This window comes from Pinus tabuliformis, chromosome 4_2 (genome assembly GCF_031772625.1).
Source record: "Pinus tabuliformis cultivar Carrire ecotype Pingquan chromosome 4_2, CPIR1, whole genome shotgun sequence".
Classification (NCBI taxonomy): Eukaryota; Viridiplantae; Streptophyta; class Pinopsida; order Pinales; family Pinaceae; genus Pinus; species Pinus tabuliformis.
Window position 1 is genome coordinate 523,051,154 of NC_142304.1, and position 288,358 is coordinate 523,339,511.

General features: G+C 37.5%; 3 protein-coding genes across 18 annotated transcripts; 2 read left to right on the forward strand and 1 right to left on the reverse strand.

The window, feature by feature from the left end:
* Positions 1 to 3,583: 3,583 nt before the first annotated feature.
* Positions 3,584 to 139,346, reverse strand: LOC149170286 (uncharacterized). 16 transcript variants are annotated; one of them, XR_016259867.1, is made up of 9 exons: positions 139,133 to 139,346; positions 103,934 to 103,985; positions 102,530 to 103,811; positions 99,264 to 99,469; positions 72,404 to 72,452; positions 60,191 to 72,298; positions 59,921 to 60,046; positions 4,767 to 4,874; positions 3,584 to 4,261 (listed from the first exon to the last, which is right to left on the reverse strand). XR_016259867.1 is itself a non-coding variant. In XM_089428981.1 (4 exons), exons 1-3 carry the CDS (start codon positions 139,297 to 139,299, stop codon positions 102,558 to 102,560), a joined length of 1,473 nt encoding a protein of 490 aa, XP_089285107.1. In that variant the 5' UTR covers positions 139,300 to 139,346; the 3' UTR covers positions 3,584 to 4,261; positions 102,530 to 102,557. The 16 variants fall into 16 exon arrangements, 2 of the variants coding, with proteins under 2 accessions (XP_089285107.1, XP_089285105.1); XR_016259871.1 differs by having other exon boundaries at positions 59,921 to 72,298; positions 99,264 to 99,385; XR_016259870.1 differs by having other exon boundaries at positions 59,921 to 72,298; positions 99,264 to 99,454.
* A 38,209-nt stretch (positions 139,347 to 177,555) lies between these two features.
* On the forward strand, positions 177,556 to 178,671 carry LOC149170287 (uncharacterized). Its single transcript, XM_089425501.1, has one exon. It carries the CDS (start codon positions 177,556 to 177,558, stop codon positions 178,669 to 178,671), a length of 1,116 nt encoding a protein of 371 aa, XP_089281627.1.
* Positions 178,672 to 246,685: 68,014 nt separating this feature from the next.
* On the forward strand, positions 246,686 to 249,802 carry LOC149170288 (uncharacterized). Its single transcript, XM_089425503.1, has one exon. It carries the CDS (start codon positions 246,686 to 246,688, stop codon positions 249,800 to 249,802), a length of 3,117 nt encoding a protein of 1,038 aa, XP_089281629.1.
* The last annotated feature ends 38,556 nt before the right edge of the window (positions 249,803 to 288,358 follow it).

Genomic DNA, 288,358 nt, shown 5'->3' on the forward strand with positions numbered 1-288,358 from the left:
CCCTGACACTGAAGCAGATCCTCCTGTGGTAATCTTGGTCGCTAACTTTGTCACAGAAGAAAATCCTTTTGCCATTGTTGCTCCCTCACTAAAGCATACTTTGATGCCTGACATGGTCCCCTCATAGAAGGCATACAGCTCCTAGAGACCTCTTGTCTCTAAGCATCTTGTTTGACAATCTCAACCCATGACATCCTCTTGGAAGGTTGCTCCTTCCACTCTGCCAGACTATCTACTCCCTTAGAACTGGAACCTCTTCCAACATCAATACATCCTAACAATCTATACAATTATCCCTCTCGAACACCAATCATGATGTTGAGTCTATGCTCGAGCCCTTAGGCCATACAAGAACTTGCCCATCTGATGACCGAAGCAAAAGTCTCCTTGTACTCCACTCCCTCTCCCTCTTTCTAGGAGAACCCTCTTGCCAAAAAGCTTACTTTGTACTTCTTGATGCTACCATCTGCTGAATGAATCATTACCATGGAAGCCTCCACCATGTACCTATGCTTCCTTTCCGCAAACCTCATTCAGGGGGTCATGGAAGAAAAATCATAACCAAGCAAAATACAAGGACAAGAGGCTGACCAAAAAATAATAATAATAATGAAGGAAGAAAAAATATGACGTACTTATCTCTTGATTAAGAAAGAAAATGTTGATGGTTGTAGAGAATTATCAATGATTGTCAAAGGAAGTATTCTTTTGTCTTCTTTAGTGGTTGATGTTCATCATCATTAACATTGGTTGTTTGTTTTTCCATTCCTTTTCTTCTGAGGACATTGGGAGGCATAGTGTCCAAAATAATGACAAATGAAACGCTTGATCATTAGCATATCCTTCTACTTTTGATCATGATTAGGATTGGGTCTTCTAATTGTATTCTTCTTATCAAACTTTCCAAAGTTCCTTCTTCCATTTCCTTTCCTATTATGAGCTGCAAGGGCTTGGGTTTCTTCATCCTACGACTTCTTCAAGCTATTCCTAGAGAACAATTTGGGCTTCTCTTGAACACAATCAGTCCATAGCTTATCAAATGTGGACTTAGGTCATGATATGACATCTTATGAATTTTGATAGAGCTCGACTAAAACAGTTTCATGGTTTGACCGCAGTGGACTGCGGAATATAAGCTTTATCCCTTAGGGTGAAACAATACATCATATAAACAAGACGAACATCTCATAAACTACATAAAAATTAAAGCATACTATCACATGCATTCTCCCACTTGAACGTGTTACTTTCTATAACAGACACTCAAACTTAATTCATATACCTATGTACCGTTAACATACATATTTACGAGTGATTGGCCGAATAATTATTGTATATAAGTTCTAATCATCATTATCACCCAGCCATACAGTAATTGTATATACATAATCATGCCATCTCAGGGCGAAAAACAGTTTTCTAAATAATACTGGGAATCCAGGGCTTACTAATACATCTGCCTGCCACCATAACCAAAAAACTTGCTTCAACAACTACTTTAATGGTTGTAATATTATATGTTCAATGTAAACGCTATGAGCAAAATAGGCAGTTCTTAGAAGATCACCAAATGTGTGTGCATGTTGTATCCCACGCAATTCTGCTCTTGAGATGCTCCTGCCAAGCTCAGATAAAGCACTGATTTGCCTCCTAGGCAACCCTTAGGTACTCTCCTCCCCCCAAGACCCAAGACCCACCACGCTGTGTAAAGATGGCTATAAGGGTTTGAGGAGCTTCATTACAAAATGATCCAAACACACACCTTGCCCAACTGCACTGCCTCTTTTACTGTTGATGGCCCAATCGTACCCAATAAGATGTTAAATTTAAAGGACAAGTTTGTATGATAATCCAGAAAGAATAATGGTCACTTTCACTAATGAATTGACCTCGGATTAACGTAATTCTACTGTGTGTGTGTGTGTGTGTATATATATATATGAATTGATAGGTTGATGGTAATGGAAGGCTCAATTTTCATAATCAAAATTAGACCCTAATGTGGAGAGACTTGAAGGAACTAGCAGAATATAAACAAAAAAAATATGAAATCAATTTTATAGCGTTCACACATTAATCGATCCTTTCAAGGAATGAATTCATGCCACTTCTTATTTGAGTATACATTCACATTTCAAACTTCTTTAAAGCCCTGGATGGTTAATCATGTGACAATCTTAATGGATGTCAAAGTGCGATTGTGTACCAATCAAATCTACGTGCTTGGGGAATTATTACAATAAAAATCCCCAACAGTCCCGTGGTCGGATGGCATCTATGTTCTAATTTCTCTCATATATTGTGAAGTAGGAAATATCAGGCGAAACCTGCAGTAAGGATTTGGATGAAGTCTTGTTCTTTTAATAAACTGCTTGGCAAAGACCCTTCAAATATCACAAAGATGAACATGTTTGATAATGTACTAGATTACATAAAGAACATGTTCATCTTGGACAAGGATATCATTTGGGAAATTACGATAGAATTCCACCAAATACACAGCACAACTCTTCACAGTTTACACTATTAAGTCAACTCAAAAGAAAACATGAATGAGATAGAAAACGGAAGACAAATAAAGGACCAAGTTTGACAAGTAAAGACCGTGAATTATATATCCAAATTGAATGGGTCAATTACAGACTCAGTGACCAAGCAACAAAAAGTGGGCAAGGAAAGATAAAAAGCTAAGGGCCACGTTTGACTAGTAAAGGACATGCATGACATAGCCAAATTGCAGAGGTGTATTAGAGACTCAGTGACCAAGCAACAAAAATGAGACAAGGAAAGATAAAAAGGCTACTAAAGTGAAATCAAAAGACCTTATGCAAACCATATCCACCATGGATGAGGAAAGATTTTATGTCATTGGCAGAAAGGACCTCTTACCCTCTAGATAATGGCAGAAAATAAGGGATTATTGATGTTGTTGTGTAAGTGGCCAAAAATGTTGCCTTAACCAAGGCACATGTCATAACTTCTTTTATTAATAAGGTCGAGGAGGCCGGTGAAGAAACATATGGGTGCAGTTTCAATAGAGGAATTCAAATCTGCGAGTTTGAAACCTCCCGTTTGACAGGTGATTTTTCAAAGGCTTCAGTCCAAATATATTTGCATTCCATATATATTGAAGCCGGGAGGCTAATGATGGGGCAGTTATTAAAAGTTTTACAATGGGCTAATGAGAAACAAAGAAAATTTGTGTATCCAACCACTTTCATATTTACAACAGCCAAAATTATTATGCTGTAACTGTAACTGCAATTCTCTTTAACATGGGATATTATTCAGCACCATTTATGATGAGCAGCTTCTAACTCTGACCTTGTTCTCTCCTGGTGGATAAATGCTTCTTTTTAAATTTAAAACATAGAAATTTCAACTCGGTATGTCTTGAGTTTAGATTCTCCCAAAGAAGTTATGTGATAAAAAAAATAGGAGTACGAACAACTTGGCTCCTCCTATCAATGTTCTCTGTGCAAATAGAAAAAATTCATATGTTTTTCACTTGACTACAACATTATTTGTTTATACATAAGAAAGCATGAATATACACTGCCACCTTTCTATGTATGTGTGAGGGAAAGGAGTTCATATGAATTTGGCTAGGACTTGGAAACAACAAACACATACCCTCTTATTTGTTTGTCAAAAGATGAATGTATGTGTCAGGGAAAGGAGTTCATATGAATTTGGCTAGGACTTGGAAACAACAAACACACACCCTCTTATTTGTTTGTCAAAAGATGAATTTTCAAGGATATTATTTTAATCAATTTTACTTTGTCGCCATTGTTGAAATTACTATTACAAAGGCATCACAGAAAAGTTTATTCCTGCACTGACCAGATTGCAAATTGAAAAATCCCAGAGGTTGAATTACATCATCTTGCACTGAGACTACCAACCAGCAAACATCAACGTTTGTCCAACATTGTCTGACGATGTAAATACTGGATGCATTGAATTTTGTAGAAAATAGATTGTGACCAAAATGATTGGCGATAAGAAGGCAACAAACACATTTAATGGTACATGATATATCCCCTACCCTCTTGTATTGTGTAACACAAAAAATGAAAAAAACAATATCAAAACATCTGTGCTTTTCTTATATGCAAAATAAATAACATTTTTCTAATTTTATGTGCTGTTTACCAAAACAAAATAAAAATGGATCAACTGTTCAAATGTTGTATAAAAGCATGTCCCTCGCTGCCATCCTCGTGCAGAGGCCCATCGTGAACAGCATTATCAAGGGCTGCAAAAGCATTTTGAAGACAAACAGTAGCGTCACTAAACATTCTTAATAATTATGTACAATTCAATACTAAGTTAGATCTCCCACCTAGTTTCACAACATTTCTGCAGTTCTAACTTCTCTTAAGTGGGGTTATCGTAACAAACATTGGAAATCAATGTGTAGACAACATTTAAATATGCAACTAATGGATCTAATCCAACTTAAATTGGTGTGACATTGCTAGTAGGTGCAGAAGCAGCTTCCAACCTTTAACTAGAAGCAGCATTGAAAATGCACCTTAAAGGGCTGCTGTACATACATGACTTGATAAATTGTGACGAAGGCTTTGAAGACAGAACCCAGTGCTGCTTTAGGACAAAGTGCTTTTGTCTCATTTCTGTCTCCCTCTGAAGGGGCAGAAGGATATCGCAATTGATTCTAATGCTACTATAGACATCCATGGAAAAGCTTTAATCACTCAAAATTGTTGCTCGTTCAAGGAACAAAGAGATTTTTATTTTACCATTTGAGAAGAACATGAAATAGATGATGACATAGGAAAAGGAGAGCCTGTTTTCCAAGATCTACTGCATCCGACATATCTCCACAATTTTTATTTGATTCCTTTGACCTGTTGATGGATGTGCATGAAAAAAATAGGAGGTACTGAGAAAGTATGTACAATGTTCATAACCAATAGGAAGTATTTTAGTCATAACTTAGAATTATCTTAAATCACTTTTGATGAAGTTCTAATTAAGTGGAATGTTAAGAGTCACATTGTGAGATGAAGAGTCGCTTTTGCTTGTACTAACATTCATGTGTTGTTTTCAAAGAGGTAATGCAAATTTATTCCAATGCTCTCTCTTCTATTGCTGACATACATTATTTTCCGCTATTGTTACATGCATTTGCAAAATGTTATCATTAGCTCAAGCTATTTTTACTCAACAAGAAATATCAACTTATCAACAAGGTTGTGTGATGAAGAGACTCGTTGGCAATGTACAACAGCAAAGAGGAACACAACACCGAGATGAAAACACCACAACATGCATAAGACAGCTTGTGGTTAATTTTTGAATATGCTAAAACATCGGATTACACTGCCAATTATTTTTCACAGGCTGGCATCAAAATCTAATCTTGCGAGGAAGAAATTATTATAAACCATAGCTGTCAGAACTAGGACCATACCGGAACCAGTGGACCCAAAAATCATGGACTAGACCATAGAATATCGACCAAAAAATATATAACAAATTCGAAGTTCGACCCAAAATAATGCATATATTCATGTACATTAATGCAAGTCCAAGCCATTATATATCAAATATGCAAACTTTTAAGAATGAAATAGAAAAATAGGTAAACAAAAAAGCTTTGAGCTTCATATTATTAATGTTTGAGAGAAAACACATAAACGTTGAGCCTCTAAATGGCTTCTAAAGTCCAAAATATCTTGATTAGAACAACATTTCTATATATCAATTTAAAATCCAAAAGTTACCTCCTCAAATGAAATCTATGTTCATAAATGACCTAATTCAAATAGCATTTCTATAAGTCAGTAGTGTTGAAGAATGTAAATAGTGTCGGTCTTCATAATGACCTTGTAAACATGACATTGTATATTTTTTATATCGAAAGGAAAAAGAAATTTTCATTTGTAAAAGCATGGGTTTCATAGAGAATAAGTGCCCTAGGACTCGTATCATTACACAAGAATTCTTTGGCAAAATATGTTGTTTTTCATAGAGATTATGGTCAGGAAGATTGCAACTCCCTTAGTTTTGTTGACCGAGAGGCCAGTGAATGTGGTTGAGAAGGTTGGTTCTGAGGCATGAAGTGATCCCTTAGCAAAATTCACTAAGAGACCAATCAGTTTGGTCGAGGACACTGATTTTGTCATCTCTCCCTTAGACAGTTACTGGGAGACTTATGGATTGGTGGAGGAGATTGATCTTGAGTTCCCTTCCTTGGGTCGTTGACAGAGAGGCCAATGAGTTTAGTCAAGAAAGATGAGTTCTCTCCCTTGGATCGTGGACCAAGAGACTATAGAGTCGGGGAGACTAGTATTGAGATAGGGATTCATCCCTTGGGTCGTGGATCGAGAGACCTTTTTTATGGTCAGGGAGATGGACCCTATGTAACCATTGCATATGGTTGGAGAGTGTGGCCTCATGAACGCTATTGAAATATGGGATGTATTTGAAGTTATGTATCTTTCCTTATGATGAGACTTGTACATATGATCTCCCCCTTGGGCAGTTGTTGAGAGACCTATAGATTGGTCGAGGAGATTGATCTTGAAAGAGAGAGAGATTTATACATTTAATCTCTCCTTGGGTTGTTGTTGAGAGACCTATGGATTGGTCAGGGAGATTAATCTTGAAAAAGAATGAAAAGTACTTCCCTGGATAAGAGGAAGTGTTCGATTATTAATAGCCATGGTCACTATTTTCATCAAGAAAAGAAAAAATGAATTTAATGACTCAACAAATGCAAGTCGGCCCCAACTCGGCTAGGCCCCTTTTAGGCATCTTTTCGACCCCCTTTGGAGACTATTAATAAGAGACCTCTCCTCCTCACTTTGGCATCTCTATCGATCTGTTGTTTATCTCTTTGCTAGTGAAGAAGAAGGATGAGGTCGAATTTCAGAAGGAACAAAGAGGAGAGGCTTGGCACTTATGGGAAGCATTTATTTCTGATTATATGTTATTTTGATGTTTTGTTTCTACATGAATTGGTGAGCATTAAATCTCTCTCTCTCATAAGGAAAGATTTATGGGTTTTCCCCTTGTGGGTTTTGCCCTGGCCACAGGCCTAATTTTCTGCGTCTCTTGTCTCATTGTCTCATTGTTATTTCTACTGCTCTATTGTGATTAATGGTTGAAATTTTCTTAGGTATAACTGCTTTGAAGATATTGACTGATAATATGAAATTGATGCTAATGAATCACTAGATGTAGTTATCATGAAAGAAAATTGTTCTAGTTTGTTTCTACTAGAAAAAGCAACAGCCATTACCAAGGCAATTGCCTGCAAAAGAAGAGGGCACTTAGAGCCTCACTGATTATGTATTTTGCCATTGATATGTATTGCACTCTATGTCATTTTGATATATTCACCCTTACAAAGTATATAGATTAGCAAACTTTTCATATTTTGTCTCTAATGGTTTGGAACTATGGTTTGAAATCTTAAAAATATTTTTTTCATTAAAAATTAATTATTATAATTATTTTTTTCAAATCTGGTTCATAGCATCGGGTTCCAGTTCAACTCCCGATTAGATAGGTGTGTTGAGAAATCTAGGGCATTCAAAGTTACAATATTTCTTTGCTTGTAAATTTCTTGTGATATACTTTTACTTCTTAACTTATAGTCTTCTCTTTGTTAGCTTATTAATGTGTTCTTCTCATTAAGGCAATTACGAATATGCACAATAAAAGACAAGTGACACAGTATGTAGGCTTCTCAGCCAGGGCCAAAACCTCTCACCTCTTGAGAGGAAAACCCGATCAAAATTCTTCTTCTAGATCTTCAATTGATAAGTACCACGACCATGACACAGACTCTTGACTCTAGTATACTCCCAAGAGCCTTGTCACTAACCATGATGCTCTGCCTCTTCCTTTCTTCGCCTTTCTTCTTGATCTTGAACTACTCTCCTCGACTCCTTCTAGAGAACCTCAGTCTCTATCTTTTCACTTCTCCTTCTCGACTTCCCTTAGAGAATCTCAGTCTTTAGGTCTTTACTGGTTTCCTCTAGAGAAACTCGGTCTCTAGATCTCTACTTCGACCTTTCTAGAAGAATCCCTCCTTGCTTCCCCAGAAGAAACCTCTCCTTCGCTTGCCCAAAAGAAAACCCTTCTTCGTTGCCCCATAAGAAACCTTCCTTTGCTTGCCCAGAAGAATCTTTTTCGCATACCCAGAAGAAACTCCTTTCTTATCCTTCCTTCGCACTTCTCTTTGCAGCTCCTTCGTCACACTTCTTCTTCACCCTTTTCTTCGCACTTCTCTTTGACCGAAGGCTTGTCGAGTTGCTTGATCGAATTATGTTCCTTTAAGTGAGGCCGAGTAGGCTATATATACACTTCTTCATATGACATTTAGGCTGACATGATAGCTGGAGTTAGGCCGACTTCATCTAGAGAGTTCTTCCATCTTTGTAGGCCGACTTGAAGAGGATAGATGACAAGTTCTTGGAGGATACTTTACATAGACAAGATTGACCTTTTAGAAAGTGTAACATGACTTCATTACATAACAATGACTATATGACAAATAAATCCTAAAGACTCTCAATGGGAGTCTTGACTCAAAACAAAAATCCTTTGCTCGTGAAACCCATGAAGCAAGTCAATATAATAATTTTATTTTTCTTATTTACATCTCATTACATAAAATCATATTTACATGTCATTATGAAGGCCGAACCTAATTACACGTTTCAACAAGTTGGTCAGTTCAAAACCTAGTTCCGATATTTAAAACTATGGCTTCACTTAAGGACACTTGCATTCAGGAATGTTCATGGAGGTGTGGTGGCCGCAAAGGTATGCATGGCTTAGGAGGGGCATTTTTTGTGGAGCACTCACCTCAAGACCACCTCTTGATTGGTGTGTTTACCTTCAAGATTGACACAAGTCACATAGTGTTGGAGTGCTTCACATATCGACCTAGCTAGTGATTATAGCTAGGTTGCGTGCTTGCAGACCTTTTTCACTTTATTCTTGTGGTCCTCCCTTACCTTTCATATATTTAAATGGAGAGAGAGACTTTTATTCATCTTATCGATCACATACTTGTCTTAGACATGTGAGAGCTAGAGTTAACTTGTCTCTTCATTTGTACTTCTTTCATTGTACTTTGCACTCTTATCTAGTGCACTAGGGTTCTTGTGTTAATGCAAGTTGTTAGGATTAGAACTTTTCCTAAGAAGACATGGGAAGTTCGAGTTTGGGACAAGACCTACCCTACCAAAGGGAACACTTATTCATGAAGAAGACTAGAGTTTCCTGGCATTGAAACCCTGGCACTACTTGGAGCTTGATGTGGAAAAGATAGTGGAAAATACTATCTCGTCTTCTCTTGTACATTTATGTGAGGCAAGTGTAGGTGCCAAAGAGGCCTTGCTGATGTGGATGTTGGCTAGTTGGGGATCTTTGATGGAGTGACCAGCTTTGGTAGGGACTGATTCCTAGCTAGGGAGAATTGAGGGTTGGGGTTTGACAATTGATGTCATACTAGCTTGTTGAGGTTGTCCTAGAAAGAATTTGTCAAGCATCAAAGAGTCCTAGCTTGTGAGAAGCTTGCAGAACTATCTTGCACTAGCTTTGGCAAAGTTGTTGGGATGTACTTGTTACTTCATATGTATTAGATATGAAGGGGTCTTTTCTGTCCAAATTGTGTGCTTGCAGATCTGATTTTCAGCTTAAGTTATCATGATAATTAAGTAGTTTCTAGAGTTCATCATGCATGCAAATTTTACACAACAGTGAGTAGATTTTGTTCAGTGCTTTGACAAACATATAAAAGCTACACGGGCATATAAATGGCCATAATAATTTTCAGATTTGCTATAATGCTTCCCTTGAAGTGCATTTGTTTAAGATTTATTTGCTTGCACTTCCTTGTGTACTTGGTTAGAAAAAGGTCAAATATATATTGTTGTAATTTATAGTTCAGACTCATTCCTAAGTCTGAAAGTTCATAGAAGTAGATCCGGGGAACATCATGATTGAGGTGAAAATTTTGAATTTGTATTAAAATCCATTTTTGTACAATTTCAACATGGTATCTGAGCTAATTTGACTGACATCACTCTCTTGGTGAAGGTGGAGTTGGGTATTTCAACTGTTTCATAACTAGGATAGGTGCTTGACCTATTATATGTTGTTGGATGTGAAAACCTGATGTGCTTTGGAGGAAGTGATTGAATGATATGAGGGATAATAGTGAAAGGCATATTCTACTTTATTTGTTTCTGATTTTTCTTTGAGGTTGATAAAGATTTGTAGGAATAACTACAATTGATCTTAAAAAGTGTCACAACATGGAAAGAGCTTTCGATTTCACACTTTAGAAGTGTAGGTGGCAAACATTATTGAAAGGGGCTTAGCTTTAAGCGTGTTACACCTTATATTGCATGAAGTTCTGCGTTGTGATTTTCATCACAATGATGGAGATTTGTTGTTGGTTCCTGAGCTTTTTTACCAACTCTAGGGGATTCATCTTCGTGAAACCATTTCTCTTCATGGCATCAAACTTCATTGGTTGGATGATTTTGCTTGTTGGTTTGGTGGTCTTTGCATAATTGCTTGTCTTGTTGACCACCCATTGGCTGCATATTTCATGGTATCTTTAAGAGGCATCAAATCATTTGATGGCAATCTTTGGCTAAGGGAGTCTCACTTTTCCTTCGTTGGATGATTGTGCTCATTGGTTTGATGGGCTCCTCATGATTGTTTTCCTTGTTGATCATCCCTTGGTTGCATATTTGATGGTATCTTGAAGCATAAATCTTATTTTGATGTAGTTTCCGTGTACTTATTTATCTTGAAGGTAGTACATCTTGTTCATGGATGATGGATCTATCTCCCCCCCAAAAGGGGTTAAATCTTGAGGGTTAGATGATGATGGTGTTAGTGACTAGAAGTTTCATGATGTTTCCTAGTAACTTGGTGTATTGATGTACAACGTTGTTGTCACTAGGACGGGGTGTTCTACATGGACCTCATGTATTAAATGTGTGATGGGGGGCATACCCGATGATTGGGGGTTAGCATTTTGCTATGCCCCTTATCATATATGATGTTGCTATGGTGATATGACGCATGTTGTCATTGTAGGATTTCTCTAGCTAATATAACTTAATAATATAGCATTTGCCAGACATCTACTAGGAGGCAATGTGTTTGGTGATGTTAGTACCTTCATTGATGTGTTATTCCCCGAGTTAGAAAGGGGGATACCAAATATTGTTTGATGGTGATCTAACTTTTTCCTAAGTTTCGATGATGATTTTTCACATATAATACCTTGGTGGTTGTGCGCCTTAGGTTGGGATTTATGTTTTGTTGTTATCATGATGGGCTTTGCTAGATAATTAAACTTATTTCCTTGGCCAATCTTCCGCTCCTTTCATTTGATCTAACTTTAAACCTAGATGGATTCTAGTTGTGTACAATTTTTAGAGATTGGTCTTCAGAGAAAAAGCTTTGATACCATGTTGAATTTCCTTAACCCCAACAACCTCGTTAATTGCTTCCTAGCAGATGAAATCTACTAAATAAAAAACATGGTTGAGATTTTAACACTTAAATAAAATATAACAAGGGAAGCAAATTAAAACATCAATCTCATACACATGCACATAAGATTTATACCCTTCAAAATTTATTGTTTCCTTACTTAAAGTCTACATCATACAAGGGCTCCCTTTATGGGATAATGGCCCTCTGAGGAAAAATATCAACACAACAAGAACTTGCAATAGATCCAATTGGTCAAACCCCTAATATCTCCTTCGATCTGCTAGTTGATTTGGATCCTTACCTTGCACTATTCCTCAAACCCTGCACACTTGAATTAAAGTCATTCACCCAATCACTAAGATCTCACTCTCATTGTGTCTTGAGCTCATGATGTGTCTTCTCCCTTAGCCTAGCCTTCCTTTTAAATATTTGAGTTATTGACCTAGCCAAAGGTACCATTCCATAGAAAATTTTGAATGCACTAACAGCTGGAGAGGTCAAAAATGGATTGTACACATGCATAATACAAGTGACTAGGAAGTTATACACATGTAACTCAAGAATTTCAGTGAAAGAATTTCAGTAAATAAGTTCTCTAAATTATTGTTCTAAACATTGAAAAATTATAGTTAATTTTTCAAACTCCATCCTTGAATTTTCTAATTCGTCCTTAACTCTTATCATAGTTAATTGGTGGAAGGCATTTGGAAACCTATAACCTTAATTAAAAGAATGTATAATCTAGATCTTCAATCAAATTTGTAACACTTCCTAGTGTGAGTGCATGCATATGAAGAAGAGAAGTCATTTAGAAAAACAACCCTTGGATGATTCAATCTTCATGTAGTATAAACTTTTATTAAGCAACCAATTGTTAAACCCATGATACAGATTCCATTGTTTTGGAGGATAATGGTCTCTCCTTGAAATGAATCATAGAGACTCAATTGATAACATCTTCAATTAATGACACGAAGACAAGATAGACTTGGAGCACCTTGCAACATAAAAGGTTCCAAGCACTACTGATACATGTGGAGGATCTTGGTGAATGGATGAGATATGGGCGATGAAGATCCCAATCTAGGGCAGCCTTCGGATGAATGTTGTGGTGATTTTTTGTATTATGAGATCTTTTGAACTTTAAAAGCCATTTCGAGTTTTAATGTTTATATATTTTGGTACAAATATGTATCACACTTGGTGCCATTTCACTATATTCACCCTTACATGGTACAGACATGAGAAAACCTTTGCATATTTGGTTATTAAAATGATTGGATTTACATGGATGTACATGAAAATAATTTTTTTATTGAACTTAGAATATTTGAAGCTATTTATACTCCATGGATTTTCTTTCACAATATTGGTTTTTCTAGTTGTAGTTTAGTTCCAGTTCTAACAATTTTGTGTACTAAGGTACAAGCAAACATGAAAATATGCATTGATAAGGTGTTTATGTGATCCATAATCAATTAGCATTACATCAGTTCAATTCTTAACTATGGATTCTTTGCTTGGACTATTCATTCTTTTCGGTAATTATCTACTATGTGGATATCCATGATTGTGTGTTTCATTCAATTATTCAATCCAAGAAATATAACGATCATAAACACAATGAGGTTTTCCTAGTGAGGAAACTCCAACTTGAAATGGCCATGCTTAGCAATCAATTACTCTCAAGGGAGAAATTATAGTTGAAAAAGCATCAAACAAAGTTTTGGTTCATTCACTGATCTAGTAATATATGCTTGGGGGATGATGTGTAGATGTCTCAGGTTGTGGACTTAGCAGAGAAATTGTTGGTAGGTCATGCTAGGGGTCATAAATTTTGTTGGGAGACTATCGATGAATCACAGGACCAAAAGTTAAGTACAAGGGTTTCAGAGGCACTTGATATCCTTCTATTAGCAAAGGACTGGTTCCAATTAATCTTCAAATCGCACAAAGTAGTGGAATTGGTGGTGAAAGAAGTTTGGTCCATTCACTCTACTCCAATTATTTTTAAGTTTTGGTCCCCTGTGTTTGATGCTAGCAAGGAGGGGCTCGATGTGGTTCTCATGTGGGTTCATTTCCCAGGTCTGCCGACCCACATGTGGAACCTTCAAATTTCGCTAACTTGGGGAATAGCCTAGACTCTAATGTGCTTCCTGGAGGTGAACTACTCATTGGAAGAGACGAAGGACTTATCAGTTGCTAAGACTTTAGTTAGTTTGGACCTTCGAAAGAAACTCCATGAAACTATGAACATAAGAAAGGGATGCATCAGACTTCAAGTTCTAGATTATGAAGGGCTACCATTTCGATGCCGAAGGTGCCATAAGTATGGTCACCTTGTACAAAATTGCAAACTTCCTTTCAAAATTCCATCATGTTTGGAACAACACATAAAAAAAACAAAAGATTGATGGTGTGGGCCTGGGAGAAGAAGGGATTTTTCTCTCAGAAGAGGGTACAACATCCAATTTTCAAGCATCGTTGGGCTCTACAGTGCCTAGCACTATGCTAACAACTTTTGTGGTCTCCCCGCCAATGGACTCAGGCTCGATTCTAATGACAACAACTTTCAGTCAGTGGCTCACAACTCGATTCCTGGGACTTTTGTCCCCTTTCCTCCTATCTCTATGCTTGTTAGTTATTTTTCCAAACTTGGGAAAGATTGGGATTTTTCCTAGGTGAGTATGGATTTTGTGGTCTCTCAAAAGTTGTTCACTCCTTTATTGTTCGTAAAAGCCTCTTGTTCCATTCCCCCTGGGTGTTTGGCTTACTTATCTCTAAGGGCGTCGGTTTCCCCGAGGTTTCCGAGTTTTTTGGATGGGAGTGACATTTTACATAATCCTCGATCGAGGTTTGTACTCTCTGCCTCTGAAGGTTTTTAGGGTGGGCTGGGACAAGTCCCTGGCTTTGAGCTCACTCTGAAGGGTCGGGGGAGGAGGTCCCATATCTCTTAAGGCTAAAGAAATGACTCATGAGGAAATGGTTGCAGGTAGACAAGCTTCTATTGACAGGGCTCTTAAAGCATTGATAGCCCTTCATGGGGTGACGAAATGAAAGTTCTCTCTTTTAATTGCAGAGGTTTGGCAAGTAATCCCAAAAACTTGCCATACGGAGGTTGTTTCAAGTGGAACATCCTAATGTAATTTTTCTACAAGAAACTCTTGAGGCTAGGGAGACCATTCCAAATTACTTAGAATCCATCCTCCTTGCTTAGAAAATTTCCGCATGGATGTTCGAGGTAAGTCAAGGTAACTGGCCTTGGGGAGGGATTCGCGAAAAATCAAAGTAAAAAACTCATGAAGTATCTCCTCTGGACTTTGTATGATTGGCTTCTCTGTGGAGTTGGATAGCATCTTCACTTTCATTAATCTTTATGGTCCAAATGGGATCAAGTTTCTTTCTGAAATGGGTTTTTTAGCAAATTTGTACTCGATGTGGAAAACTTGATTATTGGTGGTGATCTAAACTTCTTTATGGGAGCATCAAGCCCACATGGAAGAATCTGCGTGTGGGGGAAGATCATATTGCAAAAAGGTTGGACCAGTTTCTTGTGGTTGAGCTCATGGTACTCATCTTCCCTCTTCTCTATCAATGGGTGGATTCTAGAGGTGACTCTGATCATGCCCCTATTATGTTAGAAATCAAGGGTAATTCCCACAATCTAGCTAGCCCATTTTAAATGAACTCAAAATGGATTAAAGAGGATAGTTTTTTCTGAGCTAATTCGGAACAATTAGAGTCAATTTGAGGTGGGTGCAGGATTGTCTGCAACTTCACAATTTGAGTATAATTTAAAACAAACTAAACTTTTGTCGAAGGAATGGGTTGCAACTATTCACAAGGAGGAGGAATACCTGGTGACAATCGAACAACAAATTGAGGCTTTCTCATATTTTGGTATTGTTGGCTTTTGTACACAGGAATCTAGAAGGAAAGAGATTTTAGCCAATAAGGAATGTATGGCACCTTAAAAGTAGGCCTCTCTCGTTGAATTGTCTGAAAAATCAATAAAAATATCAATTATTGCAATCAACCGGTAATTATCCAATGTATTTAATTATGAGCAAAATTATTTTATTGGAAATACTAAATAAAAACACAATTGCAATATACACAAAAATAAACTACAGAAACTCTAAGAGAAAACCAATTACAAAACGAACACAATATTTTCAAACAAAACGTTGCAGGAAAAACCTCGAAGGGAAAAACAATTCTTAATATCTGAGGGTATTATTATTATTCGACAATTTCCGTAATTGATAAATATCACAACACTGCTTGCCAACCCCTGGCAAAGCCCTGAAAAAATATTTCTACACCTCCACAAGTCGACATAACCACTGGAAGGCCTACGACCTCCCTTTGCAACCTAACACGGCCTTTCCTGCAATTTGCACTGCGAGTTTTTGCGATCTGCCTTTCTTGCAATCACATTGATTTCCTACAATTCACTCTGCAACTAGGATTCTCGATATGCTAAACTAGCAACTCATATAGCCTCTCTGTCTACATAATAACTCTAGGAGAATTCCTCCACTAGATCTCAGAAACTGGAAGAACACTGATGAAGGAAAAACACCAGAAATATTTATTGCTTCAACTACTTTCAAAACCCTCGCTGGTGTCAAACCCAAGTTATCACTGCACCATCTTCATTGCAATGAATGATTTCCAAGGCTGCCCATCGATTTCCTTAATAATCTCTCGTTGAAAAATCAATGGCTAAGATCTAGATCTAAATTGATGTAATCAATACGTAAGATCATTTAGAAACTTTACTAGAAGCCGTTAGAGGAAAATCTACCATGTCTCAATTATTACTAATTAATTCATCTATTTCCCTAAGTTAAAACTTAGGAACATAATTAAAACTGCCTTATTAATTTAATTAAGACATTTACATTCAAAAGAATAACATGGGCTTGGAGATATTTTCCGCTCGTGATCCTAACTGCACTGACACCACCTGAGGCTAGAACACGTGTTCGAGCTACATCTACCAACAGATTGTGGTGATGAAAATACCAGCCTATGCAAGGGCTGGATATTATCAAATACTCTGTAGCATATGCAGGGACTTGATGGCCGAGAGGTCTCATTTTTTGAGGGCCTCACTTCTCTGGGCATGGTTCATTTTAAATCTACCATTAAGGAACCAAATGGGACTACCATGGCTAAAGCAATTCACGTGGCTCAGTTTTTTCCAAGTTTTGTGGAGGTTAATGATAATAGGGATCTGAATGGAGGAAGTGTCGGAAGATTAACTTAACGATGTGCTTTCTAGCTTTCAAAATTATTAGAGCCCTAGTCCAGATGGTTGGGATGTTGAATTTTTTACAGCTTTCTATGGCACTATGGGATCACACTTTCTACTGGTTGTAAACGAATCCAAGCGAAAATGTAGGGTTTTGCCAACCTTCAATTCTACTTTAATAGCCCTAATCCCTAAGATTGACAACCCTACACCTTTTGAGGAGTTTAGGCCTATATCCTTATGGGATGTGATTGATACTCAGTCGATAGGGATGCTCCATTGACCAATTCATGCAACAATACTTTTCCTCAACCCCGCAATTTCCTACAAATGCAACTTTGATTCTGATTGCGAGGCGATGGAAGGGCTAGTTACCTGTATACATAGGATGGTACCTGATCCCAAGCTTCACAACAAAATCAATCGCAAAATAAAAATGTATCGGTATGATGTTGGACTGTTTGGCTTTGATGATGTTATTCATGAAAGGACCATTCTTCATGACCCATAAGTGACAAATCATGACTCATTAGAATTTAATAACTTAGAATTCTAAATTTTTTAAATTCAATTATGTTTAATTTGAAAGTTTAATTATGTTTTAAGTTTTTAACTTTTTTTTTATTTTGTTGATCTCTGGTGGCGAAGCTATGGTGCAAGGGCACCACATTTGCAGAAATTGGCCATCAGAATCCTCAGCCAGACCCGTAGCGCTTCAAGGTGTAAGAGCAATTGGAGTGTATTTGAGAAAATACACTCAAAGAAGCACAATAGGTTATAACTTTGAGCTTCAGCCTTCAACTGAGCAATTACATTTATTGTAATTTATGACCCTCAAGTGTCAAGACTCATTAATTTTTTTTATGACACTCTTACAGGTTGGAGTTCTCACGCCTTAATGACTTGGTGTATGTCCATTACAATCTCCGACTATGGGTGAAGCAAATAGAGAAACCACTGGATGTGGATGTCATTTCCTTAGACAATATTGATGTATTGCTATGTTGCACGAAAGGCTGAAACGTTTTGGAGTTTCCGAAACGAGTACGGTTAGAAACATCACCTCCAAAAAAATGGAAACGTCAGTCGAAACTTCTGTCAAAATGTCATATATGTTTACATATATAAAAAGAAATTTTTAAATAAGTCAATAACACATTACCTTGCAATAAAAAAGGGAATAAGACCCTTAGATGACAATTTAGAAGGAAAACCAAGTCTATATTAACTCTCATAGATGATTACATGATGGTCGATTTTCAATTGAATTTCGGCCAACTTTCAGGTATGGGTACGTCTCGAAACGTCAGGTTCCTAGAAGTTTCGTGCAACATAGATATATTGTCTAAGTGGAGCGTGGAGTTTGAGGTTCCCATGATGGAGGAGGAACCATTAGTAAAAGGATAGCAAGAGGAGGAGGATTTGGGGGAGGAGGAGGAGGAGGAGCAAGAGAATATGGGAGCATCAACACCATCTGCTACATATATAGGAGAGCACAGTTCCATACCCAGCAGTGATCGTTTGACAATAGGTGCAGGGCCAAGGCTTTCTACTACTAAGAGCAAGTCTTGCAAACAATCATCATCTTTTCCCGTAAAAAGGGGATCGAGCATTGATTTCAGATAGCTAGCTGGTAGTTTTGTTTGTTTTGCTACATATAACTCATCATTAAGAGATACATTTATATATGTGATGTTATTTTGTATTAGCTCTCTACATTTGAGTCCTTGATTGAACAATTATCAAGGATCAAAAGGATTTGGTATCGCCTTTGATGTATCATTTTATTTATCATCCACTATAACATATATATCAATGCTTTCTTCATATTTAGGTGCTAATGTGTTTATTTCATGTTGTTGTTGCTTTATATTTTTAGAGATCTAGAAAAAAAAATGCATATATTTTGCATTTTTTTATGTTGCCGATGTTTGCTGATTTTTTCGCCAATATCACTAAAAGATGTTTTCAGAACCCTCGCTGATATTTTGCCAATATCAATGTTTTCAACACTGGTTTTCAGAATGAGGGGAGGCTCTATTTATATGATCCTTCTATCACTCATTCTTACAATAAAATAACTAGAAAAAAACCTATTGAAAGGTTTAATTTAAGTGTTTTACAAGAAAGAGGTTACAAGCTAACCTCACAAATAAAAAATCATACAAAAATGCCATAAAAGCCAACACGTGTTGGAGTAAATGCTCCAAAAGCATGACATAACCCTCCAAATGAGCACAATAAGCCACCAAAAGGGGAGATAAGGGCTAAGGGATAATGTATGCTCCAGACTCCAAGATGTGTCTCAAGGATCATGTGAAAGCTATCAAAGTCACTCCATGACAACACATCATGTCCATGGTGCCCTACTCAACCTCAAAGGAGGAGAAGGGGTGACGTGGCACTAAATAACTCAAACATTGGGGCTCCAAAGTAATGTACAAGTCCTCTCTTGTCATCTCAAGGATCATCATGGTCATCTAGACTCTGGAACAAGTGATGCCCATCATACAATGTCAAGGCCAGCCTAGGGGCATCCTAGGTCCATTGACCACATCATCAATATGTCCAACACCAAGCTTCATGGGCTCAACATTTTAGCAACTGGGGGTCCCTCGGGGTGTTAAGCATCACGCAAATTCATCATATAGCCCAACGCTCTGCTCTAGATACGAAATGTTGCATAATCCAAGTCAATATCTCTTTGTGCACTGGATAGTACAACCTCTACTACTTTGTTGAGGTGGGGCAATCAACTCAAGAAGCCTCTACTTTTGTGATGAGAACCACCTAGAAAAACCTCCTTAGGATCAAGTGTAAATCAGCAATCATTAGGTAACAAAAATTATAGATGCATCATAGTGGACAATACTTAATGTTAGGGGCACAACAAATACTTCACACAAAGATCACCTTCAAATATCCAAGAAGACTAAGTCTTGTATCGGTGTTCCTTCTCTTATGTTAGGGATGGATGGATGGATAATCCTATTAGGTATTTTCAACCCCAAAGGGGAAGTGATGGGTCTCAAGTTAACCCTTCAATCCACAAGTGTAAATGAAGATGGTGGTAATGGAGTTGGCATGACTTCAGAGCAAGGTGCCATAACCAAGTGACCAGCTAATGGTGTTCCATCATCCTAAGTGTATAGATGTAAGGAGGGAGAAATCATGGAGGCATGAGTTACCCCTTTCCTCGGCTTGCATTTTCCACCCCTCTAGTCTGGCTTTTACTTCTTACTCATAATGCTTTGACATGGGTACATAGCTCACGAACCTAAGTTTGCATTTCAGAAATTGAAATTTAGCATTTATTACCCTTAATTATGAGCTACTTTGTCGCTCATTAGGGTTGGGACAATACAAGGGTTCCTTTTTATGGATGGAGAATCGACTGCTCTAGGAATAGAGTGATGGCTAATGGAGGGGGTAGAGTTCATGCTAGGCTTTTTCCCACATATCCTAATTTTTGTCCCAAAAATCTTTTGCATTTTAACTTTTCCTTTCAATTGTTAATTTCGCAGCTCATTGACAAATTCCAACCATGGGAAGAGATTCTTCTTTTCGAGAGGACCAATTTTGATTATTAAAGCACTCAACTTGGACAAGGGAAAGTGTATTTTTTAATTAAAGCCCACATGTACATATTTGATCAAGTCGGCCCTAAAGCAAATTGAACACCCTTGGAGGGCTATAAATACAAGTGACCTCAACCTCATTTGGACATCATCTTGGATCTTTATTCAATTCTCCTTCTTGGTTTTGGCTCGCAAAGATCTAAGGCATGTTCACGGAGATTGGTTCGTACAGGTCTAAAATTGTAGGGTCTGAAGCTCACATGTGCGTACCAAGGTTTTGATTCTCAGCCGCAAGCATGCAACAAGGAAATCTCGGCTGCAACCGCATGCAGGTCGGCTCATCCGTGTGATTGAAGCCTCTCAGTCGCATGCACATCACATCATCCATGCGGTTGGGACCTAGAGTTTAGTTTTTCAGTTGCCCAAAGTTTTCACTTGTTAACTGTAGGCTTCTGAAGCAGGGTTTTGAGTATTAGCTTTATTGGGTTCATCTCATCGATATTGATCAGTTGATTTTGGTGGATAGGTTTATGGTTGTTGATATGGATCATTGTACTCTCTTTTGCTGAATCATTCGATGACAATCTAATAAGAAGAAGAATTTGAAAGGGTTTTCCCCATAGTAGTGAGCTTTGCCCTGTTCTCCGACCAATCCTAGTGTCTCTATGTGTGAATGTTTTTCTTGTATTGTTCATTAATGTTCCGTCTCATTGATGATGATATTCTTCTTTCTATATAGTTGCATATGTTGTTGAATAATGATGTGAATCTGACTAATGTTATGATGTTGTGGGGTGAATTTAATATGGAAATATTAAAATGCAATTATCAAAGAAAAGAACAATATAGCCCTAAAGAAAAATTAACATGCTATCAGAGTTGGGCTACATAAAAGTCATTGAAGATCATCCTTATAAAGACACCTTTGATGGATGTATGAGAAGATGGAGGAGACCTAAGAGAATTCTAGGGTTTAAAGGAAACTCTAGGCAATTTGGTTATTTGGGTTTGTTGGATATTATGAGGTTAGGATTTCGAAGAAACCCTGGTTTATGGCAAAGATTTGAGATACGCAATCTAGAAACCCTAGCATGATCAATCTGAAAATGTTCAAGCACTTGTAACATATTTGATGAAGCCCTAGATGGGATAGTCTCTAATAGGCCTAGTTGCTGATGAAGTTGGTGAATATATTGAAGGCAACAATGTTTTATGGTCAATGGGCAACCATGACACTTGAAGGTTGGTTCAAGTGGGAGTTGATCTCCTCTCGTTAAAAGATAAGTACCTTTTAGATTTATGTTACCTCCTTATGATTCTATTCCTATTTAGGTTTTATTGTTTTGATTATTACTTATACTTCCTGCATGTATATTTGAATATTTGGATACGTCTAACCTCCTAATGAGTTGTGATAAGTGGATCCTTCTTGAGGATCATCGCTAGTGCAGGAAGAGAAGAACCAACGCTGGAAAAGGAAAAGGAGGCATTGACAAAATGCTACATCTACCTATGTCAAATAAGAAGGTGCACAAGTATTTAAATACTACAACAAGGTATGTATGATGCTTCATTTCAATGTTATGTTTCAGCTGCAATATTGGATGGCAAGGTAAGCCCTAAGGTATGATGGGAATGTCACCTTCACAAATGGCTCATGCATATGAAAGTTTGATTCATGGTACTTATGATGAGATGGTGCACTTAGTATTGGACAAGTATCTTACATTCTATTAAGTCATGGTAAAGCTACATAGAAAAAATGATTTTTGATATATTGGTATACTTGATATTTGGCAAAGCATCTTACATTTTAAACCTGATGGATTTCTAGATTTTATGAAGCAAGCTAGATACATTGCTTTTGATATGGTGACTTGATACCGTTGATAATGTTTGTAACAAGCATGGTAACCATGATGATAGAAATTAGATTGATATTTAGGATCTTCTTGTTGACCTTGTTTAGCTTATAAATTATGAAATATGATAGAATTGGAAGTGATTTAGTGATTATAATCTCTGAAGTATGACGATGCACCTGTCAGTTGCCCTATTCATATGACTCTAACCCTTGATGAAAGTTTGATACCATGTTCATATGTTATGATAAAGTAGTTGATGATAATGATGTATATATATGTCTAAGGATCTGATATAGCTTGATGATCTAACAATTTTGTTGATGCATGACAGTATTATGATAGACAGGTTGATGACTTGAATGATGATGACTAAAGTGGCTGCTCATTAAGAGGGAGAAACTCTTGATAAGATCCCTACATCTGCTATCATGTGCATTAAATGTATAGAATATCCTTATTGTTGAAGTTTTATGACATAAATAGACAAACATCTAATATTGTTGGTCTACGGCAAGTTCTGGTTTGAGAAGAGAGGGTTTCCTTGAGTCTAATCCCCAACCGCATGAAAGCAAGCTTAAGGGTGCAGTTGTAACCTCTCACCCACACAGAAGAAGGCTTATGGGTGTGGTTATGCCTGTAGGTCACAAAACTGAAACTTTATGCATAAAATTAGGAATGCACCAGGAGTATGATAGTCCTACAGATAAGGAGCAAACATCAAAATGTCCTATGAGCATGGAAGTTTGAATGTTTGACTTACCATAGAGAATGTGAATGTGTTGGATAAACTTATGTTTGCAGGGGACCAGAATATACGTATCAGCATGTTATTTTGATTTGATCATTGAAGTTAGTATATGACAGTGTTTGATAATAATTGCAAGGCTTTGACAAGATTTGGCTTGTTGGCTTGACTTAGTGATTGATGATTCATGATTCATGATGCTTTAGAACTTTGGCATTATGCTTGATGGTTCATAGATATGTTTTGGCTCATGGATTGTTTGAATTCAAAATGATAACAAGTTTGAGTTTTTGACCCGATTTAATACTTGATCACTGACTTGATGACAGTGCTATGTGGGCATAATGACTTTCAATAATTAATGTTGGCATTGATTCTGTATTGACTTCATTGGATTAGGCAAATTAGTTGTAGTAATAAAGGTTGTGATTCAATATCCAGTGCTCTGACAATGAATGGACGAACTTATATTTATCATTGGTATATGCATTGCATCTAGGGACAGAAATTATTTATATTAGGATCATGAGGATGGCTTGATAAAGTTTGGTAAATAACTGTTGTTGACATAATAATAGTATTTGGATGTGAGCTCTACCTGACCCCTAGCCCAAAGAGTGTGTGACAGTGATATTGGCTGGAACTTTTATGACTATTAGCTTTGATTTGCCATCTATAAGCTGACTTGGTTGATTTGATTGCTTAGTATTCATTCGTGTAAGGTTGGGCACATTGGTTTGATATAGTGTTATGTTTACAGAAAGCATTGTATAAAGCAAGCTCCCCGAGCCTAGTGTGTCTGCATTGACAGTTACCTTGTGAAGACAAGACGATGTGCAAATCCAAACCTCTACTTCAAAAAAGGTCCAAGATATGACTTTTATTTTGGTTTTATATACTGATGGCCTATTCATGATAGGTAATGAGCCTTTGGTGATCAAAGTAGGAGGGAGTTTACCTCTAAAGTTTGAAATGACTAGTCATGGCATGATGCATTACTTTCTGAAGTTTGAGAAAGAAAATCTATATCATGAAGCTACTGAAGACTTGTTGGAAATTGGAAATGCAAATCCTTGGACACTCCAATAGAATTATGCACAGATATCGTTGGACCTACCTTGGCAATCGACAGTCAATTGAAGCATTGTAGTTCCGTGTGAACACCCATCCATATATATATATGTTGCATATAACAACCTGAGTGAATTCATGATTGAGCCTCTTAATACACGTCGAGCACCCTTCAAGATATTTGCATGGGACGATCAATTTTTGGTCTAAGATATTCTTCCTATGATATATGACTGCATGGATGTACTAATGTTGTTTGTTATTGATGAGCACATCTGGGTGTTGCCTTAGTATAAGATATGCCATGATAATTTTGATGAGAACTTCGTAGCTTGAAGCACAGTGGAGGTTGACTACGATGTTGCTAGCATGACTAGCTGTGAGGCAGGTTAAAGAGCTCTTTGAAGAGTTGTTTTGAGCAGCTTTTGGATATGACAGGGATACATTGCGATAATATTGAATGGGATCCGATTAGCAGAGAATCACATATATAACTAGGACTGAGATCTCTTCAATGTTCATACATTGAGATAATGTTGTCGTATGAGACAAGATTAGGCTTGTGGTTGTCGCATCCATAAGGAGGATGAATAAGGTATCCTTTTTATGATAGATATATTTTTCTCTAATATAATATTTGATTTAATGTCCTGCATGAACAGGAGACTACTGCTATTGCAACATGATGACTAAGCCGATCACAGATATAAGCACGATGATAAAGTTTCTGATCTACAAAGAGCACGACTAATCAAGAATACTGAGCCAGCGCTTCCCCCCTGTCTAAGCTCCCAGGGTGAGGAATTGAGATGGAGGGCTCCTGGGGCTGAGGGATCTCTGGACAATAGGTGTGTGTGCTCCCTACTCTTGCAGTAGCTCGGGTATCTCCCCTATTGTCACCCATAGGGTGTGCATGATCCTTGTCCATTATGACAAGTCAGGTATCTCCCCCCATCTTGGTCTATGCAAAGTATACCCCAGTTGGCATCATACCCACAAGTTGGGCTTGTTGGGATTGTCCCTCCCTGTCTGGCCAACAGGTTGAGGAGGCTTGGGGGTGTGTGATCCTTACCTTTGGTAAGTCGGGTATCTCACCCAAGCTCAAATTATGATGCAGGTGTTCTACCACATGACTCTTGAGGGTCATTGTTGGGAAGATCAGTGGGCAATAAGATGGGTTGAGATGTGCTCCCCTATATCACCTATTGCTCGATATGGGGTTGGAGATGTTTAGCTCCCCCATGAGATTCTCGGTTGAGACTAAGCTCCCCGATGTGGTTTCAGGTTGAGATGTGCTCCCTAATGTTGTTCTAGATTGAGTTAGGTTCTCTGATGTTGATGTGGGTCATAGATCTAGCTCCCCACTGATGTTTCCTGGGTGGTAGCATTAGGCTCCCCACTGGCAACGATTCGGAGTGGTAGTAGTGGCTCCATAATGGATAAAGGGTGGTAGCTTAGGCTGCCCTCCGATGTCAAATTCTTCTTCTTTTGGATTCGAGAATGTTCAGCATATGAGCAGGGACAATCAAGAGATACGCAGGAATAAGCAGAGATAAGCAGTGATGACATTTGATGGCAAGATTATTGAGATTGGATATGATTTGATGATAGGATACTTACAATGATTATATGATGCAGTTGGAATTTTACCCTAGCTGAGAGGGAGTGTTAATTTGGTAGCTCAGTCACAAATTCCAACCATGGGACGAGATTCCTCTTTTCAAGCGGACCAATTTTGACTATTGAAGCGCTCAAGTTGGACAAGAGAAATTGTATTTTTGAATTAAATCCCACATGTGCATATTTGATCAGGTTGGCCCTAAAACAAAATGGACACCCTTGAAGGGCTATAAATACAGGTGACCTCAACCTCATTAGGACATGGATCATTCTTTGATTCTCCTTCTTGGTTTTGGCTCGCAAAGGTCTGAGCCATGTTCGCGTAGATTGTCTCACACAGGTTTGAAATTGTAGGGTCCGAAGCTCACACGTGCACTCTAGGGTTTTGGTTCTCAACTGCAGGCATGCCACAGGGAAATCTTCGCTTCAACCACACGCAGGTCGTTTCATCCGTGCAGTTGAAGCCTCTTTGTCGCACGCACATCACATCATCCGTGTGGTTGGGACATAGGGTTTAGTTTTTGAGTAGCCCGAAGTTTTAGCTCATTGACCACAAGATTCAGTAGTTGACCGCAGATAGTGACAATTGATTATAGGCTTCTGAAGCAGGGTTTTGAATATTAGCATTGTTGGGTAAATCTCATGGATATTGTTCAGTCGATTTTCTTGGATAGATTTATTGTTGCTTAAATGGATCATTGTACTCTCTTTTGTTCAATCATTCGATGACAATCTAATAAGAAGAATTTGAAAGGGTTTTCCCCATAGTGGGTTATTCCCTAGTCTCTGACCAATCCTGGTGTCTCTATGTGTGAATGTTTTTCTTCTATTGTTCCTTTATGTTCTACAGCATTGACGATGATATTGTTCTTTCTATATAGTTGCATATGTTGGTGAATAATGATGTGAATCTAAATAATGTTATGATGTTGTGGGGTGAATTTAATATGGAAATGTTAAAATGCAATTATCAAAGCAAAGAACAATATAGACCTAAAGAAAAATTAACATCATTATCGGTTTCTTTTGCCTTTACCTTTCTTTTAGCTACATCAACCTCCAGGGACAAGTTTTCCAGTCCAAACTCAAGGATGAGGATGAGAAGGTGCCAATCCCCATGACCAATGACCACAAAGCCGAAGAATGGATATGGAACAGGGGGAATGATGGAAAGTAAGTATGGAATATCATAGGCATGCTTCTTCAATCAAAGCCTCTCCAATAGTGGCCTTCCTGTAACTCTAGGGCCTCAGAGGAGGTCCCACTAGACTAGGGCCAAAGACAAACCTCCCAGGTGAAGTGAGTGAACAAGAATACAGTCAAGATTGGTCAATCATCAAGATCACTCCTTGATTCAAATTAGCATGCCCCAAAACATTAAGTAAAAGCACACGATTACAAAATGGTTAAAGTACCTGCCAATGGATGACTCACCTTCCTTCAAGAAGGAATGTTGGCTAGGAGAAAGAGATCTTGTTGATTTTTATATTGCAATTAAGGCAAGCTCAGATTTTTTGCCAGATAATTACTTCCAATGATATTATTACTTCTTTAACACATTCAGATAATTAAGCAATTACACTTCTAAAAATTTCAACCATAAATGCAGTAGGGTAGAAGAGATCACAATAAAAATAAAATGTACAAAAGACACAAAATTTACCCTGGGAAAACCCCAAACCAAGGGAAAAACCCAACAACCTTTTCTTATGAGAAATTGTCCAATTCAAATTAATTTGTACATTTGAGATCAATTCATCATCCCATTGACCATAACAAATTCCAAGTCAAACCAAGTCAAAGTGTTGCTCAGAAGACAAATGTTGGTCAAAGGGGTCGAATTTCAGCCCTGTTGCTGCTAGTCAACTAAGGTCAAAGTGGCCGAAATTCGGTCAACCTATTGATTTTGACCTGCGATCAAAGTTCGGCCAATGGTTCAACTTCTGCTCCAAAAAATCAAGTCAACTATTATTCAAACATTCCTAGAACATTTGACCTCCAAAATCAATCAAAGATTCAGTCAAGCAGCAACTCAAAAGTCCTGGTCAACGATATTCAAAACAAAGAATAAAGAGATCAAAACTTCATTGGTTAAACTTGTCTTCTTCTTCCTTCACATGTGAGAACAGAGACTCCTTAGAACATATCCGAATTGGTTGTGATGATGATGCCAAATGAGGAGGTCGAGTTGCCAATATATACATGTCCAATCAAATGGGTTTTTGACCAAGGGTCAAACCCCTTCATGAGGTGGGGCCAACCTATCATCTTAAGACCAACTTGAATAGCAATAAAATAATAATAAAATTTTACTTCGTTGACTTGAACACCGACCACAGCGACATATTTTCAACAGATATGACCAGAGCAATATTTGGAGGGTCTATGGCATCGTGTCATGTGCTAATTAATAAGGTTGTTGGTTTGTTGGATGTCCAAGGAGGACAAAAATTTCTCATATGTGTTACCCACTTTTTGGTGGATAACATGGCCTTATTGAGCTCATTTTAGGAGTTGATCCCGATTTTGTGATTTGGGCTCTGACACTATGGGAGGTTAATTCATGCATTAAATTGACATTTTTCGTCCAAAACCTAGCAAATAAAGTTCCTAGCCACTTTTTCAGCTTGTTTAGAGCTTGCTAAGCATCCAAAGAGCACCCCAATCTAAGTTTGCATGGAGAAGATACACCTATCGTAAATTACCTATGCTTTGATCACAACAGTACCAAGTAGAGAAGCAGTGAAAGCTACTACTACTCACAAATGAAGCTTTGCAAAAGTTCATATGGAGTTATGTCTCTAGTAAGTTGCCTTATGCTTTGACAACAACAATATCAACTAGAAGCCACGTCAACAACTATTACTCACAAATATGGAGCTAGCCACATATGGACTTTCAAGAAAATTCTAGAGAATTCGTAACCCTAGCCCTAACTACCATTAGGATACGTTAAAACTTAAAACCTGAGTTCGTAGAAGAGAGAGGGGTTTCATTCCTACTATAATACATTGTTGCTCCATTGTTGAGCAATGCCAAGGAATGGAATATCAACGCATGACATTGAAAGTATGCAACCTTATAGAAATGTCTCACACGCCACAATGTTTATTTACTCCATAGTTAGTCAATCTTTCTTTGTATCTTGTATTATCGACTTGAGAATAATAATAGCAAAGTATAATTCTTATTTCTCACTCAAGTTTCTTCCTCATGGCTTTCCCCCAGGTATATATTATGTTAGTAGTGTGCTCTTTCACTACTATAGTTTTGTTCTTATATTCTCAAATATTTTTCATAAAAAAAACATTATCCTTTTAATAAGATGAATTGAGCATCAATGTTAACACCTAATAATGCAAGGTTTATTTTAGCATTTTCTGGGCATTTTTCTTAGCCATATTATGATGAGGATGTGAACTTTGGGAACTGGGTACAAACCATGGCCGCCAACATTATCTTGTTCATTTTGCATGCGATAGATGGAGAACAATATATTTTTCTTTTCGCTCACATGTTGCATATTCATGTATTTGAGGCATGTTTTGTTGTTAACTTAAATTATTTGGAGGCACAATTCCACGTAAGGCTGCATCTCACATTTGGGGAGTTTGGCTAGATATTTTGATGCATAATTGAGAGTACTTCTGAGGCATTTCCACACTGCCCAAGGCCCCATTTTCATATTTGGAGGCATTTTTGGACCATTGGCACACTCAAGTAACAAGAACTCAAGAATAATGTGGAAATCCCTTCACAAAGTGATGACACGTGGCATATAGACTATCTCCAAGTGAATGCACACATTCCTAGAAAGAGATCCCTTTATTCAAGGTCGTTTTGAGCCCATCTTGCATATTTACCAACAAGTCAAAGCATAGTTTGAAGAAGTACTCCATGTAAATTGGATAAGTTGGCTTCTTGGCACATATATCAAGGGGTGTGCTAGATATAAGTTTGGTTGTAGCCACCATTGCTCACCTTTTGCACATATACGAAGGAAGCTTCATAATATTGGAGGTAGACAATTCAATGCACCTTCAAAGACTGTTCTAAACCTCCTAATGTATTTTACTATTATTATTTATTGACGAATAAATGGATCTTGATCCTTCTATATTATATTCTATTGAAAGGATTTTGAAGTAGAGATCTCTATCGAAAGAGTCTTCATCTCATTTACAAATAGAACAAGTGGACAGAGATAATCCCAGAAGGCCAAAGGCATTGTTATTTTCAGGAAGAAAGAAGGAAGAGCCGTTGGTGAAGGAATGTTCATTTTTCTGGGTTGTTGATCACATTTATGCTAGGGCCACCATATCATTTTCTGCTGATATATTTCTGTTATTTCAGCACTCTTGCACTTTTTATGAGTGATGTTTTGGAGTATTAGAGAAGGGTTTTATGACAGGGGTCCAGCCCTCTAAACCCTTGATGTAACCATAATTGTTAATGAAGATAAATGCTGATATTCACTCATTTTTGTTTATAACTGTTTGCTGCTCTCTTTAATTTGATGGTTATATCATATGCTGGTTGATGGCAGCCGCAAGCAAGAAATTGCAGTGCTTTTCAATGAAATACTGAAATTTTTTAGTTGGAGATGAAATGGTATCATCATTAAAAGCTTTTCAGTAGTTCTATGCATCAATATGGCTGATTGAATGGTAATTTTCATGTATCACATAATTTGCTGATTTTTTCCCTTCCATTCTGAGTTTCTTCATCAAGTTAGGTTTTGACTCCATCAGCCTAAAGGGCAAGGCACTTGGTCTTGCTGGTCTTCTCATCCTTTTTACCTAAAACACACCAAATCACTAATCTGATTTTCATATCTGTGTTAATAGGACAGATTACTGATTTGATCTAGGAAATTCCCCCTTGTGCCAGAGGAGATCTGGCCTAAAGTGCAGAGGATGACCATTGAGGTGACAGTGGGTGGTGTCCTTGAGTTATTCTAGGGTTTCGACTTTGACAATTGAACTTATCATTTGTGCAGATCTTGGAGGTAACAATTAGTAATCACTCCGCAATAGAGTATAACTTCACTATATTTGTAGTAGCACATAAGCTCTATTGTGATGCCCATGGTACTTTACAAATCACAACTAGTGTCATCCACTATTCAATCCTTGTTACTCTCATTGATTAGTCGACCATAGAGGCAGTATTTGTTGCACAATGTTCATGATGCTAGTGATTCCTTGTTGTTCTTGTTTTGCATATGAAAACACAAAAGACACTTTTTCAAGTAGAACAACCATATTCGCACAAGTATTCAGCTTCATTTTTATCCTCTTGCTAAGGAAGGGTGTCATCAGAGATCATTTCCTCAGTGTAGCTTAATTGGAGCACTCTTATTGGTGTCCACTACTTCCCTACAACTTCATTTGATCCCCTTCCTATTTTTGCATGCACTTTGTCATATTCTATATCAATCTTAGAGATTGTTCTTTAAAACCCCCAAGGGACTGATTCATTGTGCTTGATGACTAGTGCATAAGCCCATTTATAAAAACCCTTGTTTACTTCTATAGTATTGAAAAAGTTCATCAGAAGAAGTTTTTGGTTTATTGATGGCGACAAATTCTGAAAAAGGCCCCTCCACAACAAGCTTGTTTGCACATTAGCATGGTCAAGTTATTGTTGTCGTCATTTGTCAATTTTATATCCCTACCCTATTGAACATTAACGAGGACGTTTATATAATGTTTATTTGGCCAAATTCTTTGTATGTATTTCCCAAGTGAAAATTAAGGGGGGCTGTTGGGATGTAATTTTTCCAATTAAATTTCCTTTCTGCCACCTTTTCTTATTTGTTTCTCCATGTTCATCTTGACAAGGGATTTTGCAAATATGTTGGTTAATATTAATTTAGTGAACATTAATTGTCTTAATCCTTTGTTATTAGTGTGGCCTTAGGAGTCACTTCAATACGATGTTTAGAAGGTAGGCTAATGGCCCATAATTAATACAAGAGAAATCTTAAAGCTAATCACTATATATCAGATCTTATGCCTCGACATGTACACTGCAATCTTGTAATTAGAGAAATATTCTTTATAATGGTGTTTTCTACCCCAAAGTGTTTTTCCACTATAAATACATCGTTATATACTAAGTCTTATGACACCATGACACAAGGCATACCAGACATGCAAATACTCGTGTATGCGGGACATGTCATATGTGTGTGTGTTCCACCAAGTTTTTAGGATGTAGGAACGTGATAGCAAGAAAATACACTTTGGGGACTTGTGGAGACACTCACCAAATTTTAGGGAATGTGATGGGGTATAGGGGGATGTAGGGTCCCTAGCATGGGCAGCCAATCTATCAGTTTAAAGGCTGGAAATCTACTAGCGATTTGACCCTACCTCCACAATGTAGGTAGAAAAAATCACTCCTAATTGGATGCAGCTTTTGTTGCTTTTATGTTTTTTCATAAAAACATTGGCTTGAGGCCATCCAAAGATCCTACATTGGGGCCACCCACAAGCCCAATATTTTGCAAGACATGCCCCCCACATTAATGAAATATTTCGTCATGCTTTTTGTAGTTTCACAAAATGGGGGGTGTGGATAAGTTAGCTAATCCAATTTTTTATCTAAGTACCAATAACTAGTGTTAATGCTAAACCTCCTCAAGTATTATAATACTAGATTTGCATGACAATATTTTGGATAATCAATTATCTACTTGAGTTAGATATCTCGAATTAGTCGACTCTATTTAAAGCAAATGCCTTGAACTTTTGAAGGGAAGGAACATGAAATGGCTGTAAATAAGTATCGACTTAATTGAAGTGTTTTCAAATGCTCAATCCCTATTGAACTCTCTGTCCTAACTTTGTCTTATGATTTGGAATTTCCCTCTTATAGTTTTTTCTCATAGTGGTTTATATGTGTGCAAGTTCATAGCACTATACCAATGGGGCTTGTTACTACCCAAACTAGGGGGATGTAGGGTCCCTAGCATGGGCGGCCAATCTATCAATTTAAAGGCTGGAAATCTACTAGCGATTTGACCCTACCTCCACAATGTAGGTAGAAGAAATCTCTCCTAATTGGATGCAGCTTTTGTTGCTTTTATGGTTTTTCATAAAAACATTGGCTTGAGGCCATCCAAAGATCCTACATTGGGGCCACCCACAAGCCCAATCTTTTGCAAGACATGCCCCCCACATTAATGAAACATTCCGTCATGCTTTTTGTAGTTTCACAAAATGGGGGGTGTGGATAAGTTATCTAATCCAACTTTTTATCTAAGTACAATAACTAGTGTTAATGCTAAACCTCCTCAAGTATTATAATACTAGATTTGCATGACAATATTTTAGATAAACAAATATCTACTCGAGTTAGATATCTCGAATTAGTCGACTCTATTTAAAGCAAATGTCTTGAACTTTTGAAGGGAACGAACATGAAATGGTTGTAAAGAAGTATCGACTTAATTGAAGTGTTTTCAAATGCTCAATCCCTGTTGAACTCTCTGTCCTAACTTTGTCTTATGACTTGAAATTTCCCTCTTATAGTTTTTTCTCATAGTGGTTTATATGTGTGCAAGTTCATAGCACTAGACCAAAGGGACTTGTTACTACCCAAACTAGCAGCGTTGACAAGATCTTGGCAACGTACTAAAATGGCACACATGGGACAAAATCCCACTATCACCTCGACATAAGTCCACAATATTTAAGTCCAACTCCTACTTGAATGGCTACGAGAGAATTCCCTATATAAGATGCTTCACCCAAAAATTAGTAGACTAGCAAAGAGTGGGTAACCAATAGCAGAAATGTTTTCTGCTCTTTGGATAGCCAGCCAGCTAGTAGCCCTATATGATCAACACATAACATGATGTCGAGATCCTCAACTTCTTGCTCCAGTCAAATTTCTCTCCCATCCAACATACCTTTCTTGAAGGAAGGTAGGTCATCCATCAACAAGTAAATTAACAACTTTTGCAATTGTGTGCTTTCATTTAATGTTATGGGCATACTAATATGGATCAAGGGGCAAACTGGATAATTGATCAATTCCAACTGTATTCTTATTCCCTTACTTAACCTGGCAGGTTCGTCATTCACACTAGTCCAATGGGACCTCCTCTAAGGCCTAAGGATATTGGGAAGAGCACTTCTAGGGAAGCGCTAATAAAAGTAGTGTGTCCAAGGTAATCCATACTTACCACTTTCCATCTTTCCTTCTTATTCATCTCCATTCTTTGGGCCAGTGATGACTGATCATTGGGATTGGCACCCTTCATCCTCGTCCTTGAGTTTGTGCTCAAAAACTTAGCCTTGTAGGTTGATGCAGCGAAAAGAAAGGTAAAAGCATAAGAAATCCACAATGAAAGAAATATGTAAAATGCAAAAGATGGATGGGACATTTATTTAACGTGTGACCAAAACCCTAGCATGAGCTCTACCCCCCTCATTAGCCATCACCCAGTTCCTCGAGCATTTAATGTTTCATCTAAAGAGAGGAACTCTTGAATGACCCAACCTTGATGAGCGCTAAATTGCTTCGTCTTAAAGGGGTAATGTAAAAATCTCAAAAAGAAAGCTTGGGCTCCTAAGCTATGCACCCAATGAAAGATAAATCATAAAGAAGCAAAAGGTGCACAAGAGGAGCAGAAAAAGCACGTTGATGAAAGGGGTAACTCATGCCACCATTATTGCTCCCTCCTTACATCTATACACTAAGGAACCATACATGGTTGTGGCACTTGCCCTAAATTCCTTCCCACTCCGCAACCATCATTATCACATACATATGGATTGATGGGCTATCACACACATATGGATTGATGGGATAACTTGGGACATGGCACTTACCTCGGGGGCGAGAAACACCTAATAGAGTTGATGACCTAACTATCCCAAAAATAAGTGAGGTAACTTCTTTACATGTCCTGATCTAGTTAGACATTTGAAGGTGAACTTTCTATGAAGTATTCTTGTGCCCCTAACATTAGGTATGTCCACTAAGAGTGAAGACCACTAGTAACAAAATCATTTGGCGAGTAAAAAGCTGTGGTCAAGATGGCCAACCAATTATAAATCTCTATCCCATAAATTTTCTGGCATGAGAGAAGAACGGACTAATTATAGGAGCAACCTTACTCAATTCTAGGCACGGCAATTGGAAATAAAATATACTCCTTTTCCACTTCCACCCTTACTTGTCTAGTGTTTGCAGTTTTCAGTTACTGTGACAATGGTTATACCATCTTTATAAGGTCAAGGGAGCGTGGCTTCAACACACAATACAGAATTGTCATTGTTGGTCCCGGTATGGATAAAAATCCTAGTTTTTCTCTTCAATATTGGAAAAAAATATTTCTCATGGCTACTGGCAACAGTCTCTGACAGTTCATTACCCTAGCCACAGAGACCAGAAAATTGCCAACCGCTACCGTTGCCTGAATCCGCAATAGTACTGATTTGCATGAAGTTCTTCCCGATAAACTTGTGCTGGACTGTGAGAACCACAGCTGGGCACGAGTGTTGGACTAAAAGAATATAGCTGTCCATTGCAGGTCCTGTTTTGAGCAGAGACACTTGGTCACTTTTGTCCATATGCAAACGCCTATCGGCCAAAAAGGCGATGGAATCATAGGTGAAAGGATTTTGTTACCGATCATAATTGGGAGGGGTGCATGGGCTTTGTGACTGATCATCATTGGGAGGGGTGCAAAGGTTCCGTAACTAAGCCTCATTGGGTGGAACAACAGTAGCGATATCCGCATATGAATTCAAATTCAAATATTAATGAAAAAATCCAGTACAGCTCTAATATGTAAGTACAAATCTCATCGATACAAAAATATGCATTTTGTTCCAAATTTTGGAAGAGTATCAGCGTCTAGAACTTCCAATAAAGCAAAAAATAATCCATTTTCTGAAAATCTTGGGATTAATTATATTTATAGATCTATTCAAATATTCTTTTTTAATATTTTTCAGGGTTTTGGTTTGTTAGTTTTCTAGTTCATTTGTCAACAGGGATCAAATGCTTAGTATCAAATGCAATCAAATGTAAAATGACCATAATGTATTCGTAGTACTTACTATACTGAATATTCGCTGAATTTTGCATTAACGCAGAATTTTTGTTCGGCAAAAGACCAAATCTTGCTACTATGGTTGGAACCAATCAAGGAGCAAGATGACTCTGAACGAGTTGTCACGGGAAATGACCCCGCTTCATGCCTGGATGAGATTGATGATGCGACTGACCCAGCTGTTTTAATGGATACATGCCCTTCACAGCCATCAGTCTCCTCAGCTGGTAACCCCTCTGTGGTGGACAGGGTAAGAAAGCAGATGGATCATTCAAAAAAGTGAAGGAAACCAATCCCTTTGAACAAACCTATTGAGGAAAGGCGAACAAGGTTGCCAGAGATTCCACTAGTTTCAAAGCAGCTTGCTTGGTGACTTGCGGAGAAAAGTTAAACCAGGAAAAAATGAATAGGAAAAGTGGGGTAGTAAGTCTGACGGTATGACGCTTCAAACCGGGAATCCACAGAAGGTTGCCGCTCCTTGAGACTTGTAATTCGACCAAGTGAGAACCAACAGTTGCATCTTTTGGGCTGTTGGCCAGGTTTTATAGAATGGAGAGTAATCATGCCGTATAGATGATATACGGGTATGCCGTATACCCGACTGAATACCTCAGTTGTGTGTGCATATTTTCAGAGTTTAATTTGTTTTAATCATTATGCTTTGTTTTATTGTATTGATCAGCTAGCTTTAAGCCAGTATATAGTTTAGTAACTAATTAAAGGATTAGCTATCATATCTTGGTCATTGTTAAGGCATTTATTTAAACCCCGAAAGACATTTCTTATGGCATGACAATAAATTACATCTTAAGTTACCAGGAAATGGAAATGAAAGGATAGGATCTAGGATCCATCACATTTAATTAAAATTATTAAATAATTTATAAATTTGCAGGTTGAAATTAGCATGTATTATACTTTATAAAAAAGACAATAATAAATACATATTAAAAAGAAAGAATGGATTGAGCTCTAAAGGCCCTTGGGGCGGCCAGGGCTCTCTAGTCGGGCAATCCCTCTTCAGATTGTGTGCATCTCTCCATAGATTTCTATAGAGTGGTTCTTGAATTTTGTACAATGATAATTTTTTTGTGATTCAGCAAAGAAGACAATATTTTGGCAGGAATTGCACCTGGTTTGGCAAGTTCTTTTCAAGGAGTGCAAGCCACGGTTTCGTACCGTGCCATGCTGAAATTCAGATTTCTTTTTTGGTAGTTCAAGAAGCCTCTTCCTTTAATGATCTTTTGAATGAGGAAGCCTTAAGGGATGAAAATATTTTTTCAAATCAAGGTTTGGTCTGCAGATTTAATGGATTCTGGCCACTGTTAACAGATTTCCACAAGTGGATTTCTAATTCGTGGAAACCTCCTCATTGATGAACTGAATATTTAACCTCTAGGTCGGGGTTCTTTTGTTGTTTTTTCTCGTATCGAGGATAAGAAGACTATTTGTGAATTCAAACCCTGAATTTTGGGGTAGTGTTGGTCTCTTCATGCAACTGTGGTCTCCCACCTTTGATCCAGTTACGGTACCAATCTCCACCGCTCCAGTATGGGTAAGGCTTTTGAACCTTCCCCTGCATTTTTGGAATCTCCCATCGTTATCTTCCATTGGAAATGTATTAGCGAAAATTTATTGCCGCAACCAAGAAACTAAAAAATTTTATAAGACCACTTATGCTCTAGTATGTGTGGAGATGGATTTCAATAAGGGTTCTCTGTCGAGGTAAATATGATGGTTCTAGGCTATGTATGGGTTCAGAAGCTTGATTATGAAAAAGTTTCATTTTGAGGTAGAGCTTGTTATGAAACAAGTCATGTAATCAAAAATTGCCCCAAGCGTTTGCGGAATCACAAAGTCTGGAAAAATAACCGGAGGCCCAAATGGTGGAAAGGATGTACAAAGAAGAACAGACTCAGTGAAAGAAAGAAGCAAATGACAAATAGGAAGTTCTTGTCAAAGAAAAACCACCAAAGAAAACAAAAATTAGTCACAAAGAAGTGCATGTCAATGAGGATTCTCCAGATTAAGTGTCAGTGGAAACACAAGAAGTCTGGTGAATGTCAGATCCTCTTTCGAATCCTCAAGGAACAAAGATGGAAAAGCAATTTCTTGGGTAGATCACGCAGATGAGGAAGAACCTAAAGATAACAACGCTCACTCACCAAAGGATGACCCATCAAATGTAGCAGAAAACAAGGGTTGGATTCATGTGGGGAAGAAAGGGCTTCTCCTATTGAAGCAATTACTATGGTGCGAGTCATAAGGTATTTTAACAAAATTGAGCAAATGGAAGAGGGAAGATGGACTAAGGTTGTGTTTAATGACATATTGTGTAAAAGAAAAAAGACTTGGATGCGGCAAAATAACAAATGGTTTAGTAAATGGCGTATTTGTTTGAACATGTGTCCCATAAATAGTAAAGAGAAAAAAGATTTTGTTATGGATAAGTTCCAAAAACGTACTTGGAAGAAGGCGCTAGGGAGAAAGAAAAAGTACTATATTGAAGAGTTTAATCCCACTCATAATCATCAACGAAAAGCGTACATAGGGGTCAATATTTCTTGGAGAGCCAAAATTCTTATTGCTCAACTAAGGACTAATTCTCATCAACTCCGTTGTGAAACAGGGTGCAGGAAAAGGCCAAAATAAGTGTGGGAGGAAAGAGTATGTATTTTTTGCTCTTCTGGAAAACTGGAAACAAAAAAACATTTCATTTTAGAATGTGAGGCCTTCAAAAATAGTAGGGAAAGTTATGCAGATACTCTGGCAACTAGCTCTTGAGATAATCTATTCAAAAAGGGGTTTGTCGAAAAGATGAGAGCATTTATTGTGAGACTTCACAGGAAAAAGACCGAATACAAGAGCCAAATAGAAAAGCAATTTGTCTCATAAGCCATCTTTAACCTCATAAACATTAAAATAATTTCTTTTTTTCTTTCTTTCTTACTAAGAAAGTCTTTGGCTAGAAACATAATGAGGGGCACCTCGCGGTAAAGGAAAACTTAATGAAATTCGTTCATGGGTGTTTGCCGTAAAAGAAAACTTAATGAAAGTCATTCATGGGTGTTTGTTGTAGATTCAAGTTGTTGCAATGTGATTCGATTTATATTAAATATCACATGGTGGTTCAAAATCCATAAGAGGGTGTGGATGAGAAAAGAAGCAAGTTTTGATAGATTTCGACTATATAGAAATACTTCGTATTGTGTAATCATTATGTAAAGTATGTTTATTAATATTTTTCCAAAAAACACTTTATTAATTATGAATCGCATTTTTAATTAAAATAAATAATTATTAATTATGAATCGTATTTTTAATTAAAATAAATAAATTAAAAGTGGTTAATGGTAGAGTGAAAGTGGAGCGTTGTTCATCTTATTTTTAAATGTTTTCCAAAGACGTGTTTTTTACACTTGTGTTTGTGAAATATATGCCAGGTTAATTGAATTTTTTTAAGAGTCACGGAATAGATATTTTTATTTGTAGTTTTTTTAAGTAATAAAAAATGAATTCTATAATTTGGATCAAAAGTTTATGTTTACGATGCTCACGAGGTATAGAGCAAACGGTGATAGACTATTTTATTAAGGCACTTTGTAGTCTAAAGGTCATTGGTTCAAAAGTCTGTGGGAAAAAATCCATCTATGTTAAGGGTTGGTGTGGCTTAGGTCAAGTGCGATCTCGAGTGGTTTGGTAGCTTAGATGCCCCTAGGTCGGGACTACTCAAGCCACAGGGGTGATAGACTATTTTATTAAGGCACTTTGTAGTCTAAAGGTCATTGGTTCAAAAGTCTGTGGGAAAAAATCCATCTATGTTAAGCGTTGGTGTGGCTTAGGTCAAGTGCGATCTCGAGTGATTGGGTAACTTAGATGCCCCTAGGATGGGACTACTCAAGCCACAGGTTAATCGTGCAATCATCTCAAGACTCACATTAACTAGCAACCAAAAAAAAATTATGCCCATTATATTTTTTAAAATAAATTACTTCTCACTTATATATATATATATATATGAAAAACCTCTAATAATAGTTACAAGACAATAGTATCAATGGTAGCTAGTGGTTTTAATTCCCCCTCCACCTGGGTTTTATTCTTCGTACACATCTTAGCATGTTGAAAATCTTGACAAGTAATTATTCTAAGCCCGAAAGAGTAGGAAATTTTGAATATCTTGATATTGCGGTGAATAGGGGAAATTTTTGTGATTCGATCTTGGGCCTTGCCAAAAACAATCCTTCGAAGTTAACGATTCACATGTTACCATTGAAAAAAAATCTACTAATAATTAGAAAAAAATTTGTGGATGGTAACACAATTAGCAAAAAAACATTGGCAAACCCTTTGTATCCAAGTGATCAGATATTCAATCCCCATATATGTTTCACCAACGAACCAAGAAAATAATAATAATAACAACAAAAAATCTAATAATAATAACAAAAATAAAAAATATGTAGAAATAATTATATAGTAAAACTATATATATATATATATATATATATATAACGTTTTGAATCATAAGAGGTTACATATTATATAATTTTATGGAATATATAATATTTGTCATGCTCCCAATTATGGGTTGAAATAGGGGTGTGATATAAAAATTAGTTCTTAAATATTTTTATTTCGTCAAAAATGTTAAATTAAATGGAAGGTCTAATTAATAATATGTAAATGTTTGGTGTTTTGGATTAGGAGTTTGAGTGATTGAGAGTATGGTTTGTTTTCTCATCCACCCAAGTTCAATTCCAAGTGATATGTTTACCTATTGTGACGAGGCTGAAAGAGTAGGAACTCCTTGGGATAGAGCCCACTCCTTGGGATAGAGCCCACTCTGGTGAAACGAAGGTGTCTTGGCTCATCTTAAATTATAAGTTATTGGTATATCTAGTGTGTGGTTGTTGGATATACTCATAGTGTTATAGTTACAACCAAAAGATGTGATTATGGACCTGCCCAAATTAACATAACAAATTACCAATTTACCATAATTCAAAAAAAATTACAAAAACACATCTTCAAAACTAAAACTAAATAATAACTCTAATGAATTTCACTTATAGATAACAACTTTAACAAACAAAAAATTTAACAAAAACACCCATATATATTAAAATCTATTATAAACAAAAATGAAAAATAACAAAATAACATAACATAGACAAAACAAATATAAAACTTTGAAAAAAAAAATATAAGTAAGAAATAAATAACTTGTTTACATCTATTTTCACATATTAAAATAATCAATAGATTATCTATAAACCCAAGAGACAATATCAATAATCAAATTTTAAAATACCATTAAAAATTAAATATTTTTTTAACATTTAAACTTAAAAACATGTTAAAATTATCAATTATTTTAAACCCATTTTTGTTAAATAAAGCCTATCCAATTATCAACATAACTACAAAATAATAACAGCACTCGCATTTTTATTAAATAAAACCTATCAAATTATCAACCTAACTACCCAATAATAACAAAAAAAAGAGATGCGATAACAATTGTGTAAAGAAAGGTTATATGGCAAAGTTACATTTGTATTAAATAAAACCTATCAAATTATCAACATAACTACCAAATAATTACATTAAAAGAGATACGAGAATAATTGTGTAGATAAAGGTTATAAAGGTTATAGGGCAAAGTTGTAAGATGTCTAAAAGGTGAACACCATAATATTTTCATAATATTTTGTAGTGTATAAAGGGAAACAAAGTAAACGCAAAAAATTATTTTAAAAATTAACCAGGTTAACATGAGCTACATAAACTAACCAGGAACTAAATTAAAATTTCAACTATTTTCTCCAATAATTGGTTTTATTATACCACCTTTAAATTTTAAAAAGGTTATAATACAACTTTTAAATTTAAAAACGTTTGTGCTGAGTATCTATCTTTTATCTATTTTTTTTATGTAAAAAGCAATACGAAAAAAATATATATATAAAATTAAGCATGATTAATGATATTTACTAATGATTAATGATATATAAGAAAAGTAAAGAGACACAATTAAATGTGAAGGTAATGACATAGGAATACCATAGAAATCAATGGAGCTAGAAAAATCTAAACATGAAATAAAAAGATATAATAAATTCATCAATTATTAATTTAAAGGTAGAGACATTTAATAATATATTGTCAAAATTGACTAAATTTATATATTCATGATTAAAGTTTTTGGGATGTCTTTCTTTTTATAAGGTTTTTCTAACAATATAGGTCAAATAATGGCGAGCTGTAAATAATGTGTTCTTTAAGAAGGGTTTCGACAGAATGATTGTTTTGGCCAATGTAAGATTTGCCATAAGAGTAGAGAAATGCCTTAATGCAACGGGTTTTGTTGATCTTTGAGAGTTTGGAAAAATTGTTTTAAGTGTCTCGTGAGCCTTAAAAATAATATTAATATTTTTCTTAAATATAAATCATTGAATATAAATTTTAATTTTTTAAAAATGTATTTTAAAACCAAACAAAATAATTAAACTATACCTTTAAAAAAATTAATTAAGTCATTACAAATCAATATGTAAATTAAAAAAACATTAATATATCTTTTCAATTATTAAAAACTAAGTATAAATATTAACCGTCACATAAAATATTTGGGCTAAAAAGACGTAATTCGTAATAATACAAATCAACTAACTATTAAACGTATCACACGCACCATTAATAAAGCTTGACTTTTGAAAGAACCAGAATCCAATAGAGATATGTCTAGACGAAGAGGGCCATGAAATAATCAAGCTTGACTTTTGTAATGACCGGAATCCAATAGAGATATGTCCAGACGAAGAGGGCCATGAAATAATTGGCTACTGATATGAGAACCAAATACTTTTAAATTACATGTACACGTACACATAAAGCAAGGTGAGTAATATTTTAATAGTTTTTTAATAATAATAAGGTAACCATGTCTACCGTAGTAGAGGTACACTTTCCTTTTACTTACTAGATTTGGTGTGGTGTGAAGGGTGTGTGAGAGTTATTGTGCGAATATTAAGATTGGACTAATTACCATATAACCTGGTATAATAAAATGACTAAAATACTTTCAAAATTTAATTAAAACATATTAAAAAATTACTAAACCTTAACAATCAACCAAATACAACACGTACATATCTCAAAAACCACATTAGAAAAGACGATTACTAAACCACATTAGAAAAGACGATTACTTAAAATAATAACCATGAAATGTTTAAACCACTAAGAAAAAAGCAAATTTTCCATGAACACATTTTGCCATCACTCAAAATGTAAATATGAAAATGCAAAGCTCCAATACTATAGAAAGAATCAATAATGACAATGACCTTTTGATACCTCCATAGTCCAAACCAAAAGTATTCTAAGTTAATTATTACTTTGTATTCTCAATAATATTAAAATCTTAAAACTACCCCCAAAATTGTATAGGTGTTATATTATAGATAATTAGCATAAATGAAAATTTATTATTATTATACCTGTTCCATAACTAAAACAATCGATCCCCCGGATGCGGGTGCAATTACTGCATGTTAAATACAATGCATGCAAACCCGACAACTGTCCACACACTTGGACGGATCCGGCAGTTTACACAATTCGTTATCAGCTGATATGAAAGGAGCAAATTGTGGAATTAAGGCTCTGGTCACAGCATTTATTGTTCATTCGGTTCGAGATCTTCAGACAAGTGATTTAAACATGGCGTGCTCTCTGGTGTTTGCAGCTGACATTTGCAATCCGATTTTCCTCTGCTCGTTATGCTTTCCGCACCTCTGCGCTGCTCAGGGGGTATGGAAGCCCCTCTGGTTTCTTAACCTGGTTTATTCTGCCTGTGTCTGGTCTATTGATTTGGTTTATTCCGCCTGTGTCTGGTCTATTAACTGGGTTTATTCTGCCTGTGTCTGGTTTCTTAACCTGGTTTATTCCACCTGTGTCTGGTCTAGTAACTTGGTTTATTACGCATGTGTCTGGTCTATTAACTGGGTTTATTCCACCTGTGTCTGGTCGCCTTTCCCCCAGTTTCGGTCATCCTATTTACCCAAGCTGCCTGCGCACCCTGCAGTGGCTCGTCGACGCGGCGTCCCCCGGCGTGGAAGCAATTCTGGTACTCGTGGAGTTTCTCGGCGTCGTTGTGGCTCTGCCCCTCAAAGCATCACTCCTTTAGCCTCTGCCTCTCCATCCTCTCCGCCCTCTGATCATTCTCGGCCCTCTATGAATAGTTCCTTTCAAACTACCCGGTTCATGTTCAGAAGTAGGCTCAATAAGCCTTTAATCTCAGCCACTATCACTGTTATCTTCTCGGAGGAGGAAGATGAGCTTATGAGCTCGGATGACACCTCCAGGGCTCAGTCTCAGTCTCAGGATACGAGCGACTTTCAGGGTGACATGGCTAGAGTAGTCCTCAATGACAGTTCCAAGCAGCACGAGGATGGCCTTCAGGAAGACCCTCAACCCCAGCCAGCTTCACCACAAGAGCAAATTCTTGCTTGTGAACCAGCGCGCTTTTCTGGAAGCGTTCTGAATCTTGTTATTCCCCCAGAAGGCAGTATGATGGGAGCTGAAGCCAATGAAATGGTGACCTGGATTGGCTTCCCCAACCAGGGAAACGTGGACGCGACAGGCTCTCCTCCGCAGGATTAAAGACTTCTGGCTCAAATGCCATGACAGCAGTCCCTCTTCTGATTTTTGGTACTCAAGTTATGTTTCCATGGTCCCTTCTGTGCATGTCTCCGGCTTATTTTGATATCAGCATGAAATGTTACAGTCTTCAGGTCAAAAGTCTGGTTTTGGATCTTTTTGTAATAGCAGCTTTAAAGGATAGTATTTTTGTAAGTGATCAGCTACCTTTGAAGCATAGATCAACTATAGGACAGTCTAGTTTTTTGTCTCTCAAGCTCACTTCAATTCTCGCTTCTAAAACTCTCAATTATGTAAAAGGAATGAAGTTTGCTATCTGCATAAGTTTCTTTGGTGATGGGCAGGCTACGGCCCCCTCAGAGGTTTAATCCTCTCTGTAAATATTTTTTATCTTTTTAATAGAATAGTCTTTATCCAGAAAAAAAAAAATAAATAAATAAATAAATAAAAACTAAAACAATCGATCCATTGCCTTACCTATGTTAATCTACATTAATTAACTATAGTGTAAAATTTTTATTACTTTTTATCATTTTTAAGATTGAAATATTATATATAATTTTAAAATTATTTTATATATAGTATTAACATCAAAGAATTGATTAAAAAACAATATAATTATTATATTATATTTAATAAATGTATTTTTAATATATCTTCAATTTTTATTAATATGGGTCTTCTCAAAAGTATGTATAATGAGTACTCGTTGGATGTGGAATTTAGTTTTGCATCCAAAGAGTATCTACACTTGAAATTTGAGTAAACCAAATAGAAGACAAGTGAAGTTAATTAAGATTTAAAACAAATATAAAAACATTAAGTACCAATATTCAAAACAATGTTACCTCAACCATGGAAGGAGGGCACCAACCACATTGAACCCCCAAAAGTCTTTCTTTATTTGCATAAAAGAATGTTGGGATTGTTGCCCACAGGGCTTTGGATTGACGGTGAATGGGTGTGCTGTTAAGGCACTCCTTGTGATAGGTCACCGGTTCAAATCCCTGTGGGTACTTAGGTTAGTCTTAACTAAAATATAAAAAAGAATGTTGGGATTGTTGAATTGAGATGGATTTATTGTCAAAATTCAAAACAAAACGACCTCTCCCTATGAATTTACTCAAATTTCGAGCAGCATCACTCATTGGATGCGGAATTTAATTTTGCATCCAAAGAGTACCCATGTTTCATACTTTCGATAGACCCCACTACACGAAAAATTTGAAATACATGAAAAAATGTGATTGCATACAAATCAAAATGAGTGTTATTATATATATTCCATGACTAAAACAACACACTCATCACCTTATTCATGCTTATAAGTGAGCCATAATATCAAAAATTTATGCATAAGAACAACACAACCATGTCGTTAAAAATAACCAAACTATAAATCAAAATCAAAATACTATTGTCCCAACAACAACATCATGAAATTATCCTGAGAGCCTTGATTTCACAAGAATGCTCATGGTGGATGCTAAGAGAGAAAGAACAGCATTCATGATGAATTAGTTAAAAGAAGGAATATGAATACAAGGAAAACCTTCACCATTTTGATAAGAAAAGTAAGATGTGTGAATGTTAAAGTGTGGAAAAGACTTTCTTGTATGCCCATAACAATGTCAAGGTCAAGGTTTGAGATACATGAAGAAGAAAGGCATAAGGGAGGCATTGGCCAAAACACTAATAACAAAGTGTATATCAAAACAACAATAATCACCTCCTTCAAATGAGAATTACCATGGTGATTCACATATTTGAAAGTGAATCAAGGAAGATGATGATATTGCCCATTTTTAGATATTGTACTCTAGTTGGGAATGCCAATGGAAAAATGAGAATAGTGTAGATACCAGAAATGTAAATGAAGAATCTCATAGCTTATCGATTATTCTCCTTCTTCAAATCATCAAAATCCCCACCACTAACACTGCACTCTCCTCCTCCTCCTCCTCTATACCCAATCCAAGATCTACATATGTTGGAATGGGGGATGACCCCTCAAGAGGATCACCACCATCAAAAGTGGTCAATGCTAGCACTGATTAAGACCCAACTTGGTCAATGCCAACTCAAGGCTATTGTCCAAGCCAATATAATTAAGAAATGCATCTCACATATTTGTCTATCCCTTCAACCCCTCATCCCACGTCTTGTAAATAACACAAAAGTTGAACTATATACACACCACTATCAAACAGTAGGGTGATGTAGGCCTCTCTATCGATGATGTCATGGTTGAGGAGGCACTTTTGGGAGATGTACCCATGCCTTTTGAGATTTCTTGGAATGAGGAGCACTCATGGAGCTATTCATCACTTGCATAATGGATCTTAATCATTTCTAGGATGACAACATGCTGGAGACATTTATTTCCCACATGTGGGGCCTATTTTTAGGAATTTTGTTATGTTTTTTAGCTATTTTAAGATAAGCTTGTGACCTTTTGAGCTTGTTGCACACTCGAGTGAACTGTTTAAGGGTTTAGATTGTAAAATTATGAAAATGAGACTTATTTGTCATCATATCAATAGAGGGAGGTCTCATTTCATTTTGATCATCATTCACTAATCACACTCTCCTCTCTTTAGGAGTGTGCATTAGTCCTTGTCTCTTCTACTTGGTCAATATGTGATCTTAATTGTGCGAACTGGTCTTTGAGGTGGATTTTTCCTTGAAAATGGTTTCTTGGGATTGATTGAAGCGATTTTTGTGAGAATTTTGTAAGTTTGTTATATATTTTCTATATTTTGCATGTCACATTTGTGAAGTAAGGTTTCTACAGGTGTCATGGTTAAAATTGCTAAAATTATCTAGAAATCCTACTCCTTTATGATATGTAAAATTGTTCTCCTTGAATTCTTTAAGAGAACTCAAAGTGTGCGTATCTTAAATTTAAAACCTCCCATTAAAAGGAATCCATTAGGGTTTATGAGTAGATGCCCTAATCATCTCGCCCTCTTCAACAAGGCCATCCTCATTGAACTTGCCCTAGAAGACTCCATTTTACCATTTCGAACAAGGCACTAGTCTAGGTGGTGTTTATCAAACCCTCTACTTTAATAAATTGTCTCTCTTCTTTGTTTAATTCTAGAAATTTGGGGTTAGGGTTAGGATTTATATGAAATACCGCTAAAAAGGTAATTTTCTTTGATGTGTCATTGTTCTTTAAATAGCAATTGCACCAAATAATTATCTAAGGCAAAATCTAGCATTGTGTTTCATGTTAAACCCTATTTCTAGGGTCGATGCCATCATTCTATTATTGTTTTATGCATGTTTCAACCATCAAAACTCCATTGTAAACCCTAGATCCTTCATATCTAATTGAAAGCCTTGACCCTTTGTTGATTTCTCACTATAAGGTTTTTTCTTTTGCCTGTTATATGACATTGCATAGCCCATCGTTTCAAATCTACAAAACTCTAACTTATAATAGTCCATTAATTTACTTTGGTGGTCTAAGGATAGAGTGCTTGAACTTTAGTGAAAATTATCCAAGACATACAAGCCTTGTCAGTACCCTATCCCCATTATTAGATCTCATTCACCACCTTGAGCTATCCATATTCAATATCCTTTACGTGATCCTTATAGGGAAGCCCCCCTTGAGGTATAAACACCATTAAATAATTGGAGAAAGGTTGGTGAGGTGACAATGGTAGCCAAACTCTTGTTGCCCTGAGGTTTGGATCACCTGGTGAGGCTTTGCACTAAGTCTGCAAGACTTTGTGGTAATAGGGCCTAGGGACATGCATTATTTCTTTTGTGTGAGTATTCCACTCTAGTGGGTCCTTGGGGTCCCATCAACCTCTTAAGACAATACAAACCTAAAAACCACAAATCAATAAAGAGGATCATTTTGAACATCAATCACTTGGGGCTAAAAATGCCTAACAATATAAGATTTGGTTGTCTTTTTACCATATATAACTTTGATTGCACCAAATTGTCCTTTTAATTTTCTCAATGGCAAAAAAAATGAGACAACAACAAATTTTCACTCACCTATTAATAGAATAGTGCCTTCAACCCTACAATAACAATGAGTATTTATTACCCTGTCAAGGGTAGTCTGAGTCATGGGGACTTATGGTGATAATGTCACTCACCTTAGTTCAAATCTTGGCTAGCATGGTTTGTGGGGTCATATTGGGGCATGGGGGGTTTTCTCAACGACAATGTTATATAATCCTTGATGGTAACGATGATTTTGTGTTCTAGTTATTTATCCCACCCCTTCGAATACCCAAAGAAAAAAAAAACAATGGGTCTTATTGATTTCCCATTATAATTTACCCACAAATCATTGTAAGGTCCATCTCTTAGACATTCGTCTTAGCTTATTGATTTCCCATTATAGTTTACCCACAAATCATTGTAAGGACCATCTCTCAACCATTCGTCTTAGCTTATTGATTCCCCATTAGAATTTACCCACAAATCATTGTAAGGGCCATCTCTCAAACATTTGTCTTAGCTTTGAAACTTGTTGAGTGATCGATTTCACATTAAAATTTCCCACCAAAATATTGAAGGGGAAATTGCATTGTTTTAAGTTTAACTTATTCTATGATTATTTATTTATTAATAATCGTTAACCATTGATCAGAAAAATTCTTAGAATTTTTTATATTTTTAAATTTCTATATAAAATACATTTCTATAGATGTGATGAGGCACTAGGTATAGCTCAAGAGAGCCTTCATTCAATCAAAGTCAAGAACAAAGGATTGATGGTGATTAAAATGAGCCTATCCAAAGTATAGGGCAGGTTACATTAGATTTACCTTAAGACTTATTCTTATACACTTGGTTCTCTATCATCAATATTCTTATTAATTAAGACTTTTGTTATCTTAATATATGGGGCAGCACCCCACTTATTCAAGTTAGGAAGAAGTCATAGACAACGGTGTCCCTTATCCCCTCTCCTTTTCCTTTTAATCACTAAGGGGTCGAGTAGGTTAATAAAAGAGGCATTAGAAATTGGTAGTTTCAAAGGGGTGAACATTGGAACAACCTCTACTATCACACATCTATTATTTGCAGATGATATTTTTCTTTTTTGTGAGTGTATAAGATGAGTAATTGAGAAATCTAAGTTATATGGAGTTATTCTATAAAGATACAAGTATGCTTATAAACTTTGAAAAATATACAATATCCTTATGGGATATAACTGAACAGGAAAAACAATTATCTAACTCAATTATTTCCCTACTAGATGACAAATCTAGATCACCAATTGAAGTACCCGGGTTTCTATTAGAAGCCAAACCTATACAAAAAAATGTCATTAGTAATGTTTGATTGCCAAACTAGGAAAAAAATCAAATACAAAGTGTAATTGATGCCTCTCCATAAGCAGTCATCTGGTACTAGTATAAATAGTAATGGAAGCAATCCCAATATACTAGAGATCACTTGCTTAGGTTCAGAAAGGTGAATTGGAAGTCGTCAGAAGATTATGCTACAATTTTATCTAATCAGGAAATTCTAGCTTCATGGAAAAAGCTACTTTACCAAAAACAAATGGAGTTTTGGGTTCGAAAATCCCCTTTCTCTTCTCCAAGGGACTTGCAATAAAAAATGTCTAGAGATTAATTCAAGGACAATGGTTGTGGATAATGGTAATAAGAGCCAAGTATATTACTCATGCTTCTATAGAGGATTGGGTAAGGAATCCTATAAAACAAGTTCATAATGCCTTATTAATCTAGAAAGTCATCAACTCAACATTCTATTTGGTTGGCAACCAATTGATTTGGCAAGTTTGTTAAGGAGATAAAGTACAAATTGTCCTTGGTTCATAGGTAGAAAGAAAAGGAATACATGGTTTACCTCGCATTATTCAATAGATGGGTAGTAAAGGCTATTATACAATTGTGTACTACGTGAGATGAACAAAATGGCAACAACATTGGCCAACTTGAGAGGAGATCTAGCTAGGGAAAGAATATGTTGAGGCATGACTAAGATACATACATAGATTAAAATATAGTAATGTTAAAATAAGAAAACATGATGATCTGTCAGTATGGTCACTTAATCCAATTGGAACCTATGTACCCAAACTAGTTTATAACACTCTTAGTGAGGGAGGGAGGGGCAACAAGTATGGTGAACCATCTAGAACAATAGGGTTCCCACCTAACAAGTGTTATAAAAGAAATTTTTCATTTGACCTAGTTGGTGTAACTTGTGTCAACAACCAAATTAAACTATTGTACATTTAATTTGGCCTATCTTCATACAAGAGAGGTATGGAAAGTGGTGAAAAGAATGATTGGATTAAGAGATGCCTAGAAAGGTGACGACATAGAAGAAGAATTTAGACCTCAATATGAAAAAATGAATACAAAGATGATTATAACCCTTCCTCTTAACATAGCTTTGGATGTTTGGTTAGTCAACAACTTGAAGTCATTTGGGCGAAAAGAGACATTCCCTCTTAAATGTGCTTTCCACTCTCTAAACGTATTGAATGCTTACTCGCGTATTCAAGATAAACAAATCTTTCATAAGATGAAAGAAGAAGTAATCAACAGGGACATCCAATTAGCATACTTTGATGATGCCTCATAGGGGATTGCTCCTAACGAAGGATGAGGTGGGATCTTCAAATCATAGCATTTCTTTCAAACCTAGGGCAAGATAGAAAGCTAATAATTACTATGAATCAGTAGATCTCTAATTAGTAATAAGGCTAGCCCATGCGTTTGGCGTATCAAAAATGCAGATGTTTGGTGATTATATTCAGTGATTCACTCTTGGTTATTCAACGGGTGTACAAGGAAATAACATTGAGGAATTTCACATGCAGCCATTGTATGATGATGTTAATCCTCTATTTACAGTGTTCTCAAATATACTTGTCTCATATATACAAGGATAAGAACATTATAGCAAAACGATTATCAAAAGATGGATTAGGACTTCGTGGAACATGGATTATATCAATACACCAAGATAGGCACACAAGTGAATATACTCATGAACTCCATATTTAATTTTATAATACTATAGAATTTTGTATACGACAAAGGACACTTTCAGTGTTGGAAACATAACCCTTATGTGTCATGTAAAATTGTATTATTCACTTGAGAAGAAGGTGAAAAGACACAAGTGAACGTGAAGCATCATGAGGATTCCAAAAGACCACTTGGAAGATGAAACCAACTGTCATTAAATATTGTTTTTGTGTATCATATGAATGGATAGTGTATGTCATGATTATCTAAAAATCTCTCTTCTATTCTCTTGAGTCTAATAATGGCAATGAAGATTAAATGCATTTTCAACTTTTGTTTCTACCATCTACATCTAGGAATCTCAAATTTTTCCCTATTTACTCCCTCTGTCTATTAACACAAGTTTGCATCTTGTCAAATCTGTTACTCCCCTAGTGCCTGAATTTGTGCCTCCCCTACTATGCCATTCTCACGTCTCTTTCTTTTGAGAAAGTGTCAATTCTACTATTCATGAAAATCTTTATTTCTAGGCATCCTTGGAGGTCATCTATATTGATGTATTGCTATTGGGGTGCCATTGAAGATATGATATGATTTCTCATGACAATGCACTATGTGATAGCCACCCAATCATAGGCGTTATTACCTACATTATAGAAAGCTCTATGACTATAAAGGAATCATATCCAACACCACCTTTAAGTTTAGCAGAGGTTAAGGTCTGATTCATCCACATAAATAAGCATTGTGTTTTGGCACTCTTGTTATCATTGTTGCCACGAGCTCATTATAAAGACCATTCTGACAATGCTAAATTTCCTCATAACAATCCAAAGAAATTATAAATATAAAGAGGTGGGACTATGATCTAAGCATTAGTCATGACAATGTGGATCAACATCAAAATAGTCATTACTTCTTGAACCAAATAATAATCTTGATGAACCTCCTTATTTCCTATTGCTGACAAAGCACTAGTTCCAAGCACACTTGCAATTTTGCTTCGTATACCACAAAACTCCAATGCAAGTAAAAATATACTTCTGTGGTGGAGGTTCGCTCAGAAAAATGCATCGATATGTTATCAATATTACATCCACAAATCAAATCCCAGCATGGTACTTTTGCTCTTTTGGGTTGCAGCCACAAGAAATGGGAATACATATGTAGAAGGGTCACACGACGAGAATTGAACATGAGGAGAGCCAAGTCTCGCTGTGAGGAGAGTGAGCCCTTGAGCTTCTACCGAATGATGTTCCAAAATCCATCACTTCATAAATGCTCCAACTGAAGTTCGCAACTTCAAAGCAAAATTTTAGATGAATAATGTAAATGATATAATGATACCAAGGGGAAATGGTAGCTTTGGAAAGCATTACAGAAAGAGGTTTTCATTTCCTTTGAGAAGCGGTATTGGATTAGTGTCATTGGTTCAATAAAGTTTTGCATGGACTTAAAGGCCACTCAAACGATTTATTTTACATTCTTTGAAGAGACAACGTTGTTAGTGGACATAGACTTTCTCTAGTGTACAAGTTCTCCAAGAAGCCCTAGCTACACAAAAAACAATTTAGTTTGTACGTGTGTAATATAAAATTATTGCACAATTATGTTAGATTTAAGAAGAGTTTCTTGTATACTCTAGGGTACCTTCACTGTGGAATTTGCAATAATTGTTATCTAGCTGTTAGGCCCTAGAATTGGGCGCGCCTAGAAACCAAGGTGCACACCTTAAGCGACATCCCCATCACACAATTTGCGACAAAGATATTGCAGGAAATGACGAAAGGGATGTTGGGTGAGGGTGCGCCAACACGAGGTGTTGAAAAAATGACACTTGGGGTTTCCAGTGGGCACATGTGGACGACTTGGTGGCATAGTGGATGTGGACAATCGAACGCCCAACTTACCCAAACGATGGAGAGCTAGACCATGAGAGGGTGCCACTGGCACCACAACCCGCGGCACAAAACACCCCCGAGAGGAGTAGTCAAGTGGAGAGTAGTATGTCAGCTTCAGGTATAATGGGTTGAGAAATGGGAAAAGTGTGCAAAGTGGCAAACCAAGATGGCCAGTCGAACAAGTGCATTTAACCAAAGCTGGCATCAGTCGAGAAGAGACGAGGTGACATGGGCGACCAATGGGTGGAACGACTGGGAGGAACAAGTGATACGAGTGTGGCGTGTGAGCATTGGGTGGAATGACGGGGATCAACCAAACCCAAGGCGCACAACCGATGAGACGAACTAACCCAAGTGTGAGTGAGGTGTTGCCGCACGAAGGGAGGATCATCCCTTATATATATATGAACACCCAACGGAACAACACAACAAATGAACTGAACTCACACAATCGAGAGTTCAGATGAGGTGCAAAGGAGCAACAACGAAGTACAAGAGAGTCGAGACAAGGGAGGAGCTCGAGAGTCTATTGTCATGCAAACCTAAGCAAATTTTGGGACTAAACTGAAGTCCAGCCGGGTTGGGTGGTCAATTGACCCGAGTAGGGTGCAAAAAGACTTGAGCAGGTCCGAGGGGTGCAAGACAACTTGAGAGGGGTTCGAGGATGGTCGAGATGACCCGGGTGGGGTATGAATGGGTTAAAAGGTTATGTATTGTATTTTTGTGTATTTAAATGGTCAAATCAAATTTCAATGCGAGAAAAGAAAAATTAAAAAAAAAATTACATAAACAAGCTTTAAATCAAGGATTTATTCTACATACAAAAAAAGTAACAAAGTAAACAACTTCTAATAAAGCTCTTAACTTACATAAAATAAAACTATGTAAACAAGGTGTGCCCCGCTTATATGCAAAAATATCAAAATAATTTTTCCTCTTACTCGCAAAGTCCCTTCCTTAGTTTAACTTGTTTACATCGCATATTTTTTTATGTTAAGCTATCTATCTTAAAATGTTGAGCAGCTAACCCAAACAATGTGCATGACGGAGTCAAACCTATATAGTAACAAGGTGGTGAAGCTCATTACCAACAAATGCTTCCCTAGGCATTTCCTAATTCTTCCTTTACTAGAATTCACCTTTTGCATATCAATCCCACAATCCTTTATACCAATTTGAGGGATGTAAGACGGAAAGATTTCCAAGGGTTCGTTTACTCAATGTTGAAATTGTTGAAATGATAAAAATATGTTACACCCCAGATTCCACTTTCTCTATCTTTTGCTCTAAATCCATTACCAAACATCATATAATGGTAGTGCCACTTCAACTTTTGACCTTAAATTTCAGTTAATGAAAATAAAAAGTAAGTTAAAATAACTATCAAAAGTTCAGTCCAAAAGAAAAGCTTATTTGACTTCATACTAGTGGACTTGCATGTTATTTTCCTACCATCAATTTTCCGAATATTCAATTTGCTACCGTTAATTTTCAATAGTTGACTTGTTTGTTGATTTTCATAATTGACTCTGAGTCTCTCCACAAGAATTTGTTCAAGTCTAATTCCTTATCACTTTTGTCGATTTTCCCAAGTTGTCTAATCTTTGGATTTTCCTAGGTTGATTTTGTTGTATTTTCCTTACACCGTAAGTCTGGTATATGACTAGACTTAGCACATAAACACATTAGTAGTGCTTGACCAAAACAAATTTACACGGCAGAAATAATAACATCAGTGAATCAATAAAATACACAACATATAGATGACCCAAAATTTGTTTTAATAGTCCTTCAATAGACAATCATAGGGCTCTCGTACTAGGGATCATGGCCCTTTATGAAACTTGATACAAGAGTTGTATACAAGAGTATACAACTAGGCCTTGAAGTCAACTCCTTTTGACCTTCAATATGCCCAAAAAATCTAAGACAAATCAATCAACTTACTTGTTGGTTGAAGTCCTTTTCAAAAAGAGTCAGCTCTATTTGACCTTTGTCCTAACAGTCCATTGCCTCCAAAAATCTCATAGGGATGACTCCTTTCAATGCCCTGCACTTGTAGCTGCTCACAATCAATTTAGTCCTTCAATTCACTACATACATAACAACCTACTTACATGAACATACTTCATTAATAGCTCAGAAAACATCCTTATTGCATAACAACGGCCTCCTTCCTAGCCTAATTCACTTTGACCTTCCTTCTGTCTTTAGTCTGAGGCTTTTGACCTCTTTATCTCCTACCTAAGGCCTCTCGACCTTATTGCAGGACAAGGTTGAGGCCCTTTCGAACCTCTCTATCCACTCTCTGAGGCCTGTTGGCCATGTTGTAGTGAACCTGAGGCCCTTTCGGACCTCTTGTTGCAGACTTGTGGCTTTGGCCCTCCTTCAGGGTACCAAACATTCTTTCAGCCACCAAACAAAAACCTTTCTACTCAATGTAGAACCACACAAATTTCTCCCTTAATGACTCGGCTTTCCTTGGACAATTATTTGCTCTTCAAACAGACATATCCTCTCAAGCTCAATTTCTCCTTGAAGTTATGTGGCTCACTTTATGAGATCTTGTTCTATCAAGGATGGATTGCTACAATAAAATGATCTCGAAGGTCTCTCAAATATATGGGCTCTCTAACATTGTCTTAGAAGCTCCTTTTGTCCATCAAAGATGTCCTCCACAACAAATAGAATAAACAAATATTAAACTTGGGTTCTAAGCCCATGCCTTTAGGTTCAAAATCCACTGGATTGGGTACTTTTCCCATAAAATGGGTTTTCTCCTTACAAGTCAACCACCTAGGACATGTGGGTGTACCCCCCAACCTACACAATTTTCAACACTTCCTCTTAGAGAGGGAGGTACTTACATTCCTTGGAAATAACTTGTCAGGAACATAATCCCAATCTCTGGCATCCATCTTACCTTGTAGAATGAACAACACTTTCCTTGGAAGTGTCCTTCCCACCCTAAGCCTCTCGCTTCTTCTTCTCTCGATAGGTCTTCATATCATTACAAGGTTCCTTCTTGTCAGTTGTAGAAGTCTCCTTACCTCACACTAACCATACGCACTTCTTGGGTTTTGGAATCTCCCTATGACTCTACAAACTCTCACTCGAACCCGACTCCTTCACAGACTTAGGAACCTGATTCTTCCCTTGGTCTATAACCTTTCCCTTCAGCTTGTATAGACCACGCTCCCTAACTCAAATAATTGCTCCGATGGAGTCAGATCCTTTAGTCTTGAGCATCACCTTTCTATCCAGGAACAATACTTCAAACCCCTTAGCCTCAATCATTGAGATAGACAACATGTTTCACTTGAGCTCTAGTACCCACCGTACATCCTAGCCTCATAACAGCCCTCCTGACTCTAATCCTGAATGGCTCCATAATTGACCCTCTAAAAGTCTTTTGACTCTTATAACCAATTTCCACGTGCAATTTACAGTCCCATTTGGTTAGAGTCTCAAATACTTCCCACAATCTTATCATATGCTTTGACACTCCACTATCAATGAACCATGCACCCCCTCATCACTGGTGCCGTTTGAGAAAAGAGAGACTAGAGCAAAATCCTCTACGAACCTTCTTGAGAATTCATCTTGCTCAACAGTAGATGTAGCAGTCATTGCTATCTCTTTCTTCTTCTCATTATCTCCCTTCTTTTAACGCGGACACTTACTCGCATAATGACCATGCTCGCCACATGTGAAACACTTCACCTTGCTCAAGTCCTTCTTTGCTTTTCCCTTCATCTTACTAGTGAGAGCCACGTTCTCTCCATCAGAATTCTTCTTATGAAGATGCTCGTCCCACAGTTCCTCTTGGATGAAGTCATCCCATAACCTGTTCTAATCTGGCAACTTGTCTCGAGCAATTATTCCTTTGATAAATGGCTTCCATTCCTCGGTGAAGCCCTTCAAGGCAATCCTCACTAATTCAGATTCTGGAAGGTTATCACCAATGGCAACAAGCTCATCACAAACTTGAGAAACCCTCGTGAGATATGAAGCCACATTCTCACCATCCATCATCTTGGTGTTCTTGAGCTTCTCTCTTAATACCATCAACCAGTTCTCGTTCTTATTCTGGAACAAATCCTAAAAATCCTTCCACGTATCATGTGCGATGTTCTTCTCAGTAAGATGAGGTATCATGTGCAATGTTCTTCTCAGTAAGATGAGGTATCAAGTGATCTTTTACTCCATCTAGGACGATCAGCTTGACCTTCACATCCAATTCTTCAAACTCAACCAACTCTTTAGGAGTTGTTAGCTAGCAATCTCCTTGCCAACAAACTCCCATATCTTGTTCACCAACAAGACAATCCTAGTCTTTTCTTTCCAATGACTATAGTTGGATAGCCCATACAACTTAGCACACAAACACACTAGTAGTGCTCAACCAAAACAACTTTGCACAATGAAAATATAACAACAGTGAATCAATAAAATACAAAAGATATAGATGACCCAAAACATATTTGATTAGTTCTTCAATAATTAATCATAGGGTTCTTGCACGAGAGATCATGGCCCTTTATGAAACCTAGTACAAGACTAATATATAACTATATACAACTAGGGCTTGAAGTCAGCTCCTTTTGACCTTCAATCTGCCCAACAAATGAAAGAGAAATCAATCAACTTACTTGTTGGTTGAAGTCCTTTTCTTCGAGCGCTTTCAATTTTGTTCTCCACAGAGAGTAAGTTCCATTTGAGCTTTTTCCTAGCAGGCCATGGCCTTCAAAAATCTCACAGGGATGGCTCCTTTCAGTGCTTTGCACTCCCAACTACTCAAAGTCAATTTAGTCCTTCAATTCACTGCACACATCAACCTTTAACCTTGTTGTTCGAGCCTCCTTTAATGAACATACTTCATTAATAGCTCAACAAACCTCTTTATTACAAAACAATAGCCTCCTATCCACACTAGCTAGCCTCTTTCCTAGCCTGATTCACATTGGCCTTTCGGCCTCTTTATCTCTTACAATAGGCATCTTGGCCCTACTGCAGCGCAGGGCTGAGCCACTTTCGGACCTCTCTTTGCACTACCTGAGGCACTTTGGCCTTGTTGTAGAAAACCTGAGGCCCTTTCAGACCTCCTGTTACAGACTTAGGGCTTTTTCCCTCCTTCAAGGTACCAAACAGACTTTCGACCAGCAGACAGAAACCTTTCTACTCAACAGATAATCATACACACCGCTTCCTTGATGACTCGGCTTTAAAACAAACATGTCCTCTCAACCTCAGCTTATTCTTGGAGTTTTTTGGCTAACTTTATGACATCTTGTTCTCTCAAGGATGGATTGCTATGATAAAATGACCTCCAAGGTCTCTCAAATATATAGGCTCTCTAATGCAACATTAGGAGCCCCTTTTTTTCATCAAATGTGTCCTCCACAACAAATAGAATATACAAATAATAAACTTGGGTTCTAAGCCCACTACTTTAGGTTCGAAAACCCACTAGCCTCGGTACTTTACCCACAAAGTGGGTTTTCTCCTAACAAGTCGAGCATCCAAGACTTGTAGTAGTACCTCCCAAGCTACACAATTTTCAATAGATTTTCCAAGACCTATTTTCCCAAGTCAATTTCCATGGAATGTTTTGACTGTTGTTTATATATGGGGTTTAATTTACTTTATTTTTCAGATCATAATTAAGGTGAAGGTTTGATTAGGAATTCCCTGGGTTATAGTAAGCTATTTAGGTCCCCATACATCACTTTCCAAGCTAAAAGACATGACTTAAACAACTTTAACATTTGATTACTCATCAAGTCTATTTTTAATGCATATCAATTGGTCTCTATTTTTCATGTTCACCCAAATATCCAAATGTATTTTGTTCCATTACTTAAATTCTCATAATGACTAAGGGCACATTAATCCAAAATTCTATAGTTTACTTGTTCTCTTCAAGAGTAAATGCCACAAGGATTTGTTCATGGAAAGATTTAGCTAATATCACCTTTGTGTTATAGTTCTTTGAGGCTTCTTACAACTACCATTGCATAATTCCCATTTAAGTGTGGTTCTCTATTCAAACATGCAATATGTTCCCAACTTGATTCTTTTGTTTGCCCATCTATTCTTTATCCAGTCTTTAATGTTAGTTGTCATCATAGTCCATGGTATGGCATTGATTTGATTTTGGCAAAACTCTAATGCATATAGAACTAATTTATGTTTCTACCAAATTTGACAATTGAATATGAGTTTTGTCCCTTTAAGGTGAAAGAATAAATCAACATTGACAATATAAATGTTCATGAACTACATAAAAGTTGAAGCATATCATTACATGCATTCCCTTGTTTAAACACCTACTTGACAGTTCTCAAAAACTTCATTGATGTATCTATGACTTAACATATCAATATAAAGGTAACTAGACAAAGCCTTAATGCATGTCACATCTATTCATCAATATAATTATAACCCAACAATACACTGGTCATACATACATCAGCATTGCCATCTTAGGCACACAAACAATCTTTAATTACAATGAGGATCTAAGACTTGGTATTGCATTTTGTCTGCCAACAAATCCATGAATTTTGCTTCAACAATTACTTTAAAGACTTGCAACTACAAATAAAAGTATATGTTCTAAGAAAAATAGAAAGGTCATAGAAAATCACCAATTTTTTGCATATGTTGTTTCCTTTGATGATCCACGCCTGAGATGCTCTTGCCATTTATCCAAGGTAAGAGGAAAATTACATCGTGGGCAAAAATGTTAAAGCATTTACAAGAAAAGAATTTACCTGTAAAGAATTGTCAAACATTAACTAAGCAAGTTCAAAATTTAAGACAAAATGATTTGTTTATAGAGTATATTGAACAATATACAAGGTTGCATATTGGAACAAATCTATAGAAAAATGATGGAAAATTCACAAGGTAAATACCTTAATGGACTATGTTTTCACCTAGAAGGTGAAATCGTGTTTAGTGGATGAAGCATTCCAATGTCTGTGTTGAAGCAAAAGAGAAGTGTAATAAAAGTAGATGTGAAGCATCAACTCAAAGGGGGTCAAAGGTGCAAGTCAAATCTAGAGGAAATACATCTAGATTTGTTGAATATCAAAAGGAGATGAGAGATGAGAAGAGAACATGCTCAAAGATAGGATTGACATGATGAGTTTCGTCGGTGTGGAAGAAGGCCAAGAAACTTTTGAAGGTCTATTAGTTGTTATAATTGAAACACTTAAAGACAAAGCATATGAATGCTTACAATACTCAAAAAATGTTGCCCAGAACTTGAGTGCACATGAAGAATTTAAAGGTACTAGAATCAACGATTAAATGGGAACAAATTTGATTTTGAAGAAGACATTGATAGTTGTGAACAACAACATTCTAGAAATATATTAGAGAAGGGAGAATGTATTTAAACATTAATGTAAATATCTAGGTAAAGTATGTGAGGATAGTATCATTAATGGATCTTCAAACAACTTGGTGACCATGGAGATGGCCCAAAAGTTGATCTTGGCTCATTTTCCTAGTCCATCAGCATACACAATTTCTTGCAACAAATGGGTCATAACTTGTTCATGGATAAATCGAGTCATATATCTTCTAATACTTTGATTTTAAGTAGACACAATTTTGTCTGATGCAGTTGCTTGCCAAATAATGATACTATAATAGAAAGCAATACATGGCAAAGAAGCCAACACATGAATTATGACTCCATGGTAAAAGGTATCTTTTGAAGCATGTAAGGGAAGATAATTAACCATGTGCATTTACCTCATCAATAGTGCATCTTTTAATAAAAAAGGATTGATGACTCTAATCAAGCAACATACACGTTTAGTCCATTTGAGAACAAGGAAAGAAATCCTTAATAAAGTGGTCAACACACTTCTGCAAGGGGCCATTGAATGGGGCGAGTTTTAACAATGATTTTAAACATAATAAGAATGTAATAACTAAAAAGGATGCATTATCCAAAACAATAGTTCAAGTGTCAATAAAACAAACGCAACACGAGATGAAAAAAACATTAAAATAATATTGTCATATTTATTATTTAATGATCATTTAGGAATCTTTAGTTAGTTTAGATAGTTTCCTTTTCTGCTTTCAGTTAACGATTGTTTCTTTTTAGAAACATCATCTCGTAATCTCTATTTCCTTCTCTGCTTTCAATTGATGATTGTTTCTTTTAGAAACATCGTTTTGTAATCTCTATTTATGGAGCCTTTTCTCTCCTTTGTAATTCATTCAATTATAATTTCATGGTATTAGGGCATAAGTTCTTTTTTAAGAATTTATTTCCTTAACAAAAAATTGGTTTCTATCTTTTAATGTGGGCTTGGTTTTTACTGATTCTTTTAAACACAAAAATCTTTTTTTTTTGGCTAAAAAATCAAAGGTCTTTCTTTTTTCTTGATTTTTGATATTTGTGCCAGCAATTTGTTGATCTCATTTTCCATGATGGTGTCATTGACAAACAAGATGTTGGAAAATAGTCAAAAGTTCAATGTAAAAAATTACAACACGTGTAAACAGTGTATACTCACAATCTTTGAATACTGATGTCCGAACCATGTTGTTTTGGGTACTACTTCTCGACACATAGTGGCGAGAAAAGATCAAGACAAGCACGATGAACACAATCAAGAAGTGGTGATGCTCATTAAGTTATTAGTCATCGCTGACATGCTTCCACAAGTGCCATATGGCAAGCCATCTGCGAAGATCTAGAAACATCTAAAAGAACTCCATGAAACGTCACACAAGGGCAGAGCATTCTTTCACAAGGGCAAAGCATTCTTTCTAAAGAACATGTTCTTTTCCATTATGATGGACGAAAAGATGTCTCTACGGGACCACCTTTGAAGATAAAGGATATTCACAATCAAGTGGAGGCCATTGGTTGTAAGATGAAAGAAGAAGCTATGGTGGTCATCACATTGAAAAGTTTACCACGATCCTGCGAACACTTATTGAGATGCTTAACATTACGTCTACAAATGCTAATCTCAAGTTTCCTTACATATGCAACAAGCTTCTACAACAGGACAAATGGAAACAATAGTTTGGGAGCAACAGTGACACATCCACTACAGAGAATAATTTACTACCAAAGACATGGATAAAAGGAAAGGCAAAGGCAATGGAAAGTCCTCTCAACAAAAAGGGCAAAGCAAACCAGTAGAGGGTTCCAATAAGGCTATCACATGTCATTATTGTGGTAAGCTTGGCCACATGAAAAATACTGCAGGAAGCGGTTGGTTGATGAGAAGTCCAACCCCAGAGGGCCTCGATTGAATGCCCATGTTGCAAAGCATGTTAAGTAGAAGGAGCCTTCCTTTTAGGCGTTTATGGCCAAATGACTAGCAGACCATGTCAAACCATCTACGTAATACGTTGAGTTTTGAGCCTCTCAGCATTTTACCCACAAGACAAATTGGTTCACAGAGTATCAAACTTGTCTGATTTAGTGACCTCCGGTGGAGAAGAGTATGCCATTGTCGCCAAGGGCAACATTCAAATTACATCTGGTGGGAGAAATCTCATATTTCTCAACATATACTATGTTCCAGGCATGGATCTTAATTTGTTCTATGTTAATCAGATTATGCGACATTGTCCAAAGTTGGACGTCATCTTCAGTGCACTTAAGTGCAACATTGTTGAAAAGGAGACTCAAACAACAGTTGTTGTTGGCCTCGAACATCATGGTTTATATTGACTTGTTGAAACTAGAGATTCTCAGGGCATGTTATGTCTGCAAAGGGTTCTTCCATCAACGCTCGTTAGCATCAACGGTATCAGTATATCAATCTACACTACCTCTCTCAATTGCCTTGGGAGAGTCTGGTAGTTAGTTTGCATGAGATTTAGTGACAAAATCATGGTGTATGTGGAGCTTATGAGGCAGGGAAGCAACACCAGACTCCTTTCTCAGACAAAGACACTTGGAGAGTATCCAAGGTCTTGCAGCTAGTTCATGCAAATGTTTGTGGACCAATCAATACGACATCAGTCACTGGTGCCAGGTATTTTATTTTGTTTGTTGATGATTTCAATAGGAAAATGTGGGTGGTTTTCCTAAAATCGTTAGAAGTGTTTAATGAATTTCAAAAGTTTAAAACATTAGTTGAAAAAGAGTCAAGATGTCAAACCATAACTCTTAGATAAGATAATTGGGGGGGAGGGTGGGTGAATATGTGTTAAACACGATATTAAGCGTCATCTTACCACACCCTACACCCCTCAACAAAAAAATGTTGTTGAGTGAACAAACCAAAGAATCACAGAGATGGCCCAGTCTATGCTAGAGCATAAAAATGTTTCTAAGAAATTTTGGGTTGAAGCAATCTATAATGCAGTTTACCTTCTGAATCGATCTCCCACAGAGGTCGTTAAGATGACCCCTGAGGAAGATTGGTCTGGGAGCAAACAAAAAATCAGCAATTTGAGGTTTTTTGGTTCTACAACATATGTTTCAATTTCAGCTACCAAATGGACCAAACAAGATTCCAAGAGCTAGAATTTAATGTTCACAAGATACAATGACAAGCATAAGGCCTATCGACTGATTATGGGGGACATTGGTCATCTCACATTCATTCAAGATGGTGTGTTTGATGGAGGACCCCTTCAGCTCTTATCTCTTGTTTTGAGTCTTAAAGATCACCCTTTAAAAGCTACATATTTGGGTGTTAGACTTCTTTTAGCTCCACCTAAAGGGAGAATCCAAGGGAGGGATTCTGTTGGTTCTAAAATTGAAGTTATTGAATCTCCTTGGCACGTCCTTGTACCACCAGAATTTCCTCAAGAGAATATGGATCAGCGTCCAGATGATTTTAGCCCTAGTAATCCAAGTCATGTTGCTACACCTAATTTGGAAGTAGATGGTTCTACTCTTCGTCATAAGTGGTGGGAAAAGCTTATTGGTGATGTTCGAGATGATGAGTTGGTCAAGGGTACATCTTCCAAAGGAAAGAGCAAAACGAAGAACAAATTCATTTTTTCTTTCATAAACATTCAGAGTGTTTATGAGCCCCAAACTTACTCAGACGCAACAGGAAAACCTGAATCGAAGAAGGTTATGGAATCTTAACATCATAGTATTCTTAAGAATAACACATGGGTCCTGTCAAATCTTCCACTGAGGAAGAAACCCATTGGTTGCTAATGGGTCTATAAAGTGAAGTGCAACGCTGATGATACCCTAGATAAATACAAATCTCGGTTGGTGGCTAAAGAGTTCTCGTAGAGAGAGGGCATCGACTATGAGGAAATCTTTACTCCTACAATAAATATGAGCACCATCCGGCTTGTCCTAGCCATTGCAGCACAATTGGATGGAAGGTACATCAAATGGACGTCAAAATTGCCTTTGTCAATGGTGATTTGGAAGAAGAGGTCTACATGAAACGACCTCAAGGTTTCAAGGTTGCAGAATAAGAACACCAGATTTGCAGACTGGTGAACAATCTTTGTGGCCTAAAACAAGCCCCTTGGGCCTGGTACATCAAGATAGATAAATATTGGTTGCACGTGGCTTTCAAAGAAGTCCTTTGAATCCCAACTTGCATGTCAAGAATGTTGGTAATGATATCATTTTTCTTGTCATCTATGTGGATGATATCATCATTACTCGTAGTGGATCACAATTGCTTGAGTAAGTCAAACAAAATGTGTCAGGCATTTGATATGACAGATTTGGGACTTCTACATTATTGTCTCGGTGTAGAGGTTTGGAAAACCAGTGGTAGCATTTTCATCTCTCAATTTAACTATGCCAAGAGTTTGATGTTTACATTAAGGATGTAAGATTACAAACCTTCATCTACACCTATCGAAAAAGGGTTGAAACTATCAACCAAATCATACGCATCAATGTGCAACGAGTCAATTTTCAAGCAATTAGGTGGCAGCCTCATATATCTTACTCACAGCCGCTGGATCTTATCTAAGTTATGTCATGACCTACATTTCTTGCTTCATGACTACCCCTGAGGGAGAACATTGGGTTGTAGTGAAGCGTATACTGATATATGTGAAAGGGTCACCTGACTTTGCCATTCTATACAACATAAGCAAAGATCCACGATTGATTGGTTTTACAGACTCTAATTCGGCATGTTTTGTTGGTGACAGAAAGTCTACTTCTGGGTGTGTCTTTAGTCTTGACATGGGTGCAGTCACATGGACCAGTAAGAAGTAGAGGGTCGTAAATATTTCCTTGACAAAAGTTCAGTATCAAAGAAATGTCAAAGCAACATGTGAGGCAGTATGGCTTTCAAAGATATTTTTTGACATGAAAATGTCTCAAGCAAGGTCTTCGCCCTTGTTCTGTGACAATCAAGGGGTGTTGAAACTTGCCAGGAATCCAGTCTTCCACAAGCAAACAAAATATATTGAGCTTCATTGTCATTTCTTTAGACAACTTGTTGAAGATGGAACTGTAACTTTGCAATATGTTCCAATTGAGGACTTAACTGCGGATAACATAACCGTCGTTGAGCCCAGACAAATTTGTAAAATTTATGGGGCAACTTGGTGTTGTTAGTAAATTAACCAGTAAGGGAGGGCACTAAATTAATATTGTCATATTTATTATTTAATGGTCATTTAGGAACCTTTGGTTAGTTTAGATAGTTTCCTTTTTTACTTTCAGTTAACAATTGTTTCTTTAGAAACATCGTCTCGTAATCTCTATTTCCTTTTCTACTTTCAATTAAAAATTGTTTCTTTTTAGAAACATCAGCTTAAAATCTCTATTTATAGAGCCTTTGGTCTCCATTGTAATTCATTCGATAATGATTTCAAAAAAGTAAAGGGCACAAACCAACCCCTATAGAGGAGAAACATCGAAATAATTAAAATCGATGCAACATCTTTGCAAATCTCTTTATCTCAATAATAATTCTAACAAAGTCTCAAATCTAAAAGAGTTTTTCAAGTTGAAGAGAAAGTAACAATGTACTTAAAAAAGGATCAATTTTCAAAAGTTGACAACAACAAATTAATGTTAGGTAGACTTGAATCTGTGAAAGAGTTAAAGTCACTTTATCAACAATGGTGGTTTCGGGAATATGGTTTTGGTTGCCCACAATTTTGTGCCTAAGGATTGCATGTAATGCAGCGCTTATAAGACTTGGGCAGTCTTTATTGTTATGTGCCAGGGATGTGAGCGATGAAAGATCACTTGACCCACTTGGCCAAGTTTTGGCCAAGGGACTAATAGAATATTATGTTAGCTAGCTTTTCTCCCAGAATTGGTGTTTTTCTAGGATAAACATTGTGTTTATGTGCATGTTTTTTTTGTTGATGGTAAATTTATCTTTCTCATTTAATTTCTCCGATAATTTTTAACATGGTATCAAAGCCATCGGGTAAGGTAAAAGCTAAGAGAGAAGTTTGATGGGTTTTAATCACCCGGTGTGAGAATGTTAAAATTGGCAACTAGGGCCAAATTTGACCTTGGGCCAACTCAATTGACAAAGATGATGATTGCATTAAATTCCTCTTTTTGAGAGGACCAAAATTGATATAAAGTCATCTCATTTGGATAAGCGGAAGTGTGATTTTGAATTTATGCCCACACATGTGCAAATTGTTCAGGTCGGCCACATCATCATGTAGGCTCATGAAGCCCAATGGACATGACTCTTCACCCACAACGACTTGTATAAATACAAGTGACCTCTCACCTCATTTGGCATCATCATCACTCACACATTCTCTCTCCTTCTCTCATTGGTTCGTACAACATTGGGCATTCTCTCTCACACGTGTGGCACAAGAAGGACGAATTTTTGGGCTGAGTTGCAGGGCCGAAAATTTCAAGAAGCAGACCAAGTTTGACCAGTGTTGACCAGGGGTTCTTTGACCAGCTTTGACTGCGATTTTTGGAGGATTGTTTCTATCCCTTTAGGCCGCATTTCTGGGCGCATAAATCAAGAAGTTCTGAGCAGTTTGACCAACATTGTCTTCAGGGTTGACTGCAATTTTGACCGCAGAAAATTACAACAGTTTTTCTCTCTCCTTTGTCTAGACTATATTGGGTTAATTTTGACCAACAAGGCCAACCAAGTTTGAATTTGGTTGACCAAGCTCAAGGAGGCAAGTTTGACAGTTGTGTTGACCATCTTTGACTTTCTGGTTAGGGTTGATTTGACTACAGTTGACTGCAGATTTTGACAAGGTTGTTTTGACTTTGAATTTGGCAAGTCAATTTGACTTTTGTACTCTCTCTCTTTGCTGAACATTTTGATATAATAATAAGAAGAATTGATCAAAGGGTTTTCCCCACATTGGGGTTTTTCTTTGGCATCCACCAAATCTGGTGTCATCGTCTTAGCTTGTCTTCTGCATTTTATTTCATGTTCTATCTACTTTTATTGTCAATGTGATTAATGGTTAATGTGATTGCTATTGGAAATCTGAATTGGAAATTGTCATTGGGCTGCTAAAAGAACATTTAAGTAATTGTGCTAAGCATAGAACATACCATTGTTATCTAAATTTAACATGGTATCAAAGCACAGGTGAAGACAAAGCCCAAGCAAGAGAGAGAAAAGCAATCACTAAGAGAGATTTGTTGGTCAAGACTATTGATCTAATTTCAATGGCTTCTACATCTTACTTCGAATCCGAGGTTAAGTTTAAGGACAAATTTGACAACCATGCATGGAATATGACTTTGGACTGGACTTTGGAAGCGTGATGACATGGACTATGTGAAGGGAAGAGTGTTGGAGCCTCAAATGCACCTGTTGTTGCAAAGACAAAATACAAGAAAGGTGAGGTCAAAGCTAAAATAATTATTATAGACTTTATTCAAAAGCATTTAGTTGCTTATATTTCTAATTTAGGAACATCTAAGGAGATGTATGATAAGCTGACTGGGATGCTCAAAGTGAACAATGCAAATCAAATCCTCTTCCTCAAGAACAAGTTGAAGGCCATCAAGATAAATAAAGGGGAATCTTTCCAATCCTACCTCATGAGGATTACAGAAATCAAGAATGACCTTGTATATTGGAGAAGTTGCTCCTGACAGGGAGCTCACTCTCATCGCTCTTGGAGGTCTTACAAGAGCATGGGATGTGTTTAACACCACCATTTTCAACAATGACAAGATTCCTAGTTTCGATGAATTATTGGTTAGATGCACTCAAGAAGACACGAGGATGATAGAGAGAGACAAGACTTCAAATGGAAATAATCCCACTGCCTTCTTCGCTCATGCTCAGAGGAAGAATAATGTTCATCCAAGAAAATAGGGTCAATGATTCAAGCAAGGATTCAAAGAATGAAGAAAAGGAAGGTGCTACAATTGCAACAGGTTTGGCCACTATGCTAGAGAGTGTCCTCACAAGAAGGATACTCCAAGGGATGATGACAACAACAACCACAACAACTACAAAGGCAATGGCAATCAAAGGAACAACAAGTTCAACAATAAAGGAAAGAGGAATGCTCCCGCTGCTCGAGATGTAAATGGTTGACCTCCCAAAAGGACGTGAAATTCCAAGTATCAAGAAAGTAATGCCGTAGGAAACCAAAAAGAAATTTATCTTATTTCCGCTTTATCCACTCCCTCTCCACAAGATACTTTGGATCCTTGGTTGATTGATAGTGGAGCCTCAAGGCACTTCACTGGGTACAAGGAGGCCCTCTCAAATTTGGTTGAAAAGAAGACTAATTTGGAAATCATACTTGGAGATAATACCACCTATCTCGCAAAAGGAATAGATACTCTTCACTTAAATCAAGGTCAAACCTTTCATCTACAAGAAGTGTTGTATGTGCCCGATTTTAAGAAGAACCCAGTGTCTATTTCTGTGATGGAAGATAAGGGCTTCAAGGTAGCATTCATTGATGGAAAGCTACATATTTGGCAAAGAAACCCTAAAGACGTTTTTACACTTGGATTTAGGGTTGAAGGTCTCTATCCAGTTGGAGGAAGTCCTTTGGGAGCCTTTACTTGCGATACCTCTCCTCAATCTGAATTATGGCACCAACGATTTGTTCACCTTCATTACAAATCCTTACTTGGGGTAAGGAATATGGTCACAGGTATGTCTTAGTTCAACATGAACCCTGAAGGAGTTTTTCAGGGTTGTGCAACTAGTAAACTTACAAGGGGACCACTCCCTTCAAGTGAAAGTCAAACTTCTGATATTCTTCAATTGGTCCATTCTAACCTATTTGGTATGTTGTCTGTAACATCATTGGGAGCATACTTATACTATGCAATTTTTGTAGATGACTTCTCTCGTAAAACATAGATCTACTTCTTGAAGAAGGACGAAGTGTTCAAACAGTTATGTTCTTTCAAAGCCTGGGTGGAAAATCAAAAAGGGAAGAAGATCAAGATATTGAGCACTGATAATGGAACCAAATATGAATCAAATGAATTCAATGACTTTTGCATAGAGGCTAGACTTAAGAGAGAGACAACCATTCCATACACTCCTAAGCAAAATGTTGTTGTTGAAAGGAAGAATCAAACAATCATGAAAGCCACCCGTGCTATGCTTCGTGATCAAGGTTTATCGAACTTCTTATGGGGAGAAGCTGCCAATATTGTCGTGTATGTTGATAATAGGAGCCCGCATCAAGCATTGGATTTCAACACACCCAAAGAAGTTTTCACTGGTAAGAAACCTGATATTTCTCGTTTTAGAATATTTGGTTGTCCTCTATATTTTCATGTGCCTAAAGAGAAAAGAAACAAGTTAGAAGCATCTAGGAAGAAAGATATATTTGTGGGATACAGTGAAAGTTCAAAGGCATATAGAATCTATGTCTCTGGACAAAGAGATCTAGAAATTAGGAAAGCCTGACCTTTGATGAAGATACTTCCCTTAGGAAAGCCTGAGATCTCCCCATTCCAACAAAGGATAATAATGATGATGCTACAGAAAAACAGGATGAACCTCCTACAGATGAACCTATGCTTAATTTTGAAGGCTTGATGGATCCCATTGATCCACCACCTAGTGATGCCTCTACCTCAAGGAAAAGAACTTTGTGGCTAAAAGATACTCTCGAAGATGCTAAGAGACATATTGCTCCAAGAGGGACATTCCGTGAAATCAAGAAGCCGAACAAGTATCAAGGGTACTTGCTATGAGCACTATTGTTCAATCTGAGCCATGTACGTTCGAAGAAGCCATAAAACACCAAGTCTAGAAGTTTATCCAAGATAAATGTTGTGTTTATGTGTGTTTTCTTGTTGCTAGTAAATTTATCATTCTTAGTTAATTCCCCTCGATAAGTTTTAACAATTAAACATAAGAAAATTGAACCTTGTAGAATGGGACAGCACACTTCTACAAACTGGGGCACTGAATGGGTTGAGTCGTAACAATGATTTTCAACATTATATGAATGTAGTTACTGATACAAAACCATTACCTAAACAAAATGTTTAGGCACAGTTACAAAAAGGTACATGGCACAAGCAAACTTCCATACAAGAGAAGGAATTGAGTTTCTCAAGTTGGAGAGCAAGTGATGGTATACTGAAGATAGGATCGATTTCCGAAAGGTGACGACAACAATTAAAATTAAAAAGTTGATCTTGTAAAATTTTGAAGAGGATAATGACAACGAATATGCCATTAACTTCCTAAAAACATTACATCAGTCCACTTTTCAATGTTTTAGATATTTATGTGTATCATGCAAGGTATGGTGAACTTAATTATGGGAAGGAGGTGACTTGGAAGCAGCAATTAGCAAAAGAAGAAAACAGAAGAAATTAAAGAAGTTGTGGACACTAAATTGACAACTATACAAGCAAGAAATGACAAATTCTTAGTCAAGTGCAAGAACTCACCAAACCTAATCAATACTTGAATAAATGAGAACTCATGAAATATAGTGGCAGTCACGTGATTGACATTAAGAGTCTGAACTAGGAGGTTCATAATTTTTTGGGCGAGAAGTTGATGCATGCGCATGCATGCATTGGTATAATGCAGAGATATGTGAGCGACAAGAGAGGCCTCAATGAACGTATAAAATGCAGACACAGGCAGATAACTCCGAATGAAGTTAAGGAAAATCTCTTTGAAAGATCTACTCGTGCATGCCAAGACAAGTTATGCGTGAAGAGAATAATGAAGTAGAAAAGATTAATAAGAGCTGCAAGAAGATAATTTTGGATAATCTCGTAGTTAATGAAAAGTTAAGGATCTCGAATTAGTGGATAATAATGAGTAGGAACTCTATTTATGTCTTGATCTTTTGAAGGCAGGGAAAAGGAGATTATATTAAAGATTAATTGAATTAATCGAAGAATAATTGAATTAATCGAAGTGTTTTCGTAAGTTGAATCCAACTTTTAATTCTGACTTTTTCTGAGTTGAATTTTGCCTCCTCGTGTTAAGGCGATAACCTTTTGTCATATTGGTTTATGACACGTTATATCTGCACAAGTTCATAGAGCTGCACCAATTCCGACCTTCATAATTATGAGCATCAGCTGAAAGTGTCCAGCTCATAAAATTAAATCTTTCATCCCATTTTGACAGTGTCATCCTGCTCTCCTTCGGATAAAATATCAGACAGATGGTGGACAGTGTTTCTATAATTTGAAGGCAGGCGATGGTGCTTTGACTGGACAACAGGTGCATTATCTTGTCAAACTGAAATCTTACATTGAAAACCTTGGGCATGGTGTATTTGGATAGACGTGTCAACCAAAAGTTGTGTGACCTATTTCGTTTGCTTCAAATTCAAATCCAAAGGACCCTCCACATATTGTTTACCTCGATGCATTCCCACGCTTAGTCCTCCTTCGACAGAAGAACAGGATTCTCTATTGTTTGTCTGAAAGATTCAGATGGAATGGCTCTTGTGGTAGAATTGTAATAAAATCCATCTGGGAAAGGATGTTATTATTTTGAGAAATGCACTTCAATTATTCCCTGATACTGTTCACACAACGTTCCTCTGATGTGCAAACAGGCATACTCTGATATGCAATTATCCTCAATCAGCAAGTTCAATGACATAGTTATCAGTTTCTGGACCTGTCCAGTGATTTTTAACGTTAGAAGCCTGCCAGCAACACAGGATATGCATTTCTATATAACATATCTGTCAACACAAAATAAGCTTGAAAATCATGTCCACACCTTCAGAAATCGGTGAAGTTCAAAAACTTGAGCTGAAAAGATCTGCTGCCTGAAGAAAGCAGAAAGATATAGAAATAATAAAAGTCAGAGATATACAATTGGAAGAATTGTTCTCTATTAAAATTTAATACCCCTGTTTTTATTCCTAGACCATTAATGTAAATGTGTACTTATGAGAAATGTAACACCCCAGTTTTTATTCCTAGACCATTAATGTAAATGTGTACACATTGAATGGCTATAAGTCGTACAAATGTAATTTGTAACCAAACATCAAATTTTAATAAAATAAATCACAGGCTGCAGAAGAGGAAGAACGAAGTATTAGGGGCTATGACTCCACAAGCAGGGAAAATCACGGGGGGAGTAGGGGCTCAAGAGGGCTAAAAGAAAATAATATTATTTCAATATTATCATAAATCCTTAAGCTTGTTTAACTAGTGCTCTTTAATCCATGTATTGCTTTGTGATCGATGTATTAATTGCATGGAGGTACATGTCCTCTCCATAGAGATACATAGCCCCTTCATGCCATGCGATTCTACCCTGTGCCCTTTTTGGATATGAAGGAAGAGAGTTCAAATTATGAGGGAGTTCAAACTACTAGAGAGCCGGAATTATCAGGGAGTTCAAATTAACAGGCGGGTTGAGTGACTATTCTATTCAAACGAACATTCTGACTCAAATCACCGGTTTGTTCGAATTACCATTTCGTGGGGAAAGTTTGAATTGCCTTTCAGTTGGGAAATTTGGGAGCGCTCAAATTACCAAACGATTGGTGAATGTTAGGCGAGTTATCTCTTATAGCATAAGCAGCCATAGAGTCGCTATAAAAATTATGTCGAGTTATAGATGAGAAATATGAAAGAACTGAACACTATGCGTAATGGCAATTGTTGTCACTAAAGAATTAAACTACATCTGAGAATCCCAGGAATCTTGACAATGAGATTTCCTAGCCAACCTGTCTTGGAGCCATGAAGGAAAGTGGCGTAGCCTAAGGGACTATATAACAGAGAAGGAGATCTCATTCCTTAGGTTGTGAAGGTTAATAGGGAAAGAAAGCTATGGATTAGGATTCTTATAAATGGAAAATTGACTATGAATATGGGAATTGCACTGTGTGAAGAGAGTTAAAGTCATCCATACGTAAATTAGGTCTCGTGAATTCATATCCTTAGCTCAAGGCCCAAGGGGTGGCCTTTGTTCCAAATAGAACTGGTACCACGGGGAGCATATTGTTGGCTGGAACATCCTTCTTCTTGTTGAGATTGTAGCTTGGAAGGTGATTATTCATGGATCAGGTGCCATGACATACAGCGAGTCACCAAGTTGGAGCCCAAATGTTGTAAATTTTGTGGCTTATGGCCAGACTTAATATGGATAGCAACCATCCAGCATAATCTAATATAAAGGTCATTACTGAATACTAGATCCTGTATCTCAATTGCTTTGTCTAAGGGCCAATTGCCAGATATCAAACCCTATTTCTGAATGCCTTGTATGTGGGGCATATTTTGCAGTCCTGATCATCTAGCTTGGCTAATTTTAACCCAATCTATAGTTTAAACTTTGGTAGCCTAATAAACGATTGGTTCTGCTTTCTCGCATAATGTGAGCCCTCGGGCTTCCTTATGGAAATTACTCTTGAAGAGGCCACTCCTTTTTGTAATCTATTTCCAAGGGAACCGTATGTAATACCTAGGGTTTATTTAACAAAACAAAACTAATGGTCATAACATGAAAAAGGACCAGCGTCCGTTCGACAACATCGAGGACTGGCCATATAATGTGGACCAAGTAACCATCACATCGCTGTCTATCAAATATAAGGAAAATGCAGATATCAAGAGAAAAACAAGTAGCTTAAGACATTGGGCCTTGTAGAAAAGAACATGAAGCCAACAATTAACAGGGCAAATCGATTACCCTCACTTGCCTTAGGGCTCTTACTCCTTCGCAAGAAAGACTGCCTGCGTCACTTGAAAGTGATTCTGCTAGAAAGTAAGGCTAGTGCAGGAAAGATAGCGGAAGGATAGTTCCCTCACTTCAATTCAATGAGCTCAACCAAACAGAAACCAAATTCATGTGAAAATCTTGACGCTTTGGAATAAAAAACCGACATTAATATTCTTTTAAAATTAAGAAATCTATTAATTGAAATATATGCAACGTTGTCAGACCAGACATCACTTTGGAAATTCCAAATAACTATGTGCATCAAGTTTTTGGGACCGGTTGAGGGAGATATGGACGAGAGTGAAGTAGATAAAAAATTCCTAGGAGATATATAAATAAATAAAATATTTATATTTTTTAAGAGGAGATATTTTTTATATTAGAAAATATAATGAGCAAATTTAAATATGAATTTTTTAAATTATGAAATATGCCTTTTTTCAATACATTGTTTTACAGATGAATTAAAAAAAAAAAAAAAATATTATAAGATAAAAGGTGGAAGAAAAAATATTATAACATAAAACATGCATAGAAATTGAGATAAAAATTATTAATTTCCTTAACCACGGAGAATGCTTAAGCATTTTGAAGGATTAACCATCCATAAGAGTTTGACATTCTTTTATACAAAGTGAGATGGATGGATATGATCAGATTTATTTTTTCATTATAAAAATTTGTGAATTTTTTTAGCAAATAGGATGGAAAGGATTTGATATAAAGTTAAGGTACAATCTAATTAATTGATATTTTGGTTGTTTTATTAAAAATTCGGAAATCAATTTTGGGTGACACTGATGTTTTGTTGAGTAAAATATGTTTTTGAATGATGTTTTGTTGAGTAAAATATGTTTTTGAATGTATAATTAGATTTAGTGACCTGAAAAACAACTAGGGCACATGGATTGTGTAGATTATAGAACTCAAACTTAAGATTCCAACAAATCCCTACTGGATTTTGGGCAAAATCGACAAGAAAACATACATGAAACCCCAAAACATCAAAGAGTTAGACTAAACTTAAAGATAGTGCTTCAACCTTGTTATTGCATGATACACCTATTCCCTAGACAAAAGTTTTTTTTTTCTTTGAGGTCAAAGATAACTTCCTAATTGTCACCACTCACTAAGAATGTAAAAAAATTAAATATTTAAAAATAGAGATTTTTGGTTGGTCTAAGTGAGATTGAATAGTTCGGACTCGTAGTGTCAATGCCTCCCACTTTTGTTTGAATCCTTAGATAGGCCCTAAAACATGATCACAAGCTTCGAATAAAAAAATTGAAGATTATAACGGTAGCTTAGTAGCTTCAACCCTCTATCTCTAGCTAGTTATCGAATCCCCCAACAAATTAATATAAAAAAAATAGAAATCTATAAACCTAAAGATTATAATAACACAATAAAAATAGTGATTTTTAAATAATACATTTAAAGGACATTTACATATTAAAATTTATACTTCGCAAAGAAAAGAAAAAAATCCATGTTACAAAAACAACATAGAAGTCCTTAACATGTTGCATAAATAATAGTTGTCATAATTCTCGATTATCCCTTGACCCTTCCAGCATAGAAGATCACATTGATCCACAAGCTCTACAATAAAGCATCTAGCCTAAGCCTCTTTGTAGACGACTCTAATTATTTATGAAGCAATCTTATATTAAAATTTATAGTAAATTTACCATATTGGATGATAATGTCCTCTAAAATATGTCTTAATAATGAAAAAGATGATTTCAAATGATCTTTCATAATGAATGTAAAATAATAATAAATTCACCTATCACTCATCAAGCTATCTAAACTCTATGTTAAATAATAAAAAATGCATTAATATTTTACCCAAGATGCAATGGAAGCCATGATGTCTCAATCAAGAGTGACCTACCTTTCATGAAGAATGTCTTCCTCCACGAGATGGACTTCCTCTTGGATGCCTGAGGCCATGCTGACATGGAAGCTTCGAGCTGAAGACTTTGCTCGTAAGCATGCCTGGGATCCCCCAGAAGTGCATGAATATTATTGTCAGACCGACAATGAGCTCTCTGACACATCATAACTACCGAAGGAAGCAAGACATCACATGGAGCAGGACTAAGATGGGAGGGGAGTTGCATGAGTCGACCATACTTGGGACGAGACCTTCTCCATTGGAAAAAGTTAATATCAGAGGGGGGGAAACTCAGTGATGTGGACGAGAGGCAACCTACCTCAGTTACCAGGAGATAGTCCAACACATGGTTGGCGAGTACAAGAGCATGAGGGGGTGACGAAGGAGGAAGCAAAGCTCAAGCCAACAACCAAGGACAAGGAACATATTGGAGCGCAAATTGTTTCAATGGACACGTATACAACAAGCTTGCAAAGCGGCCTCGACCTCCCTCCTTGGGAGGCAAGATCCCATAAATGCGCCTCCAATGAATGGCATATGCAGGGGATGGTAGTGTGAGGGCGTGTTACATCCCGAACCTATTGAAGGCACCTCAAAACACCCCATTGGGGTCAAATATCATAACCTTAACATACCTTATCATTGCCAATGTTATATTGAGCACTTGGGTATGAGAAGTCCTTTTCTTCAAAATATAGACAAATAGGTGTTAACTCATTACGAGGCACTTTAAAAAGTTTTTTTTGAAATTTGATCAACTTATTCATTATCTTCTTATATCTTCTTATATGGGGAGGAAGAAAACATCGATAAGACGAATAATATAACAAGAGAGTAAAGGAAAGTAATACCTTTAGATAAAATAGGTTGTATAAGTTGACTTAATTACATCTTCATCTCCAAAGGCTTCAAAAAAAATTCTTTATATTAAACCACCTTAAATAAATGATCCGCACCAATAAATAATAACCTCTAAAATATCTTTAATAGATAAACTTCAACACTAAAATACTATTTCACATAATTTCATTTAATAAATTTCAAAAAGTTTATAAATGACCTCTATATTAAAAATTTGTGTTAAAAAAATTATTAAGGAATTTAGACTTCTGTGATCCATAACATTGTTTAGATAATCTTCGGCAAAATCACATAACCAATCTTTTGTCGACGCGTTTCGAACCAACCAGTGTGGTTCATCGTCAGGACAAGTTGAAGAATCAATTCGGCTTAGCTAGGATCATTAGGTCAAAAAAATTATATTTATATTTGTTAGTGTTGGCATTATGATGCATGTGTTGTACTTGATGGCAACCCACTCATAGAAGAACATCTCACTTATTTATAACTAGATGAATCTTCAGAAGAGATATCAGATGTGACTGAATGCATGGGATGCAGGACAGCTCAAAGGAATCAGGTGATAGTTCTAAGTGTGACAAGTTAGCTTTGCCATCAAGTCCAAAGGGGGAGGTTGTTGGCATTATGAGACAAGTGTTGTCCTTGATGGCAAATCACACAGATGACAGATCATAGTGCAGCAGGTCAGTAGCAAAGAATTGATGATCAGATTACAAAGAATGAAGAAGAAGAGTATATATGCAGGCTCAGAGTATATACGCAAGTTCACTATATACCAAGTAGGGTATACACACTGGTTAATCACACAGATGACAGATCATAGTGCAGCAGGTCAGTAGCAAAGAATTGATGATCAGACTACAAAGAATGAAGAAGAAGAGTATATATGCAGGCTCAGAGTAGATACGCAAGTTCACTATATACCAAGTAGGGTATACACACTAGTTATACCTATGTACCAAGTCGCGTATATACGCAGGTTCACTATGTACCAAGTCGCGTGTCTACGCAGGTTCACTATATACCAAGTAGGGTATACACGCAGGTTCACATATACAAAAGGGCGTATACACGCGGGATTTCTGATCAAAAGTCGCGTATGCCTATGCACGCACTGTCCTGCACGGAAAAGCGTGTACATGTGGGAAAGCTTATTTTTGGGTCGTGGTATTTAGACCTATGGTTTTGGTCCTTGGTATTGAGCTCGAAGTGTTGAACCCAGGTATTGGGTCTCTAGTATTGGTTCTCAATGGTTTTGGTCCATGGTATTGAGTAAGGCCTAAGACTATAAAAGGAGAGGAAGATCATTAGGCAAAGGCATTCCGAGAGTCTTGAATATCTGATGAAACATGAGATCCAATATGCAGGTTATGGGTTGATGATGCATTGCTTGATCTGAGCTAAGGAGGAATCTCATCGGTTGATGGAGAACAAGATCTAAGGATAGATCAGGATCAAATGGTTTGAAATGAACTATCTCTATATGGTTGATTATGTTATTCTAAATCTGCATACTGACGCATGTAATGTTCTGTACTGAGTATAATTTAAGTTTGAAATAGCTGCAAGTCATGATTGAATATTTATAGATCTGTATGCGGGTTGGCTTTGGTGAAAGCGCGTATGTACGCGGGTTTGATTCATCATAGTAGCGTATACATTATGAGGTAGGATGTTTGAAGTTGCAGTTGGGTTTGATTGTTATTGCAGAGTTTTATTGTCTGCTCTGTGTTCTGGTAACTGTGTTGTTGATAGGGTTTCAGTGTTTCAGAAATTGATGATGCTAGTATTGATTGTTTTGTGCTTCAATGATATTGATGGGTCCAGTATGAAAATTGGATGAAACATGGCCTTCAGATTATAGTGTTGTGCTTCAGGAGTATCCAGTCTGAAAATGTATGAAATGTGGTCCCTGGAGGATGAAAGGAGATTGTAGGTCGGCGCCTACGTAGTAGTACATCAGCTAGTACAAGAGCAAAGGGGGTGGCAGCTCCCTTTCAGTAGCAGCTAGAGAACGAGTGAAGATGGGAGCATTTAGTAGGCAGGCACCTACGTACTAATAAATGGATCAGCTAGTACAAGAGCTAAGGGGGTTGTAGCTCCCATCCAAGAGAGTCTGGAAAACGAGAGAGGGTTGTAGCCTTCTGCAGGTAGAAGCCTGCGTACTGATATAAGACTGCACCAGTACAAAACTATTGTAAAATGAAGTTTCTTATTAAAAGAAGACAGAGACGACTTGCAGCAGGTGGTTTTCACCCACATTAGGTTTCCACCTTATATCATGGTGTTCATGTGTGCTTCTTGTGTGTGATGACATGTTCTATTTTACTGCACCTGCTTACTATACATATGGTTAATAAAGTTCTGATGCACTAACTAAAGATCAACATTTAATGGATTAACTGAATCATAAGTATTCTGGATATATGCTAGTTGCATTAGACATAGTTGCATATACACGCAGGTTCCCTTAATTGAAATAGTGTATATGTATCTAAGTATGGAAATGAAAAAGTTTTATTGATTTGATAAAACTGATTCACCCCCCTCTCAGTATTATTTCCAACAGTTAATAATTATTATATTTGTGTTAAAAAAAAATTAAATTATATTTATTAGTAATTATTATAGTTAACCTCTATATTAAAAATTTGTGTTAAAAAAATTAATTTATATTTATTAGTAATTATTAAATATATTTATATGGGAATTTTCAAAACCCATAACCCTAACAAACTCTTACCACCAAACATTATTATACTATTCTAAATACAATGTAAAAGCATCCCTTACATCCCAAAAAATGTTGTATCTTATAAATGAGGACATATCCTTGTTAATCACTATATTTTCAAACATCTCCATTATTATTTTGCCTGATAACATATATCAATTATATGTGATATAGGTATCTCTTTCAAACATCTCCTTTGTATATAGATGCCACAATTTTATATGTATATTGTAATGAATGACAACTAATTTTTGGGGTTATGATGTGATTTTCTTATATCATACATACATTTGTTGGTTTGAAACACGTTAACCAAAAATTTCTCTTATGTGATTTCTACCGAAAGACTTTACTTAATTCATTATGAATCACAGAAGCTTAAATACAAAAATCATACATACATATATATTTTTTCCATATTGGGTAAACCATCAACCCATTAAGACACTACATATATAAATCAATAAAAAAACGAAAGTATGCAGAGTGTAGTTGACCTTTGTTATTAATGAATGTTTTAAACATTTCCAAAATGTGTATTAATGGCTCATTTTTCCAATAAACTTGTAAATGAAAATTCTTAATAACATAGCCACGTCATTTTTATACTTGTAATTGAAAATTTATAATCACATAGTCATTTTTGCGTTGTAACTTGATACAATTTAAGTATTTTGAATAGTATTTAAATATTTTATCATTTTTTTATATTTTAATGAGTTTAATTTGAATGAAAAAAAAATATTGAAATTGTAAATAGTTATTTGATTTGCATAATATAAATATAATAAGAATTTAGTAGGTTGAATCCATTTATATATTGAAAAAGTACAATTTAAACCATATAAAATTACAATTTGACCATTAACTATATAATTACATCTCAATAATAATAATAATAATAATCTAAAAAATAAAACAAAATTTAAATTTATCGATTTTAAATCAAATTATATTTTAAAAGTTAAAAGTTCAAACATTATTATTTGTATTTGATGATGGATAGACTATCCACTCTTATTTCCAAAACACTTTTAACAATTAAATAATTTATTATGATCCCTATGTAAAATATTTGTTTGTTACTAAATTTTTTATTTTTTTTGTAATTTAAGTTTATATTGCTTTGTCAAAGAAAACATACAATTGAGCTAGTTTCGTCATGGTCTGTCTGACGGGAAGCCAGACCAACGATAGTGCCAGAGAATTCTTGTCCAAGAAATACAAGGTTTTCAAATATTGTCTTTGGGTGTTCCGTAGCTATGAGAGCTAAAAACTAATAAAGCTAACCATAATTAAACCTACCAAAGAGGCAAGGAAATAGCAAAAATATAACAAACATAGAGAAAAACTTGGCCAACACCAACACCTGGGCTCTTAAAAAAGACTAAACCAGCAACCACATTAACCTGACAAGCAAATCGACGAGAGAGTGAAACACTATACCAAATTTCTGAGTGATTAAAACCTACTCCATCGAGAAGCGGACGCCATGAATGAGGTCTGGCTCCCGCGCTATATGGCCCATCATGCAATCCTATTCTCATTGTGTAACGACAATGGTGGATGGACTGCGCCCCTTGCACGTTTGACATGGATATCACCCTGATCAACGATTTTATTATTGAATTATGGGTATTATGATCATGTATTTGCATCTCGTCTCATTACTACGTCTTATTATTGCGTCTCATAAGGTACCTAAAAAGAATTGAGCAAATGGGAAAAGGTAGATGGCCCAAAAATTTATCTTCAATGAAGCCATGAGTGAAAGAAGGAAATCATGGATGAGATAAAACAACAAACAGATACAAAAATGGAATATTTACCTCAATGCCTATCCCACAAATAGCAACGAGTTAAAGAATTTTGTTATGGAGAAGTTCCATAAGCTTATATGGGGAAAATAGTTGGGTAGAAAGAAGAAGTACTATGTTCAGAAATTCGCATTGGTGCTAGCCTTCCATGGAGAACAAAGATTCTTATTGCTCAATTAAGAACTAACTCGCATCAACTTCAGTGCAAACGGGTCGGTGCAAGAAACCTAAAGAAGCTTGGGAAGAACGGTTGTGTACTTTTTGCACTTATGGGGCAGTTGAATCGGAAAAACATTTCATCTTGGAATGTGATGCTTTCATAAACATCAAAGATAGTTACAATAGTATGTTAACATCGGTTCCTTGGCATTATCTTTTCAGTGAGAGGATTGTTAGAAGGTTGGGTCAAATCATCATCAATTTGAGTAATAAAAAGATTGAATTGCAAAAGGAGAAAAGCAAGGAGGCTGACGGTATTTTTAATCTCATGGATGTTAAAAAATTTCATTCATTCATATTAAATTAAAAATACAATTTATGTGTGTATATAAAAAATAAAAAAATATATACACACAAATGCATATCAAAAATATATTATACCATTTATTTCCATATTGTTTTTAATTTGTAATTTCCCCCCTTTTATTTTAAAATTACTCATTTATATCAAAAATATCTTATAACATTAATTTCGATATTGTTTTTAATTTGTCTTTTGTGTTAAAATTATATTATTTTTTCCCCACTTTTATTTAAAAATCACTCCTTAAAAAATTAAAACATAGAAAGTACTCTTAAAATTAAAAATTGTGTTAACATTTTCTTTATTAACAAGAACTAGTAACAGATTGTATTAAAGCAATCTAAGTATAAGACTCAGTAATGTTACATGGCATCATTGTTTGCAGATATAGATCTCCAGTTATTTATTTCTAGCCTTTTCAAGTAGCTATATTCCAGGTACATCAATTGTAGACTTACATCACTTTATCTCTTTACATCTTTTATAAAGGCGCCAAAAGCAGTCTATTAGAAAACAAAATTTGCTTTTCATTAAAAACAGGGGCGGTTAGATATGGAACTAGGACCAATTGTCTTCGGAACTTTCCTGAGAGGTCTCTTTCTGATGGTGTAATGACCCACTTACAATTACAAATTGAATGTGAATATTAGCAAACATGCCACCCATATGATAGCTACATATGCATGACCTGCATGTAGTGCAATAGTATGCATACCGGCTAATGTTGGACTCTATCTATGCTTAAGTTAATAAATCGATATCGAAGTAAATTTCTACTCACCAATATATATATATATATATATATATATATAGCGAATAATATATATATATATATATATATATATATATAGCGAATGGGGCCTTCTGATATATATACACCACCTGTATATTTATATATATAGTGAATGGGGCCTTTTGATATATATATACCACCCATGTGTGTATATATATATAATTAAGTCTTTAGTCAAAGATATATATATATATATATATATAAACAAAAATGATCAATTATCAATTAAATTTAATTGATGTATAGTTTAATTTAATTACATGTTAAGAATAAAGTGAATTATTAAAAATTATAACTAATATAAGTAACATATTCCATAAAACATTAATTTAATTGATGTATAATTTAATTTAATTACATGTTAAGAATTAAGTGAATTATTAAAAATTATAACTAATATAAGTAACATATTCCATTAAACATTATATTAAACTAGATAAAAGAAAACTATAAAATAAAATCAATTCACTTAAAAGAGAGGTAGCAAAGTCGGCAACCTCAATGAGTCACGTAATATATATACACTCATTTAACATAAGGGAGATGGAGAGACATTGCAGGGGGCATGTAATGAAGAAGAGTCGAGGAGATGACAGGTATACACTCATTTAACATAAGGGAGATGGATAGACATTGTAGGTGGCATGTAATGAAGAAGAGTCGAGGAGATGACAAGTACGGCGATGGAGAGTTGGAGGCAGTGGAAGGGAGCTTATAAGGGACTCGAAAGGGGGTTTTGAGGTTGGAATTTCTCTTTTGGAGAATGGAGAAAACAGAGAAGGATTTTACAACAGAGAGCCACACTGACCGAAGATCATTCAGACTTGATTGTCCTAGATGTTTTTGGGCACGGGGGTCAGAGTGTTGAAATTCTGAAGTATTCCGAAGCTGGGTACCGAGGTTGTTCCTAGTTTGGCAAGGAGGTTTGGTCTTTTGATAGCGGGAGCGAGAGCAAATCAGAAGCATCTTCAACCACAGAAACTCCGGGTAGGTACTCAACATCAAATTGATAAATTTTAATATTCTAAATGGTTATACCAAGTTAAAAAAATTAAATTTAAGGCTTTACAACTAGTTTCTAAATCATCTGGTTGGGGGTCTCAAACCTTCACTTAATGCTTCAAATTGATAATGTAAGTGTGCATTCCATCCAAGCTTAAAAACATTTTCTGCTGAGCACAATTGATAATGCTATCTTTGATGGCGTCATTTGAGTCTAGAGTATGCTTACAAATAGATGTCATATGCAAGCAATAAATTAAGAGTAGGCAAAGGCTTGTTTTCCATTTTATCTCCAACGAATGATTATTGTTGTTTCCATTGAGCATATAAGGCAAGGCACACCTCTCTCCATCAAAGAGGAAACACAGAAGCAAGGGACACAAGCAGTATGAAGGCCATACTAGCACTACGGCCAAGAAGACAAACAAGGAAGGAGGGAGGGGAAGACTATAGTGAGAGATGTAAGGGGGGTCAACCAGAGGAGTCAAGAACCCGAAGTTGCTCTAAGCAAAACGCCATGAGCAAAATCGAGCCAAGAATAAATAGGAGCAACGTGGAGAGACCACACATCACTAGAAGCATAAAGAAAACATAAAGCCCTGAAGGCTAAGAGAGGAAAACACATAAGGTAATGGAAAGAAGCAATAACTTTTTGACCGACGAGCTGGAACAGATGATTCATACCAACAATGGGAGAAATCGCAATAGCAGGGTGTGAGGGAGGCCCATCTCTAATGGAGAATTTAAAGACCAAACATCGCCATTCGTATCTAATGCTACAGTTCCACCACTCACCGACATCATGACAAGGAGTGACATGGCCTTCACCCAAAATCATGAGAGGATCAATGTCCCTTCCAACATTATCATCCCAATTGGCCTAAGTTTAACAATGATTCCCCCTTGATGTTGTCTGTCTTGAGAAGTGAGAATTTCCATAATAACTGGAGACTGTCGTGATAGCAGGATGATTGACCAAACATGGACCTTTGTCTTTGTTTGGGCCCTTTTGAAGAGCAAGTAGAGCATTTAAACTTCTGGAAAAAGGAAGGCGTGTGTGCATTACTTGCCATGAGCTAGTTAGGCAAAGGGCATAGCCCTCCCACACAATGATTATTAATTTTTTATAATAGAGAGGTATTTCTTATCATAGTAAATCTTTTAAACGAGTGGGGTTCTTTGAATCAGAACTTGGCATGCTAGCTCTCCTTTAGGGAGAGTAGTGCCAAGATTTCCCATTTCATCTACTTGCATGTTGTTCCCCCTCAGAACAAGATAGCATTGAGAATAAGGGATGAGATGGAGGTTCAAAATTCTTTTGAAAATCTGTGATAGCTTAAGGTCATTGGGGAGAGATTGTATAACAATTTTGGATATAAGGAAGAGAGAATCTTTGATCACAATAACATATTGAATTTTCTTAAGTATAACTTGTTTTATGCCCTAATATAGAGCATAGGTCTTTGTTATGTTGTTGGTCGCCTCTCCCAATGCCCAGGCAAATTTCTATTCCTGATTATTCTCGGGTTGAATGATCCCCCGCTACTGCCACCCCCTTTTATGTTAACATTAAATTAACGTTTTCCCCGCTTTTATTTAAAAGACACTTATTCATTAAAAAATCAAATGATAAAAAATAATTCAATAAAGAATATCCATGAAAAATACATGGATTAAATTTATATATATATATATATATAATCTATTAATTAAAATTATTTAATACTTTCGTAAAGGAAGGCAAAAAAAAAACTGAATGGTTCTAAATCAAAATTTTCTTTCACATAACAAATGTAGTAAAAATAAAACCCAAAATTCTGAAGAAGAGCCGAAATTTGGGGTTGTGAAACAATTTTAACTAGCGTTGTCTTGAAGGAAGAAAAGAAGGAAAAAGCATTGTCATCATCATCAAGGAATCAATGTCATCTCCCTTTGAGCCAAGGATCACTTTTGAAGAAAGACATGTTCACCGAGAAGACATCTTCTATTATCTACATCATCATCAAAATCAAGAACGCATAAAGTTGAAGATTTCATCATCTAGGAGTATCTTCACTTGACAAGTATTTTTATATCTATATTTGAATATGTCAAAATGACTTCATATTGCAAGGAGAGTAACAAATTGGTTGGGTTGTCAAACTTTCTTGCATGGAAGAAGAGGATAGATTTGATCCTCATAGAAAATGAAGTCATTGGTCATGTTAAAGGTTTAATTGTCAAACCGCCAAAAGAAGAAGCTCAAGCTCTACAAGATGAAGATATCAAAAGAAGAAGGAATAGCCTCATACTTTATGAGGGTGTCAGAAATAAGAGACCAACTCCCAGAATTTGGAGAAATAATGTCTGACAAGGACTACCATAGTGCTCAATGCACTACAAGAGGAATTGGGAAACTTCACATCAAGCATCTATGGGAAGAAGAAAGCTACTCCATTCAATGAACTATGATCATTGTGCAAAATCGAAGAAACAAGGTTGAAGGCAAAAATCGATGTAGAATCAAGTGAGCAAGCTCTAGCATTTGCTTCCATGGCTAGAAGAAAAGGGTAGTTTGGGAAGCTTGGTCCTCAAAAAAGAAGATCATGTCGAAGGTTCAATGCTAAATATGGACACTACAAGAGAGATTGTCCAAAGCTCAAGAAGGACAACAACAAAACAGGAAGGGAAGAAGCCCATATCACTGAAGAAGTGGAAGAAGCTGAAAAGAAGAAATCCAAGAACGAGGAAGTAAAAGATCTCTACTATGATTGAGATAGTCTTCCTCACCTAGTTCTTTTCAAGTTTCTATTTCAAATTTTTTGTTGTAAAGTATAACTATCATGGTAGGAATCATTAGAAGCATGATAAGATGAATCATGTTAAGAGATGGCATCATAGACGCATACAATTGGGAGCAAGAGATCGTGACATCATCATAGAGAAGCATGAAAGATCGCTGAAATAGAAGTCTATGGATGCCACCTATATAAGGATGTAGCTCTGGGTAGCCTCATTAGAAGCATAAGTAGTACTTATGGGAAAAAGAAATCAACCTAGTATAGAGCTCATCATACATCATTCAAAAAGGAACATTTGCAGGATGAGGATGATCAAGATCCTTTGTTGGAGTTTTAATCGAAAGGTTCACCTACTGGAAGAAGCATCTCGCCGAGAATTCCACCTTATATGGGATTCACGAAATGATGGTATGATGTCAAAAGAAGTGAAGCAAGTCAAGGTGATTGAAATTCTTTCAATCAAGGAAGTTGTTGAAGGAAGTCTAGATGACCAAAAGGAAGAGATGAGGTATGTATGCTTGTATTTGATAAAATTAAGTCATGTCATATAGTTGCAGATAGCATGGATAAATGCTCTACCTCATGAGCATGATCAAGAGAAAGCGATTTCCTCCTTTGGAAGGATGCATAAAGGCATGGTTCACATATTCACTAGATGAAATCAACATAATAAGTCCTCATATAGAATATGAGTGAAGGAACTATGAATGGAAGTTCCTGAGAAGCAATATGTGAAGAAAGTAAGGAGAGATCGTAAAAGATGCAACCACTGTCACATAGAAAAGGAAATCAACATCCGATAACTAGAAGAATTGACTGTAACATCTCCATGGAAAAGGTATGAAGACTCTGAAGAAGTTTGGGAAGGAAAATGACTCTTGACATTCAATATATTTTTGGAGATGTGTCAATATGAATGCAGATGTTGATACAACAAGCATATGTCATGATGTAAGACCATCACAAAGGTAATTTGATGTTCATTTTTTATTTTTTAACAATATTTGAATGGGCTAATGCAGGGCTACCAAAGGAAGAGTTGTAGGTGTCATCTACAATTGATACTCATGTGGTGGTATGATAAGATCCTGAAGAAAACATGATGTGGAGAAAACATGATTAGTGAATCACCTTCCGATGAAAGAAAGGATGACATGATTGACATGATTCATGAATGAAAGTGATGGATGGTCGATGCCCTACAAAGAAGTCCCAAAAGATGTAGGCTCCATAAAAAAGAAGAAATTCATGACATCGAAAGAGGGAGTCCTACAAGCAGTTGGTTGTCCCATGATCTCAACCTAGAGAGCTGCTAGAAGCAAGTCCCTGGTTAACAGGAGGCTTGGTCAAGTCGCTCGTTAAGAGGGAGCTTGGGTACCTTCCTTTTATAAGTATCGGTGCATTCCTTCATTGCAATGGGTATATCCTCCCTAGTTGAGAGGGAGAGGTAGACACAACACTCTTGTCTTCACTTGTGAAGAAAGAATGGAGGATTGGTTAAGCATTTGGCATCTGATACTCTTTGAGGATTTGGTAGGGCATCCAAGATAAGAGTAGTCGTAGAGGACCGATATTCTTTGAAAACTGGGAATCCAAGATGAGAATAGTCCTGGTGGAACATACTCTGAGAGAACCCAGGTGGAGTATGTTCTGAGAGAGAAAAAGATGAGGGTGTCTATAAATCATTGGTCTCGCCAAAATTGTACTCTAATCTTATGGAGAGATAGCATTGTTAGTCAAGGCCTTGCCATGTGAAAATGTTGGATGATATGATGCTATACAGATGGGTTACCAATTTGACTCTTCTTATGAGAACTCTTCAGATTGAGAATGTCCAAGTACCTTGTATGGATTATGAATACCTACCTAGTTAAGAGGGAGTGTTGAAATATGTAACTAGGTTCGGTCTTCATAATGACATACGTAATCATGATTTTATGTAATTAATGAAAAGAGAAAAATAAATTTATTATGTGTTATTGAGGCATGAGTTTCATGCTCAAGGGAAATTTATCATTAGGTCAAGTATCCATTGGGTGCTTCTAGGTTCGTCATAAAACGAATTGAGTCATCTTCATGTATTGAAGACCCATTTGGGCATGCTACATATTGTAAAGAAAAAATTATCGAGTCTAAATAGAGTCAAAAGACCCTCCAAGACCTTGTCATGGCACAAAGATCAAGGTGATCTACATGAATGGACAACTCGGCCTCAAAATAGCGATTTGTACCCCTCACAAGCCTATAAATAAGAAGGAATTCGACCTCATTTGCACACTCACTCAAGCAAGTTCGATCTCTTCAAGATAGAAGTCGGAAAAGGACGAACAAGAAGAAGAAGATCAAGATCGAAGTTTTTGGGCGCCTCTCTCTCTCTCTTTCAATAAGGCTTCTACAGTTTTTGGGCTAGGCGAAATTCTGAAGTTGTGAAGCTACAAGGTCAAAGTTGTGAAGCTGCAAGGTCGAAGTTGTGACTCTGAAAGGTCGAAGCTGTGAAGTTGCCTCTGGATCGAAGTTGTGAAGCTGCTAGGTCAAAGTTTGTCGCTGGAAGTTGTGTAAGGAAAGCCCATCAAGAAGGAAGAATGAATTGGTCTTCGAGGGTTTTGTTCAAGGGTCATAGGTCTTGGAATTCGTCAATTGAAGTTCTATAAGAAGAGAAGGATTATGGTGGGTTTTCCTCTCAGTTGGAGACGTTTTGGCCCTGGTTGATCACCTATATCTTGTGTCTTATTGTCTCATTGTCCTTTATGATTTGGTAGTAGTTTGATAATAGAGAACACTAATAATAATAAAGGAAAGAAGAAGTTAATCAAGTAAAGTAATAATTCATCACAAGCAGTTATCAAAGTAAGAGAAATCACCTACACTTGTCGCCCCCTACACTACTTGAACGATATTTGTGGGTAAAGATTAAGACAAGTTTGATGACCAAGACGGAGAGGCCATGATGCTCATCAAATTGTTCGTTATTGATGAAATGCTTCTTGAAGTACATGTGGGAAAAACTTCAACAAAATTTTGGAAGCATTTAAAACATATTCATGAAACCTCTGACACAAGGCAGGCTTTCTTTCTAAAGAACATGTTGTTCTCGATCACGATGAGTGAGGGTGCCTTGTTGCAAGAGCACTTTCTCAAGATCAAGGACAATCGAGATCAGTTGGAGGCCATTAGTTGGAATATGGAAGAAGATGACATGGTGATTGTTACACTAAAAAGCTTACCACGACCATACGAGCACTTCATAGAAACCCTCAATATCACTACTACGAATTTTGACTTGAAGTTCGAAGAACTTTGCTACAAGCTCTTACAGCAGGATAGATGGAAGAAACAATTTGGCAGCAACACTTAGATAGAGGGTTCTCGAGCAAGCGTTGTAGCAAATTTCATAGGCAAAGGCAAATGGGCTAAGAAGAAAGGCCGGCATAGTGGGGAGGATGGTTCCCAAGGACAAAAGACCATCACTTTCCATTAACGTGGAAACACTAGCCATATGAAGAAGTAACGCGGAAAACAGTTGGCTAACCAGAAATCCAACCAGGGAGGGCCTCAACAAAAAGATCATGTCGCAAAACACATAGAGGAGAAGGAATCAACCTTCTTTGCCTTCAGAGCCATAACACAACCAGATCAGTCCAACATTTTCTTGGTATATTGATTCAAAAGCTTCACAACATTTTACCAACAAGAGAGATTCGTACAAAGAGTTTGAGTCGTATTCGTCTAAAGATTTTGTAACCTTTGGTGGTTGGGCGAAATATAAAGTTGTTGGTAAAGGAAATGTTCAGATTTCCTTTGGAGAGAATATTTTACTATTTCTCAATGCCTATTATGTGCCAGGTATGGAACTTCATCTGCTACCAGTTAGTCAGATTATGAGGCACTTCCCCCGTCTAGATATCAACTTTATCAATCGTGGATGCTATATAGTTGACAGGGACAACAAGAACACTGTTGCTCTTGGTGTGGAGGATCATGGTTTTTTCAGGTTAGTGTACATTGGCAAAGCCAAAGAACATGCATTGGAAGCCAAATCTGCATCATATATCAGTACATTATGGCATCTGAGGTATGGTCGCCTCAATACAACTTTTCTCTCTCTCAGTTGGCTCAAGAGAAATTGGTTGATGGACTTCTAGACATACCACTGAAGATCCAGGCAGTTTGTGAAGCTTGCCAACTTGGGAAGCAGCGTCAATCACCTTTTGATGAAGCAAAGGCTTCGGGAGCACAAAGAGTCCTTCAACTCGTTCATGTGGACGTTTATGGACCAATGAACACAGCATCAGTCACTGGTGCTAGGTATTTTCTTATGTGTGTTAATGATTTCAGTAGGAAGATGTGGGTGTGTTTTCTGAAATTAAAATCAGAAGTGTTTAATGAATTTGAAAAGTTCAAACCATTAGTAGAAGAAGAGTCAGGTTGTCACATAACTACTCTTAGGTCTGATAATGTTGGTAAATTTTGTTCCAAAGAATTCAATAACTTTTGTTCTAAACATGGCATCAAGAGACAATACACTACGCCTTACACTCCACAGCAGAAAGCAGTGCTTGAAAGAAGAAACTGCGCCATCACAGATGGCCAAATGTATATTGCAGAACAGGTGTATTCCACACAAGTTTTGGGTTGAAGCAATATTCACAACAGTTTATCTGTTGAACAAATCTCCAACAATGGCAATACAACAAAAGACACCAAAGGAAACATGGCATGGTAGAAAGCCCAAAGTAAGTCACCTTAAAGTCTTCAGATCTATTGCCTACACTTGGATTCCAATTCAGAAAAGAACCAAGTTAGATCCAAAGACTAAGAAATTGATGCTTACAAGGTACAATGACTGTTGAAGTTTGAAATTGTTCTCTTTTTTACAATCCTTTTCCCTTTCCTTTACCTTTTCTATGACCATTTTGCCACAGTTTCAGTCTAAACAAGGTCATCATAGACATACTCAAGCATCCAAAAGGTATTAATCATCCATGTTTTAGAATCTATTGTTTCTTTGTGAAATATAACTAAAACATTTCTACAACTGTAGAATCTTGCTCATTCCGCAACTAATGAAGAATTTTGCAGTTATCTCCATAGTTAGATAGGTTTCAATGCACCAAAGGACAAATGAAAAGGTACCAACAGATGACAATTGTTCCACACATGAATGTCCACCTACTCTCATGATCTGACAAAACACAAAGATCGAAAGATCTAGAAGTCAAACCAAAAGTCAACTATGGCTATGATATTCCAACGATCAGGTAGATTTTGGCAGAAGATCATGGTGAGATCAAGCGAGCATGGAAATGATTCAGGGGTTGATGTGTTCGATAAAAATCCCTCATGATTTGCTCTTTCAGTAGTATATCATGAGGAGATAGACTTTCAATTTAATTTTACCTCTTAGTTGTCAGATTAGTTAAATTGCCTCTTGGCATAGGACTCTTAGATTAGTTTTGATAAGAAGTATATAAAAATCCTTGAGGCGAGACCAAAAGACAATAGTTGTTATTGTGAATTATTTGCAATCTTTGTTGAAGACTCTTGCGATTAATATAATACTTTGTTTTAAATCAATGTGTTGTTAAGAAAGTTAATTGAATTGGTGACGAACTTATGCTTAAAAGGAGGGCTCCCCGAAGAGTTGTAAGAGTAGATTAGTTTGATTGCTACTGCAATTCATTATAGTTTTCTTTCTGTTAGTACATTTGTTTGTTTACCAGACTAATTTATTGTTGTTTGTATCAATGAAGCGTTCATAAAAACACGAAAAATATTTACTTTTCACAATGCATTTCGTTCGGAAATTTCATTTTCATAACTCAGTTAAATTTTGTGGATAATGAATAGATGGTTTTCGAAAATTAGTTGCGCACATTAGTAACCATTTGAAGCTGCAATATTTCATTGAAGAAATTTAATTTGATTTATTTCCTTTCTGCCATTAGCATTAGGACTTCTTTTATGAAATTTCAAAATAGACCTTCAATTCTGCAATTAGAATAAGTTTTGATTTCAATTCATAGATTAATTTTCAATTCAATTCAACATTTCGATTTCAATTCATTTTGAAGTAGCTTTAATGAGAAGAACATGTGCGTAATAACACTTTGATTAAATTTAAACATTCATCCATATTTAGATAAGTTTCATCCAAAAATAGAATCCCTAGCATATTTTGTGCACATGCACTTTATAAGTACACGAAACTTGGTTGACAATCAATGAAGTAATTTAAGATCAATTAAATTACCCAACAGTAACACTCATAAGGTTTACAGGTTGGTTGATATAGCCACTAATCAAGTGATTTTTACTAGAGATGATGTTAGCAAGAATGTTGGACCCTTCCAACCTTCTTATGAGTCTAAAACTACCAAACACCCAGAGGTACCAACGGATTCAAGTATAGGCTTTAGGAAGCTCCACCTGAATGGGGGGAAGATGAGCATGAGACTCGATCGTTTGGTAATTTCTTCTTCTAACAGTCTAATTTGACGGTGAGATGACATTCATACTAGCCCAAGTCATGGTGGCAATATTCATTTGGGTGGGCTGGATCCCATGAAAAGACCCAAATGGTGGCATAACACCATTGGTGATGTTTGTATAGGAGAAACGGTCGAGGGGCAATCATCGAGAGGAAAGAGCATATAAAAACCATCTATGATTAACATTGCTCTTATGGCTAACTTACAGGAAATATATGAGCCACATCACTTCGAGGAGGCGAAAGGAAGCCCTGAATGGGAGAAAGCAATGGCATCCGAACATGAAAGTTTTATGAAAAATCAGACTTGGATCTCATATCTCTTCCACCAAGGAAGAAACCCATTAGGTGCAAATGGGTCTACAAGGTCAAGTATAAAGAAGATTGTACACTTGACAATCATAAAACATGAATGCTTGCAAAAGGATTCTCTCAGCGAGAAGGCCTAGATTATGAAGAGATCTTTGCTCCTACAGCATAGATGAGCACCATTCATCTTGTTCTAGCCATGGCAACATAGTTTGCTAGAAGCTCCATCAAATGGACGTAAAGAGTGCCTTCCTCAATGGAGATTTGCGGGAGGAAGTTTACATGCAGCAACCACAGGGGTTCCAGGTTTCAGGAAAAGAGAATTTGGTATGTCGACTGAAGAAGGCTCTATATGGCTTGAAGCAAGCACCTCAAGCGTCATACATAAAGATTGAAAGATATTTGGATAAACAGGGGTTCCAGTGGGGTCCTTCAGATTGCAATATGTATGTCAAAAGGGTTGGTAATGATATCATCCTTCTGGTTATATATGTAGATGATATCATTCTGGTTTTCACGTCCTCCTTATTGTAGATAACCAGTTCTACAACACTAGAAAGCAAGGTGAGCTTGCTACTAGCAAACTCCCTTAAACCATTCTCCAGACGGTCAAATGTAACCCTCGCCTTCCAAGGGATGAAGTTAGATGTGCCCTCCAACCTCTCTTGCTAGAAATTTAAAATATGTTGTAACTGTGCTAGCAACTAAACCAAGCTCCTACGGCTCCACTCGCATCCTCTTCCTTTTCTTCAACAACTAATACCTTCGTGTTGTGATTGTCTCCTTTGTCAATTGTGATGTTCATTAAGAATTGTTGAAGGTTTTGGTCGCTTTCTCTGCCCGTGATTTTATCCTTCACGGTCTGGCTATTGCGGCCTACTATGTGTCTTGCACACAACCTCAATTGTTTCCTACCCTACTAGTTACCCCACATGCAGCCTGTGACTAGTTGGGTTATTCTCCTCTGCCCCATGATTGCCCCTACACTGTGTCCATGCACGTTGGGCCTACCAGTTGTGACAGTTGAACTCAGGCCCCAACCCTGTCTCCCGCAAGCAATATCTTCTATTGGTTGTTGTTGCTCAACCAACACAGCTCATGCTCTTTCCAAGGACTCTTTATGGTATTGTCCCTGGCTCCTTTACGATGTTGTGTCCCTATAGATGATGGCTCCTTTACAGTGTTCCATCCTAATAGCTAATGGCTCCTTCACAGGCCATTGTGTCCCGACTCCCGCCAGCTACCTTCCTCTTCCTTGCCCATGCTCCTGTCGACTTGTAGATTTCACATCAAGCACACACACCCCATGACGTCCCTCTACCTTGCAACCACATGCATCAATCACCTACGTGACAACATTTGTCAACCTAACTTGGCTAATAGTTGGCTCTCATAGTGCTCCCAACATCCACACAACTAACCCCTATCTTGCAGCTTGGCTCTCTCCAGTCATGCAAGTCCATGACACCTTACTCTACATGAGGCACTTGCAAGAGACAATTAGACTGTCAGTTGATGGCTAGATGGGTAGCAACAGGGCTTGACACCCTGTTAGCCCTGTTTGTTGCCCCTTTTTAATTTTTTTGTCAAACTTTGTCTACCTCAACCACATAAGATCGAATTTCATCGCAAAAGAATTTTTATGTCTCAACCTTGATTTCTTTAGCCCCTATGAAAGAAAACAGTGCATCATACAATCATTGATTGAACATGGCTCCTACAATGCTTGTACGAACCTAGCACCAGGTGATTCTGAGATTGGTTCCTTGGGGTTTAAGCTCTAATAACGTCTTAAATTCCCTTCAACACAACAACCTAGCTATGTAATTCCTCGCAAATTCCATATGTATTAAATAAAAGCATAATTGGAATCTTAACATAAACATTCAGCGAAGACCCCTTCCCATGAGATTTGAACCTGAAAACTAAGGAGGACTAAAACCCACACAAACCAAACAACTACACCTCATAGGGAACATACATACTTATCAACCACACATGGATTGAACCAACTTATGTTTGCTTATATCCATTGTTTGATGTGTTATGAGATTCAATTAGATTGATATTTTTTCCCTTTGGAGAAGAAAATGGATCTAAAGCTACTTTATGCTAAATTTTTCTCATAGGGTTAGTTAAATATTAGCTTCATTACGAATGATTTCCTATGATATTTTATTGTAACCTCTGAGAGGAGGTTGTAGATCTCAATAGACAAATTGTTTCTACTTTTAGGAAAAGGTTTGATTGATTATTCTGAGAACTAATGGATCTAGAAAAAGAAATTATTTTTTATTGTATGAGGGAGGTAGTGCTTAAACCTATACAAGCTTACTCTCTCCATTAACTTGAACTCGGTGATTAATGGAAGAACTTGTGAACAAGCTAGCTCAAAGCTTTAAAGGATCTAGTATCTTATTTATGTAAGTTTTCATTTTGTTTGTCAATTTATTTATGTGTGAATGTTTTTTCTAAGGCATGCCATTGGAGACTAAATTTTTTGGCAGGATGAATGACAAAGGCAATAGTAAGACTATAAAGAGGTAGTGTTGCCCATTAGAAAGGATTGATTAAGGTTTAGGTTCCCTCCCTCTCCTTCATCTTTGTTTTGAGCCATTTCCTTTGTAAATAAACACATTATGCATCCTTGATTAAGGTTTAGGTTCCTTCCCTCTCCTCCATCTTCCTTTTGGGCCATTTCCTTTAAAAATAAACACATTATGCACTCTACATTTTTTAATTATGTGTTTGTAGGTTATCATTGGGTAAGGGTCACCTTCATTATTGTTCGAAGTTTTGAACCTAGATAGACCCTGTCCATCACATATTTGTAAGATTTAACCACCAAACTTAAGTGTTAAGTAGTTCACATCACTTGATTGTCTACTTTCCTCTAAATCATTTGTTAAACCAAATCAAGTACAAGGCATTGGCCAAAATTTTATTCATCACACCAATCCCATTTCATTTACTTTGTTATTTTTCATTGTTGCTATTTCTCTTTACGCTCACTCATTATTACATCAAGGGAACTTAGTAACCAAAAGGGAAACCCCCCCTTGGCTAGGAACCCTTTCCTTAATCTAAATTGTAGAGGAGAATTAGTGAGGTGACAATGGCCAACCTAATAAGTTCCACGAGGCTTGTACCCTCTTTGAGACTTTAATCTAAAGGTGTTGGTTTGTGTGGTATCATTGCCCATTCATGTTTGTTGTATATTAGTTGGATGTTATTATTCCTCGCTTTGCTTGTGTTGGCTATGTCTTAAGTATTGTTGGGATGTTTTAAAGGACACAATTGGATGTGTGCCCACTATTGAATGAACTAGGTTGAGTAGGATTTGGTTGCATTGATAGTTTGTAGCTTAAGGCAAAGTTATGGGCAAATCTTGAGTGAAGAGGCATATTCTAGTTCCAGTAGAAGGCTATCCAAACCTCGGTGGCCAAGGCAAGGCAATGCCACACAACTTCGAGTGCCAAAATAGACTTTGGGAGGAACTCCAGTTTGCAAAGAAAAATCAAGCAAACTATAGGTTTGTGACACCAATGCTCTTAAGCATGTGTGTCGATCCAATTATTTACTCCAATACCTTCCTCAACATGTGTTCATCTCCACAACCAACCTCCATAAGTATCCTTCTAAACCTAAGCAACCTCAAGTCATGCATCCAACCTCTCCTAATCAAGAAACCAACTACTCCATTATGAACATTCAATGGGTTAGCCATCATGTCTATTATAGGATAAAAATTGTGCTATGCTAACACTATAAACTAGGTCAAACATCCACTTAAACTAAGTCGTCATCAAGTATTACCAAGCACCTCCCCTAAGTACCTAGAGCTCATCCTCTTACATAAGCACCTCTCCTAATCAAGCAACCACCTACTCCATTATGGGCACACAATGGTTTAGCCATCATACCTATTAGGATAACACGTGTGATATGCTAACAATCTATCCCAGGTCAAGAGTCGACTTAAACTAAGCCACCATATGTCTATCAAGTATCAACAATGGACTAGGAAGCCAAAAGTTAATAGTTCTCTCATTGCCTTTAGACCTCCCAAGTCTAGTGAGCATACAGTACAACTATTCCACAAAGGAAGTCCACAAAAATCATTTCTATGTCAATATAATTTGTCAATTGGCTTGAAATTCTAATGGAAAAAATTTCACAACAAAACTAAATATGTTATTACAAACATAATACTCTATTCTACAATGATTACTTACAACCAAGCAATAACATTAGAAATACATCGCTTTTGTATGGCACAATAGTATGAAAATATGAACACCACTAAAATAGTAATATTAAAATCACACCATACAACACCATGGGCATAAAATACACCTAGGGAAAACTTGTACAGGGAAAAAATTAATAAAAAATAAGCTCTATGCCTTTCTCTTTCATTATCAAAATTGTGATGCAAAATAAAGAGAACTTATAACTGATTAACGAGTAGATAGCCATTATGCCTTGAAACATGCTATCCCAAGTTCACCTTCTTCCTCTTCTCTACTCTGATATCCACTCCTTTGCATTGCTATAATATGGAATTAAAAAGCTCTATAGCAAGAACAAAACCTTTATTCTATTGGTGATTTTGAGTTTTTAACACCTACTGGTTTTTAATGTAAGGGTTAGGTTTTTGCATTCTTCAACTTTCAATTAAAATTAAAGGTTTGGACCTAAGAGAGTCTTCTAGGAAGTATGTACTAAGAGAGTATTCTAGCCTCTAGGAAGTATGTACATTGCTAACTCCACATATGTGAGTATTGGGTGTTGATGTTGACTTTTGCTAACCTCGTTTCTACGACAATATATCCCAACTCACTTCTTTTATCTAGCAACTTATTCTTTAACAACCCTTTTAAGGTTTATCCAAGATGTAATTTACAATCTAGTATCCTATCAAAGATATAATACATATAAAATGGTGTTGTTGTTTTCTCAGAAAAGTTCATCCATTTTGAGTGAAACATACATCATAACAACAAAATAATAATCTTAAAAGTTTATACGTTGCTAAATCCACGTATGTGAGCATTGGATGTTGGCGTTGACTTTTTCCAACCCTTAATTCCTAGTCATTGTTCGTACAATGATATATCCCAACTCGCTTCTTTTATCTACCAACCTATTTTTTACTAATTATACAAGGTTTATCCTAAGATGTAGTTCACAATCTAGTATCTTATCGATTTCCACAAAGATCATATGCATATAAAAGGGTGTTATGGTTTTCCTAAATAAGTTTCTCGTCACTTTTGAGTGGATCAATTTATCATAACTACAATATCTCATAACTACGTAAACATCAAAGCATATTATCAACATGCATTCTCCCACTCGAAGTACCTACTTTCCATAATAGTGTTAAAAAATTTTGTAAATATACACACATAATTCATTCATATATCTAGACACTCTCAACATATAGATATATAGTTATTGCTCAAAAACATGTTGTATGTAAGTCTTATTCGTCATTGCAATTGTAACCCAACCATACACTCGTACTCATATCAACCTTGCCATCTCAAGCACACAAAATTGTAATAAGGACGCAAGATTTGCTAATAATTTGTATTACTACATAAACAAAAACTTTGCTTCTGCTTTGATTGTAACCTAATCTGTTCAAAAACAGAACTATAAGCAAAATAGGGAGTTCATAGAAGATCACCAGGATGTATATGGATGTTGTTTCCTGACCTGATCAGCTTTTGAGTTGCTCTTGCCAAGCTCAAACAAAGCACAGATTTACCTCTCAACCAACTCCTAAGGTGTTTCCCCAAACCCGCAATGCTGCATAAAAATGGCCTATAAGAGTGCAAGGACTCCATTGCAACTGATACGAAAACATTCTTTGAACACCTGCATCACCTCCCTCTTTGTTGGTGACCCAAGTCGTACCCAAAAAGAGAAATTTAAAAGATAAGTTTGTGTGATGATTTGACTCACCAACGCATGCATCAATGAAATTGAACCTCGGTTAGACTAACTTCTACCAACCTATCTATATAATTGGGAGACTGAATATTTACGATCATAGTTACAGCCATTAAGTCCTCCAAGTGTAATGGCACTTTAATCTAAATACACTTATTTTTTCTTCAACTAATTTCGTAGCATGCTCACATTTATCAAAGCCTATAGCGAAATGAATTAATGAACCCTCTTATTTGAGTGTACACGTGCATCAATGAAATTGAAACTGAACCTTAGATGGACCGACTTCTACCAATCTATCTATATAATTGACAAGTTGATGATAATGGGAGACTCAAACTTTATGATCAAACTTGAACCCATTAAGTCTCCAAGTGTAGACCCAAACTTCTATAAAGCCCCCGAATGGTAAGTCATGTGGCAATCTTAGTGGATGTCAAACTGTGGCTGCTCATAGATGAACTCTATAAGCCTGCTATTATTATTCCACCCGACTCTGTTAGTTGGACGGTACCTATTTTAAGATGTCATCAGTCTTAAAAGGGAAGGCATAATGATGGCATAGATTCCATATATATATAACAAAAAAGAAAGAAGATACGGTTTGATGATGTACTAGATTACATAAAAGCATGATCATCTTGTACAAATGAGCAACAGATACAGTTTCTAGTATTAAGATAGACTGCCACTAAATATACAGCACAATTTTTATGGTTTACACCATTCAGCGAAACACAAAGGAGACATGCATGAAATAACCAAATTTCAGAGGCAGATTTCAGATAGGTGTCAATTGGGTCTAGCTCGGGTGGTTTCATAGAAAAATAGTTATTTTCTCTGCCCAGGTTCAAATCTCACTTGTGACAAGTTCACTCTTCATGACGTAATTGTTTAGGAGGCTCTTCATGAGCTATGAGGAATATCTCACCGTTGCTTATGGGTTGAAGGGAGGAGTTTTCTGCTGCATGTAAGGAAAACATATTTCAGATGAGGTGAATGGAAGGCTGCTTAGTTACATGTAAAAAATAAAAAAAAAGATTTCAAATGAGGTGGGTGGGTGGAGGGGTTGCGTGCTTAGTTACATGTTAAAAATAAATAAATAAAAAATCACACGAGGTGACCAAGCAACAAAAGGGAACCACCAAAAGTAAGGCCTAATGGGTGTAGTTGAGGCCTAGTTCGTCTCATTAAGTGAAATCAAACGAATTTCTGCAGGTAACCAAAGCCACCAAAGATGAGGAGAGATTTTTAATCTTTGGCAGGAAAAATTTTACACCCTGCAAATAAAGATGCAAAGAGAGCAATGGAAGTGATGACACGATAAGAGATCGGAAGTGCCGATGTAGAAGTGGCCAAAAAAGTTACCTTGTGAGCCATCGCAGAGGTTAAAATAGCAATGAAAGTGATAATACAAGATAGGGGATTGGAAGTGATCACGTTGTAGAAGTGGTCAAAAAGGTTACCTTCTGAGCCATGGCAGAGATTAAAAGAAATTATATTGATAATGTCGAGGCTAGCAAAGAAATATACACATATGGGTTTCAATAGGAAAACTCCAATTGACTACTTCTAAACCTTCCATTTGGTGGCCGGTTTTTAAGAACCGGGCAAATAATTGTGCATTTCACATATATGCAAAGGGAGAGGCCAACTGAATTACTTTCATTATCAGGTCAATTGAATCTGCCAACCCATAATGGTAACTACAGCTCCATTTGACTCAGGACGTTATTCACAACCATTGATTTCAGGTAGCTTCTAACTCTCACCTTGTTATTTCCTTCTAATGGAAACTGATTATTTTTAATTTCAAAGCATAAAAACATTAACCTTGTATGTCTAACTTAGAGTTTAGATTCCTTCAGTAAATTCGGTCATGCAACAAATATTATCAGTACAAGCAGGATAGCTTCTCCTATCAATATTCTCTTTGAAAAGAAAAACAAATCATACATTTTCCCAGGACCAAAACAATAATTGCTAATACATAATAAAAACATGATAACCAAAAAGCGGCCTTTCTAATTTGTCTGAGAGAAAGAATTTCATATGAATTTGGCTAGAACTCCCTTGAAAACAACAAAAGCATCCCCTTTTCTTTTAAATAAACTGTAAAGGTTATTATTCTAATCAACCTTACGTGGCTACCATTGTTGAGATGAGTTAGTATTACAAAGGTCATACAGAGAACTTTAGTCCTCCAATGACCAGATAGCAAATGGAAAAATGCAACAGATTGAATTCCATCAACTTGCACCAAGACTACGAATGGGCTCATTATTGTCTGTCCAACATTGGACAGACAATGTAAAATACTGAAGGAAGTCAATTTTGTAGGAAATAGACTCTAACCATAATGATTGACACCAAAAAGACAAGAAACAGATTTTGTCATTCACAAAATGGCAAGAACAATATCAAAACATCCATGCTTTTTCTTATATGCTAAGCAAATGTTGTCATTCTAACTTTACACGCCGCTTACTAAAAATCCATGAAAAGGGGTCAATTGTGGAAACACAGTATAAAAACATGGCCTCCACAGCCGTCCTAATGAAGAGGCCTGTTGATTAACAAAAAAACAAGCGTGCCAGAAAAAGCATAGTCCATCATGAACTGCATACTGAATGTCTTCAAAAGACATTTTGAAGACATTGTATAGTGGCTGCAAACTTTCTGTATCAATAAAGTATGCTTCGGTACTAAATTAGATCCACCGCGTGGTTTCACAACGTAGCTGCAGTCCCCTTCAGTGGGATTGCGGTAACAAGCATTGGAAATTAATGTGTAGACAACATTTTACTTATACACCTAGCTAATCTATTAAAATTTACATTGGTGTGACATTGTTAGTAGGGGACAGAACCAGCTTCCAACCTTAAAATAGAAGCAGCATCAAAAATGCACCTCTCACTATAATTAATGTCCAATAAAAGGACTCTACGACACAGAGTGGCATTAAAAAACAAAAAAACAAAGGAGGCTTTGAAAGCAAACCCAGAGCTGCTTGTAGACAAAAGTGATCTCATTGCTGTCTCTCACGCTGAAGGGACAGAAGGATATCTGCTGTTGATTCTGATGCTGCCATGGCTGCTCGGGGAACAGACTTAATCACTCGCACACGTTGTTCATTTGAAGAAAAATGAGATTCATCTCTTACCATTTCAGACGAGTATGAAACAGATGATGACATAGGAAAAAGAGATAAAGCCTGGTTTTCAAGATCCCTTGCAGCCGGTATATCTGCACAATTTTTATCTGATTCCCTTCGCATGTGACCTTCATAATTTTGACCATCCTGCAAATGTCTCCTGTCCATAGAATTAAATCTTTCATCCCGTTTGGAAGTGTCATCCCACTCTTTTTCAGATAAAGACTCAGAGCAATGGTGCACAGAGTTCCGGTAAGTTGATGATGGGCCATGGTGCTGTGACTGGACAACAGGTACATTATCTTGTCTAACTGGGAATTTTGTTACAGAACCTTGGGAATGGTGTATATTGCTCGACCTGTCAGCTGAAAGGTGTGTCACCTGTTTTTTTTGCTTCAAGGCAGATTCAAATCCAAAGGACCCTGCTGCCATTTCTTCCTTTGACCCATTACCTACGCTAAGTCCTCCTTCAGAAAAGGAATGGGATGCTCTACTTGTTTGTTTGAAAAATTCGGATGCAACAGGTCCTGTAGAATTGTAGCAAAACCCATCTGGGAATGGGTATTTTGGGAAATGCCCTGGGACATTTGCATGGTACTCAGCTGTACAATGAGACTGATGTTGACATCCATGGACATTTGGAGCACTTATGGAATTTCCCTCCAAAAAAGGTATGCCCATCACTGTACCCGGAGATCCCAAATGGTTGAATGGGTATGGATGATAGCATACATAGCCCCGTGGATGGGAAGCCATTCCAAATGAATTTTGTGAATAAGCAGGATACCCCCATGCACTAGCTGATCCAGGAACAATGGAGGCAACTGGGAACGGAGCAGCATTCAATTGGTCCTCTGTATCTTTGAGTGGTTGAACAATTTCCTTAGCTGATAGATGAGATGGTATGCTAGAATGTGGTGATGCTTCTTTATCATTTGTTTTACCTTTATTTACTGCAATTTCAGAATTGTGATTGACATAGATAGACAACGACTCTGGGAATTTTTCAGGGAATTTTTCAGGATCAATAGCGGGTACACACTGTTCCTCTGATGTACAAATAGGTATGTTCTCATATGCATTATCCTCAATCAGCAAGTTCGATGAGATAGCTATCAGTTTTTGAACCTGTCCAGAAATATTTTACTTTTAGAAGCCTGCCAGCAATACTTTAAAATGACCGCACAGCATATGCATTTCTACAAAAAATATCCATCAACACCAAATAATCTCGCAAAACATGTCCACACCTTCAGCAGTCGGTGAAGTTCAAAAACTTGAGTTGAAAAGATCTTCTGCTGCCTGAAGGAAGCAAAGATATTCAAAATTAGAAAAGGTCAACGATATGCAATTTCAAGAATTGTTTGCTATTCACAGTTGGAAATGATTTTCCTTGATACTCAGTAGGTGGCATTTGTTCACACAATTGCTAAAGGGGAGAAATTATTGAGGACCGATTTGAAAATTGTTGGTGGTATATGGAACTAAGACTGAAGACCACCACTGAGTAACTGACAGAACTGTTCAGGGAGAAAAGAGTGCGGACCAGCGAGCCTACCAATTATACATCTTTCCCATAAACTTCAGAAAAGAGAGAGGAACTGGAAAATTGTATTGGAAACCTTTCTCAAAACTCCAAGCACATGCATTGGAATACAAAATACTCCAATTCCAGTTCCACATGTGATTCTCTACCTCACAAACAAAATTTTGCAGTTATCAATTACTGTGGTGATTATTATAATTTCTATATGTAGCCGTGGAAGCATGATTTAATATGCATAAGCAAGCATTAGTTTGTCCGAAACTGGGTAAGAAAGCCCAGTCTCCCTCTTGAATAATAGTACAAAAAACCTCTCAGGGCCTTTGGTAATGGTCTTTGTAAGTTTATTACCCTGAGCCTAAAGACCAGGGCTTTGCTACCCTCTACAACTGACCTGTGCAAAGGTCTTCCTGAAAAGCCTGTGCTGAAGAACAAGGAATGTATATGGACACAAGTGTTAGAATGTGAGAATAATGTTTTCCGCTTAAAGATCTCTATTGAGCACAGACACCTGGCATCTTGTCCAAAGGTAAATGCTTCTCAGCCGAATAAAGCAGAGTGTGAAAGGACTCTGTCATCATTGTGTGTAAACAATCAAGGAACAAGATGAGTCTGAGCCAGCTGTCACGGCAGACTGCCCTGCTCCACCCCCCAATGGGATCATGATGCCACTGACTCAGTTGTGGTAATGAAGATGTTCCATTTACAGCCATTGAACTCCTTGCTTCACAGCCCTTCTGGAATAGAACAAATGTGGAAATTTTGGAAAATGAAGGGAACGAGTACCTTCTGACAAGTCCATTGAGGAAATGCAAACAGGGTTGCCAAAGGTTCCAACAGTTTTAAAAAAACTTGCTTTGGATCCTGTGGAGAATGGCAGATTCAAAATTAGAAAGAAAATTTAAAAGGGTTGTCCATCAGACTATATGATCCTTTGATCAGGGAATCCAAAGAAAGCTGCCCCTCCTTGAGAGTTGAGACTTCTAATTTGACCAAGCCAGAACCCAAACGTATCTTTCCTGGCTTTTGGCCAGCTTTATGTTATAGATAGCAATCATCCAGTAAATCTAAACTACAGAACAATTGTTGGATATCAAAGCCTGAATCTGAAGAGCTTTGCCTAGGGATAAATTGTTGAATAGACAAATAATATCTTTTGTGGCTTTTGGCCAGCTTTATAGTATAGATAGCAATCATCCAGTAAATATAATCTAGGGGCCAATCCTTGGATATCAGATCCTGAATCTCAAGAGCTTTGTCTAGGGTTCAATTGTTCATATCAAAGCCTTGTTCAGAAGAGCATTGTCTAGGCCCTAGGGATCAATTGTCAAATATCAGACCCTGAGCTGAATACATCAATTGTATGTTTGGCATGCATTCCAGGTTGGGTTTGTTTTGATCCTTATCTTCTTGTCTTTTGTCTTGATCAGTTAGCTATTAGCAAGTCCATAGCATAATAGCTAATTAAAGGATTGACTATGTTATCTTGTATAATATTAGGCCTCAGACTTCCTGTTATAGCAGTTACAGATGAATATGCCGCTAATTTTTGTAAGCTATTTCCAGGGATAACCCTGTCTGGACTCTGTATTATCAAGGATCTTATTTAGTAAAACAAAAACAATGGTCATAACATGAATTTATCTAATAAAGGATTGGCCCCATTATCTTGGATAGTCTTGAGCCTTAGGCTTCCTGTTATAGCAGTTACTGATGAAAGGGCTACCCTTTCTTGTAGACTATCTCAAGGGATAACCCTGTCTGTAATATTAAGCCTCTTGTTTAACAAAATAAAAGAACAGTCTTAACATTAAAATGGCTGGCATCCTTTACACAAAACTTCAAGCATTGGACATATAATCTTGACGAGGTAAGCCTGAGATTGTCAACTGTCACATAGACAGAAAATGCAAACATCAAGAGTTTAACAGCTAGCTTGTAGGGATGCTTCAGAGGCATTGAAGCATGACAGAAAAGGAACATAAAGACAAAAATTACAGGTTGAACTGAATAACTTCACTTGCATGGGGTCTCCTATTACTCCTGAGCAAGAAAGACTACCAACAGTACAGAAGGTTAACAGGAAGCCAAGGCTAATGCAGCAAAATTGTTTCCTCACTTTATTTCATTGGGCTAAACCAAGGAACGAAATTCAGGGAAGAATTTTGAGACTTCCTTAAAGATATTGAGATGAAAAGATCTGAAAGATATTATAGAAACTGATGTCTGTAGTACGAGCAATATGTACAGTATATCCATAAAACCCAACGAGACTTGGGCCTGTAGGCAGGATGGTTCTCCCAGACGCTTCTGGTCTTCTGGGGCTCTGGGAGGTCACAAGTTCAATAACAAAGCATGGTAGGTCATTTGTAGATGTCCAGTGGTGTTGAGGTTTCTTGGTCTCAAAGAAGGGTACAGCCCCGGGACTTCCTTACAGATTCAGATGAAAAGATCAGAAAAATAATATAGGCATTGAAGATTATAGTAGGAATGATATGTACTGTAACATCCATAAAAGCCAATCACCCTTAGGCCCTTAGGCAAGATAGTTTGCCCAGCATCCTCCAGTCCTTTGGGGCTTCAGAAGATCACGAATTCAAGACCAAAACATAATAAGCCAGCTATTAATAAACAGCAATGTAAAATTTTCTTGGTCTTAAAGAAGGGAACAGGCCCGGTAGTGAAGGTGCCACTCCATTATTCCAAGGTAGTTTGGAAAGGATTAATAGTAAATACCACTACCCAGCCCCCAGTGACCTGACAGACACCTCGCTGTCAATGCAAAAGCAAGAAAAATAGAAGTGAACAACGCTTTAATAATTTGCAACAAGTGGATATACAGGGAAGCTTCACTATGGACCAAGACAAGGCATCAGAATCCTACAAGAAGAAACGTTTTGTATGCATTATTGCTTCAAGTAATTTGATTAAATAGGTATCAATCAAGTTCACAAAAGAGAACTACAATATACTGCATTGTCTATAGAAACCAATAAGAATGAGTCCTATAAGCAAGAGGGATTTCCCAGCCTCCTCTGGTCCCTTGGGCTCCAGCAGATCACGAATTCAAGACAAAAGTGCAACAAGCCAGATATAAATATCATCAATGTGGAGTTTTCTTCATCTCAAAGAAGGAAACAGCCCCAGTGGTGAGCATGCCACTCCATTATTCCCAGGTAGGTCAGAAAGGATTAATCCCACTGCCCAGCCCCCAATAGCCTGGCATATACCTTACCATCAATGTAAATATAACAAAAAAAACTGGGAACAAGATTCATAATTTGCATCAAGCAGATAAATAGGGAAGCTTCATGCAGCAGAATTTTAAGAGCACATATCTATGAACCGATACAAGCAATTGGAATCCTACAAGGATATACCCTCTGCATGCATAATTCTTTAAGTAATTTCATTAAATAGGTATCAACCGAACTCACAAAAGAGAAGAATATTAAAACCTCCATTACTATTTTATCTCTTGAGAAATGAAGCAGAATAGAGGAGTGGTTACAGGCCAAGAAAAATCTTGAATATGAAGGAAAGTATAAAAAAAGGTGGCACCATAAGAATAAACTGTTCCTAAAAATGACCGTAGGAAGACATAAATCATAATAACGGCATAAGGAAGAAGATTAGAAGACCTCCACATATATAAGGATACTGCCCAGCAAAGCTTAGATTAAGATATGACCTGAGTGCATTATAACTCAACCACCATGAAGAGGAAAAAGCTGAAGCACCTAATAAAAGGGGTCCAGCACATCAAAAGAAATTCATTTTAGAACGAACCCAATAAATGACTTACCAAGTATAAGAAAGAGCGAAAGAATTTCCAAAGGGCAGTGGTGCAGAAAAATGCTGTTTTCCTTGACCTGGTACTCTGACTCCAGACGATGAAAACAAATCCAGCCAAAAAGTGAAAATGATAGCAGCAAGACAAACAAGGCAAGCTATAATTGGTGGATGCAAAAGCCAGTTTGCATCTAGAATTCAATTTGGCATTTGGCAGTGGGCTCACGTGATCAAGGGTGCAAAAATATATGCTTGAAAAAAGGTAAAAATTGATGTAACACCAAGGAGGAATAGAAGATTTGATAAGCTCTTATATAAAGTAAGCGCGTTAAATTAAGCAGCAAGTTACAAAAATGAGGAAATATAACCTTTTAGAGAAATAACCAAAACTTATTTCTCCATAAGTGATCTAGTTTATAAAATAACTATGACATTTGACTCATGTGACTCAAGTAACTTTGTCTTGAGTACTGATGTTATAAGGGACCTCTAGTTTCTATAAATTGGGTTTATCTAGGGTGCCTAGGAGAAATGATTGTTCTCCTCCCCACCCAGATTCAGTTCCCACTAGTGACATGTTGAGCTTGTAATGAGTATATTGATGTAATGGCTTTGATCCTTTTTGTTGACTGGCCTTGTGCCCTGAGGAATCAATAATCTAGAGTTTACCCCAGGTACTATCCAAAGTTATTAAAACCGAACCAGTGATCGAACCGAAAAACCTTGTGGACTGAGAACCAATGTTATCAGAACCGAACCGGTGATCAAACTGAAAAGTCTTGTGGACTGGGAACCAGTCAGAACCGGTAAAATACCGGAAAAGAAAAACAGTTCACCAAAAACACAAAATATTCATATTTTAAAGAAAACCATATATATTCATGTGCATCCATATGAATCCAAACCATTTATACACAAATATGTAAAAATTCTCATTTAAATAGCATGTAAGGGTGCACATAACCAAAATAGCATCGAGTGCAATCCATCTCTGAACCAAAAATACATCAACAAATACGCTCTAGATGGACTCTAGCATCCAAAAAAAATCATGCTACAACAAATGCCTACATATCATCATAATCATTGGCTATATTGGGGTCTTCGTCAACAATATAACCATTTAGGCATTAAAATAAGATAGAAAAAACATAGAATGTCATGTCAAGATTATGTTCGAGTGATGGGTACATTTTTAGTAGAGTCATGATAGAGAAGTTCGACAACCAATGCCACTAACATCAAAGTACATAGAGGGGTTGGTGCTCTTTATTAAATACTAGTTCAATACCCTCGTACATGACAAAATCCAATGGAAACGTTGCAATCCCCCCAATCCTGAAAAAAAATCATGCTACAACAAATGCCTGTATATCATCCAAATCATTGCCTATATTGGGGTCTTCGTCAACAATATAACCATTTAGGCATTCAAATAAGATAGAAAAAACATAGCATGTCATGTCAAGATTATGTTTGGGTGATGGGTACATTTTTAGTAGAGTTATGATAGAGAAGTTCGACAACCAATGCCACTAACATCAAAGTACATAGAGGGGTTGGTGCTATTTATTAAATACTAGTTCAATACCCTCTTACATGAGAAAATCCAATGGAAACGTTGCAATCATCCCAATCCTGAAATCCTGAAAAATTGTTAAATCTGCTGGATTTTGAGTGAAACCTAAAATTCTACTTTCTCCATATGAAATCCAATGACGCTGGAACCACTCTCAAACATCCTGAGTCGTTTCATGGTAATGTTAAAAATTTAAGTAAATCACTTTTACCTTAAGAAGTTAACATTACCATAAATTGCATAGCAATACTAGGGCCATAGGCTTAATTATTAGGTAGAAGGCCATAGGCTTGAATATTAGGCTAGGTTAGGGGAGAATTAGAAGTGGGCCAACCAAATAAAAAATAAAAATCGATTTTTTTACGCTGCCCTGCATATAGGTACAAATTGCACGGAACCGGTCCTGAACCGGCCGGTTCGGTACCGAACCGGCCTATTCCGGTTCAGACTGGTGTTCAGCCAAAATCGGTCAGACCGGCTGGTTCCGGTCCAGTGCTGATAACACTGGTACTATCCTCAAAATGACAGAAGTACTCGGGGGTTTTACCCAAGCATAGCCAAAACTCACTTCTCTATAAGTGATCTAGTTTATAAATAGCTTTGACATGTGAATCATGTGAATCATGTGATTCAAGTAACTTTGGGCTGAGTACAGATGTCATACGGGACCTCTAGTTTTATAAATTGGGTTATCTGGGGTGCCTGGCTGGAATGTTGTTATCCTCCCCACCCAGATTCAGTTCCCACTAGTCACTAGTGACATGTTGAGCTCATAACGAGTATATTATTTTAATGGCTTCGAGCCTTGTTGTTGACTGGCCTTGTGCCCTGAAGAATCAAGAATCTAGAATTTACCATGGGTAATATCCTCCAAAATGACAGCAAGTACTCAGTGATTTTCCCTGAGCATGTAACCTGGGGAAAAGAAGGGGCCTCTAGTTTCTGTCATAAAGTAACTAATGAAAAGTTTGTTACTGAAGAATAAAAAGTAAAAGTTACGGAATATACCAAAAATATGCAATCACTCAAAGTCACAAGCATGGATGCAACTCTGGAAACAGGTGCACTGCAGAACTGTCCCTTTGGCCAAATTTTGCATATTGGAAGTTGACATTATACATATCTTTAAAATTACATTACCAAAAACATAACTTAAAAATACATACACAGCTGTTCATTGATCAGGAATCAAAGGTCCACCGCATCAGTTACATCCTACTGAATAACTATATTGCATTGAGTTTCCAGTATAAGGGGACAGAGGAGCAAAAGGTCAGATCAGATAATTCCATCTCTTCAAGTCGTTCAGAAATAACATGGGAGAATTCTAATATGAGTGGCATATTGAGATGCATGATATCCTAACAAATTCAATCTGGATTTGCATTTATTTAAAGTAGAACAAAACAACGGAAGTTCACATGTTGGTATAATCTTTTCTATGGAAGCTTGCACTAATAAGAATTTAGCTGCTCAAGTGGCCATCACAGAAAAAATAATATCTTTGTCATGCAAATGGTCCTCGTTAAAAATTACTGCCCAGATTTGATGAAGCAGCCTAAACTTGATGACCCTGGTTTATGTAAAAATAATGATTGGACATTGCCATCATATGATAACTCAGATTGTAAAGGGATATCAAGGACCGTAGAGATAGAACAGGAAATTATATCAGAAAAAGAGAGTCAGTTTTTGGTTGGGGATACATCCTCCATCACATGAACACGAATATCAATCTAACTCATCCTACTCATTATATTACTTGAGGGACATTTTAAAAGGGTCAAAGAAGATTCGAGCTAGAACTCGCTGCATCTATGCTGAATATGGCATCGAAAAACTATGAGAAGACAAAACAATGTCACAAAGAGAGAATTTAGTATTTCTCATTCAATGAAAAAATATTCGATGTCAAGTACTATATCTTTAATTATATAAAGTTATATATCTTACATTATAAACACATGAGTTAATCCATAGAAGATTAAAGGAATTTCTATTGGCAAGGAGAGACCACAGTGTCTCACATTTTATTCCATTATTTGTTGATGAAGTTTTCCTTTATAGGAATGGCACAACAAAGGTAGCAGAGGATATTAAGGCATTCCTTGACCTGAATGGTGCTGCATCTGTAATGGAAATCAATTTTCTTAAGTCTTCTATTGTTCTCCGCAAGCTATCTTCCTTCATACTTAGAAAGGGATCATTGGACCTCCTCCCATTTCAAGTAATAAACTGCAGTTCAGGTATTAAGTACCTTGGCTTTGTTCTCAAACCAAATGCTTATGGATTTCAATATTGGATTTCGTTGTATAAAAAAATTGAAAGATCTCAATCTGATGTTCTCAGAGGCTTTCCTTAGTTGGCTCATCAACCTTATTAAATCTGTACTTGAGGCAACCCTGGCATATTGGTATTCTTTGTCATAAGTTCCTGTAGGAATTTTGGAAAAAAAAAAAACAGAGATAAACATTTCAGTTTTTTATGGAAAGGGAATAAGGGAAAGAACTCAACACCTGTAGTACAATGGGATACACTGACTAAGCCAAAGCTGTTTGGAGGATGGAGACTGCAGAATATACATCAATTTGGCAGGGCCCTCGCAACAAAGAAAAATTGTAGAATTATTAAAATGATGGTCTCTGGCAACAAGTTATGCTCTCCAACTATATTGCCCCCCTGTTCATAGAAAATTGTATGAGGCTGCCAATCAAACCTGCCACTAATGCATCTATTACTTGGAAAGTCCTCGTATTGCCCTTCCAGAAATTTGGCAATGGAAGAAGTATCAGATTACGGTTCGGTCGATAGGTAGGTTGTAACTTCTGAGGGTCAGCACAGATTATCCGCAGATTTGTCAACTTCTCCAAGGCAGCAGGACATCCTCAACCTGGCAAGATGTAGCAGCTCCTAGACATACTTTCTTGTGGCAATAGGATTGGAAGGATGGGAGATTTCTCAGTTTGGATGGTCCAATGGTAGAAGAGTGGTACCTTTTCATCAAAAACTTGCAAAGCAACTTCATTACACTGAACATGTATGAAAACTCTTAGTCAAAACATCCTGTAGGTGGATAATAAGCCACCAAGTTAGGAATCAGGATACTCAACTGGTTTTTTGGATGATCCACAAATGACTACCTGATGGTGGAAGCCTAATTGGATGCTCACAAGCTGATCGACAATTGGCTACCTGGCGGTGGAAGCTTATTTGGAAGCTCAAAGCTGCTTCAAAATCTAGGGTTTTCTTCTGGCTTGCTTTAGCAAATAAGACTATCTTTAAGGATGTTCACCAGAGGAGATCATGGCAAGGTCCCAGCTTCTGCATTCTTTGTAGGAATAATGGAAAATATGCACAGCATATTGGTACAAACAACCCATTTACTAAAGAGGTACAGAAAGAGCATATAACTCTAACAGGAGACAATGGAAAGTGAGAAAGAGAATACCTGAATAGTGGGCTTAAACTCAGGGTGTAAAACACTTCATCTGCAGATAATAAGGCCCTTCCTTGTATTACAGCATGAAGAATCTGGTTACCAAGGAATGCCACTATTGTTGAAGAGCACTCTTTCAACCCTCTTTCCTCCCTTTTGAGCCTTGTCCCAAACTGGGACCTTTCTTCACTTTCCCTTTAGATGCAAAGGCTACATTCTCCTCATCTTTCACAATCTTCAGTCCTTTGATACTGTTGCTGCTGGTATAACCTTCAACAAGAACAGGCCTCATCTCTTCCTGAGTGAAGTCACTCCATTACCAATCCCATCCAAGTAGTTGATCTCGTCCAGTGACACCCTGAACAAATGTTGCCCACTCCTTGGTGAAACCGTTGAGAGTTGTACGCACTAGTTCACTGTGGGGAGGTGTCTCTCAATCTGCTGCAAGCTCATCTGAGACATACTGAATTCTAGCGAGATAAGGAATCACTACCTCACCCTTTTGCGTCTTGGTAGTCCTCAGCTTCTTCAAAAACATCTTCTGCTTCTCAGAAGGATCCTGGAAAAGCTTTGCACCGACATCCCACATCTCTTTGGCAGTAGTCTTGCCAGATATATGCAGAACTATATGATCTCAAACTCCATCGAGGATCATCCTATTCCCCTTGGCCATCTCCTTATTGTAGTTCTCTAGTTGTTATTGACATGTAGGTACGGCTCTAATATTCTCTGCATACATCTTCAGACCATGCTCATCTGAAAGGAAAGTCATTTTAGCTTTCCATATACAATAGTTAGAGGCTCTATCAAGCCTATCCTGATCTCTGACATCTACTGCATCCATTTTGAGAAAACTCAAAACTAGGAAAATAAACAAGGAATCTCCTCCCTTTCGTGCTTGGCCTCTCTCTACTAGCACTTCCTCTGGAAATATGCAGACTGCTACCGATTGCCTCCAGATGTCCCTTCTCTGGTATTCACTCTGCCTGCTACCTCAACTGGGAAACTCACTAAACCTTCCAAAAGTCCTTCTGCAGAGTCTGGCACATGATCTGCTACTACTGAAGCTCCCACTAGTTGATTGGAAAAACTACTACAACCTATTGCAACTGGAAATCATGGATCTCCTCCTTAAAACTGGATCTAGAGACCCTCTAATAAATTATGGAAATTCCTCTATGGTGTGCTTTTCTCTTCCACCCAGCGCTAATCTGCCACAAAATCACCTCGCCTAGATCCGCTCAACGAACTTACTAATCTGCTCACTGAAACTGCTTCCCCAAAAATCCACTGCCTACAAATCTCTACTTTTGAGGCTATTCGAACTTTTATGCTGGTTGCAACTAAAAATCGAACCCCTGCCTCTGTAATTCGCACCACTAGCTGGCCTCCGCGCAGATTAGAGAAACTATGCTCACACTCCCTCAAAAGCTGCAAAATTTCTCCTTCGCTTCTGAGCTGCTGATCTATCTTCAAACTTGCTCCAATACCATGTGAAAATTCCTTGAAATGCAACAACTAGAATGTATTCTTCTAACTGATTAATTATGCAGTTTATTTGTTACCGCAAATAATGAATAAATCACACTGCAATTCTTCACAATAAAATTACACTGCGGAAAATAAACTGAAATTGAGAAAATAGATGCACACACAATAAAAATGACACCAATATTTTCGAACAAAAGTCCCAGGGAAAACCCAACTGAGGAAACCAGTGCAGTAGATGAGGATTTATCTTATTATCGCTATTTAAATGCCAATCTGGTTATCCTCCAACAAATAATCTGGCCAAATAATTTGGAGAAAATTTCTCCCTTTTGCAAATTATCTCGGCCTCCCTTTTCCAAATTATCTCAGCCTCCCTTTGACCTGCTCGAACCCGACTGAGAAACTCGGCGTCCTGGAATTCGCACGGCCTAGCCTAGTAAAACCATACGCCCTGGTCTGGTAAAATCGTCCGACCTACTACTTGGCTCCAAATGAGACACTCTACCTCCCTCAGCTACTGGAAGAAATTTGCTTGGCCTTCTGGAGCTTGATCTGACCTCCGACAACTCTGCAAACCCTCTTCCGGCAACTCGCACTAGGTTTTTGGCGACTCGCACTGGCTATTCAACCTTCCTACAAAATATTTCGGCCTACCTGCTATACTTCTCTGTTGTTGGGGATCTCTGTTGTAATACTCTATCGCTGCTCCCTCTCACTCGATGTGTCCATCTCCATCCCCATCGACCTCCTCTTATAATCTCTCGTTGGTGAACGTACGACCATGATTAGATCTCCATCAACGGCTAAGATCATCTCAAACTCAATTTGTGTGAGTTTCTAAAGCTTTCTCACCTTTCCTTAATTCATTAACTAGTTTTCCTAAGTTAAACTTAGAAAAAATTTAAATGATGGTTAATTAATTTAATTAAGGTGTTTCGCACTCTTATCTCACGAAACCTTTTCTGAGTTTTGAAGGTCTCGTGTTCTTAGCCTCTCTGACACAAATAGAGACTAGAACACATGTCTGATGCTACAAAACTAACACTTTACTTGGAAGAGACAATTCATTATAATCCATCAGCCTTTATTATGCCTCAAGTTTGTTTCTCAAACAACCCAAAATAGTTCTCAAAATTAGCAAATATAACCTTCAATCTTGCCTTAAATGTGCTTTCAACTAGGGCTTGTTTGTTCAACCTGGGACTAGGTATTTTCTTGGTTGTGGTCCAGACTAGGGCACAGTTCACACTTATTCTAGGGCTCAATCTTCTACTAACCAGCCTATACATGCTCTTTCGGCCCTCTCTACTGTACAGAACAGACCTTCCATGAAAGCCTTAACCAGCCTTTATGAACAGAAATTGGTCAGCATATAGTACTAACTTGGTCTCTTTTTGTGGCAGATTGGAGGCGTCTTGCCTCCTAGGGCTTCAGTCCTCCCTTCATTTAAACAGAGCAGAATTCAGCCCCATCTTCCAACTTGATTGGAGAGGTAACATAAAACTGTCCAAGGATAATGATTAGAGAGAATTTCCAGATCTGAAAGGCATGCTCCAACAGACAAGGTCTGCAATTTAAACTAGGGCACAGACCAGCCCTAAACAGATTCAACCAGAACCCTTGCCTTTTCTCTCAACCTTGCTCTGATACCATGTTGAATTTTCATGATCTTCTAGTTTGATAATTTCTTTCCAATGATTTCTTAATTAATCCTTCTTGTGTCACATTCATCATTAAGCAATTATACATAGAAAATCTCAACAGTGAAATAATAATGACAGTAGAATCATGAAGAGAACCAAGCACAAGAGACACAAACTTTTACCCTGGGAAAATCCTAACTAGGTAAAAACCCAACAATCTTTTCTTAGGAGAAATTACTCAATTCATCAAAAGTACAATCTATTTTTTCCTAGTCAAAATATGTCGACCACAAACTTCAACAGAGCAAACCTAGTAAAACATATCGCTTTTTCAGCCTCCTGTAACTCCTCTGAAATTCAATCAACTCTGGTCAATGGTGTCAAATTTTGGGCTCTTGCAACTGCCTCAAAAACCGTAGTCAAGTGCGATCAAACTTCCCATAAATAAATTTGATCAACTGCCCATAATCTTGATCAAACAAGACAGTAGTCTTGGTCAACACACATCAAACTTCTGACTTCCCCTCTCTCTCCTTCACATGTGTGAACAAAGAACAAATGAATTTTGGTGAGATCTGAATTGCTCGAAGTGAAGGAGGTCCAATGCCAATATATAGTGGTTTAGGGAGCCCGAATAGGTGTGTTTTTATGGCTGGTCCGAACTGGCCTTATACTGGGCCGACTTAAACAATTGGGGCCAACCTTACTTTGGGAGGCAAAATTTAAATTTAAAATTTCTTCTTTTTCATTTTTCTTTAGGGTCGACTTGTATTGTAAGAAATACCGACCACAGCTACCAAAATTCAACATATATCCCTGTGCAATTTGATCTATAAATTGATTGCCAAAACCATTGTTTGTTGATTGAAGGCGATGTTATCAGAATGCTTTTGGAGGAGTAATTTGGTTTCCTGTTTAATAGACAAATTTTGCATGCAATTGGCTCTACTCAGGAGCGATTACACTCCATAAAAGTTTAAAAAGCACCCACAGTCATCATAAAGATTGATCTAGCAAAGCCGTATGATAGAGTAAATTATACATTTGTGCATTTGGTTTTGTTACAGATTGGACTTGACCTACATCTAGTTAACAGGATTATGAGTTGGGTTTCTTCAGTAAATTATGTGATTCTAGTATATGGATCTCCATAAGATTCTTTAAGGCATCACATGATCTGCATCAAGGGTGTCCAGTTTCTTCCCTTTTGTTCCTGTTGGTAGCAGAAGCTTTGAGCAGGCTGATCATCTCAGCGCAACTTGAACGAGCCAATAACGGGATAAAAATGGCATATGATGCAAGTTTAATGCATCTTCTTTACATTGACAATGTGTTGTTTGGAAAAGGTTTGAAACAAGAATCGAGAACTTTCAAGAAAATTCTTAAAAGTGTTTTGCTCGGCTACAAGTATGGTTATCAATACTGAGAAATCTCCATCGTTATGTAACAAACTTTCGAATGAGATTGAACCTAAACTGTCTAGAATGTTTCCTTGTAAAACTGTGGCCATCAAGAATGGTCTAAATATCTGAGCTATTTATTCAAAACAAACAACCAGAGGGTGATGGGCATTTTATGGTTACTTAGGAAGGTGGAAGGAAGAATCAAAATTTGGTGTCATAAAAGGCTCGTGATAGAAGGTCATCTTGTGTTAGTTAAATCTGTTCTGGAAAGCATTCGAGTTTACTGGCTGTCTTTGGCTCATTCTGAAAAGCATCTTGCACAAGATTATTAGGAGGTGCCTGAGCTTTCTTTTCTCTGGAAAAAAGCAAAACATGGCAGCATTCCTCGTGAATGGAACATGTTTGCTAAACCAAAGAAATGAGGAGGATCGGTGTAGAAGAAAAACATATAACTGTAGAATAAATTTTTATTTTTATTATTGATGAATTGAATTGGTGGTGATTACATGCCTTCGAGACGGTGTGACTAAATAGGCAGTCACTCGTCACTACGGTTGAATGGTCATGTCTAATGACTTATCCCTTCATAACTAATACTTTTTCATTAATGTTTATTAATTAATTATTTTTTAATATTTTTTATTTATTGTTCAATAATTTTTATTAATTAATTATTTATTCAGAACATTGCCACCCCCTTAAGATGCTTTGTCCTCAAAGCAAGGGTAAGGTTGGGTATTGTCGAAACTTCTCTGTTTTCCATGAAAAATCTTCTTCCGGAAGCTTTTTCCATTTAATGAGGCATTCATTAATAGTTTTAGAAAGTAATACCTTTTTCTCTAGTAGCGAGAATGCCTTCTAGTTCTAAAACGATTCTTCGTTTGTCATCAACTTGGGGTATTTCTGTTTGATCTGATTGATTTCATCCAAGCATTTCTTTAAGACACGATACGTGAAATCAAAATTGGCAACTAGGGCCAAACTCCACATGGGTCATCTTATTTATGACAGCTGATATTTTTCTTGGATTCCTCTCTCTGAGAAGTGTAGGATTGACCTAAAGATCATCCGGTTTTGACATGTACAAATGAAGTTATGAATTTATTTTGATTATGGTCAAATTGTCAAAGTCGGCCAGCAAACTTATGTAGGCTCAGAAGCCCAACAGTCACGTCTATTCACCCTCAACGTTGCATATAAATAGAAGGTGACTTAGCCTCATTTGGACACACTCATCTTCACACTTCTCTCTCTCTCTCCTCATTGATTGGGTATGGCTTTCTGAGCCTCTCTCTCTGCACACGTCCAAAATTTCAGGAGACTGAATTTCTGGACAGTTTGACCAAGTGTTGACCAGAATGCGTTGACCTCCTTTCACCGCGTTCTTGTGATGGCTCTCTGTTTGGGCAGGCCACATTTTTGGGCACAGAAATCAAGGCTAAACATTGACTGCTGACCAGCATTGACTGCAGCTAGTGCTAACAGCAAGTGGGTTGTTTGACCAGACTTTGACTAGGATGAATTTGACTGTTTTGAGGGCTGTTTTATCCTGCTGTTTGGAGGCCGAAGTTGATTTAAGTTGAGCGATTTGCTAAGGGCCAAATCTGGCCTGTTGACCAGCGTTGACTTTTCTGGTTAGGGCTCTTTTGGTGCTGCTATAAACTATCAGATTTGTAAATTGTACTATCTATCTCTGCTGAACTATTGAAGACTAAAAGAAGATTTGATCAAAGGTTTCCCCACATTGGGGTTTGTCCCTGGCTGGTGCCACATCTTGTGTCCTCTTGTCTTCGCTTGTCTTCTACTCTTTATGTTTATGTTCTATCTGCATTTTACTATCATGTTGATGTGATTGCTAATCTGAATACTGATACTAGGCTAATAAAGAAATTTAAGTAAAATTACTCTAAAACATAGAACATACCATTGATGCCTAAAATTAATAGAAACACATTTGGGATCCGACATTTTATCTGGTAATTTCAATCCATAAGCCACTTCACTGATCTTTTTTATTATGTGGAAAGGTTCATATTGGAGCCAACTTGTTCTTTCCTTGTTGCTTCAAAGATAATTGCTTCTAGGGTTGAAGTCTTACGAAGACCCAATCGCCTTCTTTGAATTCTCTCTCTGAACAATGTTGATCTCCTTGTTGTTTCATCTGATCACTAGCTATTGTTAAATTTTCTTTTAAAATTTTAATGATTTGTTGATTTTCTTCCAATTGATTCTTCAGTGCTTGAACCTTAGAGTCACTTAATGCGAAGTCCCTCCATTTTGGAGGTTCATAACCTTATAAGGATTAAAAAGGGGTCATTTTAGCTGATGTATGGTAGGTGGAATTGTACCACCATTCGGCTAGATGTAGCCATTGAGACCATTTATTTTTCTTCTCTCTTATGAAAACAACGAAAATACGTTTCTGTTAAGTTATGGTATGTTCTATGCTTATAACAGTTTACTTCTTTTTCTTATTATATTCCAGAGATTAGCAATCACATGTACATAAAGTAAAGTGCAGATAGAACATTAAACGATCGACAGAAAACAAGCCAAGACAAGAAACACAAGATGTGGCGGCTAGCCAGGGACAAACCCCATGATCAAATCTTCTTTTATCTTCAAGAATTCAGCAGAGAGAAATAGTACAATAATTCTGATTTATATCAGCAGTAGCAAACTCTAGATCAGCAGCATCAGCATTAGCGACTTCATCATCAAAACTAGGGCAGCCAATATCTCACAAACCAATCGTCGGATCGGCTTGATTCCACCACCAAAAGTTGTAGCCTTCAGAGGAGGTTCAGATGAACCTACAGCGCAGTTCAGAAGAGGAGGTTTGATGGTCCACACTGGTCAAACTTTGGATCTGCAGTTGCAACTTCAGTTTCAGCAACTTCCTTCAAACTAGGGCAGTCGATATCTTGCAAACCGACCGTCGGATCGACTTGATTCCACCACCAAAAGTTGCAACCTTCAGAGGAGGTTCAGATGAACCTACAGTGCAGTTCAGAAGAGGAGGTTTGATGGTCCACGCTGGTCAAACTTTGGATCTGCAGTTGCAGCTTCAATTTTAGCAGCTTCCTTCAAACTAGGGCAGTGGATATCTCGCAAACCAACTGTCGGATCGATTTGATTCCACCACCAAAAGTTGCAGCCTTCAGAGGAGGTTCAGATGAACCTATAGCGCAGTTCAGAAGAGGAGGTTTGATGGTCCACGCTGGTCAAACTTTGGATCTGCAGTTGCAGCTTCAGTTTCAGCAGCTTCCTTCCACATGTGTGAGAGAGAGACTCTTTTTTGCGCAGTAGAGAAGACCCTCTTTTCTGCGCAGGAGAGAGAGAGAGATGTGATGAGATGAGTGAGTGCAAATGAGGAAAAGTCCTCTTGTATTTATACACAATTGATGATGTTTGAATAGATGCGACTGTTGGGGTTCTGAGCCTACATGAGTTGTAGGTCGACTTGATAATAATTCCATAATCAAAATAAATTCATATCTCCATAAATACTTATCGAAATCGGATGATCTTTAGATCAATCCTACACCTCTTGCCGAGAGGAATCTAATAAAAATATTATTAGCCATAAATAAGATGACCCACATGAAGTTTGGCCCTAGTTGCCAATTTCACACTCCCTCTCAACTAGGGAGAACTTCATCTGCAATCTGTCTGTCAGTCACTACTATTCATCCATCAAATGCACTGCCCTGTACAGCCTGACCCTTGCCCTGCTCTGCTCTATTCTGCTTTGTCTTGTTCTGCCCTATACTGATCTATATTGTTCTGCTCTGTTCTGCTCTGCTCTTGCATTGTTCTGTTCTGCTCTGCTTTCGTCCGAATTATGAAGAAGAAGAAATGATTGAGGATGTATCATACTGATTCAAAGTCAGTCTCAGAGTATGTACCACTAGTCCCAGACCAGTCTCAACCAACCCGAAGTCAGCGTCATAGTGAGTACAACTGCACTGGTCCTAGACCAGTATCATCCTCCACTAACTCAAAGTCAGTCTCAAAGTGCGTACCACTAGTCCCAGACCAGTCTCAACCAACCCAAAATCAGCTTCATAGTAAGTACCACTCCTACCACTGGTCCCAAACCAGTATCGCAGTCTCAGAGAGTGTACCATTGGTCCCAGACCATTCTCAACAGACCCGAAGTCAGCGTCATAGTATGTACCACTCTCACTGGTCCCAGACCAGTACTGCACTGACACGAAGTCAGTCTCAGAGTATGTACCATTGGTCCCAGACCAGTCTCAACTGACCCGAAGTCAGCGTCATAGTATGGTACAACTCCTACCACTGGTCCCAGACTAGTATCATTGATCCCAGATCAATGGAGGTCAACCTAGAGTAGGGAGTACGGTAGATACAGCGATGCGTCCATCAGTACTACTATGGTCCCTAACTTCATTTCCCTACTCATTGATCAGATGAGAGGTACTTCCCATGAGTTCCAGACTGCATGGCTAAGATGACTCGACAGGAGAACTTAATCAATCCCGTCCTCACAGGAGAACACATCAATCCTGCTACAATCGCCATGGAGAACACATCAATCCATGCCTCACAGGAGAACACATCAATCCTGCTACAATCGCCATGGAGAACACATCAATCCAAGCCTCACAGGAGAACACATCAATCCTGCTACAATCGCCATGGAGAACACATCAATCCAGGCCTCACAGGAGAACACATCAATCATGCTACAATCGCCATGGAGAACACATCAATCCAAGCCTCACAGGAGAACTAATCATCCTGCTACACAGGAGAGCGAATCATCCTGTTCCACAGGAGAGCGAATCATCTTGTCCCACAAGAGAGCGAATCATCTTGTTCCAGTGCTCACCACCAGGGGAGGGTGAGTCACCCTGTGGTCGTATGTTGCTCCAGTAAGAACCGCAAGCCCTCAGAGCTCCCAGAGCTCAATGTATGCAACATGCAGGACCCTTGTACAAGGGTATCTTGACGACTCCAAGTCGTTTGGGAAAATCAAAGATTAGATCTTTCATCGGGGCTTCGACAAGGTGTATCGACCTGTACATCATCTTAATGCGATGGAGCCTCCTTGCTCATCGACTTACCATATCTCAGATGATGTCTATCTATTGGAGCAATCAACGAAAAAGGGATTCCTCAATAATCAAATCCCACCTCTAGTTGTTACAGAGAATCACAGTGGTATGTGTTCAAACAGCTCACTGAAGAGCTTCCCCAACCAGGCAGCTTCATACGAGATCATACTCATAGATATGTATCCGATCTCGACGGTGCTTATGGCAACCGACTTCTGCTTCTTGCTCATCCATTATATCGAAGCAGAATCCAAAGAGAAACAGCACTAAAAAGTGCTCCAGTGATCCTCCACACTACCTGCCTAATCAGCATTCGAATAATCATGCAGTTTCATATTTCTGGCAGTGTATCTCAATCCATGAGAGATTGTGTCCTGAAGACATCTCAGAAGATTCTTGGCACCAATCTAGTGAGGCTCAACCAAATATGAGCTCACAATGCTAACTGCAAAACATATGTTCGGACGGAGGTTCACCAAGAACATCAACGCGAATGAGTTTTTGAAACTCAGAGGCATTTCCCAAATCTGGTCCGACATCACTACCATATAACTTCTGAAAGTTAAGATCCTCGAGGTAGTCACAGGCTTGCAGTCCACCATACCAAATCTTTTCAGAATCTTCACCACATATTTTCCTTGAGATAGGAAAATTTCCCGTAGCTTCTGCCACACTCCAAGTCCTTGGTTCTTCATTTCAAATTCAGAAGCCAACTCCCTCTTACATTTGTGAATGAGAGGGTATGCACCTGTTAGAAAGAGGTCATCCACATACAACACCAGTATGAGAGGCTTGTCATCTTCAACCTTAAAGTAAAGGTTAGGATCGGCTTCACTCCTAGTGAACCCCAACTTCATCAAGTAGCTATCGATCCTCTCATACCATGCTCGAGTTGCTTGCTTCAGCCCATAGAGAGCCTTCTTAAACCTGCATACATGAGATTTTCCATCATAAATCTCAAATCCTTCGGGTTGCTCCACATAGACCTCTTCTTTGATCGAACCATGCAAAAACGTAGTCTTGACATCCATCTGATGTAGGTTCCATCCTTGTGAAGCCACAAGGGCTATGATCAAGTAGATGGTCGTATATCTAGCAACAGGTGCAAATATCACATCATAGTTTATACCTTTCTTCTGGGAGAAACCACGAGCAACAAAACGAGCCTTATACTATTTCGTAGTTCCATTTGCTGCAGCTTCATCTTAAACCAATTTGAAGTAACAATTGTCTTGTCCTGGGGTTTGGGAACTACTTCCCAGACATCATTCTCCATAATGGTCATAGCATCCTTCCATACTTGATGCTTGACGGCATCTAAGAATGATGAAGTCTCATTTTGTATGATTGTGCTCATACTGGTTAGGTATCCTTGATACCTGTTGGGTTTCTTACTTTCACAGAAGGTTCCTCAAGGTGCAACATGTCTTTCAACATCATCAAGTATCCCCCTAAGCCATGAAGGCCTCTCCCTGGAAGAGGAAGTCTCAGGTGGATAAATAGGATCCATCGGTTCTTCCACATCAGGCATTGTTACATCATCTACCCATAGAGACAGCTTCCACAATCGTACGGTGCCACACCATTCTGCTCTGGAGTATGTGGTGTAGTAGTCTCCCTCTTAATGCCAACCTCAGGTATCCCTGAGTGAACCAACTGTAATATATCGGAGGTCTTGCTTAGGCTTGAGGGGAATGGTCCCCTTTTGAGCTTTCCTTTGGCACATCCCGAACATACACCACCTTTTTCTACTAGGGATTCGGGCATCCCTGTTACCATATGTCTTACATCGGGTAGATCTTTGTAATGAAGGTGGGCAAACCTCCAATGCCAAAGTTCGGACTAAAGAGATGTGTCATAAGACATGACACCTACCTGACTTTCATCGACCTGATATAATGAATCAACACGAAATCCAAGAGTAAAGGCATCTTTAACATTATTTTTCGATACATGTACCTTGCCATCATTGAAGGTTACCTTCTAGCCTTTGTCTTCCATTCCGAGATGGACACCATGTTCTTTCGGAGCTCAAGTGCATTTAATACATCCCGGAATTTCTAGCCTTCTTGAATGGTTGTCCTCTTCCTTGATTTCCAGCGTTCCTTTTACCTTTGCTATTGAATTTTTCATCCCTTCGATTACCATGAGAGGGATTTTGATCATCGTCACGGTGAGAGTCCTTTCTATCAGGGCATTCCCTTGCATAGTGACCTGCTTTATTGCAAATGTAACATTGTCCTTTTCTTCCACCCTTAGGTCCAGCCTTTCTTTTCAATTTCGACTCGGAATTATTTCTTTTCTTAGCATGAGAAGAAAAGGCAGCAGGAGGACCTTTAGGCAATGGAATTTCTTGCTCTTCTACCCTTGTTTCTTCTAGAATGCATCTACCCATTAATTCCTTGAAACCAAGTATTAGATGATTGTTCAGAAGAGTAGTCCTAAACACGTACCATTCGGATGGTAATCCTCCAAGAGTCATGAGTGCCATTTCCCTATCAGTGATAGTCTCCCCAATAAATAAGAGATCGTTCTTGATCTCAGTGATTCTTAAGAAGTATGCTTGCATACTCTCATCTTTAACCTTCTTGATTTCCCTCAGCTTGTTTCTAAGAAACAAAACTTGATTTGCATCATTAACTTTAAATAAACTCACCAGTCTATCGTATATTTCCTTGGAGGTGTTCAGGTCGGAGATGTAGGCCACCAAGTGCTTGTCGATAGAGTCCCGGATGATCTTCTTTGTTTTGACTTCTCCAGTTTTCCATTTGTACCTGGCAGCAGCGGATGCATTTGATGGAGGCTCGACAATATTGTCTCTCACATGGTCCAACACTAATTGTTCTTCTAGGATAGCCTTGCCTATCTTCTCTTCGGTGATTGCTCTTGCTCGGGCTTTGTCTTCACCTCAGCTTTGATACCATGTTAAGTTATGATATGTTCTATGCTTATAACAGTTTACTTCTTTTTCTTATTATATTCCATAGATTAGCAATCACATGTACATAAAGTAAAGTGCAGATAGAACATTAAACAATCGACAGAAAACAAGCCAAGACAAGAGACAAGATGTGGCGGCTAGCCAGGGACAAACCCCACAATGTGTGGGGAAACCCTTTGATCAAATCTTCTTTTATCTTCAATAATTCAGCAGAGAGAAATAGTACAATAAATCTTATTTATATCAGCAGTAGCAAACCCTAGATCAGCATCATCAGCATTAGCAGCTTCATCATCAAAACTAGAGCAATCAATATCTCACAAACCGACCATCGGATCGGCTTGATTCCACCACCAAAAGTTGTAGCCTTCAGAGGAGGTTTAGATGAACCTATAGCGTAGTTCAGAAGAAGAGGTTTGATGGTCCACGCTGGTCAAACTTTGGATCTGCAGTTGCAGCTTCAATTTCAGCAGCTTCCTTCAAACTAGGGCAGTGGATATCTCGCAAACCGACCATCAGATCGACTTGATTCCACCACCAAAAGTTGCAACCTTCAAAGGAGGTTCAGATGAACCTACAGCGCAATTCAGAAGAGGAGGTTTGACGGTCCACGCTGGTCAAACTTTGGATCTGCAGTTGCAGCGTCAGTTTCAGCAGCTTCCTTCAAACTAGGGCAATCGATATCTCGCAAACCGACTGTCGGATCAACTTGATTCCACCACCAAAAGTTGCAGCCTTCAGAGGAGGTTCAGATGAACCTATAGCGCAGTTCAGAAGAGGAGGTTTGATGTTCCACGCTGGTCAAACTCTGTAGGTTCCTTCCACATGTGTGAGAGAGAGAATATTTTTTGCTCAGTAGAGAAGACTCTCTTTTCTGCACAGGGGAGAGAGAGAGATGTGATGAGATGAGTGAGTGCAATGGGCTTCTGACAATACATGAGTTGTAGGTCGGCTTGATAATAATTCCATAATCAAAATACATTCATATCTCCATAAATACTTATCGGAATCAGATGATCTTTAGATCAATCCTACACCTCTCGACGAGAGTAATCTAATAAAAATATTGTTGGCCATGAATAAGATGACCCACATGAAATTTGGCCCTAGTTGCCAATTTAACAGTTTCCAAACATTTATTCACTATTTTTTTCTTTCCATCTGCTTGAGGATGATAAGTTGAACTCAAGTTAAGGGATATTCCAACCTAGTTACAAAAGTCCTAGAAATTCCCTTTAAATTTTACGTCTCTATCGCTAACAATGACTTTCGAGAGACCATGTAATTTATCGCATAAGACTTCTGTAATTTGTTTTGTTGAATTTGTCTTCTTAACTAACATGAAATGTGTGTATTTGGTTAGTCTATCCACCACAACAAATATTGCGTACTTTCTATCAAACATAGACAACCCTTCGATGAAGCCCATCAAGATTTCCTCCCATTCCTTATTTGGGATATGTAAGAGGTGAAGTAATCCTGGGGTTAGGACACTCTCATTTTTATTCCTTTGATAAGCATTACATTCAGCGACGAATTTCTGGATTTCTTTACTCATTCTCTTCCAATAGAACGATTGACAAGTGTTATAATATGTTTTGAAGAAACCACCATGCCCTGTTGCAGCGGAACTATGTGTTTCCCTTAGAGCCTTCATTTTAAATTTGGAGGGTGGAATTAGACAAATTGTACCTTATACCATAATATGTTTTTTTTCCATTCAAAATTTGGATGTTGATCGATATTTTCGATCATAGAACAAGGGTTTGGATCCTTGGCATATTCAGTTCAAATCTCTACCAATATTTTGCATGTTGTTATGTCTACATTTTTTCGTGAAAGTGTGTCAACAACTACATTATCATTCCCTTTTTTATGCGATATTTCCATGTCAAATGTGGAGAGTTTCTCCATTCGTTTTTATTGTTCTGTAGATAATGTCTTTTGTTGTGACAAAAATTGAAGACTATTGTGATTTGTACGAATCAAGAACTTGCTTCCCAAGAAGTACTCATGCCATTTATTCAATGCATGTACAACAGTGAGCATTTCTTTATGGTAAGTAGACTTCAAGATTTCCCTTTTGTTGAGCTTTGACTTTCAGTGTAGCAGAAAAACACACAACTATAGAATAAATCTTTATTTTTATTATTGATGAATTGAATTGGTTATTACATGCCTTCATGACAATGTGCCTAAATAGGCATTGACTAGTCACGAACTCACAAAGGTTCAATGGTCATGTCTAATGACTTATCCCTTCATAACTAATAATTTTTCATTAATGTTTATTAACTATTATTAATTTATTTATTGTTTGATAAATTTTTTTATTATTTATTTATTCATATTAGTGGGGAGTGAAAAACGCTTTTCTATCCCGGCAAGCACTGGCTGTTAAGAGTCTATGGAGGCTACTCTTTACTGAATGTTTATGGGCCAGAATTATTAGATGCAAATAATGTTTTATTTTTAACGTGAAGCAATTGATAAGGGCAGAGCACAAGTCCCATCAATGTTGACTTTTTGTAGCAGCAACAGGTGTTCAAGTCGGCCCAAAAAAAAGACAAGTTGGCCAGCCAATAAAGGGACGTGTCCCTTGGGTTGTCAAACCCCTTTGACAAGTATAAATAGATGACATGACGACTCATTTCATCACAAAGCAAGAGCAAGTCTAAGCAAAAAGGAGAAGTTCGAATTTGGAGTTTATTCTTTCTTGGACAATTGCACGTGTGAAGAAGGAAGACAAATTTGAGTAGGCCACATTGACTAAAGTTGACCTAGCTGCAAACCAAGTTGACCGAGCTAATTTTGGAGGCAACATGTGGATTTGACCGTAGTTTGACCATTCGCAGGCCGCACATGCAGATTGTTGACCACAACACTGTTGATCATAGGGCATTTGATCGCAGGAATGTTGACCACAGGTCATTGACCGCAGGGCCAAAGTTGACCAAGTCGAGTGGACCATAATAATTGATTGTTTGACCAACATTGACTTGTTGCTATCTTGACCAAGTTTGATTGGTATTTTGACTTCGATATTGACACAAATTTCTAGCCACATTGTTGATTTGTGAACCTTGTTGAAGAATAATTTCTCCTAAGAAAGGTTGTTGGGTATTCTCCCAAGGTTGGGTTTCCTAGGGTAAAAATATTGTCTCTTTTGTGCATGGTTGTCTTTCTGTGATCTTTATTGTTTTCGCTGCATTTACTGTTGAGATATTCTGAAGTGTAATTATTAAATGATAGCACTCGCATAAAACACCGATAGAAAATCATTTGGAAGTAATTACCTAATAGAAAATTATATTATACTGCACTTGTCATAGAATTTCAACATGTATCAAAGCTTTGTTGAAAGAGCAACCATTGAAGTAACCCTAAGAGAAAGTAATCAGCAGCTTAATTGGATTTTAGATCTCTCGTCAAAATGATGCCAAGTCTCAAAGTAGAAGACAGGATGGATGGTGCTACTAATTTCAGATCTTGGAAGACTAGGATACTTCTTATCTTGGAAGAAAATGACCTTCAGGTTCATGTGAAGGAAGTCATTCCAGAGCTAGAGAGAGTTGAGGGGAAAGCCAAGTATAGGAAAAATGAAGCCAAAGTAAAGAGAATCTTGTAGGATACCATAAAAGACCACTTGATTCCGCATGGTGCTAAGTTGAAGACTGCCAAAGAAGTGTGTGATGCTTTGGTGGGATTGTTCCAGAGTGACAACACAAGCAGGAAACTAACCTTGAGGAATCAACTTCGTAGTGTCATGATGTTTAGATCAGATTATGTTGTCTCTTATCTTATGAGAGTCTCCCGATTGAGAGATGAATTTAGAGCCATTGGAGATAATATTGATGATATAGAACTTGTTAGAGTGGCTCTCAATGGATTTCCTTCCTTATGTGAGCCATTTGTTTAGGGAAATGGTGAACAAGAAATCTGCCCAAGATTGATAAGCTATGAACTGATTATGTCCAAGAAGAGGCCAGATTGTTGTCCAAGGACAAGTTGCAGCGACCTCGGGATGATGAAACTCAAGCCATTGCAGCTCATACAAAGGAAACGGGAGAAAAAAATTTGGAAAGTTTGATAAGAAGAATACAGGTAGAAGACCAACTCCAGTTCCAGATCAAAAGAAGAAGGATATGTCAAAGATCAGGTGCTCCAATTGTCATGACTTCGGCTATTATGCCTCTTAGTGTCCTCAGAAGAAAAGGAAGGAATAACAGAATGCATCAACAGTTGATGTTGATGATGACGATCAACATCAACCTCAAAAGAAGACAAAGGAATCTAAGCTTGATAAGCTTGCAGATGGACTTCGGAAAGAATACTTATTTTGACATTCATTAATGATTCTTTTCTCATGAAGGCCAAGGATGAGGCTTTCAACAAGATCCAGGAGTTCAAGGCTCAAGTAGAAAACTTGACAGAGAAGAAGATCAAGGTTTTGAGGTCAAATAATGGAGGAGAGTATACTTCCAAGAACTTCAATGATTTTCTGCAAGGAGGCAAGGATCAAGAGGGAGTTGATAGTTCCATACAACCCTCAACAATTTCTTCCTTGATCAAGAGATAAGTACTTCCAATCATATTTTTCTTGCTTTGATTTTTTGGTCAGCCTCTTGTCCTTTTATTTTTTATGGTTTAAATACCAGAAAATGATTGTTTCATTATGATTTTTCATTTTCCATGGCCTCACGAATGGGGTTTTGCAGAAAGGAAGAACAAGTCCATTATGAGGGTTGCCAAGGCAATGGCAACATCGAGAAGTACAAAGCGAGGTTTGTGGCAAGAGAGTTCTCCTAGAAAGAGGGAGAAGACTACGAGGAGACTTTTGCTCTAGTCACCACATGATCAAGTTCTTGTATGGCCTAGGGGCTCGAGCATAGACTCAGCAGGAGTGATTGTTGTTCGACAGGAAGGATTGTACATATTGTTAAGATGTCCAAGACCGTGCTAGATGACTAGAAGAGCTTTCAGTTCAGAGGGAGAAAACAGTCAAGAAAAGTGAAAGCAGCAACCTTCAAAGAGGATGTCTAGAAAGAGGGAGAAGACTACGAGGAGACTTTTGCTCTAGTTGCCACATGATCAAGTTCTTGTATGGCCTAGGGGCTCGAGCATAGACTCAGGATGAGTGATTGGTGTTCGACAGGAAGGATTGTACATATTGTTAAGATGTCCAAGACCGTGCTAGATGACTAGAAGAGCTTTCAGTTCAGAGGGAGCAAACAGTCAAGAAAAGTGAAAGCAACAACCTTCAAAGAGGATGTCATAGGTTGAGATTGTCAGACTAGATGCTTAGAGACGGGAGGTCTCTAGGAGCAATATGCCTTCTATGAGGGGACCATGCCCGACAACAGGATATGCTTCAGTAACAAAGGGAGCAGCAGCAGCATGAGGATTTGTTTCCGTGACAAAGTAAGCAACCAGGATTGCCATATGAAGATTTGCTTCAGTTTCAGAGGGGGCACCCAATTAGGGTGACTTGAAAGTAGTTGTGATGATGGATCCAGTGAAGGAAGTTGGCCAGTGTAAGGTTGAGCCGAGGCATGCGACAAACATGTGTTGAGGTACCTACGTGGTACAGTTGGATATGGTTTGAGATATGTCTCAGGTGGTGAAGTGAGGCTATAGGGATATACTAATTCGTACTGGGTCGGGAGTGCAGAGAATAGAACGAGCACCTCGGGGTGCTCCTTCGGCTTGGGATTAGCTATGATATCATGATTTAAAAGGAAGTAGAATTTTGTTGCACTCAATACAGCAGAGGCAGAGAATATCCTAGCCAGTGTCGCAAGTCAGGAAGCAGTGTGGTTCAGGAAGCTACTTGCAGGGCTATTTGATCAAGTGCTAGAGACAAACTTGATATATTGTGATAATCAAAGTTGTGTCAAGCTTTCAGAGAATCCAATTTTTCATGACAGGACGAAGCACATTGAGATCAAATATCACTTCTTCCGAGACACAATGCAGAGGGGAGCAATGAAGCTTCAGTACATATCCACAGATGAGCAGATTACAGACATTCTCACTAAACCTCTGTCTACAGTGAAGTTTGTATACTTCAGAGACAATCTTGGCATAATGCAAAATGTCTCCCTCTCAGAGACGGAGAGTTGATGTTTTGCAGGATTTGGCAGCCATTCTCCCACCGGGTCATGCTGATTTGACTAGTGGGGGAATGACACATTCACCCATGGAGCCACGCTGATTTGGCTAGGGGTGAAGTGAGGCTACAGAAATATACTGATTCGGATTGGGTCGGGAGTGCAGAGAGTAGAAAGAGCACCTCGGGGTGCTCCTTCAACTTGGGATCAGCTATGATATCATGATTTAAAAGGAAGTAGACTTTTGTTGCACTCAATACAGCAGAAGCAGAGAATATCCTAGCCAGTGTCGCAAGTCAGGAAGCAATGTGGTTCTGGAAGCTACTTGCAAGGCTAGAGACAAACTTGATATATTGTGATAATCAAAGTTGTGGCAAGCTTTCAGAGAATCCAAATTTTCATGACAAGTCGAAGCACATTGAGATCAAATATCACTTTTTCCGAGACATGGTGTAGAAGGGAGCAGTGACGCTTTAGTACATATCCGCAGATGTGCAGATTGCGGACATTCTCACCAAGCCTTTGTCTAGAGTGAAGTTTGTATACTTCAAAGACATGTTTGGCATGACGCAAAATGTCTCCCTCTCAGAGACGGAGAGTTGATGTTTTTGCAGGATTGGGCAGGCATTCTCCCACCGGGTCATGCTGATTTGACTAGTGGGGGAATGATACATTCACCCATGGAGGCCATGTTGATTTGTCTAGGGGTGAATGGCCTAGGGCAACTACAACATAGGGCATACATTTTTCCATTAGAGGCATTCTAATTTGGCATCCATAGCATCATGTTGATTTGACCAGGGAAGAACGATACATTCACCTAAGAAGCCATACTAATTTGGCCAAGGGTGAATGGCCTAGGGGCAAAGCTTCTCCTAAGAAGCCATGCTGATTTCACTGGGTCATGTTGATTTGACCAGGGGAGATTAATACATTTATCCATGGAGCCATGTTGATTTGGCTAGGGGTAAATGGCCTAGGATACTCACATTGCCTACTCTGGGATGGAGTGATCCATATGTATAGACATGAATATGAGGAGACACTAAATCAATGTGCATGTGAGGAGACACTAAATCAACATAGCAAGCTCATAAATTTTTCTAGTGGATAAGAAATTTCAGCTAAGGAGAAATATGTTTTAACTTTTCAGCAAAGGAGAATACCTTCCTCGCTAAGAGGGAGTGTTGATTTTTTGTAGCAGCGAGAGGTATTCATGTCGGCCCAGAAAGAAGACAAGTCGGCCAACCAATGAAGGGACGTGTCTGTTGGGTTGTCACACCCCTTCGACAAGTCTAAATAGATGATGGCATGCCTCATTTCATCACGAAGCAAGAGCAGGTCTGAGCAAAAAGGAGAAGTTTGATTTTGGAGTTTATTCTTCTTTTCTTCATCATTTTTATCTCTCTTGGACAACCACATGTGTGAAGAAGGAAGACAAATTTGAGCAGGCTGCATTGACTAAAGTTGACTAAGTTGCAAACCAAGTTGACCAAGTGTTTGACTAATTTTGGAAGCCATACGAACACATTTGACTACAGTTTGACCAACCGCAAGCTGCACATGTGAGTTGTTGACTGCAAGGCTGATCACAAGACTATAGACCACAGGGTTGACCACAAGTTGTTGACCAAGAAGAGTTAACCACAAGAACTAACTATTTGACTAGCGTTGACTTCTAGTAATTTTGATTGATTTTACTAGTGTTGACTTGACCAAGAAGAGTTGACCACAAGAACTAATTGTTTGACTAGCGTTGACTTCTATTAATTTTGGTTGGTTTTACCAGCGTTGACTTGTTGCTATTTTGACTAGGTTTGACTAGTATTTTAACTTGGATATTGGCACAAGTTTCCAGTCAAATTGTTGATTTGTAAAGCTTATTGAAGAATAATTTATCCTAAGAAAATTTGTTGGGCTTTCCCCCAAAGTTGTGTTCCCAGGGTAGAAATAGTCTCATTTGTGCATGGTTGTCTTTTACTATTGAGATTTTCTCAAGTGTAATTATTCAATGACAACAATGGCATAAAATCTTGATTAAAAATCATTAGGAAGTAATTACCTGGAAGAAAACTGTATTCTACGAAACTTGTCATATAATTTCAACAATCGATGAGCATTAAATGTTTCCAGATGGTGAACACCTTTCCTCTGCTTGGACAGTGGTTGCTTGGAAAATAGGTTGTGGGCCTATGGCAACTGGGTTCGGCTCAGTGAGGATCCTTGGATTGGAGTTGGTGAGGATTATTATCTCTCTAAGATCGTGGTTGCATGTTTAGCTGATGTTGGGATTTTGAATCCAATGGGAGGTTGTAGGCAAATTTGGCTCACAACTAAGTTAGATATTCATGGTGATTTGGCTACAAAATGGAATATTTTCACTTGTTTGCTAGATCATAATGCGGTGTGTTTGTTGGATGGAAAGAATATATTAGTATGGTGTTGGAACCTGTGTTACCGGATTTGTCAGTCCTAGTGGTTGGATCCACGGATCCCTGAATCAGAGACAGATTCAAATCCACATCCGCAGAGATCCGTCCGTGACATTGCGAAATTCAAAGCAGAAGCCAGCGCAAACTTCTAGAACGGAAAACTCAGCGGACAAGTAACCTAATAATGGATAACACGATAATGTGAGATAAGAAATGGATTACTCAAACAACATCAGCGAAAATTGTTAGATTTTCATAAAACCCCGCAAACTGATTTGCAATTTCTAAGTGTAAAAACCCATAAATATAAACAATTGATAATATGGAAACTTAAATCACAAACACACTAAATTTTCTAACTTAATATGCACAACAAAAAATTAATCAGAAGGCAAACACATCAAACCATAAAACAAAAGATATACCTAAGAAACCCCAACTCCAGGGAAAACCTGCAACATTGTGTGTTCTTATTATTCTTCTGTAGTAAAAGATTTTCCTCTAAGAATTACAAGGGAGAAACTTCCCAGTTTATCAAAATAAAACACTCGATCTCCCTGCAGCTAAATCGATCTCCCTTCCTACGCACTAGATCTGCAAAACTACAGCGCAGATCAGCGATTTGGATCACACATGAGACCACACTTCCTCTCTCCTACGCACACATGCGAATGAAATATTGTGTTGGACTATAAGATCTCGGTCCTCCCTCAATTTCTTCTACTCAGATGCTGAGCTTTGTGATCTATTGAAACTCTCGCTCTTCCTCCGCTGCTCTCTCACACCTGCTTGTTCTCTACTGACTTACCACTAACTCGCTCTATCTCCTCTTGTAATTTCGATCTCAACCCTAATCTCCTTCTAAACAACTGAGATTAAATCATAAGTTAACTTATGAACTTTTACTTTTTCGTAAATCTAACTTTAGGAAATAGTTAAATAAATTAATATTTTCCTAAAGTGGCAATCTTTTGTGTTCTTCTACTAGTCTTCACACTTAGACATGCAGAACACTTCTTCTCTACTCTAATCAACAAAAATGGAAAAAACAACGGAGCAAATAATAAACTAGCGAGTTGGCTGACGAATTATTTTTTACTTGGTTGACCTATTATAAACCTACAGACCATATTATAAACTTTAACGCCCACTAATGATCAAATGTAGTAAATATGAACAGTGTTGGCATCATTCATATGAGGGGGAGGAAGGATAAGAGTCGTTGGAAGCGAACTCATGCACATCCCTAGTGTTTCGATCTACAAATTGAGGTAAGTATTATAAGCCGCCAGTATTTATTTGTTGAATTTTCTACAAAGATACACAATAGAAACCAATTTTCTGATCTGATAATTAGTAACTACTACCTAATTTAACAATTTACTGATATCACTGAGCGATTATACATAGAAAATTTCAACAGTAAATGTAGCTAAAATAGTAAGATCATAAAGAGACAGTCATGCACGACAGAGAACAAATTTTCCCTAACCCAAACTTGGGAGAAAACCCAACAACTTTTCTTCTAGGAGAAATTGTTCTTCAGTAAGGTTTACAATTCTAAATTTTCTAGAAATCTGTGCCAAAATCCAAGCCCAAACTTCAGTGTATTCGTCCTCCATCAGTTGCCATGTGTCGTTGTTATAGAAGAGAGATGATGATGATGATGATTGATCAAATGAAGTTGAATGGGTGCATTTATATATACAAGTTGAATGGGTGCATTTACCCCAAGGGATGTTAAAAAGTGTAACTAGGTTTGGTCTTCACAATGACATGTGTAACCATGATTTTATGTAATTGATGTAAAGAAGAAAACAACATTAATTTTGTAATGCTTGAGTCATGGGTTTCATGCTCAAGGAATTTTATTTTGATTGAAGCTCCCATTGTGAGCTATTAGGTTTGGTCATCAAGTCATAAAGTCTAGTGAGTCAATGTCAAGGATTGAAGACCCATTTGGGCATGTTACATATGTATTTGATTCTAGAAGATCCTCCAAGACCGAGTCAAAGCACCTGCAACAAGTCAGCCTTCATCAAAGCATTAAGTCAGACTAGAAGCAATTGCAAGTCGGCCTCAAGTCATGGTCAAGAAGCCTATATAAAGAGGCACTTGGCCTCTCTCATGGACACACTTCACACTCATCATTTGAGCTCAAGGAAGAAGAAAAAGGTGCAAGATAAAGAAGGACGAAAGAAGAAAAAGAGATCGAAGTTTTTGGATCAGTCTTTGGGTTACTTCTCTCCACACGTGCAAAGAGAGTTAGGGTTTTGATCTGCTGCAAAAAGGACGAGTTACAGTCACAAAAAAGTATCAAAGGTTGGTGTCAAGAAGGTCTACTTTGAAGGTTGAGTTCACTAAGAAAGCAAGGAAGGCATAGCGAAGGCATATAAGGATAAATCTCTCCATGAGCTCCCCTTTCATGTGACCTAGGGTTTCTGAAGGGAAGGTCGAAATGCAATAAGGAAGGACGAAATTGTTGTAAGAGGGTTGCTGAGGTCCAAATTGAAGTCTAGGAAGAAGTTGCCCTAACTTAATAATAAATGGAGTCTTGGCCTTAGTATTCGTCAATAGAAGTCTCTATAAGAAGAAGAATTCGTTTGAGTTTTCCTCTCAAGTTGGAAAGGTTTTGGCCCTCGTTGATCGCCTGCGTTCTGTGTCTCTTGTCCCTTTATTGTTTATGCATTGGTAGTTGTTTGATGAAGAATAAGACTATAATGATCTAAGTAAAGAAAAGATCCTAATCTAAAGAAGTAAAAAGCATTCACAAGCAGTTATCATTAGAATTTAGAAGAGAAATCTCATAATTGCTATGCCCTTGATTTCTCAACAAGGGACACGTCCCTGGATGAGCCGAGCCAACTTGTCCACTTTGAGCCTACATGAAGCCCATTTAAAAAATTCAATTTTTATTTTTATTTTCATAAATCTTCTAGGCTGACTTAGGAGGCGCATGCGGGAATACCTTGAGATTCTACACAAAAATCAACATTGTTTAGAAATTTTAATTAATTTTTAAGTTTATTCTCAAGTGTAAAAAAGTAAGTTTTATAGCCACTTAATATAAATATAGTAACTAATAATTAATATTTGAATATTTATAAATGATGTATTAATTTTAATATTATTAAATTAATAATTATTTTTAAACAGAAGTTATATATTTAAAAATTTACATATGTTTTTTGATATAAATTTAATTAATGTTTAATTTGTATGTAATTGATATTTATAATGATACATTAATTGTGATATTAGTCATCTAATAATTATTTTTATAAGTATTATATTTAAAATTATATATTTAAAAATTAGTATATGTTTTCATTTTTATACAAATTTAATTTTTAAAAATTATGAAATATTTTATATTTCTTTTTACTTGCCATTTCCTTGCCATGCCATATCCAGATCCTGGCTTTTCAAAAAAACGGTGGATCCGTATGTATATCCATATTCGTATCTAGATGTGAATCCTGGTAACTTAGCCTGGAACAAAGATGGATGGCTCACTCACAGTGAAGTTGGGATATGATGTGGTATCTTATGTTAAGTTTACTATATATATATATATATATATATATATATATATATATATAAAAGTACCAAAAAAAAGCAAATATCATTATGATGGCAATTACTAAATTATTACTACACCCTCCTACTAACCACACAACCAACAACATAACCAAAGATGAACAATGACCTGAGAGAATAATCAAAGTCTATAATCCATGACAAAATGAAGGGCCAAGTTTTTGTACTCTTTGCAGAAGTAATGAACAAACAGTCCAACACATCTTGATACATTGTCCCCTCACAAATGAAGTGCGGAAGGAAGCTTTGCCTCTATCTGGAAGCAAAGAGAAAAGGGATGGTGAAATATTGACCGAAGGACTTGAGCATTGGATGGATGACAGGGCTGCATCCAGCCAAAACCTTGGCATTTTGGCCCAATCATGATAAAAGAACATTAGAAAACCCAAAATAACACCTAGAAGACTAGAAGAAAGCATCCTGGCCTGTTGGCATAGAAGATATGCTTATTAATATCAACATCATGATCATGACACACCCTCTTGCCATCTGTCTAGATTGTTTAATTTTCTTTTACAAATTTGTAAAGGTGGTCAATTTAAGTTTGGAGAAAATTGTATGTCTCCTGATCCTAAAAGTTTAAAAATCATTTGTTCACTATCTGATTGCTTTATGCCTCTGAGAAAACATACTTTATCCTGTCTGTGGATGAGGCAAATGCCATTTTTGTTGTCACATAACCCTAATCTTCCTTCAGAGATCATTAATACAAGTTGTGCTGATCCTAATTTCTAATATTGGGCATGCTATCCATACAGAAAAAGGTAGATCTCCTCCTTTTAGTTCCTTTCCATTCCCTAAAATACAAATCCATGTGCTACCTTTGGATCTTTGAGAACAATCCAGATAAGTATCGTCAGAAAACATTAATTAACAAGAAATGATCAGAAAAAAGCAATTCCTTGTAATCTGAACCTTTTATGTCTAATGGTTTTTGTTGTGTGTGTACCTATCTTTACATGTATTTTCCATTTCCCTACCATATCATATCCTGCCTTCACTAGAATGTTCCCATGTCCATCCCCCCATCTCCATATCCATTCCAGTGTATCTTAGACATTAATAGATTTTAGAATGCCAAATTAGCTATTTTGATAAAATGACAGCTCTGCTTTATCATCACTAAGGAAACTTAATTTAAATCCCCCCACTTTATCTCTGCAAATGCGCATCTTTACATTGTAATGACAATATCCCATACATGTTCCCCCATCTCAATATCCATTTCAGTGCATCTTAGACATTAACAAATTTTAGAATGGCAAATTAGCTCTTCTGATAAATTGAAAGCTCTACTTTATCATCACTTATCAAACCTAATTGAAATCCCTCCACTTTAAATCTGCAAATGCACATCTTTAGATTGTAATTTACAATATCGGCTGTGAGAAATACCTTAGAATCGCTTTCCGGACTCTCCAAAACTCTTTCTGCCCAATTGCTGCTATAACATTATTTGGAGTGATATCAAAGATATGGACTGAATCTACCATTGATGAATCAGAGTTACGGTCAGATGGATCACCCTTTCCAACATCATGAGGTCCTGAATCAACTACCATACTCTGATGGTCATTGCATGGCTTAGATTTACACTGATCTCGTAAACTTTCATCATGCCTTTGAATACCATCCATTGCATTTTGTAGGTCTCTAGAGGTATTTTCCCCAGCATATTGCAATTCAACACAAGCCAAACTAGATTTGAAGGCTTCATGTATCCCGTGGCTCTGCCCGACACCCTGGCACTCTCCTCCAGAAGAGAAATGATCAACACCTTTTGAATCTGCAATATTGTCTGATGAGCTGCTGTTTTTACTTTGATAATTTTCATCGTCATCCACTCTAGACTCATCTTCAGCTCCTTCATTTTGACACCTTGGTAAACACAATCTGTCTTCAACAAAATATGCATCACCATGAATAGGCTGACTTCCATCCTTACATAAACCAGATTCTCTCTCTCTATGTCCTATCCTATCACTTGGCAATACAGCACTTCGATTGTGCTGAACAGGAGATTTCAACACATTGTCTACCTGCAGTGGAACAGTTCTCAAGCCCTCAGAAGCACAGGCTATCACAGGATTGCTAGTTCTTTGCCCACTTTTATGCACATGCGAGCCTCCCACTGTAGTTCTGCCCATTAAGTTATTGTTGCTCAACCTATGAGATGATTGCGGTGATGAATCTTCAACTTCAATGCCAGCTGTTGAGAGGGGGTTTGGATTAGGTTGAGATTTTGAAACCCCTGGGTTACTGTAACTTGCTGTTCCAGATAAATGTTCTCTGCTTTTGGCTAGAGCACACTTTGTTGACTTGTCAGACTCTGTTGCAGTGATATTAGTGCGAGATATCAAATTCTGTCCCAAAAACTGGCCTGGATAATTTACAGTGGCATAAGCATTTGGAGAAACATAATATGGACTATACATAAACCTCCCATCACACGAAGCCTGCAAGCCAAATTCTTTTATCAGTCCAAAGTTTTCCCACTTTGATGAATGCACACTAACAATGTAACTGTGTGATAATATAATTCTTATAAAAATAGGGCCTATGCTATGCAAAAATTAGAATTGCAAACACCAGAGGATATACATGCATTCCACAGCAACTACTGCCCATATTCTACTGAATTATTATGTACATCAGTCGTCCTCAATCAAAGTGAAAATATGTAAGACATCTTTGAAGACAAATCAATTAACTTGGCCCTAAGATTTGAGATCAGGAACGTGAGATATCCATCCTTTGTCTTTGTTTCAAGTATACAGTTCTAGTTTTTGTAGAGGAGAATATTGGCCTGGGTAAACTAGAACCCAAGTTGGCAATCACCATCTATTTTTGTGATATTTTATATTTTTACAGATTTTCTTTTCACACAACACACACACAGACATATCCAACATTTCCAGCTTGAAATCTTGCTTGATAGCCTTTAAATTACATTCAAAATTTCATTAACTGTCTAGTATCAAGAGAAAGGGCATGTGCCATTCGTCATTATCATTAATTAGTGTACTGTCCTTTTTGGTAATGTCCAGCCATCAATCTCTCACTCGTTGAGTGGAAAGGCCTATAATGGCTCAAACCCAGAACAGCAGCACCATTAATGCTGAAGGTTCTGTAGAGAATGATGCAAAAGAGACAGAGTTTATCCCAAAATCTACCATGAGGTCGCAATTTTGAAACTGGGGATGAAAACCCCATCATAATCAAATTTCAAATCATCTAAATATGACAATATCTGTGAAAGTTTAAGGCAACATGCATTTCTTGGTTATTTAATTGCTAAGGTTCCATATTTTAACCCAAGGTCTTGCAAAAGTATGTGTCTCACGTCAACCTATGTCTTGCACACCTATGTCTTTTCCACATGGTCATGTGTCATGTGTCATAGAGTTTGAATATACATTTTTTCAGCCATGGTACAGTATATTTTAGTTTCTCAATATGGCAGTCTCACAATTAATGGCATTTCTTGATTTTGTGGGGCAATGCACATAATCCCAATGCTTCCCAAGACCAAAATTCAACAATGGCTCAAAATGATCATAAAGAGGCTTTACTTGACATGCCACATTGAAATTTCAGCAAAAAATAGATTTTTCATGCATAGTTCAGCCTGCAAAGAGGGTGTGGACGAGTTAAAAGGTGGCAAATACATTTTATGTTGCATGTACCATATTGGACATGGAACCCCATGACAAGATGGAGTTCAAATGTAATCTCTCCTTCTCCACATAAAACACTAGGGCCATTCAAGCAACATCTATTCATGCAAGCTAGAACATGGTAAACTAAGTTACCTGACACATCCCTACCACCCCCTCATGTCACATATTCTTTGAGTCGGACACGACACTAATGTGACAAGTGTCTAACATGAGTTTAACTCATGTCCTGTGCACAGGACACAAGTCAAACTCGTGTCAGACACCAGTCAGTGATTTTTGGACACGTGTCCATGAAAATGTGTCCCATGCGCATTATAAAACCTGTTTCTGCCATTGTATTTCACTCATTCGGTCAAATCTTTGGAGCCGTGGGAGGATTTGGAGTGTGAATAAGGGAGAGTAATGAGTGTTAACGGAGATTCGAAGTGCTGGTATGTGGAATTACCCTCTGTATTTTTTTATTTTACTTTTTTGCTACAGCAATCCATTTTACCTACAGAAATTTGTTTTTCTTACAGCTGTCAGTTTGTTTTTCATAGCACAGCAATCATGGCTCAATCAAGGGCAGCTAGAATCCGGTTCTAGTATCTAGCCTCTTTTGTATTTGCCATTGGCATTCCCACCTATAGTAGCAGTGACTCAATGAGTCAGTATCTATGTAATACATTTTGATTTTGATGACTTAATGAGAAAACTGCAGTTTATGGTTTTAATTTCTTGTGTATTTGTCAATTTATTGTCATTGATGTAGTACTAGTTGTATATATGATTGAATTTGTATCATCATCATGTAAATGTTTTAGTTTCTAAACTGAATCTTTGTCTTTATTTCACTTTTTGTGTAATTTACTAATTTGTTATATTTTAAATTGTAAATATATATATATATAGATATAACGTGTCCTTCATGTCCTATTCCAGGGGTTGTGTCATGTGTCCTCTGTGCCCAAAGTCATCATGTCGGGTGATTTAGATGGTAAAGAGTAATGGTCAATATTCAACATGTGAAGGGAAGTTTCAGAGTGAAATAATGATTAGATAAGGAAGAGTGTTGGTTTTGATTAGCCAATCGCTAGCCAAAATAAGAGGAATGTTTCCTTATCTAAACCACGCATGGGTTGTTCAAACATTTTCCAGCCACGCGTGGGAATTTTATGATGGTCGTAGCATCAAAGACAATCGTTCAGGGTGCAAGCTGGATGTTGGACCTCTGTAAGTGGGTCGAGACTTTTCAAGTGCTAGGCCATTGACTTTTCTAGTCAATCCATGAAAATCCAAAGCAAACCGTAAGCCTGTGGGGCAGCCGTCACTCATTCCAGGAATGTTGCACCACACACATGGGATAAAGGGGGTCAAACAAATGAAACGTGGGGCCATTCTACGTCATGACCAACTAGTTGTAGCACACATTAAAGGGATCCAAACCACACGTGAAATTTATGTGATGGTTGTAGAAACCAAAAGGTAGTTGTAGGCTTGTAGCATGATAAATGTGGGCCGTAAGAAGCATGAGGGTCATCCAAGCTGACAGTGGGGATACTTTTAGTATTAAATAATGTTTTATGCACAAATAAAGTTAGCCATAGCACGTCTAACAAGCCATAATTTTTTTTTAACAGTTGTAGCTTAATCGGTCCCAGGTGGGACTCGGGGGTACCTTCAATGCCATATGGGTGACCAAAGCACATTTTTATTGGGCTGAATCTTCGTTGAAGCAAGTCATTGGGTTATCTCCACATACTATTGGTCAAATCAAGTTAATTTAACCAACTTGTGGGTAATATTTTAATGCAGAGAAGTATATTTTAATTGACTTAGTCTCCAGCTTATGGTTTACAAGGTTAACAACTATTACTTTATGGAAAGAGGAAACTAGCCATTATCTAGCTGTTACAAAGAAAATTATAAAGGCTAAAGCCTCCTCCCATTTGGTTGTTGTTGAATTGTTAGATCATTTTATGCTGTTCTCTTTTCTCATATTTGTGCTATAACATTTATTTTTCACAGAATAGACACAGGTGCTCTTGGCTACCACAAAGCTACTAGGAAAATTCATTGAGGGGCCACAAGTCACATGGAAGGGGAGATCTAAGCCCAAGCCTTCTCCTCACCCTTTGTTAGTGCTACAGGTATTCAAACTCAATAGCTAGAAAAACACTCTTAGGGGTACCTTTTGTTAATTTTTGGTAGCAGTGGACAGGTGTTCTAGTCTCTATGGTGTCTAAGAGGCTAAGGAACACGGGAGGATAATTATCTCCATGACCCAGAAATTATTTCTATGGAAAATGCCTCAATTAGATTAATAAGCCAATAATTAATTATTTTCCGAAGCCTAACTTGAGAAAATTGGTTAATTAAATCAAACTACTTGAAGGAAATCGATATTGCTCTAGAGACTTCTAGAAAAGTCACCTGAATTAGTCGAGAAGATCTGAGCCATCGATTGTGATTATATCGTGGCCCTTGGTTGCCCAACTAGAGATTATAAGAGCAAATTGATGGGCTTTGGAGAATGCAAAAAATCACTAAGGAAGTGTGATTTGCAGTGATAGCAAGGGCGCAGAGGGAGACACCAGCAACGAGGTTTCGGCAGAGAGTTTGGGAGAAGATTTCTGGAGAAGATTTTCTCAGTGATTTCCAGTTTCCAGTAATAGGAAGGAGATTGATTTCACTAGCAGAAAAGGAGGCTGAAATTAGAAGTGTGAATTGCCAATTTACCAGTGCAAGTGGCAGAAGAGCTTGTGAGTGAGTGAGTCCGACGAGTCATTGGAGATCAATTTGCTAGCAGATTAATTTTCCCAGAGGAAGTGCGAATTTCTGGAGCAGCTAGCGCGAGTTGCAGGGAGAAGTTTGAGTTGCAAAGGGAGGTCAATTTCATCTGCATAGGGAGACTCGTGTCTCTAGATCGAATTGGTGAATAGAATATTATTTGCCAGAGCTTTGTCAGTGAGATGCAAGCAGTTGTATTTCTCAAATTGCTGAAGAGTAATAATAATAAAACCCTCATCTGCAGAACTGGTTTTCACCACATTGGGGTTTTTTCAGGGACATTTGTCCAAAAATCTTGGTGTCAATAATTTTGTGTATGCATTATTTCTCAGTCCCTGTATTTATTTGTGAAGATTGAAGTAGTGAATTAATCGTTATTTGCCAAATTAATTTCTAAAGACAAACAAACTGCATAAGTTAGACGATTAAATTTTCAGTTACTGCAATTAAGAAAATTTCACACCTTTAGCAAGGGTGAGATCCTCTAGATCCTATCACTCTCCTAACACAATGAATGAAAAAATTACAAATGTCGATAACTCAGAGTCAGATGTAAGACAAAATTATTAGATTGGGAAGAAATCACCAGCCACAACAATAGCAGAATAAATTTCAGCAGAAGGGTTTGTATAGAGGCTCAATCGAAATCAGAAACCCCCCAAATAATCTTGACACAAACAATGTTGTTGATGAACCATATCCATGGTGCATGCCATGTCAGGCCTTTCATGCATAAGAGACTTGTGCAGTTGCAATAAGTGTTAAGCCAGAGAGTTCAAAAGGCACTAAATTTACAAACACTTGTAATATGATTTTGGGAGGTGGCATCAATGTTATGTGAGTGCAGGTGGATACATCATAGGTGGACAAAGCAACATAAATATTTGGAGAGATGCCCTCCCGTAAAGAGATAAAAAGGATGTTTGAGGCTAGATTCAAGGGTTTGACATACAACAGGAAGAACAATAAGGCACCTTATACAAACCAAAAAGAACCATCTTCTCCTCCAAGAAATGACCAAATTGAATCTCCACAAGCTCACAATACTCTAGAGGTGTCAACTCGAGGAAGAATAGAACTCAACCTCACAAGATGGGTTAAGAATGTGAAAGTGTCAATGCCATTGGTTGAGATAGCCAAGCTCCCATCATTCAAAAGGAAAATGGGAAAGGCATAGGAATTTAAGGCTCCAGGTAACCAAAGGTCAACCTGGATCGTGAAGCCCTGAATCATGAAGAGGATCTACCCATCATTCTCTCATCAAATTTTGGCAAGGCAACATACAAACCCTTTGCTTGAGCCATTCTTCATATCACCGGTGTTGACGTATTAGATTCTACACAACTACATGTTAGGTTCTAGAGCCGCCATGAGATTGAGAGAGGGAGATTAAGAGAGGGTGAGAGTGAGGAGCAAGGAGAGAGTGAGGAGCAAGGAGAGAGCAAGGATCAAGGAGCAAGAGAGTGCAAGGAGCAAGGGGAGATTGAAGAACTTGCAAGGGCAGATTGGACGCCAAAGAGGTAGGCTCTACGATATTGAATACAGTGTCTAGCAATTTTTTTTTAAAGTTTATTCCTAAATAAATAAATAAATTTTTCTCTATTTCCCATTCCCATTCCATTTTTTTAAATTTTGCAAATTCAAAACTTCAAATTTCAAACATCATGGTTATATTTCTTGGCATTTTCTTCTTCTTGGTTCCTTTTTCAGTTATTATGGTGCTGGAGAGTAGAAAAAGGAGGGTTCAAATTGAAAATGAAGAAGGGGATGAAGAAGGGGAACATAGTGGATTTGATGAAAACCCCGGTGAGGAGGAGCTGGAGGAGAGTGAACATGAGTAAGCTCAAAAAACTAAACAAGACCAAACCCCATTGTGGAAACATGTTAACAAGCCTGAAGCAGGGAAAGGGGGGTGGAACCACTAAATTTCTTTGCCCCCATTGCAACAATAATTACACAGGTTCATACACCCGTGCCAGAAAACACATCTGCGGGAAAATGCCATGGGATGGAGATAAACAAATAGAAATCAAAACTTGTACAGGTGTGTCAGCAGCAGATAGAGCCAAATACATAAGGGGAGAGGAGGAAGCCCAATACAAATCTAAAAAATCGAAGGGTTTCTTTGAACCAAGCTCACAATCACATGCACAAAGAACTCCTTCAGCACCCTCCCAAGGCAGTGGATATGGAGGCACAGGGTCACCAGGTTTAAGGCGTAGAACCATATCAGAATTCCTTGATGAAGGGTGTAGGAATGATCTGGATTCAAAAGTTTACAGGTTTCTCTATGCATGTGGGATACCATTCAATGTTCTTCGCTCACCTTATTGGTACAAAATGGTTTCTGCCATAAATGATGCCCCTAAAGGATACAAGAGCCCTGGGTATGACAAGGCAAGAACCGTTGGACTTGATCATGAAAAAGCAAAAATATCACATTCATTGAATAGAATGACAAGTTCTTGGACTGACCATGGGGTGTCCAATGTATCTGATGGATGGACAAATGTAAAAGGCAAGCCATTGATAAATGTTCTTGCTGTGTCTGTTAGTGGTGCCATCTTTCTTTCAGCATATGATTACTCAGACAAGTTCAAGACCACCATCAACATTGTAGAACCATTACTTGAAACAATTGACCGTATTGGGCCATACAATGTCATCCAAGTCATCACTGATAATTCTCCTAATTGTAAGGCAGCGGGAGCAATTATTGAGGATAAATACCCCAACATATTTTGGTCTGGGTGTTTGGTTCACACAATGAACCTTTTGATGCATGATATTGTTAAGAACAAAAACAAACAATACAAATGGATTGGTGATTTGTACAAGAAAGGCAAACAAATGATAAAATTTATTACAAATCATAGCAATACGGATACCCATGGCATTTTTTGCAATCACTCAAGAATGGAGTTGTTGAAAATTGCGAGGACTAGATTTGGTAGCTATTACCTCACCTTTAGGCCTTTTGAAGGTAAGAGAGTCATTGGCTAGCATGGTATCAAGTTCACACTAGCAGGTATTAAAGGAAAGGGCTACAAATGCAGCTGACAGACATGGTTTTGAACAGGTGGAGGAGGCCGCTCTTGATGGTATGTTTTAGGCACGTGTGAGGCAAGTATTGGATTTCACCAAGCCCATTTATCACATGATCGATTTGCGGATACAGATAAACCAGTGATTGGTGAGGTGTATGAGCAGATGGATACCATGTTGGGGCAAATAAAAGATATTGTTCATAACAATGATCCCAACTTGTACAAACTGATTCACAATTGTGTGTGTTTTACGGTGGGATAAACTTAATGTTCCACTACATTGCTTGGCATATATCCTTACGCCAAAATACTACTCTACATCTTGGTTAGGCCAACTTGCACCAAGGGGTGGGGTTAGGGCCAAACCCCATATAGATGAAGAGGTATCTACAGGATATTTGCCAGCATTAGAAAAGTTGATACTTGACAGGGAGGAATGTGCTAGTGTGTGCATCTTGAAATAGCCAGATACTTCAGTTGCACTGGTTTGTTTGGTACCTTTCATGCAATGGAAGATAGAGACTGATTTGATGCTCTCACATGGTGGGAATCATATGGCAGTCATGGACTTTTGCCAAAATTGGCAAAAAAAGTTCTCTCACAGGTTGTAAATACTTCTTCTGCAGAGAGGTGTTGGAGCACCTACAGCTTCATACATAATGTGAAAAGAAACAGACTCAATGAAAACCGGGCAGAAAGCTTGGTTTATGTGCACTACAACTTGAGGTTGTTGAGTCATTACTGTGATCGGGCTTATGAGGATCCAACATATAAAATTTGGGACAACCACCCAGAGGATGATAATTTGGAGGATGGCACTATACATCTTGAAGAACTAGAAGCGGAACTTATAAGAGAGGAAGATGAAGCAACAACCATGCCACCACCACCATCCAGTAGCAGTGCTTGAGTTCCGAGTCTTGTTTCTTTGTTGTCGCCGCCTCCATCTACACCCTCACGTGGAGGGCATGTGCCTTTTGGTTCTGGTCGTCAGTCTGTGCGCGAGAATCTTAGAAGACCACCACGACCTGCTCATACATTAGACACTTCTCGTGGCAAGGGCCACATGTAGTAGTAGATAATAGATTTACAGTTTACTTGTCTTTTCTAGTTTCTATTAGTTTTCATAACTGTTGAGTCTTGACTCTTTCATATCATAATGATATTTTTTGTAAACAATATATGACTGTGACAATTTAAGTTTGAAGTTTGAAGTTGGCAATTATAACTCATTGGTAATGATTCTGAATTATGAATATGATGCTTCGTGAAAGTTGTTTCATTTCATTTCATAATTCATTTTATAACATTTCATTTCATGTTAGATATTATTTCTTGTAATGGTTAAACTTTAAACTTTAAACTTAGCTTACAAGTACAACTTTGGTGATCAATTTTGAAAGCTTGAAGTTGAAACTTTAAGATTGATGAATCATGATTCACGAGACTCAAGATGTTGTATGTTACTAACTTGTGTACGTGGTTGATGAAGATTATAACTTCTAGATGATTGATGTTATATGGTTGATGGTTCAATGATCAATCTATGTTTTTTTTATGTTTTTTATATCTAATTTATCATTCTACATGTTTTTGTCGACATATATGTCTCAAAATATAAAAATATATATATTATATAAAAATCGCTCCAAGATTCTCTCCCAAACCGGGAGCTTTTGAAAATGTCGCTCCCGCTCCCAAGTAACACTGGGTTCTGCAATGTTGATGGCGGTCTTGAACTTGTCTGAGTAATCATATGTTGAAAGAAAGATGGCACCACTAACAGGCACAGCAAGAACATTTATCAATGGCTTGCCTTCTACATTTGTCCATCCATCAGATACAATGGACACCCCATGGTCAGTCCAAGAACTTGTCATTCTATTCAAAGAATGTGATATTTTTGCTTTTTCATGATCAAGTCCAACGGTTCTTGCCTTGTCATACCCAGGGCTCTTGTATCCTTTAGGGGCATCATTTATGGAAGAAACCATTTCGTGCCTATAAGGTGAGTGAAGAACATTTAATGGTATCCCACACGCATAGAGAAACCTGTAAACTTTTGAATCCACATCATTCCTACACCCTTCATCAAGGAAATCAGATATGGTTCTATGCCTTAAACCTGGTGACCTTGTGCCTCCATATCCACTGCCTTGGGGGATGCTGAAGGAGTTCTTTGTGCATGTGATTGTGAGCTTGGTTCAAAGAAACCCTTTGGTTTTTTAGATTTGTATTGGGCTTCCTCCTCTTCCCTTATGTATTTGGCTCTATCTGCTACTGACACACCTGTACAAGTGTTGATTCGTATTTGTTTATCTCCATCCCATGGCATTTTCCCGCAGAGGTGTTTTCGGGCACGGGTGTATGAACCTGTGTAATTATTGTTGCAATGGGGGCAATGAAATTTAGTGGTTCCACCCCCTTTCCCTGCTTCAAGCCTGTTAACATATTTCCACAATGGGGTTTGGTCCTGTTTAGTTTTTTGGGTTGACTCATGTTCACTCTCCTCCAGTGCCTCCTCACCGGGATTTTCATCAAATCCACTATGTCCCCCTTCTTCATTTTCAATTTCAACCCTCCTTTTTCTACTCTCCAGCACCATAATAACCAAAAAAGGAACCAAGAAGAAGAAAATGCCAAGAAATATAACCATGATGTTTGAAATTTGAAGTTTTGAATCTATAAAATTTTAAAAAATGGAATGGGAATGGAAATGGGAAATAGAGAAAAATTTATTTATTGATTTAGGAATAAACATTAAAAAAATTGCTACACTCTATTCAATATTGTAGAGCCTACCTCGTTGGCGTCCAATCTCGCCTTTCTCCTTGCTTTCTCTTACTCTCTCACTCTCTTGCTCCTTGCTCTCTCTTGCTCTCTCCTTGCTCCTCACTCTCTCCTTGCTCTTCACTCCCTCTCTCAATCTCAATCTCTCTCTCACTCTCACTCTCACAATGATGAAATGAAATGAGGGAGGGTCTATTTAACCCTGCCTCCCTCACTTTATTTCCACAAAAACTTTTTTTTCCCGCCGAAAATTTTTTTCCACGCGTTCCGCTCCCGTCGGTCACTCTCGTCGCTCTGGGAACGATTTTTATAACCCGTTCCCTAACTGCTCCCGGGTTATAAAAATTGCTCCCAGAGCGACGCTCCCTGCTTCGCTCCGAAAATAGGCAGGGAGCACAATTTTTTTTACTGCAGTGCACTCCCGAGTCACTCTCGCTCGAAGCGCAGATTGGGAGCGGGATCGGGTGGGGGGGGGCGCTCCCCCGCAACACTGGGATATAATCATGAGCCTACTTTGATCATATGTTGTCTTCTCTCTATATTATAATGCTTTGTGTTTGTAAACATGAATGAATATCTTAAAAATTGTGTTTTTTATAATAATAAAAAATATTTAATGTAATCTTTACAAAGACCGAGTCATTGAAATCAACTAGGTCGAGTTAATACAGAGTCGGAGTCGACCCTCGACTGGTTCCTATTCGGAGATAGAGTTTTAAAACTATGGTTTTTGGGTCCTATATTTCTGACTTTGATCTAATTCTATGAGAAGAGAAACTGGTTGGGTTTTCCCCCTTGTGGGGTTTTGCCCTGGCTTGGAGTCTACATCTTTGTGTTCATTGTCTTTTGTGATCTTCATGTTTTATATTTTTGGTAATTTTTCGATGAAGAGAACATAATAAAATAAATAAGAAGCCAACAAAATTCACAAGCAATTATCAAGTTAAGAGAAATCACCCTAATCTACATACATTGATTTCTCAACAAGTGGAAGAATAGAGCTAGTATATAAACCACCCATGCTTGATCATGTTGAAAATTGGCAAGTTTTCGACAATGATGCTCAAATAATTTGATTCATGAACTATGCTCAAGAATTCAAGGAAAATGAAATTGATTGGAGGAACACGGATCCAATTCATCAATTGCGTACTAGACCAATAATATTGGAAGTAACCTTTAACAGGATGAATTTAAGGATAAAATAGAAACTATTCAGCTAGATGAATGTAGGGACAATAGCGTTGGAATTTCTAAGTTTAACCCGTTAGAAATTCTCCCTGTACTATCTGGTTTATTTCTTCCTACTTGTTAAGTTATTTACCATGTAAATACTAAAAATAAACACAAGTACGGTATCAACATCTACAGATCATCAACTAAAAGAAAAGAAGCACACAAGTGACGCCATTATTTTTAGACCAATGTCACTGGGAAAACCCAATGCGGGAAAACCGGTGCAGCTATTCAGAGGGTTATATTATTATGCAATTTATCAGAATACAACTGGGTGCCTAAACCGGCTCACCCGACAGAAAAATATACAGCAACAATACCTCTATATCCGGAAACAGGTATTCAAAAAAACCTATCCCACGAAACCCTCTTCGGCACAACTGAAGCTCAGCGCTGGCTCTTCTGGCCTCTATGTCAGTGTCCTGCTGACCTGCGTCAGCCCCAAGACTCTCTGCGTCAGCGCTCTAAGGCACTGTGCAGCCTCTGGAAGCCTCTGCATCACTCCCTCTGCCCTCTACGTGGATGACGCAGTCTCTCTAGGCTCTGCACTTCTGTGCTGGTCTCCCAGTATTGTCCTTGCCTCTCTGCGTCGTACTCACTGCCCCTCGTTGTTGATCACTGATTCACTTTTGCTTAGCAACCCCGCTCTAGCAAAATGAATGACTAATCACTCTGGTGTATTCTCCAACTGACCCTCAAGCCTCCTCTTATACTTTTCTCGTTGGTCCATCAACGGTCGAGATTAAATCTCTAATCAACGGCTAAGATTAGATTTGGCTTGATCCATGACTTTTGGAACCTTCTAACCCAGTTTTATATTAATACCCATTAATATTTTATTTTTCCTAAGTTTAGACTTAAGAACTCCATTAAAAATATTAATTATTTTAATATCTCCCAAACCAGTTAGAATCTGCCCAAACCATTTCTGGGTCTTGGAGATCTCATGTGCTTTAGCCTCTCCACCAATTTTCATGGCTAGAGCACATTTGATGCTACCCCAAATCAACAAATAGATGGCCCAAAGACTATCAAGATTTGATCAGGGATCATACCTAAAGAAAAACAAAGAATTAAAGACTTGGTTACTGAATAGAGATATGTTTGCATGGTCATATGATGACCATAAAGCATATAGAAAAAATGTGTTTGTGTGGTCATATGATGACCTTAAAGCATATAAAGAGAATGTCATCCAACATATAGTTCCTCTGATTAAGGATGCCAAACCTTTATGACATAAATTGAGACAAATTGACCCAAAGCTAGCACCATTGGTAAATAAGAATTGGATAAGCTACTCAATGCAAGTATTATAGCTCCAACGAGACACAACATGTTTATCTAACCTAGTGGTGGTTAGAAAACAAGGTAAATTAGATTGTGTGTGGATTTCAGAAACTTAAACATTACATCTATAAAGGACAATTGTCCTCTGCCTAATATAAAAATGTTGTTACAAAGGATTATAGGGTCAAAGATGTTGTCTTTCTCGAATGGCAGTTCAGGGTACAACCAAGTATTCTTGAGTGAGGAAGACAAATCAAATATGGCTTTCACCACGCATTAAGGCACATTTACAATAGGATGCCATTTGGGCTACTCAACGTAGGTGCTACTTTATAGAGAGCAATGGCTTATGCCTTCAAAGACATTCTTAGGAGGATAATAGAGATTGGCCAAAATGATCTTATTGTTTTCTCAAAAGACAGAAAGGATCATATTGGTCATCTCAAGCAAGATTTTGAATGATGTAGAACATATGGGGTAGCACTTAATCCCAAGAAAACGGTCCTAAGAATATAGAAGGTACGTTATTGGGTCACATTATATCAAAGAAAGCAACAAAGGTGGACCAAGAAAGGATCAAGGCCATTCAACAGATTGAGCTACCATGAAACAAAAAGGAGCTACAATCCTTCTTTGGAAAAGTAAATTTTAGAAGGAGCTTCATATTAAATGTTGCAAAAGTCACTAAACCCCTTAACAAATTATTGAAGAAGCTTGAAGTATTCAAATGGGATGCAGCAAGTCGCACAACATTTCACAATGTCAAAGAAGCTTTTGTAAATACTTTGGTACTGGTAAGCCCAAAGTTTTTTAAGGAATTTTTTATTTTTTCACTTGCTTCTAATGATACTATTATAAGTGTGTTGCTTCAAAAGTATGAACAGGGACAAGAACAACCCATTGCCTTCATGAGTAAAATGTTAGGGGACTCGGTGTTAAACTATGCCAGCATAGAGAAATAGGCATACACTTTATAGTGAAATCATGAAATCATCTTAGGATTTATGTTGGATACTCAAAGGTATATAAAGATATATCATCAAAACAAGATTTCCTTGGAACAAGGGGCGAATGGGTTTCCAAAATTTAGGAGTATGATATTAAGATCAATCCAACCAAGGTATTCAAAGGACAAGGATTAGCTAAACTCAAACGCAAAAAGAAATGAAGAAGCCTTGGGGCTTAAGGAAGAACCTTGCCCCATGATTAATGAAGTAACACATGAGTTGGAACAACAAGATTAGTATTCAGATGTAATTTTCTATCGCAAGAATATGACTAGTCCTAATCACAAGGAGAGATTTTACGCTAAAGGCTTCAAAATATTGCCTTAATAATCATGGTCTTAAAAGAAGGAATCTTGATGGCTTAGTATTCAATTGTGTTAGTATGTTAGTCCAAAGGAGGAAAAGACATTGATAACAAAATTTCATCAAGGATTATGTGGTGGTCACCATGCAACAAGGACTATTGTTGAAGAAAAAGGTACCAAGGAGGTGTTTCCTAGCGCATTTGCCTTTTTGCCTAGGAAAACACTTTAAAACACCATTTTAGCATGTGATAAAGTCACTTTATAAAGTACTACGTACTTTCTAATATTAAAGTCACTTTATGTTTAAAGTTGACTTTATGAGGAGAAAAAGTACAAGGTACAAATATAAAGTTATAAAGTGACTAGGAGTCATTAATGAGGGGAACCACATAAAAAGGGGGTCAAGTGAAAGAATGATCTCCGCCATTGATCTAGAGGGCTGAGATCTAATATCAGCCCTTGATCAAAAAGGGTTATGGTTTCCTCTCTAATGAGAGCTAAAATGGGAGAAAAGGGAGAAAACTCTCTCATTCTTCATGTGCATTTTGAGAGGAGAATGAGAGCAAAGGAAGAGGAGGAGAATATCTGAAGGAGAAGGGTTTCTACAGCAGAGAAATCGTTTTCCACAGAAGGCACAAATTCCTAGGAGGCCGAGTTCAAGCCAAAGGAAGTAGCACGAATCTCCAGTAGATAAACAGTATACTTCAGCACACAGTTCAAGGTTGAAGGAGGGACTGTTTGTGAAGATAATTTGTGGCAGAGAAGTGTCTAACAGGATGCACACATTCCTAGGCAGCGTGTCTCCTCTCTGCACACAATTCAAGGCATGTTCCTATAGCAGCCAGCACAAATTTTGGGACTGTACTTGACTGACAGGAAGCACAGAAATCAAGGAGATAAATGCAGGCCTGTTGATGCTGATTTCAAGGAGGTCTGAGCATTAATTGGAGGTTTGACTGGCCCAAGTTACAAGGCAGTCAAAGTCAGATTTGTAGCCCAAAATTCCAGGAAAGACAGTCAGTCAGAGGCTTGATTTTCTAGGAAGTAAAGGCTGAACAGAGGTCTGAGATTTTTTAACAGAGAAGCACCGTCTGTGACCCAGAAATCAAGGAGGACTGACAGTGGCACTCTTTCCAAGGGAGAGATAAGTAAAATTTGTTATAATTATCTCTGTTATGATTTTCTTGAGAAACAAATAATAAATCCTCCTTAGTACTGGTTTTCCCCATTGTGGCATTTTTCCAGGGTCAAGTTAGACCAAAAATCTGTGTATGCTTGTGTCTTCATTCTCTTGTCAACTGGAAAAGCAAAGAAGTAGAGTAGTCCTGAATGTTTCAAAATAATTTGTATTTGAAGTTACATATCAGCTAACTTGTGGGGCAGTGGATGCAAAAACCCTGAAACTAGGAGGCAAAACAAGATTTGGAAATTTCTACAACTACCACTATTGGCCACGAATTTACACAGTTGTCAACAGATTTGTCAGGGAATGTCAACTATGCCAATTCTTCACAGGAAAGTAGAAGCTAGTAGCATTGCCTTTATAACAAGTGGTAGTAGAAGTGCCTTTCCAGCAATGGGGCTTGGACTTCATAGAAGAACTTAAGGATAGCTTAAAATATGGCCATAAGTGGATTCTCACAGCTATAGATTACTTTACTAGATGGGTGGAGGCCATAACCGCCAATAAGTCAATTGATATTGTCGTAATGGATTTCCTAGAGGATAAAATCATCACAACATTCAGTGTGCCTATGAAGATTACAACTGACAATGCCAAAGTATTTAGTTCAACAACTTTATCAACCTTTTGCTCAACTATTTCATTGTTTTATCACATTACTCTAATTACTATGCCCAGGGAAATGGATTAGCCGAGTCTAGTAACAAAAATCATATGAACATCATTATGAAGACGGTCAGCAACAACAAAAAGAATTGGGATAGCAAATTGAAGCATGCTTTGAGGGCTGATCAGATGACGAAGAAGGATTCCACAAGTAAGACCCATTTTAACTTGTATATGGGATGAATGTTACCTTGCTTATCCATTTGAAACTCGCAGTATACAAGATATTGCTGCAGTTTTCCACATATTCAAAGGCTATGCTGGATAGGATCAACCAATTGGCTGAACTAGATCAAACAAGTAGGCATGCATATGGTCATCATTTTCAGAGCCAGGTGAAGACGAAGAGGAAGTTTGACAAGGGAACTCGTCAGCGTGAATTCCAAAAGGGGGATTTGGTGCTACTACGGATTAAGGCAGGCAAGAATCCAGGAAATCATAGCAATTTTGAAAGCTTTTGGCTGGGATAGTACCAAATTGAGGAACCTGCAAGCAACGATACTTTCTATTTATGCCACTTCAACAGAGAAAGGCTGCCTTTGCCCATAAATGGGAAAATTCTCAAACTATATTATCAAAGTGATATTTGATGCTACTAGGGGCATTCTTGTACCTTGGTAGTTTCTATTTACAAATTTTGGTTTATGATTTCAGTTTAGTAAATGTTGCCTAGATTAGCATAGAATGTAATAAGCTCTCAACCATAAGTATTAGATTACTTTAGTTGCTTTAAAATTTTATTGCATTTCCTTTCTTAGTGTAGTTATGTAATTTGATTTCATTGAATTTCATGTCAATTTCCTTACAATATATATGTATTTCCATTTTAATTTCTCTCTGTAAGGAAGGGATAACCTTTGTAAGTGGATTGAGCCTTTTCAAGTGCTAGTCGTTGATTTTTCTAATCAAGCCGTGAACATCCAAAGCAAATCATAACCTTGTGGGGCAAGTTTAACTCATTACAAGAAAGCCATATGGCACATGTGGGGTAGAGGGGGTCAAAAAAATAGACTGTGGGGTCATCCACGTCATGTCCGGCCAATTGTAGCACGCATTAAAATGATCGAGACCACACATGAATTTTATTCGATGGTTGTAGCAACCAAAGGGTAGTCGTAGCATGATGAATGTGGGTCATAAGAAGTATACGAGGGTCGGCCCAGTTGACAATGGATATACTTAAGTATTAAATAATGTTTTATGAACAAATAAAGAGTCATAGCATTTCCAACAAGCTGTAATCTTTTCAGAACAGTTGTTGGTTAATTGGTCCCAGGTGGGAGTACTTCCAGTGCCACACGGGTGGTCAAAGCACATTTTATTGGGCCAAATCTTCATCAAAGCAAGTCATTGAGTTATCTTTGGATATTATTGGTCAAATCAAGCTAAGTCAACCAACTTGTTGGTAATATTTTAATGCAGAGAATTATATTTTAATTGACTTAGTCTCCAGCTTGTGGATGACAAGTCAACAATTATTATTTTATGGTAGGGGGGGACTAATCGTTATCTAGGCATTACAAAGAAGATTATAAAGGCTAGATCCTCCTCCCATTTGGTTGTTGCTGAACTGTGAGATCATTTTATGCCATAATAAAAAAAAATCACGTCTATTTTCTCAATTTTGTGCTATAACATTTATTTTCATAGAATAGACACAGGTGCTCCTGGTTACCACAGGGCTACTAGGCCAATCCATTGAGAGGCTACAAGTCACGTGGAAGGGGAGATCTAGGCCCAAGCCTTCAACTCACCCTTTGCTAGTGCTAAAGGTCTTCAAACCCAGTGGCTGGACAAATCCTTTTCAAGGGTATTTTCAGCAAGGGTGAGATCCAATTAGTTCAGTGGTTTGAAAAATCTCAAATGAGTAAAGCTTCATAGTGGAATTGGGTAGTTTCTGTTGACATTCTAGGCTACATTGGGTGAGATAGTCTCTTAACTCCCACCTCAATTCCTAGTCTAAAGGAAAGTTCCTTTAGAGGGGGTTGTGATTGCAATCTGACATGTGGAAGATAAACAAGGTAAAGGTAAGCCTCACTATAGCAACCACATGTATTTAAAAATATCAATCTCTTTACTTCTCTATCATATAAAAATCGAAAATACAAAAATAGAATAAAATCCTAGCTTGTGCATAAATTTAGATCTTGATAACTAGTAGATCTTGAGAATTTAACTATTAAATATATTCAATACCTCAAGATAATTTACCCACTCATTTTCTGTGTTAATATTTTATATTTCACAAGGGTAATTATGCAATGTGAAGTTTTTGCAGATCTGCAATTTATTACAGCAATTTCTCCAGCAGATCCGACAATTTACTATACAAAGGGGGCATAAACCAGTAAGTGATCATCCCTAAAACCCTTTATGTTATTTAAGATTCAATATTATTGCATCGTCTTTGAATTTCTGGGATAAAAACAAGTGATTTCCAGCCATTAGAGGGTTATTCGGCTTGCTGGAAATTTTTCTAGGTTTTAACTTAGTGGAGAATTTAACCCCAAATCACTACAAGTGATTTCCAACTTGTTGGGAATCCGTTCATACTTGCAGATCTAAGGTTTTGGGCTGCCAATACTTGTTGCCCAAACCTATTCACCCATAGATCCACAAATGTAAGGTGCTTCTACCTTTGAGGGTGGCCCGAAAGGGCAATTAGCTTGTTGTTTTTTGCATTTTTTCTGCAGATTTGAAGCTACAGGACAAGGAAATTAACAAAATACAGCCACTTATCCAAGCATAGAAGAAAGAAAACATCATATACTTGGGGTATGGGGATTTATCACTCTTTCTTTCTATTCATTTAGAGGTAAAAACATTTAGTTTGAGTGATTTTATTTGTTGATCGACATTGTTTCAGCACTAACTTTTATTTATAGATCAGTAAGGTTAGACAATTAATTCCTACCTCCACCTTATGATACAAACATTAGACATTGGTCTTATCATTGTTGGTGGAAATACTTGTGAATGTAGGGAACCCTCCCATAGCCTTTCATAGGAGTTGGGCTTGAAGAGCGTGAACTCATGCCGATGTGACAATGGGCACTTGTCATGTGTGATTCCACCTTAGCGTTTCATGAAGGCCTTGACGGGAGCACTAAATTGGTCGGTAACAAGTCCTATAGTTATTTGGGCCAGATACATTCTCAAATTTATGGAAATAGTGGATGACATGATGGGACCATGATATTTGAAAGGTAAACCAACTAACTTCATTAAAGGAAGCGGAAATGGGGTGCACCTAGGGTTCCACACCAGACTTAAGAAAATCAAATTAATGTCCCTCTAAGTTGGTAGATTTGCTAGTGTAGAGATTCTGGATGGCCCCTAGTGATGACCAAATTGAAAGGAGGAGAAAAGAAGAGACTATAGTGGGAGGATAGCCAAGGATGCTATAAACGGAAGATGCATAAGCTAACTTGATGATGGGATTAACATCAAAAAGAGGTTGCTTCCAATGTCGAAGGCTGCACCAAAAGGGTGGAAAGAAGATCTATTATTCCAGCCAAAGAGACTCTATAGTGTAAAAGAAAGTGATGTATAAGAACTTTAGGATCTGCAAGGAATAATTCAAAGGCTCCAACGGAAATTTTTGCAATTTTTGAACTAGTGTAAAAGAAGTGATGTATAAGAACTTTAGTATCTCCAAGGAAAATTCCAAAGTTCTATGGGAGATTTTTGCAATTACGGAGCTAATGGTCATCAATATCACTTCAAAGCTTGCCTTGAATATATGTAAACAATGCGATAAAATAAGCTAATTTATTAACGTCCATCAAATGACCACAATAGTAGGGCAATGGGAGCCCAATAGGTTAGCTCAATAAATTTAAACTTTAAACCACCTAGATACAAGGCCAAGATAATGGAGATGTCATGGGTTTAAATCTAATAATCCCTTTGGGTAGGGCTTCATGTTGTACTCCATCAAAATTTACACCTAAGCACCATTCATAGAATGTGATGAAGTGCCTAGAGGTTTTCTTCAATGACATTTTCCATGGGAAAAAATAGTAGGTCAATGGAACTCAAAAGTACAACCCATGCAAGTACATAGTGTAAGTGCAAAAACTAGTCCTATCACTAATCTACAAGAGTGAAAAATAACTAAATATCGATACAATAGTAATAAAAATTAATATAGATAGAAAAATTGTGTCAAACATAATATGTTGACATCAAAACAAAACAAAATGGGCTACTCATCTCTAGTTGAGACTAGAGTACATGGGAACATCTCAAAGCACATTAAAGATAGAAGCAAAATAAGGGGAGAAAGGAGAAGACGACTCTCCAACATAGTCATCCATCACATAAAAGGGCTCGATACATTGTTTGATAATCTCTTCCACAAAGAAACCAAACAAATGGGATAGGCATGTGTGATACTATATGATAGTCAACCATATGTTGCAACTCTCCTAAAACCCGAGGTGGTCAGAAGAATCTAGCATTAAAGCACCAAGTACTCGAGATGAGGAAGGGACAAGTAGCCAAACTATCAAGTCCCATGAGCATTGACTCCTTGAGACCCTTGTTCGAGTCTTACTACTAGTTGTGGTTCCAAAAGAAGTGTGAGGTCTCACAATTTGGAAGTTGATGTCACATGGGATTCTCCACGCCGCTTGCAATCTTTTGTCATCGAGATCGAGGGAAAGAACATACGTCCTCAAAAGGTTTATCTTGGGTGCCCTCTAGAAAATCTTTCTTCTTAATCCCCAATGCTAACCTCAAGAAACAGCTAAACACTTCTAGTCCATGTTAGTGAAGGATTCTTCTGACTCTCTAAATTGAACCTCCCCTTGATCTCACAATATACAAGCAATAGAAGATAAGGTGATCTTCTAACTCAATGCTTTGCAAATCACAAACCTAGCATAGACTTTATGATCTATGAATGTGATGAGTTGTCTCAATGTAAAACTAACTTGAACATACTATGGAGTTTGAACTGGCCTAAAGGAACCTTGAGATTATGCATGGAGTACTTTCATGTGTACTCAAGCCTAATAATTGTTGGATTTTAGTATTGAAACTTGATGTTCTATGCTGAAAAAATTACTTAAACAATGAAACGTCTTCCAACTGCAATATCAGTTAAGCAATTGTAGATAGAACATAAACCATATAGATCAAAAGAAGACAGCCAAAAACACAATGAGACACAGAGAATTTAGGTACAATGACCAAGGCAAAACCCACAAGGGGAAAACCCAAACATATTCTTCTTATATTAGAAATCAATTGTTTAGCAAAGAAATAAAATACAATGAGATAATAAGAGAATGAGTAAGTTCACCCAAATCTGAAATAGTTGTAGCAAGAAGATCTCCAGTAGCAACAGTTGATGCAAACACTAAATCACTTTGGCTCACCAAGTTCTGCTCTCTCTCTCTCCCTCTCTCCCTCTTCCACAAGTTCGAATTCTCCTTTCACAATGCACAAGTAAGTAGAGAGGATATGAGGCACATATATATAGGAGGAGCAAGGAGTTCGAGTCATAAAGGAGGAGTAACTCACATGCCTTGAGGGGGAGTTACATATGTCAATTTAGGGAGAGGAGGTACAAATGCTTTGTAACCCATGCCATAAAGGAGGGGTATGCATGCTTTGTAACTCATGCCATAAAGAGGGGTATGCATGCCTTGTAACTGATGCCATAAAGAGGAGTACACATGCCTTGAAGGAGAGAGAGTAGCATATGCATTGAAGAGTACATAAGAGGAATCTTTTATGACGAGACTTTAATGCACGTAAGAGGGTATAAGAGTGCAATGAATCCATTAAGAGAGAGAGAGAGAGAAGTACAAGTGCCATCAAGGAGAGAGAGAGGTGAGAAGTGGCATGATTGAGTTCCAAGTAGGAAAGGTCACATGTACTTCCATTTAGATAATAAAATTATAGTATCATATCGATAATAATAATATTAATGATAATATTGATGATTAAATAGAAATTGAGCAATTAAGATTGATTAAGCATAAGTTAAGTGATGTTCCATCATCTATACTTGATTACCAATTGAGGTAAGGTGATTTACTATTTTTGGAAAGTCATGCTTGAAATGATAGACATGACTTTCTATTTTTAGAAAGTCACTCTCGAATAGTCAGAGATGAGATTTTATTCAAGGAATTTCATCCCTTAGCTGCCAATTTTCAACATTTAGTACCTCAAAAAGTGTCCAAGAGAGTGCCATTAATGGTAGCAATAGGCAAAGAAGGTTGAGGCACATAAAATATATAGTACTCCAATAAAGTTGCTATACAAGAGTCTTAATGAAAATAGCACCAATATGCCCTCCTTCAATAGTTCCATACATCAGTAATAACAACACAAGGGCATTTATGGAGGAGAGCGAAAGACAAATAAGGTGAAAATGCATGTCAAAAGCATGAATGTGCCATCCTCAATTCAATTACAGTTTACATACTTTCCCTTATTTACCAATTTAGTGCTAATATTGAGTTTTGCTTAATTTAATAATTGCATGCACAACTAATTAGAGGGCATAGTTTTCTAGTTAAGCAAGCCATTCATACATGGATTTCCAATCTCAATTAAGGGCACAAATCTCTAAAAGGTGATGAATATTTGTGTGCCTCACTTCATGTCTAGTAGAGGTGCACTTTACTTGGCTCATGTATCCATGCAAGGAAGGAATATTAGGGTTAGGGTTTAATACCTTCAATTAAGGCATTGTTGTGCACGTGTCCAATCATTGTACCTATTCTTCTTTCTAGTGTAATAAGCATCATCATCATCATCATTGTAGGAATTTACAGGGTAAGTTACTCAGACAGAACACCAAAGGACACCGCTCACAAACAGATCACAGATCAATACACCAGTATTCTTGACGTGCTTAAAACCCTCAAAGAGGGAAACAGTCCACGGCCTGAGCCAACGCGGCCACTTCAGGAAATTTATTGATAAAAGAATGAAAATTTACATAAGCTTCTCTCAAAAACGGTTACCCTACAAATGACCCTCCATGCTCTTTAAATAGAGATCATGGACCAATCGGGTTTTAATCCACGGATCAAGTGTTGGTAATACCGAGGAGAGAATGAACCGTCAGATCACTACATACCGTGACCGTCGGATTGTAAGTTACAAAAGTACATAGTAAAGAAATACACTTTACCTAACTCTACACTAGACCAAGTTATACTTAACTATTTCCTATGTGTCAGAATATCCTAACATCCCCCCTTAAGAACAATTTGGGATAGGATTGAAGGATGTACAAATATGACACAATAGGAGAAGGAAGGAGGCATTAGAGCCTATTCCCCCCTTAGTGACAACTTCCTGAACTCCAACCATAAATCGAAGTTTAGTAAAGTTCACCTATGTGAGAACCGTTGTAAAGATGTCTGCAACTTGATCATCTGTTGAACAATATTGCACTTCAAGAACCTGGTCGTGAATGAGCTTTCTGATGAAGTGCATGTGCAATGCAATGTGTTTGTTGCGCTGATGTTGCACTGGATCTTTGCATAGTTGAATGGCACTTTGATTATCACACCAAAGTGTAGTCGGATGTTGCTGCTGAAAGCCAAACTCTGACAGGATCTGACGAAGCCACAAGGCTTCCTTACTAGCTTCTACGGCACCACAATACTCTGCTTCTGCTGAAGAAAGAGAAATGGCACTTTGTTTTTTGCAATGCCATGTCATAGGTCCTGAACCAAGAGTGAACACATAACCTGCAGTAAACTTCTGATCATCAGGGTCACCAGCCCAATCAGAATCAGTGAAACCAACTAATAGAGGAGATGCTTCTGCACTGTAATGAATCCCAAACTGAACTGTACCTCGAACATAACGAAGTATTCTTTTAGCTACTTTCCAATGACTTTCATGTAGGTTTTGCATAAATCGAGCAATAAGTCCAACAGCAAAAGAAAGGTCAGGACGAGTATGGGTCATATACAAAAGTTTTCCTACAAGTTGACGGTATAAGGTAGCATCAACTTCAGGGGAAGTACAAGTGACTGAAAGTTTGGCTCCAAACTGAAATTGGCTCCAAACTGAAAGAGAGAAGGGGCTGGCTTACAATCTTCTATGTGAAAATGGCATAGAAGATCACATGCATACTTGGACTGGGAAAGGGAAATACCTTCCTTGGATTGCAAGACTTGAAGACCAAGAAAATAATGCAAGCGTCCTAAGTCTGTCATTTCAAACTTCTTTTTAACGCTGGACTTCACATGGTTTATAAGGTTGGGATCACTACTAGTAAGGATAAGATCATCAACATAAAGAACAAGAATGATAAGAGACTTGCCCACTTTCTTGGTGTAGACTGTATTGTCAGAATGACACCTAGAAAATCCAGTTTCTAAAAGAAAGCTATCCATTTTGGCATACCAAGCCCGAGGGGCTTGCTTGAGACCATAAAGGGATTTCTTAAGCCGACATACAAGCCTGGAGTCTGTTTGTATAAAGCCAGTAGGTTGTTCCATATAGATTTCTTCATGCAAGTCCCCATGCAAGAAGGTAAATTTAACATCCATCTGATAGACTTCCCATTTGAAAGAGGCAACAAGGGAAAGAACAAGGCAGATAGAGTTCATTTTGGCAATAGGGGAGAAGGTTTCAGTATAGTCAATGCCTTCAACTTGTGAAAAACCCTTAGCAACAAGACGAGCTTTATGTTTATCAACTTTTCCATCTGGTCCATACTTGGTTCTGTAAACCCATTTGCATCTAATAAGTTTCCGTCCCTTTGGAAGGGGAACAAGATTCCATGTATCATTTGCCAATAATGAACGATATTCTTCATTCATAGTTGCGTCCCAATCTGGATGGCCTGAAGCTTCTGCAAAGGTGTCAGGATCATAATTAGCTGAAGCTTGAGCCAATAAAGAAGAGGCTCTATCAAACTGAGAACATGTACGTCGTTGATCTGTAGGATCACCGGCAAGAGCACCTGCAGCATCCCGAGTAGCACGGACCCATTTTGGAAGCTGAGGAGTTGAAGTAGGATCCTGAGAAGGTGGGGGAGGACTGTCATCCTCATTGTCATCATCTGAAGAAGAGATATTTTCAGAAGTAGAAGGGATAGAGAGAGGTGGCACATCCATCGAACTAGGCTCGTAGGCCGATATATTTTCAGCAAACTTTACATCTCTTCTAATGATAACAGTTTTGGGCTTAAGTGGAATAAGTTTGTATCCTTTGACATCTTCTGAATATCCAACAAAAATACATTTTTCACTCTTAGGTTCTAAAGCTTTATGTTTCTCATCTGGAATATGGGCCCATGCTTCACTTCCAAAAACACAAAAGTGACTTACATCTAGTTTAATTGAGCTCCATGCTTCTTCTGGAGTGATATTCTTTAAAACCTTAGTAGGAGTGTGATTTATTATGTAATTTGCACAGTTAATTGCTTCTGCCCAAAAATTAAGACTAAGTCCTTTAGATTGAAGCATACAATTAGCCATTTCCTTTAAGGTGCGATTCTTCCTTTCAGCTACACCATTTTGTTGTGGAGTATATGGAACAGAATGTTGCATTGGTATTCCATTCTCAGTGCAAAAGTTGATGAATTTGTTGTTAACATATTCTCTGCCATTATCAGATCTTAGCTTAAGAATTTGATGTCCAAATTGTTTTTCAACAAAGGCCAAGAACATGTTAAATACTTCACTCTTGAGTTTTAAGAAGTATACCCAAGTGCGTCAGGAGAAATCATCAATGAAAGTTAAAAAATACTTGTAGCCAGAGAATGAAACAACTAGAAGTGGACCACATAAATCACTATGCACAAGCTGTAAAGGGGTTGAGACGTGCCAAGAGGCACGTTTTTCAAAACTATCTCGATGATGTTTTTCGAGTACACATCCGGAACAAACACCATCTCTGCAAGATACGATTGGAAGACCTGTCGCCATATTTTCTTTACATAGATTCTGAAGGGAGCGATAGTTTAAGTGACCAAATCGCTCATGCCAAAGTTTGCTCACTTCATCATTATGAGCAACAAATATCGAGGGAAGATTTGATGACCCAAAGTTGTTAAACTTATACAACCTTGTAGAATCATCAGCAATGCCAGTAGCTAAAATTTGTCTAAGATCTCTTAGGTCCTTAATTACAACATCATGAGGTGAAAATTCAACAATTTTACCTTCACCTGAATGAGTTATCTGATATAAGATAGAAGGTTGCAAGACGAGGTTGGAACAGAATACATCATTAAATTGACCATTGTCTATATGAACAGTTCCAATCCCTACAACACTAAGAGATCTATCATCACCAACATATATATTTTTGTTGTTACAATCATTTAAAGAAGAAAACATGGCTTTGTTTTTGGCCATGTGATAAGAAGCTCCAGAATCAATGAGCCACTCATGAGAATTAGAAGAAGAAGATACATTTAGTGCATATCCACACCGAGATGTTTGACAACCACATGCAGAAAGTGCTATTCCTGAAGATGAAGTTGAAGAGTGCTCCAAATGGATGTTATGCTTCTTCATTGTTGCTTCCAAGGCTTCCATCTTCTTAAAGCATTTGGATTCTAAGTGGCCATCTCGATTACAAAAGTGGCAATGTTTATCAGTCTTCTTCCCTTTGTTTTTATTTGCCTTATCATTTTGTTGAAATGATTTTTCATTTTGAGACTAAAATTGCTTAGGACCCTTATTTGGTTTAAGACCATTCTTTTTAGGATACGGCTTCTTAGGATTCTTTGAATTTGGTTGCTGCGAGGTGGCTAAGGCTTTCTTAAAAGAGTTTCCAAGTTTAAGATGACCAAGGTGTAAGAGTTTTTCTTGTTCTCTTATTAAAGAATCACAAAAGGCATCAAAGGAAGGGGACTTGTAGTCTAGTCCTTGAGAAATGAAGGCTTCTCTTGTAGAATGGAAAGTGGAAACAAACACAGAGTAGGTTGGTCCCAACTTAGTAAGAATGGAATAGATAAGGTTATCATCTTCTTTCTTAACCTTAACACCTTCCAAGAGAAGTCTAAGGGTCTTGAAATTGGACAAAAAATCTTCAATGGAAGAAAAATTATTGGGGTCCAATGTAAGCAACTCATTTTCGAGTTGATGGGCTCTAAGTTCATTTTCAATTCCAAAAACTTTAGTGATCTGTTCCATTGCTTCATTAGGAGTATCAAGTTCTGCGATATGGAATCTAAGGTCTAGAAAAAGACATCCCTATCAACCCACATGCTTGATCTTGCCTATTTTCCCATTTGACTGCCTTATCTTCATCTTTCGGTTTGGTTTCTTGGCCTGAGGCTATTATGTAAAGACCTTTTTTTCTAAGTAAATCCACAATGTAGGACCACCATTGGAAGTAGTTGGTGTTGTCAAGAATAACTTGGCATGGACTTTCCATTTTAACAGAAATTGAAGCTATAGATGCTGAAACTAAGTGTTCCAATGGAAAGATCTCGAAAAATTAGGTTGATTCAAAAATACAGCTGTAAAAACAACTTCTGGATGAAGAAGTTATGGCTTTTTGAAGAAAAGTTGTTGAGGATGTTGACAAAGTGCGGGAATGTGCGGAAATGAATGATAATGTTATATTTAAAAAAAAAAAATATCCACCCCCTTTCCAAACTTCATCTAATTAGCTCAACAAAAAGAAAGACTTGAACTCAAGACCTCTATTCTCATAAAGTAACTTTGGATCAAGTGAGCTAGTTTAAAAGGTTAGTAATTTTTAGAAAAGAGGAAGGGGTTTTTTTTTAGTCACCGAAGCTCTGGGGTGTGTGCTTACTTGAGAAAGCTCTTTTTTTGCCTACAAAACAAAAACCACAAAACCCAAAATGGACATACAAAAAAAAAAACAAACCTTATGGTTTGAAGTTAGCTTTACCCAGAAACTAACAATTTTCCTCAATGTTTTTGATTTTCCGAGATCACACTAAGGCGCGGCGAAAAAGAGCATACACATGAGAAAAATCCTTCATTTTTGTTTCTGATTTGCCCAGATCGCACAGAGCCGCGGTGAAAAGAGCATACACAGAAATGAAAGGTATAGATCCGGTAATAAAAAACAAAAAGCTAAATAAACCGAAATAATTAGAGAGAAAATAACTAAAAACTGCAAATAAACATTGTATACCTCCAAATCTTAAAAATGACATAGCTAGGGCTACCAAAAACCTTTCCGCGTCAAACGAAAGGGGTTCCTCACTAGAACAGATGCTCCTAACACAATAGAGCAGTCCATCTAGGAAATGACAGTCGGATGCAGTTCTACTAGCTTCAGATTTGGATCACCAACGGATGTAGCCCTCAAATAGCTCTAATACCATGTAGGACTTTACAAGGTAAGTTCCTCAGACAGAACACCAAAGGACACCGCTCAAACAGATCACAGATCAATACACCAGTATTCTTGATGTGGTTAAAACCTTCAAAGAGGGAAACAGTCCACGGCCTGAGCCAACGCGGCCACTTCAGGCAATTTATTAATAAAAGAATGAAAATTTACATAAGCTTCTCTCATGAACAGTTACCCTACAAATGACCCTTCATGCTCTTTAAATAGAGATCATGGACCAATCTGATGTTAAGCCACGAATCAAGTGTCGGTAATACCGAGGAGAGAATGAACCGTCAGATCACTACATATCGTGATCGTCGGATTGTAAGTTACAAAAGTACATAGTAAAAAAACACACTTTACCTAACTCTACACTAGCCCAAGTTATACTTAACTATTTCCTTATAGGTGAATGGAAGGTCAAAGGCCACACACCCCTTCACCTTGTGACTCAAGATGAGGAAGGGACAAGTAGCCAAACTCAAGTCCCATGAGCATTGCCTCCTTGAGACCCTTGTTCGAGTCTTACTACTAATTGTGGGTCCAAAAGAAGTGTGAGGTCTCACAATTTCGAAGTTTATGTCACATGGGACTCTCCACATTGCTTGCAATCTTCTATCATCAAGATCAAGGGAAAGAACATACATCCTCAAAAGGTTTATCTTGGGTGGACCCTAGAAAATCTTTGTTCTTAATCCCAATGCTAACCTGAGGAAACAGCTATACACTTCTAGTCCATGTTAGTGAAGGATCCTTCTAACTCTTTAAATGGAACCTCCCCTTGATCTCACAATATACAAGCAATGGAAGTTAAGGTGCTCTTTTAACTCGATGCTTTGCAAATCACAAACCTAACATAGACTTTATCATCTAGGAATGTGATGAGTTGTCTTAAACCAAAACTAACTTGAACATACTCTGGAGTCTGAACTGGCCTAAAGGTGTTGGAGAATCTAGTAAGGCAGCTAATTAAACAATTCTCCTTATCCTTAATAATTGCTTGTGAACTTTAGTTAGCTTCTTATTGTTCTTTATTAAATTATTTCATCAAACAATTATTAAGAGCATAAATAATAGAGACAATAGACACAAGAAGTAGGCTCCAAGCTAGGGTAAAACCCAAAAAGAATCTCTTCTCTACTTATAGAATCAATCCAAATGAGAAATCCAAGAACAAAACCTTTAGACCAAGAAATCCTCCAAGCACCAAGTTAGCCCTCCAAAAGATCTCCTTTAATGAGTCAAAGTCAGCTTAAGTCAAACCCTTCAAATCTGCTTCAAACTCAAATTTTTGACCCCTAGACACAAAATGTTGGACCTATAGTGATTTCAGAAATCTCAGCTCTTGCAGCAGATTCCCAAAAACCCTAATTTCACACGTGTGAGAGGGAAATAGGTCGAAAACTTAAATTCTTGCTTCTTCCTTGATTTTGAATATCTTCCTTATCTTTCGCTCTTTTTTTCTCCTCCTTCTTGCTTGAGATCAAACTACAGAAGTGTGTCCAAATGAATCAAACTCATCTCCATTATATAGCGCCTTCTTATGAGGTCGAATAGGCCTTTCCTAGGACGACTTTTCAAAGGCAAGGCCGACTTGGTCTTGGAGGTCAATTTTACTTTCTGGACTCAAAAATAATTCTTTTACATGTTACAACTTGCCCAAATGGGTCTTTATACAAATAATATTGACTCTTTTGACTCATGACAAATATTGTTATGACTTGTCACTTGACAAACCCTAGGAACATGAAATGCATGCTGGACCTAGTTGACCATTTAAATGGAGCATGAAGCCCATACTTGAAAATAATATTTTTCTTTCTTTTGCTTGTTACATAAGATATACACAACGACATAAGTGCAATGACAACTATGAAGACCGAAACTAGTTACATTTTCCAACAAAAGGAACCTTAAGACTATGCATGGAGTACTTCCATGTGTACTCAAGCCTAATAATTGTTGGATTTTAGTACCTCAAAAAGTGTCCAAGGGAGTGCCACTAATGGTAGCAACAAGCAAAGAAGATCTAGGCACATAAAATAGAAAGTACTCCAATAAAGTTGTTATACAAGAGCCTTAATGACAATAGCACCAATACGCCCTCCTTCAATAGTTCCATACATCAATAATAACGACACAAGGGCATTTATGGAGGAGAGTGCAAGAGAGATAAGGTGGACATGCATGTCAAAAGCAAGAATGTGCCATCCTCAATTCCATTACAATTTACATACTTTCCCTTATTCAGCAATTTACTGCTAATTGGGAGTTTTGCTTAAATTAATAGTTGCATGCACAACTAATTAGAGGGCATAGTTTTCTAGTTAAGCAAGCCATTCATACATGGATTCACAATCTCAATTAAGGGCACAAATCTCTAAGGGGGGTAAATATTTGTGTGCGTCACTTCAATTAAGGCATTGTTGTGCACGTGTCCAATCACCATACCTATTCTTTTTCATAGTGTAATAAGCATCATTATCATCATCATCATCATCATAATGATACTAATAATTAGGTGCATGGAAGGTCAAAGGCCACACAACCATTCACCTTGTAACTAGAAAAGGCATATTTATACACCATCATGGGGCTCATTGTAACCACATCAAATCATATCAATCAATCATTATTCAATATTTTATTACATACTTGCAGAAATAATTTGTCAATCTCATAATAAGCTAAAATTGTTTATTCCATCTGGTACCATAGAAATTTCCTTAGCCAAGTTGTTGATTAATCCCCAAGGTCATACCAACATTAAGCTTCGCTCAATCGCTACTCCATACACTAGCACTCTTTTGTACGACAACCTATATTATCATACCATTCCATCATTTCAAATTGCTACCATCATCCTTGCTATTATATACATATCGGTTCTCTTAAATCATATGTGTTGATTTGCAGTAGCATCAGATGTGCTCTAGCCATGAAAATTGGTGGAGAGGCTAAAGCACATGAGATCTCCAAGACCCAGAAATGGTTTGGACAGATTATACCTGGTTTGGGAGATATTAAAATAATTAATATTTTTAATGGAGTTCCTAAGTCTAAACTTAGGAAAAATAAAATATTAATGGATATTAATATAAAACTGGGTTAGAAGGTTCCAAAAGTCATGGATCAAGCCAAATCTAATCTTAGCCGTTGATTAGATATTTAATCTCAGTCGTTGAAGGACCAACGAGAAAAGTATAAAAGGAGGCGGCTTGAGGGTCAGTCAGAAGACACACCAGAGTGATCGGTCATTCATTTTGCTAAAGCGGGGTTGCTAAGCAAAGTTGAATCAATGATCAGCAGCGAGGGGCAGTGAGTACTGGACAGAGAGGCAGACACAGTGCCAAGAGACAAGCGCAGAGGCAGAGAGCGAGAGCAACAGCCAAAGCAAGCCACGCGGAGCCCAGCAAAGACAGCGTCATCCACGCAAAAGGCAGAGGGAGTGACGCAGTGGGTCCCAGAGGCTACGCAGTGCCTCAAAGGGCTAACGCAGAGAGGTTTGTGGCTTACGCAGAGCAGCAGGAGGCTAACGCATAGGCCAGAAGGGCCAACGCAGAGCTTCAGAGCCGCTGGAGAGGGTTTCGTGGGACAGGTTTTCTAAATACCTGATTCTGAATAGAGAGGTATTGTTGCCATGTATTTTTTCTCTGTCGGGTGAGCCAGTTAGGCACCCAATTATACTCAAGGAAACACTGCATAATAATAAACCCTCAGAATAGTTGCACCAGTTTTCCCGCATTGGGTTTTTCCGGGGACATTTGTCCAAAAATAACGGTGTCACTTGTGTGTTTGTTTTCTTTCAGCTGATGATCTGTAGATGTTGAGACTGTATTGTGTTTATTTCGTTATTTATATGTTTTAAATAACTTGTTTGAATTCAAACAAGTAGAAGAAATAAACCAGCAGAAAACAGATTAATTTTCTAATGGATATACTTAGAAAATTCAACATGGTATCAGAGCGCGGTTGCAAATCACAGGAGCACTGAAGGCATCAGTTGCGTAGAGCATTTGCAGTTGAATCAGCTGTCCCAAGTGACGAAAAGTTGATCCTTGCATAAGTGACAGAGGAGGGGTTGACGCAGAGGTACTGCATCATCAGTCCGAGCCAAAGATCAGCCAGCGCAGAGGCTAAGGAGGGCAGAAACAAGCTAATGCAGAGCCACGCAGAGACCAGAAGGGTTGATGCAGTTGGTTGAGGGAGTTGTTTTGCCAGTGTCGGGATTGCACAGAGCCTAGAGGCTCAGTCCTACAGTTGTTGGGGCATAGGAAGTTGTGGGCAGTTTGCGGGAGCAAAGCTGGTGGGGTATTATGGTCAAAACAGTACCTAACAGGGCAACACCAAGGTAGAGGGAGTTGTTGTCGAGGCGGATTTCTAGCCAAGGAATCCGGATCAGTGTTGCGGGTGCACAGACGATCGGAGAGGGGCAACTTGACGATTGGCAGAAGGATTTCCAGGAGGGAAATCGAGACTTGGAGGGAGTCCAGCAAAGAACTTCCAGGCGGGAAGTAGAGAGACTCAGCAGGAGTCGAAAGCAGAACTTCCAGAGGGAAGTAGAGAGACTCGGAGGAGTCGACAGAAGAGCAGAGAGATGGTCATGAATGGGCTGAGAGATCAAGACAGGTTGGACGGGGCATCCAAATTTGTGGTTTGGAAGGCCATGATCTTGTCCATTCTAGATAGACATCGCATCAAGGGCTTCGCCTTGAGAATAATGGTTATCCCGGTTGACCCGATAGCTAATGAGAAGTACGAGGAGGCAATGGCCAAGGCAAAATGCATCATCCTTGACGAGGCCAAAGATCATGTGGTTCAACATATTGCCGAGAAGGAGACGGCAAAGGAGATGTGGGACACCTTGAAGACATTGTACCAGCATACTTCCGTGCAGAGGAAGATGTTACTTGAGAATCAGCTAAGGTCATACCAGATGAAGAAGGGGAAGCAAATAGATCACTTCCTCAGTCGATTGAAGGAGATTCGGGACCAGCGGACTTCCATAGGAGCCATGCCAAATGAAGAGTTGATGGTAAGGACCGCACTTAACGCAGTCTCCGAGCAGTGGGAGACATTTGTTCAGGGGATACTGGGCAGGGCAGATCTTCCAGATTGGGAAGAATTGTGGGCGACCCTTTGTCAAGAGGAGATCAGGTGATTGAGCAAGGTGGGAAGTAGCAGCAAAGGGGTCAGGATCAAGAAGGAAGAGGAAGAGGATGCAGCTCTAGCATCTGCAGGAAAGCAGGAGAAGAGGAAGAAGAAGGACCTCCCCAAGGTCAAATGCTTCCACTGTGTGGAACTAGGTCATTATGTGAACCCGTGTCCGAGGAAGAAGAACAAGGGAGAGGCTTCTGACTATAAGGCAGCGCCAGCGAAGGCGGAGAAAGAAGTCGAGGAGAATGACGATTGTGCCATGAGTGCTCACGTACCTCTAAAGAAGAGGTGGGGAGACATCGAGTTGTAGCCAGGAAGACTACAGGCGATGAGGGGCAGGATCCTTGAGGTACCCAACATCTTGGATTATACCTTGCTACGGGAGCCCCAAAGAGGAGTAGCAGGACTGGCAGATGTAGGTAGAGACGGATGCGGATGAAACAACAGAGAGTACTACAGTGCAGGAGTCCCCGAGCAGTGCGAAGCTAGCAGGCTGCAATAGTACAAGAGGCACAGGAGTGTTGCAACAGAGCAGGACGGCACAAAGAGGTTTGCAGCGATGCGAGATGCAAGGAGTTGTTACAACAACGTAGAGGTCAATAGAGGGAGCACTTCTTAGCAACAGAGGGAGCTTCAGCATCGGGAGTGTCTCTAGCCTGACAGGGATGTCAGAAGTTGAGTGGATCAGTTACTTACTTCTCAGTAACTTAGTTACAATGCAGTAGCACGATGCAACATGATGATAGGGGATGCAGTGCAGATGCAATGTTGGGAGGATGGACCAGCAACAGCAATCAGCAGTAGAACGATGCAACATTATGAGAGGGGATGCAGTGTTGGGAGGATGGACCAGCAACAACACGAATGCAAAGGGAGCTGTCGTACGGATGCAGCAGTGGTAGTGGCAGCAGTACAGGATGCAGCAGTGTAGAGGATGTTGGGCGGGGAGGCTTAGCATCAGCACAGGTACCGGTGTCGTATAATCAAAGTGATGCTCAATGTGGAGTATTACTAGAGCACAATCCTTTGCTAAGAGGGAGTGTTGATTTGGGGTAGCAACGGATGTGCTCTAGCCATGAAAATTGGTGGAGAGGCTAAAGCACATGAGATCTCCAAGACCAAAAATGGTTTGGACAGATTGTACTCAGTTTGGGAGATATTAAAATAATTAATATTTTTAATGGAGTTCCTAAGTCTAAACTTAGAAACTATAAAATATTAATGGGTATTAATATAAAACTGGTTTATAAGGTTCCGAAAGTCATGGATCAAGCCAAATCTAATCTTAGTCGTTGATTAGAGATTTAATCTCAGTCGTTGAAGGACCAACGAAAAAAGTATAAGAGGAGGCTTGAGGATCAGTTAGAAGACACACCAAAGTGATCAATCATTCATTTTGTTAAAGCGGGGTTGCTAAGCAAAGTTGAATCAGTGATCAGCAGCGAGGGGTAGTGAGTACTCGACAGAGACGCAGAGACAATGCCAAGAGACCAGCGCAGAGGCAGAGAGCGAGAGTAGCAGCCAAAGCAAGCCATGCAAATCCCAGCAAACACAACGCAGAGCCCAGAGGGACTGTGTCATCCATGCAGAACGCAGAGGAGTAACGCAGAGGTTGCGCAGTGCCTCGGAGGGCTGACGCAGAGAGGTTTGTGGCTGACACAGAGGCTAAAAGGGCCAGCGCAGAGCTTCAGAGTCGCTGGAGAGGGTTTCGAGGGACAAGTTTTCTAAATACCTGTTTCCGAATAGAGAGGTATTGTTGTCGTGTATTTTTTCTCTGTCGGGTGAGCCGATTAGGCACACAGTTGTACTCAAGGAAATACTACATAATAATAAACCCTCAGAATAGCTGCACCGGTTTTCCAGCATTGGGTTTTTCCGGGGACATTTGTCCAAAAATAACAGTGTCACTTGTGTGTTTGTTTTCTTTCCGCTGATGATCTGTAGATGTTGAGACTGTATTGTGTTTATTTCGTTATTTTTATGTTTTAAATAACTTGTTCGAATTCAAACAAGTAGAAGAAATAAACCAGCAGAATACAGAGCCCCATCAGTTATAGCTCAGTTGGTCAAAATCAGTGCCTCGCCATCGAGAGGTCACAAGGTCCAATCTCCCCAAAGCCCTTGGGGTCAGGCCTTGCTAGTGGGTCGCAGGGCTAGATTCCCTTCGGGGTCGATCAGCCCAAATTTTTCCGTGGACGTAGCGCCACCCGTTGACCAAAGTGTCAGTGAACCACAGCCTAAAAAAAGAAACCAGCAGAATACAGATTAATTTTCTAACAGAAAGACTTAGAATATTCAACAGTGTCCGTGAACCACAACCTATAAAGAGAAAGAAAAAAAACCAATAGAATACAAATTAATTTTCTAACGGATAGACTTAGAATATTCAACAGTATGTTGTAGTAGCCACCACCCTTGCAACTCTATAAGTTCTCACTTAATTCTATATAACTGCAATTCCAAAATAATTATGTACATCGTCATTCAAATTCATATATATCACATACTAGTCAGTGCAATCTACAATTCCATACATTGTCAATTTGTCATATATAGTTATCAGAACAACCACAATACAGTCTATCGTTAATCATATTTAGCAGTTGCTTGCACAGTTAATTAGAGGGCATAGTTTCCTAATTAAGTAGGATACCCATACATGGATCCCTAATCTCAATTAAAGGTGCAAATCTCTAGGAGGATGAATGCTTGCATGCATCAATTCATCTCCAACAATGGCGCACTTTACTTGGCTCATATATCCATGCATGGAAGTTGTATTAGTGTTAGGGGTTAATACCTTGAATGAAGGCATCATTGTGCATTTGTCCGGCTCCATTGTACATACTCTCCTTGGTGTAACAAACATCATAATAATAATAATAAAACTAATAATAATTAGGTTAATGAAAGGTCAACGGCCACACACCCCTTCACCTTATGACTAGTCAATGTGTATTTATGCATTGTCATGAAACTCATCATAACCACATCAATTTATATCAATCAATCATTCTTCAATACTTTATTACATACTTGTAGAAATACTCTAGACCTAGAAAATTCGTCAAAAAGCTAGACGGCCTTCAAGAAGTTCTCTTGCCTCCTGCCCTACCTCGCATGGCTACTCTAGAGCTGGCAGAAAAAGGACTCATTGGTCAATTCACGGGTCTCTGGCCCTCTCCAAAAACCGTCCAGAGATGGGTTGAGAGGAACTGGTCTGATAAGATACAAGGGAAAATATCCATCAGATTTTGCGGGAAAGGGTACTTCACATTTCACTTTGAATCCAAAGAAGACAAGGATTTAATTTTCAGAAACGAGCCCTATTTCATGGATTCCAGGGGCCTATATCTCAACAAATGGACCCCTGGTTTCGATCCTAAGCTCGATGTCCCCAGTGCTGTTCCAGTTTGGGTCCGGCTCCCTCATCTCCCCCTTCACTGCTGGGGGGATGAATCGGTTCAAGCCATTGGGAATGCAGTTGGCAAATATGTTGATCGAAGCGAGCCAAAAGACAACATGCAAGCCTGTGCCCGGATTTGTGTTGAAGTGGACCTCGGCAAAGGCCTCCCTGAAGCCATCAAGCTCAAAGTGGATGATTGGAGCCATATTCAGCAGCTGGATTACGAGCAGATCCCGTTCAAGTGCAAGGTATGTCACGAATACGGCCACTTCGCAAACCGATGTACTAAGCTTATTAATGTAGAGAATGATCCACAAGAGGAACAATGGGAAGTGGTTAAAAAAAAAAAATCGACCTCCCTGGTTAAAGCTCCCCCTGAAGCAGACCCTTCGGCCTCTGCAGCAGGTCATCCTTCCCCCTCTTCTCCTGCACCCTCCAAATCTCCTCCCCGTTCCCCTCCTCCGCCCTCTTCATCTAATCCCTTCTCTATTCTTTCTCTCCCTGAAAGCCACCCCCAAGATCCTCCCTCCCTTGAAAGCCTCCCCCAAAGCTCTTCCAAATCCACCTTGCCCCTGATCATCTCCTCTCAGCCCCCTCTGGATCCTCCCATAAACAGAATCACCAGGAGTTCTTCCAAAGACCATGGAGGATCTAGTGATACTTATAAGAAACCTGGTCCAAGTAGGAAATCCGCCAAGCAGCATCGGGATGAGAATGCACAGAAAGATATAGCTATGGGAACTCAGACACCCATAGAATCTTACATCCTGGGTCAACATGATAAAGAAACAGATAACAAGGAACAAGGGGAGCGAGCACCACCCCAAATACCACAATTTCTATGATGAAAATCTTGTCTTGGAACAATAGGGGATTTGGGCACCCCTCCAAGATAGTAGCCCTTAGAGATCTTATACATCATGAGAAACCTGGAATTATTTTGCTATAAGAAACAAAGCAAGGTCAGCGGGAAATGAATGGTATTATAGAACAGCAGAGACAGTTTAAAGGAAGCATCAGTGAAGCAAGAGGAGCTTCAGGAGGAATAGCCACAATTTGGAATCAAAACATATGGAACTGCAATTCGGAAATCATCAATCAACACTGGATCAAAACAGTCTTGGAAAACAAAGAAGATAGGCAAACTATAATCATCTACAACATTTATGTGCCCAACCATTTCAGAGACAAGGATTGTTGTTGGCGTGATCTAAAAGCCAGCATTGATGAAGAAGGGAACTCCAACATTATTTTGGGAGGCGATTTCAACCTTATCCTCCATGCCAATGAAAAGAGAGGCGGTAGCTTCACTTCTGATCCCTACAGAACGCATCTGGAAAACATCATGCAAGAATACGAACTTATGGACATTGTACCAAAAAATCGACGATACACATGGAGTAATCGCAGGATTGGCGCAGGTAACATTATGGAGAGATTAGATAGAATTCTAATCAATGTTTCGCTGCTTTCCATGTTTTCTGTTGGATACGCCAGCGTTTTGACATGCCCAGCTTCAGATCATTTCCCTATCACGCTCACACTGGAAAATCATAGCAATCTTGGACCCATCCCTTTCAGGTACAGCTCCCTTTGGAACGACATACCAGCAGTAGCAGAAATTGTCCTCAGTACCTGGAGTCAGCACGTTGAAGGGTCCCCTGGCTTCATCTGGGAGTCCAAATTAAAAAAAACCAAACAGGCAATTAAAGAATGGGCCAAAACAAGCTATAAAGAACCAGAAAAGGAAAAAAAGGAGCTTAAAAACAATCTTAACAGCACTCAAAGAGCGATAGAGGAGTATGGCCTCTCCCAAGAAAGCAAACAACAGGAAAGCGACCTCTATTCACAGTTGTGTCGGGTTAAAAGAGCAGAGGAATTAAAATGGAGGCTAAAATCGAGGCAACTGTGGCTGCAGGGGGGAGACAGGAACTCAACCTTTTTTCACAAGCAAACAACAGCCAGAAAGATAAGGAACAGCGTAAGCTCCATTATAGATGCTGAAGGTAACAGGCAAGTAAATCAGGACGTCATCCGAAGGACAGCAACAAAACATTTTCGAGACCTCCTTACAGAAACTAAAGAATAGGAGGACTATATTGAGCTATTATAACATCTTCTTACAGGGATAAGCAAGCAAATAAATGACAGTTTAACTAAAGAGATCGCTGAGGAAAAAGTCAGCAAATCGGTATGGACTCTTCAGCGTGACAAAGCCCCAGGTCCTGATGGCTTTCCCATATGTTTCTATCGAGCATTCTAGGGAATCATAAAAAAAGATCTGATAAAAATGTTAAAATGGATCCAGCGAAAGTGCAAAATAGGGGTACACCAACGCCACTCATCTGGCCCTCATACCCAAAGAAAACCGGCCCTCTTCATTTGCCCGATTCCGTCCTATATCCCTTTGTAATTCTTCCTACAAAATCCTGTCCAAAGTCATTGCCTCTCGCCTCAAACCCTTTCTCCCATCCCTCATCTCTGAAAATCAAGGGGGGTTCTTAGCCAATAGACATATAGTTGACTCCATCCTCCTAGTTCAAGAAGCCATCCACTCGAGCCAGTCCAGGAATGAGAAAGGTTTTATCCTCAAACTTGATTTGGCCAACGCTTTTGATAGAGTGAGACACTCTTTTCTTTTGGCCGTCTTGAAGAAGATTGGATTTGATGCAAGCTTTCTTAACCTCATCAAAGCCTGCATCACCGGGCCATGGATCACCCCTCTCATAAATGGCAGACCAGGTGATGCTTTCCAATCCTCCCGTGGTCTAAGACAAGGTTTCCCTCTCTCACCTTATCTTTTTATTCTGATGGCTGAATCATTTAGCAAAGCGCTGGATTTCCATCGGAGGGTTGGCCTCATAACAGGAATAAAATTTGGGAATGGAGTCAAGAATATAAATCACTCGCAATTTGCAGATGACACCTTACTAATTGGAGGGGCTTCTATCACAATAGCCAGGCGTTTCAAAGTCCTTCTGGATAAATTCATGGATTATTCTGGTGGTCTGGTTAATCAGCAAAAAAGTTGTATTTATGGTTGGAATACAACAGCGCAGGTCCTCCATAATATTGCTGCAACATTTGGGGTCTCATGCAACTATGACTGGACTCATTTTTCATATTTGGGCATTCCTGTAAGCGCAGGGCCCTTGAGGGCAAAAGTCTGGGACACTATAATTGATAAGATGAAAAGGAAAGTTCAGCAGTGGGGCTCCATATGGCTTAACCCAGCTGGTCGTCTCACCCTTCTTAAATCCGGTATATCCTCTTTGCCTTTATACCAATTTACTCTTCTTCAAGCCCCTGCCTCCTTTCACCACAAAATGGAAGGCATCCTTCGCCAATTCTTGTGGCAAGGAGGGAAACATGACAAAAAGAAATTCAATTTGATCAGCTGGAAGCAAGTAATACAGCCCCAAGATCGAGGTGGTCTTGGCATCAGATCCCCCAAATTTCTTAACTTAGCTTTCGGAGGAAAAATTGTTTGGAGACTCATAACCGGCCTTCCTGCATGGTGGAAAAGGGTCTTGGAAATTAAATATTTAAATTTTCCAAGGCATCAGCTCCTTGATCAAGACATCCCAATAGAGACTCTACCAAAATTTGGCGCTTATGCAAAAAAGCAATTCCTATAATTGCCCAAAATACTTCCAAAATTCCCAAGGGAGGAGCAAGCATCAATATTGGAGCTGACAAAATTATGGGACAGCAACCTATTAATACGCAAGCAGGAGTCAATCCTATCCTCTCCTTTTTTGAAAGAGTTGGTATCCATCATTTGGATCAGATCTCTCAGTGGGATCCTTCATCCCTACTATGGTCTGATTGGTCCTTCCCTGTTATACCCAATGAACTCAAAGCTAGTCTGTCAGCCCTCCAACCTCATCTGCATAGTATAGCCCCTGTCAAAAAGAATGCTTTAGATGGGTTCAGATGGGACCCTTCAGGATCTTTATATACCATTCAGGCTGCCCACCAATTCATCTGCAGCAACAATTATCCCATGCCAATCTGGAACCATTGGAAGGTTGTTTGGAAGTCTGAGGCCCTTCCAAAAATCAAAATTTTTATATGGACTCTTCTCAAAGGAAAAACTCTTACTGCCGAAAATTTGCAAAGGCGTGGTCGCTGTCCTAACTGCCTGGCTGCTGAGGAATCCATCCATCACCTCTTTATTGACTGCCCCTTTGCTATCGAATGTTGGGAAAACTTGTCTCAGAACAATCAAATTTCGTGGAGCAACCAAAATACCATAGGAGAAATTCTGCACAAGTGGAAAAAGAATTATCCCTGGCAGCGAAGGAAGAATAGCATAGCGAAGAGGGTCTGGGATATTCTCCCTTACACCATGTTATGGAATATTTGGTTGGCTCGTAATCGAAAAGTTTTTAAGGACAAGGGTTCGACTATTAGAAGTCTCTGCAGCAAAGCAAGGGGCCTCGCCCTTGAAACCATATCAGCCAAGAATCAGAGGAATATAGACATTACCGAGCTCAGTGTGGAAGAACGAAGCTTCATTGGACACTTGTTGGACAAAAACAACAACAGGCAGATAGGCAACATTGCTAGTAACAGACAAAACACTGTCCCTCATAATTGGAAAATTAGACTTAAGGAAAATGAGTTTGCAGCTTGGATCCAAAATTGCAACAGGTACTGTCTTTTTTTTGATGGGGCTTCAAAGTCGAATCCTGGGGCTGCAGGAGCTGGAGGAGTGATCTTTAATGCTAATGGGGACATTGTTTTATCATATGAATGGGGTCTCGACCACATTTCCAACAACAGGGCAGAAGCCCTGGCCCTTTACCAGGGACTTATTCAGCTTGGAAAGCTTGGTATAGATGCAGCCTTCATCTTTGGAGATTCGACAGTGGTTATTAGTTCAATGGCTCAGAAGAGAGACCCCCTCAATGTTTTCCTCCAGCAGATTTTAAGCCGCTGCCACATTCTAGCTCATCTTATGAAAGATCTGCACTTCCATCATATTCTGCGTAGTTTAAACAAAAATGCTGACATACAGGCCAACAAGGCATGTGCCAGACCTCTGGGTTGTCTAGTTTGCAATGGCGTGGAGACTTATCATCATTTGCCATGATAGTGAACATCTTTTTTCTCAATCAGCTTTGCAATAAATCTGTAATTCCTGACATGATGGAAGGATTAAAGAATCATAAAACTCTCATTGTGACTAAGATATACAGGCGCACTCAGAAAATCCACTTGCACGAGATATCAGTCAAGCGATCGTTCTTTCTTCTTCCCTCAGGCCTTCCCTCCCCTGCATCCCCGTTTCACCTTCAAGATCTCCCCTACCCTCTCGCGATTTCTCCCTTATTCCCTGAGATCGCCATCCTGAGCCCCTTCTCTTCCTTAATCCTTCTTTTTTCCCTTTCTGTTCCTTTGATTGCTCGGAATCTGCGGACCTGTCTTTGTCTCTCGTCTCAGAACCCCCCCCTCCTCTGGAATCTTTGGGCACCCCTCCCTCAGAGATCCTCCCTCCTGGAAGCATAATCCATTTGCAGCATTCAAAGAGCAGCGTCTCCAAGAGCAGCGTTCCAAGATCGAGCCTCGGGCCTCTCTTTTCTCAGGACTTGTCCTCATCTACTATTTTGGCGCGGATCAGCCAGGCGCTTCAATCAGGCATATCAGGCTTCTCTTCAACTATAATAGTCAGGCATATCAACCATCTCAATATTGATTGATAATGTTCTGCAAATGTTGTCTTTTAGTGTTTCAATTTGTCAGGATATATTTCAGTTTAGCTTTTATCTCAAAGCCTAAGTGGCGGGAACATGGAGGATTCTGTTGTTGTAAATCCTACTCTCCTAGCACCACTCGGCGAATAATTATGTACTACAGGGGAGCAGTCTTCACCTCCTTTTTTCTTTTCGAAACATAATATAGCAACCGATGATGTTAAAAAAAAAATCAATGATTCTAAAAGAGGATGGCTAGAGTTAATAAAGAAGGGAAACAATTGCCACAAATGTGTTGCGATGGATTTTGAGATATTGAATTGAAGACATGTCACTACACTATTTGAAAATACTAGATGAAGGAAATAAAAATCTCAAACCCAAGGAACACAATCATTATTGGGTACAATTTGAAATCTGACAAGCATGTGTTAAGGATAATTAATGATTGTAGCGAAGGGATTGATTGACTAACTGAAAGACAAGATGATTTAATGTTTGAATCCTCAACTAATGAAAATCCCCCATTAAGGTTGAATCAATCTTCCACAAATCATGAAAGAAACCAAGGTAGAACAACTCATTCAAATCGAAATACCTATAGTTCACAATAAACCAAAGCCAAAAGTATCACTAGCATCAATTTCACACACCCAACAAATACAAAAGGAAAGAGTGTACTAAAAATAAACTATTTATTGAAATAAACTATCAATGATTGAAAGTCGAGCTTCAAGTTTCAAAGTCCTATCAATCAAACAGAAACAAGCAAGTGTGAGCCATAGCCAATACCAAAACCAATAGCCAAAATCACCCAGAGTCAGAGTTGTAGCCTGAGCCATGTTCCATTAGCATGATTTGTGGTCATCTCAAAATCACCATTTGGCTTGTGGTCTTCCTTAAACCACTATTTAGTGGAAGACTTAGCTTCTACTAGACAACAATTTGTGGTCATCTTTAAACCACCATTTGAGAGCACTTCTAGTTTGCAGAAGACATCAACTTCTAGCTAAATTAGAAATTGTTCTAAGCACTGCTTCGAGTATTCCAGAGATGGTGGTCAACCTTAAACCACCATTTAGTAAAAGATTTGGGTTGGTATCTGCTACACATTAGGTTTGTGGTTTTCCTTAAACCACTATTTACCCATTAGGTTTGTGGTTTTCCTTAAACCACTATTTAGTAGAAAACTAAAACTTCTACTAGACAACAATTTATGGTCATCTTTAAACCGTTGTTTCTTCAGTTTGTGGTCAATTTTAAACCACCATCTAGGAACACTTCCATTTTGCAAAGGACATCAAATTCTACCTAAATTAGCAATTGTTTCGAGAATTGCTTCAATCCAAGTTCTAGAGTTGGTGGTTAGCCTTAAAACACCATTTAGTAGAAGATTCATCTTTTGCTACCCATTTAAATTGTGGTCTTCCTTAAACCACACTCGGCCATTGGCTACAATCCACTTCCAAATTTCAACTCCCTTCTTGGACTCACATACACCCCTTTGAATTAGAGGGGGAATGTTGAAAACCTAATCCTTGGGGATTATGGTATTCTCTTAAGGAAGAATATGAAGAGTCACAGATGAAGGTGAACAGTCATTAAGAGTCCAAGAGACCTCTTGGAAGATAAAAACAAGGGTCATAAACTATTGTATTTATATGTGTCTTTTATCTTACTCTCTTTCATTCTCATGTGTCTAACACAAACAAACACAAGAACCAGCTACAAAGTATATTTTGCCTCATTTAAGGAAGGTCGATAAGACCCCAAACCCAAGAAAAGAAAGGAAACCTACAGTTCCACATTCAACCATGATGATGAAATCACAACCTAATACCCTAAAGCTCAAAGGATCATAAAAAGGCAGAAATAACAATACTCATAACTATGTAGACATCAACTTCACTAAGCAACTAAAACTGTGTACCCACCACAAACCTCACAGTTACAACTATTGATGGGTGAAGTAATGTGTCTAACACAAACAAACACAAGAACCAGCTACAAAGTATATTTTGCCTCATTTAAGGAAGGTCGATAAGACCCCAAACCCAAGAAAAGAAAGGAAACCTACAGTTCCACATTCAACCATGATGATGAAATCACAACCTAATACCCTAAAGCTCAAAGGATCATAAAAAGGCAGAAATAACAATACTCATAACTATGTAGACATCAACTTCACTAAGCAACTAAAACTGTCTACCCACCACAAACCTCACAGTTACAACTATTGATGGGCGAAGTATCAAGGGAGTAAGGATGTGTCATGAAATCTCTATTCAAATACAAGAATTGGAACTACAAACAAGATTCTATGTTCTACCACTTGGAACAATCGTCGAGGAGGGCCACACCAAATTGCCTTTCAACTGGATTGCTTTTTGGTCACAGAGGATCTACTGGCCAAAGACATCTTCATTGAAGCCTTCATATTACCCAGTGGAGGATTAGATCACTAGTTAATATGCCTTGATTTGCATATCAAACCAAGTCCAAAAAAGGACCATTCATATTTGAAAGCTTTTGCCTCTCAAACCCAACTTTCTCAAATAAAGCTCAGGAGTGATGGCAAGAAGCCACCCCATCTTTGAAGGAACAACAACGCATAAATTCCAACAAAAACTTCGGTTTCTCAAGTCCAAAATCAGACAATGTGTTAACTTTTAATACCATAACTAATTTGATTTTCCTAGATGTTTATTTTACACCCAGGAAATATTTCACCTAGTAAAATGTTTTTCTCAAAATTGCTAAAAATAAATACACTAGTATTTTAACTTTTAAAATAAACTTGCCACAGAAAAATAAATGGAAAACCAATTACATAACACAACAAAAAAAATGCCCAACAATTTTTCCTTCACTTTTTATTACCCCAGAAAATTAGGGCCTCCTTTAACAAGGAATTTGACCCATAGAGAATACACAAAAATTACAATAATGGAGCATGGCAACTTAGCCCCCATAGTTTCGATCTACAATTTTGTCTGTTGTCTCCACAAGTTTGGCACCCCTGAAGTTGTTCGGCCCCTCCACATATGCAACCTCAATCTTCTTGGCCTCTCCGCATCCATTATCTATCTGTCGAAATTCGGGTTCAACACTCTCGACCTCCTCTTGTGCACTACAAACTCTCGACCTTAACCCCAAGCAAACTCATCCTCTTCACCTATGCACTCAACTTGCAAAACTCTTGCATACCCAAGCCTCTACCTGGACACCTTTCTCTCCTCCTTCAATCTTGAGTGTCGCACTCTCTTTAGAAAATTGCTCTCTTGATCACAATGTGTCTCTCACCTCTTTCTTAAGCTTATTTTATAATTTCATTAAGTCAAATCCCTAACCCTAATCTCCTAAGTTATTAATGGCTAGGAATAGATCCTAGGCCTCGCTTGAGATCAAAAGTAGAGATTAGATCTAAGTCACTTAAATGATTAAAAGATTTATCTCTAGAAATTAATAAATTAATTAATGTACTTTTCCTAAGATAAACTTAAGAAAGAAATCATGATAATCATTTACTCCTCGTGAAAAAGCACCTAAAGAGGCAACCTAACACCTTTTGCATGTCTGACACCTAGCCTATGCAAAAGCACATGTCTAAGCTAATAAACACAACGGAACATTAAACAATTTGGGAACATTTTCAAAGAAAAAAGATCTCTAAAAGAGCCTATGTCCAACATCTAGCAAAGAATCATTATAGAGGGTCACTCAAAAGAAGATCTAAAACTGGAAGCAGCCACTCTTTTGATGAAGTTATAAGATCGCAAAAAGCAGGAGGAAATTTTGTGGAGGTAAAAATCCAAAGTTCAATGGCTTAGGGAGGGAGAACAAAACACTAAATTCTTTCATAAATCTACGATTCAACACAAGCATAAAAACCACGACTTCTATCAAGGATGGAAATGGTAACAAACTCACAAACCACCAAGATATGGAAACCAAGTTGATCTAATACTACTCTCTTCTTACTGAAACCTACCTGAATTGTTAAGAAGTTATCTGAAAGATCACCCAGCACATACCCCAGCTAGTAAGCTAGGAACAACAGGGGAAAGGGATGCATGGTTGTGGCTAACATTTTTATGGAGCACTTTGAAACCTTAGCCCTTAAGACCTTCCACTTAAAGCCTAAATTTTGGAAGTGGTTTCTTGATGACACTTCTGCTATTTGGTCCCATGGTTTACCTAAACTTCAAGATTTCCTTTCCCATCTCAATCACATTTCCCCTCACATCCAATTCACTATGGAACTCAAAGATAACCATTCCCTCCCCTTTCTTGATGTCCTTGTCTCTCACCTCCCTAATGGCTCCCTTACTCACCAAGTCTATCGAAAGAAGACTCATACCAATAGGTACCTTCATGCCAACTCCCACCATCATCCAGCTCAAAAACATGTCGTGCTTAAAACCCTTGTTACCTGAGCCATTTGGATCTCCTCTTCTCAATCCTTTCCCAATGAAAAAGCCCATCTTACCAAAGCTCTCAAAGCCAATGGTTACTCCACATCCCAGATCCACAAGGCCTTTCATTCCATTCTCCACCCCCAACCTAAAAACCATTCCAATAACCCACCCTTAGCCAAAGTAACCCTGCCCTACATTCAAGGGGTTACCAATCATATATCCAAAATTCTTTCTAAAAAGAACATCAAGACCTTTTTCAAACCCCAAAAAACCCTCAACCAACTCTTCAGATCAGCCAAGGACAAGAATGACCCTATGCTAGGCCCCAGAGTCTATGAAATCCCTTGCTCTTATGGAATGTCTTACATAGGGCAAACTAGTAGATCCTTCAAAGCCTGACTCAAAGAACATATGATTGACACCTACCATAACCACATTGCTAAATCTGCCATCGTTGAACACTCCCACAATACCAAGCATCTAATTTGTTTTGATAAAACCAAAATCCTAGCCTCTGCCCCCTTCCACTCCAACTGTATCATTAGGGAAGCCTTAGAAATTGAAAAGCACCCCAACAACTTTAATCGAGAAGATGGATACTAGTTAAGCCATTCCTGGAAGCCAATTATTCATTTCTTATCCTCTAAACCCAGTTCCCCTTACTCTAATATCAGTTCTAACCCCTCTTAAACCAGCCACCCCCCCCTCTTCCTCTCTCCTCCTTTTTCCTACTCTTTTCCATATCCCTTCCTTTCTTTCTTTCTTTCTTGTCCCTCTTATTCATTTATTTGTTCCTTGTTGTCCAATAAATTTACTTTACAAATCCCCCTTTACTTCCTTCTTATTGTATTAATTCTAATGTACTTAATCAAATTTCTTTAGATTCTATCTAATTCATTCTATATTTCTTATTCAATCTCATTTTATTTTGTTTTCTATATTTTAATTTTATTCCAATTTCATTGCACCAAGAGGCGCTCTCCAGCCCAGTATGGTTGTGATGTTGTAATGTAATGTTTAACAATTTGACTAAATCAAATTAAATAAATATAAATTAATTAAATAAATTAAAAGATTAATGTAAACATTAACTCGATCAAAATAAAATAATAAAATAAAAATAACCCTATAAAAATAAAAATAACCCTATAAATATAAAATAATAATAAAAAATAAAGATAACCCATGATATTCATGTGGCATATAACATATTTAAATAGGGAAATTAAACAAGCCTAGATTCATCTTAACTCCGGGTCTACCAAGCACCAAGAGGGATCAAATCTCTTGAGATGTTGTGTTTAATATTTAATTCCCCAAATCATATCTTTTAAATCTCAATTGAATTTAATTCATAACCACCATATTAATTTTATTATACATTAATTCTAATTTGACCCATATCAATCTCATTCTAACTATATAATTATAACATTTTATTCAAACTTCTAATAATTTTAATTTTTCAATTTCCTATCTCCTAAACTTATTTCATAATTTTTATTCCAATAAAATAATATTTTTTATTCAAACAAATTATTCTTAGTCAAATATTTGACATTTTATTATTAATAATAATTTTGAATAAAATAATAGTTTTTATTCAATCAAATTAATTCTTAGTCAAAATTTTGACCAATTATTTTTAAGTGATTTCCAGATCTTAATAATAATTTAATTATTTGACCTATTATCAATTGATTATTTGACCTAGTTTTATTTTTTCCATACTTTGACTAATTTAATTAATTCACCCATTTAAATTAATTTGAATTCAATTTTAACTCTTTTATTTGATATTTTATTTCCCTATTTCCTTAACTATTTAATAATTATTTAATAATATCAACGATTCCATCATTCCCCTACACTAAAGGCTATATGCCAACTCTATCTTCCATTTACATTGGTCTAGCACTCTTCGCATCATCAGTTTGCTTTACTGAAGATGGGTCAAGTGTTCACCCGAAACGTCGGGCATATCAACCAACACAACACAGTTTACCAAAAGATTTCATCAAGTTTTTGTTATGTCAGTGGTCAGGTTTCCCAAGTGACGAGCCACTTACATACAATTGTGTTTGCCTTATGTAACTTCCTATTATTAATAGTAACTTTAACTTACAAAAAAAAACATTTGAAATGCCTCATATAGTAGGATGAAAGGCCAAATCATTGGGCAAATTAACACAGGTGTGTTGGTGTGAAACTTAACCTCTATACATCTTTGCAAGATATTGCTCATCGGAGATTCCCTAATGGAAAACCCCTCATGCAACGCTCCACGACTAAGCCTCCATTACCATCTAACCAACTTGCCACAACTAATAAAAGGCCTAATTTATGACTCTTCAAGCAACGTTCAATAACTAGGGTAGAGAAGTAGTTGAAGAGCATGTAGCTCAATGCATCTATACCATAGTTTTAAAAAACGGCTGTTTCGAAACGGAAACGGCCGAGTTGGTCCGTTCCATTGCCCTCCGGAGTGACTTGGTACAAAAAACGGCTCGGTTGGCCGAGTCAGCCACTCGGTTGGCCGAGTCATGGCTGACTCGGCCAACTCAGCCGTTTCCCGTACTGACTTGACCGAGTCACAAACAGCAGCCTGTAACCCACTAAAACAGCGATTTAACTTATTTTAATGAAATTTTAAGGGGTTTGCTGATTGTTTTGGACTTCAAGGTGTTTTATGAATTAGCTAAATGTTATTTGGGGTCCATTTCCCCCTCCCAAACCTATTTAACACACTCAAATGCTCTCTACTATTGATATGCTATTCAAATTTCATGGTAATGTTAAATTCTTAAAGTAAAAGGATGAAAATGAAGGTCACTTTTACTTAAATTTTTAACATTACCATGAAATCACTCAGGATGTTTGAGAGTGGTTTTGGCCTCATTGGATTTCATATGGAGAAAGTAAAATTTTAGATTTCATTCAAAATCCAGCAGACTTATCAGTTTTCAGGATTTCAAGATTGGAGGATTGCAATGTTTCCATTGAATTTTGTCATGTATTAAGGTATGGAACTCGTATTTAATCAAGAGCACCAATCCCTCTATGTACCTTGATGTTAGTGACATTGGTTGTCGAACTCCTCTAAGATTCGCTCCCAAACCAGGAGCTTCTAAAAATGTCGCTCCCGCTCCCGTTTTCGCTCCTGCTCCCAAGTAACACAAAGAAGAGAAACCGTTTGGAACAAAAACGGTTAAATGATCTAGTTTATGTCCAATACAACCTCCGACTCAGGCTAAACAAAAGACCCAATTCAAATCCCATTGTGTTGGAAGACACTGATCCAACATCAAATTGGGTAGTGGAGAGTCGTCCAGCAGAGTTTGATCTTGATGAGGATCTTGATTTAGATTTAGATATCGAGACATCAGTTGAACTTGAACATGTTGTTAAGTTGAATGCAGATCCCAATCCACCAGCCTCAGTCTCACAGCGAGCAAGGACTCCAGTTGCAGGTGCTTCCTCTGCTCAGCCATGACAGAAGCGCAGCCACATATCTACTCTATCTCAGCTTGCATCTGCTGCAGTTGCACAGCCTGTTAGTGGTACCACTTCTACAGCTGCAGTTGGAGATGATGATGATGATGAGGAGCCATGGGGCCCCCTGTCTGACTCTGATGATGATCCAAAGATTGATCGACATGATCTTGGCTCCTCTAGCAGTAGCTACTAGCCAGTAGCTGTAGTACTAGTACTGGAGTCTGGTCACAGTTTACTTTTGTTGTAGAGGCCATTTCTAGCCTCCTTGGTTATGTGTTTTTTGTTTTGAGTCTTTGATCATGGATGACAGTTGACTATGTATTGCCATTGGGTACCATTTTGATATAATGGATTGGTTCATGAGCCTACTTTGATCATATGTTGTCTTCCATCTATATTATAATGCTGTGCGTTCGGAAACATGAATGAAAATCTTTAAAATTATGTTTTTTTATAAAAAAAAAAAAAAATATTTAATGTATTTTTACAACGACCGAGTCATTGAAATCGGAGTCGGCCGAGTCGGAGTCGGAGTCGGAGTCGGAGTTTTAAAACTATGATCTATACAAATGGGTTAGCATTCAATTTGGTACACTCCCCTTATTGGCAACAAATGATTAAGGCAATTAAAGAAGCACCAATAAGGTACACAAACCCTAATTATTAAAAGGATTCTAAAGTGGGACAAGAATATAAGACAACTTTGAGGAAAACTTATAGGGATGTAGGAACTGCAATTGAAGAATCCAAAGAATTTGGAGTATTTGTACAGTCCACTAGAACCTTTCAGATCCACTAGCCATGGATGATCAGGGGCATATGGATTATATTAGTTGGTGGGGCTTCCATGGCGAGGAAAACATTCATCTCTTAACTCTAGCCACGAGGTTGTTATCACAAGGTGCCAATTCCTCATCACTTGAGAGGAATTGGAGTACATATGACTTCATCCATTTAGTGAAGCAAAACATAATGCGAGCCGTAAAGGCTAAGGATCTTTTGTTTGTTCATTCCAACCTCTACCTTCTATCACATTCTAGTAGAGAGTATATGAAAGGTCTGAGGTAGAGGTAGGATGTGAAGCTTGAGATATCCCATTTAAAGTTTAAAGTTTAAACATGACATTGAATGCCATGACTCACCTCAACGTACTTGAGAATGTTATACTACCAATTCCTACTTGTGTTGCAACTTCCAATATCCATGACCTTCCATAATCTACTCGTGATGTAGAGTTGCAATATGCAAATTATGAGAATGTAGACCCATTTGAAGGTCATATTAGTAGAATGATCTCATTATTGCGTTAAATATTATCATTTTCATTCAAGGCAAGATGGATCATTTAAGTGTTCAAATTTATAAATTATCTAATGTTTTAGTTCTAATGTTGTGATTCATGAATGGTTTTGATTCTAAACTTCAAATATGTTTTTAAAATTTAAAAAAATATTATTACATATTTGTATACTCAACGTATCATGACCGTATCTGGATCTTGGCTTTTAAAAAACTAGTAAATCCATATCCTGATCAATCTGTATCCTAATAACATAGAAATTAAATAACCAAGACAACATTCTTAAGTATATGCCATTGAAAGTTCCACTCTCAAGAAAGGTGAACTTCAACCAATGAAAAAGGGTAAGAAAAATACTAATAGAGGATCGTAGAACAACAAAAGCAAGGAGAGCATGCTACCAAGGAGCATCAAGGTTTCACATTCACCAAGTCAAAAGACTTCACAATGCAATACAGATGCTATAAAAGAATCACACCAGCACTCAAACCGAGGACCAAGTCCAGTCCCTAAAACTAGCTAAAGATGATGAACCAAGAAAAGATGCTCAACTACAGATAATCCTGTTTGCTATGCTCTGAAGACAAAGAATCCTTTAAGGCAGTGGTAATGTAACAAATATCATAAAGATAATAAGGTTAATGAAAGATCAAAGGCTACACACCCGTTCACCTCATAACTAGTTGATGTATATTTATACACCATCACAAGGCTCATTGTAACCACATCAATTGATATAAATCAATCATACTTGTAGAAATACTCTGTCAATCTCATAATAAACAGGAACTGTTTATTTCATAGAAGCTGTAGGTGAATGGTAGAGTTAGACGCTTTCAGGGTTTTCTGTTATTGAGAGTAATAAACAGTGATGTGATTTGAGTTTCAAATCTTTGCTTGCAGCTACATTCTTAAGTGGAATGTGTTCCAACTTCCAGTATATCGTAGATTTCAGATTGCAGTTTTGATAGAAATTTCAGTTTCTGCTTTCCTAAGTAGATAGGTTTATATTAGACTAGGACTGATACCATCGGCTGAAGAATTTCAGCAATAAAAAGTCCATCCCTTAGCTGCATGAAATGCTCAAAATAGAAAGGCATCTTGGGCCAGAGGTCCTTGGAACATAAAGTTGACAAAAATCAACCTAGACAATGATGATAAAGTTAATGATTCCTATGTCCACTATGAATTCTCGATGACACGTGTACTATTTTGAAGTAAATTTCATAGGTTTAAAAAAAAAAATTGCGCTCTTTGTAATTATGAGAGACCAAGGCAGATGGTTGTTTTGTAAATTTTTGTATGTGAAGGCAAGAGAAGGTAGTGACCAACATGCATACTACTCGACTGCAGAGGTTGTGTGAATGCGTAGTTTCTGACAGCTATTGTTTGGTTCAGTCTGAATTAAATGCGGACACCAGATTATAGCTACTAAGGTAGCAAAATTATATATTACTTCGGAATCAGTTGAAAATAACTGATTAGAAGGAATATCCATATGCTCAAGACTATATGAGCGTTTACACGTGGTAGAGATGATATCAAGCCTCGTCACCACCACGCAGTCGAGACCTCCTCTTCTCATGGCCTCCTTTGTCATTCGTTCAGTGTCAACTGCTTACTTGTTTGACTGTGGTATCCATAAGAATGAGAATTTTCCTTAGCATTGACAACAACAACAGCTTCCGGAGCTGCAACAAAAATTAAGACAAAAAACCCTTCGGAGCAAAACAAACCAAATAAATTCAAATACGGTCAACATTATGAGTCCAAACTTACCCCCCTAAATGCTGCCTGTCACAGGAGATGAATTATAATATGTCGTCTTTTGCAGGAAAAACTTACAATATACTCTTCCAAAATTATCAAAAAGTAATTCAAGAAGTGCTGAATTTAATTTTAATAAAAATAAATAAATAAATAAAATTAGAACGCAAGCTTAATAGACAATTCTTAACCGATGGTGACTATAAGCATACCGGTTGATTAAGTAATGCGCTTGGGCCTTGCCGGGCAGCACCGTGGGACGGCTGAACAAAACGGTGAGACGGTATCGTGAACTGCTCATACAAGGCCATTTTATTCCTGGGAGGAGCTCGTGGCCCGGCCGTTTTCGTTTCCTTCACGTTCAGACGTGGGAACAAAACCCCGTTTTCTGCACCTGTTTTGTCCGTTCCATTCTTGCCATCGTCACCCTTGACATTCTTCGCAACTTTCATCGTTGCCGATAAAGTTAACCCCGACCTTGGTAAAAAGGCAAAGGCCTCCGTTTCCCGCTACTAATGCGAAGTCGACAGATAGAATCCACCAAATAAGATGCAAAACGCTCCAAAATTGAAAATAAAACAACGCATTCGGAGGAGTTAGACAAGCTCAACCGATGAAATCCTTCAGAAGATAAAATTCACTTAATTCCACAGATATTCCATGAAAACTACACGAATTTCTTCCCATTGAAATCGAAATCCTTCAACGCGCACAAAATTAGAGGAAATTCCAACGCACGGTTAAAGCGGCTTAATTTCGAATGCTGTTTCTGTAAATAAAAAGCAGTTTTCTTTCACACTGCAACCAAAACTAGACTCCTCACACGAAATTTCGCGACCATGAGCTGTATTGCTGGACGAACGGTCAAATTTCCACGGCAAGGGCCGAACCCGAGCTAGGTCGAATTGCGACGAAGCGCAGAACACGCAATTCACATCCAGCTTCTCTACGGCAGTGAGGTATCAAAGAAAGGAGAAATCTCGACGGCAAAGGCCGACAAGGGACTCAATCGAATCACAGAGAGACGCAGAACATAAAGCCGATGCAGTGAGGGGGGTCTGGCGGCGCAATCAGCGGCAAAATCGAACGAAGCAGGCGCGCAAACCCTAGCGAAAAACTGGAAACCCCTATTGCAGTGAGATTTTTGTCAAAAATTGTTACGAGATGGGTATCATGAGAGCATGGCATTCTTTCGATCGTATGGCACCATCATCCTCATTCCGATTCGTGCCACGTGTCCCACCGAGACGCTAACTTTACATCTAAATGTGACGCGTGTCCTTTAGATTCCCCGTTGGTCGATGCTTCGAGCGCGAGTGATGGATCACATACGCATTGAGATCCGGTTGTTCTACGCCGTCGGATGGAGATCGGACGGGCGAGAAGAGGAAGAGTAGATATTTTTAACAGGCGAGAAGAGGAACAGGAGATATTTTTAACGGGGAGGATCTTGCCGCTTTTCGCTTTTAGGCAATTTAGTATTGCCCTTCCGACAAAAAAGTGCACCCTTGTTTGCCCTCTCGTCTCGCAAAAGTCAGGGCGGTGGAGCGGGCAGGGCGGTGGAACGAGGTCTACTCGGATCTTGCCGATTTGTTTATCTCCTAGTGGAGTTTTTAAAATATATTCTTGTTAATAGTTTCTAATTTATATTTTTTTGGAGCGAAAGAGGGGTTGTTATTATTATTATTGATTGCAATGGTTTTATTCGTGTTCAAAGCTCTAGAGGCTCACTTATACTTTCTTAGTGTAGGAGGATACAAGCAATATGAAAGCAAGTTTCATCACCAATTTTGGCTTCTAGAATTTTGGTGTTCGGAATCGATTTGCAATAGCCTCACCCATGTATGATGTGAATCATAAGATATTTAAAAAAAAATTGAGTAAATGGAAAAGGGCAGATGGTCTAAGGTTGTCTTTAATGACATATTGTGTAAAAGAAAAAAGACTTTGATGCAGCGAAATAACAAATGGTTTAGTAAATGGAGCATTTGCTTGAACACGTGTCCCATAAACAATAAAGTGATAGAAGCTTTTATGGATAAGTTTCACAAGCGTATTTGGGATAAGAAGCTATGGAGAAAGAAAAAATAATATATTGAAGTGTTTAATCCCACTCATAATCATCAACAAAAAGCGTCAATAGAGTCCAATATTTCTTGGAGAGCCAAAATTCTTATTGCTCGGTTAAGGACTAATTCTCATCAACTCCGTTCTAAAACAAGGCATTGGAAAAGGCCAAAAAAAGTGTGGGAGGAAAGAGTGTGTATTTTTTTTTCTTCTAGAAGGGTGGAAACATAAAAACATTTCATTTTAGAATGTGAGGCCTTTAAAGACAAAGGGAAAGTTATGTAGATACTTTGGCAGCTAGCTCTTGGGATAATCTATTTAGCGAGGGGTTTGTCGAGAAGTTGGGAGCGTTTATTGTGACGCTTCACAGGAAAAGGGTCGAATACATCAACCAGATGAAGAAGCAATGTCTCATGCGCTATCTTTAGCCTCATGGACGTTAAATTAAATTTATTGCTTTCTTTCTTACCATCTTCTATCATATGGGCATTTCTTTATTTCCTTTTTTTGTTTCTTTCCTTTCTCTTTTTGTGTTTGTCATCCATTTTAATGGATGTGAGGGGTAGCTCTTGTAATTAGCTTTAGCCAACTCTAGTTTAAAGGCTTCAACTTGTTGAAAGAATGTTAAAGAAATGATTGTGTCATGTTTTCTAAGATTTGTTAATGTTAAGAATGTGATTGGTATCAAGTTGGCTTATTGGTTGAGAGGTTCATTAAAAATGTGGTTATCGTTATGTTGAAGAGTTGTAACAAAGTTAGAAGCAATGTAATGGTAATAATGGATAGTGTATTATTGTAAATAATAATCATGTGAATGAAAGTGACTTCACACTGAAGATGTGGTAGCAATTCAAAAGTGTTGGACCCATCAGCGAGGAATGAAGGGTTTTCACTATTGACTATGGTTTATTCCTATGAATATTGTTTCGAGTGGGAGGTAACAGCGGAACATGGGGCTTGAATTGCACTACGTATGCACACATAAGTGGATCAAAGCCCATCCCATGTGTTCATTGAGCTCAACAACTTTGAAAGTTTAAAGAGGCTACACCCAATGGTGAGATTAGGAAGTTTTTCATTATTGAACAAGGTTCAATTCCTAAGAGCGATGTTTTGACTTAAGGTAGTCGTTGTGAGGTTTATATTACACTTCTTATGTCATACATATTGAAAACCCTTCTTTATGTTCTGCTTAGGGTTAACATCTTTGAAATCGCTTCCTTATGTAACCCTGGGTGCCAATGATTTTGAAAGCTTAGAGGGGTTGGATCCAATCAAGAGGAATATGGAGTTTTTCACCACTAATCAAGGTTTAGCATCTGTGAGCACTACTTTTATCCCTTAAAGTAGCCATGATGACAATTGGATGTAATGGTTGAGCGTGTGCATGTACACACATAAGTGGATCTAAGTCCACCTCTATGTTCTCCTTGTGGTTAGCCATTTGAAAGCTCGAAGGGGTTGGATTCTATGGCGAAGAACTAGGATATTTCAGCTATTGATATAGGTTCAATTCCTATTAACATTGTTGCAACCCTTTCAAGTAGTCATGGAAGCATTCACAAGTTAAGGTTGGACATATGAGCCTTGCATTGCATAATCAACACAAACAAGTACATGAAATCTCACCCTTATGTTATCCTTGAGACAAATTGTTTTAAGTTGGTAGGTTGGTGATTTAAGGAGGATTTTACTTCCACTAGCCCAAGTTCAATTCACAGCATGGAAGGTGTGTTTGCACTATCTAAGAATTCCTTGAAATAGGGAGCTTTTCACCACTAACCAAGGTTCAATGTTCATGAGCACTACTTTTATTTCTTAAGGTAGTCATGATGGCATATGAAGGTAATCATTAAATGTGTACATGTGCACATGTAAGTGGATCCAAGTCCCAAACGGCATCACCATTCAGACACTTCAGATTCAGACAAGGAAACAGCCAATCAGAAAGCAGAAACACAGTTAGTCATAGTTTCGACTGAGCCCACACCAGGAGAGTGGCGCAAGGTCGAAAAGAAAAAGGGGCGAAAAACTTGAAATGTGAGTTTTTACTCACTGCTGGATTTCAGTTCTTTTGACTCCTTCTTCTCTCTCCTCTCTTCTACATTCTTTTCTTCTTTTTGCACGTTAGTCTTCTAACGTTGCGTGGGGTGCGTTTGCACTCGAGCCATTTCAGGCAGCTTATGGAAATGCTTCAATGCATCTGCTAGTGTAACTTTTCATTTTTTAATAAAAAGTTACCGTTTTTTTTCCTTGGAAAAAAAAAGTGGATCCAAGTCCACCACCATGTTCTCCTTGTGGTTAGTCATTTTGAAAAGCCGAAGGGGTTGGATCTAATGGTGAGGAATGAGGGGATTTCAACTATTAACCAAGGTTAAATTTTCATTGACATTGCTCCAACCCTTTTGAAGTAACCATAGAGGCATTTAAAGATTGTGATTGCATATGAGGCATGTACTGCACTACCTCCACACATAAATAGATAAAATCTCATCCCTATGTCATCCTTAAGACCAACTATTTTAAGTTGGAAGGGTGGTGGTTCAAAGGGGGAGTTTAGTTGCACTAACCCAAGTTCAATTCACAACATTTAATGTGTGCTTGCACTAAGAATCTCTTCAACCATATTTCCACAAATGGCATGCCCACTTCCAAAAATGAATTTTTCCCCGATGTGTAGGTGTAATGTAAGAAAGTTTGTTAACATTTTTACATGTTGACTCAATATGTTCAATTTATATTAATATGTTCAATTTATAAAAGATAAATGTAAGAAAGTTTGTTAACATTTTTACATGTTGGCTCAATATGTTCAATTCCATATTTCCACAAATGGCATGTCCACTTCCAAAAATGAATTTTTCCTGTATAAGGTAGATGTGCAGGTGTAATGTAAGAAAGTTTGTTAACATTTTTACATGTTGGCTCAATATGTTCAATTTATAAAAGATAAATGTAAGAAAGTTTGTTAACATTTTTACATGTTGGCTCAAAATGTTCAATTTATAAAAGATAAAATATTTGTAAACATTGCTCGATTAAATATTGATAAAATGTTAAAACCCAGTGTGAGCTAGATGTTGCAGTGTCCCAAAAATATTAAAAGTAATAAAAATAATAAAATTCCAAATTTTTATTGTAATTTAGTTTTTATTCATAAAAGTATGAATAACTTTAGGTAAAAGAATTTCATAATATACATATCACATTAAAATATATAACATATAAATAGTAGCTATAAGCTAAGATCCATTTACCTTGTAAATTAAAATAATGATTATATAATCATATATAAATTTAATTAACAAACACATAAAAACATTAATACTTACAATATAATAATATTTTTAACCATGGATATTCATGCCCACTTTACCATAGATATTATTAACATGTAAATAGACTTTGTTACAATACCATGGACCAATATCATAGCTCACCAATACCACATGCACAAAAATCATATCTCATTTTACAATCAAAATATTTTATAATTACTTTGGAGATATATCTTAACCCTCTATCACATCAAATTATTTAAGCTATAAATTAAAATCAATTTCACCATATAAATTAAAATAATAATTTTGTAACCATATTTAACTTTCATTAATAAGCACATAAAAACTTAATACTTACAATATAATAAGATTTTTAATCATGGATATTCACTTTCATTTTCCCATGGATTTTATTAACTTGTAAATAGGCTTTGTTATAATACCGTGAGCTAATACCATGGCTCATCAATACCATATTCCCAAAAAACATCTCTCATTTATCAATCAAAATATACTATTTTTTTTTAACATTTTTGCATGAAGAGGCACTCTCCAGCGCAATTTGGAAGAGATGTTGTAATGTCCTGTTATGTTATGTTATCAAAACATTTTGACTTGGTTAAATTACATAAAAATAAAAATAAAATTACAAGTAAAAAACTAAAATTATCAATTAAAAATATTAATTAAAACATTATGGCTAAGCGAAATTAAGCAAAAACAAAAATTAAATTAAAAAAATAATAATAAAAGTATTTATTATTTTTAATTATTAATAGTTAAATCAGCTTAGATCCCAAAAATTAAATTAAAAAAATAATAATAAAAGTATTTATTATTTTTAATTATTAATAGTTAAATCAGCTTAGATCCAACTACAGATCTATCAAGCTCTCAGAGACATCAAATCTCTGAGAGGCAAACACTTCCTCAAGTTTTGCACTCAAAAAAGAGGTTTGCAACACCTAGGGAGATTTGATTTGATCCCTCTCGACGCTTGATAGAGTCAGAGTTAAGATGGATCTAGGTTGGTATATAATTTAACAAAGAGGAAACAAATCAAAAAAGATAATCACCTTAAGGAAGTAAAATTTAAAAGAAATCCCCTCTAAAAAGAGTGTGATTGGGGAACAACAACCAAGTGAGAATGCTTCATCTCAAAAGGAGTGACAAAACAACTAACTCCGTGATTGAAAGAGACATGCTAATGAGAAGTTCCCTTTAGATATTTTTCCAATATACTAAGGTGTAAAAGGAACTTGTTATGCTAATAGGCGGGTCTTTTTGGAATAGAGCTTCCAAAATTTTAATTTAGTTATCAATAATTATTAGGTGGATCATAGGGATTTAATCTCCATGGAATATTTTAGAATATTCTTAATAGTATTCACAAATCAAAGATTGAGATTTACCTCCAAAGTAGTTATGTCCCTTTTGCCCTTTTAATTAAATTGATTAATTAAAACAAATATCATATGAACAAGTGCCATATTTATGTTGAAATGCAAGTCTATTTTGGAATAGGGCTTCAAATTTTTTGATTTAGTTATAATAATTACTAGGTGGATGATAGAGATTTATCTTCCATAAAATATTCTTAGTAGTATTCACAAAGCAAAAGTTGAGATTTACCTCCAAAGTAGTTATGATCTTTTTGCCTTTTTAATTAAATTGATTAATTAAAACAAATATCATATGAACAAATCTTCACTCTCAAAGTGTCATATGAAATCAATGATGGTTTGTTGGACATGTGGTATTGATAAGCCATGGTATTGTAACGAAATCTACTTACAAATTAAAAATCTTAAAGTGAGAGTAAATTTCCATGATTAAAAAACATTTTTTTTTACATATATGTATGTTTTAACTTCTATATTAATTATTTTTATAATTATTATTAATAATAATAATGTAAAATAAAATTATATTATATGAAAATAAACATTTTAATGCTTTTTGTAAATTAATACTTATCAACATTTACAAACCATTTAATTTATATAATTATCTTAATTATTTCAAACAAATCATAACTCACTACAAATTTAACATATTTTTTTTTAACTTCCTATCCTCCACGATAACAAAACCAACAAAACCATATTTTTGCATGTGTTAGAAATTTCCTTAGTTAAAAAGTACATCTTATTAAATTTTTATGTAACTTCTATACATTTTTCTCATCTTTAATTCTACATTTAACAAAACCATATTTTTGCCTTGAATCATGTGTTGAAAATTCCTGAGATAAAAAGTACATCTTATTAAATTTTTATCTAACTTCTATACATTTTCTCATCTTTAATTCTACATTTAATACGAAAAAATATGTAAACAATCTTGTGAACATATATTTTGAAATTTTATCTCAAATTTCGATCAAGATCATTTCGAAAGTTATTTGGAAATAAATTCCATCGTGTAATGTTTATATATATTTGTTAAAAAAAGGCGAAATAATGTATAGCTTTTTAAAGAGTAAAATTATCTGGAAATCGTTGTCAAATATACAAAATAGAATTTTACACAAGAGTCAAAATAAATAATAAAAATGAATTTGTTTAACTTGGAATCAGTTTCAAATTTTAGAATAATTATGTAAATGTATTTAAGTATTAAGATTAAAAATAATTTAGTGACTTAATGTAAGTGATTAAGTGTTTTGAGCTTCATGCAAGATATCTTCAAGTTAATTGGCTAAGTTGATTGCCTCTATTGCATGCCTCACTCAATGTCTTTACTAAGTAAAATGTCATAATCAACACCAGTGAATTTATAGTGAGTACCGTTAACAAAATGTATGGAAATGCTCAAGGGTTCATTGCAAGGAATCCTAAAAAACAAAAAACAAAACAAGGTCAAATTTTATAAAGATATTTCTTTTTTAAACAAATTATATGATTAATTAAATTTAGATATTTAAAATTATGTATAAATATTTATAACGTTTTTCCAAGGAAATGATCCCCTCCTCCATAGAATATTTATATGTGTTGGGTATGTATTATATTATTTGCATGATTAGCCCCATGTGTTGTATGTATGTATGAGTGTGATGTTGATGTTTGTATCTTGGGTAGGTACTTATGCATAGGCCTACGTGTATAGGTGCACAAGAAGTCACCCAATGTCTCATTAGGACACTTTCTCAAGTTTAAGTAAGTTGATTTTGTAATTTAGCCTAACTTGCGAAAAACACATAATATTATGTTGGCTAATTGAGCTAAAGAAGCATTAGGAAAAGTAAAGTATTTACTTTAATGATTATGTTTTAATCCCAGTCGTTGATCTCAAGTGAGGTGAGATCTAATCTCGATCATCAATCACTTTGTAGATTAGGGTTAGGGATTTGGTTCAATGTAAAATTATAAAATCAAGGCTAATGTGAGGGGAAAGACACAACATAAAGCAACACAAGACATTGAGAGAGACATATCAATGGTGACTCGAGAAGGACTTCCATTATGGTGTGTTGGGTTCGAGGAAGGGGGCATAAAGGAGATCCATATCAACCAACGAGGGCTTGATCAACTAGATCATATCTAACTGTTGTACATGTAATTTCCTCAATTGACCCATTTTGATAAGATAGGAGCCCAAGTAGGTTTTGCATAATTTTAATGAAGAATTGATTTGATTAGGCAAAATCTATTATGTCATTTTAGTGATATTGGTTATGTTTTTTTGCTTTCGCTAATTAAAGTTAAGAACCTAGTTGTGCCTTCATTCAGTATATGTGCAATATGTTAGGACAATAAATGTTAGGTGCTAGATTTGCAGGAAAATCAACATGGTATCAGAGCGGGAAACTATGAAAATCACTCTTTGAATCATGCAGAAGCTAGGTTTATACAAGATAGTCGAGGCCGAGTTTAGTCGTAATCGTACAACACAAATATTTTGTTTTTTAGGGGAAAAGGAAATCAATCATATGTTATAATGCTACAAAGATTATTAAAAAAAGTGTTGCAGGGAGGTTGAATACAATTCTTTTGTCGTGAGAAAGTGGTTTAGTTTTTGCTATTTTTTAAAGGAAATAATAAAAAATATATTTAGAAAAACAAATGTCAAGACCCACAACCCTTAGTGGATCGTCAAACCCACCCAAAGTTTCCAGTCGAAAAAGAGTCTATAGAACACCGAGGAGGTCAAGATGAAGGAGGCAACTCAATAGGTTGAGCAGAGACAAGGTCATAGGGTTGAAATTTGTTTCAGCGAGAGAAAGCACTGTTGCAGTGCAGGGGTGGACAAGAGATTATGATAATCGGTAGGGTACATAACATGGGGAAGCATGACATCACTTGGCAGGAAGAAGCATAGTGGTTGAGTCAAGGGAGACATAGTGAGGTAGATCACAAGGTACTAAGTTGTTGGTAAAAACAATCATAGACAAATCAATGTAATATGAACAAGATACATAGCCCTCAGGTCATGTAGACTCGATCGACAAGTAGCAAGCCAAGGTTGTGGTTGCAAGCCCACCGCTGACACAAATAAAAAATTTAAAATCATTTTTTCATTAATAAGGACAACCATAGGGTGTGTCGATGAAATGGTGATAGTGCAGAGTGTAGCTAGGCAACAGTAGTTATAGATCTGGGTAGTAGACTAGAGGCATGACCGAGGCTGACAATAGTTTTGCTACTATGATTGGTAGAAGGAAACCCTTAGAGGGAAAGAGGGAGTCTATATCAGTCAAAAACAGGTTTGGGTGCCTAAAGGGCTAGGCAACAAATTCTTCATAAATTCTTCGGTGAGATTTGGTAAAAATGACTATAGTGGGTCTTTGGTATAAAGACAGGTTAGAAAGAGCCTCAAAATTCCTACCTTGGAAGGCTAGGGTCACCTTAGTTCTCAAGGATAATAATCTATGGGAGATTGTTGAGACCAAGATCCTTGAGTCGTTAGATCCTTAGGAGAATGCCATCCTAGCAAAGGAGATAAAGGCATAGAGGGTACTTTTGAATGCCATGGTAGGATTATACCAAGGTGTGATAGTCCCGGTAACCTGTCATCTTTAAAAATGTTGTAATATTTTGAATGATAAAATAGGGCACATGGGTTGAGGTAAAATGGACATTGATTCCAAGGCTAAGGAGGATTTTGCTTGGAGGATATTTTGGTTTTTCTTTTTATTGCAACCATGAAGACAGACACATGGAAAGAAAAGGGGCAAGTGGCATTATGATGGTTGGCTGGGCAGGAAGACACAAAAATCAATTATTGATGACAGGGTCAACTAAAACAAAAATTTGGAGGATGGACAGATGGGTTGCATTGGATTGGCCCGCAAGTTTTCGGTCGGACTAGTAAAAACTACAGGACAAGCTGGAAGAATAGGATTTAACAAAGGAGAGGGAGTAGAGGGCACATAAACCCCAATAAGGCATTGATATGAAATTGTTGGTGTTCGACTGAAGATTTATACCTATATCCATTTAGAGATAGTGCAGGGTTGGATATAGTTGAGGAGAAGAAGCTCACTTAGCCATGAGAAAGATCCTTATCACAAGAATCCTTGGATAATTTGGTAGTTGAGATTTGTCCTTGGAGCAGTCCCCTTACACCCTAAAATATGGCTCGTGGGAGATAACTACATAAGAGATGTGATTCCAGTTAGTTTGTGGTTGGGAGGTGAGTTCTGTCTATAACTCAATTACTCATCTGCATTTGAAACTAAGATAATGTATACAGTAAAGTAATGAACTGCCTATGTTATGAGTTCTCGGTTATAAGTACAAGTGATGTGCCTATTTGTTATGTATGTCGGGATCAGGAGTAATGGCCTGTGTAACATGATGTGTAATTAATCATGTGCAAAAAATTATAATATATTGTATATAGTTCATGTTATGTTTATATAGATTGTGCATGAGTTATGCTTTGCAGTATGGTAAAGAGTATGAGTAGAAGACCACCCCTCCAACCAGTCTTAAAACATGAAGATCTGAAAATTAATAAGATTCACATAGTGATCAAAGCTTTCTAAAAGCAGTGATAATAGTGTGTGATTCCATGGTCCATAGCATAATTCATGCCATTAACCTTGACAGTGATTTGGATGGTTGTACTCTATATCCTGCTTCACCATTAGGAAATTGGCTATGCAAAACTCGCCTAGAAGTTTTAAAGCCTTACTTGGCTCACCAATATGGGGCTTATACTTCTTCGCCATAACGTTTGAAAATAAGGTTTCCTTGGTAGGGCACAAGGCACAAGCTAGCTACAACATGAATGAATTAATTTTGATACCTCTATTTGTAACAATTAGTGCCCCATTACTCGATAAAGGTTGTCGAGTATGGTAAGCACAAAAAATGCTAGATTTTTCACGCCCAAAATATGATTGCCATTTGTGTTCTTGGTATTGTCTTGGGAACCAACAATGTTAAGAAGTCATCTGAAACCTGTGCTTAATGGAAAGGGTTGTCATAACCTTTCCCCTAGGTTGCCCGGGCTAGAAAAAACTTTCCCAAATTCCAAGCAAGATTTGTTGAGCCCTGTACCCCAAAGGTAGGGACCCAACGCAAGACATTGAGTTATTTGGTTGTTTTCATATACTATCTCATAGTGGCAATGAAATGTAGCCATCACATTACTTGTAAGGACGTCCTCTCCTTTCTTTATTCTTGGAATTTGTATCAGTATTGGATTGCGTTGTATTACTTTGGGTGCTTTAAATTGGAAAGGTCATGCCCCCACCTTGGAAGCAAATAAATGAAGTGTAGTGATGCAATCAATTAATGTTATATTCCCAAAACGCAATCCAATACCCAATATCAAAATGTTGATGTTTCACATGGCAAGCAACACCTTCATTCTAGATATTGTTTATGCTAATATGAAGGTCATGTCTTGGTATCCTAAGTATCAATGTCTTATCTCTTTTAATTAACCTTCTAAAAGAGTTAAGGGCACAACATGATTTTCTACATGAAGCGATCAACAAAAAGTGCTCTTAGGTTTCAACTTGTAATCAACTTTATATTATGTTATGACATGAAATTCATTAAAACTTAAAATAACATCTGACATAAAAATAAAGCTTCTAAGCGGTATCGTTGAGGACACCAGAGAAGGCTAATGTCATAGCATGGTATAGAGTTGGTTAACTTGAAGTGTGTGTTAACATTCTTTGCCAGCTTCCAGAGAAATAATCATAAATCAGTACCAACAATATGTAAAACAAGGTGTTATTTACAAGGCCATCTATGGTAATCATCTATCTTCATTTCTTTGCCATTTTTTGAGTGTGAATGTGTGCTTTATGGAGTATTCTTCCTTAAACTTGGCAGTCACTTGTATAGGAATATGATTGTTCATTGCCCTATCTGGGGAATGCTTATGAGACAGTTATCCATATGTTAAAATTTAAAAATAAGCTACTACTATGAGCAGTTTTAGGGAAAATGTCAACCCTAGTTCCAAGCTCCACTACCTTAGCAATTCTTTTGGATTCATTATAAGCACTAATTCCATTTCATTTTTCATATATTCCTGCTTGTTTCTAGTTCTTAACATGTTTCAAACAAGTTGTTGTACCCATTTAGAGCCAGAGTTGATGATGTTTCATTTCTTCATGTTCTAAAAAAAATAAATCTTCTTGCTTTTAAGGGCCTTGCTAGTTAAAGCATGTAAACTGGATTTTACTGTGTGATGAAACATTCCTTTTCTAGTTGAAAATTCAATTAGAAATCGGATCAATGTAAGTTGGAATGCATAAACAACAATAGTTGATGAAGGACATTTCATTGAGCTTGAAAGGAAAAATTACAATGAAATGTTTTCACAAATCCTCATAGTGAGCACAAGAGCCTCTATTGGCTTGACTTCCATTAGTTTTGCATATAAATCATTAACGTGGAAGATTACATAAGAGTTGATTATTCGACTTGATCGTCGTGATTGATTCCATCCATCAATAACTTTCGATTAGGGATATTATTAGTGATTCTTGGCTATTGTTGTTTTATCCCCACTACCACAACTTTATCCATCACAAGTTGTATGGATTATTGGAGTTAATTTCTCCACATTATTGAGTTGATAATATCTTAATGGAATTATTGTATTAATGCTTCTGTGCAGATGGTTCATGGAATGAACATTGTTGAAGTGAGCCTAATAGAAAGGAAATATGTTCAAGACCCATGGATGCTAGGTTTATAATTTTATGAGCTTAGTTCCTCCCCTAGAATTTTAATTCCCTTGACTTTTAATACACAAGAAGAAAAAAAAATATACCCCATTTTCTCAATTTGAATTGTGAGAATCAGGTAAACCTAGTAACCACCTCCTTGTGTTAGTAAGGTAAGGGGGTGTGTTACACAAGGCAAGAAAATAAAAGGAAGATGATATTGAAACATATGTTTCGGACTATGGAAATGACCAAGTCTAACTCAACAATGAGTTATCTAATGAGTATTATATAGATTGGTGATCAACTTACAACAGTGGGAGAAAAGGTGGAAGACACAAACCTAGTAAATGTGGTGTTGAACAGGTCCTTAAAGGCATGGGATCTATTCATTATATGAGTATATTATTGAGATAAAATACTCATATTTGATAGGCTAATGGATGATTGCATACAAGAGAAAATTATGTTCAGTCAAAGGGAAAGAGGAAGAAGATGACAAGAACGTGGTTGTGTTGGAAAAGGGCAAAAGAAAGAGTTTGAGTAGGAGTGGGGAGTCAACCTCGTGGCTAAATAAGAAGAAGGACTTGACTAAGGTCAAGTGTTTCTCATGTCATAAAACATGCCACTATGCTTCATAGAGTCTAAGGAAGAAGAAAGAAGGAAAAGGCACACAATTAAGTGTAACTAAGTCAACATAAATTCATGAGGAGTTTTCCAATAAGTTTAAGACAAAGTTCTCACTTGTTTCCTACCTTTCCTCGAGCACCTTACCAATTGGTGCGTGGCTACTAGATAATGGAGCCACAGGACATGACAGGAGCATAGGAACAATTCAACAACCTAACTAAGTGGGACTCATAATTGGAGTTGGAGTTTGGTGTTGATACCAAACATGCAGTAAAGGGAGTTGGAACAATGGTATTTCAACTTGAGTCGGGAGGTAAGTTGGAAGTCAAGGATGTGTTATGGGTGCCAAAACTTGGGTGGAGTTTGTTCTCGGTCTTAATGTTTGAGAAGAAGGGGTTTTGTGTAACCTTCTAGGACGGGCAGGTATGAATCAAACCCAAGGGATCTAGCTCTAACATAGGACACATCATTAGATTTATAGAGAGTGACCTGTACAGGCTAAAGATCCAGTCCATTTGAGCAACAATAAGAAGCAGAAAAGTGATAGAAAAGAAGGAGCAATAGCTTTAGAGGTTGAACAGTTCAAAGGGAGACAATTTTAGGTTGAGGTGGGGAGGAGTAGTTAGCAAATCCTTCCAAGTCTATCAAGAAGGTCTCTTTGTATAAGATGTTCTTATAGGGTGTTAAGGAGTAGGAGGCTTATATGAACAAGTCCACATGGAGTGGGTCTTCATGAATGATTCCAAATGAGATGTTAGGTTCAAAGGGGTAATCCATGGCAGCAAATGCAAATCCAAGATTAGAACTAGTTACAGGGGGCAGAAGTACCTCCCTCATAAAGAAGGAGTGTTGATGTTTGTAGCTCAAGCGATATTTTTGCATAGGCCTAATTTTTTAGGCATGCAAGAAATCACCCAAAATCTAATTAGGACACTTTCTCAAGCTTGAGCAAGTTGCTTTTGTAATTTAGCTAAGTCTTACTTAGGAAAAACACATAACTACTATGTTGGCTAATTGAGATAAACAAACATTAGGAAAAGTGGAGTAATTACTTAGTGATTATGTTTTAATGTTAGCCATTGATATCAAGTGAGGTGAGATTTAATCTCAGTTGTCAATCACTTTGGAGATTAGAGTTAAGGATTTAACTTAATGTAAAGTTATTAAAGCAAGGCTAACGATAGGGGAAAGACACAACATACAACAACACGAGAATTGAGTGAGGCATCTCAATGGTAAGTGGAGAAGGACTTCCATACTAGTGTGTTAGGTTAGAGGAAGGGAGAAACAAGGAGATCCAAATCAACCAAAGAGGGCATGATCAATTGGATCAGATCTAGTTGTTGTACATGTAATTTCCTCAGTTGGCCCATTATTCCATGACGAGAGCCTAAGTAGGTTCTAAATAAATTTAATGAAGAAATGATTTGATCAAGCAAAATCTATTGTGTCATTTTTGTGAGATACTTTTGTTTTTTTACTTTTGTTAATTAAAGTTAAGAACCTAGTTTTGCCTTCATTGAGTAGATCTATAATATGATGGGACAATAAATTATTGGGTGTTAAGTTTGCAAGAAAATTAACATGGGGGTGGAAGGCCTCCACCATTGGAGGGTTCGAGGGCGAAGACCCCACCAAGAAAGATTGGTTAGTTTTTTGGTCTATTTTTGATGGGTTTTGATACATTATTTTTCATCCCACATTTCTCTACTTTTAGTTAAGGGATTAAGGTTGTAGTACAATTTGGGGTAACAAATTAGGGTTTTGGATATCATGATCCTATTTATTTTATTTTAAATAGTGAAATCAATACAATGAGAGTTAAAGGCTTAACTCTAAAAATCTTGTTAGTTTCTCCAATCAAGGGTTTCTAGAGTAAATACGTGAGTATTATGTGTCGATACCATTGTTTACTTTTCTACTTTGTAAAAATTCCATATGTGCATTGCTTGTCATAAAGGTTAAAAACAACATTATTGAGTGTGACTCAACTACTAACCACAATAACTATTAGTAACTCCAAGAGACTGAACTAGATTTTAGCCTATGACATGCAGCCTTCCAACAACATGCATTGAGCAAATGGTTTAATTAGTTAAATTAACCCTAAGAATTAAATAATTGTTCTTTAATCAATGAATTTTATTATTATTATTATTAATTTCATCATTTAAATAATTGTTCTTTAATTAGTGAATTTTATTATTATTATTAATTTCATCATTTATTTATTTTATATTGTAATATTAATGTTGTTGAATTGAGGCTTCTGTGATCCATATCAAGTTTATGAGAGATTTTTCAGCGTAAATCACATGATATTTCATTTGTTGACGCGTTTCGAGCCAACCAGTATTAATGTTTTAAATTCAATGTAATATAAGAATTTTTGTTTTTTGAGAAATTATAATAAGTTTTGTGAACAAATAAACTTTCGAGAAATTCAAATAAACTATAACCTCACATGAAAAAAAAACGACAAATGGAATATATAATCCTTTGAGAGAAAGAGGTTGCATTGCTTTTGGTTGGTTGATTACAACTCGATTGAAGGTAAGCCATAAAGGGACAAATAAATACCTTATCTTTGGGTCAATCCAACATAAACCTATGGATATTTATGAATGGACTGTTCTTAACGAGCATTAGCTAAGTTATCATTGCATCTTTAGGAATCTAGAGGTTGAAAGATGCAGAGTTATAGAACTACTAGGATTATATGATCCTAGTATTTGAATTATCTCTTATAAGATGGTCATATTTAGAGGATATCAATTTGATCTTGCTTTAATGAAAGGAACACACCAGAGAAACCAAAGAATAGAATATAACATAAATATTATAATTGTTACTTAAAATATTGTACACAAATAAATATGATGCATATCATAAAAATAAACACTAAATAAAGTGAAATAACAACAAAGTTGTTTATATCTGTCTTTTTTTATATTTTAATGTGATAGTAAGTATTTATGAAAAGCTTAAACAATAATTAATAACTAATAAGCAAAAACAAATTAATGATTCAATTTATTTTAATTTAAATTATTTTATTAAATTTATATTAATGGAAATGGAAATATTTATAAGAATCAATACATTGATTCCAGAACTGAACATAGACATTCCAGAAATAGATGATCATTGCACTACATATGAATCACAAGCCATTATATGTCAATTCAATAGTTTCTGGCCAAAACCAGCGGAGCTCTTTCATTGGATTTTCACAAACTGAACACTACACTGTGAAATACATCTCTGCTCCAAAGGGTTCTTCATTGTAAAATTCCTATCACCAGACGCAAGAAACATTATTCTTCAGGAAGGACCATGGTTCTGGGGATCAACGAGACTCTTCTTTTTTGCTTAAGCAAGAGTAGGTCCTTCTATTCCACTATATAAAAAAGTTACATAAAATATATTACAACCCAAGGCTCTGTGGCCCACATAATATTCAGGCCCCACAACACCTTGGTTACCGAGCCAAGGTCTCGCAAACCAGGCCAAACCTCCGTCAATTGTGCGATCTATCTCCGAAGATCTAACGGTTGAGGGGCTATTTCGGGCACCCTTCATGCACACCCTTTAACCTTCCAATCGGACCTAAAAACACTCCTGAAACCAATTTTATAACCGTTTCGGGTCCGCCTGAGGTGATAACTCCCGGGCATTTTAACCGCCTGAAATCCACGCGATGCTTGCGATTCCGATAGGAACAAGAAACTAGCACGAAACTTAACTCCATTTGCAGACTTGAAGCTTTATTAAGACACAATCTAAACCATTTTTGGGTCCGTAAGGACTGTTAACTTTCTTGCTATTTTGCTACGTGAAATGCATAAGATTACTTTGATTTCGCCGACATGCCAACAGTTTAACCTACGAAGACTAGTCCTGTATGTGATTTGGATTAATGCGAAGACTTGTCCTGTATAATTTTTCCCGCCCGAGAACCCTAGGCTGATGTAGTTCCGTGTAGACACTAGGAGGTCTGGGTATATCCCGCTCGCATTTAACCAAGAGCTACTTCCTCCTGTAGACCAAAATTCCTCTGTTTCCATCATTCTATATTCAGTTTATTTCCTCTATTTTGATAGAACTCCCTGTCTAAGTGCGCTTGTCTGTCACACTCTTCCCTCAACCGTCCATGGGGAGTCCTTGTCCATTCATATTTCATGTAGCTCTTGGAGCAAAGTACTCCTTCATTTGCCAATATGTCCACTAATCTGTTGGTTGTTCGGCGCACATGAAAGAAACTCAGGGTTCTCATGGTTTGCAGGTGGGATTGTATGCGTTGATAGATTGGCAGTAACCGCCAATGTCTTGACACTTTGTCTGGTGCTAAGCCATTGCAAATTTTCTTGACCGAATTAATTATCAACTCAGAATCAACGTCAATTATGGTATTATTTAAATTTGAGTCCCTCAAGATTTCTAGGCATTGCTCAAGGGCCATGAGCTCTGCCATATTATTAGTGGCCTTCCCCAAATGACAGTAAAAGATGGTTTTTATGAAGCCCTTTTCATCCCTTATGACTCCTCCATAACCAGCCATACCAGGGTTTCCTTTTGAGGCTCCATCTATGTTGCATTTCATAAAACCATTAGGGGGAGGTTGCCAGAAGTCCTTATTAACTATTATATGACTTACAGACTTGTTTATACCCTGGGGGAAAAGCCCCTTTAGTCCCAACTGAAGAAGTATCTGCACCTCCTGATCTTGAGGTTGGTTCTCAGAAAGGTTTTTTATGAGGGTTCCTACAGTCTCTCTGATCTGCCTTAGAATATGAGCCATGATGCTCTGGGATGAACCAATCTTGTTCTTGAAGATTCTGTTGTTGTGTTCTTTCCATACATCCCAGATTAGAAAGCCTGGAATCAAAGCCCAAGCTTTGTTGATTATTTCATTCTCAGAGAAATTTTTCCTCCAATTCCTCAAAGTACTGGTGATGCTGCCCATGTCCCTATCTGTTTGTCTGAAGATTGAAGCCACCCAATTCCATAGGGTGGAGGTGAATGGGCATAGGTTGAGTAGGTGTTCCATAGTTTCTTCTTGTACCTCACATAGCAAGCATTTAGATGGACCAGCTACCCCTCTTTTCCTGAGGTTTTCCCAAGTCAGAATTTTTTTATGCTGCACTAACCACATGAACAGTTTGATCTTCATCCAGTTTTGGTTCTGCCATAGGTCCTTCCATACTTTATCAGGGTTTGGAAAGTCAAGCCCAAGGGCTATTCTCTTGGCCTCTTTGAGGTTAAAGTTACCTTCATTGTTTTTTCCCCATCTCAGTTGGTCTGAAGATGTTGATGTCAGAATCTTTCTCTATTCCAAGATGGCTGTAATAGCTTCTGCCTGGGCTTTCAACGGGGATTCATCACTGTATACCAGGTTCTTCCATATTCTCCATTTTCTATCGCTTCTGTCCTGCTCCCAGAAATCATTTACCCTGAGTAACCCTTTGTCATCAGTATCATTCTTGAGATCGGCAAATTCTTCTTTTATCAGTTTGGGTTCTTGTTGCCAATTATCTTCCCAAAACCAAGCAAGGTTTCCATCTCTGATTTCCCAGAAACTGTGTTTCTGAACAATGGCTCTATTCTCCCAAGCTTTGTTCCAAATGTGTGAGCCTTTGATGATCCCAGACATTCTAATGTAATCCTTTTCTTGCCAATTGTTTGCATATTTCTGTTTCCATACTTTGGCCCAAGGGGAAACCGATTCTTTTAGCCATCTCCACCATAGTTTTGCCCCCAAAACTATGTTTAGGGTTTCAGGGTCATCAAGTCCCAAACCTCCATGTGTCTTAGGTTTACAGATCTTTTCCCAGGCTACCAAAGCCCATTTCTTTTTCTCTTCCCCTTTGCCCCAAAGAAAATCTCTTTGGATATTTCTGATGTGTTGCACAACTCCCTTTGGAGCTGGAAGGGCTGAAAACATGAAGATGGGGATAGTTTGAAGGATAGCTTTTGTGAGCACTAGCCGACCTGCTAAATTCAGAGACCTGTTTGTCCATTTCCAGATTTTGTCCTGGAGTTTATTAGTAACAGGCTCCCACACTGCCTTGCTCAGAGGTTTGTCTGTCAGAGGTACTCCCAAATATTTGGAGGGTAGCATATCTCTTTGAAAGCCTAGAATTCTGGTGAGGTTTCTCTGAATTGCAATATCAGTATTAAAAAAGAAAATCTTGGATTTGGTAAGGCTTACCTCTGTGCCCGCAGCCATAGCAAATTCGTTCAGGATTTTTTTGAAGGCATGAGCTTCCTTGACAGTTGGTGTACCCTGTAGCATGGTATCGTCCACAAATTGTTGATGGGTCAAGGCATCCCCATTTAGAGTGAGTTTAAGACCCTGGATTTTGCCTTCGACTTTGGCATATTTGATCGCATTGCCTAGCCCTTCCATCATGAGAATAAAGAGGAAGGGTGAAAGAAGATCTCCTTGTTTGAGTCCTCTTGAGGGCTTAAAGGTTCTGGATGGTGAGCCATTAAGCAGGATTGAAAAGCTTGAGGTGGTTACAAGGGCCATCACCCATCTTATCCAGTTATGGTCAAAGCCAAATGCTATTAGTACTTCCCTGATGATCAACGAGACTCTTCATTACCCCTTGGTTTCCAGAATTTGACGCAAATACCATGATCGTATCCAAAATGCCTGTATGGGTTAGGCTGCACAATCTCCCTCTACATTTCTGGCACAATCAAGTCCTAGAAGGTATTGGGAATATCATAGGGTGATACATCAAAACATATACACAAAGATTGGAGGAAAGAATCTATACTTTTGCACGAGATTGTGTGGAAGTAGATCTTAGCAAAGGCTTACCGGATCACATACAACTGATTCACAACTAGCGGAATTGGACACAACTCTTAGATTATGAGAACATAGCTTTCAGATGCATAATTTGCCTGCAAACAAGACACCTACAAAACACGTGCCCTGAAGCCAAGAAAGACACCCGAAGAAAGAAGAAGGTTGGAAAACAACCCAAAGGACAACAATTCCCCCCATCTATGCCTGATGAGGAAGATGACGAAGCAAGGGAAGAACCCATACACAATGAGAACAACCAAACATCAAATGAATCAAATGCACAAGGGAAAACCTCACAAGATCCATTTGAATTATAGAATGCCCTGGTTCAGCCAGCAAAGACTAGAAGTCAAGGATACCAGCAGAAATAAATGTCAACATACATCAGACAACTCAGATTCAGACAAGGACACTGCAAGACTAGAAGTAGGAAATCAGCTTGCTCTTGTCTCTTCCATGCCATCACAAGGTGAATGACGCAAGGTTGAGAAAAAGAAATGGAGAAAAGCTTAACTTTTCTCTTCATCTATATTTTAGTTGTTTTTTTGTATGAACTTATGATCATCAATCAATGACTTGATGATGGAATGCTTTTAAGCATTTGCAACATGTAATTTTGTTTTCATTAATAAAATTACAATTTTTCCCTCAGCCAAAAAAAAAAAAAAAAAAAAAAATCAATACAGTGATTTTTACCATTTTATAATAAAGATATTCAAAAGTATTCATAATAAATAAAATGAATTTAACACAAATTATCATAGCAATTACATCACATATCAATCATTCATATTAGAGTTCAGTTTTTGTTGTTAACGTTTTCACAAATATTTATTTATTTGCAACACATACATAGTCCTTAAACAAATTAAAAAATAACCTCGCAATAAAATGGCTACATAAACTATCAAACCACATAAACTCAACATATGTACCTGAACATTATTACCACTTTTAATAAAAGCAATTTAATTCTTTACTATAAATCATTTAATTAATTGTTAAAAATAATATTATTAATTTTTTTAGACACATTAGTGGTAGCAGGAGCAGGAGGGGTTATCCATAACCTTGAATGAAACAAAAAAATAGAATATTCTTAGGGCCTTAGCTAGTTAACAAATAACCTTGCTAAAGTGTATGGGTTGGTACAATGTGTAATGTCAACGAGAGCAACGAAGATTGAAAACTTGGCGGTAATGGTTGATTCCTTGATAGTTTTCCAACACCTAGTGCATGGAACATTACCAAAAGAGTGCAAGTTAAGAGGTACCATAGAAAGGATCTAAGCTCTGAAACCATCCTTTTCCAAGTTCAACTTTTATCATGTCCTGAGATCACATAATGTTGAAGTAGATTGTCTTACTAATGAAGGTGTAAAACAAGAAGAAGGGGTCCTTGTTTACAATGGAACCCCTCAATTTCTCTCATCCCTTAACTTTGGAATTGTTTGAATTAAAAAATGAAATTTAGGGCAGTGAGGGGGCCACAAAAACGAGCATGGCTCCCCCTCCCAAAGTGCATCATGCACAACACAATATTAATGTTAATTTAAGTGGGTTTGAATGCATAAGCATGGATGAAGGTCGAAGGAAGTTTTTCATTAGTTTGTTGCCACTATTCTATCCCTTTTTCATGTGCTCCTGAGTCATCGACGGGGAAGCAATAGGACAAATTTTATTATGTGGAGAAAGCATTAAACCCTCTATGCAGTCCTTTGTATTCATGGAGGAAATGATAGACATTAACAATGGTTATGGCATAGTTCTTCGATGTGGTCTTGAGGAGGCATAGAAGGTGTGGTTTCTTTGGGGGATTTGGAGCAAATACTAGGACAATAGCCTATGTGCCCTTTGTCTTATGATTCCTCAACCATTGATGTATTCAGGAGGTCCATAATTCAGTTGCCAACTTTCCATAATTAGTGGTATCCTATGGAAGCAGTCTCAAAGCCAGTGGGGAACTCTCGACACTAACCAAGCATTGACTTTCCATGTCAATCATAATTTCTTCATTGTTCAAGTAGTGGAGGTGAGGCTTGTTAGGAATGTCTTGTTGGCATTGAGCTGGTGTAAAGTTTTAATTTGGGAAGTGATGATATAAAAAATTAAGGGGACAATTGATCCTTAATGTCATCCCTTTAAGGCACCCTTGATGTTGTGGCTATATTCTTGTCTTAATGATCTGAGTTCTTTATGTGAGGAGAGGCACATGGGCTTACTTGTCCTTAGTGTTTTGTGGGCCCCTAACAACTGGACACTTAGTTGTGAATCTACAGTGGGGAAAATATAGGATACGAGAATTTCCCGTACATGTATTACAATGGAATCATTGGAGTATTGAATGGATAGGCTAGCGACAAACCAGGAACTTCTACATACCAAATTGAACCAAGTCTCTAGTGATTTCGTGACAACAATGGAATTATTGATGGAAGAAAACCTAGTAGAGGCAATTAGAGGATGAGGTAGATGGTCTTTGCCAACAACTTGAGGATTTGCAGGTAGCAATTAAAACCTTGTCTCTTCAAATATCCTCCAATCTAGAAGAGGAAAGCATATGAAATGTAATTTTTAGAGTTGAATGTACCTCTTGTAGGAGAGTATAACTCTGGAACTTGCATCAATTTTCCTATATATAGTAAGTTTTGCATGATCTTGTTGGTATTTTGGAGAGTGTATACCTTTAAAGACCTTGCATATATTAGGCAAGTTAACAGTCAAGTATATGTGATAGATGAAAGACTTGATGAGGTTACATTTATTTCTGACCTCGAATGAAATTTCAATTTAATGACATAATTTACGAGTTGTGATGTAGGCACAAAATTCTGCTCAATATCAAAGTTTCGTTATGGTTTAAAAAAATAGACACATTATGTATTCACATTATCTATTTTTCAATGTACTTTGAGAAACATTCTTAGAAGAGGCAATGCAAGTGCTTAGGCAACTATTTTTTTTAGAAATAAATTATTATTTTTAATAAGTAATTGATTAATTTTCATAATTTAATATAAGATATGCAATATAATAATTAATAACTTTATTTAGTATACTAATAACATTTTATAGTCTGCAGAAAAAAATCTATAACATTTTATAGTTGTTCATTTGTTTGTCAATTGGATTCATTTTTAATGGTTGGAGGAATGATAAGTGGTTGGGAGAGATGATTGCTATCCTCCTCATCTAAGTTCAATGCTTTATTAACATTTAAATAACACACTCTTATAAAAAAATGAATGTATTTATATCCTTGTCATTTTTATTATTTAATCCTTTCAAATATAAATATTTTGATATAATTACTCATTTCAAATTGTAAATATTTCGATATATAAGAAAGATAAATTTTGAAGTCTCTGAATGCGGCTTCTGTGATTCATGATCGTATACCAAGTAACTGGTTCGAAACACATCGACCATAACATTCCTATGTGATTTATCCGGAAGAATCTTGGTATATAAATTTTGAAGGTTTTAAATGATTAAAACATGATTATACATTTTATTTAATATTTAAATAAATATTTTTTGAAAATAAACATAAATAGGAAAAAAATTGCATTTGTAAAATTCAAATGAACCATAAAATAAAGGAAGTTTTTGGTTTTATTTTCTAATAGTGATCATATAACATAAATTGATTGTACAATTTAAGATGGCTTATATTTCTTATGATATTAATATATTTTAGAAGTAATTTCCTTCGTGTTGTTGTCACATTGGTTTAATACTTAACCCATCTCGTGCATCGTGAGAGCAACCATGGCAAGCACGTCGGGAGGGGGGGAAACCCCTCCTTCAAGAATGTGGTCATAAGGGATGGGGGTTTTGGTTCAATCCATCAGATGCAAGCATCACATTGATCGGCTCTAGGCCCAAGTCATTTGGATGAAAACAAAGATGATCCTCCACTAGGGGTGAATTGACCAAACTATATGCAAGGGAGATGCCTCCTTAAGGCAGTCAAGGATATGAAATATGAAGTAAAATTGGACAAAATTGAGAGCCACATGTAGCATACGAAGGATCACACTTTAATACATAATTTCGTAGGTATTTGACCAACAGAGAGAGAATTGGATGGACGGAGCAAAAAAAAATGGCAATTGAAAGGACACATTGATCTCGAGTTAATATCAAAGGATTTCTTTATGGTAATTTTTGCAAATCTAGAAGACATAAACATGGTATTCAAGAATGGTCCATAGTTTTTCAACAATGTGGGGTTATTCATGAAATTCTCGCAATAGAAGTACACCCAGGAAAAGGATAAATTCCCAGCGGCCACGATTTTGGTTTGCTTATTTTCTCTACCAAAAGAATTTTGGGAGGAGGAAATTTTAGAATGTATTAGAAACATGATCGAAAATTTTGTGAAAATATCGTGATTAACCAAGCGAGGACGCAATGCCTCATATGCAAGGATATGTGTGTATATGAATATTAACTACCCAATGTCAGAATCAATTGAAATCTACTACCATGATGAAGTTTGAAAACAACTTCTAGATTATGAGCATGTATTATTCAGATACCACATGTGCCATGAATACAATCATCTCTTCAAGGATTGTTTCGTGAATCTCACTGAAGCAACGAAACAATAAAAAAAAATGGATCATGAGGGTTTTTCAAAAGTCTAACTTTGTTGAAAAAACCTCAAGCACAAAATGTAGCAACACTTGAGGAGCCTCTTCAATCCAAAAACCTTATGAGGCATTGACTAAGAAGAACATAACATGCTTGATCAAGTACATCCTTAAGAAAAAAATTAAGAGAAGGGCAATGTAAAAACATAGGTGGAAGCTCATAAGAGAAAAGTGCCAGAGGAATCCAAAAAGAACACATCAATAAAGGAAATTGATATGCCACACATATAGGGAACAAAGAATTTTGATGGTGCGGAGGATACGAATATGGATGAAATCACATTCTCAAACCTCATTGAAGAATGGATAGATAAGGACCTAGGAAAGATATCAAATCAACAAAAAAATGTTGTTTAGACAAACATATTTGTGCCTAAGAAATAAAAGGAATGTGACTTTGGAGGGATTAGTCTCATCCCCTACAAGTCCTGACATCCGAACACAAAGCTTCAAAGATACTCCTAGGGAGAGTGAAAGAAGTCAAAAAGAGGGGAAGGAAAAGCAAAAAAGGATTTAATACAAGAGATGGGGGACGCACTTGTTAATTTTGAACAAGTGGCTCTCTTAACAGAGGCATTTTCCTTGTTCCAACATCATTCCCAATGAAGAAAATTGCATTAAACATAAGAGGCCTTGATTGCGGAGGAAAACAAAGACTTCTTAAAGAGAGAATATGTAGGGAACTCCATACAATATTAATGTTACAAGAGACTAAATGTGGCAGTTATAAAGTCATCTCAATAGCTTCTCATTGTTGGAGAGGATGTTAAACCATGGCACTAAATGTTGCAAGGCAATCAAGGGGACTATCTATCTCATGGAATCCAAGCAAAGTGGAATTTACAAATTGGATGGCTAGCTCGACTATAATCTCTTGTAGATTCCACTACCTAGGATCAAAATAAAAGTGATGCATAAAAATGTCTATGGGCCAAATATGGTGAACCAACAAGAAGGTTTCTTAGAAAATTGGCTAGCATCAAAGAGCTTCACCAAGATAAGTTAAAGACTAGGCAAAGACTTCATCACGGTGACATCACTATAGAAAAAAGTGGAGGTATTCACTATTGGACACATACTCCCAATAATTTAAACAATTGATGCAACAAATGAAGATGGTCAACGTGGAAACAATTAATGGAGTATTCACCTGGAGCAATTGTTGCAACAAAAAGAACCAAATAGCCTCTCTCTTGGATAGATTTTAAGTATCAAAATATCTCTTAGAAGTGGATGTCATCCTGAAAGCATATATTCTTCCTTGCACAAGTTTAGATCACTGGCAAATCTGTTTAGAAATAGATACCAAAGTTGCTCCTGAAAATAGGTCTTTCAAATTTGAGAGTTTCTAGATTAAAGATCCATCCTTCCTTGAGAACAAAAAAGTGTGGTGGGAAGAGATTCAAGTCCAGGATCCCTCCAATATGGTCAAGTCTCAACAAAATCTCATGATTCTTAAGTAAAAAAAAAAAAAAAAAAAAAAAAAAATGGCACAAAGAGGATTTTGGAAATATTTTCAAGCAAAACAAGAACTAGAGGTATAGATGCAAGAGGTGCAATAACAAATAATTCTGGAGGGAAGCACTGAGGATTTGGCTACAAAATAAGAACTATTAATAAAAAACCGAGGACAAAAGAAGAATACACTGGTGTCAATAAGGGGAGAAGAACACAAAGTTCTTTCATGTATTAATGTTCAAACACCGACATCATAAAGGGATATTTTCACCTAAAGATTAAGCAGGGCGAAAACTCACAAATCACAAAGAGACAGAGAAAGAATTGGATAGATATCATGGATTTCATTTAGGTGAACCAAATCAAAGTCTATGTAGACAAATTAAGATCCATGATATTCTTAATTTTTCCCCCAAATTGTTATTTAGAATTTTTGCATCACAAAGACCTTCTCCTGTCATTTTGGGAAGACATGATTTTGTCCCAATCTACAAGGTCCCATTTTATTTCCCGCATAAACCCTCCCTAGAGAAAGGATATATAGATAATATTGATGGAAATGAGGATTCCTTTGGGTGCCACCAACATAGAGAGAAGATACACCAAAAGGGCTTGCAAGATTGGTTTTAAAAAGACTAATGTACTAGGAAAAATTAGAGTTCTAAAAGTTCAACAATCCCGTTTTTTGGATATTTTTTGGACTTTTAGTGAATAGTTCTATGGGAGTTGTCTACCAAAGGTAACCCAAAATATTTAGTAGGGAGAGAAATGCGTTTAAAAATCCATAATTTGGCTAGGTGCCCTTGCACTACTAAGTTAGTATTAAAGAAATAAATTCGAGATTTACTCGCATTAATGGATGTACTTAAGGCCTACATGAAATCCTCTAGGATTTGTTTTAGATCTATAACTTCTCTTACTGTAGGAACTCCCATTATCATCATATCATCAACAAATTGTTTATAGGGGATGGGACAATCATTGCCATAGAGTTTTAATCCTTTTATATTTCCTTGTGCTACTATTACCTTTATGGTGCATCTCAACCCTTTTGCAACAAGAATAAATATGAATGATGAGAGGGTCGCCTTGATGATTCCACATGAAGACTTGAATGTTCAGGAACAAGGTCCATTGAGCATCATTGAGAAGAAAGAGGTTGCAACCAAAGCTCCTACCCAGTTAATCTAGCTACTTGAAAAGCCAAAGTCTATGAGAATACTGAAGAGATAAGCCCAATTAAGTCTATTGAAGGCCTTAGACAAGCTAAGCATAATTAGCATTCCTGTATTTTTAGATTTTTTCAATGAATGGAGGATCTCATGGGGAAATATTGTTCCATCCAAGATCTGTCTACCCTCCACATAATCGGTTTCTTCCATTGAAATTAGATTTGGCAGGAGTGGCTTTAGATGATTTGCAATGACTTTCGAAATAATACTATATATCACATTGCAGAAGGCTATTAATTTGAAGCCACCAGGATCCTATGCCTTATCATACTTAGGCACCAATGTTAATAGTGTAGCATTCAAGGCCAAAAATAAAGAACACATACTACAAGATTCCTTCACCGGGTCATGGATTTCTTTGCAAAGAAGTGCGAACAAGACTAGAAAAAAATTGTGGTGAACCCGTACGGACATGGTGCTTTGCTTTTTGGCATGGACATTATTGCCTCTTGGAGTTCGACATAGGATACCTCTCGCATCAAGGCAACATAGACTTTGATTTGGTTCACTAAAAGTCCAAAAAATATCCAAAAAACGAGATTGTTGGACTTTTAGAACTCTAATTTTTCCTAGTACATTAGTCTTTTTAAAACCAATCTTGCAAGCCCTTTTGGTGTATCTTCTCTCTATGTTGGTGGCACCCAAAGGAATCCTCATATCCATCAATATTATCTACAAATCCTTTCTTTGGGGAGGGTTTACGCAGGAAACAAAATGGGCCCTTGTAGCCTGGGACAAAATCATGTCTTCCCAAAATGACAGGAGAAGGTCTTTGTGATTCAAAAATTCTAAATAACAATTTGGGGGGAAAATTACGGTTTAGGTGGATTCAAAGTGGCTAGGAGTTATGGAGGAAAATTTGGTGCAAGAAATACAACCCCTCTCAATCATAGCAACAACAATTGAGAGTTCAAAACACTGTTTAAGGATCTTCAATATGGAATTTGGCTAGCACTAATAAATTCATTGTACAACGACACTTTTTCTAGGAAGTCCAAGAGGGAAAGGATGCCTTGTTTTAGATGGACTCGTGATTGTAGGGTGAAATTTATTGCTATAAAGTAGCTAATGAAATCTATAGGTCTCTTTAAAGTAGCATATTATTGGCACCAGATGGTGGAGCATGCCTCATGGAGAGTGGAAAAATAAGGAGAGTTGGCCTCAAACTCTTGATCAAACCAATATGGACACATTAATGGAAGAAATTCATAAACAAAAGATCCCACTCTCTGAGGAACAAGACAAACTCCGATGGGGTTGTAACCAGAAGGGTATGTTCACTATCAAAGAGGCATATCAACTAGTTACATGTCACACCAATCTTCCTAATCAGCTAATTTGGAAATAAGTTTGGCCTCATAAATTATAGCCCAAAGTTGTCTATTTCTTTGGTTGTTAGTACATAAAGAGCCCCTTCATGGGATAAAATCGTTTTCAAAGGATTCAAAGGTCCTTCCCTCTGTTTTTTATGTATATACCTCTGTTTTTTATGTATATAAGATGTAGAGGACATGGAGAACTTGTTCAATATATGCACTATTTATGAAATTCTACAGTCTCATCTCTTCAACTTATTTGGACAGTCAGACGAGAATAAGAATGACATCATAGAAATGATTGAAGGTTGGAGATCATCTATGATAAATAATCCTGTTGTAAATCAAGCTCTAACCCTCTTCCAAGATTTTTGCTATCAAGGAAGGAGAGGAACAATCACATCTTGTAATAACCGATCATTAGAATGAGAGGTAATCTAGGCAAAAACATTGTAGAGTGTATGTGAAACATTACCACTCCACCCTTAATCATCGTTAGACTGGGAAGTTGAAGGTTTGGATGCCACAATTTTTCTTAATCTTCAGTTGTTTTCGTCTCCTTTTATTGATCCCTTGCCTCTGAGAAGCAAATCTTCTAGTCCTACATCATCCTAGAGCCCTGCTCCCTTTGGTTTCCTTAAACTTAATTTTGATGGGGCATCTAAAGGAAATCTAGGTTTTGTTGGCCTTGGAGGAATCTATGTGACAACCATTGGCAACTAGTGTTTCAGTTCATAGATAGTATGGGACACCCAAGTAACAACGTAGCCAAATTTCCAACTCAAGAGATTGGCCTTGTTATCGCATCATCACAAGGCTTATTTAGGCTTATTATTGAGGGTGATTCTTAGTTGGCCATCTCAAGTATAAAGAGATTGATCAATGGAGTTTCTCAAAAAAAAAAAATTCACAACTGGGTATTAGAAAAATATATCACACATATTAACCATTTGATTCATATGATTCTAGTCATTATTCCCTCTCACATAAGGAGAACATGAAATAAGGTAACAAACCTTCTAGTCAACTTGGGATGCAATGACATTCACCTTCATCTTTCAACAAGATGGAACAATCACTTATGGGAGGATTGGAGATTGGGACTTATCGAGATGATAAAAAAAGATAGAAAAACCCCAACCGGGGTGGAAGAACATGAAAGAATAGCTAGAATTGAGGAGCAGCTTTGCAACAAACCATATGTTGTACCTCCATTCAATCCAACCATTCTAAATACTATTGATATTTCCACGCCCTCTTCGTAATTTTACTTAACTTATGATTTTTCTATTTCACTTGGAATTTGCCAATACTATGGCATAATGTATTACATAATGAAGTCTCGCTCAATAAATATTTTTGTATATATTCAATTAGTATATGAATATTTAGAATAAAAGATTAACTTTTTTCTATTCATTTAATTTTCAATCTAGGATACCAAACAATTTTTATATTATATAATATAATATCAATTTAATAATAGAAAAAAAAACTTATTTACGGAAGAAAAATAAATTTATTTATTTATTTTAAAATATATATATATATATATATATATATATTTGTTTTCTTATTAGTGATAAACTTAAGTTTGCAATTCATGTTTTTAAACAAATTATTTATCCAACTTGGGCAACGTGCCCCTTTCCAACGTGGAAGAATGGCAAATGCATCAGAGGCTCGATTCGACGGGGTGAATATATATTAAAAGATATTCAAATTTTAAAACAAAGAATAGTAAAAATTTTGTAAGTCTTTTTGAGTAAATTTAAAAATTTATTTAAAACAATTAGATGGCAACTATATATAGATTATTGATGGATAATGAACTATTTATTCTGGGTTGATAGCTCATTTTTCTCAGAGTAAGGAAACATAAATGAGTTTTTAATTAATTATTTATGTGGGTTGCTAACTAGACTTAACAAAGTGAAGAATAGAAGTAAAGATTTAAACGTTATATTCCAATAATAATATTAGAGGAATTCAAAATATATAGAATCATAAAAACATTTCATTGCATTTAGACATTAAAGAAAGTTATGGGAATATGTTAGTATTGGTTTCTTGACATGGTCTTTTTAGCCAGGGCACTGTTAGAAAGTTGGGTCAGCGCATCATCAATTTGAATAAGAAAATGATTGAATTGCAAATGGTGAAAAACAAGAAATTGGTGGGACGAGACTCTTAGAAAGTTGGGTCATCGCATCATCAATTTGAATAAGAAAATGATTGAATTACAAATGGTGAAAAACAAGAAATTGGTGGGACAAGACTCTTAGAAAGTTGGGTCAGCCCATCATCAATTTGAATACGAAAATGATTGAATTGCAAATGGTGAAAAACAAGAAATTGGTGGTCCCATAAACTATTTTTAGTCTATTAAAATATCATTTCATTTCATTTTTCATTGATCCACTTTTCAATATGGTAGTTCATTCATATCAACACAACCAAAATTGATGGTCCCATAAACTATTTTTAATCTGTTAAAATATCATTTCATTTCATTTTTCATTGATCTACTTTTCAATAAAGTAATTCATTCATACCAACACAACCCCTATATGATTCTCGATTTAAGGGCTTAATTAATAATAATAGAGTGACATATCATGAAGTGATATGAAAGAAAGGTATTAATAACTATTAATGAAAGAAGGGTATTAATAGCTATTAATGTTGGATGATGATATAACCACTAACAATACCTACACAATCCATATCTAACCTAAGATTTGGTTTAACATAGAAGGACACATGTTCATTTTTTATAATTTATAATTTATATTTTATTTCTACTTATTTTATTTAAAAAATGATAAAATGGTTTTATCAAAGATATTAACCAAATAATAAATAATATTTTTTCTAATAAAATGAAAATTAATTTTTAATTTACAAAATATTTAATTTAATATATAATTTTCATGTTAATGGTAATAAAAGTTGTAAAAGTTTTAATGCCGAGGGTTAACTCAATTGATCAAGTCTATGTTGTTAAAGCACCTTTGCTATTGAAAGGTCATGGGTTCAATTCTCTCAACACCCTCAGGGTTAGGCTCTATGGTTGAGCCAACAAGATGCGATCCCTGCGGGTGGCTCTCATACAAATATCTTTGCTATTGGTAAGTCTATGTTGTTAAAGAACCTTTGCTATTGAAAGGTCATGGGTTCAATTCTCTCAACACCCTCGGGGTTAGGCTCTATGGTTGAGCCAACAAGATGTGATCCCTTCGGGTGGCTCTCATACAAATATCTTTGCTATTGGTAGTCACCAATCTCTGGAGTCCATAAACCACATAAAAAGAAAGAAGTTTTTTTTTGAACTTATAAACTAATTAAATATCAAACTATGTTGACTTCACAATAATTAGTATGCCATACGTGAGTATAAGATGTGTATAAAGTAGTTTGTTAAAGGTACAAACCCACCATTTTTTTTTTATAAATATTTTCCAAATCTGGTTAGTATTTTTATCATAAATCATCGTTTAAATTTTTGGCTAATATTAAGATTATCCAAATTATTACTCTAAAAAATAAATGGATTAAGATTGAAAATTTATTTATAAACGAAATGGTTTAATCAAAATTCTACATAATTTGAGTGCCCAGGGGTTTATTGTTTAATCTGCATAATTTGAGTGCCTTAGGGGTTTTTCATGGTGTTGAATTCATTTATGCATTCAAAAATGTATTTTAAATAACAAAAAATCTTGAAATTATATTACTAGATTTTGGTGTTTTTCACCGTGTTGAATCCATTTATGCATCCAAAAATATATTTTAAACAAGAAAAAATCTTGAAATTGTATTACTGGATTTTGGTGAATTCCGATGAAAAAATTATTTCAACTATAAATTAAACTAAACTATTGTTCACTTATTATTTGAGCTAATATTAAAATTATCCAAATTATTATCTCATCTGATTCTCATAATAAACCACTACCAAAAGACTTTACTTAATTCATTACGAATCACAAAAATTATTATAATTCTAAAAAAAATTAATTAAACTCATTTTTAATATAAAATTTAATTTTTTACTTATTATTTTACTCTTATATATATTTCAATATCATATATAATTAATTAATTATACACATATGTCAAAATCACAATTAGACAATACATCATGAATGACCAAAGTCAATAATATCACATATATCATTAAAAAACGAATTGACGGTAAGTCACATGGGCGAAGCCCGGGAGGACTGAAGTTCAAATCTCACTGAGTACAGTGACCTGCTGTGGTGGCGGCTAGAGGGGCGGACCCCCCTACCGTGGGTGTGCTCTTGCTAAAATCATAGGATCTTAGTATACCCGACTTGCAGGTGGTTGGTTATGCTCTTGGTGTTATAGTGGCAGCAATGAGGTTTGATCCTGGGTCTCCCGTGGATTAAACTTGATAGTTACCGATTCACCATGTGTTAAAAAAAAAAAAAAAAAAACGAATTGCACTTATGTCCACGACTATGGACAATAATGCTAAGACATTCTAGAAAGGGCAAGTTGCACAAGTGCATTACTTGTATATATATATATATATATATATATATATATATATTTTTAAAGATTGAATTTTTTTCATTAGGTTAATGGTAATGATATTTAGTAATTACATTGAAGTATTAGTTTATATTGTACAATAAAATTTTAATTTTTTTATAGGTTGATTCTAGTTTAAAAAGGTTTGTACTAAAATTTTTGAGGTAGTTTAATGAGGTAGTTTTTTGCTGTGAAAGTGATGGAAATTCCAATCATATTTAGAGAAAATATGGCAAAGATTTTTGTAAATTCAAGTGATAGTTGTTAAATTTTAAAATTTTAAGTGTTTTAAACATTTTTGATGGCGCTGAATCTATTTCCACCATCAAAAACATGATTCAAACACTACATCTACAAAAAAAAATTGAAATTTTTTGCGGGAATTCCAATTAGCCGGCAAGGATTTTTGTAAATCCAAATTATAGTTGTTAAACTTCAAAATTTTAGGTTTACTAGACGTTTTTGATGGTGCTAAATCCATTTCCACCATCAAAAACACAATTCAAATACTACCTCTACAAGATTTTTTGAAATTTTTTGCCCGAATTCCAACCACTTTTGGCCATCCGGGCAATTCCTCCGCCTCCGTAAATGTCTCCATTCCAATTACTTTTAGCCGTCCAAACAATTCTTCTGCCTCGTAAACGACTTCAAAATTTTTTGGATAACGTTGCCAACTGCCAGGACTCCATATGACCCCAAAAAATATGTGAGCAAATTTTAATAACATTAAATAATATACTCGGAACACTACTAACAAAAGATAACTCAATATCCGACACTTTTCACCGCGAAAAGGATGCGGATGTAACAACATACCTTATTATCGTAGAATTGGCTCCGAAAGTCGCGTAAACTTTTTTGCGGATGTAACAACATACGTTATTATCGAAGAATTGGCTCCGAAGTCGCGTAAATGGCCTCTGATTGAAGAGAACAAGATTTTCCAGGGTTTCAAGCATTCCACGGCAACCACTTTTGCTTTCCGTTTTTGCAGTTCGTCGGACGCGCAGGGTTAAGGTGGACAAAGGGAACAAATAAAATGAAAGCAATGAATTCAACCCAAAAAACAATAAAAAATCAACGGCCTTTGGTACACCTGTCTAAACAGCTGAATCATTTTAGATCCGACAACTGTCAGTGATAACGACAGTCCCCCTTACCGACCTTCAAGTTTTATCTTGCCCGTTAATTTGGGGTTTGAATATCAGTATTTCACAAACTACCGGAGCAGTAATTTTTTTTTTTAAATGACATAAAATGGGAGTTATATGAATTCCCTAATATTATATAATAAAAATGTTGAGTGACTATGAATAAAGTCATAAAAGTTAATTGATGCTATAAGGTTTTATTTCTTTGTGATCTATTTATGTAATATAAGATAATATATTTTAATTATTTTTTATTTGTTAATAAGATTATTGTGTAAAGTAGTTTATAATGTTTTTTTTAAATGATTTTTACAATAAACGATTAAATTTGATAAAATAATATTTCTCTAAATTTTATTTTAGATTATAAATCTATACAACATAAACAATGTAAAGTTCAATATTATTATTATGTCATTGGTAAGGAAGCTTAAATTTGAGATTTTTTTCTCTATTTGTGTATAGTTGTATTTTTTTTTTTTTTTTATAACAGAAACGGTTGAATTTTATTAAAAGATATGGTTGGGCCTGAGCCAAACAACCTCTATTACAGCCAATTGTAAGATTTCTGGCATTTTAGGATCCACATAATCTGGCTTTTGTATTGGACTTTCGCTGTTGCATTTGATTCTTTTGAGATATCTGAGAGTTCATTGCTTTGAGCTTAGAGTCTAAAAAGCCTGACTTTTTCTTTCCGGTTTCCTTTGGTGGGATAAGACAAACCTGACTTACCCAGAATCGCTTCCAGCAACTCGAAAACTAAAGCCTCTGACATTGCTATTCAAATGCATTAGCTGTGGCAAGCCAGTTGCGTGGTTCGAGCCTCTGACATTGCTATTCAAATGCATTAGCTGTGGCAAGCCAGTTGCGTGGTTCGATTTGTACTGTTGGAGCAACGATAACTTGCAAGACTGCGATGATTGACTTCCAACTACGTTGTATACCTGTGTCAAAGTCGAGATTTTTCTTTCCGCTTTCCTTTGGTGGGATAAGACAGACCTGACTTACCCAGGATCTCTTCCAGCAGCTCGAAAACTGAAGCCTCTGACATTGCTATTCGAACTTAGCTGTGGCAAGCCAATTGCGTGGTTCGATTTGTATTGTTGGAGCAATGATGAGTCAATACCTGCAAGACTGCGATGATTGAATTTCCAACAGCGTTGTATACCTATGTCAAAGCCGTGGATCAACGTCGTTCTTCTGCATTCAGCTGCGATTTGGGTGAACACTGTGTTTGCCAAGGTTTGCTCTTTCATGAAACAGAACTGTTGCGTAGGGAGAAACAGAGACATTGTCTTGGTTGCCCTGTCCATGCTCAGCTGTCCTTCTCTGTTAAGGGATTGGGTGTCTTTCAGTTTCTTCATCATTTTTTGACATAAAACCTTGTGCTAATAGACATCCTTTATTTCCCATAATGTCAGCTTCCTTGTTCAGAGTTCGAAGGATATGGTAGAATGAGCAGGAAGAGAAGTTTTGCAGCAACTTTCTTATTCTTTCAAGGGTCTTGTTTAGCGCAGAACCACTGAGATGTTTGCCAGTGTTGAGGATTTTAATCAGGATTTCGGAATCCCCGAAGACTTGTAGGTTTTCCCCTCTGTTCCTCTGAGCAAGCTGACACGCTTTGAGCAGTCCGAGGATCTTGGCCTGGTTGTTAGTGCTCTGTCCTAGGCCCCAACTGAAGCTGTCCTTTTTGTGCCCACTGAGGAGTAGATTGTTCCTCCTGCACCTGATGTCCCCGGGTTTCCTTTGGAGGCTTCGTCGAAGAATATCGTGACTTTGCCCTAATTTTTCCACCACTTTTGAAAGTCCGCCTCAGAGATCCAAAGCCGCCACTCTGGATTGTGGCAAGGCTGGGAGATGCTCTTTTTATTGCTGGCTTGTCTCAGGGATTCTCCTAGCCAGCTGTGCTCTTCGGGGAGTAGAGAATTGTCTGGGTTGTGAGGTCTATTTTCGTAAGTTTCCAGTAGCAAAGCTTTGCCTTGGCAGCCACTGTATTGGTGGATTGTAGTCTGTTGTTGAAGATGGCTTCATTCCTTGTCAACTAGATTCCCCAACAGATGTATTTTGGAATTGCATTATAGATTTTAGCCCATGTTGATTTGCTCTTCAGAGTGTGAGGGTAGCACTCCTTCCATGAGGCGAAGAGACTAATTACTAAAATCTGCTCTGGAATTTGGGCATTAAGCCCCGACATTACTTGCAACCAGACTTCTTGAGAGAAGGGGCAATTAATGAACATGTGTTCAATCATTCCCTGAGCCATGCGGCAGAGAGGGCATCTATGGGGCCCAATAATTCCCCGTTTCTCTAAATTATCTCCGGCGAGGACCCTTCTGTGCATGAGAATCCAGTAGAAGAAATTGATTTTTGGGAGGCCAAATGGGTCCCAAACTTGCTGCCAAAGCTTTGTAGAGTGGATCTGATGCGGTTGTTCTTGAAGAGTTGCAAAGCCCTGCCATGCTGTGTATGCTCCTGTTGTCCCCCAACCCCACTTGTCCCTCGAATGGAGATGCACAGGAGCCAAACCAGAGAGCTTAGCTAGAAGGAGATGGAGTTGAGGGAGCATCTAGTCAGGGGGGCGGTGGAGAGCCCAATTATTCTAGCTCCCCGCGGAATCCCAAGTACATATGTCAGCAAGTTTGTGGATACCTTTTTGGATGAGCCAGTTACGCAAGTTTGCAATTTCTGGTGCAAGATTTAGGGGTTGGAGGCCCATGATCTTGTCTTCCCACAATCCAATTCTTTTCCCGTTTCCTGGGATTCTGTAGAGTTGGTCTTTAAAGAACTCCCAACCTTGGCTGCACAGCTTCCACAGCATGGTTCCTTTGTTGGAAGCTCCTTCTTCCATATTCTTTATTGAGAGTCCGTGCATATATTTTTTAATTAGAACTTGACTTACAGGATGTCTTTGATTTGAGAAGATTTTCCAGAGAATCTTACCTCCCAAAGCCAGATTGGCCAACCCGGGATCTCTTACTTGTAGTCCACCTTCAAATATTGGCCTTTTCAATGTGCCCCAGCTTACAAGATGATTTTTTTTTTGGTTCCCCTTTCCTCCTTGCCATAGGAAATTTCGAATCAGCTTAGCTAGTTGTTCGGTGATCATTTTTGGGGCTAAAAGGAATGAAGCCTGGTAGATAGGAAGGGATGAGAGAATTGACTTAACAAGAGTGAGATTCCCGGTTGTGGTAAGCCACTACCCGTCCCATGCAATCATTTTTGCCTTGATTTTGCTGATGATTTCCATCCAATGAGGGGCCTTGTTGGTTCCCAATGTTAAAGGCAGGCCTAAATACTTGAATTTTTCCCAAGAGACATAGCCGGTGAAGCCCAGGGCTTGGGCAATCCTGAGAATAGTTTGTTGGTCTACCGCCCAGCCATACACTGCACTTTTCCTCTTATTGACCATAGCTCCGGAGACTCTGCAGAAGCTTTGGATTACTCCATTGAAGGCCCTTGCTATTTTAATGGAGGCTCCTCCCATAAGGATAGAGTCATCGGCAAACAAGGCATGATTGATTGGGGTTGTTCCGTTTATCGCCCTGATGAGAGTCCCATTGAGCTTCTCTGCTAAGAGCTTACGGCTCAGGGAATCTGCCATTAGAATGTACATGAAGGGGGACAGAGGACAGCCTTGCCTAATGCCCCTTGAAGCTTTGAAGTATTTTGCTGGCTTGCCATTTAATAGAGGGGTTATCCAAGGTTCTCCAATACATGCTTTAATCAATTTTATAAATTCAGAATTGAAAAACCAAACGCAGAAAGAACTTGGAGGAGGAAAGAGTGCCTTACTCGGTCAAAGGTATTTGCCATGTCCAACTTTATGAGCATACCTTTCTCTTTGCGTTGATGGCTAGAATGGATGATTTCTTGCACCAGAATCATGTTGTCTAGGATATGCCTGCCTTTGACAAACCCTCCTTGGTTGGCGAGATGAGTTTTTCCAGCAGGGACTTTATTCTATTTGCAAGTAGCTTGGTGAGAATTTTGTAGGATGCATTACATAGCGAGATTGGCCTGAAGCGGCCGAACGTCACCGGGTTGGCTTTTTTGGGGATTAGAGCTAGGAAAGCGGAGTTTGTGCTTCCTCCCACTTTGGATTTTCGGTGGAAGCCTTTGATCATTTAGTACAAATCAGCCTTGATGATGTCCCAACAGATTCTATAAAAGTGTATGGAGAACCCATCCAGTCCTGGAGCTTTGTCTGGTTCCATCTTCCATATGACATTGTTGATTTCGTCTTCAAAGAAGGGCTTCAGGAGAGTTGAGTTATCCTCCTCGTTAACCAGCCTTGGAACGTGCTTGAGGAAGTCTTGAGCTTCCTCATCATTCTCCGCACCTTCTTCTTTGTACAACTGCTGAAAATGAGAGGTTGCAGCCTCTTCTATCAGAGTTGTGCCTTTGAGAACAACCCCATTTGGCGAGGTGATTTCAGCAATGTGATTTCTAGAAAGACGGGTTCGAATTTACTTCTGAAAGAAGGCTGAATTTTTGTCTCCAGACACAAGCCATAGATTGCGTGATTTGAGCCTCAAGGATTCTTCCTCCTCTCTGAATGACCCAAGGGTGCTGATTTGGAGTTCTTGTTTGCTTTGTATTTCTGAGCAGGTAATGTCTTGCATCTCCAAGCCCATTTGCAGATCCAACAGCTGCTTTGTGTTTTGTTCTTTATGACTAGTGGGGGAGTCTGTGGGCTTTTTTATCCATTTCTTCAAGGCTGATTTGGTGGCTTTTATCTTTTGATCCCAGACATAGCTGGGCGATCCGAGAACATGGATGGACCAGGCCTTCTTGACTGTATCCATAAACCCTTCTCTATTTGCCTAGAGAGGGCTGAACCGGAAGGGGATTGGCCCCAAATTTTCTTCTTCTTCCAGCAGAAGGAGGATGGGTTTATGATCTGAAGTCCACTTTGGCAGAATTTTTGTGGAAATGATCTTCTTCTCGGAGAGGAAGGTGCTCTGAAGTAGGAATCTGTCCAACCGGGGTGAAATATGCTCCACCCCAAGTCTGTTATTTGACCATGTGTAAACCCCTTTTTTAGCTTAAAATCCAGTAAATCCCATTGTTGAATCAGGTCTTCCACCATGGGTAGGAAGTGGTCCTTGCTGCTGGTTCCTCCTCTTTTTTCCTTTGGGTCGAGGATTAGATTGAAGTCTCCTGCAAGAATTATATTCTTGAGGGAGTAGGCTTCAAGGAAATCGATCAGGGTTTGCTAGCATTCTTTCTTTTATGCATAGAGGACAGGTACATAAAGATTAAAGAGAGCAAAGTTAATCTTACTTGGATGGTGTTAGAGTTCGGTGTAAATCCAGTGTTGCATCTGAAAGGAGCTCTCAAGTTGAAACTTGCCATCCTCCTAGAGAGTGGCTAGCCCTCCGCATGTACCTCTAGCACTTACAGCTTTTCCAGCTTTTGTTTTCCATTTTACTTTGCTGAGTTCCAGAAGGGCTTCGCCTTCTATTTTAGTCTCTTGGAGCATGAGGATCTCTGGAAATTCTGATTTCAATAGATTCTTGATTGCTTCAGCTTTTGAGGGATTCCCCAGTCCTTTGCAATTCCAAGAGACTAATCGCATTATTTACTAGCAGAGGGTGGGGTAGTTCCTCCCTTGGGAGGCCTGGTTCTAGTATTTCTGCCGATAGACATCTCAATCGTGGGCTGGCTGCCTTGCATTTTTTATCTCTCTGCCTCTTCTTCTCTAGCCTCTCTGTGGGATTTCCTCCCCACTCTTTTCGAGGGCCTCTCAGTTGTCTCATCTTCCGAGGATCCCGAGATCTCTGGGGTCTTTTTCCTTGTCATATCTGCATAGGTTGGGGAACTAGAGACACCTTTTGGAGTTCCGATTTGGAGAGGGCTTGTTTCCTCTTGCCTTTTGTTTTCTTCCATGATGATGGTCTATTGTTCAACCTCTTTATCTGCTGGATCTTGGAGTTTTTCTGGTGTGTTAAGTATTTCAAAGGGATTTGTGGGTATGTCTGCTCTTGGTGGGACTGAGCTTCCCTCTGGTTGGGCTTCGGGAGGAGCACCCCTCCCCGTGAGCACTGCTTTCCGTTTGTTCCTATTGCTCTGCTTAGCTATTCCTAGTTTTTGGACCTGAATCTATTGATCTCCTTTTGCATTCTCGACCCCATCCTTTGTTTTCTTTTTATAATGCCTGGCAAAGTGCCCATTTGTGTATAGTTGCATTTACCTAATTGAATTAGGTTAAATAATTTGTATATTGAAATTAGAATCCATACTTATTTTATTTAAAATAGGGGGATTGTGAAAATGTTAAAAACTTATTACCATTATTTTATATTTGTGAGATTTTGTTTTATTTATTTATTATTTAGGAGAGAGATTCATTTTTATCTATTTATTATTTCAAAGAGATTATTAAAATGTATATATATATATATATATATATATATATATACACACACACACACACATATATATATATATCTAATATTTTTTTTTTGTGTAAGCTTGGTAGTTCCTTTTTCTATTAATATTTCCTGAAAATAAGTATATCTTTAACAAAAATTGCAGGTGGCCTCAACCTGCCCGCAGGAAACCAAGTCTATTGGCCACCTGTCTGCATCGAATGCTGTCCAAAATTTAAAAAGAGTTTTCATTACCATCCAAGCTACATTGGCAACTTTATCTACTATAAAATTCATATTAAAACAGTAAATGCTAACCGTCATATAAACAAAATTCTACTTAAAGACCTGCTTCATTCATTTGATGAGTCCACCGGGGCTGGGGCTTTCGCGCTGGAGCCCGGGATTTCGCTTCTCTTCATATCCTGAATGCTCTGTTCAATCCTGTTTACCGTGAGGTTGTTTCAGTACAGTTGCATTTGGACAGATTGGATCTCCCTTTGCAGATCCTTCATGCTTGGCTCAGCTGGTCTGGCATCCTCCGATTCCTCTCTTTCCTTATAGGTTGTCATTTCTCAGGCCAGGATATTCTTCATGACTCAGTATTGTTGAATTGTTTGATGGAACAATGTCTTTAACCATTGTTTCCCATTCCTCTGCCTCAATCTCTTGATTTTCTATATTGTCGTTTAGCTCTCTCTCCCATTCGGAAATTATTGATTTCACCTCCAGCGGTGTTCCTATCACGTATGCATTGATCAAGTTCTGCATACTCTCCTTCCCGATCTTCCTTCCTCTTTTACTTGGTCCTCTGCTGGAAGTCGCTTCCAATCCTTTCGTCTTTTTTTCCGACCTTGCCCATTCCTTTGTTTCCTCTCGTTCCCACTTCGTTACCTTCATTTTCCATTCCACTCTCCTTCTGGCTTACTTCCTCCTTTTCCGGACGACGCACCTGTTCCTGGGCTGGAGTACGAGAAGAGTTCTGAGACTCCGGAATTCTCTGCACTCTACTTGTTATATTACCTAAAACAGAAACCAGGGAAATATTCTTATAAGTCAATATCAATTTAAACAGAGTAAACACAGGCTTCCCCCCTCCCAAGTGGGGCTTCTCTGGCACAAGCTTTTCCCATCGCTCTGGGCCTGGCGAATTATAATAGCCCCCATTAATGCTTGGTTTCCCTCCTCCCTCCTCAAAGAAATTGAGGCTTCTGAGCTCCTCATCATTCCAATGGTTCCCCATTGAAATTCGAAGAACCCAGTTTCTCAATGCCCACAGGGTTTCTCTGCTTCTCCTCCTGACTGTAATTGGTTCCCTCCCCTGAGTATCACCACCCCAACAGACGAGGGGATGCTTCTCAAAATGGATAATTTTAATTGCAGCCCTACCCTGGGTCCCGACCGAGGGGTAGGACATGGATTTTCTCAGTGCTATATACCTACCCCGATTGCTACCACAATTACTGCCTTTGATCCCGCGGCCTTCGACCAGGTCTAGGCTCAGCTCAGGTTGGAGAATAAGCAGCCTTGCCACTAGATCAAAGAAGGCGTCTGACCCTCCGCACTTAACTATGACTCCTTCCTTCCCAGGCCACAGACTCCACCATAACAGTTCGATAGGTTTGATTCTACCACCATTGTGGAAACCCCAAAGGACGTCCCAGCGGGCCACAATACCTCGGGACCTATCTACCCTGAGACCAATACCAGTGTTCCCAAACCCCCTTCCCCAGGTGGTATTCCAGACAATTTTGCTCTAGGTTAACAAGCTAGAACCCCAAGAGAAATAGAAGGTCTCTACTATGGCTGCTTCCGAGGGTATCATTTCCATTAACCAACATTCCTCTTTTAAAATCATATTTTCCAGACAGTCGAGAATGGGAGCCGAGAGAACATACCAGTTCTTGTAGACGAAAACCAGTTGCAGCTCGACGTCCTCCAACCCACCACTTCCACCACCTTCAACAACACGTCCTGACTTCTCACTCTGCATGCAAATGCCTCCTAGCCTAACTGTCTTACCTTTTAGTTTCCCTGGCCAGCTGCCCCGCCTGTCGTCCAAAGGACTCTCCACGTGCCTTCGTCCTCCTTCCGCCGCCCATTCCCTCATTTGATTTTCTCGGGATGGGGTTTCCCTGACATCTCCATAATTGCCCTTCATAACTCCTCTCTTACCGTCGGCTGCTCCTGCCGTGAGCTTGCTCCGTCCACATTGCCACTTTCCAACTGCCATTGCCTGCCCTCTACCGCACTTGACACCTGGTCTCCTTCTCTCCCCTCAGCCCTCATCCACATCTGCCTCTGCCCTGTACTGCCTGCTGCCCCACTGCCCTTCACCTGCTCTCGTGGCCTCATGCTGTCCGCTTCTCCCTTTTCCCTTCGAGCTAGCTAGGTCACTGATCCCCCCTCGCCCCCCCATGTCCTATGTCCCACCTCACCTTCCTTTATTGCATCGTACCTTTCGCACCCCGATCGGGGGAAAATGTTGATACTTTACATGAATAAGATTACTATATTTTCATCTAGATTCACGTTGTCATTAAAGTTCTAAATTTATAATTACTTTGCAAAATTAAAAGTGAAAGTTAAATTTAAACATGTAAACTTTTGTTAATTCATTTGAGCAATTAAATAGATTATAATTTATTAATATTTTATGATAAATTATTTTACAATATAATATTATATATTATGCAATGAATTTTGAATAAAGATTAAATTATATTTACAATGGAATGGATTTTGAGTAAGGATTAATTTAAGGTATGAGTTTAAAAATAGAACTTCTCAACTTATAGATTCAAAAATTGACTCTATATATATACACACATATATAAAAAATAGTGTGTTAATTCTATATTAATTATGAAAGGAATAATATGTCTTCTTCCTCGTACTTATAGTACACCATTAAAATGTTTGAATGGTTATGAACGTGTGCTTCATTATAATAGGTAATAAATTCAAAGGTAAGTACTTTATCATATTTTGTGGGTGGGCTGTTTTCCTTTTAAGGAGGCCCACGGAACTGAACTGATGTGTTTTAAGCCATGGTCTGCACACAAAGACTGAGGCTTACGCTTGGATCCCAAATGGGAAGCAACCTGTACCTGGTATAGGGAAACTGAAAGTTTTTTGAAGACTATAGCTCGTTCAGAGAAGCATCATCTTTCTCTGGCACTGCTGAGGAAGAAGTCCTCACAGAACTGAATGCTCTTTTGCATCTGCTTGTAACTTTTTATCTTTTATATATAAAAAGTTCGATTTTTTTTCTCTGGAAAAAAAAAGTACTTTATCATACAAAAAGTCTCATACATTAAGTTTTCTTTTCTTAAATTGGAATTATTATTAATATCAATAATATGTACCCATTTTACCTTATAAAAAAATCATTTTAAATACATCTCTAATAAATACATATATATATATATATATATATATATAATTATTTTAAATACTTTTGATTTTTTTTTAAATCTCTTAAAAATATTATGTTCACACATAAGCTTATATCATTATTGTAAAATAAACAAAAGCCACGTGGTGGCAATCTGCCAAAAAGCAAGATTAATGACATTGCCACCACGTGGCTCTTGTTTTATATATGGGTTTGGAGTGTGTATTATAGCTACTTCTGTTTGGTTAAGAGCTCGTCTTTCTTAGACATAAGAAATAGATTACTGACCCAAGATCTATGGGCATTTGGCAAAAGTGAAAGCTTTCCACCTCACGAACCACTAGTAGGTAATTCCAAGTGGTGTGAGTTTCCTTGAATAATAGTGATGAGTCAACCTACATTCGTGGATAGTAGCCAATGATGATTGTCCTCATTGTTGGTTTGATAACTGAGTTATGATAGGTTTTCCCACTTTATGTTATATATATATATATATATAGGACATTGTGGCTATTGCACATGAATGTTTACATTCCGTCAAGGTAAAAAAAAGAATATGTTGTTATTGAAATTAGACTTAATTAAGGCATATGCCTGTGTTGATTGAGTTTATTTAAGACTAATTCTTCAAAAGATTGGTCCGTCCTTTATGGCCATTGAATGGATTATGGCATTCATCACTTCAGTTAATTTTGTGGTCTTAATAAGCAATGTTCAATCTTGGTTCTTTAAAGTTACTCGTAGACTCAGGCAAGGTTGTCCACTTTCCCCGCTCTTATTCTTGCTTGTTATTGATGGGTTGAGTAGGAAAATCTTAGAGGCTCACTCTTGTGGTCTTTTTTTGGGGTATTGGAACACTAAGAATATTTCCATTACCCATACTATTTTTGTGGATGATGTTTTAATCATGGGGAAAGTATCATGTGTTGAATGGGCTCATTTACATCAGATTATATACACTTTTGGTGATGCTTATGGGCTCTATACGAGCAACACAAAATCATTATTGATTGCTTTGATCACGAATGAGGTTTCTACTCAGTCGATTGCAAATTTATTTCAGGTTCGGGTTGCTTCACTCGATAATGGGTTCAAGTATATGGGCTTTATTCTCAAACCAAATAAATGTCGCATTCAAGATTGGAGTTGGCTTCTAGATAAATTTGAAAAGAGTATGTCTTTGTGGTCACATAAATGTCTTCTCATTCAATTAGTTCTTAAGACCATTAGGGTCTACTGTATGCATCTTTATATGCTTCCAAAAGACATTACGAAGTGGATAAATACTTTCATCTCAAATTTCTTATGGGTTGGCTCTAGGGGTGCCAAAAATATTCATCTCGTCTGATTAGAGGCCATATCCATGTGACAGGAAGATGGGGGCTGGGCTTAAAAAATATATAAATTTTTGGATGGGCACTATTGGTAAAGAGTTTACGACGAGCATTAAATGAAGGGGGCATTTGGCAAAGGATCATTAAAGAAAAATATATAAAATCAATGTCTTGGAGAATGTGGTTAAAGGACAGGGTTGATATTCCTTCCTCGACATCTTATATCTGGAACAATTTAATGAAAGTAAAGCGTTGGTTGTTTGGAAATTTGAGATGGGAGATTGGATCCATTTCTATGGTGGAGATTGGACTGGATCCAATTAGGGGTTTTATTGGAGATCATTCGCTGCCTACTCAACTCATTTGGCTTTTACATAACCAAGGTATCTACTATTTGAATCAAATTTAGGTAATTGCATATCCTCGCACTTTATGTCCAACATGGTTACGATCTTGGGATCTTGGCATATTCGAGGAGTTGGAAAATATTTGGGATTGGTATGTTTACAATTTATATATGGCTGGCATATATCTAAATGAGGAGGAGAACATTTTCAAATGGGATGGAAAAACAAAAATGGTTAGATCATGGTAAAGGAGGTGTACAATTATATCTCCCCTGCTCATTGTGTCATTGAGGACTATGAATGGTTTCAAAAGATTTGGAAGTGTAACTTTCTACTAAAGTTGAAGTGCTTTGGTTGGTTGGCGTGAGAAGATAAGATTTTAACGTGGGAAAACCTTTGTGGGAGGGGTTTCAAGGGTTCAGGTAGATGTGTATTGTGTGAGATGACATTTGGGGATGTAAAACACCTATTTTTACTATGCCCTGTCGCATGTTCTATTTGGTCTGGTGTTTTGGATATCCTTGGGATAACTGTGGAATAGAACACCAACTATATGGATGCATGTCTATGTGACCGGTTTGTGGAATATAAGGCTCTGTGCACCCTCCCTTTTTACATTATTTGGGGTATTTGGTGAAGTAGAAATGCAAGGATCTTTGAGGGTTCTCCATTGGATATCGAGGGGACATGCATAAAGATCATTGCTTTCTTCAATGAAAGTGGGTTAGTTAAGAAAAGAAGGTTTGCGAGAAGTACACATCTCACAAATATTTGGAGTAGGTATCTTGTTGGTTTTTTTGATGGACCAACATGCTTGGATAGTTGTGGGAGTGAGGCTTATATTGTATTAAAGCCCGACACATATTTTTTTTTTCTTGGAATAATGGGTTAGGTTCTAATACCTGTGCGAAGCTGATTGCCCTCTGGGGGGTTCTATTGTGTGCAAAGTGGCTTTCCATTGAGAAAATGGACGTATATGGAGATTCAAAATTGGTCATTGATTGGATTCATAAGTGGTCATCTTTTGATTCCCCATTACACATTAATTGGATGAAGAGAATTAAGAGGTTGTTGGGTTATTTTCATGGACTAACTTTTCCTCATATATATAGGGAGCATAATGGCATGGTTGATTCTCTATCAAAGGAGGGACACACCATGCCGCCTAGGATGATTATTTATAAAGCTTTTTGCAACGACAAGTTCCATAAGTTAGGGAAAATCCACATTGCTTATTCTCTCTTGCTACTGGATTTGGTCTCTCAGTTTTCTCCCTTGCTTTATTGTTTAAATTTTGTTAGTAAGTGTGATGCGGGGTACAATTTTGTAGTATCTGGATGGGCTCTATACAGGGACCGATCTCTTTTGGTATGGGTAGTTTTTCTTTTATAGGAATTTAGGCAAATGACAACTTATTTGGTGCATTAATATAATCATGTAAACATGTACTAGATGTGACAAAAATATTTTGTGGTCATGACTAATGGTATGTAATGGGAATATTCGAACATATGCTATATGTATCAAGTTTTTATTATTAATAGAAAGTTGATGCTTTTTTTCTTCTAAAATATACATGTATGTGTGTGTGTTTGTTTATGTCCTCAGTGTTGATTTGACAATTGAGTTATAATAGGTTTTCTCACTATATATATATATATATATATATATATATATAGATCTTGAGTGGGACTTATGGTTAAGAGCATGTGTTTCCTCTTAAGAGGTCACATGTTCAAAACTGGGGCGTGGGGTGGGGAGGGGGGGTAGAGTGTGTATGCCTTCGTAGACTTAGCAGTCAAATTGCTGCGCGAAGGTGGGTCCCTTGTCCCACAAACAAGGGGGTCTCATACACCAATTTGGTGTCTGGCTTGGCCGTGACCTAAAATTGGATAATATATATATATATATATATATATATATATATATATATATATATATATATATATAAACTTATATTGTAAAATAGACTTGTTATATATATTTAATTATATTGTAAAATGGGCTCATTTTATATGTGTGTGTGTGTGTGTGTTTTCACATCCATTAGATCTTTGCATTCATCGTTTAATGAATCTTTCTTATGCATATTTAATTAATTTTCCACAATTTTTTAATGAAATGGTAATTAAGCAAATTAATGTTCCTTATAAAAAATTATGTTACATTATAGTTGCATGCTCATTATAAATCTCAATCTTATATATAGACAAATTATGTTGATAATGAGATGCAAATATTGATTACTTTAAATCTTCAAGAATCTTTCAAGTTACGTTATTCTTTGTATTTACAATTATAAATTTAATATGTATTCATAATGTGAATATTATGAAAAGTAAGAAACTTTCTTTAAAAATCACATCATCAGAGTTTTGTTGATGTGTTTCGAACCATCTAGTGTGGTTTATCATGAGGACAATATGAAGAACCAGATCTTGGCATCAAGTTAAATAGATGAAGATAATTCTTTTTACCAGTGATAATATAAAAATTAGATTTGACTTAATATAAGGAAATAATTGTTAGAATATAGTTGTTAATATTGAATTAAGGAAAATACTTAATCAAAAGGAAAATTTTAATGAAATGAATATCTAAAAACAAAATAAAAAAATTAGGTCAAACCTAATTAATCAAAACAATAAAACAATTAATAAAATCAATATAATAATATACAAAAAATAAAAATAATATTTGGGTCAGACTTAAAGAATCAAAATAATTAATTTTAAAAACTTAGAAATAAATAAAAATAATAAATGGTGAAACTTAAATAAAAATATTTAGGTCAAACCTAAGTAATCAAAACACTAAAATAAAAATAATATTTGGGTCAAACTTAAATAATCGAAACAATTAATTCTAAAAACTTAAAAATAAATAAAATAATAAATGGTCAAACTTATAATAATAATATATAAAAAACTAATTAAAATAAATAAATCAATAACGAAGAAAATAAAGTAATTAATTGTTTATTAGTAGTCAAGATAAAAATACAAATAAATAATAAAAATTAAGAAACTATATATATATATATATATATGAAATAAATAAAAACTTAAGAGGAAATGGTAGGTATCCAACAACTGTTAATTTTCCAGCTGTCGTCTCTATTCAAGTTGCTTGGCCTCCTTTCAATCTCTATAGCTTCCCTAAAATTAGGGTGATGGAAATGGTCCATCTTAGCAATCACTTGGTCATCTTCAATGCAGATGTGGTGTTTTGTCTTTTCCACATGTTCTGCTAATACTGAGGAGCGGGTCCTCCCATGTTTGATGTCTGTCGCATGTTCCTGAATCCTTTGATTATTAAGCAGTCAGTTTCACCAATATAGGGTGTCCCACATGAACAAGGGATTACATAAACACCTTTCATATTCTTAGGGTCACAGATTTTAGGGAACTTTGAATAGTGTTAAGGGGCATAAAGGTTGAGGGAACCTTGTGCTTTCTTAGTATCCTTGCAATCTTGTCAGTGGTCCCTTGTATAAAAGGGAGGTGTACCCCAGAAAATTGATCATTGGGTTCTTTTTAAATCTTTGAACCCTGCCAACTTTAAGGAAATACCTAAGGCATTGGAGCTTATTATAACCACTATTTTTGAAAACATTGAGGAGATGGGTGTTCTCATCTTCAAAGTGACTTTCATTAGAAACTCTAAACACACGAGTGGCTAAAGTGTTGAGAACACCCAACTTTTGAGCAGGGAAATGATGGGACTTAACATGAAGATATTGTTCCATGTCAGTTTTCTTCTGAAAGACCTGGTATGAGAATGATCCATCATCCTTCTTTGAAATAAAGACGATTTCTTTAAAATGTGTATATTGTTTTTAAAAAACACAAAATGATTCATCTACCGTGAATTTATGACATATTATTCTCAGCAACATAAATATTAAAATGCAAAATTAATTTAATTATAAAATTATGCTCTTTTTCATTTCATTTATATTAAATTATTGTAATAAAACTTATACAATGTAATTTAATTGAACTAAACAATTTTAAACATAAATGCAAAGATTACCTAAAAACTAGAAACCATAAAAAAATTTAATTCTTGTTTGGCTGATATTCATAGTTCACACCTCCTTTGGACTGTGTCTTCTCTTTAGTATTTACATGAAATCAATCCAACACATAATTATATTTTATTTTTTAACTTGCTCCATAAATATGTAGTTCATCTTTAAGCCACCTCTCGCTGGGCTTCAACTTCAAATTTCCTTGTATATCCAATTCTTTTACTTTTATGCACTTTGAAAATAATTATACTTCCAATTTTTATTTTTATTTTCCAAAAAACCTAATAGATCTAATCACATTTTAGCTTTTGAAAAACTAAATTCATAATACAAAAGTGAATGCAAAATCCATATAATTCTCCAGTAAAGTCAATACATTATACTCTAGTTTAGTTAAAATTACATTTCTCATGATTAGACAACTGAAATTTCAGAGCTGCGCCGCGGGAGCCCTAGCCGCCTCTGGCTCACCTTCACTGAAGCCGCAGATCGATCCAGACATCCAGACTCTTGGCAGTGCAGAAGGGCAGCGTATCTCTTGGCTGCTGGGTGTTCCTCTGTGCGCCCTCGTGGCTGCTGCGCCCCTGCGCACAGCACTGAGGCGCTCTCTCCATGGATTCTTCAGGGGGTCTCTCCACTCCGCCTCCAGAGGTGATAGCCTTTAAAGCAATGATCGAAGCAGCCCTGAAACGAGCGCCATCGGTGACTCAACAGAAGTTCATCAAGAAAATGGAAAAAATCCCTTCAGTGGCCCTTTCTGAAGAAGAGACGTGCAAGGCAGCTCTAAACCTGGCAGAGAGAGGCCTTATTGGGCAGTTCACGGGTCTCTGGCCCTCTCCTAAATCAGTAGAAGACTGGACTCAAAGAAACTGGAACCCCCTCATCAAAGAAGGCGTCAAAAGCTACTTTGTAGGTAAAGGATACTTCGTCTTTGTTTTTGAAAGCATAGAAGACAGAAGTTTAATTTTCAGAAATGGCCCATATTTTATGGGAGCGCAGGGACTGTATTTGAACAAATGGTCCCCAGATTTTCGACCCCTCCCAAGACGTCCCATCAGCTGTTCCGGTCTGGGTGAGACTTCCCCACCTGCCGCTCCACTGCTGGAACCAAAAATCCCTAGAGAACATCGGAAATGCGCTGGTAAAGCTGCAAGAAAAGATCAGTACTCTTGTGCCCGCATTTGTGTGGAAGTCGACCTAGAGGAGGGGTTACCAGAAGCAATCAAGCTCACTGTCGCCGGATGGACGCATATCCAGGAGCTGGACTACGAACAATTACCTTTCAAATGCATACACTGCCACGGGCATGGACATTTCGCCAAGCACTGTAAGAAAAGGGCAGAAGAGCAACCAGACAAACAAAATGGGGATCAATGGACTCTAGTTCAGAAAACAACCCTCCCAAAAAAAGGCACTGGCAAAGGAAACACATCAGGAATCCCAAGCAGCACTAAGCCTATTCAGGAAGGCGAAGCAAAAACAAAAGAGACAACAAGCACTCAGATCGACCCTGTTTCCCCAGAGCAGGAAAATCGTACGCAGGAAGAAAGTACCCCTCCAAGCAAAGAAGGAGAAAAAGCAGTTCAGGCCGAAGTAACCCACGGCAGCCCATCCAACCCTTCATACGCAGAAGTGGCAAAGAAAAAAGCTGTAGAAAGCTCAGGTTCATCGGAGGATGAAACCTACGAGCGCCCCTACAAAAGAGTTGGAAGGAAATCCCGTAAAGAAATGAGAGAAGAAGAGGCAGAGAGACTCAAAACCCAAGGAAGCCAAGCCACAATAGAAATGTCCATCGGTCGAAATACCAGACCGAGGCCTTCCAAGGGAGGCCTCAATCCCCCTTTCAGTAAATAATGAAGTTAGTCTCTTGGAACTGCAGAGGACTGGGGAACCCCTCTAAATTAGAAGCAGTCAAGGATCTACTCAAAACAGAACCCTCAGATATCCTCATGCTCCAAGAGACCAAGATTGAAGGGCAAGCCCTTCTAAACATCAGTAAGTCAAAGTGGAACAAAAATACAGGCAAGGCAATCAGTGCCAGGGGTACCTCTGGAGGTCTGGCTACTCTTTGGTCGGACAGCGTTTTCCAGCTACAAAACTCTAAAGAAACTCAGCACTGGATCTATACAGAACTCAAGCATAAAGCTAGTAAGTTGAACATCTCTCTTTTCAATATGTATGTCCCTGTTAATTATTATGAGAAAAGAGACTGCTGGAACTCTCTTTCAACTTTCCTAGTGCAACATTCCCCAAGCAATATTATTTTAGCAGGAGACCTTAATATAGTGCTGAATCCAAAAGAAAAAAGGGGTGGATCAGGTAGCAGAGATCCCATGCTGGCATTTGTGGAGGAGCTCCTCTAGAACTGGGACCTTCTTGACTTTAACCCAATCCGCGGGAGGTACACTTGGTCAAATAATCGAACTGGATCGGAACATATAGCTGCCCGCCTGGACAGATTCCTAGTCCAAAGCACCCTCATGATGAACAAAAAAATCATCATAACAAAAATATTGCCTAAACTAACCTCAGATCACAAGCCAATTCAACTTCTTCTGGAGGATGAAGAAGATCTGGGGCCCATCCCCTTCCGTTTCAGTCCGCTTTGGTTCGAAAAAGAGGGATTCATGGATACAGTGAAAGCTGCCTGGGCTAAACCCGTTACACGATCCACCAGCTACATATGGGAACAAAAGCTGAAGGCCACAAAACTAGCATTGAAAGAGTGGATCAAAAAGCCAGTCCCCACTCCATCCAATCAAAGAAAAGAGGCAGTCCAGACGCTGCACTCTCTGCAGATAAATATGGAAAATACTATCATTACAGCAGAACTTCTAGACAAGGAAGTAAAAGCACAATGCTCCACATACCAATCCTTTCGTGCTGAAGAAGAACATTGGAGACTAAAATCAAGAAGTCTTTGGCTGAAGGCTGGGGACCGCAACACCTCATTCTTCCATCGACAATACAGAGCCAGGCTGTCCCGGAACTATATAGCTGAAATCAAAACTACGGAGGGCCAAGTTTGCAAAGGATTCAATCAGGTCAAAGACGCTGCCAAAAATCACTTCAGGAACTTATACAATGATGGAACCCAAGGCAACGATGAGGAAACTGCAGACTTCCTCACCAAAATTCCTCTCCTAGTCAACGCTGAAGATAACATAGCTCTCTGCAGACCCATCTCAGAGGAAGAAATCATCAAGGTTATCTGGTCCATGGAAGCTGACAAGGCCCCTGGGCCAGATGGATTCACAATCCATTTTTATAAAGCTTGTTGGGAAGTCATAAAAGTGGATCTCCTTAAAATGATAAGAGGCTTCATGAAAAAAGCTAAGATAGGAGGAGGAACCAACTCCACCTATTTAGCCTTAATTCCTAAAGAAACCAACCCTAAATCTTTTGCAAGATTTAGGCCTATTTCGTTGTGCAACGCTTCTTATAAAATAATAGCCAAGATCTTAGCCAATCGAATCAAGCCTCTGCTCAAAAGATTGATCTCCAGCTCTCAAGGAGGTTTTGTGGAAGGCAGAAACATCTTGGACAATGTCATACAGGTACAAGAGACCATCCACTCAAGCAAGCAGCGTGGGGAGAAAGGTATGTTGATCAAACTTGACATGGCAAACGCATTTGATAGAGTTAATCGTTTGTTCCTTTACAAAGTATTGCAGTATTTTGGCTTCTCTCAGCAATTTATTCAGCTCATAAAAGCTTGTATTGATTCCCCTTGGATTGCCCCCCTTATCAACGGACGCCCTACCAATTTTTTCCAAGCTCGAAGAGGCATCCGGCAAGGATGCCCCCTCTCTCCCTTTCTGTACATCCTCTTGGCGGACTCTCTTAGCAGAAAACTAACAATTGAAAGAAATGCTGGCACCCTTCCTGGCCTCAAGCCTTCCCATGGATCAGCCCCCCTGAATCATGCTCTCTTTGCGGATGACTCCCTATTCCTGGGAGGCGCCTCCTCCATTATAGCGAAAGCCTTTGACAATGTCCTGAGAAGTTATTGCAGGGTATCTGGTGCTCTAGTCAATGAGAACAAAAGTGAAATCTTCAGTTGGAATACAGATCAGCAGGAGATCAACAACATCGCGAAGATCTTAGGATTCAAAGGGCATGCACAATGGGACAGGTTCAGGTATCTTGGACTTCTAATAATCTCAGGCACGAACAAGAGGTCTCTCTGGACTGATATCATCAGTAAAATCAAATCCAAAATCAAAGCTTTGGGAGGATACTGGTTAACAAAAGGTGGAAAAACCATTCTCATCAAATCCCAGCTGTCAGCTCTTCCGATTTACCAAGTAGCTTTCCTCTTGGCTCCTAAACAAGTAATGGAACAAACCGCTTCACTTCTCAGGGATTTTTTATGGCAAGGAGGGAAAGGAAATGAAAAAAAAAATCACCTTGTAAACTGGGACCTGGTCAAGAGACCGATCATTGAGGGCGGATTGCAAATTCGTGATCCCTCGCTCGTCAACACAGCGCTGGGAGGCAAGCTTCTGTGGAAATTGATCCACGACCCTACTCACCCCGTTAGCATCACTCTGCGGTCAAAATACACAGACAATGTCGCTCTCAGGATAATGCATCTTGACAGCACAATTCCATGTACACAGGTCTGGAGACTCTGCTGCAAAAGCAGTAATTTTTTCAAGCAACACTTGTACAGAATCATCGGAAATGGAAAGCGCACACACTTGTGGAAAGACCGCATAATGGGGTGCGAACCTTTAGCTGAGAATGAAGAAATCGCAGAGCTCAGGGCATGGTTAGAAAGAGCAGACATAAACAGCGTCTACGACTTATCAAACTGGGACAGACGTGATGAATGGGCAGGCTGGAATTTCCACGGAGCACCTGTGCATTTAATTGACCAACAAAACCTTCTGGAGGAGCTCCTCGAAGACGCTACGCCGATCAACAGAACCACGAGAGACAGTTGGGGATGGGGGCGGACAGGCAAATACACTTCAGCTGAAGGCTATAGAGCGCTCCAAGGTTCGAAGAACAGTAATCATCCGCCCACGTTTTGGAAACAGGTTTGGGAGCCGCTGGCACTCACAAAAATAATTTTTTTCTACTGGACTTTAGCGCACAACAAACTTTTAACTGGGGATAATCTCGTAAAGAGGAAGATTGAAGGGCCTCATAGATGTGATCTATGTAAAAGAAACAGTGAAACTGCCCAGCACCTTTTTCTGGAATGCCTCTTTGCCAAAGAGGTCTGGAGACTCATCCTGCAAGATTTCCAGATCTCCATACCATCACAGATTTCTGTCCCGGATTTCATTGCCACATGGAATGCCTTCTACCCTCAGCGCATACCTCCCAAGTCCTTCTGGCGCAAGGTATGGATAGCGATACCAAAATACGTTTGCTGGCAGATTTGGCTGGCTCGTAACCAACAGATATTCAAAGACATACAGCAATCCCCGCTTCAAGTTGCAGCCAAAGCAAAGTCTCTCCTCTTGGAAACGGCCCAACAGCAATACCACAAAGATGACCCTCTGCTCACGCTGGAAGAAAAGAGGTGGCTGGCTCTTGAACCTCACCCCCGAAAATATCTTCTGCACCCCCTGAAAGCTAAATCAGATTGGCAAATAAGAGAACCAGACGACATCTTCCAGAAATGGTGGAGGTCCCAAAATTTAACTACCATATTCTTTGACGGGGCGTCCAAAGGGAACCCCGGAGTAGCCAGTGCTGGAGGGGTCATCTACTCAGTGGATGGGACATAAAGAGATTCATTTGCATGGGGACTCGGCCTGAAAACCAATAATCAAGCTGAGCTCCTTGGGTTACTCAACGCCTGTCTTATTGCAAGGGAGAAAGGAATCAAAGATCTCCAAGTATTCGGAGACTCAGAAATCATAATTAAAAATTTAACCAAAGGGGAACTCTTCAACAATGTTGGCCTCAATAAAACTATGGACAGATTGAAGAGAGTGTTACAGGACTTCAACTCATACAAGCTCTACCACATACTCAGAAACTCCAACAGCGAAGCGGACCGGATGGCGAATATTGGATGCACTCTCAGGAAAGGAAGCTTAACTGCAAATGGGGAAAGACTCATCCAAAAAGGGTGAAATTGTAATAGCTGAAAGGCTGTAAAAAAAGGAAATCAGCCATGTAATAGGGGTCGCTACGGCAAAGACCCACCATCCTTTCTGCAATAAATAAAAATCACAACCGTTTCAGTTAAAAAAAATAAATTACATTTCTCATGGTCACAACATCATTACTCTTGTCAAATTAGTAATTACACAAAATTTGATATACAAGATATCAACATAAACCTTTGACAATGACATGAACATAGGCAATGAATGCTTTGAGTAGTAGTGTGATTATATTTGTCACATCCCTTTTTGAAAAATTTTCTAGGTCTGATGTATATACATTATAACGTAATTACAACCCAACAAAGAGGAAATGACATCAATGGTAAAAACATCACACAAGCAAACTATCACAATGATATTAATGATTTCTTTTCCTTTTCTACTCAAAGCGTGTTACTGTGATTTAAAACTATAAATCTATGTTGAACAAAATTGCGAAAGTGAAGAATTTAATGGGGCTTCAATCAAAGCTCATGAAAAATAGTTTATTGAAACAAGGGGAGTTGTGAAGCAACAAGTTCTTGCCACAGTCAATTGGAGAAAATAAAATCCATAATGGAAGATAAGTAGTTGATCTTTGAGTTGTTGATTGGTTCTCACTGGAATTTGTAAGAGGTTCATACTATGGGCTAGAGTTGTAGAAAGGTTTAGAAACTACCATGGAAAGTATTGCACCTGACTCACAAAATTTTTAGCACCAAAATCCAGCCCATCCTTTACCATCAACCACATTGATATGAATTCTCCTTCAGAATTTTATGGGATATTGTGTGCATGTCATTCAGTTGCAGGCTTGATATTTTGGGCTTGAGAGGATGGCTTGATAAAAGCTGAAAAGTGGGCTAGGAAGCTTGAGGTTGGGATTCTGGAGCAACACCATATTGACAGATTTAGACTTCTAAGTTTGACCATTAGTTTGGCTAGAATCCATGACACCATCACTAGTGGCCTATTTGAACGGTGATGAAGGAACATAAGAAGATTTATTTCCAAGCACTTGGGCAACTTGGTCCATCCTAAGGGCAACTTAAATAGCCTCAACATAGTTACAACATTTGACCTTCATGACCCCCTCAAGTAGTCCTTCTCTAAAGAGTTAATAAAAGGTTCAGATAGTTTGAATTGAAACATTTTATAATGGGCACTAGGGGAAGCATGGAGAGCGACCCTCCATATCTTCACATATTCAACACAGGACTGAATGGGATTTTACTTGGTGAGAATGAAGTCTCTCCCCCCGGTAACAATCAAAGGGCATAAGTAACATAAATTACCAAATTCTAGCCTATAATACCAGTCTAGAACAAAGCCTTCTAAGGTCCTAGGGAATTGCATTATCACGACGACATCCCAATCCATAAATTCACACACCGCATTGGCATGGTCATGTGATAACTAGGATTTTCCTTGCCATCATACTTGGGCAAATTAGGTAATGGTATAGGCAACTTAGTGTCTTTGATATCTCCATCCAAGGAATCTTTGATCTCATAATGGAACTAGGATTGATGTCGCTTCCCTTGCCCTTGAGGCTGGGCCTTTTTATATATCTTTATCTCAAAAGCCATACTCTTTAAAATGAGTATAATAATTTGCTCCACAATCATTAGCGGAAACTATTGCTGCTCAATTCAGAATTATTAAAGCCTTAATTAATAAAAGGCCCTGGATTATTCGTGCAAAAAACCTCCAAAGGATAATATCTCTCTTTGGCCAGCTCTACTTACTCTGTCTCTGGCTTTGCTCGCTTCAATGCTCCATCTACTTCTGGATCTACAAAAAAATTTATCACATAAACCACTGGCTATGGGTCTGTAAACTATAAATATGTTCGATCTGGAACACTTTTCTCTAGATCTTTATCTGGTACAAGAAGGGATACTAGGAAAGAAGCTATTGTGTCTGGCTCTACTTCTCACTCTGGTCTTGCTACTAGTAGATATGCTCCTCTATCTGCTGGTGGTGCTAGGACTGAACCTATTGATCTAGTTGCTTCACCACTAGTATCTTAGTAAGTTCCAGTTTCAATTGTTGTCCCACCATTCAGTGGCATTAAGAAGCAAAGGTACAAGCTACAGGAAAGGTAGTTGACCTCATTTGGTCAGGGACGGTGAGATGGGGATTCTAAAGCTGGCATTTTCACCACCCAATACAGTAACCAATCTGAATATGCTTATGTACCATTTCTCACCAGATACTCATACAAACCAAAAGAAACATTTAATAATGTAAAAAATATTTAAATTAAATTCATAAGTTGTTATTGATGATATAAAAGAATAAATATTAATGCCAAGTATATACTCTCAATTTCAATGCCATTGATTCCTTTAAATCATATAATTATCATAAAGAGAAAACATACACCCAATTTCCAAATCAAATGCCTAAACATCAAATTCATAAAAAAATACTAAATAGTAAGCTCAATACCTCAGAACCACAAGGCTTAAATATGTAAGTCTCTGGTCTAGCAGATGTCAACAAACAACAAAGAAAACTCCACAATAGAAATGATTAGGAGCCCAATGACCCCATACAAGAATAACCAAAAACTCCAAACAACAATGACAAAAATCAAAACACCAAAAGATGAATGAAAATGTCGGGTTGTTATTTTGTAAGAAATTCAGAGGTTTATGGCATGTTTTTTTAATAATTTGAGCATGTTATTGACAAGATGGGCCACAGTTAGGCTTCATGCATGGGGATTCCTCTTTTTTGTTTTGTTTACTTTTAATTGAAATTTTCATTTCAACTTCTAAGCCATGGGAACAAATTCATGGCCTGTCTAGCCATATGGAGGTTCAGAGAAGCGTTAAGAAATGTTTGTTGATTCCAAATTTCAAGGAGAATAATGCTTTGTAAAGTGAAAGATTTTACTAATTTCAAAAATCATTTATACATTTACTAATTTCAAGGACCATGAATGCTATACAAAGAAATCAGTTTGTTAGAACAAATGACTGAATCATTAGCCAACACTAGTGCACACAACACTAGTATACACAAAACATCACGAACTTAAAAAACTTACCAAGCTTTAAAAAATGAGTCACACATTATCACAAGACCCATGTTTAGCACCTGCCAGTCATATAAAATTAATCATACACCTTACTGCAAGAACTGTGTCTGGCATGGTATTGTGGTACACCAACAATACCATGACAAAATCCATATAAAAATATAAAGCATTGTAATTTAGCAAAACCATAATTCCTACAAAGTTTATGACACTATGCCATGACATAATTAAATATATCTCACCATCCTACAATAATCATCGACCGTGGTAAAGCAACGAGTCAAAAGACATACACAACGAAGAGAATTTTGTATTTAAGCAAAATCAACATTCACATTTTGTTTACAAGACTATGCCATGACAAAATAAACTAGAATGCCAAATTTTTAAATTGGTGTTCCACTAGAGTCATTGGCTCACACACTTAAAAAATCAGAAATGACAAAAAATAATAGGGCTTCATTGAGAAAGACAATTGTTTCTAGGTGTTTCTCCTCCATGGCCATATTCTCTGGAACTTCCAATGCTTCACCATGAACTGATAAATCATTATCCTCTGCATCAACAACTAGCACTTCACTTCCAGACATTCCCTATTCATAGAAAATGAAATAATAATCTCAATCTCAGGGCAATTTTTTTTATAAAAGACCAAAAAAACACAAGGATCATTAACATACTTCAAATATAACAAAAGTCCAGAGCAATGGACTGAAAATATGTGAAGATAGGACATCAAGCAGAAGGGTGTTGAGTAGCCAGGGCTTGAGAAAGAACATGGTCACAACTGAGCAATGTTCTTTACATATCACATCCCAAACACACTACCAAACCTAAGTACCATGTAGTAATGGAAAAAAATTGCAGTACAATTGAGAAAGCAGAAACACATATTTACCTCATCTTCTAAAGAAAATATAGGTGAATGTGCATCTCCTTTGAGATTGGAGATTGAATTTTTTTCCATTTTTAAAATCTGCATTGTGATTGTAAAAACAAAACCCACCATTTTTTAATTCCAAAGTTCAATATCATATGAATAACAAACATGCCACAGTAAGGACATCCAAGACAATAAAATATGACTCATATCTTTTAACCTTGCAATAAGACTATTTATATATTCATTATATCTTGATCAATCAACTCAGAACTGGTGTCCTTGATAAGCCATGGTGCTGAACAAAATTTCAAATATATGATCTCATTATAGAAAAATTAAAAACATTCATTTCAAGAAACAAATTTTTGGCAGATGAAAAGAATAACTACATTAATAATTTAAACAAAGATATTCAATCATAAGCAAAGCAATAGCATCACGTTTCCCTCTCTATTAATAATTTGGACAAATGACCAATATGACTAAATGATTGCTAAGAAATTATTAGCTGAATGGAGCTAATAATACACATTATTAAAAGTGATTTTCTAGCGATTCAAACAACAGACCTGAAGACTCCATTTATGTATATGCTCTTTGGTTGACGGATATGCTAAATACTAATTATGATAGGTCCAATGAGGATTTTAAGAAAGTTGGTAAATTGGAATAAAAAGTTGTCCACTATTATGCCTCAATTCAAATAAAATTAAGCTTTTCCATCAACTAAAATCACTGCAGAAAGGAAAAAGAAATGTATTAGCATACTTAACAATGCCACTCTGAGATTAGTGTAACTCTATGCCAATTCTCTATACATCTAAGTTCTAAGTTTATAACTAAGGAAATCCTATCAATAATTTATTTGTGGATATTTCTGCATAAGCAATTATCCATAATATCATTTATGTGGGGTATTTGCAATTTTCTATGACTTATGATACATGAATCCATAAGATTGGAGGCCTGCAACTTTGTCAACTGGCAGTAAACCACCAACAATTTCTTTTAAGCTCTTCTGGGAAAGTTTGAAATTAGAATAGTATCATAAATTTGCAATTATAATAATCTAATCTTTATTATATCATAAATTTGCAATTATAATAATCTAATCTTTATTAATTAGGTCCCAAATGCAACAGTCATCAAGCTAGGGTTTAGAGCCTTTATAAGATTCATATGAGATTTGGAGAGCCACAAACCACTTTACTTAACATTCCACTAAATGTACATAAATCACCATCAAATCCACTCCATCACACTTCTTTGACCCAACATGAAGTTTTAAGGATGCATTACTGAGACTTCCAAACCATGTACCTTTGAGCCCAATAGTAAATGCCACCTATGCAGCTTGAATACTAGTTTTAAAAATTAGCAATAGAGCTTTGTATAAACATAAGCATGACATGTTTCAAATGGTTTACCATTTTCTGAACTCATCGTCCCTTTAAATTTATATATTTCCATTATCTATAATGGATTTTGGCCATCAATCTTAGAGCTTGATCTTGTCAATACCTATGTTCATCAATGTAGCCAAGTCCTTTCACACTCCCATTAAGATTAAGCCACTATTTCCCACAAAATATTTAGCTTGACCAATGACTGATTTTTCCTGAACATATTGTATGCTTGAGCTTCACGATATTTGTGGCTTCAACATCATGATTTGATATCCCCTCTTCTACAAACTAGGTATGCACTATGTTCTTCTAAATTATTTAGATAAGCTCCCAAGCTTTTTTCTATCATCTAGTTTTTAGATTGCTAGCCATATTTAATAGTGATATCGTCAGGATATTCAACCAAAAAATGAAGCACTGAAAACGAATGTTCATGAAAAAAATGCATTAAGTGATTTTAATGGAAATTTTCCTACCTACATTGTGTTATCCATGTCCACTCTAGAAAGATATTTGAACCTACAACCTGCACTAAATATGTATGTAGTGCAAAGAAATTGCAGGGACTCAACAAAACTAAATGTTGGATTTAATAGAGAAATGGATGATAGGTGGACAAATTGGTTCATAAATGGCATGACTACCAATTTCAATATAGTGTCCTCCGATAGGTCTTCCCCATAAAAAAGAACATGCGTGTTGCATGCAAGGGTGGCGCTATTTTTTTATATTAAATTCGCAGCTCTTTTTGAGAGAAAAGTTAATAAAAATTAAAAAATTAAATATAATAACTAATATGAAGTTAATAATAAAAAATAAAACTTATTGGTTGGCATGCAAAGCTTTCATGCAACCCATGTATCCCCTCACCACACTCAATGTTCAAGAAGGTTGGGGTTAAGGTGGGGTCTAGTACTTTGCACCAGTGTAAAATTCTCTCTACATAAGCTATTGTAACTGCCGCTGGAGCACCTAGTGCTGTTTATCGGCAATATAGGTATGAATCTTCAAAACCCATGAAGGTGAGGGGCCTTTTTTCTTTGGAAGGAAGAATGAGGTTAGTTCTGGTCCATGATTATTTGGAGCTTGCTCTGATGCTTATATTGAGATTTCTCTACCAGGCGCTTCTGCAATGAGATCCAGTTGAAGATAAAGATCGAATGGTGGGAGATCCCTGCATTCAAGCTAGCAGCATCAAAGGAAACATGCATGTCAGTGCTAGCCACTTCGCTACGTCACAAACAAGTATTATGGATGGGTGTTCTCCGATAGGAAGAATATTCAAAATAGGAGGGAAAGTGAAAATGAATTGGGAGGAGAGTAAGGTGATTCCAAACTATGATAAGTGTGTGTCGATTACGAGAGGGAAATTTATTAAAATAGGAGGAAGTTTGAAGATAAACTACGAAGGTTAAGTGAAGTGTGGTGAATTGCAATAGTAAGGTGGTTCAAGGTTCAATAAGGAATGGGATGGGTGGGCTACATATATGGTTCAGGAAGGGATGATAGAACCAAAACACTTTCCTTATCCTTTCTGGAAACAATTGGGATTGGCATCGTTGTATTTGCAGGGAGCTGTCAAATGCTTAACTTATTTATAAGTAGCTTAAGGAATATGCCCTTGGATCTAAATCTCATACAAGCTATGTTAATGGAGGCTTTAGGGCCTATAAAGGTCCTACATACAAAAAAAAGCTGTTGTAGTAACTCGTGCTTGCATCTTTGGTATGTGATGAGCTTATAATAGATGAGATTTCATGGAGAAATCACCACCTTGTACTCTTGACTAGACAATTGTCACAGGGGCTCTCCCTGCAACTGACCTCCTATTAACAAATTATGTGAGGTTCTTGTAGAAGGTATGTATTAACATATATGAAATTCACCTAGATTGTTGACTGCTTAAAAAAAAATGTACAAAAAGGAGGACATCCAATTTCATCTTAATTTAAAATTTAAAATGGCCTCACCTATATTGTTGACTGCTTTAAAAAAAAAGTACAAAAAGGAGGACATCCAATTCTCTGGCTCAAGCCAATTTTGGTTGAAGTTCCTTATAAAGAGTAGCAACAATACTTTGACTATTGGTGCTTCTAGGAAACCAAACCCTAGTGAAACTTGAGGAACTGTATGCTAGATGCTAAAAACATGTGACACCCACTCCCAGGTCTACCCAAAGTAGCCATGCCAACCGGGTAAACATGAGAAGAGAGGCTATTATGATCAGATTCGACCTCCTATGTGACCTTAAGGAAGTGGAATCGACATAACATCACACACAATCATCCACCATCATCAACATAACCTTCAGGAGACAAGTCAACCACTCAGAACATCCCTAGGTCCCACTGTTATTCTGGATCTCTTAGGCCATAGTCGCTCTCATGATATGGGCAAGGGAGCGTCCAACAACCTAAAGTCGCTCTCACAGGCCTGCCTGCCAGTGAATGTGGACCAAAATTTCCAGTTCTATGCCAGCGATCCCAAGATTCAAGCCACTTTTCTAGACCAGAATCCCGACCTCTGCCCAGAACTTGCTACAACATTAAGAATTCATTAAAGACATGATAAAAATTCTAATCAATCAAAATCAACCTCAAGACTAGGCTTGAGCATCCCCAACCGGGACTGACATTCTGTCAAACACTTGGCATCAATGCAACCTATAGGTCTAAGATACAAGACATAGCATAAATGACTGAAACAACTTGTGAAACATAACCAAAAAGATCACCTCCTTCTCCATTGACCTACTAAATCATCAATTAGGTCTTGCATCCATCTATTTAACAGTTACAAGTAAATACATGAAATAACCATGACATGAACCAATCATTTAACCATGCTTATAACCAACATAAAACCATGTAAATATCAGAGATATGGCAGCCATTAAATCCACATATAAATCAATTCAAAAGTAAGAGAACTTAGCTTTTATTAATCATAGGCAAATCTGACCAGGTTCAGGACTTCCACATACCACCCGACCATAGACATGGTTGAACCAAATCTCTCTTTCAGCCAGTCACCCCCGTGCCATATTCCAAGCATGAATGTGGGATCTCATAGAACAACCAATACAAGAACAACCAAGGGAATCCAAAGGTTAAACCACTTCCACCCTCATCAAACCGTGATCAAACTAAAACCAGTGCTCTGATCACAACCAAACAAAACTTGGAATGCCATCTGGAATCCATCACTATCCTTGAGGAATTTTCTGTTTCTTTTCCTCTCAGGCTTTACCGCAATCCAATACCAGATCACTAGGCCCTAAACCGAGACCAGTCTCTCAGGCTTTACCATAATCCAAACCCAGATCACTAGGCCCTAAACCAAGACTTCTCCCTCAGGCTTTACCGTGTATCTCGCCAAAACTGGTCAAAGGATTCCTAGGCCTTTGGGAATGAACTTTGAGACCACCTCCACCCCAAATTATGAAATCCATTCGACAAACCATAACTCAAAAAATGAAATAGACATACCAACACCATGTCATCTAGAAAAAGGCAAGGCTAGGCTAAAAACCACTATCATAACCCAGCAAAACCATGCCACCGACAACAAGAGAACCATACACCAACATGCAAATCCATGCATGCCCAAACCAGCTAGGAAATCACACATGCAAAAGGTTACCTGCAAGTATTCCTGCTGAAGCTGCTTGATCCTGCTTTCCTTTCCTTGATCCTTTCTTTCTTTCCTTTCCCTTTGCTTGATTTTCCTTTCCTTTGCTTGCGTTTCCTTCCTTGCTCCAAAGCTAGAATGCTCCAAGAAAAATCTAAGTGGTCAAGAGTGAGAGAGAGAGAGAGAATAATGAGAGAGCTCCAAACTTGAACTTGACAAAAGACATGCACTGTTCCTCAGAAGCCTTTTTATGCATGAGGCCTCTAATTTCTTCATTTTCCATTATTTTTCTTCAATTTCCTCTTCACATGCAACCTGTGAGCTTCACCTTACTTTTCTCCTAATTTCCTTTATTTTCATAAATAAATGTGCCAAAAATGCCTTTTTGCCTTTTAATGCCTTTGCCTTAGCCTTTGCCAATTTCCTTAGCCAAAACGCACATATAGTGATTCCCACTAAGATATATTTTCCCAACATTTATCTTGGAATAAGTGTCCCTTAACCGTGGTCTTATTTTGTCTTTATTAACTTTTATTACATGAAATTTTTCACCAGGGTTGTTACAAAACATGTCTACCAACACCGCTCCCACTTGCTTAGGGGCGTGCATTGGCTGTTGGGTTGGCGCACTACCTATGTAAGAACCTGTTATGAAACCGCACACAAAAAGATAGAAAAGATAGATCAATGCCTTAGAATTCAGCCTCTTCAAGGGGGCAACCTCCTTTACATTACACAAATGAACAATTCTTGGATGATACAAATGACAAAACCTCCTTTCTATATATAGGAGTCTAAGGGGTCACAATATAAACAAGCCGACCTAACAATAATAATATAAAGGCACAAAAATAACAATAGTGGGATTCTATGGGGCACAATAACAACAATAAGGGATAAAATGACAATAGTAATGGGGGAATCACTAGTATTATAGGGAGCTAACATGCCCCTCTCCTTCAAAAAAGTGTTGTCCTAAATGCTTGAGTAGTTGTGGATGCTTCTGTATAAAATTCTCATCCTCCCATGTGGAATCTTCAACGGGTCAGTTCTTCCACTTGATGAGATACTCTGAAATTGATCGATTTCGTCACTGTCGAGTTCTTGTTTCTCCTCCAATAGTTTGAGCACCATGTCAACATGTTGGACATGATCCTTCCAAGACTTGCTGTAGATTAGTATATCATCAAAAAATACTAACACAAATTTTCTAAGGAAGGGTTTGAAAAAGGAATTCATCAAACCTTGAAATGTAGAAGGTGCATTAGTAAGGCCAAAAGGCATGACCAAAAATTCATAATGACCCTCATGAGTTCTAAATACTATTTTTGGAATGTCTTCAGTCTTCATTCTGATTTGATGATATCCTGAATGAAGATCCAACTTGGTGAAGTAAATTGATCCATGCAATTCATCCAATAATTCATCAATGACAGGAATGGGAAATTTATCTTTAATAGTGAGCTTGTTGAGCTCCTTATAATCTGGACACATGCTCCATGATCCATCCTTCTTGTGAACCAATACTACTGGAGCAGAGAAAGAAATTTGACTAGGTTGAATTATACCAGCCTCTAGCATTTCTGCAACCATATGTTAAATTTCACTCTTTTGGACATAGGGATATCTGCAAGGCCTGATGTTTGGAGGAACACTTCCTGGAATCAAATTGATAGCATGATCATGATCACGAATAGGTGGGAGGCCTTTGGGAGTCTCAAATACCTTGGAATGATTGTCCAAGACTTTTTGGAGATCTGGATAAATGGATGATTTTGATGTGGGAACCTCTAGTGAACATAATTGTGCAATTATGCCTCGTTGTTCTTTCTTTAGAAGCTTTGTCATTCCGTTAGCGCTGATTATCTTTCATGGTTTCCCGGCGATACCCCTTAATTCAACTTCCTTTCCTTCTGCAGAGAATTTCATGAAAAGTTCTTGAAAATTAAAAGCTATTGTACCCAAGGATTGTAGCCATTGGACTCCTAGTACAACATCAGCACCACCCATTGGAATGGAAAGCATTGGGCTATTCAATACATATTCTCCCATGGATAGCTTGATATTATGGCACTTTCTTGAGCAATTTATGGTTCCTCCACTTGCAACCATCACTTGACACTCTGGTGCTAGATATAGGAAGCAATTCAATTCCTTGGCTATCTTACAATGAATAAAATTATGGGTACTTCCCGAATCAATCAACACTATTACCTTTTTCTTCTTGATATGCCCTTCTATCTTGATAGTTTGAGGAGTGGTAATTCCAGCCAATGCATTACAAGATACGGTCAGATTCATTTCTTCTTTTTCTAGGGTTTTTTCTTGGTGTATATCCTCTTCTTTTGACGTTTCTTGTTCCTTTTCTTCCTCCTCTTCACAATCTATGTAAAATAATTTCTTCTCGGCACACTTATGACCTTTAGTGTATTTGCTATCACAACTATAACAAATCCCTTTTGCTCTTTTTTCTTCCAATTGTTGTGGTGTCAACCTTGTAGGTTGTGGATGGCTAGGGGCAGTAACATTTCCATCTTTATGATTGTGAGTGGTAGGCGTCCTTATTGCCATAATTTTTCTTTCCATTTTTCTTGCCAACCTGAATGCCTTCTCCAATGAATCTGGTTCCCAAAGGCGAACCTCATGTTGGATGTTATCTTTTAAAGTCCCTATGAACACATCAATCCTATGCTCCTCTAGAATATATTTTACCCTTATATTCAATTTTTGGAAGTCCTCAATGTGCTCCATCATTGAACCCTTTTGTTTGAGATTTATCAATTGGCTAAAAAAAGTGTTGATTTTTGTATCCTCATAATGTGCTACAATTTCATCCGTAAAAATAGCCCAAGTGACAATTTGTTTACGAGAGAAAATCCATCGATACCATACAAACTGATTTGGTTCCAAATATAAAGTTGCAATGTGTAACTTTTGTGTGTTTTGCACATTATGGAGATCGAAAAATTACTCCATCTGTAGTATCCATGTTCTGGGATCCTTGCCATCAAACTTCCTCATATTGATCTTTGGAACATGGTGGTTCTTCGATCCAACGTTAGAGGCTATGAAATCATGATTAACATTTATTTTGTTCTCATCATGAGTTTCCTTTACTACCCTTTCGCCATTAGTAAGCATTTCTTGTAGAAACTTTGTCAAATATGTCTTCAAATCTTCCATGCTTGTCTTCAAATCTGTCTTCAAATCGTCCATCTTAGCTTCCACGCCGTCCATCTTAGCTTCCACGTCATTCATCTTAGCTTCTATGCCTTTCTTTAAACCATCCATCTTAGCTTCCACGCCTTTCTTTAAACCATCCATCTTAGCTTCCACGCCATACATCTTAGCTTCTACTTCTTTCTTTAAACCATCCATCTTAGATTCTGTTACTTTTTGTGCGAGTGACATTTGTTGCACTTGGTCTCGTAATTTTGATATATCATGTTGCATTTCTTCCTCTTCTTCATGAGTCATGTTAGAGCTTTTAGGTTGCTTACTAGGTGTTTCCATTTTCTTTCTTCGGGGCATCAATTACCGATAATAATGCTTCACTATGCCCTTTTAATTCCTTCAAACTAATTTTTCAAACCAAGTTGATGCAAAAATTTTAAAAAAACTACACACTTTTTTTTTTTCCCACTTTGTAGGAGCTTGATATTGAATCTGATGTATTTCTATAATTTTGGATCTCCAAGGTTTGAATTTTCTTCCTATGGTAACCCTCTGAGTAATATTTCTAACTCCACAAGTCTAATCAAGATTGGATTCTCCAATGAAGAGTTATGCCAAATCTCCCACGATGACCTGAGTATAGACTTGTTCAGTAGAGCGAACTTGTACGACGTGTCACAGGTCACTGTTTCAACCTTAGGTTCTGAAAATGGTACCCAAAAAACTACAGTCCGTCCTCTTTTTGCAACTTCTTACGAAAATTCAATTTGATGCTCAGAGAGAAAGTTATGATGATTTTCCCAAGGTGACCTGTTTGGAATGTAATTTGGGGGTCTGCACAAACCCTAACTTCCTCAGATTATATATTCGAAAATATAATGAGACAAGATCTGAAATTCAGAGCCAAGGTTCAGATGGATTTCTTCTCAAATGGGTTTTTGTTTTAGCTTCTGAAACTTTGTAGAGAAAGAGTTATAGCGAACATTCCACGATGACGTGGTTTAGATGAAATTCTGGAGCTTGCAAAAACCCGAACTTCCTCAGATCATATCTTCGAAAATATAGCAAGACAAGATATGAAATTTGGACTCAAGGTTCACCAAGATTACGTCTCAAATGGGTTTTTTTTTTGCTTTTGAAATGTTGCAGAAAAAAAGTTATAGCGAAAATTCCACGATGACCTGTTTGGAGCAGTGAAACCCTAGAATCCAAAGCTCTGATACCAAATGTTATGAAACTAGCTCACAAAAAGATAGAAAAGATAGATCAACGCCTTATTATTCAGCATATTCAAGGGGGAAACCTCCTTTACATTACACAAATGAACAATTCTTGGATGATACAAATGACAAAACCTCCTTTCTATATATAGGAGTCTAAGGGGTCACAATATAACCAAGCTGACCTAACAATAATAATATAAAGACACAAAAATAACAATAGTGGGATTCTATGGGGCATAATAATAACAATAAGGGATACAATGACAATAGTAATGGGGGAATCACTAGTATTATAGGGACCTAAAAGAACCTATCAGTGTAGGGTCTAAAGCACCTACCCTGCAAGAAGCCCTAATAATATTAGGGGTTTCTGTGTTAAAGAGTATAGAAACAAGGAAAAAACTTGGAAAACGGAGGTGGAAAATAACAAGCATGTAGAGATAGGAATTTGCTCGAATTTTCACATTCACTTCTTCGTCCCAATTTCTCACCCACCAAAGCTGGATTTTGAAATGTAATAAGAAAATGCATAAATCAGTCGCCGCTCGTGCCAAGATCAATGACGACATCATCTAAAATGTGCACAATTTCTCCTAACGACACCTGGTCTGTACAAAAAATAGCATCAAATATCATAGCAAGTGAAGGAGTTGTACCTAAAGGGAATGTTGTCATACAAGATGTCCAACAAGAGAATGTTGTCATTCTAGATTTGCAACATTCTAGATCTACAACTTCCTGCAACTTCCTATGTTGTCATTCGAGATCTGCAACTTCCTTCAATTGTTAAGAGAAGCTTATTATCTAAGACCTGCAAATTCCTTCAACGCGAAGCCCTTACCTTTTGCATGGTCATGAAGGTGGCGCTGACGCAAGCCCTTACCTTTTTGCATGGTGGTGTACGTGGCACCAACATTTGCATGGTGAGCTAGGTGGCATTTCAACAAAAAAATGGGTTGTGGATGGTTATTTTTATGTCTTTGGAATAAACATTTAATGTTAGTTGATTAATGCTAGCATTACGCCATTATTGAAAAAGTGTAGACATATGTGAGCCTTATATGGTACCATATTAAGGCCTCTTCTGCCCCTTACCTCGGGAAGAGGCCAAATAAGATGGCCATTCTAAAGCTTTGCATAACAAACCAAAATGCCAATAAAAAAACATAATAAACACCAAAAACTTTGGTTAAAGCGAAAAAAAGTTATTGCAATTCATTAACCTTTGTGCCCAACTAATAGAAAGTAGATCTGTCGATTACTATAGTCCATGCAACCCCGAAGGGGCAGGGACTAAAAAGGGACTAATGGAAGGTTTTAGGTGATGTTTCTTTATTTAATTTCTATTAAAAAAAGTGTAGTTTTTTTTTTAAGACATTCAATTAAAATTATTTAAAATAATATAATGGATTAAAATTGTTTGTTATTATAATATTTTTAAAATTTAAAATTTATATTTAAAAAAGAAGAAGATAAATTTATTGGGAGCTTTGATATATGAATTGGTGAGCATTTTTATGTATCTATATTTAATTGTTAAATGTCTTGTCACTTGTATATTGCCACATACTTAGGCATTCCAAAGAGTAAAGGAGGTTGAGTTTCAAAACTTACACATCGGTGATTAATTCTCGCAAATACATTGAAAATTATCCCTTCCAGGGGAGTCTTCACATAATTTGTCTGTAGTCCTATGATCACATGAAATACATTTTAATATTTTCATCTATCTCATGTTGAGATTACCTGTCATTAACAAAAGATTCCTCAAACCACTTTTGGTATTACCACTAGAAAAAATTATTGACGAACAATATCACTTTCTTATGCTTTCATATGGATTGGAATGGTTGGGGAAAGTAATGAAGTTGTTGATGTCAGAGTTGGAGGTGATATTGAATAACAACCATTTTTGTTTCATTCAAGGTCTAACACTCTATATATACTTATGAGATCATAGCGAATAACAACCAATTTTGTTTGATTCAAGGTCCAACACCCTATATTGATCTACAAGTGATACTACAATGGCCACTTCTAAAGAATTTCTTCAAAAATAGGTTGCACTCTTCCATTTCTTAAGAACAAAACCTGCAAAATAAGGTCAAAACAAAGCATATTTAGTGAGGGTTTAAGCCTAAATGTAATTCATTTTATCATTGCAAAATAGTATAGAATTTTTGAATTACCACTCACATTAGCCTCCTCCCATAAGAATTGTGGAATTTGTTACTCACCTCCTCAAAAAGCTAGCAACTTGCCAACAATATATCATGTTGTTACATGGGAGGGGTGTATATATTAATCCCAACCATCACATGATAACCACAAGTCACCAATTGTTGTTGCTCCTATAGTTTTTTCAAGTGATGAGGACCTAACTAATTCTCAATCTACTCTTCCCCCATTTGCTCAATGTTCTCTTGAAATAGAGCCAATGCCTCGAAAGACACCTTGATATGATTATTGAGCACCTCTAGGCCATGGAACCAAATTGGAACTATATTAAGGGGTAATGGTCATATTCCTTTGGGGGAATCACTTTCACCTATGCCCGTGGCTACAGTTTTACATAAATTCCACTTATGGTAAGTTTTAGTGACAGAGCGAGATCAAACCCTCAAACTTACTAAAAACACAAGGTGGAGGATTGCATGAAGGTATCACAACTACTTTGGGTTATGAAGCCAAATTCATTTTGAAGCTTCAAATAGGAGATTGTCCTACCATTGGAGATGCTTTGTCATCACAAAAAGAAAATCTAATGCTGTCATGAAAAATGTGTTACACCTAAAAGTTAAACAATGTTAAAAACAACAAAAAGTTGTGTTCTACATATCGAGAGAGGTTTCCACTTTAGTTTGAAGAGTGCTCAATCTCAATAGGGATTGGTATATTCCTAGAGGCAACAACATGTGCTAGAAACCTATAGCTCTTGTGAGAATTTTCGTCTATAGATTGAGCATTTGTGGTAGATATAACAACCTCCCTAAATTGATTGTTCATTGAATTGTTGGGCATTACAACCCTAACACATTGTGGGAGTACTATTTTTCTACTCCCAATTGATTAAGAATTTGTAAGGCCATATTGTTGTATAATAGCCCAAAGAAACATGAAAGTCCTTAGTTATACTTGGTTCAACACATTTGAGTCTTAATCTAGTAATTTAACACTAGAGTCATGCATCAAATACTCTTCTAGAACATCAAAGAAACTTAACTTTACTCTTTGTTTTGGAGAATTTCGCATCTACGGATAAATACTAATTCACTAGACAAGTAGTTGTGCATAGAACAACAGTTTAAAGTGTTTTAGACTTTCCCTATAAACAATAGATAAGAAGAGAGGATAGAAGGCCTACCTGTAGTTCCGCTTTCCTCTTGTCTCCCTTGTATCGATTCTGTCGCTCCTTCCCGTACTTAATCCGCTTGAAAAGTACCCTGTCAACACAACAGAAGACAAAAACCGATCAAAGCATATGATCCATTGAATATAAATGAAAGGAATCAGAAGCAATTCATACATATAAGCATTATGAAAGAACACAAATATGGAAAAAGGTTCAAACACTTTATTAGATAGAAGAAGGAATTACAACCATCAATGTCTGATTCAAAGTCATTCCTCCAGCTTGGATCCCATCCACATCACATCAAAAGCAAGACAAGCTTGTGGCATCACATCATTTGCTCCAAAGTCAAGTCTCATAGCAACATTATCTCCTTACAATTCAACATAATCCAACCCCTGATCACTTAGATGAGTGGTCAATTTATAGGAAGATGAAGGAGGTTTTGTCATTAATGGTGACATTGAATGGCCTTCCATACTTAGAATTAGTTCCATGGAGGAAGGGATGAGAGGATAGGATGATCCTTAACTCATTCCTCATCCATTTTCGAGCTCATAGGAGTTGATAAGACATGGAAACTTCTAGATGACTCCACAAGATAAGAATATTCCCAAACCCTATGTGAATTTCACTCATTCTCGCCCAGCGTAGGTGAAAGGAAGCCTAAGTGCTCTGCAGAGCACCCTGGCAGTGGACTTAGTTGCTCTGCAACGCACCTTCATAAGGACTTACCTGTGCTGGTCCCTCTAGAGGCAATTCCTGGATGTCTTCAAGTCATGAAATTGTCTAGGAAGGAGGCATTCAAAGGGTTGACTTGTTTAGGGCATGAAACAACTGATTTTAGGGTTTGATGAGTCCTAAATCACTGATCTGAATGTTGGGATTTGATGTGCCCAAATGGATCTGTAACAGTTGCCCCCTAAAGCATGAAGTCAGAAAAATGCCAATGTCGAATGAAATGCTTTACGATGTGATGAGGAGGTATCGAAGTGGAAGGTGACCTGCATCAATTACAATACATATATCATGATATTTGATTTTACATGAATCACTGAGGGAAGGCATACCCATGCTCAACTTATAAACTTTCATTACATGTACATAAACAGTCATCTACAGATATAGACCCATGATTGGAATGACTATCAATGTAAAGCCATTGTACATATGATTTAGTACTCCTGATATCGCAGCCCAGATGGATGAAACTAGATCCGGGGTCTTCAATCTTGTTCAACCGTTCGCTCAAGTACGAGTCTAACCATGTGAATATGTGATCTGAAGTCGAACATGGGAAGACACCATCTGATTACCAGCCAATGATGTAAGCTGTTAACAAATGCGAGAGAAATCATCGATAATGATAATGATCCTCAAGGTACTGCAGTACATTCTGCATGGTGTGAATGGATGATTTGATGTCGAACACCATACAAAGTCTTTTGGTTGAAGGCCATTGATGTATGCCTATCACCGAAAGCGAGAAACCTGCCATTGATGCATGCAAGCCTCAAGGTACTGAATGGGTGTTTCTAAGTCAACTTCTTAGATAATGAGTTGATGTCAACAAGAAGCAACTCATCGCAGGAGGGCCTTGATGTATCCCACATCAATGACACGAAACAAGTGTAGTGATTTTAGAGATGGAATTTGACTGATGACACAAAGTTCAGGAATGGCGGTCATGAAAATGAAGGTTTATGGTATTGCAAAAGATGGATTTTGACTGGATGACTTCTCTTGAACATGTCAGTGACACTAAAGTGAATTGGTAGCATTGACCCAAAACAAAGCGATGGATGGTATGATAGACCAACAGTATGATAACCATTAAGCTAATAACCTAACCCAGATAGTCACGGTGATGGAGTGAAAGTGTCATGTTCAAGATCGACCTGCTACCATAAAGTGGTTTTCCCCAGTCATTGCTGACCAGTACCTCTTTATTTTTATCAAGCTTGAGGAGGATAACATATGCTTGTTGTATAATTTCACCCTTCAGGCGAATCCATCACTATTTGATGTTTTAACGAGTCTAGCGAAGGTGAAACTCGGTCTTGTCTAGATGGACAAGTTTGTCGCTATTTGATGTTTTTAACGAGTTTAACGACAAAGATAACTCGGTCCTTTTCATGTTTAGAGAGTTTGAAAAGGGACAAAAAGAAAACTCCACAAGTTCTTTTTCGTAAATTAATCTCTCAAGTCCGAAAAAGCGTAAAATAATACAAGAGAGATATCGCTTCCAATCCTTTGACGAGTTGGAAAGGACAAGCGCTCAGCAATCTTTTCATGTTTAGAGTGTCTGAAAAGCGCTGAAAGAGGACTCCAAGTGGGTTCCTTTTTCGTTTTTAACAAAGCTCGAAAAAGAGATAAAAGTGTGCTTTGTGGTCAAAAGTACAACCTATCATCGAGCACATTGAATTCTGCAAATCAGTTGTAAACCTGCTCAAAACATCACCAAATGGATTAAAAATATCTATTTCATAGGTAAAAATAGGCAAATACTAATGTTTAGTTGATTAATTAACATGAAATAAACATAAAATAAGTTTTTACCATATCATTTTTACCATTTGGAACTTACCATCCAGTTTTGTGCTCTGAGCTCAGTTTTTACCTCAAACTTCACCGGCTGATTGCGAAAGATTATGCAGACCGTTTCTCGAGCCGTCTAGACCAGGTTGGAACTAAACCTCTCTACTTTATTTTCAATCCATTCTTTTGTCATTTCATGCAAGTTTTAGGGTTTTTTGGGGCCCCTGGGGTTTCATTTTTTTGCCCTGGGATCAGTGCAGGCTTTCACATCGAAAACTACGCTGAAGAGCACCTAGATAGAAGGCTAGATGCTCTGTAGCGCACTGTCTCTGTGTCTAGGCTGCGCTGAGTGCATTTCCCAAGTTGGTTTTAGCTGTTTGCTCCAAAATTTTCCCTGTTTTTTGCATGGAATGGATCCTAATTTAGCTTATGATTGTGTTTCAGGCTTTCATCGGATCAGAATGTCGATTACATGGCGAGAAAGAGAGCATGAAGAACAAGACATGGTTGCCCTAAATAACCCGGGTACAGTTGAGGCCCTCAGGAATTGCAAGTTACTCAAATACTTTAAGTTGTCCAGAATGAGGCAACAAATAGAACTATTGTAGTTCCTTATTTGTTCATGGGATCCGAAAGATCAGATATTTCACATTAGGGACAAGATGGTCCCTATTACTATTGAGGATATTTACTTTCTTACCAGACTGTCGAGGCGAGGTGCCCCCATCTCACTTTCTGGATTTGCCCGTGGAGGTGAATCAGTGAGAGATTACATTAGACAGTTTTGTCGGCCAGGTACACAGCCTAGTAGGGATGGGAAAATAAACATCCAGGATGTAAGTGATTTTCCTTTAAGAACGATCCTCTTTACGATTGCAAAATTGGCTGGCAGTGTGACACTACATCTGGCAAACAGATCTTATATGCAGTATGCACTGGAGTGTCTAGAGCCAAAAATTTTCAACTAGTGTGAGGCTGTACTTTCACTGCTGAAAGAACAACTGACTAAGGTAAAAAGTGGTAAGACGAGAATTTTTTCTATGGTTCGATCTTGATTGATTTTGCCTTAGAGAAAATCAAATTGATGCAACCACATCATGTATCACTGGGTGTGGCTGGTCCTAGAGATCCACATATGCAGAGTTGGGTTGAATTGATGGCTTGACATGCTGGTCAGTCAACAATCATTTTCTCCCCTGCATTTTTCAGCTAGCTTGAGCGACAACAGGTCATTATCGAGAAGCATCCATACTCAGGGATGGATTATCGTGGAGATCCAGATTTCATTCTACCAGTTGGAGCACAATGGGGTGCTATGGGTAAGTTGTTGACCAAAGTGTTTTTTGATTTTTCAAGTTTCTACATGTTTTTTGTGTTTTTTAATGTTTCCAAGACTAAATTAAAATTACTCTTATGCATACAGATGTAGGTACTATTCGACGTGCGGTATGCCAACAGGTTGCAAGTGGGCCAACACAGAGAAACATCGGGAGAGTAGTTCTCCAGGGCTTGGATTTGGCCGAGACCTTAGTAGAGTTGCAGGATCACATAGAGGGATTAACCCTTGGTATTCTGGATATCCAGATCGAGGATTTACCTATGAGGCTGTAGCACCACACTATTGGTGTTCCTAACCATTGGGCTAGACTTTTGTGCATGATAGCATAGGCTGTGGCCTGTTACCATGAGCACCACTAGATCTACTTAGGATATTTTGTATGCATTTTTGAGTTTTCGGGTCAGATGACCAGATGTGTCTTGGGCACAAATTTTTTAAAAACTTTTAAAACACCTTTCTATTTTACTTTAAGAGTTTTTATGGTTATATGCAATCATATTCAACTGATGATGTGAATTGAAAATATTACTTTTACATATGTCGCAAATGTCTATTTAACACATAATTCGCTAGAGAATCAGTTAATGTGTTAAGATTTCTGGAAATATGTTGATATTGAATGTGTTCAAAACGTCTTTCCAAAATACGAACTCTAAGGAACATACGAAAAATTGTTGGATTTTAGACAGTATAAATGTTTGTTAGTTGTAGTACAACAAGTTGTGAGTCCAACCTAACGATGATTCGGCGAATGCCAAGTGAAATGGCATCAGAGAGTAGTTCAATCAACGCGCTATACTCAGTGATATTGTTCGTTGATTGACTGATACAAATCCCTTGAAAACTCACTAACTCGCCACTTGGAGTGAAAATGGACCGTGCTGCAGAAGACAAATTCTGCGTACTATGACTAGCTCCACTGGCATAACCAACAAAAGGTTCTGAAGACTCCGAAATCTGCAACAAATGCAAAGTGGATTACTAACCAGATAAAAATCTCTAAAAGACACACACACACACATGCAATGAAAGCATATATACAGTGAGTTTTACTACACTTAATCAAGCATAGTAATGTTTAAGGTATAGCCCGTTTCGAGGCTGCGACAATGGAATCCCATCATAATCTACTAACTCGTAGGCTCCTTTCGCCAGAACACGCTTGACAACATAAGGACCCATCCACATTGGTTCAAATTTCCCTACTCCAAGTTTATCAGCTTCCTGATCGTAAAGCAAGACCAGGTCTCCTTCTGAGAAGATACGAGGCTTGACATTTCTATCATATTACGCCTTAATACGTTTCTTATGCGCTTCGTTAGCCAATGTAGCGTCACGACGAGTTTCATCCAAATGGATTAATTCCAAGAAACGCGCCTTTTCTTCAGAAGAGTCAGATAACAGGTCAATTGCGAGTTTGAGCGATGAAATTTCGCATTGTATCGGTAAGATTGCTTCCAAACCATACACCAATTGAAAGGGTGTAAATCCAGTTGCATTTCTCACGAGGTTCGATATGCCCACAAGGCAGAGTATAGGATTAAGTGCCAGTTTCTTTTATGAACCCTTATCATTCTTTGCAACATCCGCTTCAGGACCTTGTTGATGGCCTCAACTTGTCCATTCGCTTGTGGGTAATACGGGGTAGAACTATCATGTGACAGTCCTAACTTAGCAATCAACTCAACCATCATGTGATTGCGAAAATGTGACCCATGATCTGTAACTATGGCTTGTGGTACACCAAACCGGGCAACCACATGGTTAAAAAAGAAAAGAGCAGCCATTTCGCCATTGTTGTTCAATGTTGGCATCGCCCCGGCCTATTTGGTAAAATAGTCAACGACGAATATAATATATCCATGCCCCCCGGCCGAGGTGGGGTTACATGTTATAAAGTCAATGCCCCATTTGGCGAATGGGCCAATAGCAATGACTGGATGCAATGGTGCAGGTGGTAATCTGGTTTTTCGGTCATATATCTGGCATGCATGACAACTTCTGACAACAATAATACAATCTTTAAATATAGTTGGCCAGAAGTAACCAACACGAAGAATTCTTTGTGTGGTTGCATATCCAGATAAGTGTCCACCATAGGCAGCTGAATGACAATCATTCAATGCTTTCTCGGCCTCCTCATGTGTGAGGCACATCCATAAAACCATATCGATACCATGACGGTAAAGTGTGTCTCCAATGATCAGATAATCTTTGGCTTGGTAACAAATATGTCGCTGTTGCGAGCGAGAGGCATCTTGTCGGAAAGTTTGGGTTTTGAGATAGATCAATATATCTCCATACCAGGTGTCAGTGATGAAATTAGAAAGAGAGACTCATCCAAAGTTGATGGTTCGGATGTTGATTCGATGGAGGTCGAGGGAAGGTCACATAGTAACTCAACGAAAACTAGAGATTTCTTTGACTTAGACTTGATGAATTCTAAATCAAATTCCTGTAAAATCACTATCCATTTCAAATACTTCCCCCCCAGCAATTGACGTGACAGAATGTATGTCATAGGGTTGCAATCCGAAATGACAGTTGTTTTCCGTAACAAGATATAATGGCGAAATCTTTGAACAGCTTGCACAGCTGCCAAAGCTAGTTTTTCAACATAAGAGTACTTACTTTCTGTATCGTTGAGATTACGACTCAAGTAATAAATAGGATGTTCAATCCCGTTTTCTTCTTGGACTAAAACCATGCCAATGGTTGTATCTGCAGCGGCGAGATACAGGTAATAGTCATTTTGATAATTTGGAGAATACATTAATGAAGCTCTAATCAGGGTATCTTTAAGAGTGTCAAAGGAAGCTTGCGCAACCTGATCCCAATGAAAGGGTATCTCCTTTTTCAAAAGACGTGTAAAACCTTTAGCCATTTCAGTGTAATTAGGAATGAACCTCCTTAGAAAGTTGGCTTTCCCTTGGAGTCTCTGTAACTGTAAAAGATTTGAAGGTGGAGGAAAATCCAGAATTGCCTAAACCTTTAATGGATCCAGTCGAATCCCTTCTTGAGACACTACAAATCCAAGCAAGCGACCAGAACCAACACAAAACACACATTTGTGTGGATTGAGTCGAATCTTGTAGTGTCGGCACCGTAAAAATATTGCTCTCAAATGTTGCGGGTGATCAGTCCGCTTTCGTGAATGAGCAGGTAAATCGTCAAGGTAAGGTTGAACAATGTGCTTGATGTCATGGAAGGCATAATTCATAGCCCTCTGAAATGTGGCCCCAACGTTCTTCAAATCGAATGGGAGTTTCCTATAGGCGAATGTACCCCATGGAAAAATAAAAGCTGTTTTCGATTGGTCTTGTGGGTGTATATTGATTTGATTGTAGCTGGAAAATCCATCCATAAATGAGAATATTTTGCATCTGGCACATTCATCAATAATATGGTCGATAAAAGGTGTAGGATAATTTTCCTTTGGACATGCCTAATTTACATCCCTATAATCGACGCACACTCGTATTGTTCCTTGTTTCTTCATGATAGGAACAATGTTGGAAACCCAGTCAGTAAGAGGAATAGGGTAAATGAAACCAGCCCGCAAAAGTTTTTCAACTTCTGCTTTAATTGCAACAGCTTTCTTTGGATGAACAAGTCGAAGCCGCTGTCGAACTGGCTTGACATCAGGGTACATTTTAATTTCATGTTCAACAATACTAGAGTCAATGCCTGGCATCTCCTCGTAAGACCATGCAAAAATATCTCTAAATTCACGAAAAAGAGCACGATAATTATCAAGTTCCAATGGAGAACAAGATTTGCCAACATGAATGTTCTCTACAATATTAGGCTTGGTTGAAATATTAATAGAAATCATTTCTTCAATATTTGACAGATTTCGCTCAGATTTGATTGTGTCTATGAAAATTGAATTCGATAGGAAATTAACGACTGATGGGTGGTTTAGTTCATTTGAATAATCTTCAATGTCATCTGGAAGATGGGAACGATGATGATAATCTTCCCATGGTTCCTCTCCTATCATCATTGATTGGATGATTCCTTCATCCGTAGAATGTATACGTGAAAAAGGATTCGAAGAGGTACCATATTCTAACGACCTATCTACCCATACAATTGTTGAGTGCGGATTTGGGTTTGCCGCACAAGCTTGAAAGATTGATTGCTATGATGATTCAATGGGGCTTAACGACATCACCTCAATATTACTATCAACTTCAACTTTGTTGGTAATCCTCCTTAAATCAGATGAGGTGGAGGAAATCATGTTGCAAGTCTCTACTCTTGCCACTTTCGCCAAATCAGATGGTGACGGTAGGGTAAAAGTACCCATTAGGGAAGGATCTTTAAAGAGACCTACTCCAACACTTTGAAGTGACAACAGGGGTCCATGTACCAACGAAATGCTTCCCGTAGCTTGTGAACTATTTGCAAAGAAGGCTAGTTGATCAATGACTGTGATTCCACCCTTGAAAGGGAATGCAATAGTACGAAAGTACGTGGAAACCACAGCAGCCATAGCATATACCCAAGGCCTTCCCAGTAAAATGTTGTAATCGAGGGGTCCGTCAACTACCTCAACTTCAACAGTAACTATTTTTCCTCCTAGTTCGATTTGCAGGTTACTCAAAATCCCACATGGAGTATATGTTCTTCCATCAAAAGCTTTCAACGTGGTTGGTGATCGTGACAACGACGGTGAACCAAGTGTTTTCTAGCAGCTCATGGACATAATGCAAGTAGATGCCCCCTCATCAATAATAGTTCGGTGAACATTCTTATTGAGAGCTTTTACTTGGATTAGGAAAGCTAATTGCACCGGTAACTATGGTGTATATCCCGCATGGTTAAAAACCACAAGATTTGAATCCGTAGGATCTATTCCACCTATTGCTGACAGTAAAGCCTGCTTCTGGGAGGGACAATTTTGCAACACCTCGAGTGTCGACATAGCGGAAGGTGATTGAGCAAGATCTTCCACTATGTTATAATTTTGAGCTGCTCGAGCCCGAGGGTTGAATGTCGATTTGTGCACAACTCCCTTTGGTGGTTTTATTGTCAATTCAGATACAATGGGTGGAACAACTTTAGATGAAGTTGAGCTCGAAGGATTCGGTTGATCAGTGGCCTGATTATTCGATGATGACGACGGATTTCCATAATCTTTGTTTCTCGTTGACACCAAAACTTCATTTTGTGGCTTTGTGATGGATAACATGAGTACTTGGGATGTGGAAGCATGGTCTGTTGCAACCAAATGTGTCTCCGGGGTTGGAAACGGATCAGTCAACACTGCCGATGTGTTTGAAGTCTTTAAAAGTTTAGAGACCTCAGAGCGGTGTGGACAATATCTTGTAAAATTCTCGTCATTACATATCAGACATGGATAACGAGGTTTCCTTGTTGAAGTAGAGGAATCAGATGATTTCTCTGGAGGGGAATTTTCTTGTTTCTTTTTGTTTTTCCCCTTTTTCTTGCTCCCTGGTTGCTTTGGATTTTTTCCTTTGTCAGATGACATGACATTAATCTCGGAGGCAAGAGTATTTTCTGATGCGCTGATAGTTTGATTGGAAATAGCAAGAGTTTGACCAGATGGTCTTCCTACTGTTTGCATGCTTGAAGAGCCGATCACACCATCGCTGGCATGAGAGTCCTTACTCAATTATGGAGGAGGGGGAACAGTGAAAGTTGGTTGAGGTGCATTTGGAATTTTATCATAAAGCGTGCCGGATTGTGTGTAAATCAAATCCAAGTATTGGGCACGAGCAATAACTTGCTCTTCTGTGACAACTCCACCTTTTGCCACATCCTCGGTGATTGATGGAAATAAGGATTTTATGAACCACTCAGCTAAAAGCTGATTGGGAACATATGTCTTAACCATTCGACGACGACGCCGCCACTCATGAATATGATATGATATATGGGTAGCAGTAGTCTGTTTAAAGTTGGTTAGGAGTTCCGTTCCAGTCTCGTATCTGATAGGTAATTGGAAGTGGGTCAAAAATGTAGTGGCTAAAGTGGTGAAATTATCGAAAGAAGCTCTTGGTAATTCAATGTACCATTTAGCAGCTGGACCAGTAAGTGTTCTTTGGAAAAGACGAAGTCTAACCGAATCATCATTTAAGGAGTTTGATGAACACCACAAATGAAAGGTCATGACATGATTTGATGGGTCTTCTCCAGGATTTCTGTTAAATTTTGGAATGTCAGATGGTAACTTATGTGGAATTATCGGCCACCAAGGTGCATATAAGATTGGATCATTAGTGAGCCGATTTAAATCTGGGAATTCTAAAGTTTCTACAAACAACAACTATCGATTCAAGTTAGGTTGAGCATACTCGGGATATGATGGAATTGCCTGAGCAATAGGTCTTTGCATACCGACATAGGGCATCTGCATTTGGTAACCTTGGTATGGTTGTTGAAGAAAACCAGTATAAGGTGGGTTTTGATAATCAAGTTGAATGTGTGTTTGTCCATAACCTGCAAAGCCTTGTTGACCAGGACCTTGGTAAGCTTGAGATTGACCAAAACTAGGTTGAGCCTATGGAACAAGTCCAGACCGGGGTTGGAATTGTTGGAATTGGGGTTGTTGAAATTGGGGTTGCCACGGTTGTTGAATCAACTGTTGTTGTTGTTGGTACAACTGTTGTTGATTTAATGGTTGTTGCTATCCAGCAATCAAAGGTTGGCCAGGTTGTGAATAAACTACACTAGTGTAAGGCTGGGTCAGTCCAGATAAGGGTATACTAACCTAAGGTTGTTGTTGAACTCCAGAAACAAGTAGTTTTTGTACAACAACTTGAGGAACTTGAACTTCTTTACTTGAAACTTGTGGTTGCAAGGTAGAAGGATTAGTTTGTACCGGTTGGGATACAATAGTTTGAACTTGTGACTGTGGTACAGTAGTAATAGCAGGTGTAGTAAGAATAGCTGACACAGTTTGCATCGGTTGTGTTGGATACACAAGCCTCGGTTGAACTGGCATTGTTGGTTGCCATTGACAAACTCTAATTCTAGATTGACCTGAATACTGTGGGATATTACCATATGGTAATCCTATGGAATGGGGAGGATACGATGAATAAGCATATTACTCTCCATATGGTGGCAATCTAGTATTTAATGGATACATAGGTCTTTGTTGACCAGATTGCCCACCTTGATACTAATATGCAGGATCAAATTGTTGAGTTCCCATTAGAGAAGAACCAGGCAAAATTCCAGTTGAGGACATGGGTGATGACCATGGTGTAGAAGCAACCCTTGAGTGGGTTCCAGACAATGATTGGTAACCAACCAGGATGGACGATTCACCATACAAGTGCGACTCAGGTGTGGTAGAAAACATCGAAGAGGTTACAACAGAAGATTCTACTACTGCTGCATCAGATGATACAGTCTGAGATGTTGACGGCTGTTCAACCATAGTTAACTGACCCAAAAGTTGTCCTAAAGAATCGACGGATACTTGAAAAGAAGCAGGATCAAATGAAGCGAAAAAATCAGGGGTATTAGGGTAAAGATAAAGCCCAGTTCCAAAGTGAAACGGGGTTCCAGGTGTGGAATATTCTTCCAATACCTCCTCTATAGCAATTAAATCTAGTGGAAGAACTTCGCCGTCAGGTCCGTAAAATATTTCTGGTGTTAATGAATTTGAAGTTTCAATAGTTACTGATGTCTGAGGGGTAACCAGTTGATCTTCTTCCGGTAAAGTAACAACTTCTGAATGTTCAAATTCGAAGTCCAGATGTTCGGGTAAAAGAACAACAGTTTCAGAAAGGGGTTCCTGAACAATTTTAGGTTCAGATGTAACTTCTGTTTGAATTGGGATAGATTCTGGATTAACTTTTGGCTGAACTGATTCAAGTTCAAAAGTACTTTCTTGTTGAGCAACTTCAAGTTGAGGATCAACTTGTTGTTGAACAACCTCGGTTACTATTTCACTAGGATCAGTGCTAATGTCCTCAAGTAATTGTGAAACTTGTTCTTCAGAAACTGATGTGCCAGAAATAGTTGGAGTAACTGGAGTCTCTGTACTTACCGAAATAGATGATTCAGGTAACTCAGATGAAGAACTAGGAGTTCTTGATGTACTAGACTCAGTTAAGCGAGACTGCTTTGCCTGAATTGGTGTCGCTTCGGGAGGTAAAGGCGGTTTGCTCGCTGTTCTCCACGAATGACGGGGTATGGATTGATGTTCCTCCACAATTTTTGATTAATTTTATTATCAAAAAAGAAATAAACAAAAAGGGGTATACTAGGCAAAAGGTTTACCAAGCAACTGTGAATTGCAGAATACCTCCTGGCGAACCAAGAAGTACGGGCAGGCAATCTCCCCGAATGCTGTGTTCGGTGTATCACAGTTTACAAGGCGGCCGACTCGGTTACTTAAGGATGGATAGCAACCTAGAGTTGTCCTCCCATATATACCCGAAGGTACGTGGAGGCCCAGTCCGTATAAGCGTTGTCTAATGAAAAACCGCACAGTGAGAGCATTCCCATATACTTTACGTACTGTAACACCACCCTATATACCCGAAGGTACGTGGACGAGCTACGATATACTCACGTACGTGGAATGAGGTATCACACTCGGGATGTATTGCAGACAAGTTAGCGACAACTACTTTGTTTTATGACGCCGGAACACGTCTCTAGCCTAGAACCACTAAATGTTCTCGTTAATGAAAATGCTCCATTAGTTAAATTAATGTTTATTTTAAGTTGATCTTGCTTAGGAATTTGCCTTTCAAGTTAACCATGTGATGTATTATGAAATTCCTAGGAATGCAACTATCATGATAAGCATCCTTTCCATTCAATTTAACGATGAAAATCCTAGCTACTTAGGGATAGAGCAATCAGATTTCTTTTGATCAAAGAGCAAAGAGCACAATCTAAATGCAATTTCCCTACACTATTCCTATCAACACACACAAACTTTTTCAATGCAACATGCATGTATTTCTTTTCGATTCCCTTAATGTGAATATGAACAAAAAGGAAATATGCACATACAATTAATCAATCTTTCATATGAACGAAGACTTTTACGACAATTCAAATTCGAAGGAAGAGAAGACTTTACGACACTTTCTTTCAAATGAAGATTAATCAATTATATCCTAAATTTGACTATTGATCGATAATGAAAAAGAAAACATGAAGAAACATTAATCAATCCAATCAAAGTTGGGCTAGACCAGGAGATAAACACTCATTTTCAGAGACATAACATTCATTGATCAATCAACAAACAATCAAACAGAGAAAACTTGGCAAAAACTCTTTCCAAAGGTGGGAAACTGATCCTAGGAGGATCAATGCAGCCCAGAGTGGGAGATAGTGCGCTTCAGAGCACTGTCCCTAAGCCAGGGATGCTCTGCAGCGCACTGTGTCCCTCACAAGCCTGCGCTGGTGACAGTAAGCCATTTCAAGAGGCAATTTGACACAGTTTTGACCAATTTTTCAATGTAAACAGCTGAATTACAATCTATGAACACAAATAGAGTCTACAAGGATGTCTTAGGAGGTGGATAAGCTACTAGGAAAGAGGATTCCCTAGTGGAGTCGCCAATTTGTTTTGGAGAATTTATCATCCATGGATAAATACTAATTCACTAGACAAGTAGCTATGCCTAGAACAACAGTTTAAAGTGTTTTAGACTTTCCCTATAAGCAATAGATAAGAAGAGAGGATAGAAGGCCTACCTGTAGTTCCGCTTTCCTCTCGTCTCCCTTGTATCGATTCTGTCGCTCCTTCCCGTACTTAATCCGCTTGAAAAGTACCCTGTCAACACAACAAAAGACGAAAACCGATCAAAGCATACGATCCATTGAATATAAATGAAAGGAATCAGAAGCAATTCATACATATAAGCATTATGAAAGAACACAAATATGGAAAAAGGTTCAAACACTTTATTAGATAGAAGAAGGAAAACCAACCATCAGTGTCTGATTCAAAGTCATTCCTGCAGCTTGGATCCCATCCACATCACATCAAAAGCAAGACAAGCTTATGGCATCACATCATTTGCTCCAAAGTCAAGTCTCATAGCAGCATTATCTCCTTACAATTCAACATAATCCAGCCCCTGATCACTTAGATGAGTGGTCAATTTATAGGAAGATGAAGGAGGTTTTGTCATTAATGGTGACATTGAATGGCCTTCCATACTTAGAATTAGTTCCATGGAGGAAGGGATGAGAGGATAGGATGATCCTTAACTCATTCCTCATCCATTTTCGAGCTCATAGGAGTTGATAAGACAGGGAAACTTCTAGATGACTCCACAAGATAAGAATATTCCCAAACCCTATGTGAATTTTGCTCATTCTTGCCTAGCACAGGTGAAAGGAAGCCTAAGTGCTCTGCAGAGCACCCTGGCAGTGGACTTAGCTGCTCTGCAGCGCACCTTCATAAGGGCTTACCTGTGCTGGTCCCTCTAGAGGCAATTTCTGGATGTCTTCAAGTCATGAAACTGTCTGGGAAGGAGGCATTCAAAGGGTTGACTTGTTTAGGGCATGAAACAACTGATTTTAGGGTTTGATGAGTCCTAAATCACTGATTTGAATGTTTGGATTTGATGTGCCCAAATGGATCTGTAACACTCTTAAAGTGATACCCTTTGATATCGTGTGAAAATCCTTGTAATTATATCTTCTACAATGTAAGAAAACCTATGGTTTTTCTACAAGTTCAACTAGTATCTCTAAGCTTTCGTGCCCAGGGTGAATTCAGAATCACGTGTTAGTGGACAAGTAACAAATAAGAGGTCGATACAAAAAATGATAGATACTTTAATACACACAACAAGGGTAATAAATTCTAGTTAGCACTAAAACATGGTCTAATGTACAAGCAGATAACCATATAACATGGATAATAAGATTGCATTGCAAGAGAAGGTATGTGTCATAGGAATGCCACACTAGAGGTACCCATCCTTTAAAATATTATTAAAATTTCATTCTTAAAAGGCCAACCAAGAGATGACCATAACCAATCACATTTGAAACAAAACATATTTTTTATAATTAAATTTAAAAAAATCAACAACTCAAAGTTCATCTCTAGGAAAATGAAATATCATTATTGAACTGGTCAGAATTTGACAATTTTTTTAATAAGAATTGAGAAATATATATTAATAAAAAAAGGTTGTAACAAGAATTTATAGTAAGGAATACAAAATTGACTTTCTACTAGAGAAATGTGGTTCAAATTATTGGAAATTTGATCCTTAGGGATTATGGTATTTTCTCAAGGAAGAAGATTAAAAGTCACAAGTGAAATTGAATAACCATTGGAAGTCCAAGAAACTTCTTAGAAGATGTATCTAAGGGTTAAAAACATGGTATTTATCTTCATTTTAATGAAATGCATCACATATTTCGTCTTACTCTCTCTTCCATGATCATGTCTCAAATAGTGTTATCAGTACAAGCATCTTCCTAGCTTGCTCGATTATGTGAGAGCCATGATGTCTAGCCTTCCTCGAACAATTTCTTTTGGTTCTCCAATGGGCCTATCAAATCCATGCTCTCTATTTTTTCATTTTGTCAACCGACATAGTTTCTTCAATTAGGTTTTTTCTCATTTTTCTGCTTGACCTAGGTGCCCCTCACCATAAATGTCCAAATGTTTATCTTTTTACTTGGATTAAAAAATGTGTGAAAAAAATGATCCATGGATGCAAAAGAAGCCTTGTGAGTCATCACTAAAGGAGGAGTAAAAACATATAACAATATGAGCTAACTGGAGTTTAGTTGCCACATAAATTGTGGGAAGTCATTAAAGAGAGTCCATAGTGGTCATATAACTTCTATATCTACTCTTTTACAATTGGATAGGCCAAAGACTAAGAAGTTCTTGATGAATTACATGGCTCATCCTAACATAAATTTTTTATAGTGCATTGAGAAAAATGTTTGAGCATGACATGTACCCAATCAATAAGAAGCCCATGGTGGGCGACGACCTCGACCTCCTACAAGTTCCTCCACATAGTTCTATAGATATTTATAATGTCAAAATAATTAAACCTTAGAGAAGATTTGTCCTTGACATCCCAATACCTTAGATGGATCTCCACCATGACAAAAATGCTACAATGGCACAACCTCCTCAATAATGTTTCCCAAACTGAGTATTTTCCAAACAAGGAAGCCAAGAAAATTCACTTGCTTGGGGAATCTGCCATATTCTAATTTCAAAATGTCTTTTAAACTTTTAGGTTGCGTAAATGAAATGTCTATGTTGTGGGTACGCATGATTTGTTTGAACATACACACATCGATGATCTTGCATATGTTTCCAAAATGAAAATTGGGAGATTTTTTTTTAACCCACTCTTTGGTATCCAAGCTTGTTGGTATACTCCTATCTCTGTATATGTGGGGGACCGATTGAGTATTGATCACTCCTTTATATTCATTGACTCTTCTCATTGCTAGTGAATACCAAATAACCAATAACATAAAGTGAAGCATTACAACGTCATAGGTCTCACACAAAGTCTGTAAGCAATTTTTTTGTTCCCATCTTTGGATTGTTTCACTTTCCCTTTAAAGCCCCATCAGAAATCCGTGATGAGGAGGTAGCACAAGTTCATGCTTAATTCGTCAGCTCTCCTTCTCTACTAGAGTTTGTTTTTTGTCACAAGCATGGTCATGTAAATCAAACACCCGAATCGGAAAATCAAGGAACTCATGCAACTAAATCGGTCAATAAGAAACACCAGATGCAAAAGTGAATACTTGAAGCAACATGGTGATGATCAATTTGATTTGATATGTGTGCGAGTTCTCTTGTTATTTTAATTCCCTGGTTAACTCTTAAAATTGTATCAACTGCATATTATTTCTTTTTTATGCTTGAAGTTGCTTCTGCATTACTTATGCCTAGATGGTATGTAGAGAATATTGAGTTCATCTCTTAGTTTTGGTCTTCAACCAATTCTATTAGATGACTAACTATATAGTTATTATATTGCATTTGAACTAGTTGAAGATGTGAGTGAATATTCATAAATAGATGCAAGAGTTGTGCATCTACATTCACTTGCACTTTTTGAAAATAAGTCGAATTGCATTGTAAACAAGTGCATTTTATGTAGAAATAGAGACAAGTGCATTTCAACCCTAACCTATCATGTATAAGTAGATACGTCTATCTTATGATATTTTCCAACGCAAAATTATGCTAAAATTCATAGATGTAATGAGAGAATAGAAAACATTTAAAAAATTAACTACTAAGAAATGTATTTGTGGTTGTGCATCAAAGGTTAGGTATATCACCTATTGCATTCTAACTTTCTCTAGATGCTTCCTTGATCTTGATTGGTGAGGGCTAAACTAGGATACCTAACTACCAGGTACAATGGTGAGAGCTTGTCTTTGGAATTCCTTGAGGATGTTGATGATCAATTGGAGAAGGCATGGATCAAGAATTTCCTCAAGAAGTTGTGGAAGACTTGTGTTTTTCCTGACATAGTGTCTTAACTACCAATTCCATAGCATTACACAACTTTTCTTTTTGCTAGAGTAAGATTCCCATGATTATTTCTACTTTTAAATTGTATTCTCCAAGCTTGTTCCAAAATCAAGTTGGTAATTAAATGCCTCTAACTCTCACAAATAACAAAGCTAGCAAAACTAATTCAATGTGTTGACCAATAAATTCAATTGACTATTCCTAGAGAAGGACCGTAATTCTAGAGTGTCCAAAGATAGAATGAAAGGCTAAGAAATTAATGGTATTTCCTCCTCTCAAGGAAAGGTAGTAATCCTTGAGAGTATAAAATTGCACATTTAAACCATAGAGCAAAGGCATGGGAGATAGGAACTAGGAAAGTTGTAGCACTATCATCATAAATCCATAAACCCAATGTTTTGAAGCCATGTCCATTAAGCCAAATGAGGTTTTCATAATCGTACAATGATGTTGGAGAATAAGCATTAGGTACTCATTAGAGTCCATGGGAAGTAGATTAAATAGGGTTAAATAGTGGGGGAGTCTTATTAATGGAATCCTTGCTACGTGAAGATTGAATGCCATGTGATTTTCCAAGGGCCGATTTGATCTGCACTTAGATGATGGAAGCATATGTTTATGGTATGAGTTATATATAAACAATGTTGTTGATGATTAAAGTCCCATAAATATTATCAATAGTCGAATTGGCTTAATGGTTCGTTATCCAACTATTTTCCTTCGAGACTTGAAACCACTGCACCTTGTCAAAGGTTTAGTGAGAATTTTTGAATCTTTCTAGAATAGAAGTTAAACAGAAATTAAGAAAAGGAAAATCCATATGCATGTGATTGATAATTATTTGAGAATATCCAATCACCATGAGTATAGATGTTGATTCTTATGGTTAAGTTCTACAATGTTATTGGTCATGACACCTAGGTTCCATGGATAGTAATATATAATTGTCCCTCTAGGGATGTAGATTGTTCCTCCTGCATCTGCCACCCCTAAAATTCAATAAAATTTGACCTCATAGTTATTATTATATTCCCTGTTCTAGGTGAGTAATAAAATCATATGTTTGCAATGAAAAGATTTGATAAAAAAGGGTAAAAATAACTCTAAAGGAAAAAGTAATTTTTAAACATAATATCCCTAGGGAGGGTGCCCACAAGTCGGCATTCCCCCTCGGCCTTGATATGATGCTAGCTCACACGAAAGCGGGTTGCATCTCCCACTATTCTTGGTGCATTTCATGTGATTTCATCACTTCATCGATCATGACACGAAGTTGACACAAGGTTAATTGTCATTTGAATATTGTAGGTGGCATAGGGAGGTACAAGAGGACTCAATAGGAGAATTCTATCAGACTGGTAGAGTCGGAGGAAAAATTTGACAATATAGACCGCAAGTTGACCATTCTAGCGAGGAGATCAACCAACATCTCCCTCTCCTTGGATGAGGATAGTGGCTAGCCAACACATATGCCTAGATATTCTACCCAATAGTTGTTATGACTCACTAGTTTTTTTCTTACAGGACTAGTAGTATTTTTTTGTCTTCTCATGTTGATGTATGTCAAGGTTTGCCACAAACAACCCACTTTTATGAGTTTTTATTTATAAGATACACTATTTAGACAAGGTCTTATCAACCTCAAGACTCTGAACTTATGTTACTAGTTTGGTTTCCCTTAAGGCATATCGATAAAAAAGAAAATTTGGTCTGTGTAATCCTCATTTGACGTAATGCAAAGAACCTTTCTTCAAAAAAAAAAACTTTTAAACATGATAACAATCATATCATAGAACAATTGAACAATTCCATCTTCGAATAATATGAATGTATACTTCTATTTGTGATCTAGTAAAGAGTAAAAAAATAATAGTGTTATTAAGTTGACAATGTTGATAAGTATTTATTCAAATAGATCGAAGGGTTAGCTCAATCAGTGGTTGCCAACATTGTTGGGCATTTAACTAGTATTGTACTAGTAGGTATACAATTTGAATCCTCCATAGTGAGACACACTAATCTATAATACGAAGTTTACTACAAATGGCATCCACGAATGTGGGGAAGCATTCCTGGAGCTTCCATTTGAGATTTTGATTAGGAAAAAGTCAAAGTAAGAGGGATATCTCTTTTAAAGACATGCATCTTGAGTTATTTTAATTTTTAAGATGTTTACTTAATGAACAATTCATACATGTTTTTTGAGGTTGTCTATATATATAACCTCAATTGGGAGGCACCTATGTGGTAAACGTTTATGACTTTAATACATAGGATGTTTTTTATTTTTATTTTTGTCATATACATTATTACTCATATTTATGGGAGTTAGAAGGTTGAAGTGAGTGAATTGATAAATCACAAAGAGAGTCTAGTCGGACCCCACCTACCTTTAGTTGATATTGAATAACATATTTGTGACCTTTCCTTAAAACATATTTACATTCTCACTTAAAAGATTGAATAAACTAAAGATTAATGGGTAGTTGAACTACACAACTGTTTCTCCAAATATAAAAAGGAGACGCACGATGAATGAAAGGGGAGGAAACTATGTGTGAGGAATATCTTGAAAGGCGACAAAGAAAGATTGAGAGGTATTTTTCTACAATGTGCTTCAAGTTTGATTGTTTAAATATATTCATACTTTTAAGACGTTTTGAGTTAGTTCAATGTTGATTATTGTGATTTTTGCATAGTTTGATGATGTTTTTGTGTTTCTTGAAGTGTTCCAGTATAGATTTTTTAGTTCTATCTCTTTCTTCTGGCACTTAGTTGCCATTGGTCTACAAAAGCATTGGATTATCTTGTTGTGATGTTATTTAAAGAAATCATTTGACCATTTCTTATATTCATGTTTTTCTTACTTATGAGTTCATAAAGTGTTTGTTTATTCTTTTTTTATTACTTGATATAATTATAAATTTATAAAAAAATTATAAAACAAAAAGAGATTTCATAATCTAAAGATTTACTTCTTGAAATCTGGTTGTATTTTTGAAGGGCTATAAAACTTTGCTAATAATCCCAACTATCTCACTTAGCCTAACGAGATTTGAAAGTGGTTTTGAGAGAAGTATCAAAGCTTCTTACATCAACACCAATGATTTTGAAGCTTAAAGAGGTTAGATTCAATGGGAAGGAAAAAGTAGTTTTTCACTATTAACCAAATTCCAATGTCCGTGAGCATTATTTTGATCCCTTAAGGTAGCCATGATGGCATTTGAGGGTAGCGGTTGAGTGTGTAAATGTGCACACATAAGTGGATCTACGTCCACCCCTATGTAACCTTGAGGTTAACCATTTTGAAAATCCAATTAGGTTGGATTCGATGGTGAGTAATGATGAAAATTCAATTTGAAGAATGAGTTTAAAACTTGATCCACAGTTTTCATTTGTAGTCGACGTTTCGAGTCCAAAACATGACCCATCACTAGGACAAAATGGTTGAGAGAAGGAAGAGGGGAAGATGTATAAATATAAATAAAGGATAGCAGAGGAAGACACATTCATTTATTGATATTTATATATTTTCCCCTCTCCTCCTTCTCTCAACCATTTTGTCTTGAGGATGGGTCTTGTTCTGCACTTGAAACATTGACTACAAATGAAAATTGTGGATCAAGTTCCAAACTCAAATTTTGACAACCACAAAATCTTACAAACATGAAAATTCAATTGTTTACCAAGGTTCAATTCCCATTAACATTGTTCCGACCCTTTAAAGTAGACATGGGGATATTTAGAGGTTATGGTTGAACATATGACCTTCACACAAACGTAGATAAAAGTCCACACTTATGTTGTGGCCAACTATTTCAAGTTTGTAGGGTGGTGGTTTAATTGAGAGTTTACCTCCACTAGCCCATGTTCAATTGACAACGTTTAAGGTGTGTTTGCACCATCTAAGAATCCATTGAATGAGATGTCCCATGGATGTTATATTCCCTTGGCCATAAATGTGTAGTTGTTATTATAAAAAAAAACAAGAGGAAACAAATCCAAAAAGATAATGACTTTATGGAAATAATTTATGAACCTCAAAGAAAATCCAAAAGAGGTTTCGCCCTAATAAGACGGTGTTTGGGTACCAACAATACTTAATTG

Excerpts from the sequence above, each read along its gene's own strand:
- LOC149170286 (XM_089428981.1), bottom strand. The coding sequence starts at position 139,299 with ATGGTAGTTGATTCAGGACCTCATGATGTTGGAAAGGGTGATCCATCT. Across the intron at positions 103,986-139,132 it reads GTCCGGAAAGCGATTCTAAG|GCAGCAGAAGATCTTTTCAA; the intron begins GTATTTCTCACA and ends TGCTTCCTTCAG. Across the intron at positions 103,812-103,933 it reads AACTTCACCGACTGCTGAAG|GTTCAAAAACTGATAGCTAT; the intron begins GTGTGGACATGT and ends ATTTCTGGACAG.
- LOC149170287 (XM_089425501.1), top strand. The coding sequence starts at position 177,556 with ATGAATGGTATTATAGAACAGCAGAGACAGTTTAAAGGAAGCATCAGT.
- LOC149170288 (XM_089425503.1), top strand. The coding sequence starts at position 246,686 with ATGGATACAGTGAAAGCTGCCTGGGCTAAACCCGTTACACGATCCACC.